Source organism: Rattus rattus, chromosome 14, assembly GCF_011064425.1.
Source record: "Rattus rattus isolate New Zealand chromosome 14, Rrattus_CSIRO_v1, whole genome shotgun sequence".
NCBI lineage: Eukaryota > Metazoa > Chordata > Mammalia > Rodentia > Muridae > Rattus > Rattus rattus.
The window spans coordinates 31,921,075-32,209,432 of NC_046167.1; the positions used below are offsets into that span (position 1 = coordinate 31,921,075).

Below are 288,358 nucleotides of genomic sequence, written 5' to 3' on the forward strand. Positions count from 1 at the left end.
ATTTTGTTTCCCTTTCTGAGGAAGATTCAACCATCCTCCTTTGAGCCCTCCTCGTTATTTGGCTTCTTTGGGTCTGTTGATTACAGCTGGTTATCCTGTACTTTATGGCTAATACCCATTTATACGTGAGTACATATCATGTATGTCCTTTTGGGTACTGGTTACCTCACTCAGGATGATATTCTCAAGTTCCATCCATTTGCCTGAGAAATTCATGATGTCTTTGTTTTTAATGGCAGAGTAGTGTTCCACTGTGTAAACGAACCACATTTTCTTTATCCATTCTTTAGTTGAGGAACATCTAGGTTGTTTCTACTTCCTGGCTATTACAAATAAAACTGCTATGAACAGAGCTGAGCTAGTGTCCTTGTGGGATGATGGGGCATCTTTTGGGTATATGCCCAGGAATGGTATATCTGGGTCTAGAGATAGAACTATTAGCAATTTAACAAACTGCCAAATTGATTTCCAAAGTGGTTGTAGAAGTTTGCACTCCACCAGCAATGGAGGAGTATTCCTTTTCACTGAAAAGACAAGGTTTATATTTGCAAGAAAGACCACTGCAGACACAATCCACCACACAGTGACTGTCCCTCCAAGGGTCATGTTGAACATTAAGCCACATAATACTGAGGATGGGATTTTGGGGGGAATGAGTAAGTCCTGAGGGGGATGCCCTGAGGAATGGGTTTGGCATCCTGATGAAAGAGGTTGAAGTGTGCTGCTGAAGTGTGCTCTCTTCACTCAGGAAGGCTGAGGTAAAAGTGCCACATGTGCTGGTCATGTATGTATCATGGCATCCAGAGGTTCTCAGGTCTTATTATAATATGATTCCTTTTCTTAAAAATTGTATACAATATATTTTGATCATATTTTTCCTTCTCCCAACTCTTCTTCAGATGCACTCCACCTCCTTAAAACCTTAATGTCCTGTGTTCACATGTGTGTTCTCTCTCTCTCCATCTGTCTCTGTCTCTGTCTCTTTTTCTCTCCCCCCCAAAAAAACCCAACCAAAACAATATAAATGAAAATCAAGACAAAAAAATACCAAGACTAAACAGACTACCCCAAACAAAATATGAAATTTATTTTACATTAGCCAATTACCCTGGGCATAGGGCCTGCCCTGCAGTGTGTTTGATACACCCAGTAACACTCGTCTGAGCACCCTTTTCCTTTTCAGTGCTGAGATTTCTGTCATGGTACATCTATAAGTGTACCATGCTCATGAAGAGGTCTCGTGCATTATTTGTCACCAGACTAGAAGTCATTCATTTATCTGGACTTCCATCATATCTCCTTCTTGCTATTGGTAAGCCTGTATTATGCAGCAGAAAGATGTGTTTATTCTGATACATCTAAGGAGGGGAGTAGCTAGAAGCCAGAGACTCCTCATCCACTGGCTGGAGTGATTCTGGATTGACTTGTTTTCTAACCTCAGCTCTTTAGAGCTGTAAGCACACACACTGCCCATTGCTTCGTCCCTGGGAGTGTCTGATGCCTTCATGTTCTGTGTTAAACTGAAAACCACTTTAAGCAGTAGGCATAGACTCACATGATCAACACTTTTCTATTATAAGAAAAACTCAGTTCTGAGAACATCATGACTCAAGGACTATGGATTTTCAAAGTATGTGTTGTAATCTTGGGATGTGAGCATCTAATGGTAATAAATCTGCATAACATGTTTACTTGATTATCAATGCTATGGATTGGTGATTGAATTATATTGAATTACAATGCTGGGTATGGGTGGTTTGGTTGTTGTTCGTTTGCTTGTTTTTTACTTTCTGAGATCATAATTAAATTCCCTCTTACCCCTTTTTCCTACAAAGCCTTTCATATGCCCCTCTTGCTCTCTTTTAAATTCATGGCCTTGTTTCTCAATAATTGTTGTTACACAGACACACATGGTATATATAACTATCTACATGAGTATATGGATATACACATGTATCTCAAATATATAATAAATACAACTTTCTCAGTTTGCATGTTGTTTGCATGTTTTCAGGGCTCGCCATTTGGTGCTGGACATCCCCCTGGTGTGCTCGTCCCTGGTGGACTACTACTCTCACTCCAGCATTCCTTGGTTACCTGTAGTTCCTGTAGGGCGAGCCTCCTGAGCTTTCCCTTGACCACTTAGCAAGTCTACTGTCATCCTCTTCAGTTCATATTTGGGCAGTCATGTGAATGAGACTTTATGGCTGTAGCTTCTGACGTTGCCAGAAGATAGAATCTCCCAGCAACATCCCAATTGTCTGTCTCTAACCATCTCTTCACCTCCTCTTCCACAATAATCCCCGAGCCTTGGGAGCTGTATTGTAGATGTATCCGTTGGGACTGTGCTCCACAACTCTGAATTTTCATTAGTTGTAGTTTTCAGTAATGGTCTCTGTAGTAGAGAAGTTTCCTTGGTGGTGGTGGTGGGAGAACTATACTTACTGTAGGGTAAGGACTAGACTACTATTTAGAACATAGGATTCTGTTGGTTTAGTAAAGTAGGGGTTGCAGATTCTCCACCCAAACACACGACATCACTTTCCCTTTCAGTTGGGCAGCGTTCCAGCTGCAGCACGCTGTCCTTTGTGTGGGGTTGTTCTTAAGTCCAATCAGGAGCTGTTGGTTACTCCTGAGATAAGTGGGACACAACTCACCCTCAGAGGTATTGTGCCATCCCGGACCATTGTTGTGGTTCACAGATGTGGTTGCTGAGTAAAATAGTTGGTTTCTAGTGAACTAGACTGTTGGAGAGAGGGCAGCAATGGGGGAGAGTTGGGAGGGAACACCCATAAGGAAGGGGAGGGGAGGGGATGTTTGCCCGAAACCGGGAAAGGAATAACACTAAATGTATATAAGAAATACTCAAGTTAATAATAATAAAATAAATAAATAAATAAAAAAGTTAAATAAAGCTTGTTTGCCAATGTTTAAATTAATTATGCTATTAGTTTATGGAAATTTTTGTGTAACTTTTAGTAGACAGAAAGAACTAGACTCTGAAGAAATAAGTTATTAAATCTGTAAAGAAAATAAAATGAAAAACTTAGAAATTAAAAAAAAAAATAGTTGGTTTCTTCCCTCCTTTAGACGCTTTCGTTGGGGATTTCTAGCACCATGAAAGCTAGTTCTCAGGGAGGAGGCTTTCAGAGATACCGCATGAGACTTCTGGCCCCTGTGTCTGAAGTGCATGGTGCCTTTAAAAAACAGGCCCTTACCTTCCACCTCTGGGTAATGGTCAGATAATAAAAATTGATGTTAAGAAAAATGAAATCATAAAATTTACTGGCAAATAGATGGAACTAGAAAATATTATGTTGAGATAACTCAGACCCAGAAAGATAACTGTCACATATTTTCATTCATCCGGGGCTCCCAGATCCAAATCTTCAAAGACCACTATTTGTCCTTTTGGGTTTGAGTTACCTCACTCGAGATGGTTGTTTGTAGCGTCATATATTTCCCTGAGTTTTTTCTAATTTCATTTTGCTTAATTGTTGAGAATATTCCATTGCATAATGCACTACCACACTTTCATTATCCATGTGTCAGTTCATCGACATCTAAACTGTTTCCAATGTGGGGTTATTGTAAATAGAGCAACGGTGAACACGGATGAGCAAGGGCAGTCTCTCCGCACTCAGACAGGCTCCTCTGCATGTATGCCCAGGGGTGGTAGCGCTGGATCTTGTGGTAGATCAGTTTTCAGCAGTGTGGAAGAGACCTTTGCACCGACATTCGTAGGGTCTGCCTCAGTTTGCACTCTCACCAGTAACGGATAGTAACCCTTTCACTGCATCCTTGCCAGGGAGTGCAGTCATTTGTTTTATTGATCTTGGTCATTCTGACTTGACTAGTATTAGATGGAATCTCAATGTATTTTCAATTTGTATCTCCCTGGTGGCTAAGAAAGTTAAACTTCCCTTGGTTTCTCAACTCATATTTCATGTTTTGAAACCTCTATTTGGTTCTGTACCCCATTCTTTTGCTATTTGTTTTTTATGATGATCAGGGTATATTTAGTTCTTTATATATTCTAGATATTAATCTACCAGGTATATGATTGACGGAGATGTTTTCCCATTTTGTAGGCTGCTGCTTTGTTTGAATGGTGGTTTCTTTTCCCATACAGCAGCTTGCAGCATCAGGATATCTCATTTATTAACTGCTAGTCTTAGTGCCTATGTTTCTGATTTCCCATTCAGAAAGTCATTTCCTATGCCAATGAATTCAAACCCATTTCTCGCTTTCTCTTCTACCAGATTCTCAGGCTGAGGTCTTTTATCCATTTGGAGTTGAGTTTTGTGCAGGTTGGAACTGTTTTCACGTTTCTACAGATAGCCATCCAGTTTCACCAGCACCATTAGTTGAGGATGGTGCCTCTTCTACAGTGTGTGTGTGTGTGTGTGTGTGTGTGTGTGTGTGTGTGTGTGTCTTTGTAAACGAACCAGCACCACTTGTTGAAGATGGTCTCTCTTCAATAAATATTTTTGGCTTCTTTATAAAAGAATCGGGTGTCTGTAGATGTGTGGAATTATGTCTGGTTTTCAATTGATCAATGTCTGTTTGTATGCCAGTATTGTTTTTATTACTATAGCTCTGTTGCACAACTTGTGTGGGTGATGACATCTCCAACAGTTCTTTTATTATTTAGAATTGTTTTAGCTATCTTGGTCTTTCTGTGTTTCTATATAGAGTTGAAGGTTGTTGTTTCGATTTCTGTGAAGAATTGTGTTGGAATATTGATTGCGATTGTGTTTAATCTGTAGCTTGCTTTTGGTAGGACGGCCATTCTCACAATATTAATTCTACTGATCCATGAGCATGGGAGATCTTTTCATCTTCCAGTGTCTTCTTCAATTTCTTTCTGCAATGACTTAAAGTTTTATTATACAAATCTTTCACTTGTAGGTTTGAGTTATACCAACATTTTTTGAGGCTCATGTTTAAAGTACTGCTTGTCTAATTTCTTTCTCAGAATGCTTGTCATACTGAGGCTACTGATCTTTGTGGGTTAAGCTAGCATCAAGCTACTTTGCTGAAATTATCAGCTGCAAACGCTCCCTGGTGGGGTCTGTAAGGTTTTTTCTAAAATCATGTCATCTATAAACAAGGACACGTTGATATCTCCATTTCCTAACTGAATCCCCTCTGGTTTCCTTCAGTTGTCTTCCTGCTCGACCTAAGACTTCTTCCAGTACACAATGGGCAGCCATGGAAAGGGCAGACGGTCTTGTTTCTAATTCAGTGGAGATGCTTTAAGTTTCTCTCTGTTTAGGTTGATGTTGTCTGTTGGTTTGCTATAAATCGTCTTAATCACATTAAGATTTATTCCTTGCATCCTACACTTTAGTTTAACATGAAGGGGTATTGGTTCTTGTCAAAAGTCTTTCCTGCATTTAATGAGATGAACATTTTTTTGTCTTTAGTCTGGTTTTGTGGTGGACTACATTTTTATTTACATATACTTAACCATCCCTGTCTCTCTGGGAAGGATCAAACTTAATCATAGTGAATAATCATTTTATGTCTTCTAATACTCTGCTTGCAAGTATTTTATTGAGAATTTTTTGCATTTATGTTCAAACCTATATTATATATATTTTTTCTTATTGTTGGGTTTTTGTATGTTTATGATATCAGAGTAAGAGTGGCTTTGTAAAAATAATTAGAAAATGTTCATTCAGTTTCTATTTTGTCAAATAATTTGAGGAGTATTGGCATTCATTCTTTGAGCATCTGGCAGAATTAAAACATGATTCTCTCTGGCCCTGGTCGTTGTCATTATTGTCTTCCTCCTCTTCCTCCTCCTCCTCCTCCTTGGTTGGGAGATTTTAAATTACTGCTTCTATTTCCTTACATGTTGCGGTTCTTTTTAAATGATTAATTTCATATTGATTTAAGTTTAGTGAGTCATAGATAACAAAAAATTAATCCACTTCTTTTAGGTTTTCCAGTTTGGTAAAACACATATTTGTCCTTATGATTATTTGAATTTCCTCAATGTCTGACATCGCTCCCTTTTCATCTCTAATTTTATTCATTTGGATCTTCTCTATCTTTTGGTTATTTTGGCTAATGACTTGTTAATCTTGTTGATTTTCTCAAAGAGCCATTGATTATTATAGTTTTTGTTTCTATTACATTAATTTCAGCCCTGAATTTGATTATTTATTCCCATCTATTATTTTTGCTATTATTTCTTCTTGTTTTCCTAGCGCTTTCAAGTGTGCAGTTATCAATATGGGGTTTCTCTATTTTTTCCATAAGTATGTAGTGCTATGAACATTCCTTTTAGAAATGCCTGGGTCAGTGAACTAGACTGTTGGGGAGAGGGCAGCAATGGGGGGAGGGTTGGGAGGGGAACACCCATAAGGAAGGGGAGGGGGGAGGGGGATGTTTGCCCGGAAACCGGGAAAGGGAATAACACTCGAAATGTATATAAGAAATACTCAAGTTAAAAATAATAAAAAAATGAAATGATAAATAAATAAAATTTATGAAAAAGAAAAAAAAAGAAAAACAAAACAAAACAAAAACAAACAAACAAAAAAAAAGAAATGCCTGGGTCTCATAGGTTTGGGTATGGTGTGTTTTCATTTTCATTCAAGTCTAGAGTTTTTGGGTCTCCTTCTGGAATTCTCTCTTGACTCACTTTCCATCAGCAGGGAGTTATTCAGCTTCCGGAGTTTTATACTTTTTGCTGTTTCTATTGAGATGTAGGGTGTTATTTTATTATTTTTATATCTGTTGTGTTTTATGTTAACATGTGGATAGTTTGGAGAAGAATTCCAAACATCGCTGAAAAGTATGTCTTTTAGTCACTGGGTGAAATATTCTGTAGATGTCTGTTAGGTCTATTAATTTATGATTTAACTAAAGCATGTCTCTGTTTAGGTTTTCTATCTCAGTGACCTATCTATTGGCAAGAGTTGTGTATTGAAATCATCCATATACTGTGTTAGGATTGATGTGTGATTTTAGCTGTAACAGCATATCTTTTAGTGTCTTTTAATCTGTTCATGAGGCTTACCTCTGAGTTTTTTTGTTTAACATCCTGAGTTTTACATTCCCAGTTTTATTTCAGTTTGGGTTTTTTTTAGTGATTTTATTCCACAGTTAAGTCCTACTTTTGTGTCTTAGCTATTTTCATAATTTCATTCAACCGTTCATGATTTTATTGTCTTCATATTCTCTCTAAAGCCTTTAAACATATTCATACTTGTTATTTTGAAGTACTTGTCTTAAACTTCCAACTAAATTACTTTTCTCAGAACGTATTGCAACCAGGCTCCCGGCTTCTGGAGGAGGCATATTGTCCTGATTGTTCATATCTGTGGTTCTGTGCTGGCACTGGGTATCTGGAGAGGTGCATCATTGGTGCGGACAGCTTGTTTCTGTACGGTAGGTGCTCCACTGTTTTGTTTGGTTGGGGTCTTATCCAAGTGTGGTATCTGTGAACTCCTTGACAGACACCTAGACAAGTGTGGTGGGTGTGGGGCTCCTGGTATAGAACATTTCTACAGGTGTTCAGGGGCTCATGAAGGAATAGAGAGGGGCTAGAAGAGAAGTCTGAGAGGGATGGTAGAGAAGAACTAGAGGAATCCTGGGTCTGCACGAAGAGGCAAGAGTCCCTAGCAGCCGGGGGTAGGTTGAGAGGAGAGGCTTCTGCACACAGGCTACAGCAGAACTCAGAGCAGGTCTGGAGAGACTGGGCTGGAATACAAGGAGAATGGAGTTCTCTCACTGGAGTCCCAGCCTTAGTGTGCCAAGATATCTAATTTTTGATAACTGGTCACAGAAGTAAAGTATGATTCAAGTTAGAAACAACATAAATATCTTTTAGTAAAGAAAAGTTAAATTATGAAATTTCACTATGTTGGCATATTGTGTAAGTATTAAAAACAAAGCAGAACTTAAGAGTGTATGGACATTTATGCATGACTGCGTATGCATGCTGCAACCACACTGAGAAAAGAAACTGTCACAGTTTTGGTCTCAAATTATGCAAAAAATAAACCTGTCCCAAACCAAAGAGATACCTGCAATGGCACATATGCGGAGAGTTTATGGGAGCAAAAATAAATTTTAATGTGCTAAATTCTGAAAAAAAAATACAGATGCAGGGCTATGAGGCTGCAGGGACCCTATCTAACCTATAATTGTTTAATTTGAATATCTTAGCAATTACTTTATAAAAACATGGAAGCTTTTTGTTTTCTAACAAATAGGTCGAAAGCATCTATCTTAGGTGTAAAAGTAAATTACATAGTAATTTGCTAAGTGTGGTCATATTTAATTAAAAAGTGCATGTGTTAGGTATATTAGAAAAGGGAGCCACAATCTAATGCCTAGAACATAGACGGTACATTTGTATAGAATTTTTAAAAGTTATTAGTTTACAAGAATTGTCTCATTATGTTCTTTTTCAAATAAAATGTTTTTATTCCTTTTCCCTTTCTTCTTTACCATCTCCACCAATATATTGCTAAAAGATTAAACACACACACACACACACACACACACACACACACACACACACACACACACTTACTTGACAAAAGAACTCTTCTGAAGTTTTGTTTCCATGGAAGCTAATTCAAAATATCCAGTAGAATGTCCAGGGGCTACTAAGGGCAACAGTGTGGTTTTATTCATTATTAATTTTAATTTTTATTTTACATGTACAGGTGTTTCGGCTGCACGTATGTCTATGCACCACTTGTATCCCCAGTGTTCACAGAGGTCAGAAGAGGGCGCTGCAACTGCCGGCACTGCAGCTACAGATGTTTGTGCGCCCCAAGATGGTGCTGGGAAACTAAACCTGGGTCTCTTGAAAGAGCAGCCAGGCTCTTAATCCTGAGCCATCCCGCTTTCTTTTTGTTAATACAGTGCCGTCATTTCCAGCAAGTGTAGTGTATTGTAACAGGAGTTAAGTAAGAGCTGTGTGTTGGTTAATTTCTACCAACTTGATACAGACCTAGACACACCTCAGGAAAGGAAAAGTTGACTAGGAGCTGACTCAGTTGGATTGGCTGTGTGTGGGGGGGGGCATTTTCTTAATAGCTGACTGATGTAGGAAGATGTGGCCTATAGTGGTCCCTAGCCCATTCCTAGCTAGCTGGTGTGGCTATGTAAGACAGGCAGCTGAGCAAGCCAGGGGAAAGATATCAGGAGGCTGCTCTCCTCCAACTGCAGTGTCTGCCAAATCTCTGGCCTGGCTTCTTGGCATTGAGGGACAGTGGGCTGGGAGGAGAAACAAGCCCCTTCCTCCACAGCTGCTTTTTGGTCATGGTATTTATCACAAAAGCATAGACCAAAGTAGGTCGTTGTTGACATTCATTACCATAGAAAATCCTAACCCCATGGTTTAAAGTGTGGTTGAGAGGCTGTATCTCCTTCATAATCCAGCTCAAGCCACACAGCATCACTAGCTGACTTCTTACTCTCTGTGTCTAAACTCCACTCTCCAGAGGGCACTGATCGCCTGAGTTTTTGTTATCATAGATTGGCTTCATCTGAATTGAAGACTGCATCTTTCGGTATGAGTGCATATACATGTATGCATTTCACTGGGGGTGGGGTTCCTGACTCAAAAGTACAGGCTTGTTTAGCTTTCATGGGAAATATGAACAGATTTCCTAAATGAGTATCAATTAAAATTGCCACCATCAATATAGAAGTGCTTGTTCAACACCACCCTCTCCCCAAAGCAACCTGCTTCTCCGTGTTCTTTCTGGTGGGTTTCTATTGGTTGTCTGTTTTATTTCAGGTTCTATTCTCTTGAAAAACAATGACATCACCTTATTGTATCTTCACTGAACATTATGTATTTTTAGGCTGTCCAAGTCTTGCAACCACTTTTCTGTATCGTTGTTTCTTTCTTACCGATCTATAATAGTTTCTATATTTTGACAGTTCTTTCTTGGTTAGGCAGACTGGAATTGCCATGGTTTGATGCCTTTGCAAAGACTTTTCATTTTAATGCAGTTTTTATAAACTTTTTTCATGGTATGTATATATGCATGTGTGGTGAGGTATGTAAGTGCTTATGGAAGCTACACGCCAGTCTCGGGTCAGTTCCTCAGCCGTGCATCTTACTGTTGGGACAGCTCCCTTACTAGCCTGTGGAGACTGCTGAGTGAGCTAGGCTGGTTGGCAAACATGTCTCAGTCTCAGACACCTGTCTGTCTCTGCCTCCCCAGGCTTGCAGAGCAAGCCCTGTAATGGCTAAACCATCTCCCCAGCTCTATTTTTCTACTTTGGAAGTGCTTGTTCATTTGTTGCTTGTTATTTAAGCAGGCCCGGAAGACAGGATTTTATTTACTAGAATATTTAATATTTTATGGATTGTATTTATGCAAAATAATTATGATTTCCTAATAGTGAATTTTTGCATATGGTAAAAAATTTCATATTCTTTAAACCATATGACCCAGTATCATCTATTAAAAAGATACTTGATAAAATTAAGGGTCAATAAATGTTAGAATGTTAGTTTTTGAACTCCCTTTTGTGATCCACTGACCACTTTTATGTGAGAGTGGGGGGAGAGGAGAGAGAGAAGAGTATTGGTATGGTCTATTTGCATGAGCATGTATGAGTAACCGTACATGGCAGGGAGCTAAGGGGTGGCATTGGGACTCTTCTTTGCCTTGTTTCTTTGAGGCAGGGTCTTTATGATGAGCCTGAAGCATGAATGTCTTAAATAAACTGCTGGTGACCAGCAAGCCCAGCAATCCTCCTGCCTCCACTTCCCACTCAGTGCTGAGGTTCTAGGCACCTAACAAACTAGTCTTGTCCAGTTTGTTATGTGGCACTGGAATCTGAACTCTGGTCTTCATGCTTGTGGGGTAGAGCTCATAACTGCTGAGCCATCTCTCTAGTCTCCACTGCCACCCCCACCCCCTTATTACAATTCTTAATTGCTCTATTTTATAGCAAATCATAGTTGATGATCATAGCTCCTTTGCTTCAATATCCTTATTCTTGAATGTTTGCATTTCTATATAAATTTGAAATTCATCCCGTCTCTCATAAAAAGCAGCTGGAATGTTTACTTGTTTGTTGATGCATTTACTATATTATAATCACTGAATTTAGGGGAGGACTTATGTTTTAGTTGTATTTTTTTCAATGTATACATACTTACTAAATTCTGCTGTGTTAATCACTAATGGATTATTGACACCTTTTATTATGTTTTTTTCTTAAACAGATGATGTTTTGGAAAACTATTCTATACATTTTTCTAAGCGATGTTTACTGCTAATGTACAAAGCATTGTTACATTTGTATAGGCAGCACTGTTGGTAGTCATTCTTATTTACCCTTATTTACCCTTATTTACCCTTATTTACTGATTCTTGTATGCCCTAAGTCTTTTCTTGTCTCTCGGGTTGGGATATGATTTGGATCTTAGAAAGAGTATTACCTTTTCACGAGCCTTACATGCTTGAGACTTCTTTCATGGGTACCTTTTGTCAGAATGCTTCTTTATATTCCTAATTTCTTAAGAGTTTCCCTTTTAAAAATCATGACTGAAAGCAGAAACTTTTTTATCAAATGTTGGTTCTATGCCTGTTGATATAATCTTTAAAGATGAGTGTGTGTTGTGTCTGTGTGTCAGTATGTGGTGCACACCCCATACGTGCCCACAGAGAGTTGAGAGCAGGACATCAGGTATCCCCATCGCTCTCTGCCTCGTTGCCTTGAGACAGGGTCTCCCATAGAGCTGCCCGTTCACTATCTGGGCCAGGCTGGCTGACGAGCAGCCTCCTGGGACTGCCTGTCTCCACTCTGCTCTCAGTGCTGGCTTAGTGCACATTCAGCCACACCTGGCTTTCACATAAATACTAGGACTTGAACTCAGCTCCTCATGATTGCGGAGCCAGTGCTCCTACTGAGCCATTTCCCAGTCACCCTTATTTATTTATTATTTATATTATTATATTATATATATTATTTATTATTTATTTTACTTTGTAATGTTTAAATTCACTGATATATGAAACTAAATAAGACTATATTCCAAGATTCATTTACCAACCATTATGTTTTATCTCCTCTTAGACATAGGTACAAAGGACACAGGTATACTAGTCTTTTATGCAAATCATGTGGGCCACCTTTGGCTTTTCTTGCATGCATACACACACATGCACACACACCCTGGGTGTACAGCTCATGTATGTTTTACTTTGACTTGCTAACACCCCGTACGGTGTTGAGGTAGACGTTCGTCGTACTGAACATGCACTGAGTGACTGTTAGCACACTTGTGGCTGAATCACATCATTAAGTATTCTGTACAGCATGGAGCTCAATTATGTCATTTTCTTTTTCATCTCATAATTGTTTCCATTACATTTTAGAAAATAGTCCAGGAAAATGAAGTATTACATTATGAATTCCTTTAATAAGAGCATTTAAAAATTAGTATTGATCAAGATACCACATTTTTATGAGAGCATTCCAATCTGAATTTAGAAGTGGGCCTCTGTGCCAAGGTAGGAATGTGTCTGGCATTTCAAGAACAGTGCAGGGCTGGTGCAGCTCCGAGTGAGTGAGGGGCGGGGAAACAGAGTGCATAGATAGTATCGTAGGCGGGGCCATCACAGGTGCTAAAGGCCATCTTAAGAACTTGGAAGTAATTCATTGGTGGGCGGATATCAAAGTCTCTGGTATGAAGATGAGAGTCAGAATAACAAAACAGAGACAGAGGATGGAGGTAAGGACACAGCCCCAGCACTCTGGTGTGTGGTTCAGGGAGGTCAACAAGAGAGACTGGCAAGGAGTTGCTCGAGAGTCAGAGTCGCCAAGCAAGTGTGAGGTCCTCTAGGTTTAGAGGGTGCATTTCATGGAGAATGGAGGATCAAGTGTTGTGATCATCTCTAAGCCCACCTGTGATCATTCAGTTCCGAGATAAAAGACACACAACCTTTATATTTATAATGTGCATTTAAATATTTATAATGTGCCTTTAAAGCTCTAGGGCTAGGCAGATGTCCCTCTAAGCTAGTATCTACTTCCTTATCGATAACCTTGAGATATGACTTGCCATGTTCCACTGGGCCACTCTTAACTTCAGAGATCAGGAGAAAGAAACAAGGTAAAGGACACTCAGCCATTAAAGGACAAGTTCTCACCCAGACAAATGATGACTGCATTTGGTCATCCGTGTTACACACTTCTCCCCTTTCCATAACTAACCCAAATCACTTTGGGGGAAATAGTTTAGAGGTCTGTTAAGGCCAAGGTTGCATTCACCTCAACCCAACAAGCACACTGTGTCTCCAACCCTGACCGCCCTAGGTTGGACAGCTTGGTTAAGTAACCCCAAAATCCCTCAGTTTCCAAGGGATATTCTAGTCATTGTACTGTTATTGAGATCAAGTGCGATCCTAATGAGCAAAGAACACAATGCCCTTTAAACTGTTGTACTGCAGTTTTTTAACAACAGGCTAGCTTCCTCACTCTAAAGCCCTTTAAGGAGGCATGAGTTCCCACACAGTTCTGAACAAGTGGTAATAACAATGACCCCAGGTGGGACTATTACAGCACCAACATAGCTGGATGCAATTAAGGGCCAAGGTAGAGAGCTCGGTGGAACTGCAGGTCTCTAGCCTTCTCCCTCGTGTTCTTTCTCTGACAAAATAGATGCACATACATATTCATCCATGGTGGTTAAATAAATTATCCCCATTTCCTTAAGCATACAAACACAGACAATTATATTTTCATTAAGTCTGATGGGGGGAAATGCAAACGGTTCAGAACTAAAGTTGCACATATGTTCAATGATTTCACTTTTCAAACAGCAGTGAATTAGTATCTGCCAACATGGAAAGCAGAGCTAAAGTGAGTAAACGTGAACAGGTGTTAAGGATTCAATCAGTGGACAACATCACAGTTTGTTTTATTACAGAATTCATGAAAACGTGCATGTCCCTAAACGCAGACTAATTTGCACTTATCCTACACCTTCCTTTCTTCTGCAAAGCCTTGCTTTGACCCTAGCAGGAACCTCTTGAGGCTGAAGCACCCATCTGTTCACTGGGCAGCGTCCACACCTGGCTCCTCAAGCGTCCTCCTCCACATGCCTGCACCGTCCTGAGTACGTTCCCCGGGCCCTGGGCTTTCACGTTCTGTGATTTCTAAGAGGGAGTCCCAAGGCCCCAACACTTCGTGTCTCTTTTCTGTGGTGTCTAATCTTCTAGCATTGCTCATTTGCCCCTTACTGCTTGTCACTTGTCTCTGTGCTCCACCTTAGGTTCTGCTGCGCAGGGACATTTATCTGTCAGGTCCCTCGACCAGGCTCATGGGAGCAGAGCAAGAAGCATGTGCCAGTGAAATAAATGAATACTTGCTTTGCAGTAATCCTTTTTATAGTGATCAAATTTCTCCCTCAGATCCAAACTACACTTAGCTGAATAGTGTTTAACATCATTCACTGGCTTACTCTGGCTTGATTTTTATCCTATGTAGGTTTTCTGCAAAGGCCTCCCACCCTCTCCTTCCATGAAGAGAACAATGATTCCTTCCTGTGCATGGAGTCCTGTAAGTGGTGGAATCTGCTGTAATGCATTCTGTTGTATCCTTATTGGTTAGTGATTTCTATACTTTAATTGCAATGACAGCATGCTGTCTTGATTTGGGCACACATACTGAGCTGACTAAACAAGCCGATTAATGTGCTCCCTCACATGCTTACAACCCTCCACAGGAATCAAGTATACACGCGTCGCTGTGAGCTATAGTCACCATGGCACATCCGCTCCTCTCCTTGATCCTCCTAACTTAATGCTGGAGTTTTGGCCAACCTCTGCCCAACCCCTACACTCCAGTTCCTGGAAACCACCTTTCTGTTCTCAGAGTCTTCTCTTCAAGTGTGGTGTTTTTGGATTCCACATATCAGTGAGAACACATGGTGTTTCTCTTGGTTGACATCATGTAACAAAGTGTGCTCCAGGTCCACACTGTTGAAGTGGCAGGGGTCTCTTTCTTGGAGGCTGAATAGTATTTCCATGGGTTTATGCAGTGATCTTCCTTTATCCATTCGCCAGCCTATGGACACTTAGACTGCTGGTATACCTTCCTTGGCTATTGTGAATAGTACTGGAATAAACACACAACAGCACACTACCCGTTTCCTTAATATATATACCCAGAGTAGTGGTGCTTTATATTTGATACTTTTTCAGCAGCTATTGTACTGCTTTCAAGAATGGCCACCAGTTATGCCAGGGCTCTCTCCTTGGTATCCTTCATCTTTTGATAACAGCCTTCCTAGCAGGAGTAAAGCCTTTGTGTTCCCTTAGTACCTGGTAGTGTTGAGTACTTTCACATACTTGTCGGCCATCTGTAACTCCCTTGGAGACTCAGACCATCATCTGTGGGAAAGAGGCTCCATGCCATCCTGCTGCTGGGCTGCTCCATGTGTGTTTGGAGCAGTACACACCTTTCCAGCACCTGCCAATCCTCGGGCTGTCTCTTCACATGTGGACCACTCTCTCGCTGGGTGGAGGGTTCTTGCTTTGGTGTGGTCCCATTTATTTATTTGTTTTTGTTTCCTGTGTTTGGGGGGAGTCACATGAAAACACCCATTTCCTGATCTGTGCCTGGAGTGCTTCCTCTATTTTTTCCTTCTGATAATTTTATATTTCCAGGTCAGGTAGATGGGTCCTTCTTCCATTTTGATGTATTTTTATTTTAGATGAAGATCTAATAGCCTATGGTCAGAATGTCTGATTTCCCCAGTGCTTCACTAACTTCCATTGCTTAAATTATTGTATTATTTTATGTGCATGGGTGTCTTGCCTGCCGTGTGTCTGTGTATCACATACATGCCTGGTGCACTGGAAGCCAGAAGGGGGAACAGAAGCTACGATCAGTTATGAGCATAATGTAGATGCTGGGGTTCAAGCTCAGGGCCTCTGGAGAGCAATCAGAGCTCTGAGCCTGGATCCAGCTCTCCAGCCTCACCTGATTAGTGCTTAAAGGTACTTTACAGGGAAAGGTGCATTAACCACACCTGTTCTTAACTTTCTTCCAGTAAGTGCCCCCACAATCCATAGTTATCCGATCCTTACATGTCTATCATGATTACCATTTTCTCAGATACTGTGTCTGGCATTTCTTTTTAACACTCTTGATCATTGTGCTCTCTCTCTCTCTCTCTCTCTCTCTCTCTCTCTCTCTCTCTCTCTTTCTCTCTCTCTGTGTGTGTGTGTGTGTGTATGTGTAAATACCTATTCTTACAGAAACCAATCTTGATTTTTAGATTCAGTGCTTTTATAATGCAATTTTGCTTTTACCCTATATTATCTTTGGGTGGGTGTCTGAGATTTCTTCCTTCTCTGTGCTCTTCTGACTAGTCATGATTTGGTGATACATCTGAGGGTGTTTGTTCTGGTGGTTAAAGTCCTTTCCAGGATGCCCTCATCTGCAGTATCTTTTTTTAAAACAAGTTCCCTTCATTAATCCATGCTTCTCCCATTTCTTAGCTCAGTATTCAACTCAATGTCCACCTTGACGCAGTAACTTCCTATGAGTTCTACTAAGTAATTACATGTATGGGGGTGGTCATTTATTTTGGTAGAAAGGGAACCAGTAGTTATTCCTCCTTGGCTGCATCTATAATATAAGGATGTTTTACTATATATCCCAGGATATTCTTAATCATGATCCTCCTGCCCCAGCCTCTGTAGGTGCTTGGATTCCAGGTCTGTTTGGATATCTTACCCCCGAATAGCAGCATTTCCCATGGGTCAGGAGAATCTTTTGATTATGCTTTCAAACCTTGTTGTCAATAATATTGGCTTCTCTCCCACTTTCAGTTCTCTCTGGTAGAAGCATGTAGTCTGAAACACCTGTTTGTGATACTTTGCATTTCCACAATTCCAAAGATACTCTGTCATGAGTACTAACATTTATGATAACAGAAATCTCTTTCTAGGTTACTATACTCTAACAGAGAATAGAGTGGTTTTGGACAGTCCACTATCAATGGTGAACTGCCATTCTCGTTGTTTTTTGCCTTATCTGGCCATGTTAATGATGTTTATTTTGTCTATAGAAGTAAAACCAATCTTTCTTTGGTTCACAGAACTCTGGGATGTAACGTATGTATGCAATGTGCTTGCTGCTGACATGTACTGGGAAGTCATGTGTGATGGGCAACTCACCTGGAAAGGACCCTTTGATGCTTTGGCACATCCTTGTATGTGATGTTGGGTTATTATGCATTAGCAGGCTCTGTGAATACCTTCTACATCACCCTCCAGTCGGGCCTCTGTTCCTACACCCACCGTAGTGAGGAGACTATGGTATATCTGTTTAAAAAAATCATAGGCAGATACATCCTGATTATAACAGGAGAGATTATCCAAATAGTATTTATAATGCACTCTGGGAGCCAGGTATCAAACAACAGACAATGTTCAAAACGTGGGCAAGTGATGAGAGAGAATAGAGGGGAGATGAGGAGAGTCAGAGGGACAGGGAAGCAAGGAGTCATCATAGCAGGGGTGTGTGGTGTGTGTCTGAAACTGTTCAAGTAGACAAGAGTGAAGTGAGAGTGCTCATTCAAAAAATGTGGGGATGCTGTGGGATTCAACCAGGGCCTCATCATGCCAAGTTAGTGCTCCCTCCCCGCCCCCACTAAGCTACACATCAGGCCTAAAGTTTGGTAAGCATGAGAACAGGTATGGACACAAATACAGAGCCAGTTACTCAATAAGGCATTTCTTGTTCCCATTTCTATCCCAATATTTCTACATTATTTGTGCTTTGGCATCTCATTCTGGGTGTGTCTGTGGGTTTCCCAAAAGCAACAGAATTAAAGAAGGATCTGGTGCCCTGGAAATGCAGAGCAGTGGGAGGGGCAGTGGGAGAGGGTCCTTCTCTGCCTCCCTCAACCTCCTCAGCTTAGACCCAGACAGACCGAGACCCCAGCTTCCAGTACGAAGCAGCTTTCAGCTTCAAGGAGAACATGGCTGCAATCATTCTCTAGTTAGATCCAGATGGCTGCATTGCCAGGTGAACTGTGTTGGTGGTGAACTAATTTTCCCTCACCTCCAGCACCCATTTTCCCAGAGTTCAAGCAATTTTCCTGGGTAATGAACTGTGGCAGCTATCAGGCAGCCTGGAAATCAAGAGGGCCAAGTGCCTTCCTCGTCCTGTTTCCTTCTGGTATCGGGTATCGCTTGCTGCGGCATCATGGAGCTGTGTGTTCCAAGGTCTGACAAGGAGGGGTGAGAGAGCAAGTGAAATTCAGGGACACTGCTCTAGTTGGTGACAGTCACACTGCCCTGAGTGGGTGCCAGCTGCATGATCTCCAGGCAGTTCCCTGGCAATGGAAGGAACATGTGGAACCAGAACATGCTGAAGGCCAAAAGTGGGCCCTCGGCTTTGATTTATACTGATAAATACTCGGAGTCTGGAGAAAGTGAGTTCAATGGAACACAAAACTGTAATACACTAGGCAGTACAAAACAAACAAACAAAAAACCAACCAAAAATAACAAAAATAATTCGAATCTATGTGCTTAAAAAAATTTTAGTATGTTTTCATTAAAAAAAAAAAGGGAATACCTGTAATAAATTTGCTTCATTGGCTCAAAGAATACTTTTCTCATGTAGTTAATGTTTTTAATCATTCTTAGTGGCACTGAGTAATTTCTTCTATTAAGCATTTTACTATTTATAAAGTTTATGTTAAACATTTGATGTTTTATATGTTCAAACATTACTTTTTGGCTTTTATTAAAAATGTTTCCAGTTTGCTAATTAAAATACCTGCCAGAAAACTTTCATATTATATTTTAAGGGAAAAAACCAACATAGTTGTTTATTGGCAAACTGAGATACTAAAGGGAAAAGATTTATTTAATAAAAATTAACTCAATACAAAGGAAGTGACTCAAATATACAAATTTTTAGATTTTAGATTACATTTTAGATTACAATAGATAAACATATATCTTACTGTTTTAGGTTTTACTGCTGTGAACAGACACCAGGACCAAGGCAAGTCTTATAAGGACAACATTTAATAAGGGCTGGCTGACAGGTTCAGAGGTTCAGTCCAGCATCATCAAGGTGGGAACATGGCAGCCTCCGGGCACGCATGGCGCAGCAGGAGCTGAGAGTTCTGTATCTTCATCTGAAGGCTACTAGTGGAAGTCTGACTTCTAGGCAGCTAGGGTGAGGGTCTTATAGCCCACCCCCACAGTGAGACACCTACTCCAACAAGGTCACACCTGCTGATAGTGCCACTCCCTGGGCAGAGCATGAACAAACCACCACTTACCCAGAAATGACTTTATCTGTGAATAAAACATGGTTCTTGACGATGAAAGAGTCAACCAAACCCACAGAGTTACTAAGTGGAACTCAAATGTCAGACTAAAATAAGGCTCTTTATGGGCACTTTTATGGTTTGTAAGGTACCATATAAAGTATCCTAGAAGGGAAAATATGGTCAAGTTCAACTGCATTTAACATTAATAGACAACTGTCTTAACTGGGGTTTTTATTGCTGTTATGATAAAAACACTATGACTAAAATTTACACAGAGAGAAAAGCATTTGTTTCTCCTTACAGATTCTAAGTCCATCACTGAGAGAATCCAGGGCACTAACTCACGGGAGAACAGAGATGCTAAGTCCTGGGAGGACTGCTGCTTATGGACTTGCCCAGCCTGCTTTCTTATACATCCCAGGCTGCTTCTTGGGCCCTCCCACATCAATCACTAATTAAGAAAATGCACTACAGTCTTCCGGTCTCCATCTTTGCCCAGAGCTAAGGATGTCCCACAGCCCTCCAGACCCCAAACTTGCCTAAAGGGAGCTGGTCTCCCAAGAGTGCTCTCACTTCTCAGATCAGAGGCCCACAAGCCCACAGGAGGGACAAGCTCCTGTAAGAGACAGCAAGACCAACTAACATCAGAGATAACCAGATGGTGAGAGGCAAGCACAAGAACCTAAGCAACAGAAACCAAGCCCACTTGGCATCATCAGAGCCCAGTTCTCCCACCACAGCAGGTCCTGGATATCCCAACACACAAGAAAAGCAAGACTTGGATTTAAAATAACAGCTCCTGATGATGATAGAGGACTTTAAGAAGGACATAAATAACTCCCTTAAAGAAATACAGGAGAACACAGGTAAACAAGTAGAAGCCCTTAAAGAGGAAACACAAAAATTCCTGAAATAGTTACAGCAAAACATCCAAACGGGTGAAGGAGTTGAACAAAACTGTCCGGGACTTAAAAATGGAAATAGGAACAATAAAGAGAGCACAAAGGGAATCAACCCTGGAGATAAGAAACCTAAGGAAGAGATCAAAAGTCATAGATACAAGCATCACCAACACAATACAAGAGAAATAAAAGAGAATCTCAGGGGCAGAGGATACCATAGAAAACATTGACACAACAGTCAAAGAAAACACAAAAAGCAAAAATCCCCTAACCCAAAACATCCAGGAAATCCAGGACACAATGAGAAGATCAAACCTAAGGATCATATGTATGGAAGAGAGTGAAGACTCCCAACATAAAGGGCCAGTAAGTATCTTCAACAGAATATAGAAGAAAACTTCCCTAACCTAATGAAAGATAGATGCCCACGAACATATAAGAAGCCTATAGAATTCCAAATAGATTGGACCAGGAAAAATATTCCTCCCATCAAAAAATAGTCAAAAGACCAAATGCACAAAACAAAGAAAGAATATTAAAAGCAGTAAGGGAAAAGGTCAAGTAACATATAAAGGCAGACCTATCAGAATACACCAGACTTCTCACCAGAGACTATGAAAGCCAGAAGATCCTGGACAGATGTCATACAGACCCTAAGAGAACACAAATGCCAGCCCAGGCTACTATATCCAGTAAAACTCTCAATTGCCACAGAGAGAGAAACCAAGATATTCCATGACAAAACCAAATTTACAAAATATCTTTCCAGAAATCCAGCCCTACAAATTATGATAGATGGGAAACTCCAACACAAGGAGGAAAACTACACCCTAGAACAAGCAGGAAATTAATTTTTCTTTCAACAAACCCAAAAGAAGATAGCCACACAAACATAATTCCACTTCTAACAACAAAAATAACAGGAAAACACTATTACTTAATATCTCTAACATCAATGGACTCAATTCCCCAATAAAAAGACATAGACTAACTGACTGAATATGTAAAACAAAAAAAACAACGTTTTGCTGCATACAGGAAATGCACTTCAGTGACAAAGACAATACCTCAGAGTAAAAGGCAGGAAACATATTTTCCAAGCAAATGGTCCCAAGAAATAAGCTGGAATAACCATCCTAATATAAAATAAAATCAACTTTTAACCAAAAGTTATCAAAAAAGATAAGGAAGGACACTTCCTACTCATCAAAGGAAAAATCTACAAAGATAAACTTTCAATCTTGAACATCTGTGCTCCAAATGCAAGGGCACCCACCTTGATAAAGCATACTAAAGCTCAAAACATACATTGAACCACATATAATAATAGTAGGAGCAACACCCCACTCTCTTCAATGGACAGATCATGGAAGCAGAAACTCAAAAGAGACACAGTAAAACTAACAGAAGTTAGGAACCAAATGGATTTAACATATCTACAGAATATTTCTTCCTAAAACAAAATATATATTCTTCTCAGAACCTCATGGTACCTTCTCCAAAACTGACCATTTAATGGGTCACAAAACAGCCTCAACAGCTATCAGAAGATTGAAACAATCCCATGCATCCTATCAGATCACCATGGACTAAGGCTGCTTGTCAATAACAACCAAAACCAAAACCAAAACCAAAACCAAAACAAAAACAAAAAACAATAGCCCACGTACACATGGAAGTTGAATAGTTCTCTACTCAATGATAACTTGATCAAGGAAGAAATGGAGAAAGAAAGTAAAGACTTTTTAGAGTTTAATGAAAATGAAGGCACAACATACCCAAACTTATGGGACACAATGAAAGCAGTGCTAAGAGGAAAACTCATAGCTCTGAGTGCCTCCAAAAAAGAAACTTCAGAGAGCATACACTAACAGCACACTTGAAAGCTCTAGAACAAAAAGAAGCAAATACACCCAAGAATAGATGACAGGAAATAATTGAACTCAAAGCTGAAATCAAGTAGAAGTAAAAAGAACTATACAAAAAAACCAACAAAACCAGGAGCTGGTTCTTTGACAAAATCAAGAAGATAGATAAACCTTAGCCAGACTAACCGGAGGGCACAGAGACAGTATCCAGTTTAACCAAATTAAAAATGAAAAGGGACACATAACAACAGAAACTGAGGAAATTCAAAAATTATCGGATCCTGCTACAAAAGCCTATACTCAACAAAATTGGAAAGTCTGGAGAAAATGGAGAATTTTCTAAATGGATACCAGGTACCAAAGTTTAATTAGGATCTGATAAACCCTCTAAACTGTCCCATAACCCCTAAAGAAATAGAAGCAGTCATTAAAAGTCTCCCAACCAGAAAGAGAGAGAGAGAGAGAGAGAGAGAGAGAGAGAGAGAGAGAGAGAGAGAGAGAGCCAGCCCGCCCCAGGACGAGATGGGTTTAGTGCAGAATTCTATCAGACCTTCAAAGAAGACCTAATACCAACACTGTCCAAACTCTTCCACGAAAAAAAAAAAAAAAAAAACCATCAGGAGTACTACCCAATTCATTCTATGAAGCCACAATTAATTACATTTATACCTAAACCACACAATGACCCTACAATAAAAGAGAACTTCAGACCAATTTCTCTCATGAATATCAATGTAAAAATATTCAATAAAATTCACACAAACCGAATCCAAGAAGACATCAAAATGACCATTCAATATAATCAAGTAGGTTTCATCCCAGGGATGCAGGGATGGTTCAATACAGAGAAATCCATCAATGGAATCCACTATATAACCAAACTCAAAGAGTAAACCACATGATCATCTCATTAGAGGCTGAGAAAGCATTTGACAAAAGTCAAGACCCCTTCATGACAAAAGCCTTGAAAAGATCAGGAATTCAAGGCCCATAGCTAAACATAGTAAAAGCCATAAACAGCAAACCAACATTAAACTAAATGGAGAGAATTTTGGAGCAATCCCACTAAAATCAGGGACTAGACAAGGCTGCCCACTCTCTACCTACCTAAACAATATAGTAATTGAAGTTCTAGCCAGAGCAATTATACAAGACAAGGCCAAAGGGATACAAATTGGAAGGGAAGAAGTCAAAATATCACTGTTTGCAGATGATGTGATAGTATACTTAAATGACCACAAAAGTTCCTCCAAGAACTACAGCTGATAAAAACTTCAGCACAGTAGCTGGACATAAAATTAACTCAAACAAACAAACAAACAAACAAACCCCAGTAGCCTTCTTCTACTCAAAGGATAAACAGGCTGAGAAAGACATTAGGGAAATGACACCCTTCACAATAGTCCCAAATAATATAAAATGCATCAGTGAGACTTTAACCAAGCAAGTGAAAGATCTGTATGACAAGAACTTCAAGTTTCCGAAGAAAGAAATTAAAGAAGATCTCAGAAGATGGAAAGATCTCCCATGCTCGTGGGTTGAGAGGATTAATATACCAAAAATGGCCATCTTGCTGAGAGCAATCTACAGATTCAATGCAATCCCTATCAAAATTCCAACTCAATTCTTCATAGAGTTAGAAAGACCAGTTTGCAAATTCATTTGGAATAACAAAAAACCCAGGATAGGAAAAACTATTCTCAATAATAAAAGAACTTCTGGGGGGAAATCACCATCCCTGACCTCAAGCTGTATTACAGAGTAATCCTGATAACAACTGCATGGTATTGGTACAGAGACAGGCAGGTAGATCAGTGGAATAGAACTGAAGACCCAGAAATGAACCCACATGCCTATACCCACTTTGACAAAGGAGTCAAAACCATTCAATGAAAAAAAAAAAAGATAGCATTTTCAACAAATGGTTCTATTTCAACTGGAGATCAGCATGCAGAAGAATGCAGATCAATCCATTCTTATCACCCTGTACAAAGCTTAAGTCCAAGTGGACCTCCACATCAAACCAGGTACACTCAAACTAATAGAAGAAAAAGTGGGGAAGAGCCTTGAACACATGGGCACTGGGGAAAATTTCCTGAACAAAACACCAATGGCTTATTCTCTAAGATCAAGAATCCACAAATGAGACCTCATAAAACTACAAAGCTTCTGTAAGGCAAAGGACACTGTTGTTAGGACAAAACGGCAACCAACAGATTGGGAAAAGATCTGTATCAATCCTACAACTGATAGATGGCTTATATCCAAAATATACAAAGAACTCAACAAGTTAGACTGCAGGGAGACAACCCTATTACAAAATGGGGTTCAGAGCTAAACAAAGAATTCACAGCTGAGGAATGTCGAATGGCTGAGAAACACCTAAAGAAATGTTCAACATCTTTAGTTATAAGGGAAATGCAAATCAAAACAACCCTGAGATTCCACCTCACACCAGTCAGAATGGCTAAGATCAAAAACTCAGGTGACAGCAGATGCTGGTGAGGATGTGGAGAAAGAGGGACACTCCTCCACTGTTGGTAGGATTGCAGACTGGTACAACCATTCTGGAAATCAGTCTAGAGGTTCCTCAAAAAATTGGAGGACCCAGCTATACCTCTCTTGGGCATATACCCAAAAGATGCCCCAACATATAACAAAGACACGTGCTCCACTATGTTCATAGCAGCCTTATTTAAATAGCCAGAAGCTGGAAAGAACCCAGATGCCCTTCAACAGAGGAATGGATACAGAAAATGTGGTACATCTACACAATGGAATATTACTTAGCTATCAAAAACAATGACTTTATGAAATTCATAGGCAAATGGAGGCAACTGGAAAATATCATCCTGAGTGAGGTAACCCAACCACAGAAAAACACACATGGTATGTACTCATAGATAAGTGGCTATTAGCCCAAATGCTCGAATTACCCTAGATGCACAGAACACATGAAACTCAAGGATGAACAAAATGCGGATGTTTCACTCCTTCTTTAAAAGGGGAACAAGAATACCCTCAGGAGGGGATAGGGAGGCAAAGTTCAGAACAGAGACTGAAGGAACACCCATTCAGAGCCTGCCCCACATGTGGCCCATTCATATACAGCCACCAAACTAGATAAGATGGATGAAGCAAAGAAGTGCGGACTGACAGGAACTGGAGGTAAGATCTCTCCTGAGAGAAACAGCCAGAATACAGCAAATACATAGGCGAATGCCAGCAGCAAACCACTGAACTGAGAACAGGACCCCCGTTGAAGGAATCAGAGAAAGGACTGAAAGAGCTTAAGGGGCTTGAGACCCCATATGAACAAAAATGCCAAGCAACCAGAGCTTCCAGGGACTAAGCCACTACCCAAAGACTACACATGGACTGACCCTCGGCTCCAACCTCATAGGTAGCAATGAATAGCCTAGTAAGGACACCAGTGGAAGGGGAAGCCCTTGGTCCTGCCAAGACTGAACCCCCAGTGAACGTGATTGTTGGGGGGAGGGCGGTAATGGGGGAGGATGGGAGGGGAACACCCATATAGAAGGGAAGGGGGATGGGTTAGGGGGATGCTGACTTGGAAACCGGGAAAGGGAATAACATTTGAAATGTAAATAAGAAATACCCAATTTAATAAAGATGGAAAAAATTAAAGTGAAATCATTAAAAATCATGTAAGTATAAATATCAGAATTATATTTCTTAAAAATCAGAGAAAAAATTAAATATGACTGAGATCCACAAAAAAAAAAAAAAAAGAGTGACTGGAAGAGGGACTGGGAATGTCACCTTCTTGGCACTACACAGGTCCTGCAGTCATGAACTCAGCAGTTGCAGACCCTTCACTGTGACTGGCCCTTCACCTAAGACTGGCCAGGCAACAGTCAGGGGTAAAAGAGGGGCTCCTGGGGCCCTTCCCCATGAGTGCTGAGGGAGGGATGATCAGTTTTTACAGTTGTGTACCCTCTGATAACTTCATCAGACTCAAGTGAACAGTTCCACACACATGGTCATAGGGAGGTCATGCAGGGGCTAAATTCAGTGTCACCAAACAGAAAAGGCATGTAGGTAGAAAGGAGTGCAGTAAGGAGAAAGAGGGGCATTGGAGAGGTTAGGAGGGAGACAAGAAGGGGGGATGACAGCTACTAGAATGTATTATGGACATGTATAAAATTGTCAAAGAAAAAATAAGAATAACAAAGCACTAGTCAGAAGACAAAGACAGTTCTCTGTAGAAACTTTAATAAAAATGTATTCATTTCAAACTATGTCAGAGTAGATGGGGGCATCTCATAGGCAGAGTACTTGCCTGACATTAAAAAGAGCCCTTTCGGTCTCCAGCTTCGTAAATTAAAAACAAAACAAAACAAACAAACAAAAAAAGCCCTGTATGTGTAAATTGATATAATACAGAGTACACTGTTTATAAAGTTTCTTGTTCCATCTAAATGTTTTCTATCTGTGCTGGCTAGTTTGCATGTCACGTTGACACAAGGTAGGATCATCTTGAAAGAAGGAATCTCATAGGACTGGCCTATAGGCAGTCCTTAGGGCTTTCTCTTGCCTGGTGTTGATGTGAGAGAGCCAAGCCTAGAGCGGGCTGTGTGCTCCTGGGTTCTATAAGGAAGCATGCTGAGCAAGGCATAGGAAGCAAGCCCATATGCAACACTCTTCCACAGACCCTGCTTCAGTTCCCACCTCCAGGTCTACTTGAGTTTGCACCCTGACTCCCCTCAGTGATGGACTGTGACCTGAGAATTATAAGCTGAAATAAATCCTTCCTCTTCAGGTTATGGTGTTTCATCACAGCAATAGAAATTAAACTACAACACTGTCTTTTACAAAATGACAAGAAATCCAAATGCTTCCTGTCACTGTAAATAAACTCCAACTTAGAAAAAAACTTTAAGCATGATGAAACAATCTCTTATATACATCACATAGAAACAATGCTTCTCAAAAGTAAGCCAGCCATTCCTTAAAGGACACAGCACACTGGAGAGATAGCTCCTGTTAAAGGGTAGGCTTACAATCAGAATAATAGTTTGGTTCCCAGAACACATGGCTGACTCTCCCTTTTAAGCCAGGCTATGGTGGTGTATGCCTCTAATCCCAGCATTCTGGTGGCAGAGGCAGATCTCTCAGAGTTTCAGGCCAGCCTGCTCTAGATACCAAGTTCTAGGACAACCAGAGATACCTAATAGACAATGACAAAAGGTAGGTGGTATAGGGGTGTGTGTGTGTGTGTGTGTGTGTGTGTGTGTGATAACCATGTCATTTCCACTTATTAATTCATTACAGGTTTGAGGTCATTTTTTCCACAAAATGATATGAATATCAAAACAAGACAAAATGATAACAGTTTTTATTCTTTACATAGTAAGATATTACAAGTAATTTAAACTCTCAACAATCCATGACTGGTTTAGTATATTATGGTACATTTATTAATTGAGGAATGTTACAATCCAGTAAAAAATATAAAGGTCATGTAGACATAAAGAAAAACTTGGTAGAGTATTAAATTAAAGCTACATGTAACCTTTATGTATATGCTAAAATCAATATAATAATACAAACTGCACTTGTGGGAAAGATCTAATACAATCTTTAACCACAGGTAGATCTAAGAAAGCGTCTTTCCTCTAATATTGCCAGGTAATGTTGTGGCCATGCCTCTACGTACCTCTTTCTGGGCCATCCATGTCCACGCACAGCGGGAAACAGAATGAGACAGAGGCACAGACAGATGCAGAGGCAAAGCCACTGCACCTGGACTGTTCCAGAGCTCCTGCCCTACACCTGGGATCTGAAAACAAAAACAAATGAAAAACCCTCTTACCTTTATAAATTCTCATCATTTTGTGTCAACCTGTTTAAAGTGGTATCTGAAATTCAAACCAAGAAAGAAAAGCTCAGAGTTTCTCTTACACTCTTTAACTCTTAGATGGATGGTAAGCGCCACATGCCACCTTGCTCGCTGCACCACAGATGTGTGGTTCGTCCTACAGCAGTGGTTCTCAACTTGTGGGTCGGGACTCCCACAGGGGTTGCATATCAGGAATTTACATTACAATTTATAACAGTAGAAAATTATAAAGTAGCAACAAAACGCTATGGCTGGCCTCACCACATGAAGAACTGTAATAAAGGGTCGAAGTGATAGGAAGTTTGAGATCCACTGTCTATTTACTGCCCAGAGACTGTCCCTCAAGCAGCACACCTCCTGAAGCCACTAACATCTCCAGACAGCGTTCCAGCCAACACTGCGGCTGTGTTAGCGCTGCTGCCCCTTCAGCTCTCCATGCACTCACTCCACTTGTGACTGAGGTGATGCTCTTTTCAGGGATAAGAATTTGCTTGTAGCCTGAAGAAAACACTTTGCAGGAATTCCAGCAGATTCTGCTCTTAGTGTTTTACTAATGCTGAAGAGTTTTGATCACTGTGAACTTGACTTTTTTATTGCTGCCTTTCATTTACTGTTTACCGAGAGCTAGAAACTTACACATGCTACCCCTTCGCTCTTTCTTGTGTTCGCTGTACCGTGAGTCACCAGTGACAAGAAATCTCTCCCAAAGCACGGTGCTAGCCTACACCATGTCACAAAGTGTCACAAAGACAAAGAGGAAAAGTGCAGAGCAAGAAAAGAGACTGAAGAAAAACTGCAGAAGCAAACACAACAGCAGCAAGAATGACAAAGCATGTCGTAACAGTGCCTGAGACACAGCTTGATGGCAGAGCATTTGCCTCATGTGTCTGAGGCTCCAGGTTCAAGTCCCAGTACCACAAGGAGGAAAAGTTCAGGGTTTGTGGCTGCAGAAATTGCTGAGCGCTTAGGAGTATGTACCACTGTGCAGAGGACCCTAGTTTTGTTCCTAGCACCCACCTTGAATAGCTCACCAGCACCTACAACTGGGGTTCTGACACCTTCTGTTCTCCACAACCACCTGCAATCGTGTACACATGTGTCCTGAACCCACATAATTTGAAATAAAGTTTTTAAAATCCTGTAGTGAAGTGAGGCATTGATGGGTATGTAGAAGAATGACGAGCTCTGTGGGGAGACGGCTTGCTGGTCACTATAATTCTGACACACTTGGCAGGCGCAAATACTTTTAATCCAGGGAAATCTACCTTCTAGGATGAAAAAGAACCTGGAAGACAGCAGATCTCAAAGGAGGGAGGAGGGATTCCTGTATTAGAACAAAAATAACAGGAAGAAAACAGCAGGAATTTTGGGTACATTTGGCTCCTTTGTAATGTGTTCATGTTCCATAGATACTTTGAAGGTCTTTCACATTAGTGAGGCACCAGTAAAGAGCTGGCAACACCACAGTATTATGCAGCCTGGTGCAATTTTAGTAACACTGACAACAGAGGAAATATTAATAATGCTTAACTTTTAACAGCAGCTAGACACTTGTTCATACCACCTGGGAATGCAGACCTCACCAGGGATTCACTGGGATCCTCATGGTACATGTGCATCCACGTGGCTATTCCTATTTGAATTCCTTCTTAAATCCCAAAGAAAAATGCTAATGTCCTCTCTTCATAATCCTGCTCATTTTTATCCCCCCCAGAATACTAATTTACATCTTGTATGATGTAGACTTCTTAAGCTCCAAGGCAATGTCCTACAGTTCCTTTCAATAAAATGCCCCAAATTCTCCTAGCATCATTCACACCTCCTGTCTCATACTTGTTCACCTAGGCAGTCTTATCTAGAACCAGAAACTCCTTATAGTCAAGCCTTCCTGTCTGCAGGTTTAACTCTAGAAGGCTGTGCATTCATCCTGGGGTTTGTGTATCTTGTAACTTATTTCCATTCCACTTGAGTTCTGACAAGCTCCATCCTTTCCAATACAGACATTTTCTACCTTAGTCAGTGTCTCCTATATATAACCACACCTCCCTGCCATTTGTATGATAGCTTTTGACAAATTTGCTTCTCCCACAACCTATAAATTTCTTGAAGTCAGGGGCTGTGCTACATATTCACAGATCCATGCTGTGTCTGTCACATAAAATGCTCTCAGGAACATTCACACAACCTATCTCATACTTGTCCACCTAGGCATTCTTATCTAGAGCCAGGAACTACTTGGTTATGATAAGTTGAAGAAAAGTAATTAATACTTAATAATTAAATATTTTTATGTGGCAATACTGCTAAATGTTCCATAACATTAAAGAATAATTAACTTAATACTGGAAAGCTGCACAGAAATGGAAGATAAAGACTAAAATGAAACAAGTTAATGAAAACTTGCTTCTCAATCACAAAACTTTAAATGTATCTTACAATCCCTCCCAAAGTTAACCTGGGACTATGCTAGTCATGTAGCAAAGGAGACATAAGGTTACAAGCAGAACTGAACTTGTTTATCAGCTGATCTTAAAGCAGAAAGGCAGCCTGAATTATCTAGGCAGGCTAAGCTCGTCACCAAGGCGACTGCTATGAGAGAAGATGACCAGAGAAAGGCTCTGCAGATGTTGACGAGTCTGGAGATGGAGCAAGAGGTCCAAGAACTAAGGAGAATGAGTATCTGTCAAAGCTGGAAAGGCAAGATGTTCTCCTCTAAAGTTTTCTGATGGTTCCCAATCCTGCAAAAACCTCAAGAGAAAACCTTTTAGCCTTGTGATACCCATTTCAGACCTCTGTCTTCCAGGATGATAAGCTATTAAATGTGGCTTTAATACACCGGTGGGCCATGTTTTCATAGCAGCAAAAGAACATTAATACATACACCAACACTAGATTACCAACACAACTTAAGAGAGCGATGACTTATCTTTTGGTGTTTCTCTCTTTATAAAGAAAAGACAGGTTGGTTACAGTATTTTGTTGCCAGGTACTCTGCTCCCTCAGGTTTGTTCTGCCTTCCCTATGGAGCCTGGCACAGTAGGCCTGATTTCAGCCAATAGGGAGAAGCCCAGGAATGGTGGGTCGTAGCTCATGAAGGCTGTCTCAGAGATGCACATGCTGGGAGGGAAGAAGCTGGGCCATTACTACCAATAGCCTCGTGGTTAAGTAGACAGTTCTGCTTTACAGACTACGAAGCACACTGGGAACAGTGTTTTAAGTGCATATAAATTGTACTTTAAAATGCTATTTTGAAGTTATCTCACCTAGATTTGAGATAAGGACAGAGCCTTCATTCTATACGTATTGAATAATTAGTGTCTGCCATTTTGCATGAGCATTCATTAGGATAACATTTATCTCCATTCAAATTTCAATCTAGAAGCAATGGAACTGGTACTCCTGATGACAAGGCAGGGTCCTGGCAGGTGGTACCATTATAGGGTAACTGAGGGGAGTTTAATGAGGAGGGTTTTACAGAGATGGAGATAGCTCTGAAGGGAAGGAATGACAGAAAATCTAGCCATTATGTCCCTAGGCCTGAAGGCAGAAGGGAGAGAAGCAGTTTCTAGAACGTGGCTCCAAGACACAGGTATCAGGCAGGAACCATGGCCCCAGTGGAAGACGGAGCTGCAACCACAAGGAGGGAATATTCCAGACTCGCTCCTTCCTTTGATCTTTCACCAAGGCTTCCCAAACTTGCCAAAAGCAAACAGAACTGGGGGGCAAAGGAGCCTGATGATGTGGCCCCTGATAGACATCTCCTCAGGGATTGTAGGCAGAGACTGGGCTTCACCGCCACAATAGGAATCCTCACACAGGCAAGCCCGACTCTGGACTTGGGACAAGTTTTTAAAAACCTTGACCTAAAAGATAAGGGGAAAGGAGCCAACAGAACTGTCAGACCTGGAACAAAGAAAGCGAAGAGAATTAAAAGTAAAGAAGTGGGGTGTGGCCCAGTGTGCGGCCCAGTTATGTAAGATTAAGAAGAGGGGAAGGAATGAGTGAAGTGGGACCAGGGACGCAGAGCTGTGGGTGTAACTCAACATGGGCTTCCACCACTAACTTTTTCATGTGACCTTAACACAGTGTTGAAAGATTTAAAGCAGGCTACTCATTTTTTGTTTAATTTTAACTTTGAACTAGATATGTTCCAAGGGGTAATTGCTGGCAGTGCCTATGCCTGAGACCATGAATTACAAAAGGCCAGGGGCATAAGCCAAAGAACAGATGTACTCTGTAAGGAAATCAGTCAGGGGCTAAGAGAAGTCAAGATGCCAAACAAAGACATACTCAGGAACAAAGGGGCAAAGATAGCAATGCAAACCAAATGCCAGGCCCCAATACTGTGGTAAGTTCAGTCCACACAAAACCATTTGTTTATGCTGGGCTCTCTGGTGTCAGTCATCTGAGCACATCACTTGTGTTCATATATGGTATCAATAAAGGATATTTTCTGTAAGGTCGGTTCTTGAAATTAATCCATATTAATTACTGTATTCGCTTTTGGAGATGATCACTGACATTCTGCAACTATTCTAAGTAAGTGCTTCTATATTAGATGTTCTGAAAATGCCACCTATGTTAACAGTCCTACCTGTTAACAGCTCATTGACTTCTATTGAGTGGGATTGGGCTGGAGACATGGCTCAGTGGTTAAGAGCACTGACTGCTCTTCCAAAGGCCCTGAGTTCAAATTCTAGCAAGCATGTGGTGGCTCACAACCATCTGTAATGAGATCTGATGCCCTCTTCTGGTGTGTCTGAAGATAGCTACAGTATACTTATGTATAATAAATAAATAAATCTTTTTTTAAAAGGTGGGAGTCTTTGCCTTAAAGAGAAATTTTGTGATGCAGTACATAATAAAAACTACCTGGAGGCATGAGGAAAGTATGTTCCTTTGTCCTCTCCAAGGAGGCTTTAGTAGTGAAGCCGGCACAGGCCCTGAGGAGGACTGCTAGTTAAGTATCCTCTTGGAGGTCTGGCTGCAGACTCTGGCTGAACAGCAGCTGTGAGGTCACCACCAGCTTCCTTTATCCAATATGAACAACAGATCTAGTCTTAGCTGAGCCACTACAGAGAAGCAGCTTGAAGGACCCTTGCATTCTTTAAATGTGTCCTGGTCGCTTTTTTGTCAACCAGACACAAGCTAGAGTCATTTGAGAGGAGGGAACCTCAGCTGAGAAAACGCCCCCCACTAGAGCTACCTGTAGTGCATTTTCCTGATGATTGACATGTGAGCCCACTGTGGGCAGTGTCATCCCTAGGATGGGGGTCCTAAGTGCTATAAAAAAGCAGGCTAGGCAAACCATGAGGAGCAAGCCAGTAAGCAGCAGTCTGCCATGGCCTCTGCCCCTGTTCCTACTCGCAGGCTCCCTCCCTGGCTTCCTTCAGTAATAAAGTCTGATCGGAGACTGGTAAACTTGAATAATTTCCTTCCCAGTGGTGTTGGAATAAAAGTGGCTCCCATAGACTCATATATTTGAATGCTTAGTCACCTTCAGGGTGGAACTGTTTAGGAAGGACTAGGAGGTGTGTCCTGTGGGAGGAGGTGTGTCACTGAGAGTGCTTTAAGATTTACAAAGTCCATGCCTGCCCTGTGTCTTTCTGCCTGCAAATCAGCATGCAAAGCTCTCTGCTGCTGCTCTAAGCACCATGGTTGCCTGCTTTCTCCAAGGATGATCATGGACTAACCCTCCGAAACTGTAAGCAAGCCCTCAGTTAAAGGCTTTCTTTTATAGAAGCTGCCTTGGTTATGATGTCTTGTCACAGCAACAGAACAGTGACTAGACTATCCTCTAAGCTGTCTTTGCTCATGGTGTTCATAGCAATAGAAACCCCAAGGAACATGCGTGGAGCATATGCTCACTCCTTCAAAGGTCCAATGTGAAACAGGCACTGGATGGAGAGATGGCACTGGCACAAGAGCCTTCTGTGATGTTGCCTAGAGAATCACAGTCACACATCTCAAATGTACTTGAATAGTGAGGTGGCCTTGATATAAAACACACAGTAACTTCAAAATAGTCACTTATCAGAGTTTATCTTAACTTGTATGTCAATCTTACATGAAAAGCAAGTATGTGCAAAGTGTATGAAAATTTCATAGGAAAATTCAGAATTGAATGGATACATTTACATCTTCCCACTAAATTTTGAAAATGCAGCAATCCATTTTCTACAGTGTATTGCATATGTATCAACATATACAATCCTAGGGCTCATAGCAGTGTTAACATTTCACTAACAAAGGCGCATACTGACGACATGCTCCATGGTGCAGCAGTCACGGCAAACAAGACACGGTGCCGGTTAAACTCACTAGTCTCCTTACCCCTCCATCCAGACTCATTATTTTGAGAAAGGGTCTCCTGTAGCCCACGCCAGCCTGGGACTCAGTGCATAGCCTAGGATTATCTTAAACTTCTGATTCTCCTTTCTCTATCTCCCAAGGGCTGGATTTAACTTAAATTTTAATAGGTATTTCCTTTATAAGTTGGTTCCAAAGATTTTCCCCCCATTCCTTGGTTAAGATAAAGCTGTCATACGGTGTTCTATATTCTGAGACTTATTTCTGTATGCTCTCTCTAGCAAAGACTTCAAATATCTTCAATAACATTATAGAAATCTGAATATAGAAGCCAAATATTTAATTTATAAGTTATCATAGGTTTTTGTGAAAGTGAAACTTTGTGTTAGATTTGGCTCACCAGTATTTCCTGGACATATTTTAAAAATCGAACTGAGCGGAAATAATTCTCCAGGGAAAAGGAGAATGACCAAGGAGAGCTTAAGTTCTCAAAAGGACATGAGTGGTAGCTGCTATATTTCATTCACCTCAGCAATTCCTAAAACTAGGGTAAAGTACAGCATACAATCTTCACTTCACTGATAAGAACAGGGTCAGAAAACAGACAAACCCTAATTCAGAAACATTTATTAAACATCTAAAAGGTGGTTCGGCATTCTGGTAGGTGCTGAGGATACAGACATGCCCAAGGGAAGGTTTACTGTCCCCATAGTTAATAATGCAACCCACCACAGCTAAATCTATAACCACAGAAGGAACTAAGTATCTTCTGGGCTGTTTGTATCTATGATTGTTAGGCTGAGGAAGAACACAGAAGTGTTCACAAACCAGAAAAAGAACTGGAAGTGTGACACTTCCCGAGTTTAAGGGAAGGTAAAGTGTGTGGTAGAGAGAACATTTTCTTTTCTTTTTGGCTGGAAACTAGACAATTTCCAGTAAAAGACTAAAGTTTATGGTGTGATTCAGAAAGCCACGGGGGACTAGCCATGGCTCACTCGTGTAATGCCAGCCACTCAGGATGCCAGGGCAGGGAGTCGCAAGCTCAAGGACTAAACCACACACAGTGATTCAAGGCCACTAATCCAAGGATACCATTCTGACATGTATGTTTCAGTTAACATGGCACCAAAGCACTGCCTGTATGTACAGGGAGCTAGAAAACTCTACTTTTGCAATGAGTATAGATCTGATGTGCAAACTACATGTACAGTCCCATTATTCAGACACAGCAAATGTGGGAAGGGTTTCATCTATGGCCAGTGCATTTTAATTACTGGACCCTAGATGAATACTTACTTCAGTTTAATGAGTCAGTTTTGGAGGTTGGAGTTGTTTTTATGGTCAGGGTCTCACTGTGCAAAGGTGGCTTAGTACTTGTGACCTTGCTGCCTCCACCTCCCTCATGTAAAGACTGCTAGTGTGTGCGAAAATCCGAAGGCAGAAACCTAATAAGCAGGTGTCATTTATCTGATCTGTGCTGATTTAATGTAGTATTTCTTGCATTCTAAGGCATGTTTCTGGGTTGTTATCTCTATTTATAAATACACTTAAATCAGTAACTACACATCTGAAATAACAGCCTAGCTAATTTATCTCAGAGTGGTCCCACACAATTCCTCCTTTGAAAAGGGGTGGGAAGCAGAGGGAGAAAGGTCAATTTAAGTCCCAATTTCTGAAAACAGGTATCAAGGTATTTTGGGTCTTGTACAAAGTCGAAGGACTTAAGATAAAAACCAGCCTCAACCCACACTAGACAACCTTGCTTTTAGCCTTGAGGCCTTCACACTGCGAGAACTGCTCAGATTTGTGGAAAACTAGTTATTTTGAGACAGGGTTCCACTCAGAGCACAGGCTGGCCCCCTGAGGCTGCCATCCTCTTGCCTCAGGTTCCAGATGCTTCGGATTACAGGTTTCTGAGCGTACTCCCCTAGGGCTGTTTTTGTCCCAAAGGCAAGTCACTACAACTCTTGAGCACCACGACCCTGGGGTCTGCAGGGCGGGGAGGCAAGGTGACAGCAGGTGAGCAAGGCGCGGATGAGGAAGTGAGCCTGGCACCGTGCGGGGGATTACTCATGCTGCTTTCCTGCGAGCGGAATTTCTGGCCTCCCTCTGTCCTGCTGAAGTTCAACCCAACTGCTGTCACTTCCCGTCCGGGTAGGCTGGGGAAACCCGCGCGTCCGTGGGAGGGGAGGGAGGAGGCACAACGGGTCAGGTAGCTCGCGCGCGACGAGTCCTGGTTGTCCACGTCCCCGGGGCGCACGCGCGGGTCTCCGCACCGACAGCAGAAGCGCGCGGGTCCGCGGAGTGCGCACTCCACCGCGCGAGGGCTGAGCGGGTGTGGCCCATGCCTACAGCTCCACCTGGCCTAGGAAGCCATGCTGCAGCCTCCCGTTCCTGTCCCTAGAGTCCCTGCACCGTTCTCCGCTACCCCACCACACCTGAGCAAAACTTTTCCCTCGCCTCCACGATTCAAACTCCGCAGCGTCCAAGGCTGCCGCAAACCACCCCGGCCCTAGCAACAAGGTTCCGGCCGTAGAGCGAGCGCCGCTAGGTGTTAGGAAGGTGCTGTCGTAAAGCCCCGAGTGTCGTAAACCAGGGGCGGTGGGGAGGGGGAGGGGTGGAGGCGGCGGGTGGGGGGGGAAGGGGAGGGAGGGAGGGAGGGAGGAGGGGGAGGAGGTGACTCGAGCATTTAGACACAAGCGAGAGGATCATGGCGGATGGCCCCAGGTGTAAGCGCAGAAAGCAGGCGAACCGCGGCGCAATAACGGTGAGTGGCGGAGGGGCCCGGCGTGGCGGCGGGCAGCGGGCTGCCGGGCGAGGGGCGCGGGGCCGAGCGGGCCAGGGGCGGCGGCGGGGCCGGGCCGAGGGAGTGGGAAAGTAAAAGTAGTGCGCCCTGCTGCCGCCGCCGCCGCCGCGGCCGTCCTGGACCGTTATGTCTTACCTGCCTCTGCGCCTAGCGGCTCGGGCGGCCGCCGGGGACCGTTAGCCGCGCCGCATCCCGCCGCCGCGCCCGGCCACTTTTCCGCCCGCCGGTGGAGCGGCTGTTGCTTCTTTCCGCACTTTCTCCACTCTTGCTGCCCCTCGGCGCCTCCCCGCGCGCGATCCTCCCTCCGCGCACGCCGCGGCGGCGGGGAACAAACTTGCGGCGGGCGGGCGCGGACTGCGGGGCGGGCGCGGGCGGGAGAGGACGGGCGGTCGCGGGCCAGTTGCGTGTCGGCTGCGTGTCGACCGTGCGCGCGTGTGCGGGAGCGGCGCTGCGCGCCGGGTCGGGCGCCCGCGGGAAAGTTGCGCCCCGCGCGCTCGCGGGCGGGCGGGGATGGGGACGCGCGGGGCCGCCGTGAGCCGGGCGCTCAGGGGGTTGGAACCCCGCGCCTGCGGTGCCCGTCGGGGGCCGGGCACGCTCTGGCGGCTCCTGGCTGCTGCCACGGGGCGTGTGTGTGCGTGGACTCGCCGCCTGCGGGCCGGGAAACAGCACAGACAGGTCGGGACACCCGGACAGCCCGAGTCCCGGCGGGCACGGGGCTGTGTGCATGCGCCTCGCTTTGGCTCTTTCGGTTTGGGGAAGTTGTTACCTGGGCCCGACGCGCGAGCAGAGGACAGATAATGGAGCTGGGCTGGCGCACGGGGTCGCGAGTGGGGCGGGTGGGGGAGGGGGCTGGCGGCCCGACGGGCGCACGGGGCTGCGGCTAGCGGTGCAGCTGCGCGGGGTATTGATTTCCGCGGATGTGCCAGGGAAACACACTCCTCCTTGGCCTGGCTGCAGAGTTTTTTGTTGTTGTTCTTGTTGTTGTTCTTGTTGTTGTTGGGGTTTTTTGTTTTGTTTTGTTTCTTAAGAGAAAAAGCTACAGGCACTAGGAGAGAATAAGACACCTCGACTTTTGTCGGTGGGTGCCCCATGGGCTCTCCCAGCGTGGGGAGACGCGGGGAGTTGCTGGGTGATGCCTCTCTTAGGCGAGTGTGTGCTCTCGGCTTGCAGCGCGGACAGCCTCTGCTCCTGGTCATTGTCTGGACAGTCCCTGCGGCGGCGGCCGGGGGATGCCCCCGCCCGGGTACCTGTGTGTGGTGATGGGCGGCCACAGCCCTGTGCTGCCGCGGCCGCGGCTATATAAGGAATTCCTCATGCCTTTCGTACCCAGTGGCTGCGTGGGGCTCCCGCGGAGTGTTGAACGAGTTTTTAAGATTGGGGGTAATAAATATGCCCCTGATGGCATCAATGTGTCGTCCAGAGAATTAGGAAATCCTGTTTAAGCGGCAACCGTGGCGCGCCCCCCACGCCCCACCCCCGCCCGGCCTGCGTTGCTCCCTCCCCTCCGGGATGCCAAACGCCAGGTTTTGTAACCTTTCCTGGCAATTTTAGATTTTGTGTGGGATTTCCTGTCTAGAAGCAGATATGAAGATTTTAGCCTGTTCCTAAGAGGTTTCTTCTCGGTTGTAAACACATTTTGAATATATCTGAGCCCACATTAAAATCTCCGCTGCCATGAATGATTTTCAATTCAGATAAATGTTGCGTTTCGGAGAAGCCTGTTCGTTCGTTCGAAGGGAAAGGTGTGTTGGGTAGCGTCATTGTGGAGAGGTGACTGGTTGTGGCAAGGACCTGAGCACAGGCTACCGCAATTGTAATTTCCTGCTTCTAGCGTCAAATAGTGTCTGTTCTACATTGGGCTGTTGCCGCTATTGCTGATGTGGCTTTATGAAAGGTAAGTTGGTTAGAAAAGGGCTGTTCGCTGCCCTTACGTTATTTAAAATGTTAATCGCCAGAGAAAGGGGCTTTTCTTGTTGCTGACGACATGTGTGTGACATGTGAATCTGAACCACCCAGCGTCTGTGCAGCTGCTGTAAACATGTTTACCTGAACAGGGAAGAATGGATTTTTCTCCTAGCGATCCTGCGATATTAAAATATCACACACATAAGGCATATCAACAGATGACTTAAGGGGGGAGAAGGCTCTTCCGAAAGGTGCTTGAAATCAACAGGAAAAAGAGATTCTTGATCGCTGCAGCAAATGGCAACTTGTGCAGGTAGAAATAAGATGGTGTTTAGTTTTTTTCCTGCATGTATGTCAGCCTCCTTTTTGCTGCCTTCATTTTCAGGGGAGGGATTTATGTAGCAGGCTTGCTGTTAGCGTTTTCCCTTTGTGTTTAATATTAGAAAAACAGATTTGGGGCTCTTGTGACTGAAATGTCTTGACTGCAGTATGCATTACTCAGAGAAAACAAAAGGTGTGTGAGAGAGCGAGGTGCTACCACAGGTATCTCCCGTTTCCATCACTTTTGGCTCTTTCTTTGTATTTCTTTTTGTTCTCAAATGCTTTCATCCATCGCTAACCATTGCAGCCATGCTATTTGATTTCTCCTGCTATTTTTGCAAATTAAGAACGAAGTTGTATGCATTGTGTTGTGAAACCTGGGGATAGGTGCTGGTCGATATTCCTTGGCAATGCAGTCATATTTAAGTTGCAGATGTTTCAGCAGAGAATTGTCTAGAAAAATGTTAACTCTTAAAACCCATTTAAATGCATAAGCAGTGATATATACAATAGGAGATATTAATAGAGATATTTTGTATTGTTTATGTATAGGTAATATTTGTATTCATTTTGAGATATGCATTTCATAGCTAAGCCAGCAGAAAAACATTTTTATTTCCCTTCTAGAATATGTCTACAGGATAGGACACTGATGACAGCATCAAAAGCTGTAACTTAACAAGGGTGAAGCAATTGAGCAGGCTTGCCTACATCATGGAGCCTTGTGTGGGGATGCCGTAGTAATGCTAGTTGTCTAAAGGAATGGCAGTAGAGTTGCTGAACTTGATGTTTATGGTTTAGAATGTGATGCTTTGTTGTATTTTAAAATATTTTCTCTTTCTCAGAGTTCTCTTCTTTGCCTTTCCCGTTTTTATTCTTGACAAATGAGCTCTAACCCCGATGACTACATGCTGACTAATTCACCTTAGATGGAATAGCAGGCACATACCTTTCTATCATTAGCATCATTTCTTCTTGCTGTCTTTGGAAACCACCAGTAGAGGATGCTAACAAAAACGACTGTTGGTGCAGCATCGAAGCTTGTGGGTATTCTGTGCTGATGCAGAAGCCTTGTGTGTCCTTCTGGGTCTTTAAAACAAGCCTGAGTGCTTCGTAGTTTACTGATACCAGAAAGGCAGGAATGTGTTCATATGAACGAACTTACACATGTAAGCTTTAAAACCTTGAGATTGTTACTCTCTGGTATCACATTAACGCAGTTATAGTATAAAAAGTTTGGCTTTAGACTTGAGCAGGAAAATGCAGTAATTGTATATTTATTTTGCATATTCTCCACCATACTATCTAACTTGTTGTTGATGTTGTTGTGAGTTGAGAAAACACATTTTCAAATGTTAAAGATGTCCATGACTAGGTATGGTAAAAAGAGGTTTCAGTGAAGTGATTGATAGGACTGGGTAGTGATTTCCCCATAGCTTACATAAACTTATGACTAGAGATGGGCTGGAAACTGAAGTAGATGCTAAGCTCCTGTTGTGTGCTTGTAGGCTTTAGTTTTATCCTCCTCGGTCCTGTGAGCCTCTTATGAATGGTGGCCCCTTCTCATCCCGTACACATCTCTAGTGACAAGTCCCATAGCACATTAAGTTTAAATCTATCAGTTATAAATTAAGAAATACAAGTTTTTGACATTTTAATGATTTTAAATTGTTTATTAATTACTACCTTAAGTAAACTGTGAACACTGAGATGATGACTTTGGCTTATGAAGAATAATTGCATGAAACTTTCAGTATATGTTTATGCTCATGTAGTTATGTTGAGATAACTATAAACCTTAAGCCTTGCATTCTGTCAAAGGTTAGAAGCAGTTCTTCCCCTGCTTATTGTAATGTAGCTGTAGAAACGCATTGCTGATTGCCGTCATGCAGTAGTCACACTGTCTTGAGTAAATAGGACTAACCTGACTCGTCACATAAGTCTGTGTGTATTTCCCATGGATTGTCTATAAATATAGTTTTCCTATCATTTCTCTTTAATTTGGTGCTATCCTACATCCTGAGCTCTCTATGAATGAGTATAATTCATTTCTTTTTTTCGTGAACTATGAAACTTATCAGAGTTCACACAGTATAAAATTCTAGCATGAAACCCAACATCAGAAATGACTTAGAAACTACAACATCAGTCACTGGTTAGATGACTGGTTTAAAAAAAAAATGACAAATAATTATTGTTGTTTTGGTTTTTGTATAGCCTTCAATATTTTTGAAATTATGTATAATAATTTACATAATTTCGTTTTATAATTTTAGTGGCTTTAAGATATGAAAAAGCTATATTGGGAATATTTCTAAAACATTTCTTAGTGGTTTTTTGCCTTTTTTCTTCTTCATCTAAGCACGTGATTAGAGTTGGGCATAAACACAGTCGCAATATCGTGTGGGATTATACTGCTAGCTGCTCTTAAGTACTTGTACTGAATTGCAGTGAGAAAAGAGAATTCATGCAGATGCCGGAAGGTCTGCATTGGTGCGCAGTTGTACAGTGAGAGGCTAGCGGGTGTCAGGACACAGACATGACTCCTAGGGTCCAATGGTTTCATAGGCTCTGCAGCATGACTGACAATCTGTTGTCCACTCCTTGTAGAGATACAAACTAAAATAAAAGTGCCTTGTAGAAAGAAAGTTTTAGAAGTTTAAATGAGGAAGTGCCCTCATTGGGGTACATGATAAAATACTTTCAAAACTATCATCTGAGAAGTTAGGTACTGAGCATACCACTAGGTAATCATGGTATAAACATATGTTAAGTATGTTACATATAAATATGTGAATGCACCATAGTTAAAATTTTGCATTTGAATTTCACAGTTGTCCACTGAGGAGTGGCCCAGTTAACACAGCAAATACATCTATTACCACAGCAGTTCTGAGGAGGAATTGTGAAGCTTTAGAACACGTAAATCTGATGTTTGTGTAGACATTACCAGAGGGATAATTTTTACTTTGTGTAGGACAGTGTTTTATTACATTTTTGAAGGAGGTATGTCTGTGTATAGACTTGTACATGTGTGTGCAGGTGCCCGCTGAGGCCAGAAGAGACCAGAGGGATTGGACTTTCTGGAGCTGGACTTACAGGCAGTAGTGATCCTGTAGTTGTGAGCTGTGGGTGCTGGACTGAACCTGGGTCCTCTGGAAGAGCAGTGAGCACTCTAACCGCTGAGCCACCTCTGCAGCCCCAACAGGGCATCAGGTTTACCACATCACAGTTACCCATGTGGACTGAGCATGCCTAGCCAAGCTTTCAACTTACTAGGAGTGAGTCGTGCTCTTCTTAATCTGAAAGGGGGTTACTGACATGCAGTATTTGTTTATGTATATACGTATGTATGTATTTTACTATTTACATATTTACTATAGTATTAGAGATTGAACTTGAGTCTGATTATATTTTGGAAGTATTCTACCACTAAGTTACATTCTTACCCTTTTTTAAACTTTTTAAATTAAAGACAGTGCCTCATTAAATTGTCCTGCATGGCCTTGAACTTGATCTCCGTTTCAGCTTTCAAAGCAGCTAGGATTATAGCTGCCTGATCAGTCAGTGCTTCTAGCCATCTTTCCAGTTCTCTGTACCTTATTTTTAAGACAAATCTATCGCTGAGTCCAGGGCTTACCAGTTAATTAGTCTGGGTGGCCTGGGAGCCTTAGAGACCCTCCTATCTCCATTTCTCTGGTATTGGGATTATGGGCACACTTTTATGTGGGTGTTGGGGTTCCAGCATAGACAAGCACATCTTTCCATCTTTCTAGCCCACATTTAATGTAGTTTAAATACTCTAATTGTAGCTTTCTTTTAATAAAATGGGTACCCCTTCAGATATTTCCTGTACCATTCATGGTCACTAACAAAAATGTTATTTCTCTATTCAACCCTTGAATTATTTGAATGCAATATGTGGGGGGTTGTTATTGTTGTTAAGTAGGTAGTATTCAGAGTAAAGCATAGCCTGCTGGTTTAAAATTTAATTGCTCTAATGAACTTTTACACTTTCAAAAAAGTTTCTGGGATTGAAGACGGGGTGTTGAACAGTAGCCTCTTGACTATGAAGGACTGTCATACCAGGAATCAATTTTCCAGAAAACTGATGCAGAAGACCTGATATTTGAGATGTTTGGATGGAAACTACAGAGAAACATGAACGTGTACTTCACAGTGTAGTGCCAGACAGTCAGTAATGTGTGGCTAGCATGAGTAAGTGTCGGACTCCAGGCTTAAGCTAACCTTGCTCTCTGGGGACTGCTAGACTGGACTGTGAAAATCACCATCCCTTTGGTGTTTTCTCCTTCCCTTAACCCTGAGTGCACTCTTAGACCATCACAGCCAGCACTCTGCCGTGTCACTGAAGGTAGTCTTGTGACACCAACACTGGAGGGACACTTGTCATTGAGCACATCTTTCTGTGGCACAGGCCTATATTATTCTACCTCCTTACCATTGGTGTATGTTCATGATGCTCTCCCAATGGCCAGTACTTGGCTAGGACTGGACACTGGTGCAGTTCACTTTTCTAAATCGAATCTCTCTGTATCCACTGAGGGTTTTTAATGTGAATGAACAAGAGAAATGGACAAAAGGAAATTCATTCTATATAAGTGACATTTAAGGCAATTCAAGTAGTAGTATATACCTCAAGATGGAAGGATTTGGGAAGATTATCAAAAGCAGTTTTCAAAGAGAAATTGATATAGGCGTGGTCGTTTATGCCTTAATCCTCTTATTTGGGAGTGTGAGACAGAAGGATAGTGACTTTGACATTGTCAGCTTGGAATACAGAGTGAGACCTCAAGAGAGAGGCAGGAAAGAGGGAGGCAAGACTAGGAAGATGGAGGGAGGAAGGGGGGAGGGAGGGATGGAGGGAGGGAGGAGGGTGGAGCAGGAGCACACACATGCAAGCTGAACTCAAAGGGACATAAACAGCCTTTGCCACATTTGTATTTCTACTTAACACACACTAAGCCTAGTGTGCTCCATTTTCTAGACTATTAAGTATATTCATTTGTGAATTTGTAACAGGCAAGTGGATGCCAATATTTCTTGTGATTTATAGAATGTGCAGTCATCTTAGCATGAGAGGATCTCTACTGCGTATGCATGTACCTACCACAGTTAGCTGTTGGTTTGGGTGTTTCCTCAGTTTAGCCTTGTTTAGAGGAGTTCTCTCACTTGCATGGTGGAGTTCTTTACTCCAGTCACCATTATCTCCCTGCCCCTCGTCGTGCGGGTCCTACGTGTCTGACAGATGCTTCTAACTGCAGTCAGGTTGTTTCTGTGGAAAGCACCAACGAGTTATGAGTGCCTCCAGTGCTGATCCCCAGTCCGACTGCAACTCTTGAGTCCCAGTGACCCTGTCATGTGTCCTCATGTGTCAGGAAGGCCAGAGGAAAAATTTCTCTGGACAGAATGACTAACTCCTGCTGCACTGTTCAGAAAAATCCAAAACCTATCTTTACCCTCACCAACAATGTATAACTAGTTTTTATTTCAGAGTTCTCCCAGAGTATGGTATTTTACAGTATTCTGCATTTTGCATTTTTAAATTAAAATTTCCTTATTTTATGTGTAGGAGTGTTTTGCCTACCTGTATATCTGGGCACCATGTATGTGTCTCCTGCCTTGTGATGCCAGAAGAGGGCATCAGGTTCCCTAGGACTGAAGTAATAGACAGTTGCAAGGGTCATGGGGATGCTAGAAACTGAACCCAAGTTCTCTTGAAGAGCAGCCAGGGCTCTTACCCTCCGACCCATCTCTCCAGTCCTCCTTTTGCTATTTTGACAACTGTTAAGTAGGGTGTCAGTGGTTTTATTTTATGAAGAGGTTGGTCGTTTCTGCATGACTGACTAGCATTTGGGTTACTTTGGCTTGTCTTATGTTTCTTGTTGATAGCCTAGGTTTGGAATATTCAGTATCATGATTCCAATTATGTCAGTTATCTATTGATTTTGACGATGGTACAAAAATCCTTAACTTTAATCTTAAATATATCAAAGTTTTGACTTTGTGGGTAGTAGGGACTCTTTCCTAATATATAGATTAAAATATGTTCACAGATTTCCTGTTAGTTATATTTTATCTTTTATCCTTTGGCCTCTTATGTGTATGGAGGTAACCCCTGAACACAATGGGGGCCTTTCTTGTTTATTTGTTTCATTTGTTTGTTTGTTGTTGTTTTGTTGTATCATACAGGAACACACGACTAGCCCCGACACTGTGCTAATCCTCCTCCCAGTGCTGGGACTACGTGCATGGTCCACCGGCTTGGATGGATACAGTGTTTGGTTTTTTAAGGATAACCAGAGGGAGGGGCTGGGACTGATCCTGTATTTTACTAGTTATTTTAACTTGGCCAGGTGACTACCTTTGCTAACTTAGTGTTAGACTGGGTAAAAGAGGTTTATAAAGCAGTATATTTATTGTGTTTTAAGGATCCACAAATGCTATTTTGAATTTTATTCATTTGCTTTAAATATATCCTGTATCAGTTGTCTCTTATCCATTTTCAACTAATGTAAGTACTACCTGAAAGGCTGTTACTAGGAAATGCACTCACTGCTCCTGTGGCTTTGGCCTTGAGTGCTGTCCAGTTCTGGCAGGAGCGATGAACTGGTGCATTAAGTGTCTAAAGCTTCCAGATGACGTTGCTGTATGAAAATTTACACAGAAGCTTCATCCTTCACTCCTCCTCTGTCTCCCTAGCACATATGCAGCATGCGCACACACTATATGAGCATCAGCATGTGTGTGCATGTGCCTGTGCACATGCATGGATGTGTGAATGTCAGAGGAGTAGATCATGTGTCTCTCTCTATCATGGTCTGCATTATTTATTTGAGACAGAGTCTCTCACTGACCTGACAGCCAGCAAGCCTGAGATCATCATGTATCTGCCTTTGCCTCCCCCACAGCACTGGGTCACGGGCACATGCTATGCCTTCTGTTTAAATGTGGATGTTGGGATCCACACTTAGAACCTCAAGCTTGTTCAGCATGCATGCTTATCCTGGAGCCATCTCTTCAGTCCCCCGAAGCATTATATTATGCTCCTGAAGGTGCATCTTTTAGCTCAGGGAGGATTGTGGACTCATTTCTTGAGGTGCATTATATGGGGTGAGGTGAAACACTTCTGTGTAAATGTTCACATGGAATTCATAAATAACACATCACTATCACTGTTACTCTGTTGCATAAATAAAAAAACAAAGTCCCAGGAAGAAAACGGTATACTCCATGTTGAGAAGTTTAAGATGCATGGAGCCCACTGGTTTTTATACATTCATTTGGCTTTGCATATTTTGAAAATACAGGTATTTTACTGTGTTCCTACAGCTTAGATCAGAACCCAAGACAGGTTAAAACCATATATGGGTCTGTAGGCCTGCTTTAATAAACTTACTGAGGTACTGTTGTATGGGTAAGATAGATTCTGGCACATTCTGGCAAGTTCTGGATCCTTCCATGCTTGCTTATGTAGCTGCCAGTGCAGTGCATGAATGTGGAGCGTCTCTGTCATCCTCAGGAGCTCCCTGGTGCACACGGCAGCCCAGCCAGGGTTTCCCACTTTGGCCACATGACATCAAGGGCCTGTCACTGGAAATTGGACTTCTAGAATTACAACCAGGAAATGTGTACTCCTTGCTTTATATTCTTCATTTTGTTTCGCAAGGTGTTCTTGGAATTTGTATCATTTGTATTTCATCCTTTTGGATTGCCAAGTAGTGTTCTATTATATGAATATAATATGGTTTGTATAGCTATTCACCTAAAGTTGACCTATTAATTTTGATTATTTGTGGGGTTTGCTGTATTAATCTACAAACACACACAGATTTTAAGGGACCATATACCGACATTGCCCTTGCTCACTTAGAAGAACTGCTGGGGCATTCACGAGGTGTATGGCTGACGTGATAGGAAACTGCCCAGCTGGAAAGTCCTCATCACCATTGTGCCTTGCACTGCCACGCATGAGTTCTGCTCTGCTGCGTCCTTGTCCTTCCAGAGGTTTGCCCATGTTCTAGTTTAGCTGCTTACGTGGTGTGCTGTGCTGGTTTGAGTTGCATCTCACTGGTGACTAAGGGTGTGTGAGAAATTAAGTTGCATATTGGTCACTTATTGGTTATTTTCTTTCATCAAATGCTTTTCAAATCATGTGTCTATTTTTTAAGGTTAGGTTTTATCTGTCAGTGATTGAATTGAAAGAGGACTTTGCATTTTCTGGACTCGGGCTCTTTGTTGGATATAAGAATTTGAAGGACTTTAACCTTTTCTGGAGTAGTCTTTAACTGTTAATGGTAGCTTTCATGTTTAAAATTTATCAGTTTATGATTTTATCCTTTTGGGCCTTATTCCGTGGTCAAAGTGAAAATTCTAAATATTTTAGAAGTTTAAAGCATTAGCATTGGCCTATGATTATAGTAATCTTTGTCCATATTCTGTTTTGATTTTGACCTATAAGTGCCTGAATCTGTCTTTAGTTATTTTCAAGAGGCAAAACAATAAAAAAAATTAAAAAACCAAACCTAATCCTTTTCCTTTTCTATTTTCTTTGTGTCGTGTGTGTGTGTGTGTGTGTGCGTGTGCGTGTGCGTGTGCATGCATGCACGTGCACATGAGTCTGTGCATGTGTGCCTGTGGAGTAAAGGAGCCACTACTGGTGTCTTCCTCAGTTGATTGTCACTGTGTTTTTGAAGCAGGATCTCTCACTGAACACAGAGCTCCCTGACTTAGCGAGGCTGGCTCCGGAATTCCTTTTGTCTTTGCCGCTCCATCTCAGAGATTATAGGAGTGTACCACCATGACCTCAGCCTTTCTAAAGCTTCAGTCTCAGGGAAGGCTGCCAAGGGGAGCCAGTGAGTAGGCAGCTTGTGACTGTTACCTGCTCCTTCTCCTTCCCTCATGCTTTGGCGAGCCTAGCGCTGTTCCATTCACACTGCACAGTCTGACATCACACTGGGATTTAAACCTGCTATTCATTGAGTTCATCGAAGGACCCGTTTTCCTTGCCAAGAGCGTGTGATCATCCTGAGTCTTGGTTATGTATCTTACCCCCGACCAGCTGACCAGGTCATTGTTTATAGGTGCACGCACAGTCACTAGATCACACACAGCTCATTATTTGTAACCTTTCCGTGCCTTTTGTTACTGATTTTCTTTGAAAAATCTGTTAGTGTTTATGTATATTGGTTGGAGTATTTTGCTTTTTTTTTTTTTTTTTTTTTTTTTCCGTTGAGACAGGGCTGTCCTGGGACTCATTCTGTAGACTAGGCTGGCCTTGAACTCAGGGGAGATACATCTGCCTCTGCCTCTGCCTTTGCCTCCTGAATACTGGATCAAAGGTGTATGCCACCTGGCTTGGTTTTGTTTTTAAGTGTCTCATATTTTTATAATTCCTTTAATTGTGGCTATCTTGGAATTCTACATATGAATATATAATATCTTCTGTTCTGTTATCCATGGGTATAATTATAGAAAGCATCAAGTGTGAGATAGAGGTCTTAGGTTATAATTGTAAATTTGAAGTTATTTAAACTATGAAATTTGAACAATAATTTATTTAAACCTATATTTGATTTTTGTGGAGTTAATATGGTAGATTACTGTGCACCATGCAGGAAGACAAAAACCAAAGGTGGTTATAGTGTAGGAGAAAAGGCATAGGAACTAAACTCAAGACTCTAGCTTAGTGATTGGTCCCATCCCACATGCAGCGAGGACAGTGCTTAGAGATGAGTCTTCAAGGATATGCATGGCTGCCCTGGTGAAGCTACTTAAAGTGATATTCCATGCAGAGGAACGCCATGTGCAGTGAGCCACAGGAGGCTTGTCGACCCAGCGCGAAAGACTTACTTGAGCCTTGTAGAATGAGGACCAGGATAAAGCTGGAGAGTTAGGAAGCAAACGAAGAAAAGGAGTTGATGTTGACAACGGACTTTGGATTTTGCCTTGGGAGTGATGAAAGCAGCCAGAGGTCCTGAAGCAAGTAATTGTATTGTAGTATTTGTGCTGTTCACCACTTAATGTTTCTTTATGGAGTAAATGTTGTCATGTTTGCATTATTGAAAGTAGGAAGCATTGTGGAAATAGAAGCTGACCCCTCCTTTCCCGACTTGCTTATCTAGTCTAATCGTGCTGACAGGTTCACATGGCAATTGCTGTGAAGTGGTCCTGTCCCTACCATCCTGTCACCCTCAGTGCCATTGACAGGCTTATTTTTTGTTAGAAGCTTATGCAGATCAGAGTTGGTAGCTCAAACTCATACACCAATTGGCAGTGGGATTGCACTCTGGTGCTCTGGGGAATTGTATACTTTGGTTTTTTTTTTTTCCAAATCAAATCACAATTCAAACAAATGTCATGATTTACAAACCTCTCGAATGAGCTATTTCTACCACCATTAACGATGTTTTGCAAAGACACGGTACTCGGCACTCTTGATTACTAAGTCATTCCTGTTTCTTTGTGTTGGTTGTTTTTGTTTGTTTTTCAGCTTGATAGAAGCTAGTTGTCTGGGGAAATGGAACCTGTTGGCCCGTGCGCATATCTGTAGAATTTTCTTAATTAGTAATTGGTGTGGGAGGGCCCAGCCTACTGCAGGCAGTGTCACTGCAGGCTGAGCAGGCCAGGAAGCAGTGCTCCTCCATGGCCTCTGCTTCAGCCACTGCCTCCAGGCTCACTTTCTTGGCTTTCCTCCATGATGAACTGCAAACTAGAAGCCAAATAAACCCTTCCTCTTCAGATCGCCTTGGCACAGCAACTGGAAGCAAGCTAAAAACATTGTTTCTGCAGTTTACTAAAGTCTGTGAATAAAATCCCACCCATCACCGTGCTTTGATATTGATCCTCACATTAACTACAATTAGACAATTCCCATCTTTCTTTTCTAATTCATTTATTTCTTTATCTCCTAAGAGAGGCTTTTGCTACAGTCTAGCCTGGGCTTGGTTCAAACCAGTAATCTTCCTGCCTCATCCTCAGAGGTGCTGGGACATAGGCATGAATCACGATGTCTGCCCTATTCTTGTTTTATATCATCATGGTCTGGTGTCTGATTGCCTGTGACAAATGAAAGTAATAAGTGAACTAGTTGTTTTATTATTAGGATTAAATTAGCTAGGCATTTAAAAAAATCTTCTAGTTCCAAAAACATTAGAAGCTTACATTAATTCAGTGTGCTGCAGCTCAGGCTTGTCTGTTACTCTTGTTAAATAAAAAGAATTCAGGCTGGGTGTGGTGGCACTTGCCTTTAATCCCAGCACTCTCCAGCAAGGCAGGAAGATTTAAGGCCAGTTGTGCTAAATAGTACAGCTTTGTCTAAGAAAAATAAGGACGTTAAAAAGCTAATTCCGTTTGAAGGTGCACTATATGCTACAAGACATATTAACACCAGTGCCCTTTAAAGGGCCATGTATTAGGAAAATACATGCTTATCCTGTCTTGACCTCTGAGTTTAAGACTTTTGTACATAAAGATTAGTGTCTTATTTATGCTTATATGCGTTTCTCTAAATATTCCATGTGATCAGTTGATGTCAATTAAGGGATGTTCATCTTCTGGATGTTACTGTGCACTGGAGGGCGGGTTTTTAAGTTTGAAGATTGATCTGCCTCACTGTCTGCCGTACTCCTTCCCACTTCGCCTTGTCTTGTGTTGAACTTGGCATGTGTGTCCTGTGGCAGCTGTGAAACTGAAACTGAGTGCTTCTGAAGGGCCTGATAACCCAACTTCCCTAAGGCAGGCTGCTTTCTTTAGTAGGAAACACCATCTTTCTCTTATTTCCTTAATACATGCAGATAGAGTTTTATAGTACCAACCTCAGAAGTGGTTAATGCAGTAAGGAGCAGGTAGGCTGCTCTCTGCACAGCTGGGTTACAGTAAGTGAGCACATGGTGGGGGGCAACTAGATGCTGGCCTTCCCAGGGTGTGCAGCACATTTGCAACCATCTTCTTCTTTTCTGCCTGGCATGTGTCTGTGTCTTAGAGTGAGGTCCTCGGTGCTTTCACTACGGTGATCCAGACAGAGAAAGTAGTTACAAACGGAGAGGGAGTTGTAGGAAGAACAGGATGACAGAGGATGGTAAATGCGGGTGGGTATAGACATGTGCTGAGTAAAATGTGGAATCAGGGTAAAGTTATTGATTAGCTGTAGCCCTAGAAATAGTGTAACTTGAGCAGGAGGGAAATGGGGGTGAGAATAAACATTCATTATGAAAAATGTAAGCAGAGGAAGAAAGGAAGCATGATAAATAGCACATGGTTAATAGTGATAAGTGCAGATTCACTCACAGAACATACACGGTGCACATACACTGACAGACATACACGGTGCACATACACTCACAGAACATACACGGTGCACACACACTCACAGAACATACATGGTGCACATACACTCACAGAACATACATGGTGCACATACACTCACAGAACATACATGGTGCACATATACGCACAGAACATTCATGGTGCACATACACTGACAGTCCGTACAAGCTACTTGTATAGAATAAAGTAGAAAAGTCCTGTTAGCTGCTCATTATAAGCAATGTTTTTTTTAAGAAACATATGAAGTTATAATCATTGATCAAACAAAAGCTGTGACTATATTGACTTTGAGATATTGATTTCCAGCATCAGTAAAGCTATACAAGGACTATTTTAAATTGACATGTAGTTAATATACCTTTAAAAACTAGTAAGCAAAAGAAAAGAAAATCACAAAAGAAGTTGGCAAATCCATTACTATTGTGGGTGGTTTGAAGTAATTTCTTAGTAGATGTTGGAAAAGAAAAGTCAGCAACAGAAAACATTTCAATGACAGGGTTTACAAGCTTGATGTAATGGGCAGGTCTAGAGCACTTCATCCCACAACCACAACATTCTTTTGAACACAAAGAATATTTAATCATAGTCAAATATAAACAGTTTCATAAAAATTTAGCCTGTGTTCACAGTGCCATTAGTTTAGATATAAGTGATAGTTTCTTACGGGGTTGAAAATTAATGTTTGTTTTTGAATAGCTTGTGACTCGAAGAAACATAGGGGAAATTAAAACATGTCTGTAGCAGGAAAGCACTGTCTGAGCTCATGAGTAGCTAAAGCAATACTTCCTGTGGGTCTGTAGATCTTCAGCAGTTACTTTGCAGCATTAGAGGCTGAAGAGTAATAGCCATGCACTGCGCAAGCACCAGGAACCCTGTTCAAATCTCACTACCTATGTAAAAGCAGACCTATAACCCAAGTCTAGGTGACAGAAACAGGAGGGTCCTGGGGCCTCACTGCCCAGTTAGTCTAGCTTAGTGGCAAACTCCAGATGCAGTGAGAGACCGTGCCTCAAAAATAAGTTGGAAAATAATATGGCAGTGGCTCTCAACCTTCTTAGTGCAGCGACTCTTGACTGCAGTTCTTCATGTTGTGGTGACCCCTAGCCAAAATTTATAACTACTTTATAACTGTAACTTTGTTACTGTTATGAATCATAATGGAAATATCTGGTATGTAGGATATCCAATATGTGACCCTGTAAAAGGATTGTTCAACCCCTAGAGTGGTCCTGACTCACAGGTTGAGAACCAGTGCACTAGAGGGCTAATACTACCTGTCAACATGTGGCTTTCATATGTTCATGATGGGCTGTGGGTACACCTGCCCTCACAGATATGTACACACATGCCCAAATTAAAGTAGAAGTAATAAAGATGGGGTAGATAGCAATGAGCTGGAGGATAAAAATAACCGGGAGAGTCCAACAGTGCACCTAACATAGTAGATTGACTGTAAATGGAAGCCGACCTGTGAGCGCGAATATGGTAACATGGGCGTGTCGGAAGGTTCAGCTGCTGACCTCAGTGTGTGAACGTAAGTTGAGACAATCGAATGTGTTGGTCAGAAGGACAGATTGGGTAAACTTGTAGAAAATTGAAGACTTAAACCACAGAGGAAACATCTTCTCACAGAGAGAAATGCCAACTAGATATTCTTAACAAACAAGTTCTACAAAACATCCAGCAAACACTGAGTCTCATCTTGCAGGAAAGGGATAAATAGCTCATAGCATATTTTGTGATCTAGAAGAAAAGTATGAAAAATGAAGAATAACTTTAACCCAAACATAGAAACAAAGTGTGTGAATAGTACTGAGTTTGATCGGGCAGTGAAACCCGTCACAACCAAGTTAGGGTTATTCAAGAAGTTTAGAATCGGTTGTAAGGATCAGTTATTAATGTAATTGATTACATCACTACTTAAAGGGATGAATTGTGAGCATCTTGCTAGATCTGTTTCCTTTGACTGTCATTATTTAACTCTGACATTGTATTTAATAGATCAGTCTCTGCCTCTGGCTGTGAAGTAACCCCAAGATGCTTTCATTTTTAATTCTTTTATAGTCTTCTAAACAGTAAATTCATATGATTTCTGTTTTCATGTCTTTTCTTTTTATTAAGTATATTGTATAAAGTTTAAAAAATGTCACCTTACCTTGTTCCATTTTTCTAAAGCATGTATGGTATTTTTCACTATTCCTTTTGTGTTTGTGGGAGCCACCTTTCAAAATCTACCATTTCATTTTGGGTTCTGCTTATCCAGTAACCGTTTACCATCCAGCATTGTTAGGAAAACTCAGTATTTACTCATTTGCTCTTCACTGTAACGTGGTCATCCCTGTTCACCAGGTCTTACTGCCTCCAGCCTTTCTGTTTGAGGAGCAGATGGATGGGTGGTGCTGTCACCAGCCAGAGAACAGACACAAATGAGCAGCAGTGCAGGAGATGAGGAAGCTGTATTTGAGGCAACAGTGAGTTTCCTAAGACTGAGGTCTGGCCTAGCAGTTGACTGAATGAAGCCACTTTGAAGGATGACAGTAGGTCTCAGGCTAGGAACTCAAGTGTCAGAACATAGTAGAGGTAAGAGAGGGCTGAAACCATGAGACACACAGGGAGCATGTGTATTTTAAGAAGAAGGGGGGGGGTTAGTGTAGGATCCAAATTGGTGGAATAGGTAATAGGGCCAGGTAGATAATACAGAGGAAAGAAAGGATAAAACAAAACAGAAGAGAATGGCTAGTGTGGTCACTGTGCCAACCCTGGGGTCCAGCTGTGATGGGGAGGCCGTGCACTTTGAGTGGGGTGCGTCATCCCTTCCTGGAGGAGGATGGGAGTGTCCTCTAACCTGAGCCCGAGGCTTCAGCACGGGCACAGTACATTTGAGTTTAGGGAAATCAAGTAGAAGTTTGAGTGCTTTGGGTAAGATCAGACATGCTGCATGTGGTGTGCTGTGCATTGCTGTGGGCACACACATTGACTAGTGTAATTCACACACCATCATAGATAAAGAGTTCAGAATGTGTGCTCTAGGAGAACAGGAAGGTATGTTTTGTCTTCTGTTGTAGTCCCTGTGCCTGGTCTGATTCCATTCAGTCAGTGAGCAGCTATGCAGGGTGCAGGTGACTGCTCTCATTTTGAAGATAAGTAGGGACTAGCAGGGACTTCACACTTGTTCAGCTAGCAAAGGAGAGTAACTCAAGCTCTGTGGTGGAAAGACCAAGAAATTCTGGGACTAGAACTCTGGTTACATCACATGGAAATGGAAACAGAAGAGGAAATAAGATATTGGGCTTCATGCTTTTTTGAAGTGATAACAGATCCAGATGTTGGGAAAAAGAAGAACATTGTTGTAAGTGCTGTGTGGGTATCTTTGAGCATCATCGTAGGCACAGTATCCTAAATGCAGCATCATCATAGGTGCTGTGGGTATCTGTAGATGCCATAGAAAGGCCTAAGGGTGGAGTCAGTGGAGCGTCAGGATCCGGGCCTCGAGAGTTGTTTAACTGCAGATGTGTGGATAAGGGACAGCGGGGCATAGCACACATCTCATTTTCTTCCTGTGAGTCCTTTATTGAACATAGGTTGATGTTAGATTTGGCTTGCTAAAAAGACCGAAATAAACTGAGTTTAATATTACTTATTCTCATTTATAAAGAAACTTGCTGTGAAAGTTTAAAAAGTAATCAGAATCTCTAAATCCATGAGTTTTAAATTTTATCTGATAAGGCAACTATACATAAAGTATAAAATTTGAAAGTTATGTCTCGCATTAAAACTAAAAATCATCTCACTGTCTCATACAGTAACAGCAGGGCCTCTGTTTCTGGCCGCACGTCACACCCCTTGCCTGATGGCTGCATGTTTGGAGGATGGAAGCTGCTTCTGTTCTACTCTTTAGCCCAGCCCACCGGGCGATGGCTGTTCGTGGAACCCTTGCTGACCCCTTCCCTCTGTCTCCCTGAGTTTCTTTCTGGATACTTTGTATTTGAAGTTCTCCAGCGTTCTTTATTCTTTCTATAGCGACATATGGAAGAAGCGAAGTTCATGTTACACTAAGCTATACTCAGTATTTAAGTCATAGCTTTTAAAATGTTTTGAAGATTTAATTTAATGTCTATATCCAAAGAGTCATTCAGTATTATGGGTTTTTTGTTTTATTTTGTTTTGTTTTTTACTTAAAGCTTTGATTTCTTTCCACATATTTTGGTAGCATTCCAATGTGTACACAGAATACTTTCCTTCATAGAAACTTAAAAATGTGTTGAACCTAATGTTTTAATAATCTATCATGTTGATTTAAAGAACAATTTTGTGTTTCTGGAATTCTTAATTTGATGATTATACAATTCTGTGCTGTCCTTTCCCACAGCTTTCTATCACCCTATAAATATGTTTTGAAAGTCATTGTCCAAATAAATGTTTGTGTAATAAGTTTGGAAAGAGTCCTCAGAGGGTATTTTCATCATTTAAGTCATGGCAGCAGCTGAATTCCTGCTAAGTGACTTGGGCACAGTGGCCATGACTGCCCTAAGTCTCACTTCGTCTCACTGTGTTGGTTGTAAACCTAAGTGGTTGTCAAATCACATGGAGGATTGATGTTCTCACTGACTGCTCCTTAAGACGGAACATAAAACCTAGGGTCAGTGTGCCATACGCCCAGAGTTCATCCTTTTCTGTTTCATAGAGGCTGTGGGGGAGGGGTGGCAGTTCTTCATTGCAACCAGTGTCTGCATTTGTTGCCTTGTCGCCAGTCTTCTCTGTAGTGCCACTAGAAGGTCTGGGAGGCACCCAAAAACTGCCAAGCAGACTAGACGAGTTGCTGCTCTGTGCTTACAGTCGGAACTTGACAAGCCCTTCCTTCCGGCTGTGGAATAGAACCATTGACTGCAGTGTGTGTGATGCTGTGGGTGCTCAGCCTGGAACCATCCAATGTTCCTCTACCAAGAAACTGGGTTAGATCTTACTGGTGGAGCGGTGTTAGTTCCTTTGCTCACATGTACATATGATACAATATTCTTACATGTGCATATATGGCATGCAGAGGTTTTTATATGTTTCTGTGTACATTTGGTAAGTTTAATAGTTTACACTCTCAAGTATCATGTACTTAACATATTTGAGTAAGTAATACTTGGTATTTATAGGTGAGGGTTTGGAGCCCAGTGAGGGGTGAGGGTTTGGAGTCTTTTGAGGGGTGAGGGATGAGGGATTGGAGGATGAGGGGTGAGGGATTGGAGGATGAGGGGTGAGGGCTGAAGGATGAGGGGTTGGAGTACGGGGGTTGGAGAGGTGAGGGGTTGGAGGTGTGAGGTGAGGAGTTGGTGCTGTGTGAAGGGTTAGTTTGGTGTGAGTGAAGGGTTGGTGGTGTGGTGTTAGAGTGGTGTGAAGTGTGGGGTTGAAGCAGAGGTCGGCCTTAGATACATGTGTGGCTGTGCAGATGTTTGCAGACATTCATACAGGATTCTGAACTCAGAACTTGTCATGTGGTAGTTCATTTTCAGGACTCTTACATCACTGTATACATTAAGAACTGCATTGAGTTGAAGAGCAGAGGATAAACATTTTGAGAGATGAAAACAGGTGGAGGTTGTATTATACAATTCAGTAAATTCTTTTAAAGGTGTTTAAGATGGAAACATTAATTTTACCCTTCAGAATTGCTTTTGTGACAAGATATTTGGGTACCCTAGAATTGTTTTCCTTCTCTACATATTGGTACTTGACTTGTCTGCTAGGCACAACTATTTAACAGAAGCTTTGACATTGTTAAGACCAAACCAAACCAAGCCAGGCTTCCCGGGAGGCCCTTCTTCTCTAAGCAGGAGTGGGGAATCTGCCCACTGAAGCATTAGGTGGCAGTAGTCAGAAGGAAGGTGTTTCAAGAAGTCCACTAGCAGATATAGCTCACACACCATGGGATATTTTGCCGAGAAGGAATCAGATATTCTACATTCCCAGAGTTTGACAATGCTGGAAAAATCAGAATGCTTCTCACGTGCAGCTCTGTGCATGTTGAGAAAGATTTAAGAGAATCTTTAAATGAAATAAGGATTCTTAAGTGAGAAAGGACCTTAAAGTTCAGGCAGAATGATTCACATTGTAGAGAGAACTGAGGTTCCGAGCCCTCCATGGTCTCCCTGAGAAGCAGCAGCTGCCATTTCCTTCTGCGTTGGTTGGTTAGCAGAGGGACAATCACTGTTGGCGACCATGTAACAGGGAGCCACCGGCTGTTGTCCCTAAAGCTCCGGCACTGTGCTCACCACCCCACCTGTGAGGAAAGGCACTGTCAGTGCCCATGTGGAAGGCTCTGACCTGTCTGCAGAAGTAGTCAGAAGATCGCTCACGGATGTGGGCATTCCAGGTGCCTTCTCATAAGTTAAGTAGCTGCTCCAGTTGCAGAGTGGCAGGGTAGGTCGGAAGCTGATGCGTGGCCAGTGCTGCTGCGAGCATGCAGGAGCCTGAGGGAAGACAGTGTCTTCTCAAGCACCCGAGCAGACACCTCAGCCGTCTATGACACAGAATAGCCTTGGAGACATTTAAGCTTTATTATTTGTGTGGATGGTGTATCTCGTGGGGATGTGCTTGCCTTGCACACACGTGGAGGGCAGCAAAGGACTTGGGGGAGATGCTTCTCTCCTTCCATCTTCGTGGGAGCCTGGAGCTCAGCTCGGCTTGGTAGGCTTTGGTGGTGAGCCCGTTCACCCGCTGAGCGGCCTACTCTTTGGAGTAAAATTTGTATCTTAGTGTTATCATTATGTATGGAAAAGGTGAAGAGTGGGCAGGAACTGAAGAGCATGATGGATGCCAAGGCAAAGGGAACTGCATACAGGATTGTCCTCCTTCACTGCCTTTAATGTGCTTTCTCTAATGTGCAAAGGGAAATTGATAATTCTTGTTAGTTACACACGCAAATATGATTTCACCCTTAACAGCACGATGAGACATGTTTAAAGTTATCATTCTCAGAATATACTTCTGCCAACTCAGCCTTTTGCTTGGAGTTAAGGTGAGCCTTGCAGGTTTTAGAGTAAGTTCTCTGAGACCTCAGCAGAGCAAGCCCTGGATTAGGGAAACGCCATGCTGTAAGTTAGAGCAGTTCTCAGAATCTGTAGTGTACTGCTTCTTTCTCCGCAGGCTCTCAGTACACTTCGATGGGTCTCAGAATCTCTGTATAAAGAAAGGAACTCAGAAAGCCGCCTGCCATTGCCTCCTAGGTGCTGAGGTTAAAGGCATTCAGCACCATTTGCAGCCTTTGAGAACATCTTGTAGAGATTTCTGTCCGGCTGTAAGAGTGCAGACTTGATGTACGGAACTTACTGTATTTATTATTGTTTTATCTTACCAGGTGACAGGATGAAAATTAGTTATCTAATACTAGTTTTAGTCACAGTGCATCTGTGGATGTAACTAAGTGGAATAATGCTAATATAATATGCACAGGGCCCTAGGTACTACCCCCAGTACTGAGAAAGGGTTTTCATGTCCATGTGGAGGCCAGGCTCAACCTTGTGTATTCCTTGGAAACCATTGGAGGTTGTTAGACAGTCTCCCCTTGGACCTGGACTCACTGATGAGATTAGGTTGGGTGACTGGTGAGTCTGAAGGATTTGCCTTCCTCTGCTTCTCAGGGCTGGGATTACAAGCGCACATAGCATGAGCGCCCTGCACAATAGTTTTAGTTTTATGTGTCTTCTTTTATAAAATATATTTTAACTGAAATAGAAATATTTCAGCTTTCCCTTCTCTCTTTTCTCCCTTCAGCCCCTCCTGTGTCTCTGTCAGCTCTCAAACTGATAGTTCTTTTTACATATATTACTAGTGTTACGTGTGTGTATATACATACGTATATACGTATATACGTATGTATGTATGTATGTATGTATGTATGTATGTATGTATGTATGTACACAGATCCAAACTTCTGTGTGCTTTGTTATTGCTTGTGTTGGTTTCAAGGCTGATCAGTCTGCATTCAACAACCAGTGAAGGGCCCAGCTAGAGGCAAGGCCCACTCCACTCAGTTACCGGCTGCCTGTAGCTGTTTTCCTTGAGGTGAGACCCTGCGAAAGCTTCCTCCTTCTGTATGTAGTGCCACTGCTATTGCCATCCTTCTGGTTGTGTCTCTGCCCTATTTGTAGGAGAGACTAGAACGGACATATACAGGTCTTCTTTTTGCCCCTCTCCCACAGGGTTCCCTAAGTCACAGATACAGAGCTATGATGTAGATGTACCTGTCCGGGCAGGGCTCCTGAAGACCTGTTGATCTCTGCATTGTGTCACAGTTACCTGTGGGTGTGAGGCTAACATTTAGAATGTAGTAAGGAATTCTCCTACTCTAGCAAACTGGTGGTGGCAGCTTGTTTTCTAGGGATCATGAAGCTAGTTAGGTTTCCAGAACAAGACACGGTTTCTTCCTCTTGAGTTGGCCGTAAGTCCAATTAGACAGCTGTCGGTCACCACCCACATATGAATGCCACATTAGGGTTAGGTATTCCTTATGGATATCTGGCCTTGTAGGCCATTGTGGTTCAAAAGCATTGCCGCTGTGTAAGACTGTTTAATTGTTTCCCTTCCTTGGCAGCTTGCATAGTGTTTTCTGGTATCATGGAGACTAGACACAGCAAAGAGGCTTTCAGGTCAGATCCAGTTTGAATCCTTCACGTTTTGTGTCATAGTAACCTACCCTCGACCCCAAGTAGGCAACTAAGGATTACATCAGTGGTCTGTATTGTTCTCAAACTCTTTTGGACTACCTTGACTCTGTAAAAAGAGTCTGCTTGTGTCTGGCACTGGGGCTTTTCTTAGTCTGTGTCATCCTAAGTGGCTTAGCCGTGTGTGTGTGTGTGTGTGTGTGTGTGTGTGTGTGTGTGTACGTACCACACTTAACCCGTGTTGTGCATACCTTTATGTAAACATGATTCCTTGAGGCTTTACCAAATAACCTTGAAGTTATTTGTTCCTGTACCCTTATCCTTTTGTATTGTGGTTAGGGTCAGTACCCCTGGTTTTTTACGTGGGTCCTGTTGAATACCCATCTTGGGTCATCACATTGCATGACAAGCATATTACTTACTGAGCCATTTCCCTAGCTACAATCAAATATATATCTTTCAGAATGTAGATCATTTTCTTCTCATACATACCTAACACCTCTTTAAAATATAGGATTCTACCCATATCTGTGTGAGTCTCAATGTAACAGAATGTTTGGTTAGGGTAGATCCTTAAATTTTATCTACAAATACCACTTGACGTTGAAAAATTCCTTTTAAACTAAAACTCCATAAACATTCATATTGCTCCATTATAATTGTTTGGTGGGAGGTAGCATCTGTCCTTACATTAGACATATTATTTTTCATCATGAATATTTGCAGTCAGGTGTTCTATCTGTCTGAATGTTTATATCTTTATCTTCATGATAGAGTTCCAGGATAAAAGTTGTTGGGCATGTGCCTCACAAGGCATAGTCCTTTAAAAACTTTAAAAACTTTAAAAACATTAATGCATGCCCTCCAGTAGGATTCCAGGATACTGTCGCAGGATTAGTGGGGATGTGTAGCAAATGAACACAGGGTTTTAACCATTGTTGTGCCATGTTCTGGGTAATGTATCCCTCATGTGGACCATCATGACACAGAGATGGCTTCTCACTGCCCTACAGCCCAATTCTCACTGCATAAAAGCGGTTAAGAATGGCCAATGCTTGTGTCTTACCACCTGGCTTTTCTGGGGAAAATAGGAGTAAGAGGAATTCAGTGTAGCCAGAGACTGGCAGATGTTAGAGAGGATGCTAGGGATGATGCACAACATACATAGTTTTAAAAAGACTTCGTTTTTAAGCATGTATTTTTCAAGTGTATGTGTCCGTGTGAGATGACACACAGGGGAAGAGCAGAGGACAACTGTGCAGGTGTGTTCTCCTCCCAGCGTGTGGGTATCAGCGGTCAGTCTCAGGCCGGGAGGGTTGCTTGTGTGTGCTACACCGCTGAGCCCTCAGCCTGGTCCCTTGCGCGCGTCCCTGTAGGCATGTGGAGAGCAGAGGACAGATGGCAGGAGTTGATCCTTTCTTCCCAGCATGTGGATTCCTGGTCTAGACCTGTGGCTTCACATCTTAGCAAAGAGGAGGGCAGGTGAGCTTCTACAGCTGCTTCTCAGCATCAGTGATTTTACTTCCACACTGAGCGAGTGTAAGAAGCGTGATGTTAGAGTGTGTAACTTCTGAAGAAGTTGTGTTCTGTGTAGGTTTAAGTTACAGAGAAACTACAAATACAAATTCACTTGTTCACAAAATAATGTTTTGACTATTTTCAGGCTGAAAAATTAAATAAATATTTATGCTATGCAACATGATTTTACTATGAATATATTGTGAAATGGCTTAATTAAGCTAGCAAATGTGCTACCTCTTAGTTCTTATGTTGAAGAAACCTAGTCTTCCTAGCCATATTCAAATTATGTTATATTGTCAGAAACTATTCAGCATGGCAACTTTTGCTTCTTACTGCATTTGATCTTAACCAGAAGGCAGAGAAGTTATAGATCTTTACTTGTGAACTGAAGTTTTGCTCTAATTGAACCTCAGCTCTCCACTCCTATGTTCTTTTCTAAGAAATGAATTCTCAGTTCTGCTGAAGAGTTTATTTCTATGTTTTAGATACTAATGTCTTATCAGATATATGATTTTCAAATATTTTTCTACCATCTGGTAGGCTGTCTCTTCAGTCTTGCTGTGCAGATATTTTAAGTTTATAATACCATTTGTTAAGTTTCTCTCATCTCTGGTTTGGACTCATGTCCTAAACAATCATTGCCAAAGCCAATGAAAAGTCATGTCCCTCCATTTTCTTCTCAGGTGTCTATAATTTGCAGTCTAATGTTTGAGTTTTTAATCTAGTTTGAGTTGAATTTTGCACACGGTGTTAGGTTAGAGACCTCTTTCCTACCTTCTGCCTGAGATACGAGTTCAGTTCCACCACTTCCTGGGAAGACTCTTAGCTGCGTGCCGTTAGCATCTTGTTCATATTTCTAAAGTGAATTGTTTGGTGGGGAGATGGGGCCAGGCTGTCCATCTATTGGAGTTTAGACTAGACCTGTTTTTCTTTCAAGAAGCCAGAGTGTTATCTCTGCCCTTATTCAGAGGAGGCTTAATCTCCATTAATAATTTAAAGAAGCAAGTGTTATTAATGGTTGTGGGAGAAATCTGACTCTAGCTTGTCTCTGCTGATCAAGAGCCAGGACTCCCTTTCCAGAGTCTTCGGTGAACTAGATCTTAGCAGCACCCTGCAGCAGAGAGGCTACATCTCCAGCAGGTTAAAGTGCTTGGTTATTTGTCAGGACAGCTGAGAGGGCTGGTGCATAAGCACGTCTACGCCCAGCTTCCCAAATGAAGAATGACAGAGGATTGGTTTGCTAATGCCTGAAGGCTGTCAGGAAGGCTACTTGCTGATTTTGGGTCACTTAAAAATTGGTCTGCTTTACAAAATTTATAATTAAAGATATAAATTTTAGATACAATACAATCTACTATGTGATTAATTCCTAAGCAGGGAAGACATTACAGATTAGCTAAGGAGTGGTAATCTTGCAACTTTTCATTCTTGGGGTTCACTATTGAGAGCGCCCTGATAGAGGGTTAGTTAGAAATAGTGAGTCCACGGCTTGATGGAATAAATAATTCATAGCACACAAGAAGCGGCTCTTTCTCTTCACCAGTCCTTTCTCCTCATTATGTTCACTCCCTGTCTTTCAAAGGCCCCTTTACAGCCCAAGAGCTGCTCTGTGTGAGCATGGAAGGGCTTGGGCACCATTTCAGCCACAGCTTAGCTGAGCCTGGGGGTCACGTCAGAGAATGAAGAATGTCTTCAATGTGTATTCTGTGGTAGCAACTGAGAGAAACATGCTAGCCTAGCTGAGATCTAGAGAATCACAGAGTCTCACGATAGGTGCTCTACACTGCTAGCCAAATACGGTTTTACTCCTAAAACGCCTCTCAGTGCCTATTTTAAAAATTGTTTTAAAGTTGAGTTAATCACTGAAATTCTCCTTTTTTCAGAAACTTTTACTACATTAAATAAAATATCTGGTACAACATGAGATTTTTACATTCTCTTTAATTTTTAAAGTCTTAATCTGTAAGAAACTTGAAGATTTGTGATGTTTATATGGAATTCTAGCTCTTTCTACCTTTTATTAAATACAAAGTAGGAGTTCTGCCGTGCAGACAGGGACTCTCAGCGGCTTGGCAGCGCAGGGCCCTTGTCTTGCACATGGGAGTTTGCTGATTGTGACCCGGCTGGAGGTGGTGTTTGCCCTTCATCAGTAAACCTCACCTTAGATCTGGTGGGAAGACTGTGATAGCCAGAGCCACTGTAAAAGGGGAATTTATGTGGATTAAACACTATTAACAGACACTTAAAGGCATTGGGTTGTAGTCTAGACCCCTCACAAGGACAAATATCTGTGAGCAGGAGTTCTGCTGGTCACCAGGACACAGTGCTTCATCAGCGTGTTTGTCCTTGGGCTGTAAGTGCTATAAAATGGCTCAGTTGGGTAGAATTCAGTGTTTCATGCTCTGTCATATGTATTTCTTCATATGACATGGACTACAGGACGCAGAGTCTGCAGAATACAAAGCTAATACTCTAAGTGCTGTGTTCTCAGAAGGAAAACCAGCCTGTTGTCCATTTGCCCATTCTGCAGTAACTGCTACCCTTACTGTCCAGGACTTAGTGACTTCTCGAACAGTAACTTAGAAGGAATAGTAATTTTGTGACACATTGTGACTTAAATACTGAGTCATGTTTTGATTTTCAACTTAACCCAAACGGAACTGTCAGCAGCTCTGAAAAGTTAGGCTCTACTGTGGTTTTCCATTTCTGTTTCAGTAGTCACTGAGGCCAAATGTTCTGAAGCTTTACTGGACGTCAAATTCTGGTGGTGACAATTTTGAGATAGTTTTTTAAGGAGTGTTTCTTTCAGTTAGTATTGCTATAAAAAGCAGCCTGGAAGTTTATTGGCTGCAAACAGTACTCATTTCTGCCTTTGAGGACTGGCTCCGCCTATCCGTCTGTCTGTCTGTCTTCTTTAGACCTTTATGTTCTAGCATGGACACTGGGAAAGGCCACACAGTGTGTCCTCCTGGCTGACAGAGGCTGCACGTGGACCTCCTCACAGCATGGTAGGGGTTCAGAGAGGTGTTCAGAGCTGCACCCTGTTTGTTGGTTTGTTCAGTCATTCTTGTCACTCTGAATTTCTGAGAATGCTACTAAAGGATTTCATGAGTAACTGCAGCAGACTCACCCCACGTGCCAAGGGAAGGTCCTAGAGTCACTGCGCTCCTGAATGCAGGGCAAATGAAAGCCACACTCCACAGGCTTCCCTGCCCTGTGACCCACCCTGTGACTTAGTATTCTAACAGTGTGTTCCAGAAGATAGATGGCTTCACTGCTCCTTCACAGAACAAATCATAGCACCGACAGAGCTCAGGAGGGAAAGGCAGCCCGAAGGCCACTGCCTCAGCATGAGCTCCCATGGGTGCTGTCAGTCAGGTCACTCGTCAGGGCCACCTGGCAGAAAGGCTGGTCCGCAGCAGCCTTCATCCTCTGCCTGCTTCTGGCAGATCCCAAGGCCTGAGGAGTCAGAGCAACAGAGGTCTTCACCAAGGCGACCTGCAAGTCCACATCTGAGAAGCTGTACTTTTCAAAGTCTAGATTCTGAAGTTTCCCAGAGTACATTCTGCCCATTTTGTTGGTTAAATCAGGTTCTGTGACCAGCTTAAATTAAGGGAAATGTGTCCGCTAAGACAAGAAGTCTGAACAGAAGTGAATGAACAGGGATAATTAATGGGACTTGCATGGTGCTCCAGGCTTCCCGTGGGGTCTCAGAATGTATCGCCTGAGACATAGTTACAGACATTTTAGTAATACATAGTAATTATCTCCAGTCTTCATTCTCTCTACTCATCCTTTATATTTTATTTGTCAAGATATTCTAGTAGTTTCAGTCTGAAAAAGTTAGAACAGTTATATTATCTATAGGTCTCCAAGTGATGCCATAGCTAATTACACATAGCACCATACAGGCTGCACAGCACCTACATTTTAAATAATCACTCGCCATAGTTAAACACTATACATTATAGTCTACTTTACATTTCCAGGAATAATCTTGTAATAATAATAATCTTTTTAAGTAACCCCACCCCTCGCCAACACACTTTGGTCAACTCCAGATTATATTTATGATCTGTTCTCCAGATCACTGGCCATTTAAGATGCTAAAGAAAGAAAGATATTAATTTTCCAATGGTTAAGGTATTTTTTCTCCCCATTCCCAGGATGATAGAAATGAAAGACAAGCAAGCACTTAATCAGAGAACCATCCTTCCACCCGAGTGGTCATATTTAGGAAAGACAACAAAAACAAAACACTTCTGTGATTAGAACTGTGGAGCTAAGGATCTTTCCTGAGTCAGCTGTTGTGTGTCTCTGACAGGACAGAGCCTCATGCACCACATCAGAGTCACAGGAAACTGGTCCTCCTAAAGAAAAGTAAATAAAAATGCATCTAATTTGCTCCGGGAGATAATATTGAGGACTAAATTGGTTTTAAACAATGTTTACAAAAAGCAAAACTAGATAAAACATTACAGACAAAACATTAAAAGTCTGCAGATAGGCATAAGGAAGAATTTTGGAACTCTAAACTTGTTAGCTATTAATATATATGAGAAAGAGAAAGGTGTGAGAGAGAGAGAGAGAGAGAGAGAGCGCACACATGCATGGGTGTGTGTGTGTGTGTGTGTGTGAGAGAGAGAGAGAGAGAGAGGGAGAGAGAGAGAGAGAGAGAGCACACATGCATGGGTGTGTGTGTGTGTGTGTGAGAGAGAGAGAGAGAGAGAGCACACATGCATGGGTGTGTGTTTTTTTTCTCATAAATAAGTAGAGAGAGAGAGAGGGAGAGAGAGAGAGAGAGAGAGAGACACATGCATGGGTGTGTGTGTGTGTGTGTGTGTGTGTGAGAGAGAGAGAGAGAGAGAGACACATGCATGGGTGTGTGTGTGTGTGTGTGTGTGTGTGTGTGTGTGTATAGTAGAAGAGGGGAGACTTGGTATTTGGGATTTTCTTATTCTTACCAGCTTGACACTTAGAAGATAAATTGGAACAGTTTTGTTTCAAATAGTATTCCATGAAGAGACACTTTTCCATTATGGTAAGAGTTTGCTTTTGGATCATTGGTTCTAGAAATTGATTCCTAGCTCAACTAAGAGACTGAGAAAGAAAATGTTTTGCAAAGATAGCTCCAAGAGTTCTTATGAAGCAGTTTCTGAAGCAGTAATATTTCTTGTGATCTATCTTATCAATCCAGCAATTTAGATCTAGTGCAGGCCTAGGTGTTTAGCCCTTTAGGGAAATACCAAGGCTGGAGGAGAGTTTGTGCACACCTCAGTGGCAAGGGTTCTACCTGACCTTGTATCTCACCATATTGTGGTCATGTGGCATCATTCTTCTTGATCACTGTCAACTTTCTGGGGAAGATTCTGAAATAAAGATTTTATGTGGATTAGTTGTTAATTGTAATCAAGGGTCTTTAAAATAGCCTATGCTGATCATTGAATTAAGCATGTTACGTTTGGCATACAATTGGCCCCTTCCTTCTGCTTTATAAAACTCTTCAAGAGACAATTTTAAAAATAAGAAAATTATGAATATTGAAAGACAAAAATGAAGAAGGAAAGGCAGAAATACTGTTTTGATATAAATATACTATGTGTTGTGTTTTTATTCTAAGTTAAGAAGCTGCTCACTGTTACCAGAAGTTTGTACCTGCTTGTAATCATCCGCCTCGCAGGGCAGTTGCCTGAGACTACAAATGCAGCTCAGGGAAGAAGAGCAAGCAGTCTGCAGGGAGCTGGTAAGCCAGCTAGGAGGGAGGACAGAGAACCATAGGGACGGACAGAGTATCATCCTCAGTAAAGGACAAGCTTTGAGTGATCCCACTGAAGCCAGGAATGAGACAAGGCTGCCCCCTGCCCCCACTTCTTTTCAGTATTGTGCTGGAAGCAGCAGTAAGGCCAGGGAAACTGAGGGATACCGACAGGGAAAGGAGAAGTTGTCTGTTTCTGTTTGTAGATGATGTATTCTACATAAGAGATCCCCAAAACCACCAGAAAACTTGTAGGAATGATGCCCACTTTCAGCTATCTAGCAGGATACAGAATCAACAAGCCAATAGCTTTTCTATACAGCAACTGCAAGCATAGAGAAGGCGATCATGGGCACACTCGAACTCATAATAGCCTCAGAGAAAAGAAGGGAAGCGTGAACACACCTAACAAAGAGGCAAGGAACCTCTCCAGTGAAGCATAGGAAGTGGAGAGGAGTCCCATGTTCATGAAGTGGTAGAATCATGGTGAACATGAGGATTTTACAAAAAGCCAATTACAGATCCAATCCAGTCCCAATCAAAATCTCCATCTCATTCGTCACAGAAATAGAAAAAAATACCCTAAAATGGATATGGAATTGCAAAAGACTGCAGATAGACAAAAAGAACAAAAGCAACGCAGGAAGAATTACCATTCCAAGTCTCAAGCTACAATACAGAGGCATAGTGAGTAAAACAGAATGGTACAGGCAGAAAACAGACATGTGGGTGGGTGTCACTCGCAGAAGAAGGCCATCAGAAGAACCAAGTCTTGTTACCTCAGACAGAAATGAGATCCAAATGGAAGGATCCCACTTGTGAGACCAGAGACAGAGACTGCTAGAAGACACCTAGGCAGTGTTCGTATGACACAGGGAGGAAAGGACCTTCTGAAGAGTCCATTGGCTGTCTTTTGAAAAGTGGGACTTCATAAAACTGTGCTTAGTACAGTTACAGACAAAATCAAGGGAAGATGAAGACCTCAGAATGGTAGAGAGTTGTTGCCAGGTACATAACTGACAGAAGATTAATATTCAGAATACACAAAGATTTTAGAAAACAAAGGTTACAAAATGACTCTGAGGTCTCTACTGAGAGTTCTCAGAAAGAGAAAGAAAAATGGCTGAGAACTATCTCAACAGTGCTCATCAGTCCTGGTGATTAGGGAAGCGCAAATCAAACAACTTTAAGAGTCCGTCTTGTCCTAGTCACAATGGCAAGGACCAACAGGCACACCCGTGGCGTGCTCTATTGGCTCTATCAGGCTGTGGCAGATGCTGCTTACTTGCTGTTAGTGGATTACAAGTTGGTCCACTGATAATCCAGGTGGAAAATGGTCAGCAAGCCAAACATGCATCTCCCACGTGACCCGGCAGTGCCGCTCCTTCACATATGCTCAAGGAACAGCATCCTGCTCCCACAGGTGGAGCCATGCTCACTGCTGCTCCATTCACAGTAGCCAGGAAATGCAAGCATTCTACATGTCTTTCAGCAGACGAGTAACGAAGAGGCAGGGCGTGTACACTACGGAATGTTACTCAGGTGTTAAAAAAGACATTTTCAAGTGAATGGATTGAACTCAGAAACGGTGAGGTAGTCCAGATCCAGGAAGGCAAACATCGCATGTTCTCCACATGTTTTCTTCTTTGTGAGGCCCCTACCTCCACATGTTCAGATGTGACCACAAACCCAGCACATCTAAAGAAACCAGAAAAGTTAGAGACCATTGCTGGAGGGGGAAACAGCAGGTTACAAGTAATCTGACCAGGGGGTGGGAAAATTAGGAAACTGGGGGGAGGGATAAATAAATAAGAAGGAGAGAGGCAGATAAAGCAACAGTAAGGATGTCTAAGAGAGTTTTATTTTTTTCTAAGAATGGGAGAAATGGTCTTCCCCAGGGAAGAGCAAGCCAGTTGGTTATCTAAATATTCCTGAACATATATGTACACGTAGCATTATACAGATTGAGCCAAGTTGTACTTATTTAGGAATACACAGACACATGCACACACACATATACACACATGCCTGTTGTGTGAGCACACATATATAACAACTGTTGGAGGAAAAGAGGTATGAATTTGAAAGAGATCAAGGAGAGGTTACATTTGGAATGTTTGGAGAGGGGAGATGATGTCACTGTTTCAATTTTCAAAAAAAAAATCTTTAATTTTTTTAAAAAAGAAAATCAAAAAAATAAGCAGGAACAAGATGCAGCTGGTGTCAGAACAATATCACCTCTTAAGACCTCGTATGAGTACCCAATTGGCCCATGAAGGTCCTGACAGAGGGACGATGTGGGTGATAATTGATCAAAACGGTTGATTGGGAATAATGGCATGTTTTAGATATGCTCTTCCTTATGACTTAAAATACACAATCATTGTAGGAAGATGTGAAAACCTATGACAAAAATGTATCTACCACATGACCCAGCAATACCACTCCTTAATATATGCTCATAGTATTTTTAAAGCCAGAAACGAAGTAAAAATAGATTTTATAATTTTCTATAAAGCAATTTAGTAATGTTAGTTCTTTAATATCTAACTCATTTTCAAGTGGGTGCAGTTTAAGTCCTAGTAAAGAGGGTATCAGTTGTCTCACCTGAACCCCATCTCTCACCCTGTCCAAAATATCAGTGTAAAAATGGATCAAAGATCTTAATCTAGGACCTAGAATTATTAAACCAGGAAAAACATTTAAAGGTGCAGGTACAGACAGGGACTTACTGAAAGACCAGTAGCTTAGTTAACAATGTTGAGAGTAGAAAAATGGGGTTATATAAAGTTAAAAGCAAGTCAAGAAATGGGAGAAGTCTGCCAGCTGTGTGTCTCATAGGTACTGTCTAGAATACACAAGGGACAAGGAAGCAGACAGTGGTTGACTTCTTTTGGAATTAGGGAAAGCATAAAACTACAATAAGTCTCTATCTCCAGACAAGAAAATGGCACTCACTTAAGAAAACAGTAACACGGGGTTGGGGATTTAGCTCAGTGGTAGAGCGCTTGCCTAGGAAGAACAAGGCCCTGGGTTCGGTCCCCAGCTCCAAAAAAAAGAACCAAAAAAAAAAAAAGAAAACAGTAACACATGCTTAGATGGAGGAGGGAAGAATCTTTTACACAATATCACTTGGGGTTGTATAATGTTCTCTTTCAAATCCTAAGTGAGAAACTGAAATTCCTCAGCCTTCCTGTACACAGCACAGTTCCCATCATGACAGTCCCCCACCCCTCAGACCTCTTTCTGTCATGCGCAGTGTTACTTAGCTCAGGTAACATAACCGATCCTCTGCGCACCGCACAGGCCTTACCGTACTCGGCTGCTCTACTAATATAGAGTCTTGTATTTGGGGCCACTCTGCTTCTCTTGAGGCACATGGACTGCTACTGGAAGAAGAGCACCTCTTTAACAACCAGCAGATCATCTAGCCTCAGCACCACAGGATATGAGCAGATGGCTGGCTGATGAAATAGAATACCTATAATGTGTGGTTTCTTTCTCATGGCTTAGTCATAAAAGCTAAGTTAATTTGCAAAAAAATGCATTATTTTAAGGTCTTAAAATCTCTTAGGAAGATGTTAATTATGTTATGTCATCTTGACTGAAATGTCTTTCACTATCTATATACTTTCAGTTTTCAGATTTATGAATGTCAATATTTGCAATTTATGCATTTCCTTGCCAGCTTAGTTCTTTGAGCAGGCCCTAGATTTCTCATTATTTGGTTCCTTTCACTGAACCTCTTTATTATATTTGCAGTGTGCCCTGTTGATTCTTTGCTCAGGATTGGTTTGCTTGTGTGCCCCCAACCCCTTCCTTAAACAAGGGTAACAAAGTAAGTAAATGCTTGTGGTATGGTCTGAGATGGCTAGAATCTTGCTATATAGAAGGTCACGCATGCTAACTATCATGAAGAAGCTTGTTTAAAAACACTTGTTTAAAGGACACTTTCAATCTACCACTTTTTTCAGCACTATTATGCATTGAGCCCCTGAGCTTGTGTACGCAGATACCCTGCCCTGATGCTGTAACATTCCTTAAAGACATAACCTGTGCACAATTTGGTATTAAGAAATTCAAAGCACTAACACCCTACATACATTTCAGATGTGAAGTTACTTCTCATACTAGATGGTAAAGCTTTATCTTCAAGTAAAAGGAATGCTATTACTGTCCAGTGCTTGTTTAAGAGAGAGAGAAAAGCAGAGGCCAACGAAAACTTCATCAAGTGCTATAGAATCTCAGATTTCATTCAAACTTTTGCAAAAACTTTTAAGTGATGTAGTTTGCTGGTATTTTTCTTTCTTTTTTCTTTTCGGAGCTGGGGACTGAACCCAGGGCCTTGTGCTTGTTAGGCAAGCGCTCTACCACTGAGCTAAATCCCCAACCCCTTGCTGGTATTTTTTGTGTTGTGAGTAATGTTCCTTAAAATGAAAAACTTAGTACTTTCAGAATTTATAATAGCTTTTTTTTTAACCCATCTCTAATGTACAGTTCATGTAATAAGCATGCTAAAAATATAGTTAGTATTGTAGCATTTCAGCAGAAAAGCAAAACACAGCCTCCTTATCTTTGGGACTGTTCCTCAGCGATGCCAGCCACTGACTGAGAAGATCCTCCTTGTATTAGCCAACTCTACAGGGTTTCCAGGAGTGAGGTGGACTCATCAGGGATGTGATTTTTTTGATTTAAGACTTACCTTATGTTTAAAAGAGTAATAAATGGTAAGTACAGGTGAGATCTGTCTAACTCTTCCTACAGAAAGAGATAACCTTTGTTGTTCATTGAAATTTGACTATAAGCACTTGAAGGATGTGCTGTTGTTAAATACAGCAATGCGTTTTATTGACTGTTTTTGCATATTTGACATTATTTGGTGCCAATAAACATTTGTTGTACATAATTTAAGCTTTGAACTCATTTGAAATCTGGCTGCTGCTTCTTCCACTAAGGCTCTGAGGTGCATCATTAAGTTATTCGTTTGAGATCTCTGTGGTTTTTTTTCAATTGAAAATAGTTTTTTCCTCTCATAATGTATCCTGGTTTCCCCTGCCTCTATTCTTCCCAGTTCCTGTCCACCTCCCCTCCCATCCAGATTTATAATAAGATAAAACAAAACTAACACACTGGAATTGGATAAAACAAACGGAAGAAGCCAAGAGATGACACAGCTTGTCTCACCACACACTCTGGGCTCCCAAGAAAACACTAAACTGGAAAGGAAAGGACCTGGTTTAGGCCGTGTTTGCTGCCCGTCTCTGTGAGATCAGGTGTGTTTTGCTCATGTTGAGTTGAAGGACTTTATGTTCTTGGTATCCTCCATCCCTCTGGCTCTTACTAGTATTCTCTGCCTCCATTTTTGACTGACCCAAGGGAGGGATTTTATGGAGACCTCCCATTTTAGAACTGAGTGTTCCAAGGTCTCTCACTCTGCATAACACCCACCTGTGGGTCTCTATTTGTTTCACACCTGTTGCAGGAGGAAGCTTCTCTGATGCCGGCTGAGCAGGGCACTCATCTATGAGTGAAGCAGAATGTCATTAGGAGTCATTTGTCATTGCTAGCTGTTTGCTAGTGCTGTCTGTCTGTCTGTCTGTCTGTCTTTTAGTAGTATTTGGTTTAACTCTAGGTCCCTGGGCCAACTAGTCTCAGATTCTTGGTCACTCAAGCAGTATCAGGTTCCCTCTCATGGAATGTGTCCTAAGTCAAACCAGACATTGGTCGGTTACTCCCACAAGCTTTGTGCCACCGTTGCCCTAGTGTCTCTTGCAAGGACACCATTGCCATTTCAAGGGTTTGTGGTTGGGTTGGTATTCACATTTCTCATGGGTCACATGCAGAATACCTTTCTGTACTAAAGACACTAGCTAGACCGTAGGGTGAAAGTTCTGTGGAGGCACCAGCTCGGCTTCTCTGTGGTGAATGAGTTGTACAGATATTGCCTTCAGTAATGAGGCCTTGCTGTCCGTAGAAACCTGTTGTTTGGGGATTCTCACAGGATATTTTTTACCAGAACTCAAGTAGATGTTGAAGATTCCCAATACTGGAAGCTTCATTTAGTGACAAGAGTTGACCAGTTGGAGCTCTGTTTCTCCCATTATTTGATTTCAATTAGATTGCCTTTATATGTGTAAATGTAGGCATTTATAACTTTAAGCTAGTTTGCCATTATTTTCTAGGCAAAGTGTGTTATACTTTATTCTTTTTCTTCAGTAACATTTAGGATGTTAGATTTATATTAAAGAGGCAGGTGTGAGCTCTCTGCTTCGTCCAGTGAATGAGCACTGGTAAATCTGAAGACTGTCATAAATACCATAGCCTAGTTCTTTCCAAACTCTGAAATCTCTGTGACCACTACTAAAGTCACATTTGGCAGTCCACCATTTCCTTCCTCTTGAATGTACCAGTACAAAATAGGAAGTTGCCAGGAAAAAAATAGTGTAAATCGTCACTTTATCTTTTCTCCCATAACCCTGAGCTAAGCTAACCGTGTCCACTAAGAGCTCAGATACTTGTCTGCTTGTAGAGGTTTTGCTTACAAATTATTACTATTCTCTACCCAAGAAAGGATAAAATATGGATCTTTGTTTAACTCTTCATTGACCTGGGACCCCCTCGTCTGTTTCGATCTGCTCCTGTATTGTGGGTACGCTGGGAAATAGCTGTACACGTCTGGACTGGTTGCATGTGCTTTGGAGAAGGAAGTTAATTCGTCACTGAACTTTTAAAACTCTAGTTTTGACAGGTGTGGTGGCTCATTCCTGTAATCCCAACACTCAGGAGACTGAGGCAGGAGGATCATTGTAAGTTCTAGGCCAGCCCGGGTGTATATATAGTGTGCTCCAAAGCAACCTGGTCTAGGCTAAGACCCTTTTTAAAAAAGGATTTTAAAAAGGAAGCGATTCTGCTTCTTCTCGAGATGATAAGACGGTACTGGTATGAATGCGCAGTATCTTACATAGGTGTCTGTGGTTTTTCTGTTAATCTAGTTCTTTCAACATCGGACTAATCCTACTGAGCTATATACATGTAGTATACACATTTATAGTAGACACTCACACCAATAAAATACTGAGACTGTCACTTTGTGACCAAATAGAATATAAGTAAAATGCCCTATGCATGTGTATTTTTGGCGCCATAGGATAATCTTTTGCCCTTTAAAATAATAGGTAGCCAAATGTTGTACGCCTTTTGGTTTCTATCCTCTGACAGAATAGAAGCTGAAAGGGAGTACGTGCTGTGTGTGACAGCGCTGATGGGTGCAGTGCTACTCTCTGTTCACAGTGCTGTGTGTGACAGCACTAGTGGGTGCAGTGCTACTCTGTTCACAGTGCTGTGTGTGACAGCGCTGATGGGTGCAGTGCTACTCTGTTCACAGTGCTGTGTGTAACAGCACTAGTGGGTGCAGTGCTACTCTGTTCACAGTGCTGTGTGTAACAGCACTAGTGGGTGCAGTGCTACTCTGTTCACAGTGCTGTGTGTGACAGTGCTGATGGGTGCACTGTTCATAGATGTGTTGTGATTTTAGATATCACTCAGGAAGTGCTATTTTGAGACATACAAAATAAAAAGCATGCTGCACTTTACTAGAAATGTCTGAGTCTATATATGTTCTGTATTTGGTGTGGGAGTAATTGAGCTCTTAATATAATCAACTCTAAACCTGGGCCTTGCGAAACTTCATACTCAAGGCTCCTTTTCACTGAAGACATTTTTATGTGACCCCCAGCTTACAGGCATATAACATAGGTATACAAATCAAGCACTGATAATCATGAATACATTTCAGCCGTTGTTTGATGTGCATGTAGTTTCCTTTTATTCAGATGAAAGCGAACACGCACACCAAGGAGATGGGTGTACTTGTTTTTTTTTTTTTCTTTTTTAAAACTTAAACTCTGGTTGAATATTGGACACTACAGAAAAAGAGCATATTCACTGTTTTTTAAAGCTGATTGCTTATCAGTTATCAAATCATTTACAGTTATCAATGCTGAGCATGCCATTAACAACAATCCCTAATGTAGAATATTGGAAATTCTATTCTAATCCCGATTGAAACCTCATCAGTAACATGATAGCAATTAAAAAGTGAACACTTTTAACACAGTACATTCCAAAAAAATATATGAACATGCTACACGTTGAGAAATGGCAGTAGGAAAATACTTAACAGTCTTTGTTTTGTAATCAGACCACTGTGCTACGTACGTAAGTGCAGACACCGGTGAGCAGCAGAGCACTGCTGTCTGTCCTGTAGCCTGGAGTCCACACTGAGGCCCTTCACACAGTAGGGATGGCTGTGCATGCATGGCATGTGCAGTGCACAGTACACATGCTGTGTGTTCAGAGCTGCAGGACCATCGCGAGATGCAGTGTGCAATGTGCTGCCAGAAGACCTGCCCTCACTACTGCCTGGGTCCTAATTAGCCTGGACCGTTGCACGCTCAGAAACCTTTGATGGTTGACGAGTCTCTGCAGCTCTCACTTTGTTAGCCTCCCCCTTTGGAGTCACCACTCAGTTTAAGAGCTGGGGTCACAACAGTGTCTCAAGAGTGTCTTCTTACATCTGAACAGTATGGTATTCAGGCCTTTTCTTGCTGCCCAGGTGCATATATAAAATACAAATATGTGTGCATTGTATTGAGAAAGGAGAACTGCATCTGTCACCTGAAACATGGAGACCTTTGATTATGCAGTGCTGTACATGCTTAAAATTTAGATAACCACAGAGAGGATGGGAGGGAGAGAGAGAACAAGGTACCATGAATGAGAGAGAAATGGATGTGGAGCCATGGAACATGTAGGGAATTCCATTTCATGAATCCTTTTCTCTCTAACTTCGTGAAGTATATTGTTTACATTTTCTAAGGCTTATGGGCTATCTGAATGCAGTCCTAGACATCGATGTTAAATGGTGAAATTTCTTATATTCCTTCCAGGGTGTCTTTTTCTTAACTGCAGGAAATGTATGTAGCATCATTACTCTTGGGAGTCTTAATTTCATTGATAACTGAGACTTTCGGCAAACAATAGCAGGTTTCTGGGTCTGTTTCTTTCTTTATAAAATGAAGGTGTGTTCAACTTTAAAACTCTTACACATGTATTAGAAATGTTCAACTATGTGCAAACACATGCATGTATAAACCAGTCTTATGGGGCTCATCCACTGAAATGGGAAGCCGATGTTTAAGAGGATGTTTGTCTCTGAGACTTGTGAGCTTTGTGTCTTGCATTAAATTGAATTTTAGCCACAATGACTGTGGTCTTTAGAGTGAGTTGACATGTTTACAATTGCTTCTCTCCTGATGAAAGCAGGACTTTGAGAGTATGGGCATGAATTCCATGATCTGTCATTTCTTTTGGCTAAGGAATTTCTCTCTGACCTTCCAGATAGAGGACACGAACCCTTCCACATCCATATTCTGTGTTCAGTCACTGTTTGTTTTACAGGCTTTATTAAACCAAAAAGAAAAAGTATTTTTCACTTTAGACAAAGTTTGGTCTAAATCCAGCTTCTCAGATTGGCATATGATATCAGCCTGTTCAAACACTTAACATGCTGTATGTAGGATGCTTGCTTTTATGGTAGGAATCCAGTTGTTCGTGTAACATACGCCACACACTATGTGCTTCAGTGTGCTTGTTTCTGTGGTGAATATCCAGTCATTTGTACAACACATTTAACACACACACACATGTGCCCCATAAAGCTTTATATTATAAACCCTTTAAGAAAAGAATCTTTCCTTTGTAGCTCCATAGGACCTACGACAGAACTCTGCTAGTCTCTGAATAGTGTGTAAATGTTACACCTATTAATGGTTTTAGGTGACTTAAAGCCATCAGACATAGCAAATAATGGAATGTCCTGTTCTTAAGATAATAAACTCTGAATGACAATATGATTAACACTATTAAAGGTTTATTCTTAACTATTAATAACTCTATTAAGGACTTCTTATGAAGTCCATTTCATTTTGGTTAGCTCATAAGCTGATTCAACCTATAACCTCTCTTACATAGTACCTTTATAGCAATTTCAGGTTATGATACAAGAACATTTAATGAGTGGAAGGATGGGTGGGTGGGTGGATGGATGGGTGGGTGGGTGGGTGGATGGATGGATGGATGGGAGGTTGGATGGATGGATGGGAGGTTGGATGGATGGATAGGTAGATGTGATGGGTAGATAAATGAATGGATGTAAATCCATGTGATTGTTCATAGACTCTGGGATCTGAGGCCTTTAAGTTGTCTATATGTGCGCTTAATTTCATACCTACTATGACAACACTCGGTTTCTATTCAGTAGTCATTTTAATATTAGAAGCATCAAAACAGATTGTACAACTGAGTTGTAATAGAGACCAATATGATTAGCTACCATAAATGATTGATAGAATCTCCAAAGAATAACTGTCAATTAAATGTGGGTTGGAGGAATTGGTGTGGGAAAGGAACTAAAGCTTTTTCATATTATACTTGTAAAAAAAATGGATAACCATTTTCCCCAATACTAAGATGACATTTTCAGTCATTGCCTGTGTCTGCAGTGTAACCTTGAGTCTTTCGTATGGTACATAGTACCACAAATAGTTGATGGCTCAGTATTTTGTAAATATGAATATTATAGTCACCCTCTTTTCAGATGTTATAATTGGCTCTCAGGGAAAGGCAGCATTGGTGGCATTTAACTTTGCCTTTTGTTTTCAGTGATTTTTAGTGTCATTGTTCTTTATCAGCTGGTGGACATGGGAACAACTTAATAAAGTTTGGGTAATTTAGTGTTCAGTTTAAATTTTCAACTGGCAATTGGCCGAAATTCCCATCTGAAGACATGAGCGCCCAAATGCCATTTTGTGATTTGGCTACTGACTACCCGACATAGGAAGGAGCCACCGAGATTAATGGAATAACTAGCTCTCAAACGGAAGTCAAGGGTAAGAGTCTCACTTAACTTGTATGTGCATTTATTTGTATAAAGCATATATATATTTAAAATAAAGTTTTATTTTTATTCTAGGATGTACGACCAAATATGTGAGTTTTATATGCCTATTACACTTTTTATGAGATGAATGCGGAGAACAGCCTTACAAGAGATTTCATACATGCAATGTTAAGGACAACTAGTAAAAATGTGCAAAATTTAGTTTATATGATTCATGCAAAATTTGACAGGTTTAATTTTTTTAGTTCGACTGTAGCTTATTATCTTCAAAATAAGATGTTATAAATATTGCTTGAATAAAGTCAAATTTTAAGGCTATTTATACCAAACTAAATTTGCCTGTGTAATTTCTAGGTATCTCTCATGGTGTATATTGAATGATGCTTTTTTTACTTTGATAGCAAAATAATATAAATAAGGAACAACTAAAATCTGTTTGCCTTCAGAATGCTGCTGTAAAAGTCAGGATGGAGGTGCACCACCCTGGAGATGGAGGCAGAAGGGTGGAGAGTTTGAGGTCCACCTGGCAAGAGGCTGTCCAAAACTACTTCTGCACATTGAAATTTGCTATTATGTCTTTGTTACAAATATTAATTTTGCAAAATTGTTTCTATAGCCAAAAAGCCAGATTATCTATTCATAATACCAAACTTCGGTGATAAAAATCAGATATATCTGTCTTTTTTAAATGTTTACATTGAAACAGGAACCCCAGGTTGCTTCATTCTGATACACTGCAAATGAACTTAAACTGAGATTTTATTTGAACAGTGTATTTGGTGTCTACACATTTCTTCATATGGACCGTCTGTTCTGTTGGGTTCATGATTACTTTGGTTTAAATTTGGGGAGAGCAGCAGTTACAATCTAAAGACATCATTTATCAAAGCCTACATCACTGTCTCCATGGACACAGTGTTTATGATCACTGCAAAATAACTGGTTAAGACCAGCATGTTTATGCTGAGCCATAATTCAGTTGACCATTTTGCTATCAAACAGGATTTTGAGACTGAAATAGTTTTATTAATTGTTAGTCTCATTAGTTTAGTAATCTAAATTAGTTTAGTAATTTTCCTTACCTAACTAGAGACATGAAGATTATATTAATTTTACCTTGACAAGCACTGACCTTAGCCTCTCTCATGAAATCAGTCAGTATTGACTGTACCAAGTACTCTAGATCGCAGCGTCTCCCCCAGTCCGAAGGCAGAACTGCAGTTGCAGACAATCCCATGGCAAAGCATGCATTGCTGTGAGCAGAGAAGCAATCAATTTAATATGTCAATAAACCAGGTTTTTAAAAGTAAAGCAATAACTTGTTTCTGAACTTTTATATTACAATCCTATTAATTAAATGATTTTAAAATAAGCGCTTGGAAAAGCTTAGTTCTGACCACGGAGAAATAAATTTTTATACTTCTATTATAGTTTCTTAAATTTCTTAAGCATTTGCAACAGAGACTTGTGAAAGCTGAATTCTTAGGAGATAATTTTGTCTGTGGGATAATTCCTAGTGGATCCTTTGGTATTTCAGAAATTATATATGGAGGACTCCAAGTTCTTCAATTAATAGAAAATTATATGCAGACATTTTAATGAATGATTTCTTCATCAATTTTATTCCTGTTAAAAGAATGTAAAATCTATATTCTTACATATTTATTTTAAGATTTATGCATTATTAAGTTTTGAAAAATAAAATGTTTGGTCATTTGGACATCTGAGATTGGCACTTCTTGATACGATCTCAGTTGACACACTAGTAAATGTTTAAAAATAATAGAGTTAACTGCTTATCATATGTTAGACGATGAGTATTTTGAATTCGGGTTGCTTAGGTGTTGATTTACCATCTGTTAATGCACTTCGCTGCACTGAGTGTCTCCTGCCTGTCCATGTGGAGCCGAGACCTCGGGTCGTGTGTGCCCAGGCTCTGCTTTGTGTTTGCAGCTTCAGTCCATCCTCTGACCCTTACCAGACATGTGACGTCATTATGAACTGGCCAAAATCTGAAAAGCTCGTGTTTTTAGAATTAATGATCCTTCCCTAATTTACTATAAAAATATTTAAACATGAAATAAAACCCAGTGTTTTTCAAGTAATAAAATCTAAGTACCCTTTCCCCTCAAAATTATGTGAGTTTATCTGTATGTACGTAGGGGGCCCCAGCCGTCTCTTCCTTACTCTGATTTGAGGGTGTCGGTGCAGAGACAGGCCCACTTGTTAGAGGGGAGAAGTTGTCGTCACAGGCTCTGGAGGGGTATCCTGGGCAAAGGGAAATGCTCTTCGCTGTGTAGTATGCCTTGAAATGTTAATGGCATGGCTTCTTTGACCACTCCTTTGGGTTCTGTGTGTTGGCTTTGAATGGTCCAAGATGTCAGTTAGACAGCTTTGCTACATGAAGAAACTTTTAACACAAAGTAGAAATGGTGCTGGGAGGTGAGCATGACCAAGACATAGTGTGCACCTAGCTGAAGAGGCCACAGTGAAGCCCATTGCCGTGTTGAGGTAAACGCACTAGTAAGTAAGCGTCTTTTAAAGCACTGGTGCACGTAACAGATGGTGTTACGTGCAGCGCATCTCTTGTGCTGAAATGCTTATCAATGGCTCCAGAAGCAAACAACAGCTATTAGGAATTTTTTAGTCTATCTCTAATACACCTAAGGCGGTATATGCTATAATAGCTTCTGTCGGGATCTTTGAAGCTACTACTGTCAGACGAAACAAGTTGCAACTAAAAATGATGTGGAACTGGAATTTTGAATTCTTGCTTGGAACTATTGGGTTCATTTCACAGTTGTGTCCTATCTTTAAAGTTAATATCCTGACAATAACTGTCAACATATTACATTTTATGTGTGGTCAATGCTATCAAATATATTAAACTGCCACTTATGGTGGGTCTTTACTGAGCGAACCTAAAAGAAGATAAATCCCATTTTCACATTGAATAACGATGTAGTGGAACCTGCTGTGTGTTAGAGATTGCACTGGACACTGGGGTCTTGTGCTGAGACTGTGTGATCCTTGGTTTGTAGTTTAGCACAGAACACAGACATTGAACATAGTCACAACGCAGTGCCTGTGGCCTTGTAAAAACAAAAGTCCTTTCTTCAAGGTACTTCAGGTTGATCCTCTAGAGTGCTAATAATTTACTAATAGATGAGCCAATATGTCACCTATCTCCAGTTTGGCATTAAAAAAATGGCAGGAAGTCTTTGAAAAATGTTTCTTAGAAAGCAAAACAGTATATACCTTATTTAATACAAGAAACTTGTATGAAAGGTTTTAAGTTACTGAAACAGTGAATGTGGCAGAACATGCACAGACCACGTGCCATGTGTGCCGTTCACTACACACTCACAGCACCTGTCATGGATACAATGCATTAGACACGACAGCTAATAAAATTACGCTGGGCAGTTTTACATAAGCACTCCCATGCTGTCGTTAGCAAGCTGGTCTCTAGGTCAGACTAGCGGATTGTTATTAATGCCTGCACTTAGAGTCGAGAGCTTTACAACAGTTCCTGTGCTGCTTCCTACTCTCTTAACATGGAACAGGGGAAGACATCATGCAGAAAATTAGGTTATTTAATGCACATTACATTCTTGAACCAGTATTTAATATGTTCAAAGTGCTTGGTGTGACTCCTTATGTTGCTGTTCCCACATAATAGTAATAGTAATAACAACAACAACAGTTCTCCATCCGCTGTCCTGCTTATATAATAATAATAGTAACAGTCCTGCTGTCCTGCTTGGGCTGGGATGCAGCTTAAGGTGTAGAGGGCTTCTGTAATATGCACAAGGCTCTGGACTCAGTACCCAGCACCAGACATCACTCCACCAGACTCACGAATGTGAGCCACCTGAAATAATTACAGAATGGAGAACTTTATGTGATGTGTATGTTTTCTGTCACTCCAAAGAAGTCACCTTCAATATATAGAGCATATTAATTACCAAGATATACCATCATTATGGCTGCGAACTAAGAGGCCAGGGGAATTCTCACCTAGTCTGTGGTTCCTCTTTAACTGCAGTTCAGCAGCCACTCTTAAAAAGGCCTCCATAATTGCCCTCTGCAAACAAGGTCACTTAACATTTTGCCCAAGACTCTTGACTACCCCAGCCAAATGAGAGTGATCATCCAAGAAGGAATATCAAATACCTGTTATACCTCCTGAAAGATAAACCAGAGTGTAGGAGGCTTGCAAATGAAAAGATTGTGCGAATATTTGCCACCTTGTAAAAACCCCAATACAGCATTCGTTCATCAATAGGTCTAACTTCTACTATGGATTTGTAACCCTAAAGGACATAATGATGCTTATTAACTTGTTGGAAAACAAAGTATTATATTAGCACTGTCCTGTGTTACCTCAGAATTAATGTTTAAGATGTAAGACTTTCTATAAATGCCATACTTTTTAAGTTGACATCCCATACAGATAGATTCAGACCTAAATGATTTTTTTCCAAGTAATGCATTTGCTGAAAAAACAATTTTAGGATGAAGTTTAAGATGACATTTTCCTTGAACCGACATTCTATGGCTTTGAAGTTTACATATGCAAAACAGAATTTATAAATTAACTCAGTTGTTTTAAGTACAAATATTTGTATTTAAATAATAAAATAAAATAGGGTTGGAGAGATGGCTCAGCAGTTAAAAGTATTTGTTGCTCTTGCAGAGGCCCAGGTTCAAGATTCAGTAACCCCATGGTGGCTCACAACAATCTGTAATTCTAGTTCCTAGGGATCAGATACCCTCTTCTGACCTCTGAAGATACCAGGCACACATGTGATGCACATACATACATGTATGGCATACATACATACATACATACATACATACATACATACATGCATGCATGCAAAACACTCACATGTAGAGCAAATGTTTCTAAAATCTTAATACATAAAAATAAACCTAAATTTATATTTTATAGTCTAGTGTTTTTCTTGGTTTGCAATATAGAAACATTTTTCTCATTGCAAGATGCTGTGTGAAAGATAATTTCACCACTGCAGCATGGTCTCCCTTCCCCACTGCTAGTTTATTTTACTGGTTATTTTGTTCATTTATATTTCAAATGTTATTCCCCTTCCCAGTTTCCTCTCCACAAACTCCCTATGTGCTCCCCTCCCCCGGCTCCATGAGGGTGCTCCCCCACCTGCCCACCCATTCCACCTCAGTGCCCTGGCATTCTCCTACTCTAGGTCATCCAGAGGCTGCCCCACTGCTGGTTTTAAGGCAACCAGCTAACAAGCACTTACTGGGGACTTACCCTCTGTCTACCCCATTGCTCTTTTAGGAAGAGCAGAGACAACTAAAGAATCTTGAGCTTGAATCAGGAGCTCTAAGATCTGGTCTGTCATACCACGGATGAATACAGAATGTAAATCTACTGAAATTACTAGTTTTCTAATATGTCAGTTTTCTTGTTATTTATAGAATATATGTATTTCTGTCTTGGGCACACACATTGACATCCCCAATTCTCTACATTAATGAAAATGTATGAAGTTACCAGTTGTTTTTAGTTTCCAGATGTATGTAGTAAAAAATTCTTTCCTAGAAAAATAAAATTATTCATGCTATGAAATGAAAACACATTATTGCTTTTTACATATATTCAAAGCCTCCCAAATATCCCGACATGAATCACCTGTTTTTAACTTGGACCTTTTGTGTTTGTTTGGTGAGATTGAGTATAGTGTTTCTGTTTCTAAGTTTTTTGTTAGAATACTAATTGTACATGACAATAAGCTTCATTATAAACCCCAATACATGTATATAATGTATTTTGATCATATTCACCCCAATTACCCTCTCTTGCTGATCCCCTTCCTCTTCTCAAATAACCTGCCTTATACTCTGATGCTCTGTGTTTGTGTGTGTGTGTGTGTGTGTGCGCGCGCACATGTGTAAAATAGCATTTTTTAAAAAAAAGATTTATTTATTTATATTTATGTATGAGTACACTGTAGCTGTCTTCAGACACATCAGAAGAGAGCATTGGATCCTATTAAGATGGCTGTGAGCCACCATGTGGTTGCTGGGAATTGAACTCAGAACCTCTGGAAGAACAGTCAGTGCTCTTAACCTCTGAGCCATCTCTCCAGACCCCTAAAATAGCATTTCTTATAGGACATGGTTATAATTTATTTGCAGGAGCTTGATCCACTTGAGGGACAATATGGCTGAACAAAGTTTCTCTCCTTTTCCAAGCAAACATTAACTGCCAGTAATCCTCAGGGAGGGATGAGGACTTGTGACCTTGGCATTCCTAATAACCTCAGGGAAGGGTGGGGCTGTGAGGGAGCCTCCCTCTTCCCCTCTCCCTTTCCGTCTTTCCCTCCCCTTCTCCTTTTCTTCCTCCTCCTCCTCTTTTCCTTTCCTTTTCATTTCTTTCCTTTCCCCTTCTAGTTTTCTGGCCTTGGCACATGCTCTCTTTGACAAACACACAGATGTGAACATTAGATCAGAAGCCAGAATCCTTGTGCAAGAGAGAATGTGTGTGTGTGTGTGTGTGTGTGTGTGTGTGTGTGTGTGTGTGTGTCTGTGTGTGTGTGTCTGTGTTTGCCTTTGTAAACCTGAGTGATGTCACTTAATATAATATTTTCCAGATTCACTTTTCTGAAAATTCATGATCATTTTTCATTCTTTGTGTGTATCGAATTTTCATTACCCATCAGTTGGTGACATCTATGCTGCTTCTGTGTCCTTGATGAATAGAGCAGCACTAAGTAGGTGTGTGCAGGCTATCCGTATGGGGGGACACAGTCCTTGTGTTACTGAGAGTAGTGTAGCTGGGTCGTATGGCCGTTCTAGCTTTACATTTTTAGGAAGCCTTCACATTGATTTCCACAGTGCTTGTACTGCCTGTCACGTCCACTCAAAGCATACAAGACTCCTGTTTACCTGACTGTTTAACCTGGTACATTCTTGCCAGAATTTGTTTTTTGTTTTGTTTGTTTGTTTGTTTACCTTAACCATTCTGACTATGATGAGATAGCATCTCAAGATGGCTTTAATTTGTATTTGTGTAATAGCTGTGGATGTTAAACACTTTTCATAAAGGAAATGCAAAGATTCTTTAGTCTAATTTGCAGATTGATTTTCTTTCTCTATGGATTAGGATTCTTTTGTTTGAATAATAAATTGTTAAAGGTACCAAAGTTTGTTTTCAACCTTAGCAGTAAATCTCTATAACAATGTTTCACATTGCTATAAATAGTAGTGGTTACAAACCCTCTGTTTGAAACTGCCTCAAGGCAGTTATAGGGTTGGGTCACAAATAGTTTCAACAAAAAGGACACTGTAGCCTTTTAAGGGAAAGGAAATAAAAGCACACACAGTAATATATATCACATAGTGTGTGTGCACATGTGCATATGTATGTGTGTCTGTGTTATCTGATGATTTCAATGAATCATTTAAACAATTTTCACTACTTCTGAGGAGAAGAGTTAGAGGAGGTACCATTTTACTACCAAATCCAGCTGTAATTCACTGCTTACTCTCTATGCTCTGATAGGTATGGATCACAGGAACTTTGGCCTGTGTGCTGTAGTCTGATCTGTCATTGACTCAGTGACTCTGAGTCAGCACCAGCTCTAAACTTCTCCCACTTCTCACACTGTAGTCTTGCTGAACAATAAGTGGGAGTCTCTGTCCTAAGTAAGATGTGCTGTTACAATTTCCAGTTTATTTGAAGATCTGCACCACACTTTGAGAATACAAGTCAGACAGAATCCTATGCATTGTGAAGAATTGTTTTTTGAGCCCTGTGCCCTTGCAGATTTGATTATTTAAATTATATATAGTTCCTTATCAACAGCTGTGGACAAATGGTTGCAGTATTTCTTCTTTTCCTGCCAAATTAATTAGTCTGAATAGTTGGCCAACACTTTGAGGAAGACCATCTGTTTTTAGCAATACTCTACAAATTAATAGAAAATAAATGAATAGGCCCCATTATTGAATTTAATATGTTTAAAAATATATGCATACTCTTAAAACTATATATGGAAATGCTACTGTTTGAATGGCATCTTCAGGTTTTATAACTTATTCAGGCAGTATTAGAGCTATAGTTCACCATTTTCTCACAGAACTGATGTGCGGCTTTCCATAAGATGAAAAGACATGCTAAAGCATAAGTGGCCGTAGTGCATCCCGTCACTGTGAGTATTCTGACACTTACTAGCCTGTCAGGCAGCATGCTGCTTTATTCTTTGTCAGGACCAGTGGCTGTAATAATATCCTTTGATCATTTCTCATGAACACTGTGAAACATTTCAACATTTAGTACATGATTAAAATTGATACTGTTAATATTGTTTTAAAGAATATATTAAAATGTTAGTTTATTTTATATAAATTTTGACTTTGTAAATATTTAGTTTTTTAGTATTCCTTCTATTCATGAAAAATTCTAGAGCTTACTGTGTGTAGTCACCACATTAAAAACAAGAACAAGATCTGTTTGTGGCCCTCACACTCTGACAGATGGATTCAGACATGATTCTGAACTGTATTAGTCATGTTTATTAAAGTTTAGTGTATGATTGGGATTATTTGCAACACAGACTTTTCCCAAGATTTTTCCAATGCTTTAATTCCCCAGAGATAAGGCAGACCTTAGATTTCTTAAGGTTTGATGTAGGGTATAATACTTGAACATGTAGTATTACTGGAACAGAAGATAATTTTTAAACAAAGAAATTGTGACGTTTTAGAATTGTCACAATTCAATCTAATTCTTTCTTCAGAGCCTCCTTTTGTAACAGAAGATAAACTTGACCCCTGTGGTGTGGTCTTAGGGTAATATCTTACTCTTCTCTCCTCCTTCAGGATAATCTTAAACTTCCATCACAAGAAGACTGTAGAGGTCCCTCCCGCACCAAGAACCTTCTGCAGATCTTTTCAGTGTTCTTGGAGGCGGGCTGAGAGCTCGGTCGGTCAGTTTGTGTCAGCCACCTTGTTCTCTAAAGGTAAGCACTGGGCAGTAAATCCACACTGAGGCCGAGCTCCTACTGCAGGACTGGCTTTGGAATGCTCCATCGAGGGCCTGAGAGCATCAGACCTGGACCACCCACTCCTGTGGGCGGCACACCACCTGCCCATCAAGAGTTGTCACTGTTTTTAAGTGGGATATGCCCTAGAGATTATTTTTTGTTTTGTTTTATTACTATTTTTAATTAGGGCCTGGGGATATGGCTTGTTCATAAATACAGTGCCAGAGACACAAGCAGGAGGACCTGAGGTTACATCCACACCCATGTACAAAGCTGGTTGTGTCTGTACTCAAGGGCAGTCGGCTGTCTGGACTTCACTGGCCAGCCAACACAGACAGCTTGAGGAAACACACACACCAACACAGGAACCCAGTTTACTAAAGCTTATTTGGGTTCAGGCTACACCTAGACCAGTGTATAACTTCTGAGTTATTCCTCAGGGAGACTCTTGAATGTCTTGATATCTGAAGTGAACCATTTTAAAACCAACTCAGCATTTAGGCAGTCTGATGACATTTATCTTTAATTGATAAATCCAACTTTGAAGCCCTGCTTTTCATGATCTCCTTGAAGCTATGTCTTACCTTTCCTCCTGAGGGTCTCTAAAATCATTTGCAATCTATTTCAATTTCAAAAAGTAGGGTAACAACAGCTTTCTTAATATTTAAACAGCATAAAAAATGATCCTTTTTACCCTGTCACTTTCTTCTTTAAGAAAGATGCAGTGAACACATGGGCTCCAGGAGGAGACACTCAGAGCAGAGAGATAAATTAATGCAGAGAGACAAATTAATGGACTTCCCTTCCAAACTTCAGCAGCAGAAAAGCAGTTCTTTTGTCGATTTATTGACACCTTAAAATGACTAATCCTGGATGAAAATGTCTGTTAGGTCTCATTTGCTCTCTAAGGGGACAAGAAGATGCATACTGATTTTGAAAATGCCATCTGTGCTAGAAGTAGGTTAGTGCTAGGTAAGGTAAGTTTGGCTTCCAACAAAAAACTGAATCCTACCAGAGTTCCCTGGTACTGTGCATTGGTAATAGGATGACAGTGCTGGGTTGGAGTTGGGGGACACTCAACCTGTCCACTCCATTCCCTCACCATTTCTTGCTGGGCTTGGAGACAAGCTGCACTTGAGGTGACTTTATGGAACTCCGACTTTGGAGAGAATCCTGATGACTTTGTTTGGCAGCCCTATTTCTAAAACATGACTAACATCACCCTCCTTTTTAAAACACAGTTTTTCCTGTATCTGCTTAATACAACGTGTTGAGGGAAAATAACCCCTTGTTCCTGTTAGAATGAGAAAAGGTAGAATCAGAGCTAGTCTCATTGCAGGTAATTTAAAAATTAAAAAAATTGTAAGTAATTCTAACACAGGTTATATTACATGGAAGCATTAGGTATTTATAATGTAAAGAGTACATATACACATACAGTTTACTTGATTCTTTTTTTCATTTCTGGGAGAGAATGAGTAAATATAACTCTTTAGCCAGCTGGGAAGAAATTTGTAAATAAAACATAAACCTACTGAAATTATAAGGTGACGTTTAGTAATATAAAATATTTCTTATTCAAATTAAGGTTTATTATGAATTTTTGTTGTAAAATTATATTTAATTTAAAAAGTTCCCACACATACCTTTACAAAAAGTAATGAGCGCTGGGAGACTACAGCTAGTTAAAGAGCCCTGGCTGCTCTCACAAAGAAGCTGGGGTCAGGTGTCGGAACACACCAGATTCTCATAACCATTGTAGCAAGAGTTCCAAGGGATCTGATATCTTCTTATGGCCTCTATGGGCACCAGCATGCAAGGCTCACTCACACATAGAAAATAAAAATAAGGAAATCGTTTAAAATTTAAAATAGCACTGATGATCTATTTTAAAAATAATTTTCACCAGTATTGCTATTGTTTAATTTCTTACTGCTTATGTGGCATATGAACCACTATTCCTGCCTTCTCTGTCTGCGTTCCCAAAAGTAAGATCTGTAGCAACAATCGTTGTAATGTTATATTGGCAACACTAAAGTACATCACATCCAGAGGGAGCAAGGTGAACTATTGATCCTGTGGCTGCACTAATGGGCAGGCCTGACGGATTGGCTTGCTAACACTAGTTCTTCTGCAGCGTCCCAGCACCTTGTTCTCACATGAGCATGTATTTGATTGGATGGATCTAGATGAAGAATGAATGGATCCTTCGTTGTTTTCTTAATCTGTCCATTGGGAAGCCTTATTAGTTCACATGGTTTTGAGTTCCCACCTTTTGTTTTCCACCAGAAAACAAAAAGTGAAACAGGATGCCTTGTTGAATTTGAACCTCAGATAAATACTAATTTAGTGTAAGTATGAACCCTGCTTAATTTATCTAAGTTGGGTTGGTTATGTTGTATTTGTTTCATCTCAGTTTAACTTCAATGAGAGATCCCTGTGCTGTCTGGAAACTTGTAGGACTGAGAAGAAGGAGACTGTCCTGAAAGGGTCTCCAAAGTAGGAAGCTTCCTAGAGCACGGGAATGTTTAGGACAAAGAAGGGCTTCCCATGACAGGTACTCCAGGTTCACACTGACACATCTAAACTCCACTGACACCATTGCAATGAGGCATGAGAGTTATGAAGCTGAGTGATTAGTAACTTGAGTTTATAAGTAGGAATGGCCGAGTCCACATTGTGATTCTGTGCCTTCTGAGGAATCGCTCACCCAAACAGTAATCTCAGTAGGTTCCTAGGCCTTGGCACTCTACCCTGTCCTGGCCCTGGCCAGTACTGTAGTGGGCTCCTGGCTCTCAGGTTGGCAGACCTGGGCACAGAACATTGATTGCTGGGCACTGGGCTAAACTTCGAGCAGCATCCGTCTAAGCACTTGCCATTGCTTATATAAGCTGGGAGTGACCACTGGGCTCCGATGCCTTAACAGAGTCTTCATTTCTATTTACACTTCTTTTGCAGAAGAACAAAAATTTCAACATCACTCTTTAAAATTTTAAGAATGTTTCAGTAGCATTTTTTAATTTTTAGTAACCTCCTTAGTGATGTGGATCTGACTCCCCTTAGGTTTCAAAGACGACATGAAAGTTCTGTGAGGGCCATGGTTTGTATACTGGTGCTCCACAGTCTTCACAAGAGAAGGAAGGGTGACCCCCTTCTGCATCATGGCCGCTTGAGGCAGATGCTCCCAGCGGCCAGGGCGTGCTACAGTTCTTCCACTCCGAGCATAAGCTCTGGTGCATTCCAAACCCACTCCCCTAGGAGACTGCATCTAACACTGTTTGTGATTCTGCATCCTTCAGAGAACAAGAATTTTTTAAAAAATTAGTTATTTTAAAGAAATTGTAGGGTTTTTTTCCTTTTTTTTTTTTTTTTGCTTTTCTTCATTTCTTTTTAATACAAACTTGGATCTTTGGGTGTGTCCTGCCAAAAAAAAACAACAACAACAACAGAAGAGAAAACCCAAGAGTGAAAAAAAAAGAAAAAAAAAAAAAAAAAAAAAAAAAAAAAAAAGCTCCCAAAAGAGGTTCTCCCTCCCCCCCACCATGCGAATTTGCACACCACGGGACCACAGCAGGTTTACAGAATGCAATATACAATCCACAATTTATAATAAAACAGTATATACAATAAATAGGATATTGTTCATTTTTGTCAAACGACCTGTAGATAAATTTCTCAGTGCACACTTGCAGGGGCTCTGGACACCTCGAAGCCCCACTCACAACCTCTTGCACACGCGCTCTCTCTCTCTCTCGCTCTCTCTCTCTTTTTTTTGTCTTTCTAAAACTGTGTTTTGTTTTTAAGTTTTGTACATTTTAAAAAGTATTTACAATTGCTGGTTTTGTGCAGAAAGGGCTCACCTTCGGCTTCTGCGTGGAGGAGATGGGCAAGGAGGGGTCGTGGGGTGGGATATGGGGCTGCAGGGGGTGCAAGGGGCAGGTGGGAGGCAGAGGGGCAGGCGCTCCTGCCAGAGGATGATGTGGACGCTGGGAGGGGTCTTGGCATTGGTCTTCTGAAAGCCAGGAACAAAACCTCGTGGTCCAGTCGGCACTTCAGTTGGTACTACAGGGAGGTGACGGTAAATGTGTCCTCAGGGTGAGGTTCCGCCATGGGCCCCAGGAAGCCACTCTTAGGGCCCCCACCCAGACCAGGGTGTGTCTGCGGCATAAAGCCTGGATACCTGTAGGCAGTGTCCTGCAGGGGCAGCAGCGAGTCCCTCGGCACAGGGGACAGAGTTAAGTCACTAAGGAGTGGGCAGCCATAGCCAGCAGTGGCTGCAGCAGGGCCACGGGTGGACCTGGGGCCGGGTCATCTCCAATGGCTCCTTTTTGTCGGCCTTGGGCGTGGCTGGTGGGCTAGCCAGGTGAGGGGCACTGAGGCAGACAGCCTCCGTCCTGCCCAGGAAGTCAGCCAGCAGCCCTGAACCCACCTTGCCTTCATAAGGTGGGCTGCGGGCAGCTGAACCTGGTGGGTACCAATAGGCTGTACCCTTGCAACTAGGGGACTCATAGTGAGGCTGGCCTAGCGGTAGGTCCCGGCAGCTCAGGTGGGCCTGGGCTGCATGGCTCAGGCTAGCCCCCTGAAGACCATGCTTGAGGGGCTCACAGGCAGTCAGCTTTGAAGGTGGTGGCCGCAACTCTTCCTTGAAGCCTAGTGTCGGTGAACAGGTGGGTGAGTAGGCCTTCTGCAGGCCAGCATCAAACACTGTGGGTGGGTGGGCCAGTGGTGGGAAATGCTTGCTGTCAAGGTCAGGAGCACCCAGGCTGGGAGAGTCACAGTGGAAGCCTTGGCCAAAAGTGCCATCAGAAGGTGTGGATGGATTCATGGAGTAAGGTCCCATGAAGTCACAGGGATCTCGTTCTCCCACACCAAAGGCTCTCGACTGGGAGGGCAGTGGTGACATGCTGCTAAAACAGTCACCAGCATGGTCTCAGTAGTCATGGTCTTCATTGTCTATTTCCCTTTCCCTGCGAAGAATGGAGCTGGGTGGTAGCCGTGGGCTTGGGTGGTAGATTATTGTCCTTTTCAAGCTGAAGTGTTACACATTTCTGTGTCTGGAAATATCTTATGTTTGTGTAAGACTCTTATTTTACCTAACTCCAAATTTCTAAGGCATGAATAATTTTGTCTAATTAACACCTGGATTTATATATAAATAAGGTGTTTAGCCTTTTCTAGCTAATACGTTTTGAGAGTAAAGAGTATGTTAATGACTCACGTTTGGGTTTTCACTTTTGTTCACTAGACTGGTTTTCTTTTGCTTAAGGCTTCACCGTCATTTCTAAAACTGCAGTTTAAAGGTACAGGAAAAGAACTTCAGTTTTAGTCCCTGTTTAATCCAAAGACGCTAGGGTGGTCATCAGGGGGTCTGTGAAACCCTAGCTCCGTCACTCTCTGTGTACACTCCCTGTTGCTAAGCATCTGATCCTTAATCTTAATCATGTCTCCAAAGAGTTTGTATCAAGACTTGTGTCAAATGGCCACTGATACACAGTGTCAGGGGTCAATTTACTTACAGACAAACAGGGATAAAGAATTTGGTAATCTGCAATAATTCATTACATCACCATGTAAACATAAAACCTCAGAAACATTGTAAATACATATAGATAATTTCTTTTAAGGTATAGGTAGGCATATTAAACTTTATCTTCTCCTTCAAAGCAGTTACTTGACCAGGCTATTAGGTTATTGGCAGAGTCTTGGCTTCCATCAACATAGTCCAGCGTCTGTGTAGTGCCAGTGACTCATAGTCGTTTACATTTTAAGGATAGCATGGCTGCAGGTTACCGTTACTGTTTGCACTAGGACTTGTAGACAATCACGCGAGCCATTGTACACACCTGTCTTGCCTATATGCATGTCTTTCTGTGTTAACAACTTAGTCTTCATGTATGTCCTTCATGTTTCTATATTAAACACTCTTAGCAATTTCAGTTTTTACTGAAATATTTAGACTTTGAAATTCTGCCAAAGCTGCCTTTCATGTTCCTAGATAGGGAATAAATCAAGCTTATCTAATCAATCATTGAATCCATGGAGAACTATGACAACAGAATGATAAATAAAACATTCCCTGCCCCTCGTCATTCAGTCCATGGAAGAAGTATGCAGGAGAGAGGCCCACCACTGGGGACAGAGGAGACAGCTGTAGAAATGAAACTTTAACTGAATCTGAGTCATGCGTGGGAGTTAGTAAACAAATGGGAACCAAACAGGATTCTGGGTTCTGGGCGTGATAGCTGTGAAGGCCCTGAAGGGTAGGGAGGACAAGATACACTCAAGACCAACGGTTTTCAGACACAGGGGATGCGGGTGTCTAGCAAGATGCCATCCCAGTCTGTTAGATATTTGTCATTTGGCATCCATATAAGAGCAGAAAGAAGACTGGCTGCCAAAATTTTATTTTTCCTAAATTTTCACCTAGAGCTTGCTGTGCATGCAGAGCAGTGAGCTTACTGCAGGTATGGAGGGAGCTTCAAGGTTCTTCACAGCTGACCACATTGGGAAGGCATCACCAGAGGCTCAGACAACTCATCTTTCTCTCCTTCTTGCCAACCTTGCCCCATGTTCATCAAAGAAATTTCGTGCCTGGGTTCCAGCACATCCCTGGTGTGCCTGTGCTTAACTATATAAATAGAAGCATGCAGGATGTACTCACTTAAGTGAAGGAAGGCAGACACGAAACTGTAAGATCTGTGTTGTTGAGCAAGTTACTATTATTCTTGTGGCTGTATAAAGCTCTGTGGTCCAGGTGAGCTTCACCGTGAGCTAAGGAGCCAGTGGGCTTAAGCTGGTCTGTGCAGTGAGATGAAGAGTGGGGATTAGTGGAGAGGGCTGTGGATTAGAGTTTCATAGCACATGGGAGAGTTAACTAGGTAGGAAATGAGGAATGCAAAGACACTGTGGCCAAAGTTAGTGGTGGTCTTTTCTGTTAAATCCCAATGCTGGGGGACAGAGGATTGCTTGAATTTTAAGTGCTAGAGGACAGTAATGGGTTTAACTTTGAATATTTCAGGTATATACAAAGCATTGCCCAGTTCCGTTTCCCACAAATAAGTACTCATTAGCTTACTCAGTGTGTGGCTGCACGTTGACGAGCATGTGTGCTGACAAAGTTCCTTCAGTTTATGGCTGTCTTCTTTTCTCCCTGGGCTTCCCTGGATGATTCTGATCATTGTTTGTAGGAGTGACCTTGTCTTATGATGCTTTTCCAATCTATGCTTGCATATACAGGATACGTCTCCTGGAGTGGCACTATCTTTATTGCAAGAATAGCATTTCCTATGTACTTTATTTGAAGGCTGTTAGTAAAACCCCTTCAGACTGAATAGCTGCGTTTTCACCATTTTGTTCTTGCCTTTAGTTAGCACAACTGCCATACCTGGAAGTGGGCTTCTCTATGTGAAGCGATTAACCTACTTCCTCATCAACACTAATAAATCGAAATAAATGCTCATCAGATTTTGTTAGGGATGGAATGAAAGATGTAGGAGAAAACCATGACCACAGAGTTCAGCTGGAAGCACTGGCTGTCGGGATTACAGGACAGCTTTGCCTGCCCCACAGCAAGGCCAGCTCATCGAGACGATCTGTAGAGATGGACCACATGCCTTAGGAATAGCGGGATACTGAGTAGACTTAATGGTTTACAGCCATCAGTAATGATCCAGTTCTATTTTTAGACTGCAAGTTGAACTAAAATCAGGACAGTTTATTACCTCATCACAGTTTTTGGGAATAGCAGCAGCAAAATAATTGTTGTTATGCTTTGCAGTTTACAGAATTTCATCTGGCTTGGGGCTGTCACTTAAAAGAAAATACACTTTTTAAAATTAAATGTTCAAGTTTATTTAATTTAGTTTCCTTCTTTCAAAGTTTTATCTTTAATTCAGATTTACCTGTAACAGCCAAACCATATTTTCATAAATATATTCACTTAATAATTAATTACTAAATATGCATTATGTAATAATGCTGTGGCCTGAAATGGTGATGAGAGACTTGGAGCACACCATAGCCTTGTGGTGACATAGATTATTGTATAGCTAGCCATTCCTGCTAACTGATTAGTAGTTTATTATATAGCTAGCCATTCCTGCTAACTGATTACTAGTTTATTATATAGCTAGCCATTCCTGCTAACTGATTACTAGTTTATTATATAGCTAGCCATTCGTGCTAACTGATAGTAGTTTGTTATATAGCTAGCCATTCCTGCTAACTGATTAGTAGATTATTATATAGCTAGCTGCTCCTGCTAACTGATTAGTAGTACATTCTGGGGAAATTAAGGATGGGATACAGCGTCAAAAAGAGTAAGGGCAGAAGTAGGAGAATTTAACTTTGTGGATATGTATAGTTTGAACAGGTGGTAAGAAGTAGCAGGCCACAATCTGTGGCTGAGAGTTCAGAAGATAAGAAGCCCTGTCCTGTACAGGACAGACGAGAAACCAGCAAGACTCAAACCAGAAGCTGTGTGAGGAGAAGGTCAGGTTCAGGAAGGTTTGTCCAAGCTGTGACCTTTGAACCATTCAAAATACTTCCAGATATAACATAAAAAGGAGAGTTACTGTCTTTGGTCTGGTCTGGTCTGGTCTAGCCTGGTCTGGGGTTCGATGCTGGGGCCCTGCCTGCTAAGCACTCTCCCTCCTCTGCTCCCAGCGAGTTAGCAAGTTGGCGTTGGTTTCTGGTTGTGACTATAATTTCACTTTGTCAACATATGGTAATTATGTAGATTTTTCTTTGTTCCCAAACATATGGAAGGAGAGGTGAAATTATTGTGTATTCAAATTCGGATTCTGTACCTGGAACATATAGGTGGACTGTCATAAACTCTGTATCTCTAAAATGCAATTCTGTTTCTCTTCTAGAGTAAGAGTGTTTCTTGGGGCTGGAGAGATGGGTCAGTGGTTCAAAGCACTTGTTGTTCTTCCAAGGACCTAGGTTTGATTCCCATCACCCACATGGTAGTTTACAAACTGTCTTATAACTCCAGTTCCAGGGGATCTAAGTCCCTCTTCTGTCTTCCCTGGGCACTAAGTGTGCACATGGTAGGAAACATGCATGCAGGCAAACCATTCATGCACATAAAGAATAAACAGATTATATTTACAAAACTTCAAATATTCCCTTTTCCTTTGTCACTAGTTAATGCAGCACCCAAAGAGCATGCAGAGCTGGGCCTGGGTGACCTGCACGTTTGTAGCAGATGCACAGCTCAGTCTTCATGTGGGTCCCCTAACAGCTGCAATGGGGGCTGTCCTTTCCCATTTGCCTGTTGCCTGCCTTTGGATCCCCTTCCCTCCCTGGTCTGGTCTCAGTGGAAGAGGATACACTTAATCCTGTTGTGATTTGATGTGCCAGGGTGGGAGGGTACCCATTGGACATGTCCCCTTCTCTGAGGATGGGACTGAGGGAGAGTGCAATGTAAAGTGAATAAATAAATAAATGAAAAAGATTTGTCCAGTGTATCTGATAACTTATATAACCATATGTGATAATGACTATCTTATTAATTCTATGGCTATCTTAGCCACACTTTTTTTTTATTTTTGTAGTAAAACACCATGACCATAGTAACTAATAAAAGAGTTTAATTTGGGTTTATGGTTTCAGAGGGTTAAAGTTCATCATCATGGTGAGGTGCATGGCAACAGGTAGGCAGACATGGAGCAATAGCTGAGAGCTTACATGTTGATTCACAGGGACAAGGCAGAGAGAGCTAACTGGCCAAGGTCACACCTCCTAATCCTTAGTTACAGAGTTAAACCATCTAGGTAGGCCAAGCTTTCAAACGTCTAAGAGTAGGGGAGCATTATTATGCCAGCTAATATAGTAACTGTCATTAAAAGGAGAACAAAAGTTTCTTTTAAAGATCTGGTTTGGGGGCTGGGGAGATGACTCAGTGGTTAAAGTGCTTAATGTATAAGTATGAGGATTAGAGTTTAGGTTCCCAGGACCCAAGTAAATGTAGGTAAGTGTCACAGCAGACATTCAGTTACAGCCTTAGAAGGTGAAGGCAGGATTCTCCAGAGCAAGCTGGACAGCAGGAATAGTTATGGCAGCATGTCTTGGTTTGATTGCCTCAAACCAATGAAGCAAAGTGCAAGCCAGGAAGTGACTGGCCACTGCTAGGGCAGCTGTGTCTACTGTACCAGTGGGCATGTCCCGTAAGCAGGTTGGTATTGAGCACCCAAACCACGGAAGGGTTACATCTTTGATGGATATTGCTTATTATCCAGACTTCATTTCAAGTAGGAACTGATTTTTATTTTTGGTTATACATATTGCAGTTGTTTTTTCCATAATATATAATGTGCTTTTAATTTAAAAGTTCAATTCAAAAAGTGACTTAACTGTATTGTGTTTAATCTTCTGCACAAGTGTTTAAAGCAAAAGTCAACAAATTATGTCTAATGCGTCAAATCTATCTCTTAGATTGATTTTTATGGCTCTCAGAGTCAAGAACTGTTTGACATTATTTTGAAAAGAATTACAAAGAATTAAGATTATTGTTTTTAATGGGCAAAGGCAACGTGGTTCTCACGGCTGAGTGTGTTGACAATGTAGCCCTTGGTTATTGGTCGTAGGTTGGTTGGTTGTTACTAAATCTCTAAGTTATTTAGCAATAAAACATTGTAATAAACATAGAAAGTGTAATTCCTGTGAGAATGAAAAAACACAAAGAATCAAAGTTACTGGTTATAGTTTACAATGATAAAACAATATACCAACACTTTCCAATTTCTTGATTTCTTACCTTCCATCGCTGAAGCCAGGAAAACTGCTCTGGATATTTGACTAGACGTGGCTCTCTAAGGCTTCATGGGAAATTTACTTATATGGGAATTCAAGTGATAAGTATCTTCAGTTTGATTTATTGATTTTCAAATGGACCTAGAAAGTTCTCTGTTCAAAAAAGTTGAGGAAGTAAAAGTCATGAGGGAACAAAGAACATATAGTTTGAAAACCAAGAAGGAAAGATGGATGGTGGTGAACTGGCATAAAGTCAGAACTGGAGAGACTACAGGACACTGAGTGTGAAGTACATGACAAGAACAGAAGCGATTCTGTAAGGTCATAGAAAATACGCTGGGTAATAGAAACATGACGGTGCACACACTCATGGAAAGTCCACTTCCTCAGATCTGCTTTGCTGGGTACTGCTGCCAGCCAGACTGGCAGACTGCTGCCTGGTGAGCGGGCAGCACCCAGATTCTGCTCTCACATGCTCTCCCTGGTATCCTATAGTTACTACCCAAGGCCATCTTGGCGTTTCTGCTTTCTATCTTCTTGGCATGGCAGGAAGACATGTCCTGTGTGTTGTTCGTCATGTTGCTGAAAATGGTAAACCATTTGTATAATTGATTTCTTGTTTCTCTTAAATTGATTTTAAATTGTGCAATTGATCCATCTATAGATACTGTTAATACAAAATTCAAGAAATGGAATACATTTTGAAGACATGCATTTTAAAAATTGTATGTATCAGAGTCACCTGGAGGACTGTTCACTATTGTTTTGGCCATTATTGTTTCTGGTTCTGAAGGTTTGAGATGGGGCCTGTAGCCATACAAAAACTGTCAAGTCCTCAAGGTGGTATTGAAATTGTTATTCCAGGACATGTTTTGAGAACTACTACACTTAACTAATAAATGCACACATAAACACACACATACAGAGAGAGGGGGAGGGGGAAGGGGGAAGAGGGAGAGGGGAGAGGGGATTGTTCCCATTGAGTAATTTTGTGACTCTGATACCTGGCTTCACCATAGAAGCTCATGACCTTCTCTGAGGTAGTGGCGACAAGCTTCTTCTAATAAACAACAGTATCACTCCTTATAAATGCATCTCAGCCCTAACCAAGAACCTATTTGCAGTTGATAGCCACTGGCTAAGGAAAATTGATTTTCTTTAATGGAGTGTCACTTGGTTGTGTTAGCCACACTCTGGAGCAGACCTGGTGCTCAGGAGTATTTGGCCAACATGGAAAACTTGGTGATGTTTTGAGGAGGTGTTTTGTATTGCTTTGTTTGTCTTACTAGTTTTATGCTGTTCGTTTTGATTTTTGTTTTGTGGATTTTTTTCTTGCTTTCTTTTCTTTTGAAAAAGAACAGAAAGTAGGATAGATCTGGGGAGGGAAAACATGATCAAAATATACTGTCTGAAAAACTTTAATAAAGAGAAAGTGAGAAGAAATTATTGCACCTGAGAATAGCATCTCCTTTCACATGCTAGGCCCTCTCTCTGGTGGCTTCCATAATTTAGTAAACGAAAGTCAAATAATGCTTCTTAATTTGCTAATAATGCAGGCTCTGGTTCTCTATATATTTTTACTTGCCTATTCCCAGCACTTGTGGCAAATAGTTATAGAAAAAGTAAACAGTGTACTGGCCTTGTGCTCTAAGCTGCCTGTGATGCTCAGGTTACAAGCAAGGCGCTTGTCTACCGGCTCCCTGCCTTCCCTCACCTTTACAGAACATGGTGGGTGGTCATACTGCAATGCCATGGGCTCTCACACATGCCATCCCACTTTCCCACTGTGTCTGCATTAGCATCTGAATACTCTGCTGCCACTGGGAAATGTTCTAAGCTCTGGGCCCTCCTTTTATCTTGTTCAGACTTCATTCCTCTTTTATTTGTTTGATCTGAAGGTGGAAACAGCAATTGTAATTGATGTGTCTGCCAGCGAGCCACATGGTGGCTAAGATTGGGAAGGATAGAGGACCTCAACCTTCCTGACACAACACTTTAACACAGTTCCTCGTGCTGTACTAACTCCAACCATAAAATTATTTTCATTGCTACTTTATTACTGTAATTTTACTACTGTTATGAATTGTAATGTAAATATCTGAGTTTTCCAATGGTCTTAGGTGACCCCTGTGAAAGGGTCATCCAACCCCAAAGACATCAGGACCCACAGGTTGAAAACCTCTGTCTTAGAGGAAGTTGAGTATTTAACAGGGGAGTCAACCAAATGAAGTCAAGGTCACAAAAGACAAAGAGGAGGCCTGCTCCATGGGTATGTGATCTGTACAGAAGACCAACTCTGTGATGGACTCTGGATAATTCTTAATTTTCAAATGAAAGGTTTGGTGTTTTAGGCCCTGCAGTCCTACAAACTGTGTAACCTAACCTACAATACAAGCTATAATAGAATAAGAAGCAGAAATGTCTTCGTTTTGATTCTTCATTCCTTTTCATAATATTACCAGACTGGAAATGGTAACTGAAAGACATCAAAACTTTGCAGGAAAAATTGGCCTAATTTCAGTATAATTTTATGGGTATATAAGATAGTCTGAAATTGAAGAAGATTGGTAAAAATTTTTTACATGGTATTAAAAGTAATCACATTGGTAGTTCATAGAGAGACTTTATGAAGCGAGATCTGTACATATGATTTGAGAAGCAAAAGTGAAAGGAGCCACCGGCTTCTCAAGGCTCACCCATCCCAAGGTGTCTTTTCTGGCTGGCTTTCTTCTGTAGTTCTGGGGATTCGAACCCAGGGTCTCACAGAACCCAGGGAGGTGCAGTGCAGTGCTTTTAGTTTTTCATAGTCATTTCCTCTGACCATTACCCTCAAAGTAGATTGTCTCATGAATTTATTATGGTACTAGTAAAATTTATTTTTGTAAAGACTTTTAGCACATGAAGTGTAGAAACTCAGAATCTTAACATTGTGATTTTTAATGAAGCTTGTTAGTTTCGTAATCTGATAGCTTTATAGTGCTTCCATACTTTAAGGTAGTGTCTGTATCATACCTAGACTAGCTTTTCTGAACATGTGTGGCACATGTTGCTTCTCTTCCTTGCTAACACTTTCCTAGCTTGAGTGACTGTAGAACAAATGGAAATGTACCTGTGCTGACATTCTTTAATGTATACTTCCTTTTATTCTAATAAACTGTGATGCAAGGTGATGTACGGAGTTACCTGAATCCACAGCAGTGAGTGAATTCAGATTATTTTCTGAAAATCTAATTCTGCTGTATGAATGCCAGCCAGAATTGGTTGTGTTGGATAAGGCCCTGGCCCCTTTAGGGAGGAGAAGAGTCAGGAGGATTGTCAGCTATAACGTTTCTCTGCAGAGGTAGTAAAAGCACGTGGCTACTCTAACCAAAATGTCCTGTGGCCCCATCCGTACATGTCATAGAGAGCTGATGGAGAAAGTAGGTAGGAGGGTAGTTGTTTTTATTATTGTTTTTCCTGTGAAATCTGAGCTTCAGAATAAATGCCTCTATTTCAGACTGTGTATGTGTGTGGTGGGGGCGGGGATTTGAAGGAGTCAGTGGCTCAGTTTTAGATCTCTCTATGGCTTCAGTCCAAAAGCCAACCGCCTTTTAGAAAAACCTGTGCCCAGCGTGCACAGACTTCCAGAGACATACAGGAATCATCAGGCTTAAGGTGTAAGAAGGACTATTGCTGTCATCCTGGGACAGAGCTGAAAGTCCTTACCCCAGACGTGTGGCCTAGAGTGGAAGCCTGGCCTGCCTAGGGGACTTATATGCAGCCCTCCCTCCATTGTAAGGACAGGTTCATGAGGCAACCAGTCTAAACTGGAGAAGAAGCTTCATTTCATTGATTAGTATTTAAAATTATAAAACTTTATCTAGATCATGAAAAATAAACTAGATCAGGTTTGCATGGCATTGTATAAGGCACTTATTGTGTGTATAAAGTTAAATGTAACGTGTCAGCAGACACTTAAAACGTCATCCACACAGACCATGGCCTCAGCTGAACAAGGACCATGGACCAGAGGAGAGACTCTGGGCAGATGCATGTGCACCTCTAAGTGCAGGGCCTTCATTTTCCCTTTGGACTTGTTAAACAAAATCACATCTTTTTTTCCTCTTAGCCCAGGGGAAACTTTCTGCAGGAGATAGAAATGTAGTTGATGGGAGAAGCTGCTTTTGACACATTTTAGTGAAAAAGAAGGAAATGTGTGATCACAAATTCAGGGGTAAGAAAGCACTGGATTTAGGGTTTGGTGACAGACAACACTGGTAATGGTGCTAAAAATATACTGAAAGGCTACTGAGCGAAGGGACAACACGCAGTTGTCAAAAGGAAAGATGAGGACAATGGGGAAACAAGGGAATGAGCTGTGTAGAGTCCAGTGGACGTGACAAGTTCTCAAGAGACAAATGACAGTCTGTAGGGCTGCCTGTGCAGACTTGGTCTGCTTTCAGCCCTCAACAGGATCTTTGCAAACCAGGCTCTCTGGGCCTCAGTTGTTTTCCTGTGTAAGGCTTGGTCAGTGGAGGTTACTACGCCCACTTCAGAATTGATGCTCAGTTCCTGTGTAATGTTTCTCTTCTCTTTTCAAGTAATAATATACAAAATACTTTAATTAATTGTATTTGACAAACTTTTAGTTTGTATTTATACAATTAATGTGTTTTTTTAAAAAAATGGTTATTTGAAAGACGAATCAGTACACAACAAAATATGGCATCATGCTCTGAAACTCTCAAGCGGTGCAGCTGCCTCACAGGTAGGTTCAAGGTCAGTGAGTGGGCTCCTGTGTGGCCAGGCTGTGCTTGGTCTGACTTTCAGTAATAAAATACTTTTCAACTAAAATGTCTCCATTCGTGAGCTTGCGGCTCACTGACTATTATATTCCTACTTGAAATAATTCACTCTCGAGTATCTAGTGGTTGCCTCCTCATCCTCTACCCTCTGCATGACACTCTGGAACTTTACCCACTAGTAATTGTCTCTCTTTTGTAACTCAGGATCCCTCAGCAAAGTAAAAGGCAGTCTTTACTTGTTTAGAAATAGCACTATTGTCAAGTAGACTTTTGATATATTAAATATGGAACATGAATCTCAAGGTTAGCGAAAGCATTATTCATACTTTGTAAAGCTTAAACATGGACGAAGGATCAGAACCAAAGCTTAGCATGTGGAGGTCACCTGTACCCAAAGCAAACTAGCGAGGACCAAGGCCATCGACGTAGTCTGGTTCAGCTTTGGCAGTGTGCTCTGTGCCTCATGGTCACAGTGTTCATCTGCACACTATACAGAGCATGGATTAGGTAGCCCTGCCAATTGTGGGCAGTTTCCTTTTGAGAGTAACTTGGTGTTCAAGAGACAGACTATGATAAGAGGTGGCTTCATCTACATACCCTCTGAATCAGGCACTGGGGCTGAGGAAGAGAGGAGGGGGAGGAAAAGGGGGGAGACCAGGTATGGGAGGAGACAGGGATTGAATAGGGGTGAGTAGCAATGAGGGATGAGAACCCAGGGTAGTCACCAGAAAGTCCCACATACCAGGAAAGCAGGAGGCTTACAGGACCCAACAGGGATGAGATTAGCTGAAATGCCCAACAAAGAGGAGGGAGAACCTGTAGAGACCATACCCAGAGGTTAGGCAAGCACGCCCTCCCACCCCCCGTTGGGGGATGGGGCCACCCACTCATCTCCAGATTTTTAACCCAGAAGTGCTCCTGTCTAAAGGAAATACAGACAAAGTGTGGAAAGGCCATTGAGAGACTGCCCCACCTGGGGATCCATCCCATATACAGACCCCCAAACCCAAACACTATTGCTGATGCCAAGAAGTGCTTGCTGACAGGAGCCTGATATAGATGTCTCCTGAGAGGCTTTGCCAGAACCTGACAAATATAGATGTGGATGCTCGCAGGCAACTATTGGACTGAGCACCCCAATGGAGGAGTTAGGGAAAGGACTAAAGGAGCTGAAGGGGTTTGCAACCCCATAGGAAGAACAACAGTATCAACCAACCAGACAAACGAAAGCTCCGAGGGACGAAAGCACCAGAGTATTTAGTTTAGCAATGTGTTTGTGTTTTCCATTCCTAAGGGAGGGAGTAGTTTTCAGTTGGCCTCCAAGTCAAAACTAACAGCCTAGAATTTAGTTCTCCAGAGCTTGCGTGGTTTTTTTTTCCTTTATTAACTTGAGTATTTCTTATTTACATTCCGATTGTTTTTCCCGGTTTCCGGGCCAACATCCCCCTAATCCCTTCCCCTCCCCTTCGATATGGGTGTTCCCCTCCCCCCATTACTGCCCTCCCCCCAATAATCACGTTCACTGGGGGTTCAGTCTTGGCAGGACCAAGGGCTTCCCCTTCCACTAGGCTATTCATTGCTACCTATGATGTTGGAGCCCAGGGTCAGTCCATGTATAGTCTTTGGGTAGTGGCTTAGTCCCTGGAAGCTCTGGTTGGTTGGCATTGTTGTTCATAAGGGGTCTCGAGCCCCTTCAACCTCTTCCAGTCCTTTCTCTGATTCCTTCAACGGGCGTCCCGTTCTCAGTTCAGTGGTTTGCTGCTGGCATTCGCCTATGTATTTGCTGTATTCTGGCTGTGTCTCTCGGGAGAGATCTACATCTGGTTCCTGTCGGCCTGCACTTCTTTGCTTCATCCATCTTGTGTAATTGGGTGGCTGTATATATATGGGCCACATGTGGGGCAGGCTCTGAATGGGTGTTCCTTCTGCCTCTGTTTTAAACTTTGCCTCCCTATTCCCTGCCAAGGGTATTCTTGTTCCCCTTTTAAAGAAGGAGTAAAGCATTCGCATTTTGATCATCCATCTTGAATTTCATGTGTTCTGTGCATCTAGGGCAATTCAAGCATTTGGGCTAATAGCCACTTATCAATGAGTGCATACCATGTGTGTTTTTCTGTGATTGGGTTACCTCACTCAGGATGATATTTTCTAGTTCCATCCATTTGCCTATGAATTTCATAAAATCATTGTTTTTGATAGCTGAGAAGTACTCCATTGTGTAGATGTACCACATTTTCTGTATCCTTTCCTCTGTTGAAGGGCATCTGGGTTCTTTCCAGCTTCTGGCTATTCTAAATAAGGCTGCTATGAACATAGTGGAGCATGTGTCTTTGTTATATGTTGGGGCATCTTTTGGGTATATGCCCAAGAGAGATATAGCTGGGTCCTCAGGTAGTTCAATGTCCAATTTTCTGAGGAACCTCCAGACTGATTTCCAGAATGATTGTACCAGTCTGCAATCCCACCAACTATGGAGAAGTGTTCCTCTTTCTCCACATCCTCGCCAGCATTTGCTGTCACCTGAGTTTTTGATCTTAGCCATTCTCACTGTTGTGAGGGGAAATCTCAGGGTTGTTTTGATTTAGCTTGCATGTTCTTAACTCTGTTCTTAACTCTCCTGTTTATATACCTCACCTTTCCTCTTAGGAATCTCCTGCTCATTTAGCTCTTTACAAACATGTTTGTGAAGTTCGTGGTTTCTGTTGGCCTACACTTCTGATCTGGGTGCTACAACTCACCAGCACTCCCACATCACCACACACTGTGTCCGACAGTGCGCGTGCCCCTCACTCATAGCTCCTCACATGGTGAGATGTGCACAGTGTGTTGAATGTGCCCCAGTGAGGTAGAAGGTAGCTGATGGGTTGCATTTCTAGGGTGTGTCAGTGACCTGGGATGGGGGCAGGGCAGAGTGAGAGATGCCCCAGAGAGTGTATGAGGGTGACTCTAGCTAAGACACTTACCAGTGGGGGATATAGCACCTACAGTAGCCATAGCCTGTAGCCAGGCAGGACTCATAGTGGAGTGGTGAGAACAGCAAACTACCTACAAAACCTAGACCCAAAATGTGTTCTGCCTACAGGATGTACAGGGACAAAGATGGAGCAGAGACGGGGGAATAGCAACTAATGACTAAAATGACTGGCCCAAATTGAGACCCGTCCCATAGGCAAGAACCAGTCCTGACACTATTAGTGACACTCTGTAACGCTTGCAGACAGGCCCTAGCATAACTGTCCTCTGAGAAGCTCCACCCAGCAGCCAATGGAAACAGATGCAGAAACCCGTAAGTCTCAACGCATGTGGCAGGATCTGACAACTTAGGGCGTGAGCCCCTCGACTCCTAGGGAAGTTGGGTCCCAGTTTAACACCTGACCTTGTGTGTTCTCTAGCACATTGATACACACCTGATGATCAGAGTAGTGTGTGGTTGTTATCCCAGTCTCTGTGAGTCGGTGGGACTCGGGGCTTTCCCGAAAGGTAGTGTGAGGTTTGAACTATTCTCACCTCCCTGTGCTTCTACGATGCTCTTGTCAGCATCCATTCTCAACTCTCCCTCTGCTTTACTCTCTACACGTTGCAGGTGTGTTTCAGCTCCGCCTGTCACCACCCTCTGTCAGTGTCTCTCTACCCTGCTGGAAAGACCTGTGGGAACAAAGTGAAGTCACTTTCTTAACTATTAGACCCCGATATGACAGATGTTCAACAGATGTTTGAAGGAAGGAATGGGCTGGTCATGGTGTCACAGAATCTACTACCTTCTACTCGTCTGACTGCAGGTGACCAGATCTGACTCCTTTAGACATACACTCCAGTCCATCTTAACTCTTGTCTACTTTATCCAGTGGATGGATGAGCAGACACATACTTCTGAGTGCCATCTTCTCTTTGCTAGTTGGGTTGCGCTGCCCTGGACTTCTCTGCTTTCCTTGCTCAGCAGCACAGGTCAGTCATGAGATCAGTCTTCAGAACAGATGTCATGTCTGAAACTAGTCTTTTTGTTTTGAAGCCTTCACGTCACTCCACAGTCTGGGGAAAGCCATGCTCTTGGCATGGAGCGCAGCAGCAATGAAGACTAGGAGTGGCAGCTGTTCACGTGTGGGTGAAGTTCTGAAGGGAGGAAACGGGAAGGTGAGAAGGAGCCCCCACCAGCAGCTTGAATGTGTTCACGAGCCTCCCTCAGTGTGAAATGTCGGTCCAAGGGTAAGACCAAGATACAGAGTAACCGCGCCACCGAAGACAGCGGTTCTCATTTCAAGCTCAGCAGAACTAAATCAGAGTTAGTGTCTGTGTTACCATCTCCTTTGTGAAGAGCCTCATAGATTTCTGTGGTTGACAACAGTGTCAGAAATGGCATGTCACTGGAAGAGCAGGCTTCTGCCTCAAACACTGGCTTCAGATCTGAGAACCCTGTGAAAACATGAACTGCACAGGTTTTCATGTGGCTCAAAACTCATAACACTTGAGAACAGTGATGTGCCATTCCCTGCATGCCGTGGCTTTCTGTGTGTCAGCTATCATTTGAACTCACCTTGCTAGAAGATATTGAATGACTATAATTGACTAAAAGTTTTTACTTCTATTTTATAGGTAAACAGAATCTAAAATGTGACTAGTGTTTTTTGTTTTGTTTGTTTGTTTGTTTGTTTGTTTGTTTGAAATAGTGTTGAACTAAAAGTGCTGTGAGTACGTAAAGGAAGTAAGCGGTTAAGTAGAAACTGGGCCATGCCTGCAGTTGTTCTAAATTTTATTTTATTTTTACTTACTCACTTTACATCCTGCTCACTGCCCTGAGAAGGAGCTACTGTCGTGATCCTGTCACTGCAAGGTCTGCATCACCAACACACTGCACAACCAGGGTCAGGGGTCAGGTCCCAAAAGCTTGCTGATTTTAAGGGAAGTTACATCTGTGTCAGTGGTGGATAGGAAGGAGAATATAAAAATGAAGTTAGAGTCTTCACACACACTGATGTAGCTAATTTGTGGTCAGAGAGATCTTTTAAAAGCTATCAGGGAAAAGAAAGGTGTTTTCCTCACGTCAGTCGTAGCTTAGGACACATTTGTTAGTAGCATATATTCCTTCCCCTCAAAAAAACAAGACAAAACAAAACAAGATAAAACAAACAAAAAGCCCTAATATTCTGTGTATAAGGTTGAGGCCTCATGGTTTTTCCATCCAGTCTGGCAGGTTCATTGTTGCTCTTCATTCAGCTCCTGTCTGAGCACTCATGGTACTGAGGCTGTGTGTAGCTTCTGATGTGGCTAGGAGACTCATTCTCACAGCAAACTTCCTGATCCTCTGGTCCTTACAGCCTTCCATGTATCTTCAGCATTGCTCCCTGATGGAGAGTTTTGTAGGTGTATTCACTGGGACTGGACTTCATAATTCTGCATATGGATTGGTCATGATTTACTACACTGGTATCTGTTGCAAAGAGAAGTTTCCTTGATGGGGGGAGCTACACTTTCCCCTGGTGTAAGGACAACTGCTTATATTGTTGTCAGGGACTGCGCTGGTCCTGTTCACTGGTGTTACAGATTCTCCTCCAATAACTACTATTCACAAGCATGGAGACCAGGACCAGATGTGCCTTCCTTCTTGTTGAGTGAGTCTTGAGGCCAATTAGAGAGCCCTTGGTTCCACTGAGGAACATGTATCACTGCTGCACCCTCTGGGTTTTCGTGGCAAGCTGGTTGTGACGTAGCTCATAGCACCACAGCTGTAGGCAACTAAAGAAAGCTGGAAGTGGGAGAGTACACACATACCAGTAATGCTACGTGGACTTCATGGGACATTTAGGAATATGCATTTCTAACTATATCTAGTCAACAGTAATTGATGAAAGAGGCCATGAATCTGAAGGAAAGTGGGAGTACAGTACAAATATGGAATGTTGGGAGGGAAGAAGGGGAAGACAGTAATGTGATTAAAATGCAGCTTTCAACAACAACAACAAACCTGTGGGCCAACATAGCTTTTAAAAAGTTAAAAAATATAATTTTTATGCAACTTGACAAAAATAATAGCTCAACTGAAGTCACCAGAAGTCATAGTTATCAAAAGTGTTCACAACACAGATGTTTCCAGAACTCTCAGAATTCTGTGCCTGTCCACATGGTTATTCCCGTCAGTGTTCTTTCTGTTCCACACTACATGGCGATCCCTGTCAAGGTTCTGTGCCTGTTGGTCTGCTTATTCTGGTCAGCATCTATGCCATAGATATCTGCATGGTTATTTCGGTCAGCATGTGTGCCAGTCCACATGGTGATCTCCATTCTTGCCAGGTCAGATCAGTTTTTCCTCTTGCTGTTTGGGCCTTCTCTCCCTTCCCTTCTCGGCAAGGACCCAGTTAGATGCTGGCTTTGGAGGAGCAGATTTAGCCAACAAGTTTGCCCGTCTTTGCTGTGGCTCATCCTACTCCTTGGCATCCTCTCCCTTAGCATCCCCTTCAGCCTATCTTTGGGGCATATCCCTAGGGGAGGCCATAACCCATGTAGGCAGCAAGCAGTGGCCATGGCTGTGCTCAGACTCAGACAGCTCTGGACTCCACACGCACCTGCGTGTGCCTTTTAGATCATGAGCCCTCCTACTACAGACGTTTTGAATGAGCTTATACAGAGCAAGACAAACATAAAGCACAGCCTTAGAGATGAGCGTAATATGAAGCTTACAGTTTGTACAAATTATTCGAAGCACAATATTTTATATGTTTTAGCTGGAAAAGATAAGTCCTCTGGTTTAAGACACATGGTCTTTGGCATAGTGAAAAGTGGTTTGACCCAGCCACAGTTAGCAGTGCTGACCGCCTACCATTCAGCCACTGTGCTGCTTTTTATGCAGGGAGTTGTTGTTTCTCTTGACCAAAAACCAAATTTAGGATAAAAATTCTTTTTCTAGAAGGATATATGAAAATATGGAGGGGATGATATATAACCCTAAATTGGCAGATTTTCTGCTTGCTCTGGGCCCAAGATCAGGTCCTTGTCCTACGTGCTGACTAGAAACCACACCTGACCAGAAGCCATTATCTTTCTCCTGTTCTTCCTACAACTGCAGCTTGCTTCTTAGGTGCCCTGCCATAACCGACTGGGAAATGAGCAGCACTCATGCATGTCATCTGCACCTGTTCCTGACAAGCCAGAGGTCATAAAGAAAAATATTCCAGAAATATATTTTGGATTTTAGTTTTTAAAAGTTTTATCTTTTATTTATATATTGTTCTTATATGTTTTGTGTATATGACAGGGCAATTGCACAGGTCTCAAGGGCACGTATGTGTGTGTGTGTGTGTGTGTGTGTGTGTGTGTGAGAGAGAGAGAGAGAGAGAAGAGGAAGAAGAAGAAGAGAAGAAGAAGAAGAAGAAGAAGAAGAACAACAACAACAACAACAACAACAACAACAACAACAACATGATGAACATGTGCACAGGTCCCTCAGTGTGTGGAGCAGGGAGTCCAAGAACAACTTTTGGGAGTGGGTTCTCCTATAATCATGGGCTTCAGGAGCAAATTCAGGTTGGCAGGCTTTTATGGCAAGTCCTTTTACCTCTGTGACAATCTGTTAGCCCTAAAGTTTATTTTAAAATGTTCAGACCTCACTGATTTAGTAGGAAATGAGTATTCCCAAATCAACCTGACCAGAATCTAAACTCAGAAAGGCAGAACTCTGCAAATCAAGACCCACACAGAAGCAATAGAAACTGAAGTTGTAAAACCCCATGCAGTGCACATTATCCAAGCAATTTTATTACTGTATTGTTTATAGATATACTTTAATAAAAACATTTCTTTCGGACACATGTACAGATCTCTTTAGAAAACTTTCAAGTCATAATTAAAAGTCTGTAATTAAGAACTGTAGAATCTACTTGTTATTAACAACAAAAGGACGGCTGCTTTTGTCTTATTTTATAGAACTATGAAATGAAGTAACACAAACAAGAAGTTGTTAATGACTTTTTTAAAAGTGTGCTGTGAGTATTTTGCCTGCATGTATGTAGTGCCCACCCAAGGAGGCCAGAAGAGGATGTAAGATTCCCCTGTAGCTGGAGCTAGAGGGAGTTACGAGTTACCACGTGGTTGCTGGGAACCAAACCCAGGTCTTCTGCAAGAGCATTAACGGCTCTTTAACTCTGAGCTGTTTTTCCACCTCCAATAAAGTAATTTATAGTAAAACAAAAGAAAAGGTGTCTGTAAATTTGGACAGGACTATATTGACATGTAGACAACATGTAAAACATGGAGCCTGGTCTATGTAAAGCTACCAACAAATACTTACTAAGTCAATGAATATTCAGTTCTCCAGGTGTATTATTTGGGGTTTTGCCTCTTATTGTAAATATAAAATTTTACATTGTTTATTATATACATACACTATCACATCTATATCATCACATACACATAGATACAGATTTCAGTGTTAAAATCCCTGCCTTAAAAATGGCATAGATTTCCGGTCTGAGCCAGTGCCCTGGGCAGACATTGGGTGCTGGCTCTGCACCCAGTCCCACAACACCCAGAGGAAGCCCAACTCCCAGGTCCTCAAATATGCTCAGGATCAGAGGTGAGGAGGCCACAATACCTGCCCCAACATCAGAGTAACTGGGTCCCCTAGGATCCAGGGACACAGGAACCCCCACCCAGCTAGGTGCACGGGTCCCTTCAAGTCTGAACCAGTGCCTTGAGCAGACCTTGGGAGCTGGCTTGGCACCAGGTACAAGACCCAGAGGAAGCCGGACTCCAAGGGGCTCTAATATCTAAGATCAGAGGTTCTCTGAAACATACAGGATGACAGGATCACAGAGGAAGCTCTCAACTCCCAAGACATTGGAGACAACCAGGATCTCAGGATCACAGGATCCCAAAATCATAGGATCGCAGAGACAGCTGGACTCTGAGGAGTTCTGACACAACCAGGATCAAAGGAGAGAGAGACTGCAGTCAGAGACAGCAAGGGCAGGCAGCATCAAAGATAACCAGATGGTGAGAGGGAAGCCCAAGAACATAAGGAACAGAAACCAAGGCTACTCGACATCATCAGAACCCAGTATTCTCATTGCAGCTAGTCCTGGATACCCCCCAACAAAAAACAAGACTTGGATTTAAAAATCACAGCTCAGGATGATGATAGAGAACTTTAAGAAGGCCATATATAACTCCCTTAAAGAAACACAGGACAACACAGATAAACAGGTAAAAGCCCTTAAAGAAGAAACACAAAAGTCCCTTTAAGAATTACAGGAAAGAAAACAACCAAACTGGAGAAGGAATTGAAAAAGCCATCCAGGATCTAAAATGGAAATAGAAACAATAAAGAAACCACAAAGGGAGAAAACCTTGGAGATAGAAAACCTAGGAAAAAGATCAGGAGACATAGATGCAAGCATCACCAACAGAATATAAGAGATAGAAGAGAGAATCTCAGGGGCAGAAGATACCATAGAAAACATTGATACAGCAGTCAAAGAAAATGCAGAATGCAAAAAAAAATCCTAACCCAAAATATCCAGGACACAACAAGAAGATAAAACCTAAGGATAATATCTGTAGAAGAGAGTAAAGATTCCAGCTTAAAGGGCCAGAAAATATCTTCAACAAAATTATAGAAGAAAACTTCCCTAACCTAAAGAAAGATGCCCATGAACATACAAGAAGCCTACAGAACTCCAAATATACTGAACCAGAAAAGAAACTCCTCCCATCAAATAAAAATCAAAACACCACATGCACAAAGCAAAGAAGGAATATTAAAAGCAGTAAGGGGAAAAGATCAAGTAACATACAAAGGCAGACCTAAACAGAGATAGAGAAACTAACATAAGCTATGAACCAAATGGATTTAACAGATATCTATAGAACATTTTATCCTAAAACAAAAGAATATACCTTTTTCTCAGCACCTCATGGTACCTTCTCCAAAACTGTCCATATGATTGGTCACAAAACAGACCTCAACAGAAACAAGAAGATTGAAATAATCCCTTGCATCCTATCAGATGACCATGGACAAGGGCTTGTTTTCAGTAACTACAAAAGTAACAGAATGCCCACATACACATGGAAGCTGAACAATGCTCTACTCAATGATAACAATCAAGGAAGAAATAAAGAAATTAAAGACTTTGTAGAATTTAATGAAAATGAAGGCACAACATACCCAAACTTATGAGACACAGTGAAAGCAGTGCTAAGAAGAAAACTCATAGCTCTGAGTGCCTGCAGAAAGAAACAGGAGAGAGCATACATCAGCAGCTTGACAGCACAACTATTCGCTCTAGAACAAAAAGAAGCAAATACACCCAGAAGGAATAAAAGGCAGGAAATAAGCAAATTCAGGGCTGAAATCAACCAAGTAGGAACAGAAAGGACTATACAAAGAATCAACAAAACCAGGAGGAATTTTCATGGCATGGTTTTCCAGAATTTAGATTTAACTCCAAATCTAAAGTTTTAGAGTTGCCAACATATTTGGTGGTAGTTTTCTCATAGAGTAGGGGACTTTCTTGGTGAAGTGTGAGAAAATGTCTGTAAGTGCCTACATCTACATAACCACCTTCCCGTGGTTTGTTCTCAGAAGATAAAGTGGAACCCCCTAGAAAACGTGTAATCCTGAGTGTTTGCCATAGACAGTCTTACATTCTGGTGTCAGGATGACCTGTGTCCCTGATGTTTTGTTGCAGAATGTTAAAAGGAAATAAAGAGGGCTCCTGACCCCTTAGAGCCAAAGTTTTTATGTTTTGTTTTGTTTGTTTGTTATTTTTTTCAGAGAATTTTTATCGGATATTTTATATATTTCTATGTCAAATGTTATACCCTTTTCCCCCCCTCCCATTAATCCTGTCCCTCCCCCTGCTTCTATGAGGATGCCCCCACTCCCACCCATTCCCACCTGAACACCCTGGCATTCCCCTACACTGGGGAAATGAGCCTTCACAGGACCAAGGGCTTCTCCTCCTATTAATACTGGACAATGACAACTTCTGCTACATATGCTGTTGGAGCCGTGGGTCCCTCCATGTGTACTCTGTGAATGGTGGTTTAGTCCCTGGGAAGTCGGGGGGGGGGCATTGTCTGGTTGGTTGATATTGTTCTTTCCTATGGGGTTGCAAACCCCTTCAGCTCCTTCAGTACTTTCTCTAACTCCATGGGTACGCTCAGTCCAATGATTAGCTGCAAGCATCCATCCCCATCTGTATCAGTAAGATTCTAGCAGAGCCTCTCAGGAGACATCCATATCAGGCTCCTGTCAGCAAGCACTTCTTGGCATCCGCAATAGTGACGGGATTTGGTGGCTGCATATGGGATGGATCCTGAAGTGGGGCCTTTCCCATGAGTATTTTGTTACCCTTTCTAAGAAGGACTGAAGCATCCACATTTTGTTCTTCCTTCTTCTTAAGCTTCACATGGTCTACGAAATGTATCTTAGGTATTACAAATTTTGGGGCTAATATCCACTTAACAATAAATACATTGTGACTGCGTTACCTCACTCAGGATGATTTTTTCTAGTTCCATCCATTTGCCTAAGGATTTCATGAAGTCATGTTTTTGATAGCTGAGTAGTACTCCATTGTGTAGATGTACCACATATCTTTATCCATTCTAATGTTGAAGGGCATCTGGGTTCTTTCCAGCTTCAGGCTATAATAAATAAGGCTGCTATGAACATAGTCAAGCATGTATTCTTGTTGTATGTTAGGGCATCTTTTGGGTATATGCTTAGGAGTGGTATGGCTGGGTCCTCAGGTAGTACTATGTCTAATTTTCTGAGGAACCATCAGACTGATATTCAGAGTGGTTGTACCAGCTTGCAATCCCACCAACAATGGAGGAGTGTTCCTCTTTCTCCACATCCTCGCCAGCATCTGCTGTCACCTGAGTTTTTGGTCTTAGCCATTCTGACTGGTGTGAGGTGGAATCTCAGGGCCATTTTGATTTGCATTTCCCTGATGACTAAAGATATTGAACATTTCTTTAGGTGCTTCTCAGTCATTCAATATTCCTCAGCAGAGAATTCTTTGTTTAGCTCTGTACCCCATTTTTAATAGGGTTATTTTGGCTCTCTGGAGTCTAATTTCTTGAGTTCTTTGTATATATTGGATATTAACCATCTATCAGATGTAGGATTGGTAAAGATCTTTTCCCAATCTGTTGATTGCCATTTTGTCCTATTGACAGTGTTCTTTGCCTTTTAGAAGCTTCGTAATTTTATGAGGTCCCATTTGTAAATTCTTGATCTTGTTCAGCTAAAGAAAATTTCCCCTGTGCCTATGTGTTTGAGGCTTTTCCCTACTTCCTTTTCTATTAGTTTGAGTGTATTTGGTTTTATGTGGAGGTCTTTGATCCACTTGGACTTGAGCTTTGTACAAGGAGATAAGAATGGGTTGATTTGCATTCTTTTACATTCTGACCTCCAGTTGAACCAGCAACATTTATAGAAATTGCTGTCTTTTTTCCACTGGATGGTGTTCGCTTCTTTGTCAAAAATCAAGTGAACATAGGCGTGTGGGTTCATTTCTGGGTCTTCAGTTCTATTCCATTGATCTGCCTGCCTGTCTCTGTACCCATACCATGCAGTTTTTATCACCATTGCTCTGTAATACAGCCTTCTTTTATTGTTGAAAATAGATTCAGCTATCCTGGGTTTTTTGTTACTCCAAATGAATTGCTCTTTCTATCTCTATGAAGAATTGAGTTGGAATTAGGGCCAAAGTTTTAATGGTATAGGTTTGCTCCTTTATTGAGGCTATTTTTAAGTAAAACTACTGGAGTCTGGGATTGGGTTGGTTTGAGCTTTTTGTGTTTTTTAGGTTGTAAGAGCAGGGTTCCCTCCACTGCCTTGATATTGATTTATGCCAAAGTGTCACAGGTTTTAGGATCATCCTGCTAATATTGAAGGAAAAGCTTGAAAGGAAGATAACCTGTGTGAGGTCAAATGTCGCATGCATCGCCGAAGGTGAACACCACAGTGTTATCATTGTAGAAATGGGTTTGGCCTTTGTGTGTAGATAGGGGTAAAGGGAACTGATTTAGAGTCATTTAGGAAAGGCTCTCTTGTAGAGATCGATGTCATGTAGAAATGAGTCTCATGCTTTTTTATTGTGTTGCTTATAAATATAAAAGTAGGTAAATTGTCATGTTAATATGTATTTAATCAGGCTGGAGAGATGGCTCAGTGGTTAAGAGCACTGACTGTTCTTCCAGAGGTCATGAGTTCAATTCCAGGCAACCACATGGTGGCTCACAACCGTCTGTAATTGAATCTGATGCCCTCTTCTGGTGTGCTAGCAGCAGGATGCTCATATACATTAAATTTTTTTAAAGATGTATTTAATCATGTTATTTTGTTAATCATCCACAAATTTGGCGAGTATTCAGTGAGTGCTTTGCATAAGGTAATTTTAATTGTTAAGGAGTGAGAAACACTTGCATGAAGAACAGAATAATGATAACTAATAAGGCTGTCTGCTGCCTGTCTGCCAAGGTTTTGTAACAACTTCTTCTCTTTGAAGCCCCAGAATTTGAGTTTTATATGAAACTCACGAGATAGGGAGCCGGGTTTAACTTTTTGTGTGCAGTTGGACAAACATTTACCTTCTTTGGCTTTCCGTTTTCTTATGTATGAAATATGAGGCTAAGATTTATCTTCACAATGTTTCTAGATTTCAAATTCATTAATTTGATGTATTTTATAACATAGTCATCCTTCCCTGACAAACATGCCGTAATTCCTCTGTGGGAAGCCCTGAAACCACCGCCAAGCCGCTGGCGCTGTTTTGAAGTCCCTGACTCCTGCGAGCTGAGCAGCACTCTTCCCTTATCAGAATGCGCCACATCACGAAAGACCTAACGCAACTCACAGGAATGTGGGGAGTGTCCAAAACTCCCGAATCCGGAGAGTAGGACAGGAACAAGGAAGTCTGCTGTGCTGCACACTCGGCAGTCCAGCGCCTGTCTGGCATGTGCAGGGCCTGAGTTCAAATCCTGTGTTTGTAAGAGCCTCCATCCAAGCGTTTGTTTTAGCTTGTTCACTAAGTCCGTAAAAATTATTCTGTTGTGCATGCTTGGCAGAACCTGTGAAAGTAGGAACATAGACCTAATGGTGTGAACAATGGTGTAAAAACTGCATCTTTATCTGCACATAACTTACTTTAATGAGAGCACAGCAGGTAACATTACAGCCTCCTAAATACACCCATGTTCTAATCCATATATCCTATAAATATGGCTCTGACAAAGGAGAGTTAAGTACAAATTCTCTTAGTAATCAGCTCATTTTTTTTTTTTACACTCCAGATTTTATTCCCCTCCTGGTCTACCCTCCAACTGTTCCACATCCCATATGTCCTCCCCCACCCTCCCCACCTGTCCCCATACTGTCTCCACTAGAATGTCCCCCCCATCCCACCAGAACTCTAAACTCCCTGGGGCCTCCAGTCTCTTGAAGGGTAGGTGCATCTTCTCTGACTGAACCCAGACCTGGGAGTCCTCTGCTGTGTGTGTTGGAGGACTCATCTCAGCTGGTGTATGCTGCCTGGTTGGTGACCCAGTGAGAGATCTCAGGGGTCCAGGTTAGTTGAGACTGCTGGTCCTCTTACAGGTCTTTCAAAGGGCAGTCATGATAGGTCCCTTTTTGTGAGTGCTCCTTAGCCTCAGTAATGGTATCAGGCCTTGGGACCTCCCCTTGAGCTGGATCCTTCTTTGGGCCTATCACTGGTTCATTTTTTATTTTTTTTAAATTAGTGTAAGAATGATGAGTTTTATTATGCACACATGGCACCTGCACATATGACACCTGCACACATGGCACCTGCACACATGGTACCTGCACATATGACACCTGCACACATGGCACCTGCACACATGACACCTGCACATATGACACCTGCACACAGGGCACCTGCACATATGACACCTGCACATATGACACCTGCACACATGGAACCTGCACACAGGGCACCTGCACACATGCCACCTGCACACATGCCACCTGCACACAGGGCACCTGCACATATGACACCTGCACACATGCCACCTGCACACATGGCACTTGCACACATGCACACATGGCACCTGCACACATGGCACCTGCACACATGACACCTGCACACAGGGCACCTGCACACATGACACCTGCACACATGGCACCTGCACACAGGGCACCTGTACATATGACACCTGCATACATGTACATCACGTACTTTGGGTTTTGTTTACCCCATTACCCTCTCTTTTTCCCCCAGTCTGTCCTATACTTTTATGTCAGATATATAAATTTTAAATTGAGCACATGATAGAAAACATGCAGAGAGAGAGAGAGAGAGAGAGAGAGAGAGAGAGAGAGAGAGAGAACACACACATGCATGTGGGGGCCAGAGGTTGATGTAGTGCCCTTGTCTTCCACTCCTCACCTTATTTTTGAAACAGGGTTAACTTGGAGCTCACCTACTGGCTAAGACTGGCTGACCAGTGCACTACAGGGATCTGCCTGTCTGCTCTGTACCTCCTCAGTACTAGGTCCGAACCATCACTCTTGGCCTACATGGGGATCTGAATGCAGATCCTTATGCCTGTTCACAAGCTCTATGTTGCCTGGGCATTGTCCTCAGCCCCAGACATGTGTATTTCACTTAGTATTATCTCCTGCTCCATCCATCTTCCTGCAAATGACACAGTTTATTCTTTATGGTGTATCAATACAGCATCTTCTTTATCCATCTTTTGATGGGCATCTCGGCCGATCTCTCTTCCTAGTTATTGTGGCTACTGTGAATAGCACAGCCCTGAACATGGCTATGCAAGCATCTCTGTGGCTCTCTGATGTCGATCTTTGAGAATTTGCCAGGGATCGTATAATTGGATCATGTGGTCATTCAATTTTTAATTGCTTGAGGTCCCTCCATGCAGATTCCTAGGTGGCCATACTCATTTAGATTTCTGCCAGCACACTGTTACCCACTCCTCCTACCCCCACATCCTCACCAGCATTTGGTTTTGGTTTGGTTTTTTTCTTGACAAGTGCTGTCTTAGTTCATTTCCTGTTGCTATGATAAACACAATGACTAAAATCAAGCTTGGGAGGAAAAGGTTGATTTCATTTTGAACTCTCAGGTGGTAGTCAGTCATAAGGGAAGTCAGGGCAGGAACTCAAGCCAAATCCGGGGCAGGAACAGCAGCAGAGAGGAGCCCTGCTTACTAACTTGTTCCCCATGGCTTGCTCAGCCAGCTTCCTTAAACAAGCCAAGATCATGTGCCCAGGAGTAGCACTGCGCCCAGCCTTACCACATAAGTTATTAGCTCCAAATTACAAAAAATAAGGTGAGCAGTGGAAGACGAGGGCACCACATCAGCCTCTGGCCCCAACAAGCATGGCCACACAGACTTACCCATGAGCCAGTCTGACAGTGGACTTTTTTTCAGTTGAAGTTCCCAAATGCCCCTGTTTGTTGTCAAATTGACAAGAAAAAAAAATCTAACTAGACCAACCTTATTGGCACAAAATGAGATACCGGAAATGTTTATTTACTTAGTGATAGCATAGGCCTATGCAGTAGCCAGCGCTTATGCAGAGCCAGGCAGGCCACGATAGCAGAGAAGCAAAGGGTTTCAAAGATACCACGTTACATGTTTTCAGGCAGTCACCTGATGCAGGGTGACTCTGGTCCAGAGGAGGGGCCATGTTTGACAGGGGAGCAGTAGTCTTAGAGACAGTGACGTGACCAAGAGGCTAGTTGGTGGATTGGATGTGAATTCTAAAACTGTGTTGTAATTTGACACTAGACAAGAGGAGAAGAAGATGCCTAAAAGTAAAGCAGGCCAGAGACATGCCTTACTAGGCTTATTCTCCAGAGTAGGGGGTGGGGATCCAAACTGGTGTGTGCAGACTATGTGTGCTGGTGAATAGCAGGAAGTCAGGAGGGAGCATGGACCTTGAGAGGTCAAGTTGCCAAGAACTGGGGTTTGGAATTTATGAAATTTCGAGTGGAAAGCTGTTAACAGTTTTGTATCAGGGAAATAATCTGAAATAAGTCTATGATTATATATGCCCTCTACTTCTATTCTGAAGCAAAAAGAAATGATAAGGTTATGTGAAATGTATTGGAGTCTAAGAAGATGAAAAGATGAGATTAAATGTTTGTTACCCACACTTCTCTTTGTGGTAGGGGACTTGACTTCTGGTGTTTGAGGCAGCACAGTAGCCTGCTTCTGAGTCTGCCCAGCAGAGCTGCGCGACCTCTGCCAGGGTCAGTGTCTCCCTCTTGAGAGCCTAAGTGTCCATCTCCTTAACTAGAAAAGTGCCTTTTTAGGGTTTGCTTACTCAGTGCATGTAAAGCATGAAATCTTATCAAATAGTTGGGTCAGAGTGAGGTCAGACCTGGAGCAGGGGACAAAAATCAAGGAGCATTGATTGACTAAACTTTTGAAACAGTAGTTAGAACTTGAGAGTTTGGATCCTTCCCCACACCCACCCCCACTCTGGAGACTCAGCCTTGTAAGACTCTGGTGACAGAGTCTCAGTAAGTGGCTCGGCTACTCAGGACTCTATCCCAGGGGGCTTTGAACTTGATCCTCCTGCCTCAGCCTCCTGAGTAGCTGGAGTTAGAGGCTTATGGCACCAGCCCAGCTGATAAACATGTCTTCAACTACAGCCCAAGTGAAATAGGTTTCCTGCTCCTCCCTGCACGTGGAATTCATTACTTCTGTATGAAGTTCCTAGGAGCGACCCCTCCAGCCTTCACTGCCGATTTATCCAGAAGATGAAATGCATAGGGGAATGTGTGCTGGTTCAGAGACATTAGTTTATAGGATATCTCAGCTCTTCTGGAATCAATCGTATACAGACTGTATTCTAGTAAGAATAGAATGCCCGTTGGTTTTCAGGTAACTCAAATAAAAAAAAGTCAAGAATTTCTTCATACTTTAATTCATGTCCTCTTAATTTTCCATTAACCATTTTAAATTAAAATAGAAACAAAGTGTTAACATTTTTGTTATACATCATGTTAGCAAGGCATGAAAGTGTTTGGACGTGGTAGGCGTCCTAGCACCCTTGTTTCATGTGTGACCCTACTTCAGCATCTCATTTATACTCACATATTTCTTACTAACTTATTTTTTAAAATTGTGTGTTGCAGAAGTGGAAATCTTTGATATTGTGACTTCTTTCTGATACTTTCGAGACATTCTAAATAACTAAGGAATTTGTTTACATTTGTAATGTGGTGGTTTATAACAGATCTCAGTAAATTCACCTCTAGTTAGCTGTAAATGGTTTCCAGCGCCTCATTAAGAAATGAGTTTCTGGGGGCTGGGGATTTAGCTCAGCGGTAGAGGGCTTACCTAGGAAGCATAAGGCCCTGGGTTCGGTCCCCAGCTCGAAAAAAAAGAACCAAAAAAAAAAAAAAAAAAAAAAAAATGAGTTTCTGTCCAGCCATGATGGCACAAGCCTTTAATCCCAGCATTTAGAAGGCAGAGGCAGTTGGATCTGTGTGAATTTGAGGCCAGCCTGGTCCACATATTGAGTTTCAGGACAGCCAGAGTTAGATAGTGAGACTCTGTCTCTCATAAAGAAAAAAAACGAGGGGGGAAAAAAAAGGAGCTCCCGGGCTAGCAGGGGGTGCTGGCCTCAGGTCATGGTGGGGCACTGAGCACTGTTGTCACTCCTGCGAGCCGGTTGGGGAAGCAGTGGTCCCCTCCCCTCTGGTTCCCCTTGCATCTCGCAGGCTTATATTATAGACTAGTACCTCTAGTCTAAAAGCACCAGGGAGAAGTGAAACCAATTAGGATAGAAATGAAATCAATTAGGATAGAATTTTTGTTCCCTTCCTCATATTGTTTATCATCAGTTCAAAATCAACAAAATTAAAGATAGAAAGTGACAAAATATTTACTTACTAGTTTATGTTTTTCTAAAATGAGAAAAAAACTGAGACGCAAACACCTGTGGTTGACTGTGGTGTGGTGGGTGTGTGCACTGTAACTGGACTAGAAGGGTTTCCTCTTGGACTGACGGCACCTTCCCTCTTGAGGGTGTGTGTGGATGACCTTCCCTTACACAGGGAAAGGCAGAAACTGCCCCTGCCCCTTGCTTTTTAACAATTTAGTTGCATGATTTCTGTCCTTCCCAGTCTTCAGTCCAGTCCCTCCTATGTCTCCTCCCTCCAACTCCATTTATATCTTCCCTTCTTCCATCTCCAGTGCATGGCCACTTTTTCTTTGATATTTTATACACACACATACGCATGTATAATACACACATATATATACATGTGCAATACACATGTACATATGCATGTTATATACATGTACATATGCATGTGTAATACAGAAGCCACCTGCTGCATCCATGAAGTGTTGCCTCATGTCTACAGTTGAAGGATGACCACTTAAAATTACGTAGCTAATTTGAAGGCTCATCGCTGGGGAAGACTGTTTCTCCCACTCGCAGCAATCATTAGCTGCCTGTAGTTCTGTGTCTAGGGTGGGGACCAGGGAGGTTTCCTCTTCTGTGTTAGTGTGCCTGTTGATGTTGTCATTGTTCAGGTCTCATTGTTCTCTTGGGTGTAGCTTCCCTGTCATTTCTAGAGGACACAGTCTCACAGCAGACTTCCTGATCCCCTGGCTCTTAAGTCATTTGTTCCTCCTTTTGAGATGTTCCCTGAACCTTTCAAATTCTCAGCCTTTTGACCAGTTGTGGTTTTCTAAAGTGGTTTCTGGTACAAAGAGCAGATTTGTTGATGAGAGCAAGAACTACTCTTCCTGCTGGGAGAAGGATAAGTGGACTTCCATAAAGCGGTACCCGTAGACCCTCCTCAAAGTCATGATTCGCTTGCCTGAGAATCTGGCTGTGTTTCCAGCCCCAGGCAGCATTTCCCTCTTGTTGAGCTGGCCCTAAGTCCAATTATAGAGCTGTCATTGCTCCGACATGAGTGCCAGTGTTGTATGGGTAGGAATCTCCTGCTGTGAGGTCACTGTGCTTCCTAGGTGTCACAGTGGGAGGACGGTTGATTGTTTCCCTCTCTTGGCAGATTGTACGGCATCTCTGGAACTCTGAGAGCAAGTTTGCTTTCAAGGTTACACATGTATATTTACAACATTTACTACTGTCTTAAAGGTCATTTTAATCTTTCTCCTTTACATTTTATTTCATTATCTTTTGAATTTTTATTATGCTTATTTTTATTTTATTATGTTTATGAGCATGTGCACTTCCTATAGAATGAGTATAAATGTCAGAGCACAACCGTGGGAGTTGGTTCTTTCCACTGTGAGGGATTCAGGTACTAAACTCAAGTCTTCAGGCTTAAGGGCAAGTGTCCGTCATTGACACCATTTCTCCAGCCCTCACTGCCTTATGATGATTACTGGGGGTGGGCAGATGGGAAAGAGGGTGTTGCAGTTTGGCTTGGTTTGGTTTTTAAGACAGTCTCTCTATAGCCCTGGCTAACCTGGAACTCATGTATGAATACCAGGCTATCCTCAAACTCAGGGATGTCTGCCTGCTTAGGCTTCCTGAGCTTTATTCGTATTTTTAGCTGTAACTTGAACTTATTATCAAAAAGTTCAAATTCATAAAAAGATTAAGAAATGATTTCCTCGAATCCCAGTTAAGTCTCCTAAAGTTTGATACAGTAGCAGTAATCTGAAAGTTATCTTAACACCTAAAATTTATCTTTGCTAAAGTATTTCAAAGCAAGGTAAACATTTAAAATATATGAAAAGAATGAAGCAGGAAAAAAATGACCATTTCAATAGCTTACTTCATTTATATGCCCTTCCGGACAAATGTCAAATAATATCACCCTACATATATGTAGTGCTATGTGGCACTCGTTACGACCCCTGCAAGAATGGAACCAAAGTTTTATAAAGGATATTTACACATATCAATAAAAAGGGTAGATCCCCCATTAGTGTTAACAGATTTTGTAATTATAATGAATTTACTAAGAGAAATATACATGTTTAGGCTAAATGCTAAGGAATTTGATTTATTGATAAACATTTTCAACTTTGATAAGCATTGCCAAATTAATTCTGTAGTGTTTTCCTTAGCTCTGACTCATACCATTTTTTCTGGGTTCTTTTTGGTCCAGTATATTAAACTAATGTCTATCCATCCATCCAGTAGATAATGGCAGTTAGTGATAAACCCACACAGCCTCTGGTTGAGGATTTTTCAAATTTACAATGGAATGAAAATATACCGATTCAGTAGGGCCAAGCTTTGTTCTCTTTCCTGACAGCCATTGTGGTGTGGGAAGCTGTCTTGCCGTATAGACATCAGTGAGCCATAGCCCTGCTCACCTGTGGTCCTTGATGTTTCCCACTGAAGAGGGGTCTGTTCGGATAACATGCAGTGATAAGTTGAGGGTTTCATCAGGAGAGAATGTGTGTGATATTGTGGGTTTGATGAGGTCCATATATTTAAATAGTGGTCAGAAAAAACGCTGAGCAGTGAAATTGCATAATCTCCCCAGGTACAAGGAAGGGCACAGCATGAAGTGAGACACAGCATGAGAGAGACACTCATTGACACGAAAGACAGTGTAGCTAGTACCCCCGTGGGGAATAGATGGTGTCTGAGGGATGGGGGAGTGGGGATCAGTTCCTAAAGGGACTTCCAGTGTCATGGATGAAATGGACAGCCACTAGGAGAAGGGTGCAGAGATAGAGAAGGTCTTTTTGGCCAGGTTTTGGAAGGGCGGGTACATACAACCATGAAAGATCTTGGGCAGCTGGAAACGGAGGCCTCCACCACTGGCAGTTGGCTGAAATAGGTTAGCTGATAAGAGCCCAGCAATTGTACTATCTGGCTAGTTTTTAAATATTAAAACTGCCTGGTGTTTTCCATCCGCGGAACTAAGGTGGGCAGAAGAAAGAGGGCTCTATAGCCAGGTGTACATTTTGTATATTATTATCGAGTGACTCATCTTTACTTGTGGGTGTCGTAAGGCTTTTTCTGTATCCTAGAGAGACTAGCAGTGTCTCACGCTCGCAGACAGTTTTCCTGTTGTGGGTCTGCACTGCATGAAGAGCCTCTCTGACTCTGAAGCTAGAAAGGCTCTGCCTTACCTGCGGCTCACAAAGGGGAACCTCTGATCTGTGTGGAGTTCACTGTGGTGGGAAACACTGTTACAAGTTTCAAGATTTACCTTTCCCACATGATTTTAACTGAAAACTTGTCTTCTGCATTGATTTTAAAAAATGTGTGTTTGTTTGGGGTCTATTTTTGGACTGTAGTAGAGCCCACAACTTCCCAGAATGGCCTGTGCCTGTGAAAGTTACCTGAAGGTACTTTTGCCATTAGTGACAAGTCTGCATCCACCATGGCTCCCACTGCTGTTACCTTTCTGAATATGTTTATTTTCTCAGATAATACTAACAAAGTTTCTTGGGACCATGTGCATAGTACTCCACTAAGAGTTTTGCACATATGATTTCCATCACGACGATAGCCATGCTAGAGACATATTCCCATCTTACAGAGGAAGAAACTGATATCTAAGAAGGGCAAGACACTTGCAAGGTGGTGTGGGTGGCAGGTGATGGGCTGTGATTTGAACCAGGCAGTCTGAGCAGAGAGCACTCTGCAGTCTCTGAGTCTAAATCATTTCCATGTGTCAGCCAGTATTGCCATGCTTGGTGTCTTCATTAAAATTGGGCTGTTATGGGTTATTTTAGGGGGAAATAGCGTGTTTACAAAATAAAATCATCCTTATCCAATACGATGTGCCTTTTCACGCATTTGTTCTGACATTTAGTAGAATACGGAAGGTCTCCACGTCAACCTTTCCTGTCCATAAGCTTCCCTTCGTGTCTGCCTCTCCAGCGCAGGCATCACAGCTACCACAGTCATGCCCAGCTTTGCTTAGGTTCTAGGATCCAAACAGGACCTGAGCAGCTGTCTCTCCAGGCCTAGTGTCGTTCCCTACACAGATATCAGCAAGGAATGATAAATTATTCTTCCAAATGCCTTCGCAACTCCATAGAAGTCATTGTTTCTGTCCCTGTGTTAATAAAGTCTCCCATCTAATTCCTGATACTGAGCAGTGTTTGCCTTATTCTTTCAGTAAAGTAGGACAATTTCAGTTTTCTTGAGCTGTGCCTAGTGAACTGAAGCTCATTTGGAGGGGGAGATGCCTGAGAATCCTTTTCAGAGCTGAGCCCACAGCTGTGCTGCCTCAGAGAAGAGTTGGGTGCTCCTGTGTGCTCTGTCAACAAGCAGAGGAATGATCGGCCTCTGAGGAAAGCCTAGGGAAGGCTCTGGCAATCTGGGGATGGGTAGTCCGCTCTTTTGTCAGTGTTCCAGTTCCATCTGTCTCATGGGCTACCTCCTCTGTAAAGCGAGTCTTCCTGGAGACTTCCCGTCTGCATTATCAAATGTGCTTGTTTGGGCTTATGAAAATATCCATAAAGTTCCTTTATAATTACAGTTATTTTAATTTCACTTGCTTTTTTACTCACTTTTATTCGTGTGAGTGTCTGTCGGTCTGTCTGTGGTTGCTGGACCCACACACATGCTAGATAAGCACTCTTGTACAGAATTTTACCTCCAGCCCATTGCATTTTAATATTTAACATGTGTGTTTCTTAGTTTTTCTCCACAGTCAAATAGGCTGGTGGTTAATTGTATTATTTGATCCTTAAAGACAGAATTTTGCACAGATTTGTCAAGACATGGCCTATAGTTTTGCTTTAATTAGTCTGTTTTATTTTGTTTCATACTTTTCCTGGGTTTGTCATACTGAAGTTCGTGTGAGTTAAGAATCATAAAGATTCTATTAAAAATTATGATGATACCATTTGTCTGTGGCGGTTAAGCAAAGACCAGAATAAGGTTGAGAGCACTGAAGACAAATTCTGTGACTTCCGAGCATTTGCTCTGTAAAGAGAGACAAGTAAAAAATAAAAGTTGGATTCCACAAGTGATGGCAGCCACTTGCCTTTGCCTGTCAGTTCACTCTATTAATAGCTTCATGTGAAGACAGTGAAAACCACCAGGCTCTGCAGGGCCTGGTTCATAGTCACCGCCTTTCACTGGAGTTAGGTTTCAAAGGTACTCTGAATATATAAAAGCATTTTATGACTACTGATCAATGCATATACACCTTTGACTAAGGGCACTGCCTGCAGAGTGATGAATATCACTGCCACTGTTAATCCTGACATGGTGGATTGACACTTGAGTGATCTACAACTAGTTCGATGCCTGCTTTTGTTTAATTTTTAAATTTAAATCATTAGACTTCCACATTATTATGTTGCCTCCATCTGACATTAAGTGTGTATACCATTACCTCATATAGTGAAATGCATGTAGATAATAAATTAGTGTTATCTGTCATTGAGGTTAAAGGCCAGGTCAAGTTATACTTTCACTGTGCACCAAATATAGTAGGTACGTCCACCTCTTTCTGGAACTCTCTAACCCGTGAGTCTTCAGATTGTCTCTGCTTTTCTTTGTGTGTAATCTATCGTATCTGTTCGGTGGGAGCACCCCCACCCCTTTTTCTGGAATTACCAATAACAGTTACTTATATTGTCTAGTTTTTTCCCCTGAGAAAAGTGTGGCCCCATATTGAACTTAGAAACGAGTCTGTGCCTATTGTACAGAAGGCAGAATCCTAGGTACCATCTTTACAGTGTCAGTCATGCACACATGTGCACATAAATGAGTATGTGTGCATATATGTGTATATGTATGTCATATCTATATAAATGTTATTTGCATCCCTACTAATAGAAGTTCACATTCAATTTCTGCATCTCTTCATAGTACACACACAGAGACCGTTGTACTGTTCTCAGCATCATGCTAACACAAGTAAAGCATGCCTGAGAGCATCTCCATGTCTTATCTCATGCCATACACTAGCCCAGTGAGTACAGCTAGATGCAGTCTTTATTTGTAAAGATCACTAATAAGACTTTCCTAAGTAGGACTATCTTTCTCCTGTGCTGTTGCATGTAGTTTTAACATCACATTACTGCCTTAGTCAGGGAGCTGTGACCACACTAACCAGCCTCTCCTGGCTCCCTTTTGTTCCTCCCAGCTGAGCTTTGTCAAGCCTCTAGTACTGACTCAGCTTCTCTTTCCCACCCGCCTTTGCTCCTGAAGGGGTCACTTTACCAGCCCCACTTGAAACCTTTGAATCCATGGATAAAAAATATGCACTCAGCTTGATGATTTTAGAACTCGCCTGCTAGCACACTTGCTGGGCACAAATACCTCCTGCCTGGAAATGTGTGCCCTTAACAATTTTTTATCTCCATCTCCCTTTCTGCCCTAAGCCTAATGGCTTGATCCAATTCGCCCCATCAGACATCTCTGGCAGCCGGCCCACAGCGGAGTGCAGGCTCTGGCTGCCCCGTGATCTTGCATGATTGTTGGGTGTTGCTCTTTCCAAACCATGGCAGAAAAGCCCCCCTCTTTCCTCAAGTCTGCTTTTTTCTCCCAGGACCTAGAATTCCCACCTGTAACCTTTGCCCAGCAATTGGCTTTTGGCCTCCTTTATTGACAAAATCAAGGACCAATTAGGAAACTAGACCAAGTATCAGCACCTCCCCTTACACCTCACATTTTCTGTCTAATAAATAAAAATATAAACTTTCTACTAGATATAAATTGAACAAAACCATAAAAACTAACTAAATTACACAGTATGAGGTATAAATGACATCTAGACTATCAGTTTGTCAATTAGACAAAGTACTCTATCATATATCCTAACTGAAAGAATTAGGATTTTATCCTTGGATTATGTTTAAATTCCAGTCATGGTGTCATATGAAAACCTTGTCATCTGTTTTATAAACTCTCTCAATGTTAAAGAACTTGAGTTTGAATATGAGTTTTTTGTCAGTAAAAGAAGCCGGGAGCCAATTGTTGGGCAGAAGGTATAGGTGGAACTTCTGGGTCCAAGGAAAAAAAGACACAGGGAAATGCTCTGGAATGAGAAGAAAGCAGCAATCATGTAAGGCCTCTGGGGCAGCTAGGGCCTACAGCTTCCACTGCTGGCGGAGGCCGAGGAGGTTAACAGGAACTAGCTGGTAAGTTTAGGGCAGGAATAGGAATGGAGATAATAATTGATGAGGACATGCCTTTCAGGCAGGAGATTCTGTGCCCAGCAATTGTGCTAGCCAGCGTGTTCTAAAATAATAAAGCTGTCTATGTGTCCTTTATCCGTGGATTCAAAGGTCCTGGGAGTGGGTGGGTAACACTGCCAATCCTGGAGCAAAGGCAGAAAGAAAAGAGAAGCTGGGTCAGTGCTCGTGGCTTGGCCGAGCTAAGCCAGGAGGAATGAGAGAGCCAGGAGGGGCTGGTAGTGTGGTCACGGCTCCCAGGAAAGGCAGTAGGATGATTTTAAAACTACAACACTATGTGAATGAGTACTTTAAGGGGCTAGATAGGAATGGATAAGATAGAGTTAAATACAAATTAATATCCTCACATAATGAAGAACCTCTAGAAAGGAAAGCCTTTGTATACCAAAGCATATGTTAAAACGTGCTTGTGTCATGTATCATCTGACAAGAACTACAAAGTCGATCTTTCCTCTCCTACCTCCCTAATGTCTTTCTCTGTGTGGGCAAAATGCTGTTGCCATCCACAGTGAGCCATCCCAGTGAGAGTCTTTGTTTCTGAAGCATGGAGATGATTGTACAGTGACTGAGGCTGCAGTTACCTTGTTCATTCTGAAACTGCGCATGGCATCTACTGAGCACATTTAGTATCACCATATATCACCACGCCACTTAAGGACAGGGCATTTAGAGATAATTTTAATTGGTTTAGTTAATACAAAGTCACGTTCAAGAAATTAAATAACAGGAAATATTTAAAAGGATTGTTGGCTTTATCAAAGATTATATACTGTTACTGTGAAATCTTGTGGTTAAATACTTTTGTCATTTGAAAATGTTTTCAATAGCAAGTTGTTCAGTATGTAACCAAGGAGCCCTAGGACAAAGAAGACACAAATGTATTTAGCAGTAATCACTATGCAATAGTAAGGAGGCTTTGTACTTAGTAAAGTCTTCAATGTTTGAGTCCAGCTCTGCATTGCAGAACTGCCTAACCTTGTGCAGATCTCCAGTCTTCTCTAAATATTGGTAGACTACAGAGAAATGTACCATGCCTGCCTCTTGTGGTTGCACTAAAGATTCAGAGAGGAGAGTAAGGGGAATAGCCACATCAAACACAAGATTCTTTAATACCACCAAGAACTGTCTGTAAGCCAGTGGTTGTTAAGCACATGTGGTGATAGTAAGAAAGTGTTAGACACTTTCCATTTCATACTGCAAGCCATGATATATATTATAAGTCGTATTGAATGATTTTTACTTTATTGTTTTATGTATGTAGATGTTTCGCCTGCATATTTGTCCATTCAGTATGTGTGTGAGGTGCCCAGGGAGTCTAGAAGAGGGCTTTGGATCCCAAGGTCCTGTTGTGGACAGTTTTAAGCCACCATGTAGGTGCTAGGAATCTAACCCAGGTCCTCTGGAAGCAGGCAGTACCTTCAACCACTGAATCATCTCTCCCGTTCCTTGTTTAAAACTTTGAAAAACTGTCTTTTCTTTTATCCTTGCTTTCTTAATATCCAATATTTTAATTAAATTCAGAACCAGGATGATCACCTGGAACTGAGAATATACCTCTCATAATGGTGATCTAGGGTCCAAAATATGCTTAGGGAAGAGGAAGTAACTATATTGCCCTGTATCACAGTAAGTCAGTCCTAGTCTACCACAGCATAGTTCAGACGAATTTAGAGATGCGTTATAAGGTTCTTAACATGGGGATGATAACACTTGCGATATGGACATACTCAATGTCCTAACTTGATCATACACATGGTACACTTATATTGACTTACTATACCTGTACACAAGGGCTTCATAAAGGATTCCATGCATGACCCTTTTCACTTGGGATATTTTATATAACTCTGGTATATAACCATAGAAAGTTGGTAATTTGCCTACTTTTCTGTTGCTGTGGTAAAACACCAGACCAGCGGCAACTTAAAGAAGAAAGAGTTATTTGCAGTTCCAGTTCCAGAGAGATGTCGGTTTATAATAGTGCAAGACGTGACTGAAGACTGGGCATGGTGGCTGGAGCAGAAAGCTGAGGGCTCACATCTTGTATTACAAACAAAGAGAGCAAACAGGAAGTGGCACAAAACTTTAAACTCTCAAAACCAGTACACAAAATATACTTCCTCCAGCAAGACTGCACCTCACCATAAGCTTTCCAAACAGCGCCACCAACTGGGGACAAATGTTAATGCCTGAGCCTGTGGGGGACATTTTGTTCAAGCCACCACATCAGGTCTACAAACTGAGGACTTTCAGAAGACAAATCACAAAGGATATATTTAAAAATAATTCTTTGGCATACATATAGTTTTCTAACTTATTAAAGACTAACTTACTAATAAGCTTAATGTTCTTGATTCTTTTCACATGAAATCTGAGCTGTGAGTTTGGTCCTATGGCACCACAGTGCTTTCCTGACTTCATCATCATTTTGATTTTTATATTTGTGGATTCTGTGATTCTATATCATAGAAACACATGGTATAAAACAGTAGAAGAACGTTTGCAGCTCCTTCAGAAACCATTGGGAACCCTGCCCTATCTCAAGCCAAAGACCACTTACCACTTATATCATAGACTCAAATCAGCAACTCAAATGGAAGTTTTAAAAATCAAACAGCACAGCACAGCCCAGAGAGAACACCAGATTGACACTTACATGCTAAGGAGTAATAGTATTTTGTTTCCGCATGAGCAAGAAGCTTTGTGATACAGCTAAAGCACTGTGGTCTGAACGCTCACTGGTCTCCCAGTTGAGCTGAGGTGCTTCAGCTGGTTTTGTCCACACAGTGTGCATGCTGCTGTACGCCTAGAACCAGTGCTGTGGTGAGGGTCGGACGCAGCATGTGCAGGTACCTCCCAAAGCACCTCGGACTCTGCCTTCCCTGTCAAGCATGTCTGTGGTGGCTCTGGCTTCAGAACCCTTTACCTCAGATCTTCTGAGACCCCACATTTAACGAAGTTCATGAAGTGAGGCTGTAAGTGACTGCTTTGCATGTGTGTCACACAGAAGTGTAAAACAATTGCTCCTTTCACCAAGCTGTGTGTTACTTTAATCAAAGATTAATTGAGATTTGATGCCCAGAAGACTGAAGTGCTGGGCTCTCCCTTTGGTCTCTGGACTCTGATGGGGCCCGCGTTAGTCTGTGTACTTCAGTGGTGCTTTAAGGAAATGCTCTGTACCAGTTCCTGTGCTCTAAAAGGACAGATCCAGAAAATGGGGAAACTTGATTTCTCTTGTCTGAGTGCCTGAAACAAAAGATTTAGGTGTGTTCCCAGTTTTATGCTACATAAAATATGTGCTGTAATTTTGCATGTATGTTGTTTTTATGTTCAGCTTGTCTTTCATATCACAAAGCCACATCATAATGGGGACAGGGAAACCATAGAAAGTGATAGCTGATCGTTGGAGCACCCTGCAGTGTAGGTCAAAAGGGAGTCTGAAGATAAATTTAGAGCAAATTTAAGTTTAAAGCACTCTGCTTATAATGCACTAAATATATAATCAAGAGTTGGCCAAACCACCCACAGCTAACAACACTAATTATGATAATGGTAAAGTATAGTTCGACTTCATCAAGAGTAAGAGCAGCACCACTGTGACCTAAAATGTGCCAGCACTTCCCTTCAACAAGTAGTAGGGAATTGAGTTGTCGGTGTGTGTGCTCTCATTGTACACAAGCATAGTGAGAACTCTGCATTCGGCCCAGCTCTCCAGAGTAGCCAGGGAGGACTGGAATTGAGGACTGGTTGAGCCTTAGTCAAGGCCAGCTGGTTTAGCTGGCTGTGAAATGCCTATGACAAGCCATGTTGAAGGTTACTGATAAGAAAGCCTTGAAAGTCAAAATGAAAGCTAATAGCATGGTTTGTCATTTGCAAAGCCCCCGTTCTGCACATGCACATACATGGCCGCTCCTTGCTGTTGGTTGGAGAACCATCAGGAGAGCCATGGGCCAGTTTTGAGAATCACCTTCCTACCTTCCCACATTGTTCATTCTGCTTGTCTAAAGTTGTACGTAATATAGAATCTGGCCCAGCTCTATGCTTTAGCCTCTCACAAAGCATTTTCCCATGCTTTCATCTGTCCTAAAGAGAACTTTTTTCTTACTGATATATTGAACAGACTCCCAGGTGATTCCTCGGCAGTGGTTAAGTCATGTGAGGAGGGATGGATGAGCACCGTCCACCGAGCAGTTTACTCCGGACCCACAAACCGAGAAGTCTGGTACACAGAGAGCCTCGCGCTGCATGCTTTTGTGTCACTTCAGCTACATCCCTGACAAAAGCAACTTTGAGGAGGAAAGACGTTCGACTCTGTATTTTGAAACATTCAGTTACTGGTTGGCCTTGTGGATCTAGGCAGACAGTCCAGCAGCAGGAACATGCTGCAGTGTTCCACCCTTTCTAGTATACAGGAAGCCCAGAGCACAAGGAGACAGCAGGAATGACCTGCCCCCTCCAACATATCCAGAGCTTTCAAATGAATGCCACCAATGTCCTTTCAGGACACAAGCCTTTGGGGAATGGTTCATAGCCAAACCACATCAGCAAAGAAACGTTATTTTGATGTTAGCCACTAGAAACATTTTCTCAAAAACGAGGGGATAAAATGTACCTGCACAATGGAATGCTGTCTGGCCGGGAAATTTGAGTTTCAAGTACATAAACATGGAAACTCTAAATCACACACTATAAAGTAGCCGAACAGTAGGATATGATGCTGTGTGTGTTTTTATCGTAGATACCAGACACAAGCAATATAGGATCTTTATTGTGGTTGACTAGGATAAAGGATGAGATGACATGAAGTGTCAGGTGTGCCTAGGTATTGAAACGACATACTCAACTCTGTGTTTTAACCTTTGTAATGTATGTTGAGGGGAAATGGGCTCGTTTCCTTATTTTGAGTTTTAATAAGATAAAGATATATTTTATAATGAGAGAAAAGCATTTGCTCTTAGGAAAAAATCTAGATAAATGTATTTTATGCTAAAATATTAACATAACAATTATTTCTTTGTACTCAAAATGTGAAAAATTCCTGATATAAGTGCAGGGCATCGTAAGTACTTTGTGAACACTGGATCTTCCCATAGCCCACAAAGCAGTCCTGGGAGTTTTGTTAATTTTCTCTTAGCTTCAATTGCTTAACTACTCTTTCAGTTTTATCTTTATGTTATCAATGGTGTGTATACATCTGGGTGGTTGGGTGTAGTGTGTAGGACACACACCTACAAGTGTGCACACGTGCTTATGTGAGGAGAGGGTTATGGCTGCCTGTCATCTAAGCATTTGGATGCGCTCGTCGCTCTCTCTTGCATATGCGCCTCTCTGCTCTCTCTCTCTCTCTCTCTCTCTCTCTCTCTCTCTCTCTCTCTCTCTCTCTCTCTCTCTCTCTCATGGCTAAATGCCAAGGGAAGAATAACAGGCAGTAGTAATTCAGAAAAATTATGGACTGAGCATCTTTTCTTCCCTTCCTCTCAAATGTGGCAAATAGTGATCTTTGTGCAAATAGTTGCAGCAGGGTCCTTCAGTGACCCACGGTGGTGTTAGTGCCATCCATGCCACAGGTCCTTCAGTGACTGGACCCTGTTAGTGCCATCCATGTCACAGGTCCTTCAGTGACTGGACTCTGTTAGTGCCATCCATGCCACAGGTCCTTCAGTGACAGGACCCTGTTAGTGCCATCCATGCCACAGGTCCTTCAGTGACTGGACCCTGTTAGGTGCCATCCATGACACAGGTCCTTCAGTGACTGGACCCTGTTAGGTGCCATCCATGACACAGGTCCTTCAGTGACTGGACCCTGTTAGGTGCCATCCATGACACAGGTCCTTCAATGACTGGACCCTGTTAGGTGCCATCCATGACACAGGTCCTTCAGTGACTGGACCCTGTTAGTGCCATCCATGCCACAGGTCCTTCAGTGACTGGACCCTGTTAGGTGCCATCCATGCCACAGGTATGCTCCTTGTACACTTCACTTGGACTAGATTGTTTAAATTGTCTCATTGTCAGCTATATCTCACAGGCTCTACAAAGTATGGAAACTGTTCAAAACAACTTCATAATTCTGATGTTAAATCATTAAAATTTATTAGATATTTTATAACATACAGATTTGACCAAATTAGTTGATACTTTCCAAAGTCACTGTGAGATTAAAATGCACTGCATATGACTGGCAGCAGTCCTTTCCTTGGAGTAGCTTTGATGGTGATGCATTTTTATTAGGAAAGGTGGCCCCTGTGAAAACTTGAAGCCTAATTGCACATGGCAGCATTGTTCACAGGGAGCTCAGTACAGATGTGTAGCATAATTTGAGAGCACAGAACACTAGTAGGCTGTTGGGTTCCCAGTCCTGGCTCTGTGACTAGCTGGCTGCATGCCAGAGACATTACCCTCTCTTCTCCTGGCCTTCTCATGTATAGAACTGGAATGTAAGCAGTAGCTGTAGAGTTCCTGTTGTATGCTTGTGTTTAAAATTGTGAGAATTGGATGTATTAATACTTGCAAAGCATTGATACAGTGTGTGAGTTTTCCATAAGTGTGGACACTGAGAATTGTCACTTTGACCATCTGGATCTAGATTTGTTACCAAGTGAGTTGCTTACCAAGTATGGTCTTACAAATATCAAATCTGTTTCTAAGTTAATTTGTATTTTAACTATCCATTCCTTTGTATTACAGTTACAAATTATAATACTGTGGTAGAAGCAAATTCAGATTCGGATGATGAAGACAAACTCCATATTGTGGAAGAAGAAAGTATCACAGATGCAGCTGACTGTGAAGGTGGAGTGCCAGATGATGAGCTGCCAACAGACCAGACAGTGTTACCAGGAGGCAGTGACAGGGCGGGCAGTGCCAAGAACTGCTGGCAAGACGACGGTGAGTGACGCTCCTTATACAGTCTTCCTCTCTGTACTTTGTATTAAACAAAAAGACAAATTGGGTAAATGTTTCAAATAAATAGTAAAATTACTTGTATATTAGCCAATATTAGATGTCTTACTTATTTTTAAAGTAGATTTTGAATCAGAATAATGTTTTGACAGTTTGCAGTGTACCTGAAATACATGGAATTTAATAGAACTTTCTAAACCTGGTTGAGCTTTCCTCATATTGCTGAATTGTTGTATCTACCTTTAATTTCATATTGGAGTACCCAAATTAACAATAGATTTTTTTCCACATGGAGAGGTTTAATGAACGAATGAGACAAGGGAGAGGAATGAGAGAGAGAAGAAAAAGAGTAGAAGAGGAGAGGAGTTGAGGCCGGCAGTGAGCACATGGAGAGAAGAGGGGCGGGAAATGGGGAGAGAAGGAACAAAGGGGGAAAGGGGAAGAGCAAAGGAGCAACAAGAGATTTTTGTAAAATAATAAATGATATATTAATGTAGTAAAAAATCCAGCATGCAAACATCTGGAACAAATATGTGTTACAGGAGTGTCTTTAGTATAACCATGAGCTGAAAACAAGCACCAGTACCATCAATGTGCCCACCAAAGATAGCAAATTAAATGTGGCTAGGCTAGGCATCTGGAATGTTCAAGATTCTCTGAGAAGTAGCTCCCGCACTCACTCCTGTGCAAGCCCTAGATCACATTGCTTAGTTGTAACCTAAATCATCTTAAGCCAAGTTTGAATTTAAAGTATAGTTATTACAAGAATCTGTAGCTATTAAGCACACCCTTCATCCTAATGCTACAGAAATCTCCCAGTAATTTAGTAAGCAGACAGGAACACTAGAAAGAACAAAAAGAGAAAAGAAACAGAATCTAACTCACACTATTCTGTTTATAAAATGCTTTGTCTTATTTAAAGGAAAAACAATTTAGAAATTAACTACAAATATAATAAATTACTAGCTCCAAACCCTTGGCCATATAGTTAGCCCTGGTGATCTCAGAGGCAACAGAGTAGAATGAATAGACAGAAATGTGCAAGAGGGATTTGTGGGTAGGAGGGGAGTTTAACAGGAATGTTAAAGAATTGGGGTGGCAGTAGTGTGTGTGTATTGCATACATGAGCAAAATTATCTAAAATCAAATTTAGTAAATAAACATGTTAAAAACAATATAATTTCCAAAATTACAATAATTAAGTGGTAAGAACTCAAAATGAATTTAACAGCAAGTTAAACAGAGCCAAAGAATAAATAAAGTAGAGAAAATTATACAGGAAGTGAAATTTAAACAGACATATGTAGAACAGGTTAGGAGACACTGCAGTCTGATATATTTGTGAATTCTGGGTAATTAGAGAATACACAATAGTAACATCTGAAGCAAGAAAAGACAAGAGCTTTTCAGAGCTGATGACCCGTCTAAGTACAGCCCAAGTATGATTCTAGACATGGAGAGGAAAGAATACACACAGTGTGCTGTATTTGCCCCTCAATGGACAGAGCACAGTGCCAAGAGGCCTAAATGTCAAAAGAGAAGCCATACACAGCAAGAATGCTGAAAACACCAAAAGAAAAATGACTCACAACACATAAGGAAAACTAAATAAGCCTGTAAAATTTCTATACAAAAACTTTGTTAAAAGGCAAGGATAAAGTGTGATAATATACCACAGGTGCTGAAAGAGAAGCACTACCAACCAAGATATTATACCCAGCAAAGCTATCCTTTACAAACAAAGACATGAAAATTTCCCCAAACACAGTAAGAAATATGGTACTCACAAAGAAAAAACTTACAGAAGATGTTTGAAACAAAAATCGAGATACTGTCAGGATGAAGACAACAAACAGCAGGAACAAAGGAACGGTATCACCTACCAGTACCTGGGTTCAACTCTGATCTGAGGTCACAGGGTGACTATACTGACTTTTTTTTTTCTTTTTTTCGGAGCTGGGGACTGAACCCAGGGCCTTGCGCTTGCTAGGCAAGCACTCTACCACTGAGCTAAATCCCCAACCCCTATACTGACTTTTTTATTCCAACTACAAAAGACTTCCCTTAGCTCTGAGGACGCAGGCTCAAAGAGTGGTGCTGAGAACTAGAGAAGTGAATGAGACACTGTCACCACAGACAGAGTCACCACTTAATGATAGAGCACATTTGCAAAAATATGCTGGCATAGTCAACAAGATGGCCTGATCCTAAGATCAAACCACAGGACCTAAGAGACCAACTCAGAAGTTGTCTTCTAGATAAAAACTGCATGGTATTGGTACAGAGACAGACAGATAGACCAATGGAACAGAATTGAAGACCCAGAAATGAACCCACACACCTATGGGCACTTGATTTTTGACAAAGGAGCCAAAACCATCCAATGGAAAAAAGATAGCATTTTTAGCAAATGGTGCTGGTTCAACTGGAGGTCAACATGTAGAAGAATGCAGATCGATCCATGTTTATCACCCTGTACAAAAGCTTAAGTCCAAGTGGATCAGGACCTCCCATCAAACCAGATACCTCAAACTAATAGAAGAAAAACTAGGAAGCATCTGGAACACATGGGCACTGGAAAAATTTCCCTGAACAAAAAACACCAATGGCTTATGCTCTAGATCAAGAATAAACAAATGGGATCTCATAAAACTGCAAAGCTTCTGTAAGGCAAAGGACACTGTGGTTGGACAAAATTGCGGCAACCAACAGATTGGGAAAAAGATCTTTACCAATCCTACAACAGATAGAGGCCTTATATCCAAAATATACAAAGAACTCAAAAGTTAGACCACAGGGAGACAAATAACCCTATTAAAAATGGGGTTCAGAGCTAAACAAAGAATTCATAGCTGAGGAATGCCGAATGGCCACAGAAACACCTAAAGAAAATGTTCAACATCTTTAGTCATAAGGGAAATGCAAATCAAAAACAACCCTGAGATTTCACCTCACACCAGTGAGAATGGCTAAGATCAAAAACTCAGGTGACAGCAGATGCTGGGCGAGGATCACGGAGAAAGAGGAACACTCCTCCATTGTTGGTGGGATTGCAGACTGGTACAACCATTCCTGGAAATCAGTCTGGAGGTTCCTCAGAAAATTGGACATTGAACTGCCTGAGGATCAGCTATACCTCTCTTGGGCATATACCCAAAAGATGCCCCAACATATAAAAAAAGACACATGCTCCACTATGTTTCATGTAGCCTTATTTATAATAGCCAGAAGCCTGAAAAGAACCCAGATGCCCTTCAACAGAGGAATGGATACAGAAAATGTGGTACATCTACACAATGGAATATTACTCAGCTATCAAAAACAATGACTTTATGAAATTTGCATTGAGGCAAATGGTGAACTGGAAAATATCATCCCAGGTGAGAGTAACCCAATCACAGAAAAACACACATGGTATGCACTCATTGATAAGTGGCTATTAGCCCAAATGCTTGAATTACCCTAGATGCCTAGAACAAATGAAACTCAAGGCGGATGATCAAAATGTGAACGCTTCACTCCTTCTTTAAAAAGGGAACAAGAATACCCTTGGCAGGGAATAGAGAGGCAAAGATTAAAACAGACACAGAAGTAACACCCATTCAGAGCCTGCCCCACATGTGGCCCATGCATATACAGCCATCCAATTAGACAAGATGGATGAAGCAAAGAAGTGCAGGCCAACAGGAGCCGGATCTCTCCCGAGAGACACAGCCAGAATACAGCAAACACAGAGGCGTATGCCAGCAGCAAACCACTGAATTGAGAATAGGACCCCCGTTGAAGGAATCAGAGAAAGAACTGGAAGAGCTTGAAGGGGCTCAAGACCCCATATGTACAACAATGTCAAGCAACCAGAGCTTCCAGGGACTAAGCCACTACCTAAAGACTATACATGGACTGACCCTGGACTCTGACCTCATAGGTAACAATGAATATCCTAGTAAGAGCACCAGTGGAAGGGGAAGCCCTGGGTCCTGCTAAGACTGAACCCCAGTGAACTAGATTGTTGGGGAGGGCGGCAGGGGGAGGATCAGGAGGGAACACCCATAAATGAAGGGAGGGGGGGGGGAGGGGGAGGGGATGTTTGCCGGAAGCAGGAAAGGAATAACACTTGAAATGTATATAAGAAATACTCAAGTTAATTAAAAAAAAAAAAAAAAAAAAAGAAGTTGTCTTCTAATTTCCACACAAACTGTGGCACATGTGTAAATGCACATTCACTAAATAAATAAAGTAGTTTTAAAACTTAAAAAAAAAAACCTTAAAAAATATTTCAAATGAGAAATAGACCTGAAGGAAGAAACAGTAGTACAATGCCGCATAGGCCTCTGACATGGCACTCTCAACAGGGCTGTATCACTTAGGTGGAAAATGAGCCAGCTTAGGAAACCACCCCCAGTGTTCAACAGCATACCGACGTGTCTTCCACAAAAAATCAGGGTGACATCTAAATTAAATATCAGAAACCCACCATCCTTCACAGGTGGAAGGTAAGGAAACTTTTGTGTGACCCAGAGCATTACAGTTCAATAAAGGTCAAACCATGCAGGCAGCATGTTAGACAGATCACAGAAGCATTGCACTGAATGGAAGAAGTCTGTTTCCAAGGTTGCATTTTGTAATGATTGCATTTGACATTTTTAATAGGGAAACAGTTTAATAAATAGCAAACTGTTGCTTATGAGGACCTGGGAGAGAGTATAATTGTTGGCTAGCCTGAGGACATGGGACAGTGATAGAACTGTTCTGTATCCTGATACAAACTTCCTTACATGAGCCTCTATTTGCATTAAAGTATATAGACTCGAATACCAAATAACAGTAAGGTTTTCTATATATTAATATGTGCTTCCTGCATGGAACCTATAGCACCATTGATGGACATGGCATCAGTGAGTTCTATTAAACATCCAAGGTCATAGACATTCAGTCTTAGGCAAGTTCTTTGAAGTTGAGTATGAGAAAAACAATCATCCAATTTATTAAGTATACTACCATATCTAGAATCAAATAAAATACTCAGTCCAAATACAGATGCCAAAATCCCAGGCTAAATATTAGCTATACAATAAAATGTGCTAATGTATATAAAAATTGAATAATTTTACAAATGTTCCAAAGGGAAAAAATGTGTGTGTACATATGTAGAATGCCTTATCAGAATAACATCTGAGGTAGTTTTTATTTGTTGCTGTAACAGATTTCAGAATAATCAAATACTCTCTCAAGAAAAAGGAATACATGTAGTAAAATTTATTGGATTTCATAAAAGTAAGCAGCATGGGAATAGTGAGCACTTCCTTACTGATAAGAGCACAGCTCTCTATCCAGAAACCACTTACAGATATCTGTTGTCATTACTCACTCAGCTGTCTGTTGAAATTCCCACTACAGAAGAATAGAAAGTGGGCCAGGAGTAGAAGGGATTTGAGAGAGAAAAGCTATCACTTACAAATGGTACAGTTGTACACTTAACAATAATCTATAGACAAATAGATATTAGAATGAGTAATAAAGACCCTTCCAGTCTCCATCTGTGCCCAGAGCTAAGGCTGTCCCACAGCCCTCCAGACACAAAATCTGCCTGCAGAGTGCTGGTCTCCCAGGAGCGCTCTCACTCCTAAGCCCACGGTGAAACTCCACTTTCATTCCACTAACTGTCCAAAGAAGGGGCCCGCCAAGAGTGCACAGGGCACAGGAACCATGGAGCAGCTTGGGACAGGACCCTTCCAGTCTTCATCTACACCCAAACTAAGGCTGTCCCAGAGCATTCCAATCCTAAAACCAGCCCCAAGAGAGCTGGTTTCCCAGGAGCACTCTCACTCCTAAGATGCCCACAGGCCCACAGGAGGGACAAGCTCTAGTCAGAGACAGCAAAACCAGCTAACACCAGAGATAACCTGATGTCAAGAAGCAAGGACAAGAACCTAATCAACAGAAACCAAGGCTACTTGGCATCATTGGAACCCAGTTCTCCCACCACAGCAAGTACTGAATACCCTAATATACCAGAAAAGCAAGATTTGGATTTAAAATCTCATCTCATAATGATGATAGAGGACTTTAAGAAGGACATAAATAACTCCTCTAAAGAAATACAGCAGAACACAGGTAAAAAGGAAAAGCCATTAAAGAGGAAACACAAAATCCCTTAAAGAGATACAGGAAAACACAACGAAATATGTGAAATAATTGAACAAAACCATCCAGGATCTAAAATGGAAATAGAAACAATAAAGAAAGCACAAAGGGAGACAACCCTGGAGATAGAAAACCTAGGAAAGACATCAGGAGTCATAGATGCAAGCATCAACAACAGAATACAAGAGATAGAAGAGAGAATCTCAGGTGCAGAAAATACCATAGAAAACATCGACACAGTAGTCAAAGAAAATGCAAGAAGACAAAAAGATCCTAACCCAAAAACATCCAGGACACAATGAGAAGACCAAACCTAAGGTTAATAGGTATAGAAGAGAGTGAAGACTCCCAACTTAAAGGGCCAATAAATATCTTCAACAAAATTATAGAAGAAAACTTCCTAACTTAAAGAAAGAGATGCCCAAGAACATACAAGAAGCCTACAGGACTCCAAATAGATTGAACCAGAAAAAAAATTCCTCTGGTCAAAAATAGTCAAAACACCAAATGCACAAAACAAAGAAAGAATATTAAAAGCTGGAAGAGAAAAAGATCAAGTGACATATAAAGGCAGACCTATCAGAATTACACTAGACTTCTCACCAGAGACTATAAAAGCCAGAAGATCCTGGGCAGATGTCATATAGACCCTAAGAGAACACAAATATCCAGCAAAACTCTCAATCAACATAGATGGAGAAACCAAGATATTCCATGACAAAACCAAATTTACACAATACCTTTCCACAAATCCAGCCCTACAAAGGATAATAGATGGAAAACTCCAACACAAGGAGGGAAACAACACCCTAGAAAAGACAAGAAAGTAATCTTCTTTCAACAAACCCAAAAGAAGAGAGCTACACAAACATGATTTCACCTCTAACAACAAAAATAACAGGAAAAAAACATTCACTATTCCTTAATATGTCTTAACATCAATGGAATCAATTCCCCAATAAAAAGACATAGACTAACTGACTAGATATGTAAACAGGACCCAGCATTTTGCTACGTAGAGGAAACACACTTCAGTGACAAAGACAGACCCTACTTCAGAGTAAAAGGCTGGAAATTTTTTTCCAAGTAATTAGTCCAAAGAAACAAGGTGGAGTAGCCAATCTTATATCAAATAAAATCAACTTTCAACCAAAAGTTATCAAAAAATATAAAGTAGGACACTTACTACTCATCATTGGAAAAATCTACCAAGATGAACTCTCAATTCTGAACATCTGTGGTTCAAATGCAAAGGCACCCACCTTTATAAATGAAACTTTACTAAAGCTCAAAGCATACATTGCACCTAAAAGGATAATAGTGGAAGACTTCAACACCCCACTCTCATCAAAGGACAGATCATGGAAACTGAAACTCAACAGAGACACAGAGAAACTAACATAAGCTATGAAGCAAATGGATTTAACAGATATCTATAGAACATTTCTTTCTAAAACAAAAGAATATACCTTCTTCTCAGTACCTCATGGTATATTCTCCAAAACTGACCATTTAATGGGTCACAAAAGAGGCCTCAACAAATACAAGATGATTTAAATAATCCCATGCCAGATCAGATCCTATCAGATCACCATGGACTAAGACTGGTCTTTAATAACAATAAAAACAACAGAAAGCCCACATACGTATGGAAGTTGAACAATGCTCTCTTCAATGAAGAAATTGGTGAAGGAAGAAATAAAGACAGAAATTAAAGACTTCTTAGAATTTAATGAAAACGAAGGCACATCATACCCAAACTTAGGGGACACAATGAAAGCAGTGCTAAGAGGAAAACTCATAACTATGAGTGCCTCCAAAAGAAACTGGAAAGAGCATACACTAACAGCACACTTGAAAGCTCTAGAACAAAAAGAAGCAAATACACACAAGAGGAGTAGACAGCAATATATAATCAAACTCAGGGCTGAAGTCAAGTAGAATTAAAAAGAACTATACAAAGAACCAGCAAAACTAGGAGCTGGTTCTTTGAGAAAATCAACAAGATAGATAAACCTTAGCCAAACTCACAAGAGAGCACAGAGACAGTATCTAAATTAACAAAATCAGAAATGAAAAGGGATACATAACAACAGAAACTGAGGAAATTCAAAACATCGGACCCTACTATAAAAGCCTGTACTCAACAAAACTGGAAAATCTGGATGAAATGGACAGTTTTCTAGATAGATACCATGTACTGAAGTTAAATCATGATCAGATAAACCATCTAAACAGTGCCATAACTCCTAAAGAAATAGAAGCAGGCATTAAAAGTCTCCCAAACAAAAAACAAAAAAACACACAAAAACCCAGGACTATATGGGTATAGTGCAGAATTCTGTCAGAACTTCAATTCCAATACTCTTCAAACTCTTCCACAAAATAGAGACAGGAGGAACTCTACCCAATTCATTCTTTGAAGCCACAATTATGCTTATACCTAAACCACAAAGACCCAACAAAGAAAGAGACCAATTTCCCTCATGAATATCAATTTAAAAATAATAAATTCTTGCAAACCAAGAACACATCAAAGTGATCATTCACAATGATCAAGTAGGCGTCATACCAGGGATTCAGGGATGGTTCAGTGTATGGAAATTCATCAATGTAATGCACTATATAAACAAGCTGAAAGAGAAGAACCACATGAACATCTCATTAGATGCTGAGAAAGCATTGGACAAAATTCAACACAGTTTCATGACAAAAGTCTTGGAAAGATCAGGAATTCAAGGCTGATACCTAAACAAAGTAAAAGCAATATACAGCAAACCAGTAGCCAACATCAAACTAAATGTAGAGAAACCTGAAGCAATCCCACTAAAATCAAGGACTAGACAAGACTGCCCACTCTCTAACTACCTAAACAATAAAGTACTTGAAGTCCTAGCCAGAGCAATTAGAGAACAAAATGAATTCAAAGGGATACAAATTGGAAGGGAAGAAGTTAAAATACCACTATTTGCAGATGATGTGATAGTATACTTAAGTGACCACAAAATTTCCACCAGAGAACTACTTAACCTGATAAACAACTTTGGTAAAGTGGCTGGGTATAAAATTAACTCGAACAAATCAGTAGCCTTCCTCTACTCAAAGGATAAACAGGCTAAGAAAGAAATTAGGGAAATGACACCCTTCACAGTAGTCACAAACAATATAAAATACCCCAGTGTGCTCTAACCAAGCAAGTGAAAGATCTGTATGACAAGAACTTCAAGTCTCTGAAGAAAGAAATCGAAGAAGATCTCAGAAAATGGAAAGATCTCCCATGCTCATGGATTGGCAGGGTTAATACAGTAAAAAATGGTCATCTTAAAAATGGTCGATCTACTAAATGCAATCCCCATCAAAATTCCAACTCAATTCTTCATAGAATTAGAAAGAGCAATTTGCAAATTCATTTGGAATAACAAAAAAAAAAAACAAAATAGATAAAACTATTCTCAACAATAAAAGAACTTCTTGGGGAATCACCATTCCTGACCTCAAGCTGTATTAAAGAGCAATGGTGATAAAAACTGCATGGTATTCATACAGAGACAGACAGTTAGACCAGTGGAACGGAATTGAAGACCCAGAAATGAACACACATCTATGGTTGCTTGATCTTTGACAAAGGAGCTAAGTGGGAAAACGACAGCACTTTCAACAAATGATGTTGGTTCCACTGGAGGTCAGCATGTAAAAGATGACAAATCTACCCATTCTTATCTCCTTGTACAAAGCCCAAGTTCAAGTGGATCAAGGATCTCCTCATAAAACCAGATACACTCAAACTAATAGGAGAGAAAGTGGGGAAAAGCCTCAAACACATAGGTACAGGGGAAATTTTCTTTAACTGAACACCAAGATCAGGAATTGAGAAATGGGACCTCATAAAACTGCAAAGCTTCTGTAAGGCAAAGGACACTGTCATTAGGACAAAACAGCAACCAACAGATTGGGAAAAGATCTCTACCAATCTTACTTCCAATAGAGGGATATTATCTAATACATGTAAATAACTCAAGAAGTTAGACTCCAGAGAATCAAATAATCCTATTTAAAAATGGGGTACAAAGCTAAACAAAGATTTCTAAGCTAAGGAATACCGAATGGCTGAGAAGCACCTAAAGAAATGCTCAACATCCTTAGTTATCAGGGGAATGCAAATCAAAACAGCCCTGAGATTCCACCTCACATCAGTCAGAATGATTAAGATCAAAAACTCAGGTGACGGCAGACGCTGGCGAGGATGTGGAGAAAGAAGAACACTCCTCCATTGTTGGTGGGATTGCAAGCTGATACAACCACTGTGGAAATAAGTCTTACGGTTCCTCAGATAATCAGACATTGTATTTCCTGAGGACCCAGCTATAACCCAAAAGACGCTCCAACATATAACAAGGACACGTGCTCCACTATGCTCATAACAGCTTTATTTATAATAGCCAGAAGATGGAAAGAACCCAGATGTTCTTCAACAGAGGAATGGATACAGAAAATGTGGTACATCTACACAATGGAGTACTACTCAGCTATTAAAAACAATGACTATATTAAATTCTTAGGCAAATGGATGGAACTAGAAACTATCATCCCGAGTGAGGTAACCCAATCACAAAAAACCCACATGGTATGCACTCAGTGATAAGTGGATATTAGCTCAAAAGCTTGGATTACCCAATGATACAATCCACAGACCACATGAAACTCAGGAAGAAGGATGACCAAAGTGTGGATGCATCAGTCCTTCTTAAAAGGGGGATCAAAATACAGGAGAAAATATGGGACAAAGAGTGGAACAGGGTCTGAAGAAAAGGACTTCTTCAGACTTTCCAGAGACTGCCCCACCTGGGGATCCATCCCATATGCAGCCACCAAACCCAGTCACTATTGCTGATGCCAAGAAGTTCTTGCTGACAGGAGTCTGATATCGATGTCTCCTGAGAGACTGTGCTAGAGCCTTACTGATACAGATGAGGATGCTTGCAGCTAATCAATGGACTGAGCACAGGGTCCCCAATGTAGGAATTAGAGAAAGGACTGAAGGAGCTGAAGGAATTTGCAACCCCTAGGAAGAACAACAATATCAACCAACCAGACCCCCCCCCCAGACTTTCCAGGGACTAAACCACCATCCAGTGAGTACACATGGAGGGACCCATGGCTCAAGCCCTATATGTAACATAGGATGGTATTGTCCAGAATTAATAAGAGGAAAAGCCCTTGGTCCTGTGAAGGCTGATTTCTCCAGTGTTGGAAAATGCCAGTATGTTGAGGTGGAATGGGAGAGGGAGCATCTTTATAAAAGCAGAGGGAGAGAGAATGGGAGTGGGGGAAAGGAGATAACATTTGAAATGTAAGTACATAAAATATCCAAAAAAAAAAAAAAAGAATGGGTAATCTTCTAAGATTTCTGAATAAAGTAAAGTTCTCGGCATAATGGTAGAGGATTTGGGTGTGTGAGGCCCTAGGTTCAATTCCCAATATTGCAAAACAAACCAACTAAATAGTAAACTGGTTTACAGTAATCCTCATATATTGCTAAGAGCTAAAAAGTAAGATTAGGTGTGCATGAATAATGGAAAATTACAGACTTCAGTGGTGGGGTGCTAGAAGACGCCACAGTGCATAAGACTGTCACTTTCACGAAGCAGAAGAGTTTCACTTACCTGTAGACTTTGAGTTTTACTGCTATTCCCAGCCTCCTTCTATGTGTCACCTTGCATGTTGTCTGTGTCCCTTCATCTCCTCTGTCATAGAAAAGGATCTCAGTCATCCTTTTTTCCCCATGACTGACAGTGTTAAGTAGAACTCATCAAGTGTCTTGTAGAAAATCCTCGCTTTGAGTCTGATTTTTCTTATAATTAGACCAGAGATGTGGAGTTTGGGAAATAACATAATAGGAAAGTATCTTTCTGTCACTTCATATCAGCAATGGAAGATAGCCTTAGGGTATCACTGTAATCTTTGTCCTGTTGTGATAGAAACAGCCAGAGGCTAAGAAGCAGAAAGAGATTAAAGGCAATAAAGCCCGAGTGGTAATGAAATTTCATAACATGTAAAGATCGTAAAATCACTAGGAGCACTTGTGTTTGTATCTGCAGAGGGAGGTGCAGGAAAACAGATAGCATATTGCTTTCACTGTCTGACACTGGGCAAGAAGACAGCAGCATAGAGAGGGGTGAGAGCCATAGCTCAGCCAGGAGGAGGAAATAGAGAGGGTAAGAAGTGTAGAGTTCCCTGTGGGTTTTCAAGGTGAGCACTTACTCATAGGACGCTTTGAACAATGTGATCTGGAGTCAGAGACGGTGAGCCCATCTCCATCTGTTGCTGACGTTTGAAGGAACGTGAGTGGTAGGTGATCATTCCCCTCAGTCTGGTTGAAGTTAGCGTGATGAAGCTCTGTTCCTTTGTTTTTCATGTATGTGATCATGTTTATGTGTTCATGTATGTGTAGATACACAAGGGTGTAGCATGCCTGTGGAAGACAGAATGGGTATCTGGCATCTTCCTCAGGACAAGGTCTCACCAAAGCTAGAGCTTGCTGGTGGGTGGGGCTGACAGGCCAGGGAGCTCGGGTCCTTCCAGTCTGCCCACTTCTCCTTGCCCACTGAGTGTTGGGGTTCAGTGCAGATCTGCCATGGCATCCAACTCATGTGTGGGAGATCTGCCATGGCATCCAGCTCATGTGTGGGAGCTGAGGGTCTGAATCCAGGTCCCTGTACTTGCACGTCGTTCAGTTCGGTGACATCTTCGCTACCTTCGCTTTCTTGATTGCTTGCATTTGTTATTAACTTGTGCCATAAAAATTATCTGGGTGGAAAGAAAATGTTTTTTATCTGTAGTTTACAGACAGAGGTCAGTAGTAGACATACATATATAGTGGATGGCATTTTCCTAACTATCAGTTTTCGGTGTTCCAAAAAGATCATAGCCACTCAGAGTTCAAACACACCTGCACTAAAATGACAGTGATGTTAGATTTTCCAACCAAGTATAGTAAAAATTCCTTAACAACTATGACCTTGGCTTGAAACCGAAAAATAGGAGAGCCATGTTTCATGTGGGGCCTTGTCGCCCAGGGCATGGGTGTCTTCCTAGAAGAGATCCTGCAGCTCCTGGTTGCCTATGGATTTGAGTGCAGATGCTAGCATGTTGTAGCCACCCCTCCCGACTGGACCTTGTAGCACTCTTGTCCTTTCTTCTTCTTTTCCCTTTGGCCCTCCCATGCCCTGCTCCCTCTACCTGCAACACCTCCTTTCCCTCTTCTGTCGCCTACTCTTAAACCTCGGCTCCATCATCCAGTGCAGCACATGCAGCACATGCCAGTGTGCATAGCTGCTTTGGGATTGGATTATTGATCATCTGTCCCACCAAACAACGTGTGAAAGGTAGGGACTGTGGCGTGCTGAGATCTGCATCTGTCCACTGATGCCCAGTACACATCGTGTGCTCAAGAAGTGTCTGTAATCAATACCTTAGGACAGTTTCTTTCAAAATTCTGACATATTGACCTCAAGAAAAATGTATTTACCTTTCTTTGCTTTTCCTTTCATTTTGAAAGCTTTAGTTCTTCGTCCTTCTTATATGACACTGTTTGGACATTGTTTAAATTGCTGTATTCATCTTTAATTACATGACATTCTGTGTGACTCTTGTAACACTTACACAATATGAGCTATGTACAAGCTCCCTCTACAGTGCTTACCTTTCCTTAAACATGAATAAAATGCAGCTGCTTAAAAGTACTAAGTATTTTTAGCCCATGTGTAAAATATCACAGACCAAGTAAGATAATCAACTGTCTTTTTAAACTGTAGAGAGATCTCTATTTAGAAGACTGGAAGACATTTTCCCTGTTCTTCCTGCTAAGGACTAGTGTCTGTCTGTGTGTGTGTGTGTGTGTGTGTGTGTGTGTGTGTGTGTAGTACATAAAGAAGCCAGATAAAGTCAGGGCAGTGCAGTCCCTGGGTTCTCCGTTCACTGTTTCTCCTAGATAAGACTGCATGCTAGGGAAACCAGCGTCCAAAACCTCAGCAGGTCTGCACATGACACAATAGCTCAAGCTCTCCTCAGCCTACATTTAGGAAAGCAACAGCCTTGTGAGACAGCAAACGTTTAGACAGTAACTGTTCAGCTGTAGTTAAATACCACAGAGAAAGCTACAGTTTCCTCCGTAGAAAGCTGCCTCCTAGTCTCAGTGAAGAGAGGCCTCTCAATCCCTTCCCACAGTGTGGGAGAGGAGAGCAAGTGGCTACAAAGCTTTCCGCTGTCCTACTGAGTATCAGAGTAGAGGAGCCTCCTGGAGAGTCGAGATTACAAGAGCATTCACTCAGACAAGTGTTCAGTAGAAGCTTCTTGGAGACAGGAGTGAAGCCTTCCTGCCCAGAGTGATGTCAGAAGCCTAGTGCGGAGAAGCCTGACTTCATCCTGCCTTGCAGTAAGGATGGCCCTCTTCTGAGAAGCCATCTTCCCATCAGGGAACAGATGATCTGAGCGAGAGATCTGGAAGGCATTTCCCTTCGCCTCTCTGCTGCTTAAATAAGAGCTACTGTCCGTCTCCTTAAACGATAACTAAAGGCATCCATGTTTCCTTTAAAAATGGCTTGTGGCCATCAAGGAGGAACTTGTAATTTGAATAGAAAAGCAGTAGACACCCAGAACTTAGTGACACTGGTGTTTGACTTTCTGACCAGGAATTTAAGCCAGCACAGTAACAACCTACAGTTATGAACATGGCTGGACACCAAACCAAGACAGCCCCACCCAGTCAGATCAACGAGACTAGAAAGAAGCACTAAATGAAGGGTTATAATTGAAATATGGCAGCTAGAACACAGGAAGAAGTAGCAGAAGGAAGAGTAGGAAACATAGATGAGAGTGTAGGTAGGACAAACAGCTCAGCTCTCTGGAAAGTGGGGAGAAGGAGCAGAGGGAGTGTCTGTGGGCCTTTGGATTTGAGGAGAAAAAAGAGGAGAAAGGGTGAGGCTGGAAAAATGTTCAAAGAAATGGCTCAAACGTTCTAATATTTGGCAAAAGATATAAAGCTATATCCTGAATAGAGTAAGCCCAGAGAAGCCTATACCACAAAACATCAAAGTCAAATTAGAAAAACTCAAGACAGGAACAGTGACAGACAAATACTTGAGACTGTGGCTGTAAGAAGAACCCAGACTGAGTGACAGCTGCCTGTTAGAAACCATCTGGAGGCAAGCAGGGTGTAGCTCACATCTTAAATACCGGCCATTGTTAGCATAGAGCTCTAGCTCCAGAGACAGTGACTTAGGAGCTGAGGGCATTTTTTCAGATAGAGGAACCTCCTCTACATGAAGTACAAGAAGATGTCTGAACAGAAGAGGGTTATGGTGGCTGTTCTTGGTTGTCAACTTGACTACATCTGGAATTAACTAAAACCCAAGCAGCTGAATACTCCTTTGAGAGACTTTTTTGTCCTTAATTAAATCATTTGAAGCAAGAAGAAACACTTTTAATCCAGATCTTTTGGGAAGATTTACCTTTAATCCTTGCCACACCTGCTGGCAGCCTATATAAAGGACAGGGAAGAAAGAAGGTTTTGCTCTCTGCCTGCTTGTTCTCCCTGTCACTGGAGAGCCAGTTCTCTCCCTGGCATTAGAGCCTCCTTTGGGATTCCGGCATACACTGAAGACCACTGAGATATCCAGCCTCACGGACTGAACAACTGCTGATTCTTGGACTTTTCGTTAGTAGACATGTTAGGCGCTCTAATAAATCCTTGTATGAGAAGAACCTTGACTAATACCAAGATAACGAAGACAGCGAAGGAGATAGGAAAGGAGAGGTGTGGACAGCTGTGCAGCCACACTTCCTCTTCCTGCGGTTCCCTCAGTTATACGTGAAGACTGAAGCAAACACACTACAGATATGGATACATGAAATTAGCAAGGCAGCCTAGAGATATATTATCAGTAATTTTCATTTGTAGTATATAAGCTGCCTAGCAATATATATTCAACACAGTCCTATAATCAATTTGATACTTAAGTCAGAGGATGCAGAGAGAGTTATACATTCATCCTATATAACTTCTATTGACCCACTGTTAGTGTGCACCATGTTATACATAATAGATAATATTCTCAAGCACTGAAAATTACTTAAAATTTCTAGAAACTAAGTAATTCCCAGTTATGTAATAAACTATATTTCAAATATATATATATATATATATATATATATATAAAGTGAGAATGCTGGGCTTTACCTCACTTAATTTCAAAAATTAAAGATTTATGTATATTCCATCATGCTTTAGACAGCCTTGCCCAAGTGAAAGCCAAAAATACATTGAAAATACAATTCTGAGTCCCTTTGATAGACAGTGCAGCCACATGAAGTGTCAGCCTCACCCACGGCAGTGTAGGCACTGTCTTATCACCACCCTGCTTTGCCGTGACAAGAGTTCTGGCACCCATAGGATGGAGGTGCAGAGCAGGGGTGAGCGTCATCCACTGATGGGGGGCAGCCCAGACTTCTCAACATGGCACTGACAATCCTTAGCAAGCCCCTCCTGGTTCTACGCACAAGGCTGGTTGCGTCCTGTGATGCATTCAGTTGGTTATTACTAAACAGTTTAGGCAATGAGCTTCAGATGCAGTAAGATTCCTATCCTTGAACTGACTGGGGGGCTCTGCAAAACTGTTCTTAGGGCTGAAATTTGAAGTGTAGCCTGTCAGTTTGGATGTGGCTGATCTAATCACCCTGTTTCTGAAACATCCACAGAATTTGAGTCACCACAAAAGGAGCTTGCTTTACAGAGCAGCATCCACCCTGCTGAGCAGGCACTGCAGCTGCGCTCTTTCCTTCATCAGCGCCGCCTGTGGCACTGGCTGAGTGCTCTTCCCCTGTGGCAGCTCTCAGGTCCCTAACTTCAAGAGGACATGATTCGACCCCACTGCGGTGTTGGTGTTAGAGATCAGTGTGCTTTGCTGACAAGGTGAAGGAGATGCAGGGTGCCCACAGGAGCTGGAGAAAGCCAGGTGCTCAGTGAAGGTTTCTGGATTTCTAGTTTCTTGTAGATGTGAGGGCCAGCAAAGGGAAGACACTCGAGCATTCCTAGGCAGGAGGCCATGCTCCCTGTGCCATGAGTCAACTATGTGAAAATGTCTCCATGAGCAGAAAACCGGCACAGGAATGGTCAGTGACAGCAAGCTGAGTGAGAGACTCGGACATGAGATTAACAGGCACAGATGAGAGGCTGAGGTCCAGACTACCATGGGAAGTGGAATCACTACTGAAATCCTAATGCACTGCCACTAAGAGACCATTGTATCAGAACACAGTCTCCATTGCAGTCAAGCTGAAGGACTGACTGTACAAAAGACTTTGTTATAAATAACTGCGACGTGTTCATTATTAAAAACAAACAATGTCAAGGCAATGAAATGCTGTGGTCTTTACATTTTACCGTGGGAAAGAAAGTGTGATATGGCATATTCATCTCACAGTACCCTGTAGTCTGCCCAAGAGTGATGCTGTGTCAGTCAGGCCTCTGAACTTCAAGACGCTTGCACTTTTAATATCAAAACTGTTCTTATGATCCACGATAATAAGACTTTACTGGACACAGTTCTAAGAGCCTACTGTGTGTAACAAATATAGCCAACACTGAGAGCCTGGAGCCGAATGGTCCTCATGAAGAGGACTCTGCTTGTCCTCCTGGTACTGTGTCTGATGAAGGAAGAGCTTACTGATGGCTTCCAGTCTTCAAACAGATATTACCTTAAAATTAACTACACCTGTGCATAGTGAACTTTACTGTGAGAAGCCTAGGGCCAGTTGGAATTGTAATTATCATTAGTGTGAACTTATGTTCCAGAATCCTTGTTAAGATGAATGTGGAAACTCAGCTGAGGTATACGTAGACATCACTATACCTACGGTTCCCAGCTCTGCTGAAAAGGCAGTGGCGTTCATTTGAACGGATGATATATAGGCTTATCAAAGGAACTTGGACCCAGCCTGAAGGAGTTTCGTTATTTGCAGGAATATAATAACACTGGAAATATGAATGCATCCATGTGATAGAAAAACTAAATAAAAGTAGGAGAAATGCACAGCTTTTTATGGTAGAATTCTAATTACATCTTAATAAGTAAAAAATATATATATATAGGTAGATACAATGGTGATAATTCAATCAAGAACCAAAATGGGGTAAACTGGGAAAAAATTTAGTAAGAAAAAGGTATTTTCATATCTAAAAGAACTTCTACTATTCCACTACTAATCAATTAAAAAGAAACCCATCATAAGTAGTTTGAGGAAAGCTGACAGACATCTTAGCCAGCCAGATAACCAAGCTCTTAGGATCAGCAATAATGAGAGATGGGGACATTGGATGCATGGTCCAGAGCATAGCACAACTTCCCGAATTCCTCTCTTAGAATGTGAAGTGTCAGTCTTCTCATTAGAGAGATTCAGTGGATCTTGCTACAAAATAAGCGTCCAGTGCAAATGTCAGACTCATAGCACAAAGTCTTGAAGCAGCTTGACACGGTCTAAAAGGTTTGAGTTAGAGGATATCGGAGTGGACTGTGAACAGAACATCTGAATGCAACATAAGATACTAAAGTGGTTTCTGAACCAGAAAACAAAAGGTAATGGGATCGTCTGTAAAAGTCATAGAAGCCTGTAGTTTAGCCTGTGGTAACGAGTAATGGTAATGTCATATTCTCTATAGTGCTTGTTAATGTGTGCCCTGATGACAGGAAGCTGATTAAAGAGTAGACAAAAACCCTAAAAAGTTTCTAACTAAAGGCCTTTAAACATGCTGCTCAAAATAAAGTATAGAATGTTTTTTCTTAGGTTCTGTTTCTCTGACAAAAGTTAAATTTTCAACATTTTAGATAAACTGTTAATAGGATAGAAGGAGAATGCTGAAAACTAGCAATTCAGCTTATAGAATATATATCCTGTTTGGGGATCCGTTGTTCTCAGACCTGTGGCCTTTGACTCTTCCTGGTCTCCTTCCACATTTAGGGTGGTCTCAGAAGACATGAAATTGGGGGTCAACATAAGTCAAGCTTTTCTTACTTTCCTTAGGACTTTGTATCATGTCTGGCTGGATTGTAAGAAACACATCATTTACCTAAAACATTGAAGAACTGGGAAGTCTGTGAGGTATAGACATTCAGGTCCAATGTTGAGTATTCTCAACAGCTGTATCATCAGTCACTTTGCACTGTGCATTATTATTTCTGTTCTTACAATGGGTCTGCTTGATCATTCTTATCATTAACTAATTGGAAGACCAAGAGTCAAGCCAAGTCTCTGTAGTACCAAAGCATTTTATCTTCTCTTTTTACTCAATCCAACAGGAAATACGCACATTAAATATTCCTTTCATAAAGGGAGCTCACAATGAGTAGGTGGTTGGATCATCCATTATTGACCGGCCATAAAGAAACATCTTAGGAGCAGTTACCATGTCAAGTGCCACTCTGTATTTTCTGTGGCCTTCAAGAACCACTAATCACTGGTTTTCAAATTCTGTGTCTGGAAAAATATAGCAAAATAGGAACAAGGTGAAACCTTCCCTGTAGCTACCAAACAAATAGTTGTTCTCCTCATTCCTACCTTCCTGCTCTAACAGTGTTTAATCCATCGTGTGTTCTCTATGCTGCCAGGACAAATTACCACACATTTGATGGTTTAAACTACACAAGTCAGTCACCTCAAGCCATTACAGTCTCGGTAGGATAAAATCTACACATACTTCTCTGGAAGTTCGTGGTGAAGACCTTTCTTTTTCTCTCTCCCGCGATGTTGGCAGAAACGCCCTCCTTTTGGTTGTAAAAGGACTTTATTTCCTTTCTGGTTCAGGCCTGCTCTGCCTTCCAGAGAGTACTTTGCATTCCTTAGCTCATGACCCATGCTGTGGATTCTTTTCCTGTTGTTGTGATAAAATACTCTGACAAATGCAACTTAGTGAGAAAGTTTATTCTGTCTCAGAGTTCAAGGTACATCCATCCTGTCAAGGCTGGGAAGCTGAGGTAACAGGAGCCTAAAGCAGCTAGTCACATCACATCCATAGTTGGGAGCATATACGGTCCAGGATTGCAGCCAAGGGAATGGTACTGCCCAGAGTGGACAGCTTTCCCCACTCCAATTAAAGCAATCAAGATAATTCCCCAGGGGTGTGGCCAGACGCTTATCTCCTGGGAGAGCTCAGAGTCTTTTAACTTGACAATTAACAACTATAACCCTTTTCTCCATTTTGGATCCAGCAGAACAATCAAGTACCTCTCACGTTGGACATTCCTGTTCTCATTTCACATTTCAGTTCTGTCCCCTCTTCCACTGTTAAGAGCTTGCAACTAGTAACCAACCCAGAAAAATCTCCCTGTCTCAAGGTCCATAACCTTAATCACATCTACACATCTATTTTGTCACTTAAGATTTTTGTGCAATTGGAACATTAGAATGTAGGCACCTTTGGAAAGCATTATTATATAGATTATACACATACATACACGTAAAATTTCACCACAATCTACACATCACAGCTGGATGTTAATAATTATAGTGTACTGTTATTGTGTGCTTTGTGTTCCGTGTGCCAATGCTCTAACCTGTGTCTGACTTACATAGTAAGGCAGGTAAACTCCCTGCTTTGTAGAGGAAGGAATCCATACAGATCAGTGGACTGTTCCAGAGTCACTGTAGTTTGAGCAGTGTTGAAACCAACTCTTCTGAAGTTAGAGCTTATGCTGCTAACCTCTGCACAGCCATAGGACTTTAATGTGATTTGAGACATCTGGTATTTTATTTAACTAATCTGTGTATTTAAAAAAATAATGGTAAACTGCTTGTATCTAGGCAGGAAGTTTATCCTATTTCTTTTAGCTCACAAAAGAAAGAGTAGCAAAGAAACATGGCTATCTGGGAACACACAGAGCTTAACTGCTGTTAGTCACCATTGCTACCACATCAGACGCCAATGTCTGTCAAGTCAACCCTTTGGGACATAGCAACAAGAAAGTAATCACGTAATATCTTGCAGTCCAATGGCATCCTGTTGCAGCTCCCATAATAACAACTGTCTGTCTCTTTCATTTAGCAGTACTCTCTCTTTTAAGCTGCTCCTTGAGGTTAATGATAAAGTCTTTGCAATGTCAGGTTCTAGCACCTAGCAGAATTCCAGGTTCATTGTAAGCTGTCAAATAACGAGCATGAGAATGGATGAGTTGGTTAATTAAGTCATTCCTGTAACTGTCAGTCCACTTGACCTTGCTCTTAGAATTGAGTGAATTAATTTGAGGTCAGAATGTTTCAGACTATGATCTCCAAATTCTACATGTAGTAAGGGTAATAGTCTCCAAACAATTACTGTGTCTTCTTAAGATCCATTACAGCAGCCATAACGTACTGAGAAGCTGCCGTATGCTGGGCACAGGGCTGAACATTTTCTGTATCTTCTCATTCAGACTCTAGCAACACTAGGAGATAATACCCTAGTTTTATGGCAGTTAAGATTAGAGACTCCTGATGTTTTCCTATACTTGAGGTAAAAATTAGTAACCTGCACATGTTGGTACATTATATATGTATTAGTCTTTTAGGCACGTATTGTTTCTTCCTTGCTGGCTTTCACTCTTACCTGTGGCCTCCTTATTTCTTAGTCTAATACTACCACAGATTTTCTGGGTTCTGTTCCATTTACTGTTTGTTTGTTTGTTTGTTTGTTTGTTTGTTTGTTTCATGTTCTTGAAACAGGGTTTCATTATACAACCCACAGTCTCCCTGAACTGACCATATAGCTCTGGCTGGTCTCTAACTTGGCAGCCATCTTCCTACCTCAGTCTCCCAGAGTGCTAAGATCACACATGTGAACACAAGTTTGGTTTCACTTTTGTTTATTAATTAAATAAAATCTATTGCAGAATATAAACTATCAAGTGGTGTCAAGATACTGATTTTTTTAAAATTAGACACACTATAATTCAACATCTCCACTTATAGAATTAGAACCTATAATTAAAATTTTGAGTTTTTCTCGTTTTTCTAAGCACTAACCCAAGAATCATTTTAAAAATTAATCTAATTTTTATTGTTGATGTATAGCCCTATACACTTTAACACACACAGAGTCAGGAAAAAGTTGCATCAAAAACTCAGAAGTGTGACTTCCTCCCACTTACACACTGCTGTCATGGTCCAGACTCTTGGTTCTTCGGTTTCTCTTCTCGGGGGATGTCATAAAAATGGAACCATCTAAAATGGGAAACTGTGTGGCATCTGGCATCTTTCACTAAGCATCAGTGTGTTTTCCCTTCTTTTGAATAATATTATCACAGATGATGTGCAGGATGCATCCTGTTGCATGGAGGACGTATGCATTGGGTCTCCTTTGTAGAGCTGTGTAAAGCCTCTGGACACTAATGTGCAGGACTCGGGAGACCGAGAGCACATGTGCAGTTCTGTAGAGCAGATGTGCAGAGGTAGGGCTGCTGCAGCATAGACCAAGTATGCTTGCTGTTGTAGGAGACCACACTCTGTTCAGCAGAGTGGCTGTCCGGTCTCTCAGAGAAAAGCAGTTTCCCCGCAGCACTTTGCTGTTTGGTTTTGTTGTTGTTTGTGCGACTGCTGTGCTCTGTGCTCTTGCACATGCTCAGTTGTGCTTGGTCACTGACTGATGCCCCTAGCCCTGCAATGGTTTTCACTTTTGTCTGTCCTTCCATGTGTGTATTCATGCTGAGTGTGGTTTGACTTGTATTTCCTTAATGGATATGAAGTTGAGCGTGCTTGGTGGTTACTTAGCATCTGTCCGTACTCCGTGAACCTTGTGTATGTTCTGGGTAGTTTTAGTACATATTTGAGTTGTAAATACATCTAAATTGCATATAAACAGTTGTAAATACATGGCTTTCTGAAGCTGAGGACTGACCAGGGTCTCAGCGCCTGCCTCATGAGCACCTTGCTGGCCCTGAGCAGTACACCAGCCCTTAATAATACTTCCGCCCTCTTCTTGTCTTCTCATTCTCTTGACCTGGTCTTTCCCAGGACAGACATTTTAAGTGTTAAGGCTGAATCACTAAGTTTTTCTTTTTATGGTCCATGTTTTTGGTGTCATATAAGGGCTCATTTAGTTGAGATTTTTTAAGATGTGAAGTCACGGGTCATTTTGTGTTTGATATTGATGTCTGGTTGTTTCAACACTTTTTTGGAAAGACTGACTTTCTGTATTAAACTGGCTTTGTTTTTTCAGTAATTAATCATCTTTATTTTGGGTGAAACTGTTTCTGTGCTCTGTTCAATTATGTTGTTCAGTACAGCCTTTGCCAGCCCTGCATAAACTTAATTGCTGTAGTTTAAAGGATGCTCTCAAACTGGGAACTACGTTCCACTGCTTTTCTTTTTTCTTCCCAAAGTTGTCTTCATTGCTAGAATTTCTATTTTGTTCAGAGTTTACATCATAAGTAGTTTTTTTTTCATTACTGTGTCTCATGTGAGTTAAAATTACAAGGTTTTGCGTCTTTAGCCCATTGAGATGGTGGCTGTACAATAAGTGTTCAGATATTGAAACTACCCTGATTTTTCTGGAAAGCCCAACTTGGTCATTTTGTACATTATTGAATTTACAGGCAATATTCCGTGGAATCTTTTGAGTCTGTGTTTAGTCAGGATAATGTTTTGTACCCTTCTTTTTGACCAGTTACTTGGCTTTTGGTATCAGAAAAATAGTGGGATCCTAAAATGGGTTATAAAATGTGTCTTACAAAAATTTTATCTGCAAAATAAAAGGTAAATTTGATACATTTTCTTGAAATGTGTGATAAAGTTTGCTAGAAGGATAATCTTAGCATGGAGCTTTGTTGGAGGAATGCTCTAGAAATTTAACTCTAATATGGTGCTAGGACTAGTGTCCAGGGTCTTGCTAGATGGGAGATAAAATTAATTTTAAAAATAATAATAGGAATTTTCAGGTGACTGATGTTATTGGGTGTTTTAGTAATGTTTGCTTTCAGTTCTATTCTCAGGACACTTCAGAGCTCTTCACATGTGTATCCTTGGCCCAGAGTCACTGTAACAGCGCGCGCACACACACACACACACACACACACACACACACTCTCTCTCTCTCTCTCTCTCTCTCTCTCTCTCTCTCTCTCTCTCTCTCTCTCTCGATGGGTGCTTGTCAGTCCACTGCGTTGTTGATCATTATCAAGAATCAGCTTCTGTATCATTGATCTGCAGTTTCATACTTTTGGTTTTATTATTTCATGGTCTTCAGTGTTTCCTTTTGCCTGGTCCTGGCTTATTTTCTTTTTCTATTTATATAAGACAGAAGCTCAATATTGGTTTCTTTTTAAAATAACATTAGTATTTAATGTTATAATTGCCTCATAAGTACCAATTAAAGGTTATCCCAAAGTTTGTTTTTTTTCTTTTTTTCGGAGCTGGGGACCGAACCCAGGGCCTTGCGCTTGCTAGGCAAGCGCTCTACCACTGAGCTAAATCCCCAACCCCTATCCCAAAGTTTTGACATTTAAAGTCTTTACTTTGACCAATGGATTCTTTAGAAGTGTGCTTCTATCTCTGTCTGCAAATCTGCACAGCAGCTTTCTGAGGCTGCTGTTGGCTTTATTCACTGTGGTCACAGAGATGTGGTTTGTAGGACTTCAGTCTTCTTCTAAAAGATTTATTTATTTATTCATTATATATAAGTACACTGTGGCTGTCCTCAGACACACCAGAAGAGGGCATCAGATCTCATTACAGATAGTTGTGAGCACCACCATGCGGTTGCTGGGATTTGAGCTCAGGACCTCTGGAAGAGCAGTCAGTGCCATCTCTGAGCCATCTCTCCAGCTCCCAGGACTTCAGTCTTTAATATTTACTATTTTATATCTTGAATATCTTTGTATACGTGTGTGTGTGTCTGTGTGTGTGTGTTTGAATGTGGGTGCATGTGTGTATATTTGTATATGTGTATGTATGTGTGCATTTGTGTGTACATGTGTGTGTATATATATGTGGGCATGGGAGTGTGTTTGTATTTGTGTGTATGTGGGCATGTGTATGTGCATGTGTATACTTGTATGTGGACATGTTTGTATATGTGGGCAACCTGGAAGTCATCATCAGATGCATTTCTTAATTATTCTCTGCCTTGTTTTCTCACTGAACTTGGAGCCTGTCAATTTGCTAATATGACTAAACTGAAAATTCCAGGGACCCCCCCCTTGCCTCCTGAGGACTGGGGTCACAATCACATGTTATTATGCCCATCTTTGTATGTGGCTGCTAGGATTAAACTCAGATCCTCACACATGCATAGTAAGTACCTTATCCTTCACTAGCTTCTGATGATCTTGCATGTTTTGTATATTCATGAAAGAATTGGGTGTGCACTAGTAGGAGCGGCCTGTGTTGCTGGGTGGGGATTCTGTAAGTGCTAACTGGAGCTGACTTTACCTTCTCAGTCCCTATTCCTAATGTAACTCAGGCTAGCCTTTTCATACTGGCTATGTAGCCACATGGCAGATGACCTATGTAAATATGTGTGTATACACACATGTGTATATGTATATATACAGACACACATGTATGTATGTATGTATGGATGGATGGATGTATGGATGGATGGATGGATGGATGGATGGATGGATACCTATGTGGGGGGGGGGATTTATTGGAATTACTTGCAGGTGCAGGCTGCAGCCTAGCTAGTCCAACAATGGCTGGCTGTAAATAGAAGGTCCAAGAATCCTGTAGTTGCCCAGTCCATAAGGCTGGATGTCTCGGCTGGTCTTCAGTATTTGATGGAATCCTAAAGAAGTAGGCTCTAAGGCCAGTGAAGGGATGGACTTGTTAGAAAGGCGAGGCCAAGCAGGCAAAGAACAAAAGTTCTTCTTCCATGTTCTATAGGATTCCAGCAGAAGGTGTGGCCCAGAATAGATCTGGATTAAAACTCTGTCTTCCTACCTCAAAGATATGTATTAGAAGTGGGTCTTTTTACTTCAAATTAGGCAAAAATCCCTCATTCCCTAATTCCAGACAAGTTGACAACCAAGAATAGCCATCACGTGGTTAATTTCTAAATGAAAACAATAACCAGATAAAAATAACACCTGAACATGATAATACACTTAAAATGCATCATATATTTAACCGGGTCATAATTATACCCACCATGATATATCTGTCCCTCATACAATCACAAATGCATTTATAAACTTAGAATAAGTGACAATGTCCCTTAAGGGACATTCTTTTAGTATCTTAAACTTAAATATGATAACCATTGGCATTCTTTTAATTGTTACATCATGTGACAAAGAAATTGAGGACAGAAAACACGAATATTTGTACAAACACATTCTTAACAAAATATAACAAATACTCATGGCAGTTATAATCGTCATTCCAACGACCGGTCATATGGCCTTACCAGGCATTTATAACTCCCTTCCTCTACTGCCCGTTCTGTATTTCCTCCATCCTCTGCAAGCCCCTCAGCAGGTCTTGGCTCTTTTGCTGGAGGAGTGGCCCATACCTCATTCCTGATGGGTCTGTGTCCTTTGTCACCCTGCTTGGATTAGGCTGTTGTCGTTTCCCATTGACTTTAACCACAGGACATGGTAGCACCAAGAGACGCCCTAAGGGATCTCCTGCACTCCAGCCATAATCCTTCTTACTTCATCCATTGTGGAGAGGCAATCCAACTTCCCTAAGGTAATCTGGATCTGTCACCCTCCTAACACTGCTATTCCTTTCTTAGCCTGTTGGTTTAAGGGCAGTAGGAATCCCAAAATAACCAGGGGGAAGTCTGAGCTTCCAGTTCAATGGAATAGTTGTTGGCTCCTGGCAGAACCACATCCCACTCTGGAACCAAAACTCCCAGGCCAACAGGACTTAAGCTCACAGGAACAGGAAGCAGAACCTTTCCTAGAGGGTCACCAGGAGTGACAGTGAATGGAGCTATTCCCGCTTTCACCCCTTGACTCCAGGACCCTTGAATTCTGGCTTTAGAACAAACTGCCATATATTAGATGCTGATTGAAAGCACATACTTCCTTCCCAAGAATTCTATCCCCGCCCTCTAGGCTGCTGCCACCTAATTGGCACTGTAACTGGGTCTTCAAAAGGCCATTCCATCTTTCTATCAGACCAGCTGCTTCAGGATGATGGATAACATGGTAAGACCAGTGGATTCCATGATCGCGGGCCCACTGTCACACAGTTCTCTGGCTGTGAAATAAGTTCCTTGGTCAGAAGCAATACTGTATGGAATACCATGATGATGGATAAGGCACTCTGTAAGTCCACAGATGGTGGTTTTGGCAGAAGCATTATGTGCAGGAAAGACAAATCCTTAACCCAGAATAAGTATCTTCTCAAGGGTAAAGCATTGTCCTTTCCACAGAGAATGTGATCCAGTATAGTCAATCTGCCAACCCCCTGGGCAGTGGTGCCATATCTGGAGCTCGGTGTTGGTCTCTGCTGTTGGCAGATCTGGCACTCAGCAGCAGCTGTAGCCAGGTCGGCCTCGGTGAGTGGAAGTCCATGATGTTGAGCCCTGTCTCTGCCAGGATGGCCACTCTGTTCGTGTACCTACTGTCAGTGACAGGATTGACTGGGGAAAGAGACTGACTCTCCACAGGACAGGTCACCCTATCTACTTGATTCTGAACTCGTTCTCTGCTGGTCACCTTTTAATGAGCATTCACAAAGGATACAAGTCTCTTCATTCTTTGCCCATTTGGAGAAATCTATCCATATACTTCTTGCCCAGATGTCTTTATCACCAATTTTCCATTCATGATCTTTCCAAGTCCCTGACCATCCAACCAATCCATTTGGCTACAACCAGTGAACAGTCGTACATCTGGCTATTTTTCCTTTCAGACAAAATGTGTGCTGCCTGCCTGTAGTTCTACTCACCGTGAAGATTTTCCTTTGCTAGCGTCTGTGGGGTTCTCCCAGAAAGAGGCCGTGAGGCTTCAGCGGTCTACTGAATGGTACTACACAATATGCAGGACCATTAGTAAGCCAGGCCCAGTCTTCTTGGTCAACAGACCACAGGGAGCACCCCATGAAGATATAAGTCCATGCGTGGCAGCAGACAGCATTGTAATGGCAGGACAAACCACAGGCACTTGACCAAATTCTTCCTATAACTTGCTTGTGCCTTCAGGACCTGCCGAGGCCTGATCAAGTGTATGCCATTCCATTGGGAAGTAAATTGCTGCTTTGTAAGTTCCACTTTATGACTTGGTGGATCAAGTAACACTCAGCTCATGATGGGCATTTCAGGTCATATAGTAGCTTGGTGGCATATATATATATACATATATATATATATGTATGTATGTATGTATATATGTGTGTGTATATATATGTATATATGTGTGTGTATGTGTATATATATATATATATATATATATATATAATCAAATGTTCGGTTTCCACTTAGGCCCAATAGCAGGCCAAGAGCTGTCTTCCAAAGGGAGAATAGTTGTCTGCAGATGATAGTAGAGCCTTGGTCCAAAATCCCAAAGGTCTCTTCTGTGTGGTTCACCTCCAGGGGCCTCCAGAGGCTCCAAACAGCATCCCTGTCTGCCACTGACACCTCAGGTACCATTGGCTTTACTAGACCATATGGTCCAAGTGGTAGAGCGGCCTGCATCGCCACCTCAACCTAGTGAAGAGCTTTCTGTTCCCAGCCCCACACAAAGCTAGCAGCTTTCCCAGTCATCTGGTGTATGGCCAGAGTAACACACCCAAGTGAAAAGTATGGTGGCTTTAGGATCCAAGTAGACCCACAAAATATTGTGCTTCTTTCTTGGTAGAGGGAGGGGCCGGGTAAAATAACTTACCCTTCACTTTAGAAGGAATATCTCTGCATGCCCTACACCACTGGAATCTTAAGAATTTCACTGAGATAGACACTCCTTGAATTTTGGTTGAATTTATTTCCCAACCTCTGATACATATCTGTATTACCAATGAGTCCAAAGTGGTTTCTACCTCCTGCTCACTTGGTCCAATCAGCATAATGTCATCAAAATAGTGCACCAATAATATACTTTTAGGAAGAGACAATGAAGATCCCGTCTAAGTGATGACATAGGCAGGAGAGTTAATATATCCTTGAGTAAAACCGTAAAGATATACTGCTGGCCTTGCCTGCTGAAAGCAGATTGCTTCTGGTGGTCCTTATGGACAGGTACTGAGAAGGTATTTGCTAGATCAATAGCTGCATACCAGATGTGTTAATTTTCTTAAGGACACCACATCTGGCACAGCAGCTGCAATCGGAGCCACTACCTGACAGAGTTTTCAATAGTCACTGTCATTCTTCACAATCCATCTTTGTTCTTCACTGGTAGATAGGAGGGTTAAAGGGAGATGTGGTGGGAACCACCAGCCCTGCTTCTTTCAAACCCTCGATGGTGGCGTGAACCCCATCCATGGACGTGATAATGGTTTTGATTCACTATTTTCTTTACCAAAGCCAGCTAATTCTAAAAGCTTCCATTTAGCCCTTCCAAACAGTTCTTATTTCAGATCTTCTGTCTACTGGACTCTGTCTCTGTCTGTCTCCTACAAAAGCATTTTTCCTTGTTTTTAAAAGCACTTTCAAACTCAGTTCCTTAAAATGTTTAACTAATGATCCAGCCTCTGCCTCACTGTTGTGGTTTTGGTATTTCTTTCCCTTGAAGGTTGAGATGTTGCTGGTTTGTCATATGCCAGATCATTCTGGACTGAGACCTGAGCTTCCCAAGCTTTTGCAGTAGGGTGAGATTTCTGGTCTTGTTTGTTTGTTTAGACTTGGGGTTTAGCAGGCAATGTGCCCAGTTGTGTATAGGCTGTAAGCAGTGAACTGTTTTCTGTAGGCTGTAGTTTGCTAATCAGTCACAGTTCTATTTGGATCTGTCCTGTGCCTGCTTCCCAGTGTCAGTGTAGAATGTGGATAGTGACCTAGACTTGTGTCAGTTCCGTGGTCAGACTCAGACATGAACAGTTGGGTAGAGCCAGGAGCTGACTAACAATCTAACGAGGTCACTTTCTGAGCATTTCCACTGTCGTGAGCTCACCAGAATCTGTGGCTCCCTGGATATTTCCCTTGTCAGTCATCAAAATCAAAGGTCTGGGATTTGACTGACCTCTTGCCTGCGGTAGACCTGCTGCTGCACTCGGGAAGATGCAGGCGGGCTTGGAGGACTCCTGCTGCTCAGTCAGGCAGCAGCTCCCCTTCCTGCCAGTTTGCGGGGACCTTCTAAAAAATACTTCAGGGCTGAAACAAAAGACCCTGGAAGAGAAAGTAATATTTTTCTCTTCTTTGAGCCCCTTTCTGGTCCATAAAATTAAACTGGAACATCCCAGCCAAGCCAAAAGCTATCACAGTTGCGGAGTGTCCGTGTAAAGAAGGGCTCCAACAGTGGTACTTAGGCACCGTCTCCAGAAGGCCTGCTGGACTTGACTGCCTGGCATCCACAGGTGCCTGCTCTGTCAGTCTCCCAGCTGTCAGCAGCAGCGGGTGATAGGAAACATGGACCAGTTTCTGCCTTCTTTATCCCAGGTGAACCTTGCTTTGCACTTCAACTTTGTCCCTATTAGCAGGTCCTCCAGGACATCATGAACTACAGTTGCTGAGGCTTTCCCAGTGGGTTACACAGCTTGAATATTCTATATCTGAAGTGTTTCGTACCTGTCACTTCTTCAGATCTTGAGATAGTAGCATAAAAGGAAGCAGCTGAGCATACCCCAGCAAACCATAAAGCCCAAAATGCCCTAACAGCCAGAACTTACTCTTGCAGATTTAAATTGGGCATTTCAACCTGTGCCACAGACACTGGCATATTATTAGAAGTTAGAAAATACAAAGTACAAAAAGAAGAATACCCTGGAAAAGTACAGAGAGCAATATATTATTCTCAATTAAAGTCTAAAGCTTTTAAGTTTGAATTCAGGAATTTGCTGGCATTGGCTTTCTCCATGGGTTTTCCTCAGCAGGTCAGTATTGTTGGGACCAGGCCTGGAAAAGCTGATGCGGGTCCTTCACTGCCCCTCAGAGATGACTGTAAAAGTTTCCATGAACAATCTAAAATGATTACAGACAGATGCGTAAGAACCTTAGAATGTGAGTTTTAGAGTTCAGCACATGTGCTAAATAGCGACTTCCGACTTTGACAAGTTCTGCCATCTGTTCGAAATCAAACCTTTTAGATTTTTAAATGAACTGTTTGCCATCTTTGTTTACCTTACCAGGAATTATCTTATTCTAAAATAACAAGCATTCCCTCTTTGGCTCTAAATTTCCAATATTTTTTACCTATTTTAATCGAACTTTAATTTTGATGTAATTACATATTGTAGACATTTCACAAAGTTACAGATTTATAAAAATTCAGAGAGACTCTGTATGCCCTTTACGTGGGTTTCCCCCAATCCTGCAGAATTATAATTGAGGTCACAGCTGAAATACTGACACTTGATTCACACAGGACACAGAGCTCTGACTACCATTGGTCAAGGCTCCTCGGTCTCTTTATCTACCTGCTCCTCCCTCACGCCTCTCCACAGCATCACTAGTCCCTGGCAAGCACAAACTCGTTCATTTTTGCAATCATTTTGGGAATTACATAAATAAACTCATGAAGTAGAAAACTTCCTGTGGCCTTTTTTCACTTTGCTTTTTTTTTTTTTTAAGGTGGTTCATCGGGTTGCTGTGCATAGTACAGCGCAGCACCTTTAACTAGTTAGAAGTAATATATAACTTTAACTAGTTAGAAGTAATATATAACTTAGCATGCTCTATTTGCTATCCCTTGACAGGTCTTAATGTCTTAATCTGAGAAGTTTCTCTTGATTATTACTGACTTTGGAATTTGGACAAAATTCAGGAATACTTTTAGTTCCCCTTTTCTCCTCTTCTCCTTTTTTTTTTTTTTTTTTTTTGGTTCTTTTTTTTTTTTTTCGGAGCTGGGGACCAAACCCAGGGCCTTGAGCTTCCTAGGCAAGCGCTCTACCACTGAGCTAAATCCCCAACCCCTCTTCTCCTTTTTGTCCTTGTGTTTATCAAGCAATGATTCTATCTTTGAGCCAAACCCCAGCCCATCCACATTACTTCAGAAACATTTAGGTTAACCAGTCATAAGGTATGGACATTGTTGCCCTCTAGAAAGAAATTTATATACAAATAGATTTCATTGTCTCATTCCCCTTGTATTCCCAGAACTAGACCCGAGAACTCGAGGGAGAATTCTCATGTGTCTCCCTGGATGGAGACTAGTGACCACACTTCCCATTGCTGTCCCTGTGAGTCTGCCCTTGTGCTAAGCCTGCAGAAAACAAGAAAGAGAATGTTGCTGGGAATCTCTTCTGCAGTGAACAATTAGTGCTCACACTGTAAGCCAGCACTGCACTGTAATCCCACAGTGTATGCCAGCACTGCACTGTAATCCCACAGTGTATGACAGCACTGCACTGTAATCCCACACTGTATGACAGCACTGCACTGTAAGCTCACACCATAAGCCAGCACTGTACTGTAAGCCCACACTGTATGCCAGCACTGCACTGTAAGCTCACAGTGTATGACAGCACTGCACTGTAAGCTTACACTGTATGCCAGCACTGCACTGTAATCCCACACTGTATGCCAGCACTGCACTGTAATCCCACACTGTATGACAGCACTGCACTGTAATCCCACACTGTATGACAGCACTGCACTGTAAGCTCACACCATAAGCCAGCACTGTACTGTAAGCCCACACTGTATGCCAGCACTGCACTGTAAGCTCACACCATAAGCTAGCACTGTACTGTAAGCTCACAATGTATGCCAACACTGCACTGTAAACTCACAATGTATGCTAACACTGCACTGTAATCCCACAGTGTATGCTAACACTGCACTGTAAGCCCACAATGTATGCCAACACTGCACTGTAAGCTCACACCATAAGCTAGCACTGCACTGTAATCCCACAATGTATGCCAACACTGCACTGTAAACTCACAATGTATGCCAGCATACACTGTAAGCTCACACTGTACACCAGAACTGTACTGCTCTCTGTGTTTATTAAATCAGCTGTTCTCAGTTCCTCAAAATTCAACCCCCAAATAATGGAAAGAGTAGAGACTTCTAGATCTTAAAGCAAAGAAAACCTAGCAGCAAAATAAGCAGGTGAAAAATCTTTGCCAGGTATAATTTTGAGAAGGGATATATATAAAGAACTACAAAAATTAAACACAACACACACACTAAATGAGTTTATCAGACAGTTCTCAGAAGAAATATAAACAAATGGCCAGTATACTTATAGAAGTGCTTGCCACCTTTAGTCATCAGAAAAATACAAATTCAAGTGACTTTGGGATTCTAAGTCACTGAAATCAGAATAACTATCATCATGAGAAAATAAATAATGACAAATGCTGGCAAGAGGATATGGATAAAGACGAGGTCCCATGCACTGTTTGCGAGAGCACAAATTGGTACAACCACATGGAGATCTCTGCAGGCTTTTTGGAGGTGAACTATAGAGCTACCATATGACTCAGCTATACAGTCCTGAATCCATGACCACAGGACTCATCTGTACCCTGTCTACTACAGAGCTCCTGCACGTCCATATAATGATTATCCTTCAGTCTTAGTGTAAAGGTTAATAAATAAAGGAAATCCGCTGGCCATGCATAGTGGGCCATACCCATAATGTAATACCAACACTCCCAAGGCTGAAGCAGGAGGATCGCTATGGGTTCAAGACCAGCCAAGGCTACTATGTAAGACCTTTTCATCAAAAAAGCAAAAGGAAGAGTGTGGAGAGGACAGACTCGGAGAAGGGAGGACTGCTGAGACCGGGGCCTGGCAGACAGTCCCCAGGCTTAGAAGGAGTGTTCTTCCAGGCCCCCGAGGTGTGGACACTGTTCTTCTCAACAGTCAAACTCAAGAGAAATCAAAATCAGGATTTTTGCCTGACATCGTTGGTGGAATTTGATTGGGGTACAAATAACCGCTGTTTAATATAATTTTCTGAGTATTCTGATTATAATTAGGATACATACTCAGTTCAGTTAAAAAGCAGTTCACAGTTTAACTGTACCTGTTGTGAATGCACATTCCTAACTAATTATGATTAAAATGGACCTCAATATATAAATTAGAATTTCTTCCTGCCCCAATGTATACATTTATAATATCTTCATATTGACTGTATTCCACATCAGATACTATAATTAGCTCACTCTGAATACAGAGGTGGCATGTGAGAAAAACAAACCTCTATTTACTATAGTTTGTCAGTCAGTATGATATTGAACAGAGTCAAAGGGAAAGCTGCAGTGCGTTCTCTCTCTGTCTCTCTCTCTCTGTCTCTCTCTCTCTGTCTCTCTTTCTCTTTGTGTATGTGTGTGTGTGTGTGTGCGTGCGCACACACACGCACATGTCTGACACAACAGGTGTGGCTCTGTCCCGCTCCTCACAGAGTATGACAATCAGACCACGTTACATTCAGTCCCTGCTTCCAGGGTTCTGTGTGTCTACCAAGGCATTAGTTTGACCAGGATCATTTGCTTTGCTTTTTAACTTATACAGTGGGCTTCTGTAAAGATTAATAAACAGACGTGTGTGATTTGGAGAAGAAATGGAAGAGTCTCGGCTATTTATAAGTACAGCTGTTCTCCTGGGCCTCCCAGCGCAGTGCATTCCTTGTATAAGAAATGCAAAATCAGAGATTTACTATGCAATGATAGATTGACACCAACAGGGAAGCTCACAGCGCAACTGCCCTAATAGTGTATAAGATTGTGTTAGGCCTCTGTGTATAGGTGTACATGGAACAAACATTTCACATTTAGATCTGCTTCTGTCCCAAAGCTATCTCATTTATTTACATCAGTGTTGAAAAAATCCGAAAATTAAATTATCTCTGGTCCAAGAGTCCTCTAGATAAAGTGTACTGACCCTGTAATTCTAAAACAAGTATATTTCCACAATTACACCTGAAACTTGTCTGACTTTTGTTTCTTTGAGATATCATGACAGGAATATGATCAATTTTATTTTTATAAAGAAAGCACACTATCGATTTTTAAAAGGAAAAATTCAAGATAAAATATAATCTGAACTCGGTTTCCTTATTGCATTTCAAAAGATAAAATACTTGTGAATGTGGACCTGCCTTCACCCCATGCTCTCTGCTTTGGTCAGGAGAGGAAGGGCAGGGGTCCTGCTCAGGGAAGTGGCGTGGGATGCCCAGGTAGGCTCACCGCTTGCCTCTCATGGAGGCTTTTTGGGACATTAGCATTTGTGCATCCTGAATTTAATGTATTTCCTCATCTTTTATCTTGCCCTCTTTAAATGGTTAAGAATTTTAACATACAAAACACTACAGAAAAACTGGATGGTAATATTATTTAAATGTAATGTACAGATTTGTATAATACAAATTTTCCATTCTGTACATGTGATGAGTATAGTCCATGGATAATCTAAAAGTCTTCAGGTGATACTTTGAACATAAGTGATGTTTTTGTCAAAGTTAGAAAAGTGCAGACCTCATGGCCACCTGGAGCCGAGGAGTCATTAGTGACTGTTGTGCTTTGAGTTTTAGGTCCACAGAAAGCCGAAGACAGAAAATAAGTGGTGTTTTGGGTTATGTACAAGACAGATGACAGTTGTGAATGTCACAAAAAACAAGAATCAGCTTTTATCTTGTGAACTCTGAGTGCAGGTGAAAATGAAAATCAGTTCTAATAAACAAGGAGACTTTCTTCTAGGAGACCAAAAGTCCTTACTCCTAAGACTTGGTCTGTCCCACTGTAATGGATTCAGATCAGAATTAAGAAGCAAGAGAGTAAGTGAGAATCTGTAGTCCTCTCTTACACCTGTTGGCATCAAACATTTCCCTGTGGCGTGTAAACTCAGCAGGGCCAATAGGATGCAAACCAAATCAAAGAACTGTGAATATCAGTATGTACTTTCCACAAAATTTTATATATATATACATATGTATATGGAATATATAGTCAGCCTCAAGTTAGATATTCCTAATATGTCATTTTGATTATTTCATATATATATGAATATTTATATATTTTTTACATGTGTTAGGTTTGTTGACTTTGAAATGCATCTTGGGGCAATCCATGGCCTCCTATAACTGACTTCTAGCTTGGAAGTGACCAACATAGGAGTCCCTCCATAAACATTATCACTACACAGTTGTCATTTCCCTCCTTGGAATTCCAAGTAATTAATTAGTGATGTAGTATAGGCTGGATGAATCGTGCCAACAGCCTGCTTTTCCTTTGTCCCTTACCTTAGCCGTGTGTAACTTGCATGAATAATGTATTCAGGTATGCTTGTTATCAAATATTTGTCATGCAATACTAAAGATTATATAGGATAATTAAACTTGACATTTAGTATTATTAAAATAATAATGTAATATGAAATATTTAAAGTCTTTGAGTAAACCATTAATGCTAGTGAACATAAAAGAAGGCTGTTTGTTGCCTTTACTGGTAACTTTGGTTATTGGTTAATACTAAGTTGGGTCATTCTGTCTTCCAGACAAAACATACATCCACAGCTGAGCTCTATGATGCTTTATCTCACATCTGTTCTTCACTGTAAAAATTAACTCTTTCAGTTTGAAGTACTAACACATAGACTTCCTCCCCCTCAAAAATCATGTGTAGAAAGCAGAGTGTTAGCCAGAGTGCCTGCCAAAATGCCAGGCCTCTCCCCCTTACGAAAGGTCCCTCTACACATTGGTTCTCAACTTTCCTAACCTGCTACCCTTTAATATACAGTTCTTCATGTTGTGGTAACCCCAAACTATAAAATTATTTTTGTTGCTACTTCATAACTAATTTTGCTAGTTATGAATCCTAAGATAAATACCTGTGTTTTTTGATAGTCTCAGGCAACCCCTGTGAAAGGGTCATTCACCCCAAAGAGGTTGTGATCAACAAATTAAAAACTGCTGCCCTAGGGGCTCCAAAATGGGCTCTGCTGTTCTTTCCGTCTAGTCCGCAGGGTCTCGCAGGTCTAGTCTGCAGGGCCTCGCAGGAACATGAGTTGAGTCAGGAGCGAGTGAATGTTTCATAAATTCCAGTGAAGGGCAGTAATGGAGCTTTGAAGACTTACATGAGAGGTGGGGGGGGGGCTGATGACAGGCTGTGCTATACCCCAGTAGCAGGCTTTAATCCCAGTACTACATCTCCATAGACAGTTCAAGCAAACCAGCGCAGAGTCCACCATAATACATGTAGAAGAGACGTAAGAGAATGGTCTCAGGTCTCTTCTACAGTTGGCCCCTAGCTGTTTATTCACTGAGAGAGCTATTGGCCAAGCATCTCACTGTGGTTACATAGGCAATCGTTTACAAAGAGCTTCCAAACAGAAGGCAAAGATTTCTGCAGAGCCAAAAGCTTTATACTGAGAACTAAATTTTCTTACTTTTTGTGTTTAATACCTGCCTCCTTCCGTTTGTGCTCATAGTCCTGTAAGTCTGCACCTTGACAACCAGTGCTGAGTTCTCTCACCTAAGGAAAAACTGGTTTGTCCATCACTCTGATGTTTAATTCAGAGTTATAGGAAGTTTGTTTCATAATTGACCATTTTGTCATGTGCACTTCCAAACACTTGAAATAGATGGATAAACAGCAACTGCTCATGTCGGCCTGAAATCAAGTCTGGAAATCCATGAAGACAGGGCAAGTTTAGTATGAGCAGCCTCGAGTGTCATGCAGACACCTAATGTCAAGTCACCTGTGTTAACAGTGATGTTTTCCCATAAGACATTGAGAAAGCTGTTACATCTTAAGCCTAAAGTTTGTATTGAGAAGGTCATCTGGTGAGAGCTGCTTTAACTAGAGTACCTCACACACCGTAACAACACTTCCTACATGGCAGGCACAAGGCTACCAGCACAGGAAGTAGCACAGCATTGAGTCGTCAAAGCAGCCCTGGGTTATACTGACCAGGTTTTACTGAATCCAAACTTATTAATGAGCATTTTAGACCTTGGATTTTATATTCAAATGTAGTTTCTAGCATACTTGACTTCTGTGTACCAAATGGAGTTGTGTGCTAACATAACATAACTGGCTTTTGGTCAGCCATCATATTTCTCTGTAAGGAAACATGCACTGGTTGTTCAGTGAGAGATGGGCAGCCGAAAGCATACATACAAATAGCCTTATAACTCAGCAGGCTATATTAGGGACATATGCATATACAAATACATACCAGGCAAAGTGGAAACTTCTCTTTAATTTCAACTGCAAGAAGAATGTTAAAACTAAAAATAGATTTATCATTTAATCATCACTAGTTAAGGGTCGATCACAAGACAAATAATTAGACATGCCTCTAAATAAATTCTGAAAGCTTCATACTGGGGGCTGTGTAAACCTTTTAGTTTTATGTTAAGTTTGTATTGAGAAGGTCATCTGGTGAGAGCTGCTTTAACTAGAGTAGCTCACATACCGTAACAACACAAAATGTCTGTTATCTTTAATCTGTGCTTCACGTCCTGTAATTCTGCACCTGGACAACCAATGCTGAATTCTGTCTCATCTAAGGGAAAAGTAAAGGAAAAAATATTACTATAGATGAGAATAAAAGAGATGAAGCATTTGTAGTTAGTTACTTTATGTAATAGTTGATGTTTGGGTGTTTGAAGTGCAGGCTGGGTTCAGTTCTGTGCTGGGATTAGCATGGCCTCTCCCTCAGCCCAAGGAGTCCCTGCAGTCCTTGCCCTTTTCCTCCCTCCCCTCCCTTCCTCTTCCTCTCTTCCTCTCCCCCACTTCTTCACACCTTTCCTTTTATTTATGTTTCTTGAAGTGTTTGAAACAGGGTCTCGCTTGGATGCCTAAGGTAGCCTAGAACTCACTATGATCCTCCTGCCTCAGCCTCCTGTGGTGGAATCATAGTCATATATCACCACACCTGTGCTGTTATTTGCCATGCTGTGTTTCGGGATCCGTTCAGTTCTAGATCACCTCATTCTCAAATAAGGTGTAATAACTGGGGGTGGGGGGGTTGTTTGTTGGTTTTTGTTTGAATTGTGTTAATTCTTTATATAGCTTCAATAGTGTGCACGATCATAAGATATATTTATTTGTCAACAAATTATTTTAACACTTTATCACAAACTTACAACTAAATCTGGGTCCTGTATCAGAACTACTCACTCAGTTTCTTTGACACCTGAAGACCTGACATCTGTGTGTGTGTGTGGGCATGTGTGTGTGTGTGTGTCTGTGTGGATGTGTGTGTGTGTGTGTGTGTGTGTGTGTGTGTGTGTGTGTGTGTGTGTGAGAGAGAGAGAGAGAGAGAGAGAGAGATTCAGAGCCAATGCACAACTTTAAATGTCCTAAGAGACAACTGTGTTGTGATCAGAGACAACGAAGGCAGACCCCCTAATCTGTCACTAAGTGAGGACGTTCTCGAAGCTCTCCCTTCGTCTGAGCTGTGCTCAGTGTGAAGAGATAAACCTGACTCTGAGGCCTCAGAGGCTTTGGGAACCCCAGGCCTCATGCACTTGAATCTAAAGCAAATGCTTTATAGATTACAAAAGTAAGCAGGATGCGTTTTTAGCTTTCAGGTGCCCTACAGTTTCAAGAAGGATCATATGTTCTATCAAGATAAATGAATTCTTACTTAGAAAGCCTTGAAAAACAATTTGGTGGTAAAACAGCTTTTGACAGAGAATTTTTCTCTCAGTAAAAGATGACGAATGCGACTCGGATGCAGAAAACGAGCAAAACCATGATCCCAACGTGGAAGAGTTCCTGCAGCAACAGGACACCGCGGTCATCTACCCTGAGGCGCCCGAGGAGGACCAGCGGCAGGGCACGCCAGAGGCCAGCGGTCATGATGACAATGGTGAGTGCACACCCTCACTCTCAGGGCCAAGGGCCGCTGTCTCCATTGCTCCAATGTGGGAGCACATGTCTGCGTCAGAGAAGCAGACTCTTGTGGGAGCTCACGGTGAGAATCAGTCAGCATGGAGCTGTTGGCTGCTCAGATAGAGCGACAAGCCAGGCGCGTCCAGGGCCTGGGCCACCTTCCACTGAGACAGCAGCAGCCGGCAGAAGTGAGGACGAGTCTGGCCCGTTCTGTCCTTTGGTTGTTTTTGTTTGTTCGTTGTTATTGTTTTACAAGTTAAAGATGGTGGGCCGCTGAGAACACACAAACGTGGGCACCGTTGTTTCTCGGCATCTGCTTTAGTCCAGGAGGAATTCCCAGTGAGTAGAGAAAGGGAAAAACCCAATCAGTATGTTCAGACCTCCTAAACAGAAGTCGGCTGCCAACCCCTCCCAAGAACAGTAATCAAATATAGATCACATGTAATCGTCCTTCAAGTAATTTCTTGTCATATTGTACTGAGACTAGGAAGGTACTTGAAATTTTCAAGGGTTCGTGGAGTTTTAATTTCTTAAACTCGACTTTAATTTTCCAGGATTCTCAGTTGAGTGGATAGATTGAGCTTTTTGGAACTTTTTGGAGGAAATTGAGGAAGGGTGGTATGAAAAGAGAAAATAGAGCACTGATCTAAGTCAGGTAGAGTCCTAAGTATAAGCAGAAATATTTAGAAAGCAGCCTGAAGTCTGACCATTTAGCAAAACAGTGGTAACAGGTTCCCACTGAGCACCTAGGACCTCCAGCCATAGTCTTTTCACTACATTAACCGAATTAGACATGAATTAAACATGAACAGTCCTCAGAACATCATTGGTCATCCCCAAGGCAGCCATGCCACCATCTCTCAGCTGGACATCCTTCCTGGCAGGCCAGCACCCTAACATGGAGGTTCTACTGGGGTTAGTTGGTTGACGGCTTTCCTTCCCTCATGACCTACATAATACCTTCCAGTACTATGAAAACTAGCCAGCAGGAAGTTTCCCGGTTAGTTTGAGAGTCATTTCTCTATGTCCTGAAACAAAAGTGCATGGAATCTTCAGGATTAGTGTCCTACCATCTAGTTCTGATACACGGCCAAGAGTAATGCCATAGCCTGTGTTCCATGGCGCTCCTGAGGTCTTCCTGACCAGCAGTGCACCAGCACCAAGCTCTATGTTTCATCTAATACGCGTGCCTTCTGAGGGAACATTGTCTACCTGGGCACGCTACTGTCATTCAGAGTTCTTTTTTATAATTATGTTTTTATAAGGCTTTTTCATATGTCCGTGGTTTTGATTAACCCACCCCAGCTCCTTATTCTGTGATTCTGAAAGCAAATTCATTTACTTTTTATTGGTTTTTGCTAGTGACCTAAAAGGATAAATTCATTAAACACAAAAACATACCTCGTGTTTAAGAAAATTCAATGTATTGATTTATGAAAATAACTTTCTGTTTGATATCATGACCAACCTGTCATCTTCCCAGCTCATTAACAGTTTGCTTCCTGGGGTAAGAGCAGTTTGGCTAATGGAGCCACAGTGTTTGGCCATGCCATTGCACAGCCAGAACAGGCCTTGCCTCTTGGCATTGTAGCCACATAAACTCAGTAAGGCATGATGGGCATTCTGGCAAGGGGAAAGTTCAAAATGCTGGTTTCCCACCATCCTGTGCAAAACATAACATAGATCTCCAAAAGAAGAAAGTCTGTGTTAAGATGACCCTAGCTGGGGTTGGGGATTTAGCTCAGTGGTAGAGCGCTTGCTTAGCAAGCGCAAGGCCCTGGGTTCGGTCCCCAGCTCCAAAAAAAAAATAAAAGATGACCCCTAGCCAAACGCTGTGTCAAGTGTACCTGCACGGCAGTAGCTAATGATGCTGTGATGAAATGTGGAGTACTAGCTATTTGATTTCTCTCACAGATTTGCACATTTTCAACATGCTTGTCTAGGCATTTAAAGTTCAGGTTTTCAATCCCTCATCTGCAGGCTGGTCTTTAAATGAGATGTTTAGTTCATATGGACCTGAACTCCAGGACAGCACTGTGTGCTTATGATGAAGCACCTGAAGTGTTACCAAAGTGCCGTAGGTGGCCTATCTTCTAAGAATTTAAAGAAAGGAGAGAGTATATTTACAGTAAAATATCACTTATGAACGAGTTTATTTGAAAAATAAATGTGGAAAACTGCTCATAGTACAAACAGGCAAAGTATTCCTATTTAGAATTCTCGGTCATGCTGTTCCCACCACTTCCTGAGTGCACTACCCATATAGGGTGTGAACTCGGTCATGTGGCCACGCCTGCCTACAGGGCACCTTAGAAACTACACTGCTCACTGTGGCAGCAACTTCAGTGAAAAGAGCGAGTGCCAAGCAAGCTATGAAATTGTCACAGTTGTGCAGCTGTGTGGCCCCCATACAGGCTGTGTGCTTATCACTGTCACTTGATCCTAAGTGACTTGAGTTCCCGAGCTAGCCACCCAAAAGAAGGGGAGAACTGTGCTTCAGAGATGGAAGGGTTAGAGCCATGATCGGATGCCGAATTAAGCATTTGCTGTGTGACTTATAAGCTACTTAACCTGTATTTATTATCCCACTTTCTCATGCATACATGGAGGTGACATCCACCCTTCATCTTCGGAGGCAGTTGTAAGAGAGCAGCACTGCTGTTGTGTGTGGCCCAGGGATTCAGTGATGAACGGCCATCGTCCTTGGCTGCTTTCAGTAACAGCATCTCTTCCCTCCACAGGAACACCAGATGCATTTTCCCAGTTGCTCACCTGCCCGTACTGTGATAGAGGCTACAAGCGCTTTACCTCTTTGAAAGAACACATTAAGTACCGCCATGAGAAGAACGAAGACAACTTCAGCTGCTCCCTGTGCAGTTACACCTTTGCATACAGAACCCAGCTTGAACGTCATATGACATCACATAAGTCAGGAAGAGAGCAAGTAAGTGTAGAAGCAGGAGGCCGCCACCTTCCCAGGCCTGGGCAGGCACAGGCGCAGTGGGGGAGCCTCAGGGAGGGTGGGCACGTGGATACTCAGGCATGCAGCCTGATGTATAGTCTAACAGACATGAGAGGGTGGTTTGTGAGCATTTTCTTCCTTATGACCCTTGCCATCCTAACTTAATTGTTTTGCATAAACCCTAACAAGTATCCCTCAGAGTCTGTGAGGCTCTGGGGTATATTCTCTTAACATGGTCTGTGTAGGAAGATAAATATTAGCTGTTAAATCACTTGCCTTCAGCTCTAATAAAATTGGGGGGAAGCTTTAATTTTTTAATTTTCTTCAAGGAAGAGAGTTCACTTAGTATTAACTACTGTGGCTTATCTACAGTAGTAGGGGGGGGGTGCCTCCTCTAACGCTTTAAGTTTGAGAACTTGTAGTCTGAAGACTCATCTTTGATGGCTTCCTCTACTTCTCTATCACCATGCTCTTTCTGTAGAAGTATAAACTATTTTAGCTATAGGTAACATCTAAAGTGTTGGCTTTATATTTAAAATTAAAATCAAAGGAACTTTAGTAATTCTTTTTATAATGTCCTGGTTGGTAACAGTCAGCTATCAGCAAGCAAGCTAATATGCATTTGACACTGACTTTACAAATCAAGTAACCATTTCACAGGATGCTGTGGCATAGGCCCAGGTTCCAGCGACCAGTTCCTATGTCACAGGGTTATGATCATACACCTGCTGAATGTGTGAGGACTTGGTGTAGGTTCCTAATACAGGCCACTTATCCCACAGAGAGTGTTAGTGCCTTTGCTAACATCAACAGAAAAAGAAGACACAGAGTCAGCCTGTTTACTCAGGATTTGGTCATCACTCACAAAATGTAATAATAAGAGGTAACAGGGAATGTGGAATAAAGGGGAGAACAGGGCTTTCAGAGGCAGTAATCTAATGGGGAAACCCTGGGGACCATTGAGAGTGGGAGGCAACCAGAAACAAAGGGAGAAGCTGACCTGACAGGAGCTCCTGGGGACATGGGCTTGCTAAGGAGGTGTCCAGGGATGGTGCCATAGAGCACTCTCTGCTTTAGAGGCTGCTGCATGCACAGCAGGGTGAAGGCCCAGGGAGAGAGAAGGCCACATGACTTTTGAAAGTAGACCCACGCTACACCTGCTGCCTCCCTCCTGGCTCAGTAGTGAGGACCCCTGCCAAAGAGCAGACGGAGGTCAGAGCTGAGGCAACACCGTGAAAACAAACTCAAAATCCACAGTGACCATGATGGCCACTTTTGTGATGATTTTTCTGGTGGATGTGAACTGAAAGGAGCTGTGCTTGTATGAAGGCCAGTGTAATGAAGGATGGATGGTCTTGGAGACCCTTATGGAATGTTGGTCTTTCAGGCCTTGGGAAATCATACTGTGATAAGAGGTGAGCATTTCCATGTTTTATAAAGGTATGCACTCAATACGTATGTCCACTTCTGTTTTATGTCAGACCTTCTTCCAAGTAATAAGGACACAAGAAGTAACAGGATAAAGTCCTAACAGCAGGGAGCACACACACCTGATACCACTGAAGTAGTTTAGAAGCAGGAAACATACGAGAGCTGTACCATCCTACTGGGACAGGCTAGACACTCCAGTCGGGTCCTTGTTCTGTTAACTAACAGAGTGCTGTAGAGTGCCTGTCTTCTACATCCATAATCCAGAGTGCAGACAAGACCGTCCCTAGATCCTAATGAAGTGTATGTCTCTGCTTTTGCTAAGTGTCCTCTATCTATGACTGCTATAGTGCCGACCTGTGACAGACAAACATCCAGCTTACCTGGAATGTTAGACATAAAATGCCAATTCTTTCTTCCAGAGACATGTGACACAGTCTGGAGGTAACCGTAAGTTCAAGTGCACCGAATGTGGGAAAGCGTTCAAGTACAAACACCATCTGAAGGAGCACTTACGGATCCACAGTGGTGAGTGCACACTTCCTGCTGCGCCCTGGGCCACCAGGACATCTCTGCTAAGGAGAAATCTGTCATCACAAGTCCCATTGCGTCAGAAGTTCCTGATGCTTCTCATTTAAATGATACTTTATTAGTGTCTAATCTCTAAAGTACATAATAAAGCAACTCCATTTCTCTATCTGAATAGATAGCTTTACATGAGAAAAGTAAAAGAAAGAAAAGGAAATTAATAAACTCATGGTGTGGACTCAGATAGCTAAGGCAGCACAAGGACACAATTGTAGCATAAATGAGAATTCAAAAAAAAAAGAAAAAGGTGCATTCTCCAGAATTGTCACCTTCCTATTTCACACCCGTTTCAAATTGCTTTGTAGATTTAATGAAAAAAAAACTTACAATGAAAATTTAGCAATCACACATCACACTGAAAAGTCTATTCTTTTGATTAAAATCTGATACATTCTTTGTGATTTAAGTAATTTTAGTGACAAAGCTGTCAGCCAAGGAATTGAGAACTTGCTGTTTGCTGTTGTTGACCTCTGACCTCCTAATAGGTAAAGCACTGGCTTTTCCCAGCAGCTGTTGGGGTTTGTAAGTGCTAGTCACTCAGTGTCGTTTGGAACTGCATTTCTGGAAGTTTTACCATCTCAGTTATTGAATTAACCCTCCGTGATTAATACGGTTCCTTGAAAATGCTCAAACCAGGATCCTTAAAGACAACGCTTATCTACTTTCATGTATTGATTTACTTATGTTTCTGGGAGGTATAGGTCATCTCTTGCAGCCCACACAGTACACTGTTCCACAGCCCCCTGTCAGGAAGTGAGTTTACATGATGAAAAGACAGTGTGTTGACACTTACTACCACTACTGAACAATGATTGCTGCTCCAGTTAGACCTCTTCATATTAGAAACTATTTGAAATGTCAGCTAAAAAGAGGTTTGTGATTGTCAAAACTAGAGAACAAAATAAGAAAAACTTGAATATGATTTATGTTCTAGTTTTGTCCCAGCATTTACCAGATCTCCTAACGGTACAAAGATCAAATACTGGTCTCGAAACCAAACACTGACATTTAATGGAGACATTCTGCTTGGTGGTCAAAAGCCATCTCAGTCAGGAAGTGAGTTTACATGACAAAAAGACAGTGTGTTGACACTTAACTACCACATACCAGTTGAAGCCAGTTCAGTGGACACAAACTCTCCACTCAGGAATTTGTGTGTCTTCAACCTCTCTAATATGAGGCATGAATACATTTAACACAGCAAGTAATACAAATTCAGAAATACTGAATAAGCCTGGGACTACCCTTCCTAATAACTTGTTCCGTGGAAAATGCTCCTTAAAGCATCATAAAGAGCAAATTATGGGAGCTGAAGAGGTGGCTCAGAGGTTAGGAACACTGGCTGCTCTCTCAAGCAGACCCAGGTTCAATTCCCAACACCCATGTGCAGCCGACAACTGTCTGGAACTCCTTTCCAGGGTACCCAACACCCACACAGGCATACATGTAAGCAAAACACCAGTATGCATAAAAGTAAATAACTTTAAATTTTTTAAAGAACAAAATATGATTTCTTATGTCATGAGAATTATTTTAAACACTATAGGGGAACTTGTGTTTCAATCAGATTCTTCAGTAGAGGCTACCGATGTTTTCCCCGGGTGTGATTTAGAAACTGTGTCTCCCCGGGGCAGCCAGTTGAGTGCAGCCCAAGTGTGCAGCTATTTGAGAGTCTGGTTTATGCCAAGGGAAGAGTTTCAGACAGGGCTTCTCCGAGCGCCAGCCAAGGCCTGGCTCCACACTGCCAGCCTCCTGCCCTGGTCACTCCAAAAGATGATACAGAAGTTGGGACTAAGTATCAGGCTGTTGCTGTGACATTTTTTTATTAAAAAAAAAATGTTCTGTGTGTGTGTGGCACACGTTTGCACGTATGTATGTACAGGCATGTGTGTGCCACAGTACACCTGTGGAGGTCAGAGCAGAGCCTGAGTTCGCTGGAGCTCTCCTTCCACTCCATGTGTCCCCAGCTCAGTGGAGACCTTTATCCCCTGAGTCATCTCTTTGAACCCATTTTCTTTAGAGTTTACAAAATTTCAGATGAGATTGACTTGAAACTTAAAACTGAAAAAAATCCTCAGCTTCTTTCTTCGGGTGCCTTGAAAAGCGCTTGCTCTCCATGGTGCTCAGGAACAGTGACCTGTACACTCTCCAGAGAGCATCTGTAGTGATTTTTGTCTTGGTGTATTTTCTTTAGCTTTTACATTTTGTTGAGGATCAGAGTCCCAAATATCCTAGATTGTCACTCTGTTCTCATCATCATGAAGCTTTAGCTGTGAGCTCTGGGCAGATCCATGTATGTTAATGCTCATATGCTGTGTTGGGATCTGAGCTGTGCTCTGGACGCTCCCCTGTCTCCTCTCAGGTAGGACAAAAGTGTGCTTGCCTAGGGTACAAAGTACTGCCATATTCATTCTGTAAACTCAGCACTGTGGCCTGGAAATTCCCGAGTACGATCTGACCACCACCCCCCTACCTCCACCCTTGAAAACTCTTAGTTTACCTCTGGCTTAGTAGTGCCACTTTCTGAGAGAAATTCAGGCTAAACTGGTACCATAACCAAAGTAAAAGAGCATGCCCTGAAGTTAGAAACCAGGAGTTCTCCAACACAGTAGATCTGGCTTAGAATAATCTATTATGTATATATGTTTCTCACAGTGATGGAGTTACCACAGTGATTCTGAACAGTAAGACATGATAAGTAGAGTGTGCTGACATTACTTCTGTAGGTCTCAACCCCATAAAGTAGACTGTATCACACACCTTTCTGACAAGGACTCATAGGCTCACAATGCAAATTCACATCTCCAAAGCCACTTGGCTAGTTCATGCCATACCTGAGCTCTGTCAGCAGCACCAACTCCAAGCCATGGCCTGCCTTCCTCTCTGCAGGAAAAGGAAAATTCTGTGACTCATTAAAGCTAAAGCTGCTATCCAGTCATTGACAGTGATGAACTGAGCTGAGGTAGAACAGACCTCTTGTTAAACAGAGCTGCACTGAACTGGCACACACCCATTACCTCATGACCACTTCTATCTGGTGGTACTGGGCATTGAATTCTATTCCAAACAGTCTATCTGCAATTCCCGACGACAAGGGGAGCATGCAGTGGTGGGGTAACAAACAGGGTCCTGAAACCCTGTCCTGAGAAAGCTCAGGAAGGACCCTGATCATCTCCGTCTGCAGGGAAGCTTGCACTGATTCTGGAGGTCTGCTTGTAATAACAGTTAGGCTTGCTGGGTGTATCAGAGGGAGAGCAGGAAAGGCCTGGGCGTGAGCAGCAGCTCCTCTGGCTCAGTCCTCAGCCTGTCTATTGGTAAAATGCTTTTTGAAGAAAATGCTGCAGTTTGATTGATGAAATGGGATAAGGAAAAGTTACTTAAGAGTAGACTAGTTCCTTTGATATTTGAGCAATATTGGAAGTTCCGGTGCGTGATGGAATGCTATACATGTGGTAAGAAGGGTTCCTGTTGGACTCACACACCATCCAGAGCACAGGTCTTCATATGTTCTCAACATTTTTGTAGTTTCAAAACTGTTGGGCATACACCCAAAAGATGCCCCAACATACAACAAAGACACGTGCTCCACTATGTTCATAGCAGCCTTATTTATAATAGCTTCGAAACTTAAAATGATAACTATATGTAAAATAGTATCATGGGCATAGAGGCGTCTTGCTTTTTTTTTAATTACTGTTTCTTACGTAGGCCCATGTGAAATACACTGATTCATTGGTGCTGTTTTGTTGTTCTTTAGGAGAGAAGCCATATGAATGCCCAAACTGCAAGAAACGTTTTTCCCATTCTGGCTCTTACAGCTCACACATAAGCAGTAAGAAGTGTATTAGCTTGATGCCTGTGAATGGTAGACCCAGATCAGGACTCAAGACATCTCAGTGTTCCTCGCCATCTCTTTCAACATCACCAGGCAGTCCCACACGCCCACAGATACGGCAGAAGATAGAGAATAAACCCCTTCAAGAACCGCTTTCTGTAAACCAAATCAAAACTGAACCTGTGGATTATGAGTTCAAACCCATAGTGGTTGCTTCAGGAATCAACTGTTCAACCCCTTTACAAAATGGGGTTTTTAGCGGTGGTGGCCAATTGCAGGCAACCAGTTCTCCTCAGGGTGTGGTGCAAGCTGTTGTTCTGCCAACAGTTGGTTTGGTATCTCCCATAAGTATCAACTTAAGTGACATTCAGAATGTACTTAAAGTGGCTGTAGATGGTAACGTAATACGACAGGTTTTGGAGAATAATCAAGCCAGTCTTGCATCCAAAGAGCAAGAAGCCGTGAGTGCTTCATCCATCCAGCAGGGCGGCCATTCTGTCATTTCTGCCATCAGTCTTCCTTTAGTTGATCAGGATGGAACAACCAAAATCATCATCAACTACAGTCTTGAGCAGCCCAGCCAACTTCAGGTTGTTCCCCAGAATTTAAAGAAAGAAAACCCAGCCCCTCCAAAGAGCTGCAAAAGTGAGAAGTCACCAGAAGATCTTACTGTCAAGTCAGAGAAGGACAAAAGCTTTGATGGGGCTGGGGATGAGAGCACTTGCCTTTTGTGTGAGGACTGCCCAGGAGACCTCAATGCACTTCCAGAACTAAAGCACTATGACCCAGAGCACCCTGCTCAGCCTCCAGCCCCTGCCCCAGCCACCGAGAGGCCAGAGTCCTCTGCTTCATCAGCCGGCAATGGAGATTTGTCTCCCAGTCAGCCACCTTTAAAGAACCTTCTGTCGCTCTTAAAAGCCTACTATGCTCTGAATGCACAGCCAAGCACAGAAGAGCTCACCAAGATTGCCGACTCTGTGAACCTGCCGCTGGATGTAGTTAAAAAGTGGTTTGAAAAGATGCAAGCTGGACAGATTCCCGGGCAGTCTCCTGAACCACCTTCTCCAGGACCGGGGTCAGGAAACATCCCTGCAAAAACCGAGGAGCAGCCTCAACCTGTGGATGGAAATGAGCCCCAGGAAGACAGCACACGTGGACAGAGTCCTCTCAAGATGACAAGCTCTCCAGTTTTACCAGTAGGATCAGCCATTAACGGTTCCAGAAGTTGCACATCATCCCCATCCCCTCTAAACCTTTCCTCAGCCAGGAACCCGCAGGGTTACTCTTGTGTGTCAGAGGGTGCCCAGGAGGAGCCCCAAGTAGAACCTCTTGATCTCTCACTACCAAAGCAACAGGGAGAGTTACTGGAAAGGTCGACAGTCAGTAGCGTTTACCAGAACAGTGTTTATTCTGTCCAGGAAGAACCCTTGAACTTGTCTTGTGCAAAAAAGGAGCCACAAAAGGACAGTTGTGTTACAGACTCAGAACCAGTTGTAAATGTAGTCCCACCAAGTGCCAACCCCATAAACATTGCTATTCCTACAGTCACTGCCCAGTTACCCACAATCGTGGCCATCGCTGACCAGAACAGTGTTCCGTGCTTACGGGCACTCGCTGCCAACAAGCAGACTATTCTGATTCCCCAAGTGGCATATACATACTCAGCTACAGTCAGCCCAGCCGTGCAGGAGCCACCAGTGAAGGTGATCCAGCCAAATGGAAACCAGGTTAGTGAAGCACCAAACTAACTTTCTAGTGAAGACACTCCATCTCTGTAGAGCCAGGCAGACTGTTAAACTGCATGTTCAAAAAGAATTATCCGTTTGCTATCCTCGTGCAGCAGGATATCTTCCTTGCTACTAATCAGGGTTAGAGGCATCAGCCAGAGTTGAAAGCCAGTGCCTGTACTCAGCTGGAGACCGACTAGAACTTAAATGCAGGGGAGAAAAGCTGTGATACTCGTTAATTAGATTTCTGGTTTTCTAGTTAAATTCTCACATTGGTGAGTTTCTCCTTTGCTTGTGATCACTATTAAACAATCATGTTCCTATTTACCATGAAGCCAAGACAGGATCTGCTGGGCCTTGTGTGCCAGCTCCTTTGTTGGGAGTTAGGGTAACCTTTAGTTAACCAGAGTATTCTGGAACTCTCATGGAGTGTGGTTGTCGGTATTCATGAGGCATGGCTGTGGCCCAGGAGTGCACTATCTGTTTCTTGCTGTCTCTTCAGAATCTTGCCATGTCACTAGGCTTAATGTCACCACTTTTTTATCAGTTTTCTTAATTGAATCAAATGCCAGAGATACCTGTTCAATCTTACTGCAGGCACAGCTGCAATTACTTCCCTGTCCTGTGACCCTTCAAGACGGCCTCTCGTGGGCGTTCCCAGAACTGTAGTGACTCTTGAAGAAACCATGCCCATGACCAATGACAGTAGATCTCTAGTGTGTGTGCGTGTGTGTGTGTGTGTGCGTGTGTGTGTGTGTGTGTGCGTGTGTGTGTGTGTGTGTGTGTGTTTGTATACTTGTGTATGTACAGGTGTGTCCACCCATGAGTGTGCATGTAGAGGCCAGAGATTGACTGTGACTATCTTCCTAATCACTCTCAGATTTAGGGACAGGGTCTCTCCTTGAACTGGAGCCTACCATTTTGTCTAGACTGGTTGTCTAGTGAGTCCCCACTATCCACCATCTTCCCAGCCCTTCTTGATACATGTTTAAATTTAAAGAAAACAGAGCTTTTACCATTTCAAGTGACTATCAAAAAACTATAGAGTCACTTCTGCACTGGCAGCTATAGTGACAAGCAAATGAGTGGCTTTGCTTGTCATAGAGAGCTTTCAGAAGAACAGAGAGAGTTTAGAGGCAGAACTCTAGAAGAGATGCAAAGGTCATAGCTGACCTTAGTCTACAAGAGGCTCTCTGCAGAATTACTCCATTGAGAAAAGGGCCTGCCCCTAAAGTGACCTCCCTGAGACTGTCTTCAGGTATTGTGGTGTGTCGTGTATATTCTATGACAATCGTAAGGGTTCTGTTTTACACACAGCTCCCATATAAAAGTCTCACTCCCTCTCACACTTTCCCTCCTCATTCAGGGAAAGTATGGGCCAAAGCAAACCCTATTCGCCAGACCAAGGGAGCTGGCACAAAGGCCTCCAGGATGGAGGACACAGTTTAAAGACATTTTCTAAACATTGCATCTTAATTTTTACTTAGTGAAACTCAGAATTTTTGTTAAAACTATGGTAAATAATGAATTGGGAATCAAGCTCATTGATTAAACCTTTCTGCAAAACCACTGTAAAATCATAATTAGAGCAAAGTAAATGTGTCAGCTGACCGTCTGATTGCCCTCTTTTTGGTCCAGTTGAGGGATGTTTTTGCTATACCCTGTTCTATGTTGTTCCCAGACTCACCTGAGTGTCTCTGTGTCTATTCGTACTGTGTGCTAGCACCCCGTGTGCAGTCACTGTAGTGTGCTAGTGCCCCTGGAGCTGTCTGCAGTCATTCTCCCATGGGCTTGCTGGGCTCTGGTGGGTGTCTAACGTGATCTTCTTTCTCACGCATCTTCTGATCTTCCTACGTTTATTTATTTATTGTCAGTGGGTGCCTCCCATGTCACCCTCACACGTGGAGGTCAGAGACAGTGTAGAGGTCAGCTCTCTCCTTTCTCCATGTGGATCCCAGGGATCCAACCCTGGTGATCTGTGTTTGTGGCTTTGTCTGCTGAGCCATCTCACTGACCCTCTTGCTTGTGAACCCTTTCCTTAGACATTTAATCTTCTTTTTCCCCTTAGGATGAAAGACAAGACACTAGCTCAGAAGGAGTCTCTGTGGAGGACCAGAATGACTCTGACTCCACACCACCCAGAAAGAAAACTCGGAAGGCAGAGAATGGGATGTACGCATGTGACCTGTGTGACAAGATATTTCAGAAGAGCAGCTCCCTGCTGAGACACAAATATGAGCATACAGGTGTGTGGGGGACACAGGCACAAGGTTCTGAAGGCGCCTGTGGCCCAGGGCACAGGACACCTTCCTGTAGCATCTGAGGCTCTCAGCTCTGCTCCTTGGTCTTCACTTCTCACAAGTGGTGCAAGGCTGGCCTCCTGGTCACCTAAGGGTTTTTTTTTTTTTTTTTTTTTTTGGTTCTTTTTTTCGGTGCTGGGGACCGAACCCAGGGCCTTGCGCTTGCTAGGCAAGCGCTCTACCACTGAGCTAAATCCCCAACCCCCACCTAAGGGTTTTTAAAAGAAAGAACTTCTGCATAAGAACTGAACTTGATTTTAAGAACACTTCAGTCCTTAGGTTGACCTAGGACCTACAAACAATGTCTTGCAGACCAAACAAGGCTCCACTTATCTCTCTGATGCTTGTGAGCCAAGAATAGACTTTTACATTTTTTGTGATTGAAAAGGATTTTTTTTTTAAAGATGAAAATCAAACTTTGGCATTCTAGATGATGTTTTATTCCACCCAGACATCCCTCACTTGCCTGGTGCCGAAAGCTGTTGTTTCTACTCATACCAATGATAGATTTGAATGATTGCAGTGGGGACAGAGGGCAGCCGGTCCCAAGATGCTTGCTTCACCAGGGAGGGCTTTTACAGAAGGTGCTTGCTGACCTGCCCCTCCCAATTCCCTCTCTCCAGAGCCATGCTGGTCTGTTTTAGTAAGTATGTCTCTGCAGCCTGGGAAGTCCAGATAGGAAGCAGGTAGTGGCTTGAGAACTCCCTCCATGACTGGCCTCGAGCCTGAATAGCTTTTGGACAACTCCAGAATGTCCATAGTTTAGCACCAGGCTCCTAGCAGTAAGAGCTGCACAGCCAACAAGATGGCTAGACGAAAGGCTCGTTTCATTGTAACTAACCCCAAGTGATTGCCTTACCAGTCACTTCAGCTGCAGCTGCAGGACCCAGGCACATACACACCGTCAGCCTCTTACCAACCATGGTAACTCATTCCCTCTGGTGACAAGACACAAGAGAAGTGTTCATCACACTCTGCAGTGTGACATTTGCACTGTTGTTGGGGTTGAAAGCTGTACCTCTCTGACAAAAGCTCGGGACCATGCCCTCTACTTGTATTTACTGAGAAAATTAGAAAATCTCCTAATTCTTTAAAAAGATTTAAATACCAGTAATATCAAAATTAAAATGACATCCTAGCTGTAAAAAGAGATGTCAAAAGTCCTTTCTGGATTTTAAGTGCTGATGGCTGTACTTAGAAGTCACCAGTCCTGGTTATGCCTGCTGCCGTGGTGTGTCTCCTGTGCTGCTCCGGCCACACCCACTTACCAGGGCCAAGATCGCCCTGCGGGGCAAAAGCTGGTTTAGATATCATAACAGCTTCTACATAAACTCTACATGTGTGTTAGTTTGCTCATACGTAAAAAGATCCGTGAGACATCAAATGCCATAGAACTCCTCTTCCTGAGACCATTGCTGTGCACATGGGGGCCTCGCTGGCCGACATTCTGCCATGTGGTCCTGATGTGTGGACTTTTGGCTTTTCAGCCTTATGCAGTTAGCACTGACCTCATCTGCAAAGCACTGTGTAGCCTTGAATTTTCACATAGAAAAGATGAACCATAAGTATAGTTGGGGACCTGCCAGTTTCTTGAGCATGGAACTATAGCCCTCCGCTTTCATAGTCTTAACGTCTCCTCACGTCCCAAGCACTCTGTTTACTTCTGCCAGTATTCAGTTTCATAGCTGCGTTCTTACCTTGCAGGTAAGAGGCCCCACGAGTGCGGAATCTGTAGAAAGGCATTTAAACACAAGCATCATTTGATTGAGCACATGCGACTGCACTCTGGGGAAAAGCCCTACCAATGTGACAAGTGTGGCAAGCGCTTCTCACACTCGGGGTCTTACTCTCAACACATGAATCACCGCTATTCCTACTGCAAGAGAGGAGCTGAAGACAGAGATGCCATGGAGCAGGAAGACACTGGGCCGGAAGCCCTGCCGGAAGTCCTGCCCACTGAGCTTGTTGGTGCCCGGGCATCTCCCTCACAGGCTGACTCGGATGAGAGAGAAAGTTTGACAAGGGAAGAGGATGAAGACAGTGAAAAGGAGGAGGAGGAAGAGGAGGACAAAGAGATGGAAGAATTGCAGGAAGACAAGGAATGTGAGAACCCACAGGAGGAGGAAGAGGAAGAGGAGGAGGAAGAGGAGGAGGAGGAAGAGGAGGCGGAGGAAGCTGAGCATGAGGCAGCAGCAGCCAAGACTGGGGGTGCAGTGGAGGAGGAAGCGGCACGGCAGGCAGGCAGCTTCCAGCAGAAGGCCAGCGGGAGCGAGAGCGAGCGACTGTCTGAAGAGAAGACGAATGAAGCCTAGGAGCTCTTCCAAAAGGAAGTCCTACTTGGTAATGAAATTTGCTCTATATTACCCACGCTTTTCATGGAAACATGGCTCCTGTGCTATGGTTCCTGCTCACTACTGTGTAATGTCAGAACTGAAAAACAAAATACTAAAAAAAAAAAAAAAAAAAAAAAAAAAATCCGGGTGTGCCTGAACCTCAAACCTAGTAATTTTTCATGCAGTTTTCAAAGTTAGGAACAAGTTTGTAACATGAAGCAGATTAGAAAACAAAGGTTTCTCAGCAGGTTACAGGAAGCTCGATGGGCATCTGGCTTGGCTGGCAGTATTATCACTCTTACGTTGTTCATTCTAAGCTGTACAATGGGAGAAATTTTATAATTTTTTATTGGTAAACATATGCTAAATCCACTTCAGTATTTTATTATGTTTTTTTTTAAAATGTGAGAACTTCTGCACTACAGAATTCCCTTCACACAGAGCAGTAGAAAGCAGTTCAGACCGTGCTGGCTACCTGCTGCTACCCCATCAGTCAGGAGGTAGGACCTCTGACCTTAGATGCCATGCTGCCATCTAACGTGCATCGCTAGCCTTAAGGAAGCAGAGAGAGGAGCGGGAGTTTCTTACTCATGTGATCTTAAATGGAGTTCAAAGGTTGTCCTTGAGTTCTGACTGCAGGGACGGCCAGTGTTGATGTGGCGAGGACGGCAGAGGCGGCAGAATCAGTGTTCGTGATTGTGTTTGCGTACGTGACAGCAACTATGAAGGATCTATAGGAAGCGCTGTGTCCCTTTGGCCTTAAGCAAGACCTGTGTGCTGTAAGTGCCATTGTCAGTGTTTCAAGGCTGTAACAGCCTTCACTCAGTGTGTGGCCTACAATAACTAGCATTTGTTGATTTGTTTGTTGTGTCAAAATTCCCAAATAAAACTCAAACCACTGACTCTGTCAGAGAAGCTGAAGCACTGGGACATTTCACACTTCTGTTCCTCAGTATTCATGTTACGTTGATTGACTCAGAAATCTCTACAGAAATAAAAGGGAAATTCTCCAACTACTTAGTCCATGTACTTGCGTGTCAGACATGGATAAGCCATTGGTTCTTGGCTCACAGCCATTTCCAAATGTTAGTTATTACGGACCCAGGTGATGAACAGCAGCTGATTTTTACCTACCAGTATTATTTTATTTCTTTTAGTTTGTAGATCTGTGCAACATTTTTGTACTGTACGTCTTCAAGCCTGGCAGTATTAATACCCTTCTTACTGACACGTACTTTTAGTTTTAGAAAACTTTTATATTTATGTGTCTTATTTTTATATTTCTTTATTTATTACACAGTGTAGTGTATAATACTGTAGTTTGTATTAATACAATAATATATTTTAGTATGAAATTTTGGAAAGTTGATAAGATTTAAAGTAGAGATGCAATTGGTTCTCGTGCATTGAGATTTGATTTAACAGTGTTCTGTTAACATTTATACTCGCCTCGGACTGTAGAACAGAGTTTAAATGGGAATGTATTAGTTTTACAACTACAATCAAGTCATTCTCCCTTTACCCAGTTTTTAATATGAAACTCTTACACTTTGAAACTCACTGTGTGTGACTCATAGCATGCTGCTCTACAGTCTTCTGTTAAGAGTTAGCCCAGCCATAACTCATTCCCTTAGCAAGCCAAATTAGAATTGCCTTCTGTAAACAGTGTTGGGAACAATGTTTAACATGGTGTGCCAATTTGTTCCTGTATCCATGTATGTAAGCTACCAATCCGACTCTTCCTTTTAAGTTCCTTGTTACACCATGGTCATTTTCTAGTTTTTTACCAGACTCCCAGCTCACAATAAACGCATCAACAAGCCTGACCTGCTGTCCTTCTTTGGATCGTTGCCAATTTTTCTTTGGAGAATTGTCTGTGAGATGGGCATTACTTCCTAGAGCTTCATTCATCTTGAGCTGAGCTTGTTGACACAGTACTTGAGACACTTAGCATGAAGAATGCCTTTTCCTGTGGGGAATGGGCCCGGGGAAGCCCTCGGCACAGGCCGTCCCTTCTTCCAGAACCCACAGCCCCGGGGCCTTACCCTTCGGGAACTTCAGGGATGCCCAGGCTTAGATGCTTGCACTCTGCCATGCTTTGAACCCTTCTCATTCAGCTCATGGACTGTCACTGATGTTCCTCCCCATGTCACGGACACCCTCACGTGCCCACGGCCCACCAACTGCCTGGCAGTAGACATTCACTGAATGAACACAGAACTGCACGTCTGCAGAGCTTACCTGTGCTCACTGCTTCTCAATTGAAAGCTCATGTGGTAAATGGTTCTCATAATTTGCAGATGGACTCATTTGGGTCTTACCAGGCACTCGGCATAGGCGATGAGATGGAATAAATGCCTGCCTTTGAAGCCTCTGTGTGATGCATGGAGAGCTCATGCCTAGGTGTCTCCTGGTGCTCAAGTTTATGGTACCTGGTACAGGCATTGGAAACTGAAGGTGGGACTACCTCAGATAAACTTGATAGACCTGGTTCTGACAGAGTAACGACATTAGGACACACATCCTATGCCAGAACCCCACATTCCTATGATCCTTGTGTGTTCCCCGTTTCCTCGTGCCACAGCCCTTACCTCCTGTGTATCAGCAGGCTGCCTAACTTCCTGTCCCTAACTAGCCCATAAAAAATTGCACTGTAAAGGTTATGAGATACAAAAGTACGATTCTTAAGGGGTGTCCACTAGTCATGAAAGCAAATCTCAGAGGATATAGTGCCTCACCCATGTGGCTAGAGGGCTAATGAGGAAACTAGCCACATTGTCAGGAATCAGGTCTTCCCACTGCTCCCTAGCACCAGGAAAGAGTAACATTGGTGTCTTGAGATGCATCTGCCTTGCTGCCTTAATCAAGATGATGTTTCACAGAGCCTTAAAACTCCTTGGAAAAGCCATGACCACGACTACATGAACAAGAAGTAGAGTGGGGTCTGCACACAGGCTTGTCTGATTCCAATGTTCATGTCTTTCCCAGCCTGCATCACATTTCATGTTGAAGTGGGTTCTCCTGACCACATGGAAACAGGCCCAGCCCTAGACAAGAAGAATAGAAAATACTCTAAGAACAACATGCATCTTGGCAGAGAAGGTGGAGACATGGGATTGTTCTCAGTTTCCAGTGCAAACTTGAGAGTGACTGTGAAAGGGGCTTAAGCTCACATAGACATCTAATCATGAATTCCACCTGAGATCACTGGGAGGCTATATTAGGGCAACCATGTATTAATTCTGTCTCTGACAGAACTTCAGACCTACAGAAGCACCTCTGCCTAGTGAAGACAAACTCACCCAGAACACACATTTTACCCCAATAACTCCTGGAACATTTATAGGGAAATAACATAGGGCATAACAGAATTCTCACATTTCAGATGGAAACCAATTTTGCCTAACTGATACTCAGTGATAAAAAGCACTTACCCAGAATGCCTGATGATCTGAGTTCCATCCTAGCACCCCAGAACCCCAGAACCCACAGTGGAAGGAGAAGACCAACTCTTAATATTGTCCTCTGACCAGTGGTTGCAATTCATGGCAATTCATGCATCATACTCATATTAAAATGATGCATCATATCATAAAAATGTTTCAGTAAACCATTGATCAGTAATACATTTTTTAATCACCCAAATTATTACAAAGCCCTATCAAGTTGTTCCTGATTGGAAGAGATGATTCACAAATGATGGCATCTTAGGTCAAAACTTGTAGTGTAAAGTTAAAGTGATATGTGCAAAAGAAGGCACAGTGTTAAGTGCTGACAACAGGAGAGAACAAAGGACTCATCCGACCTCCACCACAAACTGTACAAGTAAAACATGAAGCAGAAGGGGGCCAGTAACAAGGAAAAGACAACAGTGACATAAATCAAGTCAACCTCTGAAAAGATAGATTTCTGGACATACAGTCCAAGGTAGACAGAAGAGACAGACATTGCCAATCTTCAGAGAAAAAAGAAGGCAGTCTACAGACACTATAGAGTAAGATAAAGGAATAAATTGCACGTCGATGTTTCTAACAGCTTAGGGTAAAGTGGCACATTGCTTAGAAGGCCCTAATTACGAAAGCTCATGCAGAAATGACCTAAATGCTCGTAAAGAAATTAAATTGATTGCTAAAATCTTCCTACAAAAGGGAGTTGTTCACAGCGGGTGATTCCACCAGTGAATTTTTTTTCATACTTTTGAAAAGGTTCTACACAAATCATCTCCCTTTCCAATTGCCTGTGAAGCTCAGATCAACAAGGACATTTCAATATAAGAGCTAGATTTAAATTCCTCAAGAAAATAGATGCGAAGATCTTCAACTGAATATTAGGACATTACTTTGAACACTTTATCAAAAGGAAAATGCATCGAGATGAGGTGTGATTTTCCCTAGAAACTTCAAGATTCATGGAGCATCCCCCAAAGTCAAGTAGTGTTACTCCCACTAACAGTGTGACTAAAAAAGGGTGTTTAGGGATTCTCTGATTATCTCCATAGATGGAGGAGAAGCGATCAATCAATAAATCAATAAAATCTTCAACGGCAAGTCAGAAATTGCTGGCAGTCTAAAAATAGGTGATTCCTGCAATAATTGTCATCTTCAAAACTTCTGCAAGTAAAACACCAGTGTGAAAGGCCCACACCTTCCTCCAGATGAGGAGGGAAGCCCAGAATACTGCTCTCCCCTCCCTAAACCTCAGGCTGGGTTTGTCCTCTATGGACAGACTGCAGCAGCCCAGTTGCCTACAGAAGAAACAAGGATCTGGAAGGGAAAGGCAAGAAGCTATGGGAATTCAGTCACTTTCTACTAAATAATTCTAGATGTGGGAATTTACACATAGACACAGTTCCATTAAAATAAAAATATTTGGTGATAATTTAAAAGGATGTAGACAAATCCTGTGCACTGAAAGCTCCAAAATGTTACTGAAATAAATTAAAAATGCAAAGAAAATGAAATTCCATGTTTGTGAATCAAATGGAGAAAGGGTTAAGAAAATGGTTTACCAAGGTAACTATTGACACAATGGCATCTACTGACACAATGGCATATCTACGACACAAAGACCTAACTGATACAATGACAACATAACTACTGACACAATGATATAACTACTGACAATGCTGTTTTAATCAAAAAGCCAACTACATATTGAAGTTTTGTGGAAGAGCAAAGGACTTTTGCTAATAATTTTGTAAAGAAGAACTTTGGAGGACTTGCAATGTGTGGTTTTCTAATGCCACAGTGTCAGAGCGGTTTACTGAGTGTGAGCCTAGCCACAGATGCAGAATATGGAATTAGCAGCCAGCACCCACACATGCTGTCAACTGGTGTTTGTCAGAGATGTCAAGACAGTACATGACAAGGTAGTACTCAAAATGTGATGCTAGGCCTCCTGCTGTGTGGTCTACTCCTGTAATACCAGCACCCAGGAAGTTGAAGAATGAGGAACGTGAGTTTGAGGCCAGCTATGAAAAAAACAAAAAACCAAAACAGTGATTCTGGTTAAATCCTCAGAAAACAAATGTGCTCCTCACAGCATGTGTAGAAACTGATGGACATTCCTGAGAAGGATGAGCATATTAGGCAGCTAACCCTAAAATAAAATAATAAAGCATTGATGGGGCAATTTACCAAAATTTAAAATTTTTGCCCTTCAATGACAGCAAGAAAACTAAAATAAAACTGGGATAAGATATTTGCAGAACATACTTGTATATTCTATATACCCATAAGAAGCCAAAACACATCCACACAATAACCTCCGTGTGTGTGTGTGTGTGTGTGTGTGTGTGTGTGTGTGTGTGTGTGTGCGTGCGCACATGCACTAAGTATAGAGAATAGCCAAGAACACCACATTTTAAACAAGTAGATAAGGTCAGGCTAACCACAATATGCTACACTATACACCCAACACAATGTTAACACATGAATGCTAACAGTATAATTTTTGCTAAAATGTTGGTAGTAAAACCAAGTCAACTGTTTAATAAACTATGTATATACAATAAAATATTATTTGACCATTAAAAGGCATGAAATTGTAGAAAATGTAGTGCTCACAATGGACTGAATAAACCTTGAAGACGTCGTGGTAAATGACCAGCATCACTGACTGAAGGCTACATGTTTGTGACTCTCATGTATGACGTATCCAAAAGCAAGCAGATCTATACAGAAAGATTTTCATCTGCCTCAGATTGGAAGCAGGAGGGGATGATGATTAATTCTTGTGGGTACAGCTTTCCTTAGGGAATAAGAAATGTTCTAGATCATGGGGCTATTTGGGCAACTCTGTACTAACTCATGTAACTACATTTTAAATGGGACACTGTGCTCCGTGAACTGTATTAATAAATTTACTAAAGTAAGTGTGCGTGTGTGTGTGTGTGTGTGTGTGTGTGTGTGTGTGTGTGTACGCACTAAGATAGAAGAAAAGCAACACCATCGTGTTTTAAACACTAAAAGTAAATAAGGTTAGGCTAACCACAATATGCTACACTATACACCCAACAAAAAATCCCTGAACCTTTGGGGACTTAGTAACGCTAAAGGTTGGCCGTGGTCTAAAGCAGACACACCATTTGCAGGTGACTAGTGGGAATTTAAAATGCCATGTCCCCTTGGAAAATTACCCATCTAGAGAAGTTCAGCCCCACTCTATGAGACCTAGTCAAGATAAATAAAAACACCGGTCTTCCTGAAGAACTGTATGTATTATGATACCTTAGCAGTCAGGATAGCCTGTCTGGGTTAGCCCAAATGTCTATTGCCTATGATGGAGTGAGCATGTCCGTCCATGGCAGTGGGCTCCACTCAGGAGAAAGCAGAGGAGAAGATGAAAATCAGAGTGGGTAGAGCGGGATGCAGAGACTACACAAAGGCCATAGATACATTTTCCAAACCCCTGGAATATTTTAAGTTTGAACTGGGTGAGTTTTGGCACAATCAAATAACAGTAACTGGATAAGGCTGATTCTTAAGCAGATAGCGACCACAAACGCATGGGAAGCCCCACCTCACATTAAAGATGCAGCCACTCCTGTGTGCAGGCAGCATTGAATATTCTCCCCAAACCATCTGTTCTTATGGATTTGAAAGGAAAGAAATCAACTATACTAATAATCTTTGGAAAAAAATACTTTCAGCCTAACAGTGACTTCCATGATGACATTCTCGTTCAGGTGCAGCACAGCGCAGTATCCATTTGAAGTGCATCATTGCTGAAAGCCTTACAGGATAATTCTGTGAGGCTTGATTCTGACTAAACTAGGCCCTCTCCGCCTACCTGCCGTTAGGTGGTTTTAATCTGAGGTAACTAAAGATCAACACTGAATATTTCAACTGCAGGAATGAGTGCCTTTGTTGGAATAATAATAGTGCATGGATACTAGATTGTGTTTGGGGATTAAAGCTTCACATGACCCTCATTTCCTCCATTAATTGGGAACAGACCCAAAGCAGCCTTTGTATCTGAACACGGCAGGACAGAGCCTGGCTATGCTCAGGGGTTGATGGAATTGCTCTTGTTCAGAACACCATTTCTGCCATGACACTAGTGTTATTCTCTTTCAGCCTTAGAAGGTGGAAAAGAAAGCAGCATCTTCTATTTAGGCGTGTTCTAGGCTGGCTACAAGCTACATTTTCTTTCATCTGGAGATCCAGAAAATGTTATCCTGCTGCTGAACCCAGATCTTCTAGAGTGAACAGCTCAAGTTTCTAAGCCTGCTCCTGGGCTGCTCCAGGCTGCCCTGGCACAGCCTGCTTTCCTTGGGTCTAAGATGGCCATGAACTAAGACAGGATTTTAGAATCTGGGTCATTTTATAAAGTGCTTCCCTAATACTTCAACTTTAGGGGTAATAGTGTGAATTCCAATTCAAACTGATTAAGCTACTGTTTTCCACTCTTCAAAATAAGTAACTAGGAAGTATTCAGGGCCATCAGTGCAAAATCATTAGAAAGCCTGTGCGGATCATTAGAGCTAATAAACATTTCCAGTGAAAACAAATGGTGGCACTTGTGCTGTTTTAACCGCACAGTTTGCGGTTAGAGGTTATCTTTCACTAACTAAAACCCTTAATCTAGCCGACAGTATGACATAGAACCTGTGGCACCATGCTAGACAATTGGGAAGGAGTAGCTCTAGAGCTATAGCCTTATGCATGTATGTACGCATGTGTTTGTGCCTATGTGTGCATGCATATGTGCCTATGTGTGGATATGCACATGTGTGTATGTGTTCATGTGAGTGTGTGTATACATGTATGTGTATATGCATGCATGTGTGCTTATGTGTGGATGTGTGTACATATGTGTGCATTGAGGGCATGCATGCGTACATGTATGAGTATTCATGTTTGTATGCATGCATGTATCACTATGTGTGGATACATGTGTGTGTGTGTGTTCATGTGTATGCATATGAGTGCATGTGTGCATGTACATGTATGTGTCTGTGCATGTGTAGCAACACTTACAGGCTGCTATGGCTTGGATAGAGTTTGAATGTCCTCTAAGGCTCACATGCTAGAGGGTCACATGCAGGAGGTGTGAAGCTTCCCATTGTCCACCCAACCCTAAGTGTGTACCTCTGCCACTTGCCATCCCTGAATTGTATCCTTTCTATTACACTAGTCACACCTAAAGACTTTTCTTTAATCCTGAAATTACTTGTAAATAACTATGAACATGAATGTGCTTCCATGTGTGGTGACCACGAATTTATAATCACCAGGGCAGGAACCACAGAGTGAACTCACACAGCAGCAAGCACCCAATTGGCCTCCAAACCCAGTCCTGTAAGGCCTGCCCTGAACTATGGACCCTTAGATCACACTCTCCACAGGAGGTTCCACAGGTCTGGAGACAGCTCTGATGCTGGCTGTGCCTCAGTGACTCCAAGTGACTCCCACTTTCTCAGCTCTTGGTGAGCCACTCTGTCACTGGCCTTTTCCTGCTCTCGGTGGAACTCGTGTTTAGATAGTGGGGCTCCTTGGGCTTCTCCAGGGACAGTACCTCCTACTTTTGCCCTTACGAAGGCACTCAGTCCTGTGCCTCCTGGAATGTCCCATTGACACAACCCTTGAATGGATGTGCCTTCCCTCCCCTGAGCCTTTGGTGCCACATGGGTCTCTCCCTGACAATGTCATGGGAAGAAATACAGTGAATGTTCTTGGTGTTAAGGGTTGCAGCTGGACTTGAAACATCTCTCGGTGCTCGATGGAGTTGGGGCGTATTTTCCTTTCTTACATCTTGTAGGTGGCCAACAATCATGTAGTGAGTGAACAGATGAATGAAATGGATAAAGGGAGAAGGATGTGAGTGCAACAGGGAAGGGCGCTTTCAAGTTCTCCCTGTAGTTACTGGGCGCAGTCAAGGCGGAAATCAGTGGCCAGATGCAGTTGGACTAAGCACAAGGGAGCAGGTGACTTATAGGAAGTTTCCCAGGGCCCCACATTGTGTTGCTCTGTGACTCTTGTAGACTCTTAGCATAGCCATGTCTTGTTTTATTCTGCTTCTCAGGTGTATTTGAATGTACATAGGTATGCTTCTACATGTGGTATATCCGTATGAGGATGCCGGAGATGTCCAATTCCCCCTGGATCTAGACTTACAAGCAGTTGTGAGCTACCTGATATGGATGCCAGGAATCAAACTCAGGTCCTCCACAACAGCAGTGTGTGCTCTTAGGCCCTGAGCTGTCTCCATGGACTTGTCTATCTAGCCCTAGAACGTATCTAGAGGGACTTGACTTTAGTTACTGAGTTAGACAAGCCAGGGGAGCTTTCAGAAGCAAGGCTCACTTTTTCTTGGCTCATCTTGGAGAACTGCCAAGGGTGGGAACAGGAAGGGGACTCTCAAGGCAGTATACCATGAGTGACTGAGGTAGAAAGGTAGAAAACAGGCAAAGAACACACCGACTGTTGGTCTACACAGTACCTCTGTGATCCTTAGGGATACTAAGACCAAGAAGGAAGATCGGGTCACAAGAGCACCAGGGCGGGAACCCCAAACCTGGGGCGCGCCTGCCATACCTAAATGGATAGAACTGAGTATCCCCTATGTTAAATGACTAAGAAGAGCTTGTGTCTCTTTGACCACACTCCACTCCTTCCCCATTTAGGGACAGTGCCACTGGACAAGGTTCCTCGGGGTCTCTCAGTGGGGTGGGTCATCAGGTGCAGCCAGCATTTTCAGATACTTCTCAGAAGCTCACCCTGGCCTCACCTAACAACCAAAGCCCAAAACTGCTACAAAGAGTCAGATAAATAAACCAAACATTTGTAACTAAGGAGAATTCACCAATGTTGGAAGATGAAATATCAATTCACAAAAATGATAGTATTGTTCTTTGTCTTTGAAAGCCTAGAAAATGATACAGTTTGTGACAATTATACTTTTTAAAGCAGTAAAGCACCCAGTCAACAATACAGAAGAAAATGCCCATGTTTTTAACTGGTATAACACAAAAGGCCTGAAGTGGTGAGCCACATTGAAGTGGAAACTTAAGGTTTCTTTGGAAAGTCAGTTGAATCGATGGTGTTTTGCAGGGTCAAACAGGTGAAGGAATGTTTTCCTGAAGTGGGCACAGGTGAAAGGATGTTCCGTTAAAGCAAGCACATGAAAGGACATGTGATGAAGGATGCTTTGCTAAGGACACCCATGCGTTGGTTTGCCTTATTGTTGAGACTCTGTTGTGACTCCATAGAGAGAAAGGCACCAAAAAACTTCTGGGGGTTTCCTGCCTGTTCTGCGGACTTGATCTGATTGGCAGAGTGATGTCAGTTGAGACAGACTCACATGGAGTTTTGCTAAGACAGACGGACATGCTGGAGCAAGATACATTGTAAAGCAAGACCAGTGGAGGGCACGTGGTGTTTCGAGGGAGGGAGTGTATAGGGCTTAGTGAACTGTGAAGAGGGCTGCTTGCATAACTAGGTTTGCAACATTACTTGGTCTGGAAGCTTTGCTGATCTTCACTTTGCTGAGAGAGGCACACCAGAGAACTTCTCCTGCTGTCCCTGCTGGTCCTGGCCGCTCTCGCTGACTCGTGCCAACTCGGCTGAGGCCTGGCTGCTTCTGCTTGGTCGAGACGCAGTTGCTGATTGTTTGCTGGCACTACTGACCTGGACGGCTGGAGTATTCGGGGAAGTATATGAGAGTGGATCAAGTGACCGCTGCTGACCTGTGAACTGAACTGTTGATTTCCTGACAACACAGATGGGATTTGCTCCAAAGAACAATTTCTAAACAGGTCCACTTACCATGTATCCATACAACCATTTAAAACACATTATTAAAAAGAGGTTGAGAAAAAATTAAAATCACACCACATTCCGGTCGTAGATGGAGAACAAAATACCCGAGAGTCAGTTCTTTTTTACTCAGTGAGAAGATGCTTGAGAGAGCTCCCGCTGCAGAGTTCAGGGGTTCAAAACTGAAATACTTGAAATAAAGTATTTAACTTATTTTGAATTTTACAGGAACCCACAGTTAAGAGTCGTTAGTTATTTTAAAGTGACTGTGAACTTTTAAAGTGTTTGAATTTTTAAAAGACCATGGGACTTGTAAAGTTATATAATGTTTTATGTTGTGATATTAACATAGATCTTGGGGACAAACGAGAAAGGTTTATTATTTAATAGCGATGTGCTTATTCGTTAAGACAAGAGGTCAGCAGTGCTCATTAGCTCATGGACAGACCCATGGCTCCAGCTGCATATGTAGCAAAGGATGGCCTTGTTGGGCACTGATGGGAGGAGAAGCCCTCGGTCCTGCCAAGGATCAACGCTAGAGTGTAAGAGTGTGCAAGTCAACTTTGAGGAGACAGCGGGACATGGAAGTGGGACATTGGAGATCATATTCTTGGAGAGCAACACAGTTCAAAGCCAGAGGAACACAAACCTAGAAAACACCAGCAGGCCAAGGTCCAGAGGGACCAAAACCCTTAGTGATTGACTATCTTGCCTTTTGGACTCGGTGCTTATTAATTTACCTGCCGCTCAAATTTATTTGTAACACCAAAAATCGATAGTTACAGGTGTTAGCAGCCATTCCCAGACTTGCTGAGAATGAATCATGAATCACCAGCCAGGCTAGGCCAGGTCAGCTCAGAATGAACCAGGCCACTGACAGTCTTTCAACACCAAATGATATAAAATAATGGTCATTCACTCAATGATTTGGCTCCATATTGTGACATTCATCTGCTGGCTTCGGTGAGCCTGCCTTCTCCCCAGCTTGCAAGCACAGCTGGAGCACTGGCCGGTGTTTCTGAGCATCTGAGCTGTAGGCACCTCCCAGGGGCAGCACCTTGGTAGGGAAGCCTGAGTGTCAGTGTCAGTGAGTGAACCCAGTGCTGAGGAAAAAGGGGCGCACTCTGATTTGTCCAACTAACAGAGTGCAGGGGGAGGCTGAGGGGAAGCCAGGGTGCACTGGAGGCCTGGATAGTGTACTGTTGAGAAACTAACAGGAGTCATCATGGAAAACATGGGGTAGGGTTGGGGCATGTTAACTCTGTCTTAGCTGACCTGGGTGCCTCCTGCATTTGAAAAGGTGACCAGGCTGATGAGGATACAGGGAGGTGTTTGCATAGGGATATGAGGACTGCCCTGCTTATTACCCCAGCAGCCTACTCCTGGGTACACAGCCCAGAAAATTCCCACAGTGTCTTCCTTCCTTCCATAGCAGCTAACAGCATTGTTTGCAATGTCAGGACCATCAGAAACCCAGCATCTCATATTCCAAGAACAAAGTAGCCACCCGGAGAGCATACTACCGAAGTCTGCAGCATCAGAGACTACAGAATGGAAGGGCGCTGAGTAACAAGACGTCTGAAGAACAGTGCTAAGAAGAAAGAAATAAAGTCAGAAATGCACAAAATATGCACTTTACAAAGACATGTAATAGAACAGCACTAGAAACCTGAAAACATAAATATTACTCATTTTTACATATCAAGCCTCGTTGTGTCCTAAAAGCATACACATATTCATTATAAATCATAGACAAAATTAAAGGAGCCAGAGCTGGAGCCACCCCGGGGGTGGGGTGATAATAAACTTCCTGTGAGGGGGGGGGTGATAATAAACTTCCTGTGAGGGGGTGGGGTGATAATAAACTTCCTGTGAGGGGGTGGGGGGTGATAATAAACTTCCTGTGAGGGGGTGGGGGTGATAATAAACTTCCTGTGAGGGGGTGGGGGTGATAATAAACTTCCTGTGAGGGGGTGGGGGTGATAATAAACTTCCTGTGAGGGGTGGGGTGATAATAAACTTCCTGTGAGGGGTGGGGTGATAATAAACTTCCTGTGAGGGGTGGGGTGATAATAAACTTCCTGTGAGGGGTGGGGTGATAATAAACTTCCTGTGAGGGGGGGGGTGATAATAAACTTCCTGTGAGGGGGGGGGTGATAATAAACTTCCTGTGAGGGGGGGGGTGATAATAAACTTCCTGTGAGGGGGTGGGGTGATAATAAACTTCCCATGAGGGGGTGGGGTGATAATAAACTTCCCATGAGGGGGTAAGGGGGTGATAATAAACTTCCTGTGAGGGGTGGGGGTGATAATAAACTTCCTGTGAGGGGGTGGGGTGATAATAAACTTCCTGTGAGGGGGTGGGGGTGATAATAAACTTCCTGTGAGGGGGTGGGGGTGATAATAAACTTCCCATGAGGGGTGGGGTGATACAAACTTCCTATGAGGGGGTAAGGGGTGATAATAAACTTCCTGTGAGGGGGATGGGGGTGATAATAAACTTCCTGTAAGGGGGTGGGGGTGATAATAAACTTCCTGTGAGGGGGTGGGGGTGATAATAAACTTCCTGTGAGGGGGTGGGGGTGATAATAAACTTCCTATGAGGGGGTGGGGGTGATAATAAATTTCCTGTGAGAATGCATTTCTCCCAGGACCTCACTGAGCTGCAAAGTTCTGATGAGTCACCTTGTGCATTTTACAGAGGGTTTTGGTCTCACCTTGCAGGCTGGCCTAGGACTTGTAACCCCCCTGCCTCAGGCCCCTGAGTATTGAGATTAAAGGAAGGCGCCGTCACACAAGTTTTCATATCTCATATTTTAAAAGCATCTCAGCAAACTGTTTACTCCATAGACTACACATTGCCTAACGTACAGCCTCCATTTGGCAAGTTTACCACAGACTTGTCTTACAAGGCCTGCGGAATGCAGACTCACCTTATCATCGAGAGATATCAAGGGACTAGAGCTTTTCCTGGTGTCTTCAGAAACTCTTAACTTTGCTGCATAGTGTCAAGTCTAGACTTCTACCCATAGTTCCTTTAAATTCTACAGCTTCCATGGTGCCAAAACTATTACCATGAAGGAGATGCTTACACATTACCAATTTGGCGGCCAGCATAAGATGCAACCTTGGTCCCCTTTCAACCAAAGCTACTATCACTGACCCTGAGGAAACACTTCCCAGATTTCACCTCAGTGATGCTGGTCTCCAGGTAATCACAACCGATTTCCCAGCTCCAGCTGACCAGCATCAGTTGTCCCAGTAAAGCAAAGGTTTCAGGTCAGTGGTCCTGGTCTCTTGTCAATCACAGCTGATTCTTCAGTTCCAGCTCACTAGAAACTACAGATTCTTAATTCAACTATATCGTACAAACAGCCCCTGTAGAATCTTTAAAGGACTCTAAAATTTCCTTCTGAAACTTCGCAAGCCAGACCTCCATTATAGACTGCTCGTAACACTCTTATCTGCCAATTTCCCACAAAGGCTCACTAAGTTCTGGACTCTCAATGTGTTTCCTACCTCCAAACTCCAGCCTCCTTCTACACTCCTTCCCAAAACAACACGGACAGGTCTGACACAGCAGTACCCTAGGACCCGGGTGCCTACTTCTCTCCTAGTCGTACCTTCTATTATAGTGATAAACTCCAGCTCTAGGATAGAGGAAGCTCGCCATTTTCTTTCAAAGTCCACCGCTCGGCAAGATCTGCTGGGGACCCTGTGTGTCAGACAATGGACCCTGGATGTAACTGCCTGGCTGGAATGGCTCAGGAGTTCCTGGAGGCCTTCGTTTCAGCACAGACCCTGAGAACCCAGCAAATACTCCTGCTGACTTCATGTTTGTTCACCACAGGCTCTGCAGCCTACCAGTCAGCAGGTCCTGTCCTACCTGCCCTTTCCTCTGCTAAAAGGCCATTACTTCCTCAAACCTGGTCCCTTCCTTCACTACCCAGTTGCTTCTCTCCCACCAGGCCCTACTCAGATTCCTGTTCTGAGCCCTCTCAGGAAACGCCACACACGTTGAGCTGCTAGCTCCTATCAGGGTCAGGACACAGAAGCATAAGCCCGGTCTTTCATCCATGCCCACAGATGAGCAAGACTTTACAAATAGGTCAGACTCCCCCTGCCCACAGCGACTGTGTGCGTGATGACCCCTGAGGATTGAACTAACTGCACATCAAGCCAGAGGGAGCAGCTACTGTCAGGATCTGACTGACAGATGAAGCAACTTCCCTTCATCGAGAGCTGTGAGCAGCCACAATAGAGACCACCCCCAAAAAGTTCTGCAGAGTCACCTTCAGATCGGCAGCATGGTTCTGCGCACTTTACCTCATGGTTTTAAAACCTTCAGTGAGGGAGCCCGCATGGTGTGGACCTCATCTCCAGAGTGAGGCTTGATTAAATCACTGGGCATCAGGGCCATCAGATACTGGAATAAAGAGCTGCTGGGACTTTAAATGAGGTCACTCCTGAGTCACCACAGGGCTGCAGTAAATCTCCAGCTTGCCATGGCTACAAAGGAAGATTTTAGAGCATCTGAGGTTGAGCTCACTGTATAATGAATCCCTTTAAGCAAAGGCCTCTTCTTTAGCCAGACAAGACTCTGAAGAACCTGCTGCAGCTGACACTTCCGCTCTGACTGAAGACAGAGCTTTTAGGTATGCTGTTCCTGCCTCAGCCCCATCTACGGATGACTAAGGCCAACGATAGCTGAAGTAGTGTTTGATCCCTGAAAATTTTAAGGGACCAAAAAGAGTGTAAGAAGTTGGCAGTACTCCAGAGAGGGAAAGGATGAGGAGGGCCTGAGCCCTGAAAGGGAAGAGTCGTGCTTGAGCATCCCAGACCCTGATGTCCAAGGCCGTGGTCTCAGTAGGGCAGATGAGAGACTGCGTGAGGAGATGAGAGAGTGTGGGTGAAGGCGACCGTGAAGCACAACACATGTAAACCAGCTCCTCTCCTCACTGCCGCAGAGCAGGCTCAGTGGACGCTTAGGTGGAACCAAGGCTCGGAGAGACATGGAACTTGACAGAGAATGAGTGGGTTGGGCCTGGGATGACACAGTATTAGAGAGGAAGTGACTGGGGCGCATCATCTTCCAGGGACATGAGTCCAAGGTCTATGTGATCCTGTGGTCGCATTTGTAAGGTCCCAGTACCTCCCAAAGATGAAGTGGGAAGCCAGTCCCTGACCCTCCTAGGATCTGAATCTATGGCAACACATCCAGAGGCCACCATGTTGTAACTGGCCATTGTTGCTGCAAAGGACCTCAGGGGCCCTGTGAAACTTTCCAGAGCCCCTCCCCCAAACCCCTACCCTGAATAAAAGGAGATGGAGTCATGGCTGGAGGGTCAGAAACCAAAACACCAAGGCAGTTAGAAGGTCATTGCTGTGGCCAGGCCGCTGAAGATGGACAGAGCCTCTACCCTCCAACCAGGCTGCTCTTCAGGCAAACACTACTGGCCCTAGCAGGAGACCCCTGTCCCCGGTGGCCATTTCCTCAGGACAGCAAGTTGTTCCAGGTGGAGAGAGTTCTGAGAGATGTCAAGGCCCGAGGACAGGATCAAGCAAGGGAAGGGGGTTGGCTGAGGAGCCCTGCCAAGGACTTACAGTGTGGAAAGGTCCAGAAAAGTCTTAGTCCCCTGAAGGAAACCCACCCTCTTGTGCTTGTTGTCGTACGCCTTTTTCCTCATGAGTTTGTCCAGATTTTGAACCCTCAGAGGCCAGCATTTGGTTTGTCTCAAGTCTTTATCTTAAGAAGTACTCTGAGGTCATTCTTCTCTGTTTGCTGTCATTTTTCCAGTCCCACGGGCTGCCTGCTTTCTCAGAACCACTCTAGGACAGCGACTAAAAGGGGAACTTGGCTGCCTGGGGTTTTTCTCTGCATCTCTGTCGTTTCCCCATGGGGCAAACCTGGAAAGATGAATGGCCGCAGCTGGGCTGAGCTCAGCGGCCGCCCTGGGACCCCAGAGGCTACACTGCACTGATTGGTCAGCCTCCTCCCTTAGTCCTTAGATTTATCCAGAAAAAGCACCTTCCTGTCTGTCTGTGAGCTGATTATATAAATGCGACATTTCGTGTGGGTTGGCTCCAAGTGGCCTGGGCATCAGATTGGCTGCAAGGCTGTGGGATCAGGCTCCAATCCACTTAGGGGACCAGGAACTGATCAAAATGACCTATCATCCCCTGTGGGGGCACCATGATGACATTTATGAGGCATGGGATAAGATTTTTTTTTTCTGAGACTCTGTCTCTGTGTCACAGAATGAAATTAGCTCAATTTAATTACAGATAACAAATGACCCTGCTCAGATCCCTGGTGTACAGCAATCCGAGCCTTCTGAGGCCCTCTACCCACCCAGGTGGCCAACCTGTCAGGGCTAACAGATCTCCCTGAAGAGCACCCCTGACACTGGAAGAGGTGAGCTCCCACTTACACTACTGTTTGTTTATCTTGGCAACTGTTGCTAGGGCCTGCGGATGTAAATCACTAAAGCAGAGCAGGCATGAAAGCATAAAGAGCCCCAGAGAGCATCCAGGGTTCAGGGCTCCCAGCCTGCTGCTCAGAACACAGGAGGCCTTTGCACGCCACAATCATTGCTAACTTGGTACAACCCCAGCTTCCCCATCAGGCGTGGTTCAGCCCCAGGAAGGCAGAGGGTGTGTTAGCATTTTGTCTAAGCTCCACCTCCACAGTAACCTGGCAACAGCCAGGTATGCCTGACACTGTAAAACGGGCTGCTTGCCCCCTCACTCTCTTGTTCTCTTGTTGTCTCTTGTTCTCTCACCCTCTTCCCTTGTCCCTTCTCTCCCCGTTCCCCTCCCCCCCTCTCTCTCCATGTGCTCATGGCCGGCCTCACCCTCTATTCCTCTACTCTTCCCCTCCCCCCCCTCCCTCCCCCTCCCTCTCCCCTCTCCCTCCCTCCCTCCTCTCTCTCCTCTCTCTCTCTCTCTCTCTCTCTCTCTCTCTCTCTCTCTCTCTCTCTCTCTGCCTTTCTCTGCCCCTATACTATACTGTCATGTAGCTGGTCCCTCAAGGGGAAGGGATACTTCAACATGCCCACAGAGGCACCCCCTTCCCCCACACCTCGCCACACCTCCATAGAACATATCCCCCTCTTTATCTTTTTATAAACACATCAGGGTGAGCCTTTCGCCCTGGTGCTGTGCTGCCTGCACAGTGCTGTGGTTGGTGCCTGCCACCCCTTGGTGTCTTAACACAAAGGGAACTGCACAGGAAGGGACCAGTCCTGTAGCTCAGTGGTAGAGGGCCCAGAGCTCTATTTCCGGTTATTAATAAATAACTGAAAGTACTGTGTGTGACCACCGTCCTCCTGGCATGGTCTGCCTGTGAGTCCACAGTCTCTACATTTGTACAGTAGTGTTCAGCAAGTTCTCTGAAGCAGGCTTTTCAGAGGCGTTGGGAATCCTGAGGGAAATAAGATAGTCTCTGCTCCTCAGAGCCTGCAGTCTGAGGGAAAGAGACCCATGTGGCTGAGCCTGTCCTGGAACATTTGGTCCTAGCCTGCTGGGTTGCTTGCCCGCCTTTCTGAGATTCAGAAATATCCTTAGATGCAACGTTTCCCGGAGCTGCTAAGCAAATTAGATCAGTGGTCCTTTTGGGTAGACTGACCCTTTCACAGGGCTAGCCTAGAAAAGACCATCCAAAAACACAGAAACTTACATTAGGATTCATAACAGTAGCAAAATTATAGTTGTGAAGAAGCAAAAAAATAATCGTATGGTTGGGGAACTGTGTTAAAGGGCCTCAGTGTTAGGACGGGTGAGAACCACTGTTCTAGATATACCTGAGGGGAGCAGGAAGGTTAGCACTTCCCCCAAGTGTGGGGAAAAAGAAGGTTACACCTGCAAATATCAAAATCCAGTTGATTGGAATGAAGAGTCTGCAACCCCCCCCCACACACACACACAAGAACCCTCTTGTTTTCCTTTGCTGGCTTGGACAGAGGTCAACACACTGATGTAGGTCCCAGGCACAATCTGACTGGACTGGGTGGTAGCATCTTCTATGGAGTAACCTGGGGAGAAGAATCTCAGAAATCCAGAGTCATGAAGGGAATTGCAAAGGGGTCACAGTTGTCTGGGCCACCTGACTTTGTATGCCATCGTCCTCACCCCCAGGCTGAGCATTCGGACATCAAACCATTAAGTCTTGCTTTTTGCAGTGCTGCCTCACACACTGGCTACATTTGTGTCAACTTCCCACAAACTAGTGTCATTTTGGAAGAGGAAAATAACTAGTTGAGAAAATGCCCTCTCTAGGTTTCCCTCTGGCCCTTCACCTTGTGGTGCGCTTTCTTAATTGACAGTTGATGTGGGTGGGCCCAGCTCACAGTCAGCAGCACCATCCCTAGACTGGTGGTCCTGGGTGCTATAAGTAGGCCGAGTAAGCCATGATGAGCAAGACAAGAGCACATCTCAGTGGCTTCTGCATCAGCTCCTGCTTCTAGGTTCCTGATATGCTGGAGTTCCTGCCTTGACTCCCCTGGATGAGACTATATACCTTGTGAAGAGGAAATGCCGTTTCCTCCCCAAGTTGCTTTTGGTTGTGGTGTTTTATCATAGCAATAGAAGCCTTAACCAAGACACTCCCTCTCTGCTGAGAAAGAGTTGCAGAGGTTGAGTGCTGGGCTCTGCTGGGCAGGAAGTTCAGCTTCCCATTCATTGTAAGCAGGGCTGGGACTGGGGAGAGGAGAGGAAGCCCAGATACTCAGGACATGGCAGTTCCCACCCTACCTGGAGGATGCAGATACACAGAGCAACCAGAAAAGGGAGGAGGGAGAGGGCTGACTTTGGCCCCTGCCCTAGTTCCCAGGACATCCGTGGCTCTTGACACACCCACAGGTAACCAGTCCGAGCGGCTGCCACCTGGAAGAAGAAAAGGACGATGCAAGCCCGGAAGCCTGGAGATGCTGGTCATGTGGGAGCAATGGGGACAGAGAATGGAGTCCCTGTCCCTGGACACTGGCTCAGTTCTTTGTCTGGACCATGCAGAGTTAGCATTCATGACAGAGAGGTAGAAACTACAGCTGTGTTTCATCTACTGGCTCAGCCAGGACAACAGCTGCCTCCACCCAGCCCTCCCACACAAGAGCAAAGAGTTCCAGTCCCCCCACAAGGTGCAGAGCTCCCCCCAACCCCAGCATCCCAGCATCAGTCTCCGTTCCCCAGGGCAAGCCTGCCTGTGTGGAGCACTGTGACTTCATCGGCTTACAGGCAGCCAGGGGAGGTGACCTCACAGTTTCCGTCTCTGTGAGCGGAGAGGACAAGAGAGGCTTCCTTCCACTGATCCAGGCAAAGTGTTCCTGGAAACTCCATGGTCCCCCAGACACAGCCTCAACTCTCCTGTCCCAGCAGCAAAGACCTAAGCCAGCTCTGCAGCCATTGCAACTGATGGAGGTCTTTCCCAAAGTCACCAGGCAGCATACACCGCTTTAAATTGTTCATACTTCTTAGTTTAGTGCACCATAGAAACACTTCCTGAGGTACTGGGGTTTTAATGCAACAGTGTTTAAGCAACAACAACAACAAAAGCATATGTCACCTATGCAGAGGTCAGTCGCTCAGCTGGAGCACGATAGAAGACAATGCAGTGTTTCTATCAGGTAAAATCTATACTGTGAGATGTCAAGTAATAATCATCTGGGTGTGGTGGCACTTGCCTATAGTTTCAGAACATGGGAAACTGAGGCAGGGGAACTGAAAGGTCTGGGCTACAAGAAGAAAGCCTGTGCCCAAAAAAATTCACTTTTTAAAATGAAAAATAAGAGGCACAAGATCACATATATCTAGTTCATAGCATTTGAACAAAGAAAAAATATTGTGTGCAGTCCAATTTCCTTCCTTGACGATACAACTCAATGTGAGCAGAGAGACGGAGGTGTTTGTACATTTTTAATGACTCAAGGAAGATATAAAAGAATGCACGTTGAATTATTAACATTTGTTCCCTCCAAAGCAAAGTTTGTCCTGGCTTATCTTCGTATTTGCTGTATTTGTAGTCTGTCATAAGCATTCTAAAGCTTAAAAACTAAAGGGTAGAAAAAAGTGAAGAAAAGTGTGGCCACTCTGCTTGCTGCCCTCTCACAGGACAGATGGCTCCATACACAGTGGGGTTTCTGACCACACTCTTCCAATTGCTCTGCGGCCAAGTGACAGGTCACTGCCTGAATCAGTGCCCTATTGCTGTATAGAGAGACATCACGACCATGGCACCTCTTATAGAGGAAAGCACTTCATTGGGGCTGCCTTACAGGTTCACAGGCTAGGTCTCTTATCAGCCTGGCAGGAAACATGGCAGCAGGCTGGCAGACGTGGTGCTGAAGAAGTAGCCAAGAGTTCTACAACCAGATCAGCAAAAGCAGGAAGAGAGCCACTGGGTCTGGCTTGAGGCTTTGAAACCCTAAAGCCCGCCCTCTAGTGACACACTTTCTCCAACAAGGCCATGCTTCCTAATCCTTCCCACATAGTGCCACTCCTTAAAGACTAAGCATTGAAACACATGGGCCTATGGGGAGCCATTTTTATTCAAACCTCCACAATGATCAAAGGGCTGTGTGTGTCTCCTCCTGTTTCTTTTCCCTTGACCTTACAACATGGAAGCCTAACGGTTGTTGCCTAGAATGAGGCTCAGAACTGAGTCTGTGGAACAGCTGAGCTAGTGGCCTAGAAAGCCCTAGATAAGAATAGTACATAGCAATCTTTCACCCAAAGTGCCTTTGCCCAGACTCTCACAGAAGGAAAAGAATGTTGCTCTTGTTCAAGTTGTTTTATTGGGGCTTCTATGTATGAAGTCAAATAAATTCTACCTAATATAAGAAACAGAAAAATGGCTCTCTTCCCCCTCCTCCTCTTCCTCCCCCTCCTCCTCTTCCTCCTCCTCCAGAGATTCTGCTGTAGGTGCTAGGCCCAGGGGCAGATGGGAGCATTGGGGAACTTGAACTGCAAGCAGGAAGTAAGGCAGATTCTCTAAGGATGAAAGACAGGAGGGTGGGGGGAAGGGTGGACAGGGGAGGAGGGAATGGGATAGGAAGGGAGGGGAGGGGATGAGAGAAGAAGAGAGGAGAGAGGATCCTGAAGCCCTGGGCTGCTAAGCACTCACCAAGAGTCAGCTGGCTAGGAGCATGACCGGCCTTGCCCCTGATGCAGGAGCCCCAATCCCGGCATCCACGGTTTCTCATGGTCACTGCTGCTTTCAGATGCAGCCTGGGCCTTGCTGAAGCTGTAGGAGAATGTGGAGCCAAAGAAAGGCCTACCTGAGAAGCATACCTCACCATCAGACAGTTTCAAGGCCCCTTGTAGGTCTGTGCCCTCTCTTTGGTCTTTCTATCCCTCCCCTGAGCCAGAGTTAGTGCTCCATAGAAAACCATTCTGTAGAGAAAGGTTGTCTGTGGTTTGTGGCCAGAGCTCTGTGGGCTCCATTGTGAACTACCAAGCCCTGGTGAGTCCTGTTAAAACTGAGGTCAGGCCCGTCCCTCAGGAAGAAATGCTAACTTGAGGATGGGATGGAAACGTTCTCTACTCAAGAGCAACAGTTTGGGGTCCCTGTGTGGGCTCTGGAGTGACAGCAGAAGGGACATTATCGGGAGGCGGAAAACACCCAGAAAGCACAGCTGCTCTGCCTCGGGATGCAATGCGGATGCTGCCGAGAGCTGCACACGTGAACTCTCGGGGACTGTTGTTCGGGGAATCAGGACAAGGAGGAAGGCAGCTCCCAGAAGTAGATCGGTAACTGGATGGAAGGACACAGACACTCTTGTCCTCCCTCTTCCGGTACCACCAGCAGCTTCATGGAGGTTGTCTGGACAGCAAGATAGGACTCAGGCTCTTGGAACATAGAATAAAGTTCTGTAATTTGTATATAACTTGTTTGTGATTGTTTAAATAGAGACTGTCCTGTTTACAATTACATCATGCCTGTGTCTTCCTTTAAAACATCAACTAAGTATATAATGAAGATGAAGCTAATGTTTAGACTATATTTAAAAACATCTAAAATTGGAATGTAGCTCAACGGTAGAGCTCTAACGTAGCATTCACAAGGCCCGGAATTAATCTCCATCACCACAGAAAGAGAAGGGGTAAAATCTTTAAGCATAGCAGGCCGCTGTGGGTAAGACCTGAGGGCTGTTACTGATCTGATAGTGGAAGAACAGACTCCTGAAGGTTGTCCTCTGATCTATACACACACATGCGAGCACATGCAATAATTTTTTTTAATTTTAAACTACACTAATCACAAAGGACACCTGTCTAGTAAGAGAAATTCTAGCAAGAATTGCCTAGCCTTTGAATCTTGTAATCACCTCTAAGAAACAACTTAGTTTGAAATCTTGTCATTTCCTTTTGTCACTAATGTGAGCCTGGCCTCTTCTCTTGCCCCTCTCACCTAGTTACCAGGGCAGTGGGACCCAGGCTATACCTTGACACATCACTTCAAGAGGCCCAAGTGTGTCTGTGGGATGAAGAGGGGACGGAGTCTGGACTTTCCTAACACCCCATTCTGCAGACAACTACTGCTGTAGGCTATGCCCAGCAGCCCAGTGTACTCGTCTGTGTGTTCCCACACTTGAGTTTAAGTAGGTCAGCTCATGACGGGTCACTAAGAGTGTGGCCCGTTATGACGAGTGCTCGAGGCTCTAGGTTCCAAGGTCAAGGCTCAGAAACACACTGACCCTCCGCTAAGGACTGTGCCCTTCAGCTCCTGTCTGCTCGCTGAGCCCACTTACTCTATAGTTTCCAGAATGGATAAATGAATGGTGCAGAGCTGCGTGTTTGTGATCTCACAGTTTCTACTGAACCTAAAACTCCTCTTCAGAGGGGCAAAGGAACCTCTTCCAGGGGAGTGAAGTTGGCAGGTTTTGCTCTTTTGCAACTGTGTAGCAGACAGTATTAGCCATTTGCTGGCTGTTGGCCAGGGACTACCTTTGTGACCGACAGGCACTTACAGTTCTCGGGCATTAGGCCTTTCCAACATGCTATGGCTTTCATTAAGCTCTTAGGAAGGGTCCCAAGGACTAGACTGTTAAGAGACCTCCTTGTTGAATCCCATTAGCCACCTCTGCCTCACTGTAACCAAAACACCTGACAGGGAAACAAACAAACAAAACAAGAGAAGAGAAACACTGACGTGGGCTCATGGTAACTTCAGTTCAGCACAGTGGAAAGGTGTGGCCGCTGCTCTCTCTGTGGTGGGAGGGGCCCAAGGCAGCGGCTGTTCACACTGTAGTGAACTAGGAACGTGGGAGTGGAACCGTGGGTACTCTGACCTTCGAAGACTCCCTCTTCTAACCTTCCTCCAGATCCTCTGAATATCACCACCAACTTGGAAACAAGCCCTCAAAACATGAGTCTGGTTCACGGTTCAGATTCAAACCAGATTCATCCCAGTAGCCTTACCAGACAGGCAGCAGTGAGCCCGAAGCTACTGGAGGCAACAGACAAAGGAACAGACTCACGGAAACCAGGGGGAAGACATCATGGAGACTCACGGAAACCAGGGGCAAGACATCATGGAGACTCCCCTAAAGCTTCTCTGACACACAGACTTCAGAGGAGTTTTTGACTAATGTCTACAAAAGTACTTCAATGACATTTGGAGAAAGGATCATTTTAGGAAAAAGAGGCCGAGCCCAGTGAGGGGAAGCTGCCAGGTGAGTCCAGAGCTAAGCATCAGGTGACAAGGCCTGCAGAGACCACCTTCCCCAGTCCCTGCTCAGTGCTGGGTGGCTCTGGGTAAGAGTTAGCAACCAGAGTGGATGGCTTTGACCCACCCAAAGGGACACAGACAGCAAGTTTGCCATTTAAGGGAAGACAGTTTATTAGCATTAGGACATTAGAGAAAACCCCTCAAAGACATAGAGTTCAAGATGGCCAGCTGAGGCTGTGTGAAGACTGAAGCAGGCAAGGAGAGAGAGAACAGCATGGTGATGTCTTACTGTTCAAGTCCGGCCGCCGTGGTGGGTGATGCTGAAAGGGTTCCTGAAATCAGATTATAAATCGCAAAGCGTTTAGATTTTGCCCAGCAGGTAACGAAGAACATTCTTAAGGAGATAATATTACCAAAGCCAGGATTATTCTGTATTTCTTTAGGAAGAAGGTTCGCTAGATGGCAAGTTTTCATCTTGCGGTTTCGTATGGCATTTCCCATGGTGTGTTGATGCCGTCTCTCCTTAAGTGTGAACACTTCCAGCAGTGTTTTCCCGGAACTCTCTCACTCTTTCCCTGGGTAACCACACTACGCTAAGCTGGTGCACAGACTGGCGGCGGGATTTCGGCTTCAGCTTTCCTTGCTGCTCTTTCTCCGTCTGCTCTGATCTGCTGGGTTTTCCGCTGGTGAATTTTCTACTCGAAAATTTCTATCTTAGCCATGTATTTTTATATTTTGTTCAGTCCCTTTTCATAATTTTCCACCTTGCTGTTAATCTTCTTCTTCTCTTGATCCCGCTTTGTTCTCCACTCAGGTTTTTCTGGTAGTTCTTTTTTTTTTTTTTTTTTTTTGGTTCTTTTTTTTAGAGCTGGGGCCCGAACCCAGGGCCTTGCGCTTCCTAGGCAATCACTCTACCACTGAGCTAAACCCCCAACTCCTTCTGGTAGTTCTTTACATTAGTGACACTTGTTCAGAAGTCTTTGGTAGACGGCTGGCTAACTCGGTGGGGAGGAGACATAGCATTTGTTGCTGCCTCTTCATGTGTCTTGTGATTTAGTTGAAGAAAAATGAGCATTTGATTATGATAATGTAATAACTCTGGAAATAAAATCTCCCCTCATTGAAAGCCACAGTCATACACTTGTTTTGAAATTTTTCAAGCTTTTTTTTTTTTTTTTTTTTTTGCAAAGGCTATGTATGACGTTTTCTGTGGAAGTTTCTGTCCTTTGTGTTTAGACATTTTATCAGAAATTCCCTAAAATGCCAGGAGGTGAAACAAACACAAAACCAAGACATGCCCCAGCCCACCACCGCCCACTGTCGGTCCTCGCCGATGGCTTTGTGCCCCAGTCACCCCTCCTCTAGGCTTGCTCTGAGCCTCAGGTCTACTAAGGTAGAAGCTGAAGAAGTCCTTCTGGGGACTGTTCAAGTCCTGCCCAACCTCATCCACGAAAGTCACGCTCTGCTCCAGGACTCTGCATCTGGATGCACCCGAGCTTGGCAGAGAAAGCATTCTAACAATGGAGAACACTATCTGCCCAGGCTGGAGGCTTGCCTGGCATACGTGAGGTGTCGGGTTTGATTCCCAGCCTCCCCTCCTCTGGGATGCATCTGCATATGCACACACACACACACACACACACACACACACACACACACACACACCACAGCACATACAACTACGAGCACACAGACACCAAATCAAACACCCGTGTTGATTAAGCATTTCCTGTGAGGAAGGCACAGGTGCTAGCACTCAGAACAGGCAGAAGAGCCAGGGCATTGTCAGTACTCGTTTATTAGCTCAGACAAGGAAGCTTCCATTCAGGTCTATCCACACACCAGGCCCTGGTAATAAGTGATAAGAAATGGATGCGCCATCCCTGAAGCCGGCAGGCCTGGGACTCAGGTAGACCAGCAGTTAATTAATCCCTGCTGTTAAACCACAGATAAGTAAATGAGCTCTTGCTAAACTACTAGAGAAGAGAAAATGAAAGGAAAAATCATCTTTAAAAACACAGGAAATGGTGAAAGGGAAGAGATGGGGAAGGGTACACAGAGAAGAAGGAGTTAAATGTAGTTAAAGAGCTACCAGAGACGAAGAAGGTTCAAGAAGACGGAGACTCGGCAGGCATGGTCATGAGAGACGCAGCCCACGTGATAAGAGGACGAGGAGGTAAAAAGAATTATGGGAGTCTGGAGCAAAGAAGGTGGGTGTATAAAGGACGCATAAGTTGTAAAAATGAAGGTAAAGACAGTTGGTGAGAGGTGGAAGAGGGGCTGAAGCAGAGGAGAGTGTGTGTTGACAAGAGTCACGATGCTGCCGCAGAACGAAAGTCCCAAGTGCTGCTGTGGCTTGAAGAAGTGAAGAGTCGGGGTGCACCAGAATCGATGAGTGGAACCAAAGTCACGCACGGTCTTTTCCGTCATTTCAAATATCGTGCTGTGCTGGGGATGTAGCCCTGCCGGCAGAGTGCTTGCTGGGCATGTACGAAGCCCTGGACCCAGTGAAGAGCCATCGTCCTATTTGGGAGTTAGAAACAGGATGATCTGAAGATCAAGGTGACATTCAGCTAGAGAGTTCAAGATCAGCCTGGGCTTGTGAGACCCTGTCTCAAACAAGTAAAATCTAAAACATCATGCAAATCATGGAAGAAACGATAAATACCGTACCATGAAAAGATGGGGATTTTAGAAAGACGAATTTGCCTGACAAATAATACAGATAATAAACTAGTCAGTGACACAAGAGCTGTTGTCGTATTGCAGAAAGCTGAAAGCTGTGATGTTAACTTAGATAATGACCACAAGAACAGAAAAAGTTAACTAGGAGCCAGCAAGATTAACAGCACCTACTGCTAAGCCAGATGACCTGAGGTCAATCCCCAGGACCCATGACAGAGGGAGAGAACCCCGATTTGCAAGTTGACTCTAACGTACATACAGAGAGAGAGAGACACAGAGACAGACAGAGAGACACAGAAAGACAGAGATAGAGAGACAGAGAGAGACACAGAAAGACAGAGACAGAGAGAGACACAGAGACACAGAGACAGACAGAGAGACACAGAGACACAGAGACACACACAGACACAGAGACAGACAGAGAGAGAGACAGAGATAGACACACAGACACACACGCACAAAAACATAATTTTAAACACAAAAAGAGTAAATGGCGTAATTAGGAGAGTGCATTTAAATTCTGCAGCGTGACTGAATTTGGGCAACTGGTGTGTCCATGTGCTAGTTGCTGAAACCAACGTGTTCTTAGGGAGCTGCCTCACAGGGGTGGCCACACCCCACCCCCTCTGGAGCAGAGGCTTCCGCTGGAACCTGCTCTATGAAGCTTCTGAGCTCCCAGGGATCAAGCCTCGCCGCTGAGGCCTTCCTGCTCATCTGCCTCTTTTCTCTTTTCACCTCAAGAGCCTGGGAAGCCGTAGGCATTCCACCCCTGACTTTAGGAAATATTTAAGAGATGCTGGCACCCAGAATGATTCGGAGTCTGGAGTGGATGGATCCTGTGCCAGCTGGCTGGCGATGGTCACTTTACTAAAGCTTTACTTTACTGGAGATAGGATGAGAACTCTAAGCAGAAGGAGATGGATATTTTTAATTAATAAATATCTGGGAAAGCAAGAGACGGGTGTTTGGGAATTACCAATGTAGTGGTATTAAAACAGATTCCAAGCCACAGGACTGAATGAGGTCACCAGGGAGAATGTGAAGCTTGCAAAGAACTTCACCAGCATAAAGCAAAAGCTGGGGCTCGTCAGTATTCAAGAGAGGCTGGAGCAAAAAACCCAGGCAGAAGGGCGAGACAGAAGGGAAACCAAGGGAATTAGAGAGCTATGAGGCTTGTGTGTAGAGAGGGCCCCGGACTGTGCAAGAGTAAAGAACCTGGTACTCACTAGGAAGACTCACCTATTGGCCTCGGTTAGCTTATTCCAGGGCTGGGATGAAGGCTAAAACTGCAGCACCCAGAAACCAGCAGCAGAGGACACATCAAACTGGGATGACCATGAATCTTAACAAAGACGCTTGTTAGTGGCAGGGAGGTGAGAGGAGGCCAGAAGCAAAGGGGGACCTTGGGAAAGGCCAGCCGCCTTGGAAGATGGAAGGCCACCAGCTCATGACTCCACAAAAGGAATCTGCAAGGAGCAGAGCAAGCACAGGACCTACATCCCAGCCTTGAGGCTCTGCCAGTGCTCCCCTCAGCCTGGCCGCTTCGTCTGTCTAGATCCCACCCCTCCAAAGTCCCGCTGGGGTACATGCATGTGGAGTCAATTCTACCAGCAACTCTTATCACTCCAAAGGGCAAAGATGTCTTCATTCGAGACTCTAGAAAACCTTTCGAGCCAGAGCATCTGGGAAATTGCAACACGAAAATCCTGGCAGGAAGTTTTGCAGAGAAAAGGGCGACACGGTTGGTTTGTGCAGGCCACTGCTGGGTCGTGGCAGGACATCAAAAGCAGAAACACTTAGCAGATACACGGAGACAAGGACCAGATGTGGGGAGAAGTCAAGATAGAGCTGGCTCCTTTCCATTCAGAGGTGAGCAGGGAGGCAACAGGCCATTGGATAATATGCTGCAGAGTCATTCAGGGACTCTTAGGACTGCCACATAGCCTGCATCCTCTCCTGTCTGGCCACCTTACCACAGTATCTTCAAAACTCATGACGCTCTGCACTACATCTGAGAAAATGGAGGCTCAGAGAGGGCACACAACTAACAAAGGATGCAGCCCAGAGTCAAACCCAGTTGCTCTGGCTCCAAAACCGGCATTCTTTCCACTACCTCATGTTGCTTTGAAGGACAGAGTAGTGGGGGAGGCCTGTGATTAGGAGATGAAAGGGAACAGCTCACAGGACAGACCCACCAGAGAATGGGGAGCTACAGAGGCCCGGAGGGTGAGTGGGTGGAAAAGAACCCTCGAGGCAAAGGGGAGAGGGGGCAGGGGATGTGATGGGGGAAGAGGGTGATCATTTGAAATGTAAACCAATAATTAATAATAATAATAAAGATTTAGTTTCAAAATGGTGTGCCCGGAAACAGGCACAGCCAAGGAAGATGGTGAGAATTGAGACGTGGCCATTGGAGCTGGTCAGCCGATGGCTTCTGACTAGCACCTGCTGCCGGCGGGAGGGGGCAATTCAGCTAGAAATGAAGCTGTCTGTGAGTAGAGAGGTTGCTTGCCCTCGTGTGCCTCCAAGATGACATGAGTGGAGAAATGTAGTCCATCTGAGGTGACTTTGATGGTCACTGCATGTGGCTAACCAGGGAGGTGAAAGTCACTGTTGTCACGCAGCCTACGACCTAACTAGGGACACTCACTTTCCGTGTGAACATAGCCGGAGAGCACAAAAGCTGAAAGAAAGAAATGCCTTCCCGGGATTCCCCCTACCGTCTCCGTCCACCGACTTCTGGACTGGGTGGGAGGGAGCTATGGGACTGGGAGTTATGAGCCAGCATCTCCCTGGTCCTTCTTTATTCCCTCCCACTCACCCAACAGCTCATCTTTTCCAATCTCCCCTGCGTATCTCCCCCTTCCCATCACCCCCAGCAACACGTTCAGCCCACTTTTCTCTCTGTGCCTCATTTTCTAGGTGAAAGGCGGTGTGAACGTAAGGGCTCAAGAATAAGCACACAAACCGCGTCCCTCCTGCCTGCCCTGCCTCCATTCTGTCATCTGACCTGCCCTGGCCAGGAAAGGACAAAGTTCTCTTGCTGGACCAGCCTCAGACTCGGGCAGCCCACACCCGCAAGGCCTTTCAGTTAAGAATCCCCCTCCCCTTCGGCTTCTCTCTTAACACAAGTGTGTCTGGGAGAGCAGCATGTTTGTTTCCCACCATCTAAGGTGCTGAGATCGCCTGCATTCTCGCTGCGCCCTAAAGAGTTAAACCATTTGGGATCCTGAGCAGTTGGAGTTGTTGGCACCAAGAAAAGGTTTAAGGAGCAGAGAGAGAAGGGGAAGGGCCAAGTGAAGTCTTAACCCATTATGCAATGTTGTCCTGGCTTAACCTCACCCACCCCTTGGCATGGATTCGGGGACAGAGTCATAATTCATTTGTAGCTGAGGTGCTCTGGCCACAGCCCCTTGACCTACTTGAGAATGTACCTGCCACACTTTCCAACCAACCAGGGAGAGAGGAGGTTGTGTGTTGCCTGCTGTCCCTAGTGGGGCATTGGGAGGAATATTCTCCTTCTCCTGCCCCCTCAGAGGGCCTCCTGCAGGATTGAGCCCCACATGCTCCCAGCAGGGGCCTGTTCAGCAGAGTCTGCATTAGAAGTAAAGAATTATCCGTGGCTTTCCCTGTTATTCCTAATATGGATGGGAACGATTAACTCTGCTGGCTCCTGAAAAAAAATCCTACAGGCTCTGAATAGAGACATGTGCATTAAAATGTTTAAATGCCAATGTCCTTTAACCTACTGATTCTACATTTAGATGTTTACCCCGAGAAATCGGAATGTTCGAGAACGTATGTATTCAGGTATGTATCACCAAGCAGAACAGTAACTGTTGTGAAGCAAATTAAATGTTCAGCTGTATCTTTCGGCTAATAGACTGCAGTGTGTTGTACAATGCCTGGAGAGAATGTGGGCTTCTACATCTTTTCATGCCTTTCTCATGGTAAGAGAAAATTCAAGTCACAAACAGACAGCATAATCTACTTCTGCACGGAATTCCGAGAGATGACTGCTTTGCATGGAAATACATGCTGCAGTCCCAGGACTCAGGAGACAAGCATAGGAGGGGCCCAGCCTGGGCTACATGACCATAGTTCTCAGTGAATGGTTTGTGGTTATCTTTCACCTTTTTTTTTTTCCTTAACTTTTCCAGATTGTTTTTTTAACTACAACTTTTGGTTTAAAAAAAAATCTTTAAAACTCGACAAATTTTGTAAAAGAACACAGTGGCCTCAACCGTATAGAGCTTAAACTCCTCTCTGAACTGTCTTAGCCACCTACTGGAAGCTGGAACCCACAGAGGTGAAAGGCCTCCTAGTCCAGGCCAGTTGCTTGCCAGTGGCTGTTCTAAGCAAACACATCTGCTCACTGGCCCAAAGGGAGAGGGCCTCATGTCACATGCCCAGCATGTGTAGCTCCATCTGACTGGAAATACTGCCCCAACCCACTTAGAGTCAGACTCAGCAGCCCCTGCCCCCACCCTATAGACATAACCTCCCTTCTCCCGCCTGCCTGCCCGCCCGCCGGCAGGGAGCCCCAGCTGGCGCTCAGACAGCCCCTTTCCAATTTGCTCCACTTTCGGGACTTCCCTATTCCCACGGGAAGAACTTGTTGCCATGGCAATGGAGCCTCTAGACCCAGAAGCTGGCCCAGAAGGCCAAATTGTTCCCTGCGAAGAAGCCCTGTCTCTGTAGCCCACCTTGCTCTGCAAAAGAGGGATCATGTATTCCACACCCTTGGTTGGGAGGGTGGGGTCGTTACATAAGAACACGGCTTAGAGGAACAGAGAAGTAGGAAATGGATTTCATTAAAGTCTATAGTCACCATGGGCTTCCACTACACCAGGACTGCACCTAACTCCCCGCGCCTCACCCCCACTCGATGCTGTCTCCCTGTTAAGCGGCTTTTGAGGTGCCAGACACTTTGCTTTCCCAAAGTATCTCCCACGAAACCGTAGGCATTTCTAGAAGTTTCTGGAATGAGGCTTTACCTCATCCTTTTTCCAGCCTAGGACTGCAAGAAGGGAGGGGAAGTCAAGCTCTAGGCTCAGGCAGACAGTTCTGCGTCCTGATTGCAACCTGGCCCTGTCTGGACACCCGCTGTCAATAGGCGTGTGAGTTCCCTATGGCTCACCCAGGGTCGAGCTGCGTGGCCGGCCACACCCAGCACCAGATTCTACCGCACAGAAGGTTGCAAAGGCCTGGCACGCGAGCAGGAGGCCACACCCACCCAGCTCCTCGCCCCTCCCCGCACTGGCCCGGCTCATCATCTGCCCCATGCAGCTCCCTCCCTCTGCCCAGACCTCAGCCCTCAAAGAGCTGTGTTGCTCAGATACGTGCAGCAGGGTGGCTGCCCAGGGAATTCCTCTGAACAGCACTGAGTGGACTGAAAAGCCTTTCATCTTGGCTTCGACAGCAGCCTCACCGTGACTAACACAGTCTTCTGGCGTTGGCGCCTCCCACAGATCCTCACTGCCTATCCCTGGTGCCTCCTGAAATGCCCAGGTGCGCCCCTTTCCTCTGCCCCCTCCCTCCTTCTGCTGCATCTCAATCCCTCAAGGACTTCAGGTCTTAGATTGCAGTGAACCTTAGATGTACCAAACCCTTTTTCCATCCTGCTTTTCTGTGCGCCCACCCACTCCAGCACCTGGCATTTTCCTTCAACTCTGCCCTCCCTCTTATCCCAGAGTCCCCATGCCTCTAGCACACAGGCTCCTTCCTTCCCCCTCCATCTTCAATCTGCTGAGAAGTCACTGCCGGCCAATAGGAAAAGTCCCAGACAATCCAGACAGCTGCCCACCAGCCCCGGAGAGTAGGACTGCGGAAAGCGGTGTCCATTTGGAAATACTGCCTTGACAGCCCAGGCATCGGATTCCCTACGTGAGCCAATCGCAGAGGGATTAGCTGTTTCGCCCAATAAGCCCACATCTGTAGTTACATTCTGACTGAGGTAAAATTACCCTAGTTATTAATCCTTCTGCTTTACGGTAGGTATAAACTGATCAGCAGTTGAGAGCAGGAAAAAATTCTACCCCAGTTCCTGCCAACCTCCTTCTCCTCCCCTGTCTTCTGTGGCTACTGTTGAGGTCTGAGGACCAAGTTCAAGGCCGACTAGGTGCTTCTGAAGCAGGGCAGCTCCAGTGTGGCCTGGAGAGGTATCCCTGTGACCATGAGTCCAGTACTGAGAGTCACCACACGTGAGTCCCCTTTGGTTGCCCTGTGGACAGTGCAGAGACAATTAACCCCACATGGCCCTTTTTTATGCCAAGAAAATCTGTAGTCGATGGCCAGAGACTCTGGTTTCTGAGACTTTCTGGCCCAGGGCACCATGGTTATATCAGATCACCTCTCAGGGAATCCAGTCTGAGAACAGGCAGTCTCCACTCCAGATGCCAGCGATCATGTGTCCCCTCCTTAAGGAAGTCAACAAGCCAGGCCAGAGCAGAGCAGCCTTGTCTGTCTCTGATCCTTCTCATTTAGACCTGGCATCTTCAAGTGCTAGACTTCACACAGGTCTCCTTTCTCTTGGTAGAATCTAAGGGAGGAACCAGGAGCTAGTTTACTCTTTCTAGACCATGTGGTCTGGGACTATGAGGCACAAAGAGAAGTCATCTTTCTCAGTTGCTTCGAAGCTGAAGCCTTGGTTTAGCATCCCAGTGGGACCTCTGTTGAACAAAGGACCCTGAATTAAAAAGGGCACCGATTTCTCTAAAACAAACCAAGATGGGCTCACCCTGCCTGTCCGAGTTCACTTTTCAGTGCTGTGATAACCGCCAAAACCAAACACAACTTGGGAAGAAAAGGGTTTGTTTGACATATTTTATTTCACATTCCAACCCTGAGGGAAGACAGGGCAGGGACTCGAGCAGGAACCAGGAGGCAGGAACTGAAGCAGAGACCATGGAGGTATGCTGCTGACTGGCTTGTTCCCTATGGCTTGGCCAACCTACTTTCTTACACAACCTAGGACCATCTGCCCAGAGTGGCACTGCTCACAGTGATCTGGGTCCTCCCACACCAATCAATTAAGAAAAAGCCCTACAAACTTACTTATGGGCTGTCTTAGTCAGGATTTGTATTTCTGCACAAAAATCATGACCAAGAAGCAAGTTGGGGAGGAAAGAGTTTATTTAGCTTACACTTCCACGTTGCTGTTCATCACCAAAGGAAGTCAGGACTGGAACTCAAGCAGGTCAGGAAGCAGGAGCTGATGCAGAGGCCATGGAGGGATGTTACTTACTGGCTTGCTTCCCCTGGCTTGCTCAGCTTGCTTTTTTATAGAACCCAAGATCACCAGCCCAGGGACGGCACCACCCACAATGGGCTGGGTCCTCCCCACTTGATCACTAATTGAGAAAATGCCCTACAGCTGGGTCTCATGAAGGCATTTCCACAACTAAGGCTCCTTTTCTGTGATAACTCAAGCTTGTATCAAGTTGACACACAAAACTAGCCAGTACATGGGCCAATCTGATGACATTTTCACAGTTGAGGTTCCAGATGACCCTGGATTGTATCATATTGACAAAGCACTAGCCAGAACACTGCCTAAGAGCTTGTCTTTGGTGTCTGCAGAGTCGCCGGTAAGACAGGGCTCCTGGCAGCCCTATCAGGATGCTCTCTCCAGTTCTGCCCCCGCCCCCAGCTCCTTTACCTTGCACTTAGAACACCTCTGTTTCTACTCTCCAACTTCACGCCCATCTCTTAATTAACTGCTACTGTGCTCAGGATGCTGAACCATAGCCTAGGTTGCCACTAATATGCTAACAAGAAGATTCTGCATTCAGTGGCTTCTCAGGACTGCTCATGTCCTCTCCCAACATGTGGTACAGTTCTAAACTGTATGCAGCCTGGCTTTCCATCTACCCTTATCCTGGATAGAAGCCTGAACTGTACTGAAGATAGAAAACAAATCAAATACACCAAAAAACTATCTACAAGCCTTTGAGGCAGGACCTCCAACTCTACCTCTTTGAAGAAAGTCGCCCCTGTGGTGACTTTTTGCCACTGTGACAAACGATCTGAAAGTGATAACTTCAATGACAAAATATTTATTCTGACCATAGTTGTAAAGGTTTCAGGCCATAGGAGTGTGGCTCTGTGCTCCTGGACCTACAGTGGGGGAGAACATCATGGTCTGAGGGCCTGGTAGAGCAGAGCTCACTTCTTAATAATCAAGAAACTGAAAAAGTTAAGAAGGGGTCAGGGGCAAGGAAGATCTTCCCAGGACACTATCCCTCCCTAGTAACCTACTTCCTCCCGCTAAGCTCCACCTCCCAGTACTGTGGTATATCGTGGCTATATATGGGATTGAAACATTGATTAGGTCAGAGATCTCAGGACTCGATCATTTTCCCATGGCCCATCACCAGAAATCAAGCTTTGATACAGGAGGGGTATATGAGGGGTATTCATATCCAAGCCACATACTCTTCTTCCTCTCTGCCTATGTGTCCCACAGGGCCAGGGATGATTGTTTCCTTTCCAGAGCCCAGACACAACATGTCGATCTATTACTGTAGTCTTTAGACCCAACACAGGTCATGGGACCCATTGTCTAGAATCTTGGTTTAAAGCCAAGCATGACAGTCCAGTCTTCCTCTGTTGGTGTCACCAGGGGAGTGGCAGCCTTCACTCCTCCACCAGACCTGAAAAGCTGAGGGCTGAAGGCAGAAATGAGAAGGAGAATGAGGTGGGTGTGCAGAGTACATGAGACAAGGAGAGGGAAAGGGGGCCGCTACTGCGGTGTCTGAAGACCCCTCGATTATGCTCTCTTTTAAACTTAGGTCTTAAACTACATTTTTATTTATTCACCTGTGGGGTGTGTGTGTGTGTGTGTGTGTGTGTGTGTGTGTGTGTGTGTGTGTGCATACACACCACAGCATTGTGTGGCAATCAGAGAACAACATTCAAGTGTCAATTCTCTCTACAAAGTGGGTTTCAGAGATCAAACTCAGGTTATCGGGCTTTGCTAAGCCATCTTGCCACCCTAAACTTGGACTTAAATTGACTCCTAAAACCTGCAGTGACATCTAAAGCCATGTATTAGGACATCAATGATGTTTGCCTGCTTCTCAGAGGGTGAGGCTCGTTCATTCCTTTCTAAATGACCCCACCTAATGTCACTTCCTAGAGTCTGCTACTTACCTGCAGCATCTGGAGTCAGGAGTACTCCTTTCTGAAGGACCCCAGTTCCCTCAATGGATTTCCTCCTAATTCTTTTCCCAATCCAGAGAGTCTCCAGCTGCAGAAACTGTACCAGAAGCTTAAAGACCCCAAGCTCCAGACCTTTCCAGCCTTCCTTTCATCCCATAAAACTGCAGTTGGGGCCTGTTGCAGCTCACTTCACGCTCTGCAAAGCTGACTGACTACCGTGGTGAGGTCACTGAATTAAGGTGTTAATTGGTAAGTTATTTCAATATTTTGATAATAGATTTTTAAAGACTTTGCTCAATGTCTCTCAGACCTGGATTACAGTAGGAGGGATGGGGAGCGGCAGGAACAGGGGAAGAAAATCAGGACCAGTGTCCTGGTTTTTCTCTTTGTTGCTGTGATGAAACACTTGACCAAAAGCAACTCAGGAGAGGAAAGGATTTATCTGCCATAGGACATAGTTCACTTTTAAGAGGAGTCAAGGCGGGGTTGGGGATTTAGCTCAGTGGTAGAGCGCTTGCCTGCCAAAGCAAAGACCCTGGGTTCGGGTCCCCAGCTCCAAAAAAAAACCAAAAAAAAAAAAAAAAAAAAAAAAAGAGGAGTCAAGGCAGAAACTCAAGTATGATTTGAAGCAGAAACCATAGAGGAACGCTGCTTCCTGACTCAATCTCTGGTCCATGCTTAGCTAGCTTTCTTACACTGCCCAGGCCATCTGCCTAAGGAATGGTGCCACCCATAGTGGTCTGTGACCTCCTGCACCAATAATCAAAACAATCCTCCACAAACATGCTCATAGGCAAATCTGATTTAAGCAAGTCCTCGGCTTATGCTTTCCACTCAGATGACTCTAGGTTGTGTCAAGTTTGCAACTAACTAGGAAAGGGATAACCAGCTAGGAAAGGGATAACTAACTAGGAAAGGGATAACTAACAAAAAAGGAATATTTTGGGTGTCTGTTTTATGAGATATCTAAGTTTCCTGTTTTCACTATATGTTTGAGTGTGTGTGTGTGTGTGTGTGTGTGTGTGTGTGTGTGTGCTGGTGTGTTATGGCATGGTACACAAATCTGTGTTCTGAGTGCAACTGAAAATTCTGCCTCAATATACAAGGTAGAGAAAGAATCTGAAAACACCCAGGCCTCTGGCCTTCTCAATCAACCTCTGGCTTCCACATGAGTAAACACATGTGCATGAGCACACATGCTTATACACATAGACATGAGAATACACATATACATGGAAAAGCTACAAGTCTGTAATGTGTCATTGTGATGTGTTTCTTAAGTAACCTGAATAACTCTAAGAATCACCAATGGAAATTTTCTTATTTGGGAAGGGTCTTTTTCAGGGAGGGAGAGGGAGTGATATGTGCATGGGTATTAAGCAAGGCTTTAATTAAAACAGCAGAGGTTATACGCAGAGGGTAGAGGGATCGAGATTAGTGCTTGGACTAGGTCATAGATTAGGCTCTATATAAAGGAGCCAATGTAAAAGGTGATCACCCTTGGTAAAAGGCGATATGGGGAGTCTGGAGAGGTGGCTCAGTGGAAGAGTTCTGGCTGCTCTTGCAGAGGACCTAGGTTCAGTTTCCAGAGCCCATGTAGTAGTTCACAACCATCTGTAACTCTAGTCTCACTAGATCTAACACCTCTTTCTGGCCTTCACAGGCATCAGGCACACATGGGCCACAGAATACTTTCAGGGGAAACACCCATGCTTATAAAAACTTTTTCTTTAAAAAAGATAAAGTTGGGGCCATGTTTCAGAAGACTTGAGTTCCAAGTGAGGCCACCAGAGTTTGCTGGTCTGATAAACATGGGCCTCTTGGCACTGACTACGGCAAGTGTCCTGGGTCTCCACAGCAGATGTGTCTGAAGTCACATATGTATGACACGGTAGTCAATAGTTGCTGCTGCAGTGATTGTGACTTACAGTTCCATGACAATTATTGATAACCAGGCAGGTGAGATAGTTCAACTGATAAACATTCTGGCTGTCAAGCCAGAGGACCTGAGTATAACCCCCAGGACCCACACAGAGGAAGGGGAGCATGTGCTCTCACAGGTTGACCTCTGTACTCACTTTGCAGCATACACACCCCTGCACATACATGCATATATACACTAAATAAATAAATGTAATTTTAAAGCCATTGTTAAAGGCCATTGGGTAGATGAGATGGCTTCTCTTTGAATGCAACGCTTCCCTTCCAGAATGACTCCTTAAACAAATGATAATGTACTGCTCTCTACATACTTGACAGGACTGAGACAGTGTGCAGAAACTTCATTTCTCCATGTTACCAGGACACTATTTTGCTATGGTGCATGGTCACACGAGGTTCAGGTCAGTGAAGATCCAGCAATTTTGTGTCCTAAGCCATGGATCTTTGTGAAGTGAGTGAAAACATGGAGTTTCTGTGGCTTTGTGCTGAGGGAAGGCAGGCCAAAGCTGGCATAGAGGGGGAGGCGGCTGTAGAGGGAGCAAAGCATCCCAGGAACCTCTGAGATCTCGCTTGGGTTGGGGTGGAGCAGAAGGTCTGTCCAACTGCCTGCTTCTCTGTGACAATGGTTGTTCTTGTCAGTGTAGGTTTGGTTGATGCTGACCAGGTATTCAAACCCAGCGAATCGCACAGTAGGAAGGAGAGGCATTTACAGTAGCCACTCTGGCTGATGGGGCTACTGGGCGCCAAGAAGCTTCAGGTAGTCAGAGTCCAGAGTCATTACTCTGTATACAGCAGACCCCAGCAGGGCTCCAGCAGCAGATTGGCTTCATCAAGTACTTGGGTGTCTTGATGGATGGGTACTGCATGTACTTTGGTAGCTAGGAGGAAACTAGCCACAGATTAATCACCGAGCATCCCTGAATGGGGAGAGTTAGAGCCTTTGTAGACCGAAGGGACAGCAAGTTGGCAGAAGCAAAAAGAGAAACCTGAAGTAACATGGCTACCATCACAAAAGTGGGGAGCAGGAACTCCATCTTTTAAGGGTGATTTGCAGAGTTTGCACAGTGACAGTTGACGACTGAAGTAACTCACATACAAATGGATTGTGCGCTTCTGGCCTGAAGAGTGACCAGACTACAGCATGGCCTATAGAAAACTCTAAAGAAGGAAGGTCTCGGGGGCCAAAGGAAGGGAACAGCACAAAACAGTGTGAGTGAGGAACTGAGAGAGAATGGCTGCCATCTCCTGCAGGTCCCAGAAGGTGATGCAGGGCAGTCTCCAGCCTCACCCAGAGTCACAGGGTCATGAGTGTGACCCAGCACTTCTCTGCTCCCATGTTACTACAGTGTGTGCTTTAAAATAAAGAGACTGTTTCTCTGCCTTGCTTATGTTACAAACGTTTGTTGAATAAACAATAGCTTACAGTTTGGGTGCTTCATCTATGTCAGGCAATATACTAAGTGCTTTTGTGAATAATCTAAGTCAATTCACATAGTATTCTGAGGACAAATATCTCTTTGTGGCAAAAAAAAAGTTGCAAAGATGAAACAAACTTCTGAGTCTCAAGTAAGTTAAGTAATTTGTCAAGTAACAAATATGTGAAGAGGGGGAGGAAAGGAGAGGGGGAAGGAGGAAGGAGGAAGGAAGAAGGGAAGAGGAAAGGAGAAAGGAAGAGAAACAGGAGGGAAGGATGGAGGGAGGGACTGAGAAAGAAATGAAGGATGGGGAAAGGAAAAGAGGTGGGAAGAAGGAAAGGAAGAAGTACTGAGGGGAAGAGGAAGGAAGGAAAGGGGGAGGAAGAGAGGGAAGAGGAAAGAAAGAATGGGGTGAATTGAGGAGGAGAGGATGAAGAAAGTGAGAGAGAGGTGAATTGAGTGAGGGAGGGAGGGAGGAAGGGAATAAGGGAGGGAGGGAGAAGGGAGAAACCAAGAAAGGTGGGCACATTTTAAGAAGGCCCTTTGGAAGCCCCAGACTTTTGAAAACCATTTGTCTTAATATACAGGTGACACAGCCTCTCTTTGCCACCAGATGTTGAGTCTTGCACAGAGCTGTGAAAAACAGCCCAGCTCACGTGGGGCTGAGGGAGAAGAGAAGAAGCTTAGACTTGGTTTAAATGAACTCAGGGAGGCAGGTCAGGTCCTGACCATTACCTGGGGTTCATGAGGCCCGTAACCATGCCATGAAGACACCAGAGTAGAGACATTCACTGCATACCCTGCTCATTATCAAGAAGTGACTTCAAGACCCTCATATGGGCCAGTTTCACTCACTGTAACAATAAAGTCTGCTGAAGGACTGAAGGGAAATACAAATTAAAAAGTAATGGTGAGATGGCCTTCATAAAGACATGCCATATGGGGATTCATTACTGCTCCGCCAGTACGCACCGGGCTCCAATGTTGGGAGTGGTAAGGTTTGTATTTCTGACTTCTAAGATAGTTGTTACTCGAGGAGATGGGCAAGAATACAATTTAAAGTCTTAAGTATTGGAAGATTTCTGCCCCATACAGCTTTGATAAATAAAGCCGTAAGGCATTTTAAGCAGATACAAAAAAAAAAAAAAAAGACATGCCATATGCCACACTCGGTGTCGTGGTTTGAATATGCTTGGCCCAGTTAATGGCACTATTAGGAGTTGTGACCTTGTTGGAGTAGTTGTGTCACTATTGTTATGGGCTTTAAGACCCTCATCCTAGCTCCCTGGAAGCCAGTCTGCTAGCAGCCTTCAGATGAAGATGTAGCACTCTCAGCTCCTCCAGTGCCACACCGTTCTGGACACTGCCATGCTCCCGCCTTGATGATAATGGACTGAACCTCCAAACCTGTAAGCCAGCCCCAAGTAAATAGTGTCCTTCATAAGAACTGCCTTGGTCATGGTGTCTCATCACAGCAGTAAACCCTTAGCTAAGACACTTGGGTTGCACACAGTTTGGACTCTGACCTACCCAACAGCCTAAGGAGTAAGGGAAGTGGTTGTAATCATTGTGTCCAACAAGCCAGTGAGTCAGCCCGTCTTTCTAAGCTTTGAGCTGTGACCCCATAAGGGATCTCAACTGAATTCTGGCTGCAAACACTTGGACGACAGTTAAAGGCTTCTGAATGTGTAAATAACAGAATTTATTTCAAAACCAAAATAGCTAACAGATCCAGGGTGTTTCTGGTGGCAACAGTCTGTGTGGCAGGCATTGCGAGGTGTTGGCTCTGAGCGTGACATATGTACACTGTGCACTGTGTCTGCTCTCATATCGCATACCATCAATGAACCCCTCGAACTGGGCTCAGAGCCTGTCTACAGCAATGATTCTCAACCTGTAGGGCAACCTCCTTGGGAATTGAATGACCTTTTTATAGGGGTCAACATATCCTATATTCTGCATATCAGATATTTACATTACAGTTCATAACAGTAGCAAAATTACAGTTATGAAGTAGCAACAAAAATAATTTTCTGGCTGGGGTTCACCTGTACTGAAGGATGGCGGCATTGGGAAGACTGAGAACTGCATGACCATGGTGTCCACCACGGTGCATCCTCACAAAGTGCTGTATCCTTATAGAAACAATGACTCACTTACAGAGAACCACGCCTTTTAATACTTTTCTACCACTGTTCATCAGCACATAAGTGTGAAGTCCGAGAACCTTTGGATTGTATTGTGCTAAAATCTTTGATTTTAAACATTGCTGTTTGACATGCTGACTTGAGTTTAAAAAAAAAAATCATTCTATGAATTTTGACTTCAGGTTAGGATTGAATTTCCAGCTTTTGTGAAAGTTCCCTAAGCATGCTCTTGACATTTTATACTTCCTAGTAACAAAAACTAGTGTTTATAAGATAGTGATTATAAAATAAAAATATAGGGGGCAAAGGGGATAACATTTAAAATGTAAATACATAAAATATCCAATAAAAAAGAAAAAAACTCAAAATATTGACCAACTTGTCGAAGAGACTGTGAATCACGCATTATAAAACATTCAGCCAAGATTTAATTGTAAATATCAAACTAAACCAGCACATCCATCTCATTGGTCTGAAAAGTTACTTTTATCTTTAATAAATATAAAAATTGTATGTATAGCAAAGAACTGTTTTAAAATAAATTGTCTAGGCTGACGAGGTGACCCAGCAGACTAAGGCTGAGCCTGGTGACCGGATCCCGAAACCAATGAGGAAGGAGAGACAGGATTGTAGCAAATTGTCCTCTGACGTCCATATACATGCTATGGCATGTGCACTCAGGCATGAACATGCATACGACATGAGGCGGTGCACAAGCATGTGCACACACATTTATGGGGTGAGGGGGGAGGCAGTGAATGAATATATTTCTTTATGATTGATGATGGGCCTGTGTTTGACTTCTATGCCTATTTTATGCACCTGTAAGCCCAGCGACACAAAAATACCTTGTTTAAATGATATAAATGTGTAGAGGGTGGAAACATGTTCAAAAAGCCTTGGTTTAAGGCTCAGGGAACATCCCTGATGTCCCCAGAGATCAGAGAGGACCCAAGTGAAACAGCATCTTCTGCATATAACAGTATGGCCACAGTCATGAATCCATACAAGACCACACAGGAGCAAGCCAATCAACAATGTAGCACGGATGGGAGGGGTCATGAGCCCCCTAGCTGAGCAGCTATTCACAGGAGTCTTCTGGGAGAGCGAGAGTCACCTTTCAACAGCCTGGCCCTGGTAAGTACTCCAAGCCTCAGTGGATGCCTTCATACCCATGAGGATATATGAGCAGCACAAATCCAACAGAGTAGGTTAATTAAAAACAACAAAACACGGGACATGAAGGGGAGTTGGAGCTGGGAGGAGTTAGGAAGGAGTTGGGGGAGAAATCACAAAATTCATAAAAATATTATTTTTTAAAGAAGTCTTGGTTTAGACGAAGCAGCTCTTTTCCTAAGGCTGGAAGTGTGATTTTTTTTTTCTCGGCCAGCAGCACCCTGCAATGTTCCACTCAGCGTATTTCCTGTTGATATCTTTGACATCACACTGTCCATTCTGTCCTGCACCACATCAGCATCTGAGGACGCTCAGAGAGCCAACACTGAGCACAGAAAGGACCCTGATCTTTGTGGCTGCTGTCCTTACTACCACCCCCTCAGGACAGAAGCCAGAATTAGAGCAGCAGCAGAGGAATTCTACAGGGAGGGAGCTGCTGTGTCCCTCGGCCTCCATCAGCTAGACACCACCCTACTCAAGACAGAGGCATAGCCCTGATGAACCAGAGAATTGTCACGTAAGGGACAAGGTAGGAACCGTCCAGAAAACTTAAACTGAAGGCACACATCCAGCCAGGGCTAGAGCAAAACAAATTGCAGAGCAACGGACCCAGAACGCCTGGCTTCTTGGGGTGCTGGTGTGTGGCTCTGCCTGTTCTTCCGCAGCTGGGCAGGGCCCTACAAATGTTAGAGATCAGATTTTTCACTTTGATTCAATTAGCATGGGCTGAACCACTTTCTGTGCCCAGAGGACCCTGCTGGATGAGCTACAGATTGGCTCTGGTTCTGCGCGCCGCGGACCACACCCAGGTGACCCCTTTCGGGGGGAGGGGGGATCTGCATTTCAGGTTAGGAAACCTGGGCTCGCAGAGGCGGAGCCTGGGAACTAGAGGTCTGGCTTCCTGTGGCTGCTTGGCTGCAGCTGCGCCAGGAGAATGAACTCTGTTTGGATGACCCTGGGTTTCATTCCCAGAGTTGCTGAAGACTAGCTTGGCTGTGGCCCGTCTCACAGAACTCTTCCAAGAAGGAAGGACGTGGCAAGGCAATACGGAGGGGGTGGGGGGGGCGGGGAACGAACGAACGAACGAACGCGGAAGGAAGGAAGGAAGGAAGGAAGGAAGGAAGGAAGGAAGGAAGGAAGGAAGGAAAACCTTACTAAATCAAAGCAAGACAGGAACTTTCTGCTCACTCCTTTCTGCCCCCTCTTTCCTTTTCCCCTGCCCTTTGCTGGGGCTCAGAAAGTGATACCCCAAAACTGCAGGGAGGGGCTTTTCCAAGACTTACCAAAAGAAAGAAGGATCTGCCAGAAGGGTCTGTTACCAGCTACTCCCTCCCTGTCCTTTTTCAGAGTAGCCCTACAATCTTTGTCTCCCCCACCCCCACCCCGGATGTTTTAGGCTCTGTCCCTCCTCTGGACCTGTTTATCTCCCCTGTAAATCATTAGTTCCTCCACCAAACCTGCCTAAAGCCCCCCCTCCTTTGAAGGTGGTTCACACCCCTCTCCTTTGAGGTCACAACCACATGCATCGCTTCTTGTTTAATGCGCAGTAATCCCCCCCATGATCATTGGTCATGTGTTGTCAGTTGGTTTGATAAACTCAAATTATCGAACCTTCATGGGCAAGACAAGCAGCTGCCCCTCCCCCACGTGCCCTTACAGTTGCCCCCCAACCCTTGCAGTTGCCCCCCATCCCCTTTTGCCCGCCCTCCCCACACCCCTTTCCATTCCTTTTATGATCTGGCACCTTCTCAGTCAGGACAGGATAACGACATAGTCCCTGAACTCACGGGGCTCACTCCCTATTGAGGAGACCCACAAGAAGCTTGGTGCTTCCCACACCCTTGTGTGCATCAGTATCATTGGGTCATGGGGTCGGAGAGAAAGTCAATATTTAACATGCCAAAAAGATGAGCATGAAGTGGGTGGGGGATGCAGAGGGTTGTGCTAAGGGAGGCTTCCTTCTGGGCAGAGATAAGGAAAGGCCAGTGCTGCCTGAGGTAGTCCCCAATAGGTGGTGTCCTCTAGTCTGTGATACACCACTGGGAGGGGTGAGAGGGAGGGAGAGACATGTTGATGACATCTGATGGATTAGTGTCATAAAAGCCTCAGATGGTCCAGAGCTGGGGTGTGGGCTTCATGGTGAGACCTGTGGATTCAGGCAGTCTGTCAGCATCCGGCTGTGAGTAGCACCTTCCACTTAGAGACCTCAGGGGAAGGGAAACACAGAGGGAGCCTTCCATCCCTTAAAAACTGAAGCACCCCAGGATACAGCCTCACCCCTGCAGAGAGACTGTGGCCCTTCCACTGTTCTAACTCAAGAACAGTTCTGCTTCTGGAGATGCCTCGGCTGACAGCCTCTAACCAGAAGAGACAGACAGAGCAACCACTAAAATCCTACCTGCTCAGGACGCTCTGTGTCCAAGGAAGCTCCACCCAGAATGCCAAGAGGAAGGGGCCCTGCCCTGGATGGTCAGAAGCCACTAATGCTCCAGGCAGTGCAGTGATGCAGCCACGTCCTCCGAGCTGTGGTTTGCATGACTTTTCCACCACAAAGCCCTATGCGTTCAATGCCTAGACGCCAACCTGTGACACTGTGGGGAGGGAGTGGAGTTTAGTGGGCCTTAACGGAGCCCTGGGCGAGGGGCACGCTCTTGGAGGGTAACTTAGGACGCTGACTCCTAGTCTCTACTTGCTTCCTAACTACCATGAACTGAAGAGTCTCCTCTGCTAAACTCCCACTTTGATGTTCAGCCTCACAGACTAACAAGCAACAGGGCAGACTCTCTCAAACTGTGAACCAAAATAAACCATTCCTCTTAATAAATAATGTCTCAGATATGTCGCCATGGTGATGGAAAGCTGACTAACATTTTCCAGAGATGAAGAAACTGAGAAGTTGCTGTCTTTTTCCAAGTCAAAATCACGGGATTCTACCAGGGGCTGAGACAGCTGAGGGTCCCACCTAGGGAATCATAGGGCCATGAAAAACTCCAAACCAGGCACCAGAGTCCTGGCTGAGCCCAGTTCCTTGAGCACAGGAACTAATTCACACAGGCAAGACAGCCCCTGAGTTGCCCTCCCAGCTCTAGAAAAGGGTCACATGTAGTACTGTCCTCAACCTGTGTGCTGACACAGTCATCTACCCTGTGCCCTTGGGGGCTCGCTCCCAGAGACTGAGCCACCAACAAAAGAGCCTATATAGGCTGGACTTAAGCACCCTGGCATGTGTCCAGATGTGCAGCTAAGTCTTCATGCAGAGCCTCCAAGAACTGAAGTGGAGCTGTCTGACTCCGGTGCCTCTAGGCCCCTGGTGGTGTGAACAGGAATGGCCCCCATAGACTTGTGTATATGAATGCTTGGCCCATAAGGAGTGGCACTACTAAAGGGAATGGCCTTGTTGGAGTAGGTGTGTTGGAGTGTGTCACTATGGGGGCAGGCTCTAGGGTCTTCTATACTCAAACTACACCCAGTGTGGCACACAGTGTCCTGCATCTTGCAGATGAAGATGTAGAACTCTCAGCTCCTCCAGCACCATGTCTGCCTGCGTGCTGCCATGCTTCCCCTTGATGATAATGGACTGGACCTTTGGAACTGTCAGGCAGCCACAGCTAAACATCTTTGTTTATGATAGGTTCCATTGTCACAGTGTCTCTTCACAGCAGTAAAACTCAAACGTAGACAGCACCTACTCAGCTCAGAGCCATGTGGGGTGCTAAGAACCTGGAGGGGCCCTGCTGTCTCGGCCTCTCTCTTCCTCTCCCTCTGTGTTTGTGGCTCCCACCCTGGTCTCATGACATCACCCTTGGCTGTTAAGTATCAGCCTCTGACATGCAGGTTCTCACTCTTTCTTTCTTTCTTCCTTTCTTTCTTTCTTTTTCTTTCTTTCTCTTTCTTTCTTTTCTTTTTCCTTTCTTTCTTTCTTTCTTTCTTTCTTTTTTCTTTCGTTCTTAAATCCCCAACCCTCTTTCTTTCTTTTTTCTTTCTTTCTTCCTTTCTTTCTTTCTTTCTTTCTTTCTTTGTTCCTTCCTTTTCCTTCCTTCCTTTGTATTTTTTTGTTTGTTTGTTTATGTGTTTGGGTGTTTTGCCTGCATGTGTGTCTGTGCACCACGTGCATGTCTCATGTCTGAAGAGACCAGAAGAGGGCATTAGATACCCCAGAACTAGAGTTACAGACAGTTGTGATCATTCATGTGGGGTCTGGGATTGAATCTGACTGTGTTCTTAACCCCTGACCATCTCTCCAGCCTCCTGGGTCTCTATCTGTCTCTTTCCTCACTGTGCTCTTGGCAATCACTCTTGGTCCCTCCACTCACACCATATTCTCTAAAAACCCAGGTCCAGCCATGGCTGACCTTGAAGGGCTCTGGCAGGCCTTGCTTTTCCCCCATTTCCTCTGCCCTGCTAAGCTGTTAGATTACATTCCTGAAACTAGCCACCATGGTCTCTTCCCCTATTTGGTCAGTTCCTTCCCCTGAGGCTGACTACCAAGGTATCAAAGTAGTGATACCCAGCAATCAAAAGTCCCTTTTGGGTCACCTAATTAACATGGCAAATTAAAATTAAACACCTCATCCTTACACGGGGTTTTTCCTTGTACCTTTATAAACTACCATTTTCCTATGTGCCACGGCTGTCTTCTCTCTATCCAGAGCAGTCCTTTGTCCCTCTGGGCAAACATCCCTTCCCCTCTTCCTCCGCTCTCCCATGTTCCTCTTCCCTTCTCCCTCATCTTCTGACTCCTGCTTTTGTCCCTCATTCCCTGACCATCGTTCCTCTGGGGCAAATACAAATCTCCTTTGTGCTGCGGATTTGATCACGGTGTCTTGTGCTGACTTGGAGGTCCTGTCAGGCCTGGAGCTGTGTCCTGAGTCTCAGACTGCTCAAGGCCTCTACTGTCACTGTTCCTGACCCAACGTTTCCTCCTCTGACTCTGCCCAGCCATCCAAGGCAGCCGAGACTCTGCTGGACTCCCACCAGATTACAGAACACCCAACAGGGAGCCATGCTGGGCCTCTGAGAGGAAGCAGGCAATGGTGGCAGTCACCCAAATTCTGTGGATTTTCTGCACTGACCTCACCCAGGGCTGGGTTATGGACTTGAGACCCAGTCCTTCCTCCTCTGGAGAGAGAAACCCTCTCTAGGGAAGGACAGGAGAGAAAAAGACTCAAGACAGGAAGGAGGTGAGACAGAGGGAGGACAGAAAAAAGGGCCAGGCCAGTGCTGTATCTCCTTTGTAGTTGGCTACCTGACAAAGACAAGTTAGGAAGGAAAAATTTGTCTGAGCTCCTATTTCCAAGGACTTTGTCAACCCTGGAGAGGAAGGCAGGGGAGCCATTCTGTCAAGACTAGAAGGAGCCTGAGGAGGTGGCTGTGTGGACCTGGGGACCCTGGAAACAGATAGCAGCACAAAAGCCAAAAGCCGTTCAGCTAGAGCTTCACAAGCCAGGCCCGCCTCCTAAGGATTAATAGCCCCAGACAGCATCATCAACCAGTGACAAGGCCTTCAAAACAGAAACCTGTGGGGAACATTTCTCAAACCATAACAGGAGGGAAATGTTCCACACCCAAGTGTGCCCCAACTCCAGGTCTCACGCTGGTTCTGAATGGTGTCACCATTTGGGTGGAAGTGGAGAATGCGAGACCCAGGCAGTGACACAGCATTCCAAGCAGGAAAGGCCACCACACCCAGTGCCTCAGAAACATGTGTGTGTTATTATTACCACAAGCCAGAACTATGCTCCGTTTGGAAACGGTTGGTTCCACAGCTGTTTGAAAATCCCCTGGTACTTGGAAACAAATGATCCAAGCCAGCCTGGCCTCACCAGTCCCATTTGGAGCCAGGGAGAGGCGTGGGTGACACAGGCCTGCCCCACTGCAGCCATAGCCATCTGTCATGGCTCAGCAAAGCGCTCAGGGACCACAGGACTCGGACAGGAGTTTTTACATTAGAACATGATTGCGAAACTTCTCAGGGAAAAAGAGAGAAGGCAAAACCGTGCACTGGGGCCTGAGAGCTGCCTCGCCCACGCGGAGACAGAAAGACTCCAAGGCTCTTCCCTGGTGGGTGGAGCTGATTTGTTGCCAGAGGAGATGTGAGGACATTTTCTAAGGAGAACCACTTGGTGGAAAAGGGCTCCCCTACATAGCTCCACGCTGCTGTCATTCTATAGCTTCAACATTCCCACTCAGAGATCATTCAAATCCTGCCACCGGTTCAGCTGACAGAAAAATAATTTCGTTTTAACCTCAGGCTCTCACAGCTCAGAAACCTTTACTCTGCACAGGTCAGGTTGCCCTGGTGTCCTAGGAAAACCTTGAAGGAGAGGTAGCATTTGGGGAGCCCCAAACTCAGGCAGAAAGGGCGGATGCTGAGGCCACAGAAAGAGGGCGTGACCAGATGCCGCAGCTGACAAGCTCGGCTAAAGTAGGAGCCTGCCCTGTCTCAGCTGGAGAGAGGCTACACGCGGTTTTTTTGCCCTGACACACCCCATTAAGTATTCTTGGAACTCAAATTCAGAAGGAATAGAATAAACCATTCGGATTACAGGGAAAGGGTGGTCTAGAGGGTCGGAGTACAGCAAGACTCTACTCAAGGGAGCCTTCCCGCTGTCTCGGCTACCCCACCTACATATCCTGACTGTGTGGGGTGCTGCGCTCTCCGCTCCCTCGCCCTCGCCCCTGTGATAGATCTAGACTGGGTTTGTCTTTGGGCCTTCAGGATAGGGAGATAGAGCGGTGGCTTCTGTGACAGGGCTGCTGCCTATCTTGGTGGAGGAGGGAAAGCCTTAGCAGATGCTGAGCCAAGACAGCCGGATTTCCCAAGAGCTTACCTGTCAGGGTAAGGCAGAGACACCGATACCTACCGGAGGCACCACTACTAAGGCTCTAACAAGCCAGGCGATCCTTTCCACAGGCACTCAGTGTGAGCGTCATAACTATACCAGGTGTGACTGTGCATACTTGTCACCCACCTAGCACTCAAGAGGCTGAAGCAGGGAGCTCTCTAGCTCAAGACTAATCAGTGTTACAGTGAGACCCGGTCTCACAACAACAATCAGTCAATAAAATCACTATCCCAGATGGCAGGTGAAGAGACAAGACAGGAAGAATAATGTTGCTTCCTGACACCCATAGCAGGGAGAGGCTGGGGCTGGGATTTGAACCCACAATCTTGCTCCTGTGTCCCTGCCTATAATAACAGTGCTGTTGTCCTTTAAAGCCAGTTTCCGCCTGTCTGGTGAGCCACCCCTAGCCCTCTCCTTGGCTTTCACACGTCTAGAAGTCCCCTGGGATCTGGCTCTCTTCCCCAGGTCCAGATGCAAGCAGACCTGCCTGCATAGTACCTCCCTAGGGTCAGTTTCCTGGTGTGCCCTGCCCCTGATAGCAAAACCTTTACACTAAGCCTGACTGCCCTTGGAAAGGCAGCACAGAGAAGCATGCCCAGGGCCTTCCTCCGCCCAGGCCAGACCAGACTGGCCAACTAGTGTTTTAATGCCTTTCATAGACACTGAAGGACTTTCCTCCAAAGAAACTCACACTCCCTCTAGCACAGGGAGCCCACAGACCAGAGTTGGGTAGGAGATAGACAAGCTTCCCATTCCCCTGGCTTCCTGGCAAGGCCGGAGCTGGGTGGGGGTACCTGTCCCTTCCAGCTTGTCTAGAGATCGTATACACACCTGGGCTTCCCTAAGAATGTTTTTCTTTTGTCCTGGAAGCCATATCTGTTCTTTTTCAGGATTCCTAAAGAGGCCTCTTTGTACAAGCTCCTCCTCACTGGTCTGGGGTCTCACCGGCCTTCTCACACTCAGCAGGTGTATCTGCCCAGAACATAGATCATGGCAGGTCTCTGCCATTTGATGAGCCAGCTGCCCACAGAAGTCACCGAGTTGTCTTACAGAGTCATCTGAGGCCTGCTACAGTCCCACCCGCCTACCCCCTGGCCTTGGCCTGCCTTCACTCAGCACGGGTAAGCCCGCCATCTTTATTTCCAAGGAGCTCTCCTTCCAAGCACTTTTACGATTCATCCTCCAAAGCCCCGTTTCATACCTCCTTCAGGGACGCTCACTTTCTAGGTCCAACACAAACACAAACAGAAAAATGCACTTGCCTTGAGTTACTGTGGTACAGCCATGCCTTTAATGTGCGCCCCATTAGAGTGTCTGCAAGCTGGTGGCTTCATCTTTCCTTTCCGTCCCCTGGTAATGGGTTAAAGCATACATATCTGGAACAGTGAACCAGTGATCTTCATTAGCCAATCATCTGAGTGAATTTCCATAGTTTTCAGAGAACATGCTAAGAGGACCCCACTACTCTGTGACAGGAAGGACTCCCCAGAAGAGTCAGGCTTGGGTTCTACAAAGATCTGCAAGCTGAAGGGCAAACCCAACCTTCAGCAACCTTGAGGCCCTTCCTGGGCTAACCCTAGGCCAGAAAAGCCACCGGGGCTCCTCACCCTCCCCCCACATCTGGCCTCTCCCACCTAGGCTCAAGCGACAGCCACTGGTGACTAAGTTGTAACAGAATGTAGCCTGTGCATCTCCTCCCATGAGTCACTGCAGGTCTTCATCGCTTGACCTCTTCTGCAACTTCTCCATCCCCAGCGGAAGTACCTCCTCCTCTCCACTTGGCCCCTACCTCAGAGTCCCTGTGACCTAGACAGAGGTCATGGCAGCTGGACTACCCCAACGGTGCCCCGGAGAACTGGCTTTGGAGCTAAAAGAACCCAAGTTCAATCTCCTCCCAGCCTAAATCCGTTTCCTCACCTCCAGAGAGGAAGCAAAGAAGCTGACGTGAGAAGCAGAGAGGACACAGGACGAACAGTCAGCAGCCCACACGCATCAGCTCTGCTTTTCTTGCTTTCATGTTCTGAACACCAATCCAGTAAAGTACTGGGTCACAAGCCTGGTCAGAGAGCAATGTTCAGGTCACCTGTGAGCCGTGGCCTGCTTGGAACAGGTGTATAGGACACCATGCAGTTGCACATAGGTCAGGGTACAAACCCACTTTTGTAAATGACAATAACAACACTCTACATATAAATGAACACGATTAGAAAAACACTTGCTAGCGCGTTAAGAATCTTGGGGTTATGTTTTTGTTGTATATTTATCTTCTTTTTTCGTCCAAAAATGAACATGCTTTGAGTAACAACAAGGAAAAAAATAAACCACATGTTGCAGAAATCTGTGTGCAATATGGGCCTTAAATTCAAAGCACCATCTGGGATTTGCGTGTCAAAGAATCATGGTTTACAACTGCAGATGGCTACAGCCTCAATGTGGAAACATTCAGGGCCGCTGAATGTGTCCCCACCTTGGGAAAGTCCCTTGCAGAGAGAAGGTGGAAGCCACTTCCAAATGAGTAGGATCCTTTGGGTCCTCTCCAGGACAGGGCATAGTAAACAGGTGCATAGTACCTAAGGTGTTCATTGGCTGTGTGCTGTTCCCGTTTAGTTTTAGAGACTGCCTTACTTTTTTTTTTTTAAAGTGAGCATTAGACATAAAAAAAAATACTGCAGGGAACCTTGGAAAACACAGATTTCTACAGTTCAATTCTTCCTTATGATCTTCCTCTATTGCGAGTTTGCACAATCATTGACTTTCTTCTAGCAAGAAAGACCTCTGCTCACTCCCGGAAACTGGCTCTCTGCAGACAAACGCCACCACGTTGATTCCAGGGTGAAACTGGTGCTGTGGCCTCCTTCTTCTGGCATCGTGCTCTGGAATGCACCACAGCAAGGAGGTGATGACATTGCTGTGTCTATGAGAAGCATGTGAAATGATTTTATGGGATAGTTTCTCACTGGGACACTCAGAGTCAAAGCAACAGACAGCGTTAACTCTTGACAGCCCATGCAGTTGTGCAAGTCTAGCAGTGCACTGTACAGAAGCATGCATGTTGTTATTATGGCTTCTTGTATCTTCATGAAGAAGAGATTGGAGATTTGACTCACATCATTTTAATATAAAAGTCAGCCAGTCTAAGGTGCCAAGATCCAAGTGAGATTTGTAAGTCATTTGAAGCTGCTAAGAGACAAAAATAAAGTTGGCCATGGTGCTACATACCTCTAACCTCAGCTACTCGGGGAGATGCGGGAGGCTGAAGGAAGTTCAGGGCCTGCCTAGGCTGCAGAGTGAGTTCAATAGCAGCCTAAGCAACTTGAGGAGACACCTTCTCAAAATGATAAACACAGACGGACTGAGGGTGTGGCGATAGATACCTGTGTGAGCATGCAAAACCCACTCCCAGTACCAGAAAAAGAAAAGACTGGGAGTGAGGGAAGAAGGAAATATTGGAGGGAGGGAGGGAGGGAGGGAGGAGGGATGGAGGAGGAGGGAGGAGGGGAGGGAGGAAGGAGAGAGAGGAGATGGAGGAGAGAGAAAGGAAATGGAAGGAAGGAGGAGAGGGAGGAAGGATGGAGATGGAGGGGGGAGAAAGGGAGGGAAGGAAGGAGAGAGGGAAAGAGATGGAAATGGAAGGAGAGGGAGAGAGGGAAGGAGAGGGAGAGAGGGAAGGAGAGTGAGAGGGAGGGAGAGAGGGAGATAGAGAGAAAGGGAGGGAGGGAGACAGACAGAGGAGAGAGCAAGCAGGTGAACAAGCCCCCAAACTAAGACTATCTAAAACCTGGTCACAAACTAAACATTCCTGGTGCAAAGTAGTTTACTCTAAGGATGGGTTAATTCAATCTCAATTACATCAACAACCCAGATTCCTTCGGGCTTATGATTCATTCTTCCTTTCGAGGTCACAGGGTGGCTGCTGCAGTTCAGAACCATCATATCCTTAAGGAGAAGCATCCGGAAGCCTATTCTCAAATCAATCCCTGATGAGAAGAATGGAATACTGGGGCAGAGTCTGGAGCCGAGGGGGGAACCTCCCTCCTTCCTAACAATGATCTCCGCATTTAAATAACTTCAGGATAGATAAGAAGGGAAATGGGGAGACTGGATGATGGGTGGATAGTCTACCGCCAAGAACTGTCAAGAGTGCTACAACTCTCCAGGCTAAAGGCCCCGGAGTAATCCTCATGGCTGGGGGAGAAAAAGTTGATACCTGCCAGGTTGTACCCAGGCAAGCTGTCAGTCAGAGAGAAAAGAAAACCGACAGCAGCCCTGGGTAGGAAGAATCCATAAAGTTTATTTTCCATAACATTTACAGCTAAGTCATTCTTGCATTTTAAAAAATGTATATATTAGGTGGAGGCTGCACATGCTTTTAATCCCAGCACTTGGGAGGCAGAGACAGGTGGACTTCTGTGACTTTAAAGCCAGCCTGGTCTACAGAGCGAGTTCCAGGTCAGCCAGGGCTACACAGAGAAACCCTGAGTCAAAAAATCAAAATAAAATCTTTGAATATTGATGTATTCTTTGGCAAGTTTATGCACGTATATAATATATTTCTATCATACTCATCCCTGTGTTTCCTATGGTCGTTCCCTCCCTCTCCCTTTCCCTCTTCCTCTGGAAACCTCCTCCTTCCCAACAGACCACCCTCCTACTTTCGTTCATAATGTGTGTGTGTGTGTGTGTGTGTGTGTGTGTGTGTGTGTGTTCCCACCAAATTGCTTGCATGTGTATGTGCGTGGTTACTTATCAGTGGCCTCCCTCTCCACTGGGGATTATTAACTCCCATGAACTCCTCACCTAGGGGTAAAGCCTTAAGAACCCCCCACCCTGACCCCCATGCTGGAACGTGCTAGGCCTGATGTGTAAATATCTTGTGAGCACCACAGCTGCTGTGGGTTCATAGGTAAAACAGCCATGTCATATCCAAAGATAGCTTTTTGAAACACCCCTCTCTACCCTCTGGCTTCTTCCACACTGCCCCCTGTTCACAATGATCCCTAGGCCTTAGGAGGGGATTTACATGTCTTATTTATGGCAAGGCATTCAACAGTCACTTGTTCTCAGCATCTTGACCAGTTGTGAGTCTCTGGCCTGCTGCTCACTGTAAAATGAAGCTTCTCTGAGACTGAAAATAGTACTAGTAGTACTACATAAGCAAAACATCCAGAAGCAAGCCTGAAAATGTGACCATTGGGCAAAACAGTGGTAATAGGTACCTCACTGGGGTCTATGACCTCCCTCGCAACTACCCTTTCATCAGGCAGACCTTAGCAGGCATGAGTTCCCTTCTGTGGAAAAACCTCAAACCCAATCAATCACAAAGTGACTGGTTAATCCCTAACAGTTGTGCCACTAACACACCAGTGAGCACATTATCCTCCATTAGCTTTAAAGCTCAGTTGGTAAGGGGCTTGCTGGGCAAACATGCAGACCTAAGTTTGATCCTCAGAACCTATGTGGAAAAATCTGGGCATAGAGACACCGACTTGTGATCCAAACACTGGGGAAGACGAGGCAGGCAGATCCCCAAGGCTGGCTGGCCCACTGATCTAGTCAGACTGGTGGTTTCCAGATTCAATGAGAGATCCTTGCTTAAAAACAAGGTGGGGATGTCCTGGAAAACAATGCATGAGGTTGACATGCACACACATTTGCACCCCCAGAAGCATGTGCACATGCATGCACACACACACACACACACACACACACACACACACTAACTAACTAAATTTTATTTCTCCCATCAGAGCTAAGTAGAAATCCAAAAATGAGTAATACTTATGATTCAGCAAAAGTAAAATCAAGCCAGGAATGCAATGAAAAATAAACCTTGGCTGGAAACTACAAAAGATCCAGCGAACAGTGAGTCTAAATTAAAAACCAGGTTCAAGGGGCTCTGCTATGGCGTTATTTGAGATGCAAATGGGTCTCATTATGAAAGTCTATAAATAGGAATCCAGAGATCTTTGATCATCTGGGTATGGATGTTTTCTCTGTCAACAACAACAAAAATAAAATGTGTAGAAACCGTGGGGAACACAGGTAGCCGTGCCACAGCACAGTGTGAGGAGGAAGCAGAGCCCTGAGCAGGTGACACTAATTGAACACAAATTCCACTTGGCCATGGGATGAACTTTTCTTCCGTGAGCCCTGTATTGCAACTGCAGTTCCTTCCCTTAGACATAGTGGGATATAGTTATACCACATCACACACACATACACATCATACACACTCAACCTCACATATACACACATCACATCACACATACACATCATACACACACACGCACACGCACATCACACAGCATACACACACACAAACACACACCTCACATACACACACACACATCACACAAACCACACACACACAGACACCCTACACACACACATCACACACACACACACCACACACCACCACAACACACACACACACACATATACACACACACACACACCTCACATACACACACACATCACACATACACATCATACACACACACGCACATCACACACATCACACACACACTTGTTTAAACCCTAAGAGACACCTATCCTTAAATCCCCTTTGTTCTGCCTTTTCTTTCTTAGGATTCACAAAGGCCTTTGGATGAACCGTATTGGAAAGTCCAACACAGTCCCCATTAGAGGCCAACAATGACTCTCCTCCACAGAGCTCTGAAAAACCCACACCCTTGATAGAGCATCTGGCCAGTTCGCTACCACAAAAGCCTGGCTCCTTATTTGGTCTGTGTACAAAAGTAGATACTGGATGTCTACGGCATGAAGGGCTGAGTGGTGAGGGCCTCAGTAAGGGCTCTTCTGTTTGTCTCAGTTTACTGACCATGAAAGCCCTGGAACAAAGCATCTTCCTTTAAGCATGTTGCCAGCTGACCTGTAAGGAGTACACTCAGGGACAAAGATGGGCTCCGCAGCTGCTGGGGTCCTGGATATAACTCCCCGTTCAGGGAGTGAAGGATTTACAGGTTTGTCAAATCTTAACATTTTCTTCTCCACCTTGAAGTCTCAATGTCAGCATTCGGTGACACACCTAGAGCTCTGGGGAGAACCAACCCCTCATTAGCAGCACAACATGAGGTCTCTTCTGTCATATTTACATATACATATTGTGTGTGTGTGTGTGTGTGTGTGTGTGTGTGTGATTTCAAACCCAGACTTAGCTGACCTCAGACTTTTCTCTGAACCATCACAGAACATGCATAGACTACATATATAGTAGTTGCCCATCCCCCACCCTACCCCCTCCCTCTCTCTGTAATTTGTTTCATACAAGGTCTCTCTTTTAGCCCAAGTTAGTCAACTGCGGGAGGTCCTGCCGCCACTGTAAAGGGCTGTGGTTCCAGCCGTGCACCACAGCACTGAGCTATCCTAATGTCTTGTCACAGTGCATTAGAATATGGTCATACTACCACAGTTGTAAACAGGCCCACCGCATCGCCAGCCACACGGGGTGCAGTAGCTGTAGTTATTATACTGCATAATATCCGATGGTGCTAGTGAATGAAATGTTACTTGCTCATGTCACACATTCTGCCAGCATTTGAGAGCGCAGTCTCACTTACAGGAAAGTTTGTAGTGGAGTGTGGCACTCTATGACACTGGTGGCCACTCCACACATCTCATGTTTCCTATGGCTCTTGACTTCCTCAAGAAACCACATCACATGTCTGGCCATGCCATGTACGTGTACTCGATCATTTTCATACATCAACCCCCTCTACCCTGGGACATGCCTGTCAAATATGCTCCTTTCAGGATGTGTAATGGCTCAACACTATCAGTCCGTGATCTTGATTTCCAGGGCTAATCCCGCTACACTGGCAGATCACATCACAGAGGATCCCTCCGTGAAGCCCAAGCCTTCCTTCATGATGGGAATCAGTGAGAGAAGAGCAGAAAAAATGTGGAAAATGCTGGAGACCATATGTATGTCTTTCTCCACCTAAGTCTCTTAGCAGTGATTTCAAAACTTGGAAGACACAGAAGTCAAGAACTGCCTTGACTATACAATGTGGTTCTGGGGGGCTTTATGGGGTCCCAGCTACAAGAACAGGAGGTTCGGCTAGCATAGCCTAAAAAGCCATCTTGTAAGAGAAAAACATATGCTAGAAGGGAAGCACGGGGCTGAGATGTATGCTTTTGCCCAAGGTCTAGGATTTCAGTCCCCAGCGCTGAATTCCCGCAGGACTGACATCTAAGCACCTCCTGAAAAGCAAATGCAGTGGTGAAGGAGACAAATATCTTACACACGATAAATTGTATAGAATGTGCAGTGACTCAAAGAGTGTCTCTGCAGGGTCAGATTTATAATACAAGGAAGTAGTGTTTCTACTTGCCACTTGGCAACTGTACATAGACTTCCTGAACATCAATGTGGCTACCATTTTGAGACCCAAAGGAAGGCATCAGTAAGTAAAGTTAAAAAGAAAAAAAGAGAGGGGTTAGTTTGTGCTTGATACCTAGCTGCATGACTTGGAAAAGCTATTTAAGATTGCTAAACTTCTGGAGGAATTACCATCCCTGAGCTCAAGCTGTATTACAGAGCAATCTTGATTTTAAAAAAAAGCCTTCATGGTATTGGTACAAAGACAGGCAGATAGATCAATGGAATAGAATTGAAGACCCAGAAATGAACCAACACACCTAGGATCACTTGATCTTTGACAAAGGAGCTTGAACCATCTGGTGGAAAAAAGATAGTATTTCCAACAAATGGTGCTGGTTCAATTGGAGGTCGGCAGGTAGAAGAATGCAAATCAATCCATTTTTATGGACTTGTACAAAGCTCAAGCCCAAGTGGATCAAGGACCTCCACATAAAACCAGATACACTCAAACTAATAGAAGAGAAAGTGGGGAAGAGCCTTGAGCACATAGGCACAGGGGGAAATTTCCTGAAGAGAACACAATGGCTTATGCTCTAGGGTCAAGAATTGACAAATGGGACCTCATAAAATCACAAAGCTTCTGTAAGGCAAAAGACACTGTCAATAGGACAAAATGGCAACCAACAGACTGGGAAAAGATCTTTACCAATTCTACATCCAATAAAGGACTAATATCAATATATACAAAGAACTCAAGAAATTAGACTCTAGAGAACCAAATAATCGTATTTAAATATGGGGTACAGAGCTAAATGAAGAATTCTCAATTGAAGAATACAGAATGGCTGAGAAGCACCTAAAGAAATATTCAACATCCTTAGTCATCAGGGAAATGAAAATCAAACCAACACTGAGATTCCACCTTCCACAAGTGAGAATGGCTAAGATAAAAAACCAAGGTGACAGCAGATGCTGGCAAGGATGTGTAGAAAGAGGAACACTCCTCAATTGTTGGTAGGATTGCAAGCTGGTACAACCACTCTGGAAATCAGTCTGGCAGTTCCTCAGAAAGTTGGACATATTATTACCTGAGAACCCAGCTATACCACTCCTGGGCATATACCCAAAAGATGCTCTAATATATAGCAAGGACATGTGCTGTACTGTATTCATAGCAGCCTTATTTATTAGAGCCAGAAGCTGGAAAGAACCCAGATATCCTTCAACATTTGGAATAGATACAGAAAATGTGGTACATCTACACAATGGAGTACTACTCAGCTATCAAAAACAACAACTACATGAACTTCTTAGGCAAATGGATAGAACTAGAAAATATCATCCTGAGTGAGGTAACCCAATCACAAAAGAACACACATGGTTTGCATTCACTGATATTAGCCCAAAACTCAGAAAACCCAAGATACAATTCACAGATCATATGAAGCTCAAGAAGAAGGAAGACCAAAATGTGCATGCTTCATTTCTTCTTAGAATGGAAAACCAAAATACTCATGGGAGGAAATACAGGGACAACGAGTGAAATAGGGACTGAAGGAAAGGTCACCCAGAGACTGCCCCACCTGGGGATCCATCCCATATGCAGCCACCAAACCCAGTCACTATTGCTGATGCCAAGAAGTGCTGACAGGAGCCTAATATGGATGTCTCCTGAGAGGCTGTGCCAGAGCCCTACTGAAAATGCTTGCAGCTAACCATTGGACTGAGCATGAGGGCCCCAATGGAGGAGTTGGGGAAAAGACTGGAGGAGTTGAAGGGGTTTGCAACCCATATGAAGAACAACAATATCAACCAACCAGACCCCCCAGAGCTCTTGGGGACTAAACCATCAACCAAAGAGTTCACATGGAGGGACCCATGGCTCTAGCTGCATATGTAGCAGAGGATGGCATTTCTGGCATCAATAGGAGGAGAAGCCCTTGGTCTTGTGAAGGTTCATTTCCCTAACGTAAGGGAATGCCAGAATGTTGAGATGGGAGTGGATGGGTCGGAGTGGGAGCATCGTCATAGAAGCAGGGGCAGGGGGAAGGAAGATGAATGAGGGGGGTGAAAGGGATAACATTTGAAATGCAAATCCGATAAAAATAAATAAATTTTTAAAATATTAAATAAACAATAAAATTGGTGACATGTAGAATAATGTATTTACTTTGACCTAAGTGTATGAAAAAATTGCCAGTGTAAGAAGTATATGAGACAAATTGAAATCAATATTGGGATTATGAAATAACTCTCTCAATTCTTTAGATATTGGTAAGTTATAAATAAAATCCATGGACTTATGTTAAAAGAAAAGATTGCTGGACCATTGCCTTTCAATTCATTAATTTATGAATTCTTTCGTTCATTCACATAATGGAGTATTTATTTGTCCCTGAAAGGAATCTGAGGGATTTTAATCTGTGGAAACACTTGAGCACTAACACATACAGGCCATGTTTTGAAAGAATTTATTATTTACGTGTCCCAAGAGAAGGGGCAGGCTAATAAGTATCGGGGTGATTTATCAACCAATGATATTTAATCAACACATTTGTGAACAGTGTTAGCTCAGATGCTATTCAAAGGCCTTCAAAAATATGAATATTCCCTTCCTCTTGGGTACTTTAGAACTAGCTGTGAGGTCCTTAGGGGAAAGATTAGAGGGACATCTAATCTTGGACACAGCCTTGGATGCTGCACAAGGGATAGCCATCCCCACAACTGTGAGTGACATCAGCCTTCTATCCAGTCTCTGTCATGATCTCATCTAGGAATCTCCACTGGCTTCTGCTCCGTTTTGCCATTGGGATTTGCATGACTGAGTCACTAGCATCCCAGTGCTGTTCTTGCTATCCATCTATTACCATAATTACTTGCCTCTGTGTTGAAATGAAGCTATTACAACTTTATTATTATGAACAACTGGCACACGTCTGTATGGGAAGCCAAGTTCCGTGGCATCAGTCATAGCTCCCAAAGGACAGTTGCCATTGAGCCTCATGGTTGCCGTGACCCTCCTAGCCCACCTCTTACCAGTGAAAGCACCCACAGCTACTTCTGAGGTCTCTATGTCCCCAAAAGAAAGGGGCGTTCATATTTTGAAGGCCTTTGGCTTACAGTGTCTGAGCTAACACTGATTCCAAGTGTATTGGTCATATTATATATTGATCATATCGACATATTATATAGGCTATAGTATATTATATCATATAATATCATATATTGTTGTCACCCCAGTATTTCTGACAGTAATTAGTCTCCCCTCACTCTTTCTCTTTTTATTTCAGGAGATCATGTGTTTGGAAAAATATTTGAATGGTCAATTCTTGTTTGATGTGTCTCATGAGGTTGTCTATATAGCACCTTCTTAAGTCTTACCAAACTGATCCACTCCAATGGGGACACATCCCTGGGAGTATTAACCATTACCTTGTACTCTGGTGAAATGGTTCCAGCTCCTCTCCCACTCTGCCAGTGTCTGTGACACAGGTACTGTAGTAGTTGGACAAAGAACTCCTTTCTTCTTGACATGGGACAGCACGTTCCTGCTCAGGACATATTATATCAGCATAGATCTTGGAAGAAATGAGTATCATCATGTAAGACACAAGATGAGAAGCAAGGGGGGCTCATTGTCAGGCACCTCAGGAGACAACTGTGGTGGGAAGGAGAGCAGAGAAGAGTGGGAAGGGAAGCAGGTACTCAATATGGATTCAGGGCACTCAACATGGAGTAATTTGAGCCTCATCTCTTGAGACCTCTGGACAATGGTACGAGGCACGCCCCTCTCACTTCACTCCCAGTGTACTCTCTGTGTGTACCTTAAGTAACTAAAGGCTGTCGGGCACCTCTGTTACATGGGTTTGTCAATGTTCCAGCACAGACTGGGACCAGTGGAGATTGGGAGGTGAATGACTGCACAGTGTCACCACAGTCCACACGTGTACCTACCTAGACAGAAACATGGACCATACTGGACAGACACATATCAGCAAGTCAACAGGGGCCTGACACTGGGTAAAGAATACACACTGGGGATTTCTAATGATCAACTAGTAGAGGGCAAATCCTAACAAAATACAGACTGGGACCAGTGGATAGAGTGAGACTTGGGAAATAACCCTGAAAATGTGGAGCAGTGTGCCATGCTAAAGGAAAATCCAGGTGCTTTGTGGGTAAGAAAAGAATGAGACAGGATGCCAGTGGAAGGAGGAGGGACTAAAACAGATGCTGTTTATCACACAGCATTGTCAGGGACCAGCCTTGGCTGGCAAAGGTTATGGATGGATAAGCTTTTACAAGCAGGCTGCACACTCGATGGCGTCAGCAGAGAAGGTGACCCTCACAACAGCTAGAGAATAACAAGTTCAAACAAGTCGTGCACAATCTTGGTTCTAAAGATAGGACGTGATGACGGACGGGAGAAGGAAGGTAGACAGCTCAAACACAGGAAAGTCATAAATGAGGTAATAGGAAAAAGCAACTAATTAAATTAAGATTAATTGTATTCTGAAGAGTAACCGTGTTTACATTACTGGGGAACAAAAGGTACAGAATAAGTTTGTCATAGTTGTTTGAAAATATGCACATAGTTTCCCAGTCCACGATTACAGCTTTTCTCTTCAACAAACATGGTTCCCATTAAAAACAGTGGCACACAGCTCATTGTAATTTGTAAAGAGAAAAACAATTTCCTGCTCTCCATCTAACTTGGGTAAGTGATTTCTAGTGGTTCCTTTGGGTGGTGTCTTTTTCCAGCAGTGCTGAGGGGGAAGGAAAGCCAGATTTTTTTGCCTGGAGCCTCAGATCCCTCGTGGCCACATCCCAGCCCCAGCCCCCACATCAGCCCTGGGGAGAGGTACTCTTTAGCTTTACGCTCATGGAAACGGTGGCTTTTCAGAAACATTGGGGTAGAAATCAGACTCAGTAAACCCTAAGAGGCACAGAGACACAATGAACTGGCAGGTTAAAGTGTTCCACTTGAGGTGGGTAGGGAGTTGGGGAGGGTAAGTTCTTGGAAATCTTTGGCTTGCAGATTTGCCTGCTAATGGAGGGTCACTGCCTTTGCTGATACTAATGATAAAGTCATGAGGGTGGACAGTACACCAGCCTGAATCTGGTCCTCATGGTAAGTCTTCACTGTGTGTCCTTCCTTCCATCCTCATGGGCCAAGTATTTCCGGATCCCATTACCAGACAGCCAAGTTTCAAAGGTACTCAGCCACCTAAGTCCTGTGACCCAGGTAGAGAGAGCTTCCAAACCCTTGCTCCTGGCCTTGTATCGTGCCGTCTGCTACACAGAAGGGAGCAGACTCAACGATTTTGGCTGTTATTGTGGAAAGCAGAAGACACTGGCAGAGAATACAACCCCCTGTCTTCTCAACCCTGGGGCCTTTTCGCTAAACCTAGAAATTCCAATATTCCATCCAAACGACCATAAGAGTGGCCAAGACTCCCAGCCCTCTGGGATGCCCTGCACACAGCCCCTTGGCAGACGCAAGCACCTGGAGGATGGGTACAATGCTAGCCTAGTGGAGTTTAGTGGCCTCCACAGTCTTGCGTCTGACCACTGGCGCCCTCTTCTCCGGCCATTACCTCTTCCCAGAACACACTGCACAGCAAACAGCCGTGGAATTTCCTATGAACACATGCGTTTTACTACTTGCTTCCTGCTTTGGGGATTTTGGATACATTTATATGGTTCTTGTAAATGCTAAAGATAAAGCGTGGAATGTAGTTCTTAACCCTCCCTCCCTTCCTCCAATTTTAGTCTTTTTAATACAGGAGTGGGTCAGGCCCCACCCACTATAGCTGAATGCGCTCCAGTAAATGTGGAAAAAAATCCAAACTGTCTTGCCAATACCCTCAGAAACCGAAACTTTCACAGGGAGTAAGAATGCTATGAATTCCACTTTTAGGTGAGTAATAATAATAATAACAATAACAATAACAACAACAACAATAATAATAATAATAATAATAATAATAATAATAATAATAATAATAATAATAGGTAGGGAAATGGTGAAAATCAAAACATTTATTCCTGTTTAGAGAATTCCGAAAAAATATTAACAGCAGCTTCTGAGCTTCAGGTTAAAGTCTTGAGTTTATCCATGAATCTCCTTGCTATTCAGATCTCAGTTACAGACAGCGTCAGGGCCATGTAGAATCAAAGTTAATATGGCCAAAGACACAAAAGCCAGCAAGCACACAGTGGGAGGTGCTGGTTCAGGGTGCTCCTGCCCAGGCCAGAGGTTCTTGGGATTCATCCCTGCAGGGAGGAGGCCTGACATTGGTTAAGGTCGTGCAGCAGAGTGGAACAAGCATGCTTCCTCAGCAGAAAGAATCTTAAGAGCCAGTGGGGATTGAAGACAAGGAAACAAGGCTTCTAGACACACCGGGACTGAGGGACCTGTGAGCTCAGAGACCACGGCAGCATGCACACGGCCTGCACCTGTCTAAGTCAGATGGGGTCCCAGCATAGAGACAAGAATGTACACAAGCCCCCATCCCTAACCCAGAAGCTAACTCCAACTGATGAACGCTCACAAAGGAAACGTTTGTTTTTCAACAGAATCTCACTGGGATTGCAAACCCCAAGCCCAGCAGTAGATGGCCAACACAAAACTCAGTATTTATTCTGGGGGGCTTATTATCTCAGAGTGTTTAAGTGGCCTCCCCCACGCTTACAGATCTTTTGCCTGTATTATGGTTTCTGGTTTGTTTTTATGGGTTTCCTGTGTGTGCAAATGTGTATAGCTCAGTGTTGTGGTTTGTATATGCTCGAGTGGCACCCTCAGTTTGGCTGCCTAGAAGCCAGTATTCTGCTAGCAGCCTTCAGATGAAGAGGTAGAACTCTCAGCTCCTCCCCCACCATGCCTGCCTGGATGCTGTCATGTTCTTGCCTTGATGATAATGGACTGAACCTCTGAACCTATAAGCCAGCCCCAATTAAATGTTGTCCTTATAAGACTTGCCTTGGTCACAGTGTCTCTTCACAGCAGTAAAACCCTGACTAATACACCCAGTATCTGTATGTCCATATGTATTTTTTGTATTTTTTTCTTTGGCTCTTTTTTTCCCTGTTTGTTTGCTCTGTCCTACTCTGATTTGCATGTTTTTATTTTATCTTTTTATTTATTTTGTTTAGACGCCTGTTTATATTCTAATGAGAAATGAAAGGGCATGGATGTGGGTGGGAAGGGAAGTGGGGAGGATCTGGGAGGAGTTGGGGAAGGTGAAACCATAATCAGAATATACTGCATGAAAAAAAAAAGTGTATTTTCAACTAAAAGCAGAGAAAGAACGCCTCATTCCAAAGGAGCGAGCAAGCAGAGACCCTGCGCAAAGCCATACCAGAAAGGACAGTATACAGTCAGGAATACTGGGGGAGGCAACCTAAAACCCAGGAGGGGAAAACAGAGATCACATGATCAGAAACAATTTCCGGCCCAGGGAACCCTACAAACCAGTGCTGACACAACTGGGAGCCAGACGTTGCCTGTGAGGCTATCTGATCTGCAGTGTCAGAACAAACTGGAAATCACTTGTCTGGCTCTAATGGTACGAAGGAAGTGCTTGCCATAAACATGCATGAGCTGTTGTGAAACAAAGTAGAAGTTAAAGCAATGAGGAAGAACGGACTCAGAAAAGAACCAATAGGTGTATAAGGGAGCAAAATGTACTCAGAAATTGCACTTTTAACACTCGCCTGAATACATGGGACACCTTGGGGTGTCACCGTGGGAATCTCATGCACACACTGTGAGAAGGGGGTGCTTGGGCATCGGTCTCCAGTGAGATGGGATGGGGCAAGACAGAGAAAGTGGTGGTGGAGACCTCGGAGGAGAAGTGGGAGGAGGAGGGAAGAGGAGGAGGAGGAGGGGAGGAGGAGGAGGAGGAGATGGAGGGAGGAGGAGAGGAGGAGGAGAGGAGAGGAGATGGAGGGGGAGAAGGGAGGGTGAGGAGATGGAGAAGAGGAGGAGGAGGAGGAGAAGGAGGAGGAGGAGGAGGAGGGAGGAGGAGGAGGAGGAGGAGGAGGAGGAGGAGGAGGAGGAGGAGGCAGCAGAGGCCATGAGGAATACTGTAAAGAAGCTCAGAGAATTTAGGGTGGCCCAGCCACTACCTCTCCCATTAGCACCTCGACCAGCATTAGTGGAGTCCTAGGGGTTCAAAGCCTTGTCTCTTACTTGAGGATATAATGGCCACTGTAGTTGTGGCATTGATGGGTCTTTTAGGGAAAGTGCTCTATCCTTAGTAAAGGCAGCTTCTGAAGGCACGAACGCCTATAGATGTATCTTGTTAAAGTAGCTTTAAAACTATAAAAAGATTGTGACAGCTTACATGTTACCTTTATTATCAAAGAAGTGCGTCTTCTCATGCTTCGGGTGCTCTCCTGGGAGCCTAAAGGCCATCGCCATCTTAATCAGAGCAAGAGATGCTCACCAAAGTGCCTGCCAGTATTCCCACAGACTGGCTTCGGAGGGTCTCTCCAGACAAGGTCTCCTCCTGAGGCCCCAGATTCACATAACGGCCTCGGCTGCACATTGTTTTGGAAGGGGCTGTGGTGGCCAGGACGGGTATGGTTAGTTGAAGTGAGGTCTGCATTGCAGCCATGGGGAAGTCCTCACCTGTGCCAGGGTAAGACTTTTGGGCATGTGACCCTTTTTAGGCCATCCATCAAAGAGGTAATCCTTTGCCAGTACCTGAAAGTAACCCCAACAAGACGGACTTGGTGGAGGGGCTCCTCTCATGTCATTGGTGTTAGGTCAGGATCAACTGTGGGTAGACTTTTGTTCACATCTCTCCACAGAGTCACAGATCTGCTCACTAAAATGCCCAGTCAGCAAACCACACTACTTCCAGCTAGCAGAGCCCTCCTGAGATCCTGTGGGGATGCTTTCCATCCCTTTTGGAAGCTGTCAGCCCACATGGTTCCAATGACTTGGGATCAGATGGGCACAGCGCTGTTTCATTTGTTCATTTGACTGGAGAAATGCTTCACGACGACTTTTAACCCTCTGACTCTCTAGGATCTGCCTTCTGAGCTCTGTCTTAATTCAATACGAACTTATCTGTGCTGATGAATGTGTGTGTGCTTCAGCCCTGAAGTTTGTTTCACCTAGTAAATGCCCACCATCTGATGCGTGGGATACCTACATCAACTCTCCCCACCATGGTGAGTGGCCAGGACCTCAGGCTGACTGGGGAGGGCCATTTCCAGGACTTGCTATCCCAACCCCACAGGAAAATAGGAGCCCCAATTCAATGAGGCAGCAGAGCTCCATTTCCCAACAGAGACAGTGCCAGAGATACCTGAGTGCTGTTGCAATGAGCTCAGCCCTTGGAAGGGGCCTGAGGAGAGAACTGCATGTTCCCAGTGTGATCCTGACATCAGGAACAAGGGGCGACTCCCATAAGGAGAACGACCTGACAATACGTTTCTTCTGGATGTGTGCATCTGACACGTTTCTGAAAGTGTAAAACATTTTCAGATATCCAACACGATTAACTTAACATTTTGCCAAATCTGCATCATTCCTGTGAAATAAAGTATTATGTAGAAAACTGAAGTCTGCCCCAAAACAACCCCCACTCGCCTAGAGTGAAACCAGGGTCCACGTGAGATACCACCACACCCTAGTCAGTGCTACATTGTATAAAACAGCAGCATTCAGGTGAGCCTCACCCTGAGGACTCCCTTCTGACTGGATTTTGAGGGAAGATGGCTGCAGCCCTCTGGGAGGTCCCAGGATCTGCACCATCCGTGAGGCATCCAGCACATACTGATAAATGACTCATTCCTGGGAACAGAAAAGGAGCTACGCTATAAGTTTATTGGCATGAATTGTGACTGTAGGAGTATATAAGCATATAAAATCACAGAGAAACCAGGTCCAAGAAAAGGGTACAGCTCCCTCACCTGGAACCCATAGAGTGATGGACACCTGACAGCGTAAAGATACAGCCTCACGTCAGGCAATCACTTGACCCTTAGTATGGTTTTCAAGAACCAAGGACTTCCCACTGCTCCTGAAGCTTCCGTTCAACTCTGTTCTTGGTGTTGACAGAGCATATTCTACTGCTTGCCGGGCATCTGTTTGCCAGTTTGGACCTGGATCTGACCCATCACTTCCCATAGCAGCTGCCACACCAGCACTGGTCTGTTTTTTTTTTTTAAGGTTTATTTATTTTATGTAAATACAAGTAGCTACCTTCAGACACACCAGAGGAGAGTGTCTGATCCCATTACAAATGGTTGTGAGCCACCAAGTGGTTACTGGGAATTGAACTCAGGACCTCTGGAAAGGCAATCAGTGCTCTTAACCACTGAGCCATCTCTCCAGCCCTGCCACTTTCCACTCTTTTTTTTTTTTAAATTCTTTATTATATATATTTCTTTACTTACATTTCAAATGTTATTCACCTTCCCGGTTTCCTGTTCATAAGCCCCCTCCTCCTCCCTTCCCCCATACGGGTATTTCCCCCCATAAATCCCCTTTACTACCCTCCCCATATTCCCCTGCACTGGGGGTCCAACCTTGGCAGGACCAGGGGCTTGCCCTTCCACTGGTGCCCCAACAAGGCTATTCTCTTCTACATATGCAGGTTGGAGCCCTGGATCAGTCCATGTATAGTCTTTCAGGAGTGGTTTAGTCCCTGGAAGCTCTGGTTGGTTGGCATTGTTGTTTTTATGGAGTTGCAAGCTCTTTCAACTCTTTCAATACATCCTCTAATTCCCCCAAAGGGGGTCCTGTTCTCAGGTGGTTTGCTGCTAGCATTGACCTCTGTACTGGACATGCTCTGGATGTGTCTCTCAGGAGAGATCTATATCCTTTCAGCATGCATTTTCTAGCTTCATCAATCGCGACGTGTGGGGCAGGCTCTGAATGGCCATTCTTTGAGTCACTGCTCTAAACTTTGCTTCCATATCCTCTTCTATGGATATTTTCCCCCTTTCAAGAAGGAGAGGAAGCATCTGCATTTTGGTCATCCTTCTTGAGCTTCCTGTGGTCTGTGGATTTCATCTTGGGTAATTCGAGCTTTTTGGCTAATATCCACTTATCAGTGAGTGCATATCATGTGTGTTTTTCTGTGATTGGGTTACCTCACTCAGGATGATATTTTCTAGTTCATTCATTTGCCTATGAATTTCATGAAGTCATTGTTTTTGATAGCTGAGTACTCCATTGTGTAGATGTACCACATTTTTTTAATCCATTCCTCTGTTGAAGGACATCTGGGTTCTTTCCAGCTTCTGGCTATTATAAATAAGGCTGCTACAAACATAGTGGAGCATGTGTCTTTGTTGTATGTTGGGGCATCTTTTGCCCAGGAGAGGTATAGCTGGGTCCTCAGGTAGTGGAATGTCCAATTTTCTGAGGAACTTTCAGACTGATTTCCAGAATGGTTGTACCAGTCTGCAATCTCACGAACAATGGAGGAGTGTTCCTCTTTCTCCACATCCTCGCCAGCATCTGCTGTCACCTGAGTTTTTGATCTTAGCCATTCTGACTGGTGTGAGGTGGAATCTCAGGGTTGTTTTGATTTGCATTTCCCTGACGACTAAGGATGTTGAACATCTTTAGGTGCTTTTTGGCCATTTGATAATTCTCGCTGAGAATGTTTTGTTTAGCTCTATACCACATTTTTAATAGGGCTATTTGGCTCTCTGGAGTCTAACTTCTTGAGTTCTTTGTATATTTTTGGATATAAGCCCTTTCTCTGTTGTAGGATTGGTAAAGATCTTTTCCCAATCTGTTGATTGCTGTTTTGTCCTAACAACAGTGTCCTTTGCCTTACAGAAGCTTTGCAGTTTTATGAGGTCCCATTCTTGATCTTAGAGCATAAGCCACTGGTGTTTTGTTCAGGAAATTTTCTCCAGTGCCCATGTGTTCGAGGTTCTTCCCCACTTTTTCTTCTATTAGTTTGAGTGTATCTGGTTTGATGTGGAGGTCCTTGATCCACTTGGACTTAAGCTTTGTATAGGGTGATAAGAATGGATCAATCTGCATTCTTCTACATGCTGACCTCCAGTTGAACCAGCACCATTTGTTGAAAATGCTATCTTTTTTCCATTGGATGGTTTTGGCTCCTTTGTCAAAAATCAAGTGACCATAGGTGTGTGGGTTCATTTCTGTGTCTTCAATTCTGTTCCACTGATCTATCTGTCTGTCATGTCAATACTCTGTCTCTGTCTATCTCTATCTCTCAGTCTCTGTGTACGTGTGTGTGTCTGTCTCTCTTTTTTTCCCACCTCTGAACTCTCTTGAACTGTGCTCCAGCCTTTTAAACTTGTAATCATCCTGTAACTCCTATATATGCATATAGACACATAGCTATATTTACTGTATGATATTCGATATGAGAGTTACTACTAGTAAATAAAAATAAAATAAACGAGCCTGCATTCATCTTGACTAGGCTACCAGGTTCTGTGGGTTGTATGACAAACTGCTGCCGTTGACATCAGTCAACCTTGTTGCTGTTCAATGTGTTGTTACTGTAGAAAGATGCCAGTATGTCGGCTGTTTATAACACGTTCACAACAGTATGCATGTACTGTTTCGTAGCATGCCCAGTAGGTATCCCTAAATTCCACACCATCGAGTGCTTTGAAGTCTACCTGAATGCTCGTGCTTCTTCACCGATATGTGCAGAAGAGCTCATCCTTCACGTTTGCCACAAACGCACAACCCTTGTGACAGAACACCACTGCACTGGGGAGGTGTCACTGGATATCAAAGGACAAAGGCAAGATGCCTCAGATGGCAACCAAGATCAGGAAAACACTCATGCAGGATGTGGGATACGATCCTTAAGATACTGCTTAAGGGCTGGAGACATCGAGGCAGGAAGTGGAGCTCGTGCACGTGGACGCAGTTGGCATGTTACACGGATCACATTGCTGAGGCTGTGTGACCATGTGTGCAGCAAAGATTTGTCTGTCACCCCAGAGTGAAGGCAGGGAAACCACATCACTACCCACCACTCCTCTGGGAGCTGCCAAGTCATAGCTATGGGCATCTCCAACCCTGTCTTCCACAGCGTGTGCTCCCGCCACGAGAGGACAGAGGGCGAACAGGCTCTTCCCAAACTCAAACTTTGCCTGTCCAGAGGGCAGAAGTATGAGGTGTTGCCATTTAGATTTTATTTCCATGATTACTGGTGTGGCTGAGCACTTCCATATGGGCTCTCGGGTTTCCCATCTAGAATTTCTGTTGACATCTTCGCTCATTTTTCTGTGGGGCTATCCATCCTGCTGCAAGCCGAGTATTAATCCTTGCAGACCCTGCTCTCTCTCCTGAGCCTTTTACTTTGTCTGTGGTGTCTGAGGTGACTCAGCACAGCACTAAGTACTCAAGACAGCTTTCTAGTTGCTAACATTTTGTTCCCTAACCGTTGTCTTCCTGCCCCAATGACACGCGTACATGGCTGCTTCCTTCCTCTAGTCTGACGGTATTTCATACCAGTCTGCGTTTCATTGAGAAGTCAGTGTCTGTGAATGGTGAAGCAGAAAACCGCCTTCCCCTTTGGCTATGGAGAACCAGTTGCCATGGATACAGTTTATTGAACCATTCATGTTCTCTCTGTCAATGCAATGACTTTTCTCAGATGGTGGGGTTTCAGAATGGGACTTGCTGGATCTAAGCTCTGTCCCGATGGCTCTGTCCACCCTTTACTAGTTCTGTAGCTTTGGCCATCAGAACTTTAGGAAATCACCTCTGCCACACCCTTTATTAGTCACACACAAACACTGCCTGGGACACTCTTAGGTGTTCTACTCTTCCATAATCATGTCAAGATCACCAGGAGACACTCAGGAGGCAGAGGCAGGTGGATGTCTGTGAGTGCGAGGCCAGCCCATTTCTAGGACAGCCAAGGCTACACAGTAAGACCCTGTCTCAAAAAAAATTTTTTTTCAGGATCATTTTGAAGAATTTCCTCTGGGAATAGAGGTGTCTTCCCTTTATGGGTTAGCTGGGTGTATATGCTATTGGTGCTATTGAACCAGTCCACTGTGATACATGTCTTTAGTCTTAGGTCTTTATTTTATATCCTTTATAAACCTTCATAAAAAGCTGTAAAGGCACACAGTCTAGTCTACTGCTGTCTCGTTGCATGGGAGACAGTGCTGCCATTGCGTTAATTAGTGTCTTAGTGCTGGTGTGCTGGGGTTACACACACTGGGCCTAACATCAGGCTGACACCATCTGTCCCTGTATCAGGACTTTGGTTACCAGTCAATAAGCATAAGACAATGGCTAGGCTCTTTTTCTTAAAATTCCTTTTTGTTGCTTGTATCCCTCAGAAAGATCTGTATTAGGAGACTGATTCTCATGACCACAAGACCCTTCGTGTGGAGGCACAGCGCCATTCGTGTTCAGGCACGGTGGGGCCCTGAACGGAGGTCCTTCAGCTCCCAGAATATTAGGAGGCTGGAGCACCATGCTATAGACAGTGAATGGGTCCTGGGAGGAGGCAGCCCTCTCAGTTCCCTTGGTTTCCTTTCCTTTTAATTTCTTGTGGGGTTTTTTAAGAACTTCATACAAGAGTACATCGCAGTTGCACTATTCCCACTCTCTCTCTCACCTCCAGCTCCTCCTGTGTTCTCCAATCCCTCTCAAATTCACACTCTTATAATGGTGCGTGTGCATGTGTGTGTGTGTGTGTGTGCGCACGTGTACTGACATCATACTGAATTCACTTAGTGTACATGTGTTTGGAGCTGACCCTTGGGATTGGGGGCTAGACACCCCCAGGCACTTACTCTCATTTTGAACAACCGTGGATCTCTGTGGTAACCGCCATATAACCTCTCATGTAGTAACTCCATGTAACCTCCTCTGATGAAAACAGGAGCTTCTTTGGTGAGGAGTGGAAGCTTGCTTGAATGTCACCATTAATAGTGAATAGAAGTTGCCATTATAGATCCTTTGCTTATTTTTTTTTTTTTGAAATTGGGTCTCACTGGATGACTCAAGAGGTCTTAAGTTTCCAGTCCTCCTATCTGCACTCAATGATACACTGTATTGTTTATTTCTCTAATGGGGGCTGTGTATGTATGCTTTGATGCATGTGTTGTGCATTCATGTATGCAGGCGAGAGGCAAGCACTGGGTGGCCTCTCTCTCTCTCTCTCTCTCTCTCTCTCTCTCTCTCTCTCTCTCTCTCTCTCTGCCTTATTCCTTTTGAGGAGGGGTCTTTCCCTGAACCTAGAGCTTGTTTCTTTTTTCAGTGATATTTTATCTGCTTACATATTTATTAATAATAAATATATCATATATAGTTCTCATATATAATAAAAAGGTGTTTAAAAAACACCTACCAAGATTGTAAATGTTCAATGCTTCCTTATAACTTCCTTATATGTGTATATACATACACACACACACATGCATGCACACACACACACACACACACACATATGATTTGGGGTTAAATCACTGGGTTTGCAAAGTTTTTTATTAGGTATTTTAAAGTTCTGAACTTTTATGTCTTGTGATGAATTTCTCTTGGGTCACTCTATAGCATTCTTTACACTTAATAGTTTTTGCCTTAAAATATATGGTAAGTACCGTGAATGTAGATCAAGCAGTTTACTTAGCATTTTCCATTCATAGCATTTCTTGAAACATAACGTTCTAGGTAGATTTCTTGCAAAAGTATAGGACAGTATTTTTTAGATCTTATTTGGTAATAGTAGTGGTAGTAGTTGGTGTGTGTATGCATGTGTGAGCATGTGTACCTGGGTGTGCCATAGTGCTCATGTGGAGGTCAAAAGACAATTTGTAAGGAGTGGGTCAAAGGCTCAAACTCGGTAATCAACCTTGGCAGCAAGCACTCAAACCTGCTGAGCTATCTTGCTGGAATGTACATTTAAGAATCTAATTTCAGTCCAAGCCACTGTGTTATACAAATCTATTACAGTTACTAAATTATTTGGATTTACTTTCACCACTGTCATTATTCATTGCACTCATTCTCAATAAAACCAAAACTTAAGAATTCATTGCTAGCATATCTGCACCACAAGAAGGATTAGGGAAACACAGTCTGCCAAAGGGAAACAACACCCAGTCTTCAGTTCAGAGCTGCACAGGATAAACGGCATAAGAACAGCAACATTGTAACAGTAGGAACAGCAACATTGTAACAGTAAATACAGAGGACATGCCTTGTGTTTTACGTCTCTTTAGCTGATGATTGACTGGTTAAAGGAAAAGTGGTAATGATGTATTAGTACTGCATGGCATTAATGAGAGAATTCGGATCAATAACATCATGTTCTTATACTACATAGACAGTCTAATACCATGTGAGGATGAACAGCTGGATGTTCATGGTGTGCACTGTAACCCTAGATCAACCACCAAAAATTAGGGGGCAGGGGTAATAAATAAAATGGAATCATTAAAAATACTCAACCCAAAAATGGGAAAGAGAAATGGGAAATAAAGCATAAATGGAGCAAGCAGAAAACTGATGAAAATCTGAAAATTTTAATTCCAATTACACTAAATAAAAAGATATATTTATGGTTTAAACACTTTTTAGAAAGCAGGCATTGCCATTGGGGTCAGATAGGGGAAGCAAGATACAAGTGTGTTTTTGCTACAAGAAACCTACTTCATGAAAGAAGTCACAGAGGCTCTCTCTCTCTCTCTCTCTCTCTCTCTCTCTCGCCTCTCTCTCCCTTTCTGTCCTCTCTCCTCTCCACATGTTTCCAATCTCTTCCCTTCTTTCTCTCTCTCTCTCTTTCCATCCTTCTCTGCTTTTCTTTCTCTGCCTCTACTCCCTTCTCACCCCTTCTCATGCCCCAAATAAACTTCATATTTGTATATAAATAGATAGATGATAGATAGATAGATAGATAGATAGATAGATAGATAGATAGATAATGTCACAGATAGGATAAGAGTAAAGGGGGAAAGATACTACATGTAACAGCAAACAAAAGTAAGGAACATTAGCTAGAATGTAACAAAAACTCATAAGATCAAGAGGGATATTTTATAACAAATAAGATATCATCTTAAGGTAAGACTGTCATAGGCTAAATGCAAAGGTAACAATAATTATCTAGACTATTTGATGACTCTGTTGTTGTGCAGCATTTCCTTCAAAATGAACCATTCCATCCATCCTGCAGGGAAGCTCCTAAAAGCTCAGGAAGAACACAACTCAATGGCTTCAGGAAGTCCCTGAAACTGGACAGATTCTCTAGATTTGTTTCACCACATTTTAAAATAAGCAGTAGGGATTGCTGAGAGGCGCTCTCATATCAATCAGGCAAGCTTCCTGGAGAATGCAGACTCTAACCTGCAGTGCAGTCCAGGTTTCTATTCATGAGCCATCATGACCTGGGGCGGAGCATGATGATAAAGCTGTCTTTGGGTCATTTCTGCTCCTGTGAGTACTCATTTACCTATATTACTGAAAATCACCCAAACAAATCTTATTGGTTCACCAGAATGGAGTTAGGTGATATCTGCTTTGGTCTGCCCTCTAGGATAAGACATTTGTTCATATCTTCCTATGAGAACTTTCATACAACCATGACAATCAATCTAATTAACCATTTTTTTACTTTGAGACAGTCAACCTTTTAAAGGAGATGCCAATAGTTAATGAAAGTAAATCAAATTCTGGATCATAAAACAAGTTTCAACAAATGTGTAAGAGTAGAACACATACATTATACACACTGAACAAATATAATCCTACACAACTAAAGGACTGGAGAGACACCTCACTGCTTAAGAGAACTGGCTGCTGGGGTTGGGGATTTAGCTCAGCGGTAGAGCGCTTGCCTAGGAAGCGCAAGGCCCTGGGTTCGGTCCCCAGCTCCAAAAAAAAAAAAAAAAAAAGAGAACTGGCTGCTCTTCCAGAAAAGCCAGGCTTGATTTCCAGCACCATTTAGCAACCCACAACCATTCATAAGTCCAGTTCCTTGGATACTAGTGCCCTCTTATGGGTTCTGTGGACACCAGGCATGTGGTACACCAACATGCATACAGGTAAAACTCACAGACATACAATATTTTTTTAAAAACGGACATAAGAGAAATTTCTGTAAAATTCACATATTCAAAACACATAACACATTTTAAACAACTCATAAATTTAAAAACATAAAAATAAACATATTGAACTGAATATAAATTAAAATAGAACAAAACAAAATGTGCGGGGTATAACCCAAGTAGTATTTAGAGGGAAACGAGGAAGCCACTGATCAGATAAGAATGAAAAGGAGATGTTAAAACAAAATCACTGAAATCGAAAGCTGGCTACTTGGGTCGGGGGTCGGAGGTAATAAAATTAGTAAAGCTGTAGCCCAAGCGAGCATCCATGAAAAGCAAATCAGTTTGAGTGACAGGAGGCATCAGTACAGACACAGCAGCATTAACAGCACAGTAAGAGGAAATGCTGAACAATATATGATAAAATATTAACAACTTGGCTGAAAGACAAAAAGTCCTTGAAATAAGCAAATTTTTAAAGCTCATTTATAACATAAAACATAATCAAACAGCAGGCCAATATTTGCTTGTCTTTTTAAGTGAGTTTGTTGTAGTACAAGCCTTCTCACAGAGAAAACTACAGGCCCAAATGGCTTCCCTGATGAGTTCTACTACATTTTAAGGAAAAAACAATATTGATGATGCACAAACTTAATTGCCTAATAAAGGGCAGGAAGAGATCCTACAACTAAAATCACATTCAACAGTGGAAAGCTGGTTCTTTTTCTCTTAAGACAGGAAACAATACAATGTTTCACTCTTATGCAATATGGAGAATATAACTAATGAATTAAGTAATAAAAAAATAAAATTTATGTAGATAATACAATCACCTAATGGAAAGAAACTAAGAATTCTAAAAAAAAAAAAAGAAAAGAAAAAAGAGGAAGAAGAAAAAGAAGAAGAGTTGCTAGTTATAATAATAAGAGTCCTGGGTTGCCTTGGTCATGGTGTTTTATCAAAGCCACAGGAAAGAAACGAAGAAGTCACAAACATTTTGAAAAGGAACAAGTTGGAGGGATTATGTTTTCTCATTTAAAGGTTTACAATGTAGTGAAATACAGTAAACTAACTGATTTAGACAAAGAGGCTATTTGTGGATGCACACAAACATACATATACATAAGTGAAGTGAACAGAGACTACAAAAAGTAAAGATACTTGAACTCAATTACTTTAAGAAAAAAAGATGCCAAGGAAGTTCTACAGGAGAGGACAGTATGGTAACCCAAATAGTGCTGGGACAATTGTATCTCCATGTGAAAGAAAATGAACTTGACCCTTACTGTATACCAAGTATAGACATGAACTTGACCCTTACTGTATACCACGTATAGACATGAACTTGACCCTTACTGTATACCATGTATAGACGAACTTGACCCTTATTGCATATTGAACCTTTACTGTATACCGTAGAAATAAACTTGAAACATCACAGATCTAACTACCAATTTATAGCTGCAAAATCTCTAGAATAAAATAAACAGAAAAATATTTATCACCTCAAGTTAGCCTGGGACCTCTTGGGTAGGTCACAAGAAGTAGAACCATAAAATATATTTTTGAGGACTTAGACTCCACACACAAAAAAATATTTTGCTCTTCAGAAGGCAATGATAAAGTAACTAAAAGATGGCGCAGGAGAGGTGACTCCATGGTTAAGAGTGAGTATTGCTCTTGCAGACGACCTGAGTTCCCAGGACCCACATCCAGCAGCTCACAGCCACCTGTAACTGCATCTCCCAGATCTGATGCCCTTTTTTGGCCTCTAGGAGCACTGCCCTCAGGTGCACAAGCCCACACTCCGGCACACATACATGCATGTAATATATTTATTAGAAGGCAATCTAAAGGTTAAAAGATATATTTATAAAATACACATTTTACATAAATAACAAGTCATTACCAATAAAAACATAAAACAATAAAAATTGGAAACAATTTGAATCTTTTACAAAGATAATACATAAGCTGCAAACAAACACATGAAAGCACACTCTTCGTCATTAGTCACTAAGGAAATTCTAGTTAAAACCACAGTGATTCAGCACTAGCAGTGTGCCGTGTAGAATAGCTAAATTAAAAGAGCAGTGCACCTCTCCAGAAGAATGGCTCAGAAAGATGGCTTTCTTCAATTCCTGGAACTCATGAGTACATCACCTTACCTAGTAAAGGGGGCTTTGTAAGATGTTAAAATGGAAAGATACACAGTTGCTATTCTTGATATGTCTATGACTGTGTCTGAAATGAACTACAATCCAGATATGGAGGGCATACCTTTGATCCAGATCTTGAGTCTAGAAGACACAGCTTTTGATCTAGACCTTGAGGTGTGACAACACATGTTCTTAACCTAATCCCATACACAATTTAAATCCAGATCTTGAGACACGCCTTTAATCTGGCTTCTGCTGGAAGCCTATACAAGGACAATGGAAGAAGAAAGGTTCTTCTTTGCCTGCTTACACTTAACTTGCCAGCGCCTCTGCTGGAGCCTGCCTCTTCAGGATTCCATCTTACGCAGAACAACTAACACACCCAGCCTCGTAGGACTGAGCAACTACTAGCTTCTTCAACTGCCCATTCACAGATGGCCATTGTAAGTCACTGTAAGACAGCTCCCTCTAAGTCATTCCAATAAGTCCCTTAATATAAGATTTATTCCACAAGTTCTATAAGAATCCTGACTAATACAACAGTACAATCTAAGGAACCCAAGCAATCATATCTTTCTCTGATGCTCTGGTGTGGCCAGAAGGAGAAGCAATGATGGCAGAAAAAGATGGTGTGGTGAGTGTCCTCCATACATCACTGGCTTAGAAATAAACAGAGTTGGGATTGTGCACCAACTCTCACAATCAATTTAAAAAAAAAAAAAAGAACAGTGAACATGCCTCACCAAGGTCTTCAAAGAGACCACAACTCTGCCAGCAAAACTCCAATAAGGCATGTGTAGAATTCAGGTCTAATGAATCTTCTCAGGCCATTCCATTTGCGGGGGTTTGCTGGAGTTTTCCAGTGTTGGTGAGAATGTAAAGAAACAGGAACTCCCAGACACTAAGGTGGAGATTCAAAATGGCACAATGACTTTGGGAAACAGTTGTGTCATTTATTATGAAGTAACAAAATTATCATGTGACCCTTCAATATTGTTCTTATGTGTCAGTTCATTGACGATAACAATTCATGCCTAGTAACAATGTTTCATAATGATGTCATTTCAGCTACATTTTTGAAAAATAAACTCAATGTCTATCAACAAGAAAATATATAGATAAAGAAAATTAAAGATAGCCTGGCCTGGGGGCACAGGACTATCATGTCAGCTACTTAGAAGTCTGTGACAAGATCAAGAGTTCATGACCTGCAGAGTGAGTTCAAGGCCAGCCTGAGTAGCTTAGCAAGATCCTATCTCAAATTTAAAACTAGCTGCTGGAGAAGCATGGAAAATGATGCACTGGGCAAGAGCACTAGCTGCTCAAGGGTGAGAGCCTGAGTTCAGATACACAGCGCTCATGCGAAAGTGGGGCATGGCTATGTATGTCTATAATCCCAGCACTACGAGGGGGACAGGGACAGAAGGATTATTGGGGCTCACTGGTTAACAGCCTGCCCCAGGTTCAGTCAGAGAATTTGTCTGTAGGGAATAGGCAAAGGATAATAAAGCAGGGCATACAAAATCCACCTCTGGTCTCAAGACATGGAAATGCATTCCTGCACACACATGTGTACATGCAGGCTACACCAAGCACACAGTAATAATAATAATAATAATAATAATAATAATAATAATAACAACAACAACAACAACAATAGCCAAACAGACAGAAAACCTAGGGATGTAACTCAACAGCATATTTCTTGTTTAACATGCATTATACTCTGGGTCTAATTCCCAGAATTGCAGAAGGAAGAAAGGAATGAAGGAAGGAGGGAGGGAGGAGAGAGGGGAGGGATAGAGAGAGGGAGGGAGGAAGAGAAAGGAAAGTTATACCATTGAGTAATTAAAAGGAAGGGGCTACCGACGTAATCAGCAAATGGATGACCCTCAAACTCCATTCTGCTAAGTCAAAGAGGAAAGCATATAAAAGCAGGAGTTACATGATTCCGTTGACACAAATTGCCAGGAAACCCAAACTCGTTTTCACTGTAAGCCACAGGGCTACAGTGGGGTAGAAGCAGAAGACCGACTGCAAAAGACAATGAAGGAAAGTTTATGAGCAGTTACAATATTTTGCTTTATAAATTTTGTGACTAGCAACAATAGGCATAATTTCAAATTTATTACATTTCACACTTAAAATTGGTCACAATTAACAACCACACCTAACATCTTATCTTCCCTTCCCTTCCCTTCCCTTCCCTTCCCTTCCCCTTCCTTTCCCTTTTCCCTTTTCCCTTTTCCCTTTTCCCTTTTCCCTTTTCCCTTTTCCCTTTTTCCCTTTTTCCCTTTTTCCCTTTTTCCCTTTTTCCCTTTTTTTCCCTTTTTCCCTTTTTCCCTTTTTCCCTTTTTCCCTTTTTCCCTTTTTCCCTTTTTCCCTTTCCCTTTCCCTTTCCCTTCCCTTCCCTTCCTTCCTTTTCATCTCCCACGGAGACACTATGTAGCTCTTGGCTGTCTTAGAATTCATTATGCAGACCAGGCTGACCTCAAACTCACAGAGATCCACCTGCCTCTGCCCCCCCACACGCATGGGATTAAAGGGGTGTGGCTTTACACCTGGTGTTTTTATGTGAGGTCTGTGGTCAAACTTCTAAGCACTTTACCACCTGGGCCACTCTCCCCCAATCTCTTAGCAGTTACATATTCTAATCTTGCTATTTGAGCATTTATTTTAAAGATATTTATCAAATTAATTCAATTAGGTCTAAAACTCTCCTGGTTACTTTAACCTCCATCAGACTACACAAGAGTTTTAAAATTCCTCAGCTTCTATTGCCTCTCTTGGCTCACCCATTACCGTGATGTATGGTTTGAATCCACGGTGTGTTGTAGCCCCTGAGTAAACCAATATTATCATAATTCCCCAGTGTTTGTTTACACAATCTCACGGGCTTTGGGGTTTATTTCCTCAGTGTTGCTCCCAGTGTAGACAGACTCCTCTTCTCAGATGTTTTTCTGTTTAATTCTTTCCTTGATGTCTGTGCGTAGCAAATGCTTACCTGGTTGTCTCCCTCCTATTCTGCCTCCTCTTCCCTGAGGCAGGGTCTCACTATGTAGGCCAGACTGGCCTGGAACTCAGCTTTGCAAGTGCTTGTGCACCTTCTCCCCTCCCTTCTCTTGGAGCCTATGACCCCACAAGGATGGGGCTGCACCATCTTGTGACCTCAGCACAAGTGCTGGGAAAGCCAGGGCTGGCTCACTGTTACTTTGTATGTGATCTTTTTTTCCATTTTTGTTTTAAAATTTTTCTTCTCTTAGCACTTATTGGTTTTACCAGGAATTTTATGTTTGTTCTCAAAGCCTAGGAAGCAAAGGTTTCTATTAGAGAACTCATGTCTTTAATTAGTTCAGAGTCACTACCCACGTTCCATTAACATTATATTACATAATATTATAATAATATTTTCCAAGGTTTTCTCTATTATCCTTCTGTTATTCTTAATAGATTTGCAAGATACACTTTTCATTGTTTTATACTCTTGTTATCTTAAACTCCCTTGTATCTTCTGTCTGGCTTCTCTGCTATATTCTAGGTAAGCATCCAGCCTTCAGCCTAATCATTTTCACAATCCATCACCCATTTTTTTGCTAGTGTGTGTGTTTCTTATATGTAGAAGGCCTACCCCATTATATCTTAGGGCTTCCTCCCTCCTTGGAGTGTCTTGATCTCCACTCCAGGACTTGAAAATCCATGCTATTTCTAAGCATTTTTCGCACCCCTTCCTGTCTCTGGTGGTTTATCTGTTACCTTAAGTTCATGGGACTTGAATCCAGCTGTTGGCTGAGTTCTCCTAGTCTTTCTTCATTGCAGTTAATGATTTCAGCGTGCACTTTTGGTGCTTTTAATCATGAGCTCATCTGTAGCAGGGCCTACTCCTGAGAATCACTTCGAGCTGTGTTGCTGGGGGGTCACTGGCCAGTGATTTGGGATTTCAGGCATTCCAGAGCTATCTAGTTGGGGACAGATTGTCATGTTTTTGCAAAAAAAATTCTGAGCCATGTTTCTGAGAAGATTAAAAGTCATGTTTTGGACCTAAAACCTAAGGTCAGACCTGAGCTTAATTTTCTCTAGGGAAGTCTTTCAGCAATCCCTCAAACTGAGACCATTTCCTTGCCTTTCCCTGAGCCAATAGAGAAGCCTCTGATCTCCTCTCGAGTGTGCTTCAGCTGCTTATGAGTTCCCAGTTTGCACTGCTCACATTCCAAGACCTTGTCTCCTGTCTTTTGATGGATGTTCGAATACAAGCCTCTAGTTTATTGGGACCAAAAATGAACTCCCCAGTCAATACTGGGCACTGACTCTGATCTCCAACCTCGTGTCTGGTGCTCATTGTCTCCCCTGTGCAGGTGTTTGAAGATTGCACGTGTGCAGAATCCCTTTGTGTTTATAGCAAGCCCGAGTTCAACACTCTACACCCGTCATCTTTCTAGAAGAAGAAATCTCTCTGTCCATTTAGTCATGTGGCCACCTCCCAAGAAATAGTCTCAGAGTAGTCCATGGCTATGTACACAGCCCCAAAACACATTAGTGAACTGAAGCATTTGTCCAACAATCCAGATGTTTTTGTCTACATGGTGTCAAGTGTTTAGATGAAATTTTCAGCTCATCTGGCATTTGAAAATATAGCAAACTTGCATTACTAAGTACATTGCTATTTCACAAACCCAGGGATCTCATGGCTGCCACATTGTCTCTTACTTGCAGAGACATGTTAGAATACATGAAAGTTATTTTCATTTGAACATGTTAAAATGCTGTCATCCCCTTTTTTGCTTTTCTTACATGTTCATGTGTGTGATGTGTGTGCATGTGTGCATGTTTGCTTGAATGTGTGTGGACACATGTGAGTATGCACAGATATGTGAGAATGGAGACAGAGGCTGATGTTGGAATTCTTCCTCCATCACTCTCTATCTTATCCACTGAGCCCAGTTCTCTTACTTGAACCCAGAGCTTGTCCATTACACTAGCCTACCTAGCAAGCTTACTCCAAGGAGCCTCTGCCTCTGCCTTCTAAGTGCTAAGAGTATGGGATGGCAGCCATGCCCACCTAGCATTGATGGATGCTAACAAATTCTGGTCCTCATATTTACACACTGAATGGTTTGATCATTGAGCCTCTCTACAGCCTGACAATCCTGTTTTTTATTCTTTTCACAAAGCAAAATTGAGATCAACAAGCATTTATCAAATTTCTAAAGACTAAAAAATTTAAAAACAATCATTCCATGCTTTAGGAGTATTAAACTCTAATTGTGTTTAGTCATTCTTCGCCCTGTTTGGTGGTTCTCAATAATCATATCCTGTCTGTATGACATTTTCTTGATTGCTGATTGATGGAACAGGCCCCACTGTGTGGGTGGTGTCACTGCTCAGCAGGGACGTAGTCCTGGGTTGAGGACAACCCAGGTGCACAAACAGAAGGAAGCAGTTCCTCTATGATCCCTGCTTTGATTCCTGCCTCCAAGTTCCTGTCTTGAGTTCCTGTCTTGACTTTCTGCAGTGATTGGCTGTAACCTATATACAAATAAACCCTTTCTTCCCCAAGTCTATTTTGGTCAGTGTTTTATCATAGCAACAGAAAGCAAGCTAGTATAGAAATGGAAATAATCCTATTTTGGGGGGAAAAATTGGATTATTTTTCTGGACATGCTAACTTTGAGGTATTAATGAGACTTTCCTAAGTAGGAACAAAATGGAGTCCAGGAAAGCTGAATGACTGTGCAATCAGAGAGATGCATTCTATTTGGAATGTAGAACCATGGGGGTGGAGTAAGATTACCCAGGCAGAGTCTGTGGACAGACAGAGACAGGGGCACTGGTCGTGTGGATCAGTGTGCTTTACTTTTATAAACTGATCATGACTAGTGAAGAAGGGAAAAGGGGAGTTAGAATTATAATGTCCAAGATATATCTAAAGTATTATGGAATACTCTGTAAATTCAATACTTTGGAAGATCAATTAAGGTAAAAATTAACAGGTGGCCATCTTTAGTATAGATGCTGTCGTTTGGTAAAGAAGAAAGGGTAGAAAACAGAGTGAAATGGGTTCATCCACAGAAAACAGAAAGATGAATGGCCACTCTCTCGGGATGTGGGGAGTGTTACAGGAACAGGGCTTAGCTCAGAGAACAAGTTTCCATCATGAGTTTGAAGAAAGGAGATTTGAACTGAGTCTAGACTTCATGGAAAGAATGTGATGAGATTAATCTATGGAGGGTGGGGAGTTGTGGAAAAGAGAAAGAGAGACAGATTTCTATAGGTCAATTTATCTTATCTAGGTGAGCAATAGGTTGTGAGTTTATTGTGTGGATTATTGGATTGAGAATATAACATATAAATCTGATTGATAAATTATAGTTTATTGAGTCCTGATTTCACCGGGTCATTGGAAGTTGGGCAGAGTCGTGGCAGGGAGCCATGATAGGCCAACCCCATGCTGGACTTCTAGAGCCCTGATTTTACTGGGCTGGAACCAGAGAGAGGTCATGGCTAGTAGAGAGCCACCGGGAGAGATACTAACCAGAGATAAATTATGGTTAGTTCCATTTGGCCCCACCAGTGCCAGAACTAACTCTAGGGACCAGCATGGCAAGATGCCAAGCTGGAATGGCCCTCAGACCACCTGGGTCAGAGAGTGTTTGGGGGCAGAGTGGAGCCAGTAAGATAAAAGTACCCCACAGTGCCATGTGGCCTACAGGTGCCAACACTAGTGCGGATTAAAAGGTTCTCAGGGAGTACTTGGGGGCAACATGGAGCTGCTGAGATAACGATACCCGCAGTGTCATGTGGCCCTATAATGTGCTGGCGCTAGTGCAGGGTAAAGGTTAAATTGTTTTTGTAATAATTACAGCAACAGTCAGAAGATGAACACTAGGAAGAGTTACAGGAGCTGAAAACCCAGGACTACGTCCCTGCTGAGGAGTGACACCCACACAGTGGGCCCTGCCACTCTGGATTGGGGACTGAAGGTCTCTGGAATTGAGGACCGTGGAATTGTTTTGTTCTGGTGCTGCTATGTAATCAAATACTAAATTCTGTACCCCATGACCTGGCTACCCCAAGAAGAGTGAATTCTCACATACATCGGCTTTTGTCGTGTAAGCATTGCTCCCCAAATCAATAGGTCGATAAGAGGCTTAATCCTGTGATTGAGTAGTAGATGGGTTTTCAGTTCCCTGGCTGGGGATCCCAGTTAGGGAAAGAGGAGGAAAGAAGAAAGGACATGAGAGGAAGGAGGAAGTTACCATGGGGTAGGTGAGTCGTTAGTGCATAATCTGAAGGAGTAGCAGCTGCCCAGAGGGAACACAGCAAATGACAGCAAGTGACGTCTCCAGGATCACCATAGGGAAGTAGGCCAAACAGCACCGAGGGCTGATATCTGCCCAGCTCTAGTGTTTCCAAGCTGATGGTAAATCTAGAGGTTTCTTTGTCTTTTATCTGGGAACAATATGGTCTGAAGAGGGGTAGAAAACCCCTAATAGATACTTAAAGACAAGATTGTATAGCAACCCCCAAATATTAATAATCACTACACGGCCCCTCCCCTGTTGTAGAGTGGGTGGGCTATGGATTCAGCAGTCATCCCACCACTCCTAAGGAGCTACAACTGTCCCAACCTATGCAGAGGCCGGAAGAATAATCATTAGAAAGAGCCTGCTGCAGCTGGTTAGGCAGGTTTGCGAGAGGATGACTGCTGACAAAACATTACGTTAGGCTACATGTGTGCTTCTCCACTGGGGTGACAGAGTTCCTCTGGCAAGCCACACACTCGAGGCAGAACGCATCGCACGATAGGGGTCTCAGCCCAAGCTCTTCACGGGGAGAAACAGCGAGAGCTGGGACGGATGCTGTGGTTCTCAAAGGCCTGTGTACAGAGAAGCCGCAAAGTTGAGAACAGGCCACAGGTCCAAGCCTCCTCTATGAGCCAGGCAGGAAGGGGATGGCTGAGCCTGGGACAGGTAGGAATCCGGTTTGGTTCCAAGTGAATGCCTAGAGTACAGATAAGCAGGAAGAGAGAAGGCCTTCTCAAGAGATGGGCATGGGCGCAGCTCTTTACAACAAACCTGCCACCCCCACTCCCAACTGCCCCACCACTACCCATCCCCCATCCCCCATTATCCTTGATAAAGGAGATAGTCCTTGCTTGTCCAAACTGCTGTATTTAATGAGGATGTAAATGCACACATCTTACTCAGGGAGAACTAGGAACTAATTACCTTTTGCAGGAGCAGGCAGGGAAGCTCATTGGCTAAACACTTGGGGTCTATCTAGAAACCTCATTAGCATGGGGAACTCTACATTTTTATGCTACGTGACCAATTGTAATGGTCCTCTCAGTGGGGTGTCATGGTTACGTGTTCCAGGACAGGTGGAGCTTGTCAGGGAGCTGGTTCCATTCTCAATTCTGAGATTCCCTGGGGTCTTGAACCTACTTCATTGAACCTCGTCAGTTCTTCTGTCTTGTGACACAGTCCACTTGTCCCACACACTGCATGACTCACATGGATGTGTGGTCTCTCTCTCCAGTACAGCCATAGCTACCATCTAAGCCACAGCTAAGATCTGTCATAGACTCCAGGACAAGGTGGCAGAAGGGGATCCTGAGACATAGGCGCGCATCTGAAAACCACAGGCAAGCATATCTAAGCACAGGGGTGCTACATAATGCAAATCTTCCAGTCAACACAACCTCAGAGGTGAACCGACCTGATGGATGGACTTGGGTTTTGAAACTGAAAATCAAACCAAGTACACAATACAAGTAATAGCCTGGACAACCCCCTCCAAAGCTACCACAGGTTTACACACACACACACACACACACACACACACACACACACACATATATACATATATATGTATGTATATATGTATATATGTATGTATAAAATCCTGTTTCTCCAGGAAGGAAGCTGGGGTTGACATAGCCATTGTTGGGAGGCAATTACCATAATGAGTGAACACTAAGCAAATGTAAGGCTGCTCCAGCTGTGTTGTTGATGGAGTGTAATAGGGGTGCTGCCTGGGCACAGAGTTAATTTGCACTTTTCTCCACAAGCCTGGTGCTGCCCAAACCACTACTACCCATAGAACTGAAGCCCGGCTAATTAGTCATGTTAATTACCCAGCCCCAGGTCAGATCCCAAAGCTGGTTAAAGACAGTGAAAGGCTAAGCAGCCCACAGTCTTCTTAGAGCTGCAGGGAGGCTAAGGTCAGATGGGTCAACCTTTCTGACTCCTGCACACCCTCCTTTAAGAGGCAAAAACTCTGTGGGGGGCCCGAGTTTCCTGAGAGCACCATGCTCCCTCTCAGGGCTCTTGGGATCCTCAAAAACACACCCACCCCCCAAGTTTTCTTTTCTCTGTATAGAACACGCCAATGGAGAAGATGTTCACGAATACAGCTAACCAAATGAGATTAAATTTTAAGAAGTTGGGTGTGTTGGTGTCTATTGTAATCTCAGCTCTCAGCGAGCAGAAGCGGAAAGATTTGCGTTTGCTGCTAGCCAATCTCCAAAAAGAAGAAAAAGCCCGAAGCCAAAAGGCCTCACCTTGTGTGATATTTCCATTTGTATAATATCCTGGAAAAGGCAAAAGCATCAGGAGTAGATCAGAGGTTGCCAGCGGTGGGGGTGGTAGAGAGAGCTGACCACAACTGGGAGCATGAAGGAATTTGGGGGTGGGGGAGGACGAACCCCTCTGGATATGATTATGGGTGTAACGGATGGATATGCATATCAATGTAATAAATTCATCAAAATTTATTAAATGGTATAAACCTGTCAAAACCTGCAGGGATGTCCACTGCACAAAGCGAATTTTGTTGTCTTTTACTGTATAAGGTTACAGAGAAATGTAAGGAGAGACTATGGTTTGTTCTCGCTTTTCATGGCAGCAGTTTGAAAATTCATCATTTCTACTCGACATTGCTAAGGTATCTTTTTCCCACGAAGGAAATCTTTGAAATTCTAGCCGATGAACCCAAGTGTGGGAAGGGGAAGCCTGGCTTGTCCCCCTCATGTGTAATGAGTGTCCTGCACGGATTGCTTCTGAAATGTTTCAGCAGGTGTGGACGCCTTACACACACACCCACGTTAAACTTCAGCTACCAAAAGCAGGGTAGCAGGGACCAGCAATTGACACCAAGACCAATCAAGTCTGAACTCCATGACGCCAGGATACTTGGCTGCAAACTAGAAGGCACAGCCAGTTACCCAGATGCCGTGTCTCTCTGTGCCCCTCCGGTCTGTGCGACTGAGCGGAGACAGGTTTCAGATTGTGCAGCTGGTGCCAGAGTCGCCGTCATCGCTGGCAGCTCTCTGCAGTAAGACATTTTCCAAGTGGCTCCCCAGCGGCCTTCACTGGGGCAGCAGGGGCCTGAAGTTCTTTGTCTTCTCATGTCAACAGCTGTTGCCTGAAAGGACACATCACTGAGTTTATGATAAGTTTCGTTGTGTGCCTTACTTTTCTCCATTAGAAGGCCTGCGGAAGAGCCCCCCTCTAAAACACTGGGGCTGGGGTATCTGTGTCACACGAAGGGTGCGTTCATTAGGACAGCCACTGAAAGGCCCGAGTTTCATAGTGAGCACACCAGAGCCAGGGACAGTTTTGTATTTGTTTCTAAGGACTTAACTTGGATGCAAGCTAGTAAGCACAGCCAGATACCCAGATGCTGTGTCTCTCTGTGCCCCTGCAGTCTGTGTGGCTGAGCAGTTAAAAACCCCTCAATTCATAAATCTGATGGCAGCCAGTGAGTAGGCTCTAGTCACTTTCCTGGGAGTTATCTGATGAGGGCTGAGAGACGGGCATATGATTAAACCAGACCTTAGGAATCGTGCATGCTGATGGCTGTCAGGTACGCCTTTGTTGCAGAAACAAAAGGGAACATCATAGAGAAGGGCTCCATGCACGGCTCTCACCACAATGTGCCCTGCTACTGTCTGCCAATTGAAAGACTCGTGCTCTGTAGGTGAGAGTTCAACCGCCGTTTACAGAAGCACAGGTTATTAGGGTAACAGAAATCTTGAGCTGGCCCTGATGAGTTTTTCTTGAATTCAAAGACAAATGAACACTAAAGTTAGTGTAAAAGGGTAACAAAAAGGAGTCCATGCAAAGAAAACACATAGAGTCTAAAACTAAAATAACAAACTCAAAACTAACGACTTGGCTCGATCCCACCCTCTGTCTCACAATCCTTACCCATTCCCTCTAAGCTCTCCCAAGAATGAACTCATTTTGACAGCGCAGTCGGTAAGGTGCTTGCCAGGCACAAGGATTCAACTTCGGGGCTCGTGTGAAAATCTGAGCGTGGCAGCACTTATGTGTAAGTAACCCCATCATTGGAGGATGGACACACAGGAGTCTCTTGGGGTTCACAGGTTCCTGGGGGCTCACCAGACCTAATGGAACTGGTGAGCTCCAGATTTCAAAAAGAAACCCTACCTTGAAAGAGAAGATGAACAGTGGCTGAGGAAAACATTGGTCATCAACTCCTGGCCTTTACAACACTTTGCACATGCACTTGTACACACACACACACACACACACACACACACACACACACACACACACTACTTTCTTATTCATCGTTCCATTAAGCCTCATCCTGCTAGCTGTCACTCAGCCCATCAGTGACTGTCTCTTTAAACCCTCCCCTTCCTGTTGCTCTTAATCAATATGTCAACCAGATACCGTTTTCATTGCTCACACAGGCATGGCGATGGGCCAGTCTTATTGAGCTTTTCAATTTGGTCCTTATTCTTTGTTTGCTGGTTTCATCACAATAGCACCAGAATTTCATTCACTCTCTTAAAATCTCTCGGGTTTCTCCTCCCACACCCGAGTTTCTCTGTATGCCCTGTGTTCTCTGTATGAGCCTGTGTTTTTCCATGGGAGCTTTGCAGTCTACACGTCTGGAGTTCAGGGCACATGTCTGGGTGTTCTGTGCATCCCTTCCGAATGACACAAGCAGGCAGCTTCTCTCTGCATCTCCCATCAACGGCCCTTTGTTGAACAGAATTAAGTTCCCAGCAACAGTTTCCGGCCTTGCCCCTCCTGGCTTCTGAGAATTAAAAGTCAGCATGATCTGTTTCCAGCAATGATTGAGCGGATGATTTCAGATTAGTTCCTCACTGAGAACAACTATAACACTGGATTAGACACAAAGGCCAACTGTTGGAAGGCCCTGAAAAGAAACCAAAGCTGCCCCACAGGGGACAAATCCACAAGACACAAGAAATGCATTGACAGTGCCTAATGTTCAAGGCATAGATCCCATCACACCATACACACACTACAGGTGTAATACACCACACACACACACACACACACACACACACACACACACACACACCATCACACACAATTCAACACACACCATACACACCCCACAGGTGTAACACACACACACACACACACACACACACACACAGTATACACCCCCACAGGTGTAATACACACACACACACACACACACACACACAGTATACACACCCACAGGTGTAATACACACACACACACACACCATCACACACACCATCACACACAATTCAACACACACCATACACACCCCACAGGTGTACACACACACACACACACCATCACACACAATTCAACACACACCATACACACCCCACAGGTATAATACACACACACACACACACACACACACACACACACACACACACCCCACAGGTGTAACACACACACACACACACACACACAGTATACACACCCCACAGGAGTAATACACCACACACACACACACACACACAATATACACACCCCACAGGTGTAATACACACACACACACACACACTATATACACTCCACAGGTGTAATACACACACACACAGTATACACACCCCACAGGTGTAATACACACACACACACACACACACAGTATACACACCCCACAGGTGTAATACACACACACACACACACACCATACACACCGCATACAATACATACCACACATGCACACACCACTGCTGAGTTCTCAGTTATGTGCACTGATATCACAGATCAAGCTCCTTGACAGCAAAATTTAGTGAGCGCCATGAACTTGGAAAGGGCTTACAGAATCAACCTCTATGGAAGGGAGAGGAAGAAAACAGCATTTACTATAGGCCAGCTTCTGCTGCCCCTGGAGAGAATTCTGGAGCAGGAGAAATCCTTTAGAACTCTCCAGAGTCAGTACCAGGTGCAGAGAGAACTGTGGCTGCCCTGACAACAGGAAAGTGAAGGAAATCCCCAAAGACAGCTTCCAAGTGGCAGGCCAAGCAACTAAGGTCATGGGTCCTTCAATCCTGGGGACGTAGGTTGTGACTCACAGCAGCATCAAACCTAGGGCTCAAAGAACTGTTTTAATCTGGTTTCTGCAGAAGTAAAATCAACACGAGAAGCCAGAAGTCCCACCTTCTGCTTTGGCAAGCTAGAGATCCAGGAAAGTGGTAGAGAGGCTCAGTCTGAGTCTACGGGGCTAAGAACTGTTCGGGTGGGTATTGGAGATGACACGGTATGCAAGCCTTGGTGCAACTCTGAAGGCTTGGGAGCCAAGCACACTGAGGCAGATGGGTGACTGGCTCAAACGGACCGCACTCAGTCTGCCTGGGCCCTTTGTTCTTCCCGGGCCTTCTGTGGTGAGCTGCATGATACCCACCACTTTGGCAAGGCAACCTTCTTTACTGAGTACATCCATTCACATGCTAATCTCAGAAAAGCTCCATACATAGCCAGAAGGAAAGCTTTATGTCTCTCTAGACATCCCTTCATCCGGACACAAAATGAACTGTCACAGAAGCCAGGCAGAAATCACCCACTGAGAGATTAAACGCTCATTACTAATTCCCAAGTCTTAGAGTTCTAGAAGAACAAAATGCAAGTCCAGAGTGCCATGGAAGGAGGGTACACTTACACTCTCAAGCTTCCAGCCCAGGCTTTGGAAGGGAGAAAAGCTTAGGTAACCCAGTGGTTATTTCCCTCGCTGGTGTAGTTAAATACCTGACAGGAGCAACTTGCCAGAGAAAGGCTTGATCGGGCTCACAGAGTAGCGATCTAGTCCACAGTGGGGAAGACATGACTGCTCTGTCGTGGGGAGGCACAGCCGGCAGTGCAGAGGTTGCTTACTCACAGCTTTTTGTCATTGTTCTTGTCCTGTTTGTTCAAGACAGAACCTCTCTGTGTAGCCCTGGCTGTCCTGGAATTCAACTCTGTAGTCCAGGCTGGCCTCAGACTCACAGAGATCCACCTGCCTCTGCCTCCCAAGTGCTTGTACTCCTGATTTGCTTGTTCACATCTTGATAGAACAGATATCAGAGAGAGAGAGAGAAAAGCCAATACTTGCCCATTCTCTCTCTATCTCTCTGTCTCTGTGTGTCTCTCTCTATGTCTCTCTGTGTGTCTTTGTGTCTCTCTCTGTCTCTCTCCATCTCTCTGTCTCTGTCTCTCTGTCTCTCTCCCTCTCTCTCTTTCCTCTCCTCTCCTCTCCCCACCTCTACACTGTGGGATGGTACCTCCCCTATTTAGGCTGGATCTACCTTCCTCAGTTAATTCTCTCACAAAATGCCCTAGAAGATACATCTGGAAATGTCTCCTGAGAAGATTCTCAATCCAGTCAAGTTGGTGATGGAAGTTAAATATCACAGCAAATAACCAGTCCTTAACCATATCAGAATATTGTCAAATACTTTACCAGCCTTCCAGAAAAGAAAAAAGAAAAACCCTTAATCATCCTCTAAAAGGTCCAGCTCCCGGGACCGTTTTACACGATGTCTGACATGCACTTTTAAAGCTGCCAAGCATACAAAGACAGAGCAACAAATGGAAAACAGAAGCAGACGAGGTCGGAAAAGATAAGTTAGAAAGAGACAGAGGGTCCAGACCTTAGAGCTGACATGAGCCCTTCAAACCTGTGATCAAGAACACAAGAAGGTAAAAAGATGGAGCGCTTCATCCCAAAGGAGAAATCACAACAGAAACTTAGAACAAGAGAGATTGAAACGCAATCGTTGACAATTGGAGGCAGGAAAGTAACTCAGGGAAGAGTAAAACATGTCCAGAATGAAGTCACAGAAGGTGAACCATGCTTTTTTATTTTTCTCTAAATTTAACAGACAACTGAATAACAGAAATGGGTGCTTACAATAACATGCAGATCTACATGGCCACACAAGTGAGGATGGAAAAGAAGCCATTCAAATATGAAGAAAGATGTGCTGTGCACTGCCAAGACTTCCAGGCAAGGACCATGCAGGGGCAGCTGAGTTAGGAGCTGAGCTTTGCCTGTGTACACTGAACTCCCAGGGCAGCCATGGGGCTGCGTCATCACTGTTGGGTGAAGAGGAGGTTAAGTCCTGGTCCTAGGTGATCACCACCATAATAGGTCTCAGCCCAGATGCCCTGGCCACAAATGATTTGCTATATTCCTTCTAGGAACACATCTATCATGTTCATTCTTCCTTTTCATCTGGGAAATCTCCAAGAGAATGAGAAGCCTGGAGGAAGTGGGGAGGCTTAGAGAAGCATCTTGTGGTAGACTCCAGCAGCTAGGGGGATGATACCTGGTGTCCTTGGCAGTGAGACAGGAGCTGTGACGGGTGACCAATGAAAGAGCAGTAGAGAGAAGGAAGTTCCAGAAGAGCTAGAGTCACCAGTGCTCAAGCCTTTCAATGTGTTCGATTGGTTTGTTTGTCTGTTTTCTGACAGCTGGTCTTTGCTCAAGAAGGCAGAATCGGTTCTTTCGGTTTCTGGGCTCCTTGAGAACCCCAGAACTCCACGTGGCCCAGTTCTGCCATGCTGTGTTCGTAGGTCTTCTGACTTGGCCAGACACATGCTCCTTCAGTGACACAATGTCTATGGGAGCCTGTGTTCCAGTTTCCATGGCACATTTACAGATGACCTCAGAATACAACTCACTCCCTTAGCATCTGCCTATGGGAAGCTAAATAATAGTAGCCAACAGTGACCTCATCATAAGGCCAAGGGAGCATGGGAACCACAGGGTTCTGAATTTCAGAGATGCAGGTATGTTCTTGCAGGTGGAGTGGGTTTTCCTAGAAGGGTTGGGCCAGCTCAGAAGCACAGATGAAGTTAGGCAAAAAAACAATGGAGGGACAAGGAGAAGTCACCTTCAAGCTACAGGACACTGTCCCTGGATTTTTTAAAATATACATGAGCAAGACACTTGCTTGCAAGCACGAAGACTTGAATTCAAATTCCACACCCATGTAAAACACTGGGTGTGGCCATGCACCTGTAACCCCAACACTTGCTGTTAACCATCCTGGATCCAGCTTCACTGAGAGGCCCTGTATGACAGGCAGGGAGTAATAAAGGACACCCAAAGTATAAATGCACCACATACACATACAATCACACATGAAAACACGTGAACAAAATCAATATTTACATTATGCGCTAATCAATTCCTAATCTGTTTCTTGCTTTGCTTTCTAATGAGAGAGGGGGCTGGCACTTTGGTTGTGCCTGGAGTTCCCTGAGCAATAGTTGGCTTTGCTGATGTGGGAGTTACTGCTAGGCCTGCCAGGCTGTTCTCCATGCTTGGCTACTTATGCCCCTCACCACAGCCAATTTTCTATGTAGTTAGTCAGGTTTTAGGAACATTTATGAAGCCCAGTCAGGTGCTGGGCCCCATGACACATATTGGAGTGACAGCTAGCATAACTGACAGCCCACTTTTGAACTTCAGGGGAAAGAAAGGAGGCTCAAGAGAGCAACACTCTGCCGGGTGGGCAGCCAAGACAAAACTCCCAGGTGAGGGGTCTGAAGAGGAAACAAAACCAAGAGCTTCATTGAGGGGAAAGACACTCAACTTGAACACATGTGGGTTAGCTCCTCCGGTATGTTCTTCTTCACCACATACTGGGAAGTAACTCAGTGTATGTAGTTAAGAACTGGAGCTGGGGGTGGGGCAAACCTGGGCTGCTTCTAGTTTCTCAACCTGGAACGTGTGTTTAGTTCCCACCCTGAGCAGATTGAATGGGTGTTTCTGAGTCCTGTGTGGAAGATCATGGGCATGGTACGGTGTTCCTGAAATGTGGCTGTGTCAGTTCTTTTCTGTCACCGTGGTAAAACACACGACCAGCAGGGACTCAGAAGAAAGAATTAGTTTTGGCTCAGGCTTCCAGAGAGTCTAGGGAAGTCATGGAGCAGCTGCCCTGAGCAGGAAGCTGAGAGAGCACATCTCAACTGTACACAGGAGACAGAGAGCGAACAGGAAGTGGAGTGAGCCCTCAAAGCCCACCCCCAATGACAAACTTCCTCCACGAGACTTCTACCCTAAAAGACCTATAATCTGCCTAAACAGCACTGCCACCCAGGTGCCAAGTGCCCGATACGTGCACCTATGACAGGCACTTCTCATTCAAACCACAACAGTTCCAGAGTGGGGTTAAGGCTGTGGCTTAACCATGATTTACCTTCTGCTACTGTACTGGTCACAGCAACTTGACGAGAAAAGTTTATTTGGCTTACAGAATCCCATCATGATTGGTCATTGAGAGAGGTCAGAGCAGGACACAATCAGAAGCCAAGGCAAAAGCCATGGAGGATGCTGCTTACTGGTTTGCTCAGCCTGCTTCCTTATACAACCCAAGGACCACAAGCTTAGGGATGGCACCACCCACAGAGGGCTGGACCCTCTCCCATCCATGATTAATCAAGATGCTTCACTGACAGGCCCAGGAGCAATCTGATGGAGGCAACTACTTAATTGAGGTTTCCAGCACAGAGCAACAAAACCTAGTTGGTGCACATCAACTGAGAGGAAGATGGTGAAAATGATGGCTTGTGACTTCGTTCACCCAAGCTGCTGTGAGGGCTAACCTTCAGAATAGCCTAAGGGACTGGTAAAATGCTCTCCTGGATGCTTCCAGAGAGGATTGCCTGGATATAGTGTCACCATCACACTGGTGGAAGCCCAGGTGTAATTTAAAAGGTGTGGGAGAGAGATAGCTGGCCCAGAGCCAGCGTTTCCATTTCCTGTCCTCCATGCAGAGGGCTGCTCTACCAGGGCTTCATGCCTCGATGGACTGACTCTTCTGAAACCATGACCAAGATAAGACCTTCCTGCTTTAAGCTGTTTGAATCAGATATTTCAGTGGTGATGACGCAGAGCTGAGAGATGTAGCTACCAAGGTAAAGTACCATGAGCTTAAGTCTACCATTGAGGTGCTCCCT

The 288,358-nt window shown here is 43.3% G+C and overlaps 2 protein-coding genes across 5 annotated transcripts; one reads left to right on the top strand and one right to left on the bottom strand.

Moving 5' to 3' along the window:
- Positions 1 to 36,932: 36,932 nt before the first annotated feature.
- On the top strand, positions 36,933 to 193,153 carry Zeb1 (zinc finger E-box binding homeobox 1). 4 transcript variants are annotated; one of them, XM_032885236.1, is made up of 8 exons: positions 36,933 to 37,012; positions 135,877 to 136,077; positions 175,970 to 176,131; positions 178,896 to 179,098; positions 180,967 to 181,072; positions 184,890 to 186,694; positions 188,763 to 188,940; positions 190,699 to 193,153. In XM_032885236.1, the coding sequence occupies exons 4-8, from the start codon at positions 179,069 to 179,071 to the stop codon at positions 191,304 to 191,306; spliced, it is 2,727 nt and encodes a 908-aa protein (XP_032741127.1). In that variant the 5' UTR covers positions 36,933 to 37,012; positions 135,877 to 136,077; positions 175,970 to 176,131; positions 178,896 to 179,068; the 3' UTR covers positions 191,307 to 193,153. The 4 variants fall into 4 exon arrangements, with proteins under 4 accessions (XP_032741127.1, XP_032741126.1, XP_032741123.1 ...); XM_032885235.1 differs by lacking the exon at positions 36,933 to 37,012 and adding an exon at positions 37,593 to 37,726; XM_032885232.1 differs by lacking the exon at positions 36,933 to 37,012 and adding an exon at positions 37,927 to 38,945.
- LOC116884000 (AT-hook DNA-binding motif-containing protein 1-like) lies at positions 91,319 to 92,462 on the bottom strand. The gene is given in 2 exon segments (XM_032885237.1): positions 91,319 to 91,838; positions 91,840 to 92,462. Coding segments are annotated over 2 exon segments (840 nt in total). The 5' UTR covers positions 92,445 to 92,462; the 3' UTR covers positions 91,319 to 91,603.
- Positions 193,154 to 288,358: the final 95,205 nt, after the last annotated feature.

Excerpts from the sequence above, each read along its gene's own strand:
- Zeb1 (XM_032885232.1), top strand. Across the intron at positions 136,078-175,969 it reads GAACTGCTGGCAAGACGACG|TAAAAGATGACGAATGCGAC; the intron begins GTGAGTGACGCT and ends TTTTTCTCTCAG. Across the intron at positions 186,695-188,762 it reads TCCAGCCAAATGGAAACCAG|GATGAAAGACAAGACACTAG; the intron begins GTTAGTGAAGCA and ends TTTTCCCCTTAG.